At 36.0% G+C, this 258919-nt stretch overlaps 7 protein-coding genes and 2 long non-coding RNA genes across 13 annotated transcripts; 4 read left to right on the top strand and 5 right to left on the bottom strand.

Annotated features, from left to right (window-relative positions):
• Positions 1-1642: 1642 nt before the first annotated feature.
• On the bottom strand, positions 1643-3910 carry LOC116174368. Its single transcript, XR_004146096.1, has 4 exons — positions 3605-3910; positions 3204-3399; positions 2565-2728; positions 1643-1866 (listed from the first exon to the last, which is right to left on the bottom strand). It is a non-coding gene; the product is annotated as an uncharacterized LOC116174368 (long non-coding RNA).
• Positions 3911-5288: 1378 nt separating this feature from the next.
• On the bottom strand, positions 5289-12888 carry LOC116174801. Its single transcript, XR_004146168.1, has 6 exons — positions 10042-12888; positions 9866-9986; positions 9032-9151; positions 6326-6514; positions 6150-6270; positions 5289-5603 (listed from the first exon to the last, which is right to left on the bottom strand). It is a non-coding gene; the product is annotated as an uncharacterized LOC116174801 (long non-coding RNA).
• Positions 12889-18378: 5490 nt separating this feature from the next.
• On the bottom strand, positions 18379-25184 carry LOC116174799 (LIM and SH3 domain protein Lasp). The gene is made up of 3 exons (XM_031492791.1): positions 24933-25184; positions 24349-24443; positions 18379-20051 (listed from the first exon to the last, which is right to left on the bottom strand). The coding sequence occupies exons 1-3, from the start codon at positions 24999-25001 to the stop codon at positions 19337-19339; spliced, it is 879 nt and encodes a 292-aa protein (XP_031348651.1). The 5' UTR covers positions 25002-25184; the 3' UTR covers positions 18379-19336.
• A 617-nt stretch (positions 25185-25801) lies between these two features.
• Positions 25802-27716, top strand: LOC116174619 (protein lava lamp). The gene is made up of 6 exons (XM_031492558.1): positions 25802-26029; positions 26075-26375; positions 26416-26715; positions 26758-26993; positions 27042-27257; positions 27306-27716. The coding sequence occupies exons 1-6, from the start codon at positions 25898-25900 to the stop codon at positions 27714-27716; spliced, it is 1596 nt and encodes a 531-aa protein (XP_031348418.1). The 5' UTR covers positions 25802-25897.
• Positions 27717-31674: 3958 nt separating this feature from the next.
• Positions 31675-33268, top strand: LOC116174800. 2 transcript variants are annotated; one of them, XR_004146167.1, is made up of 2 exons: positions 31675-31949; positions 32975-33268. XR_004146167.1 is itself a non-coding variant. In XM_031492792.1 (2 exons), the coding sequence occupies exons 1-2, from the start codon at positions 32224-32226 to the stop codon at positions 33067-33069; spliced, it is 372 nt and encodes a 123-aa protein (XP_031348652.1). In that variant the 5' UTR covers positions 32143-32223; the 3' UTR covers positions 33070-33268. The 2 variants fall into 2 exon arrangements, 1 of the variants encoding a protein (XP_031348652.1); XM_031492792.1 differs by lacking the exon at positions 31675-31949 and adding an exon at positions 32143-32500.
• A 5018-nt stretch (positions 33269-38286) lies between these two features.
• On the bottom strand, positions 38287-63496 carry LOC116174796 (anillin-like). 2 transcript variants are annotated; one of them, XM_031492786.1, is made up of 5 exons: positions 63369-63496; positions 45512-45792; positions 39533-39869; positions 39151-39485; positions 38287-39101 (listed from the first exon to the last, which is right to left on the bottom strand). In XM_031492786.1, exons 2-5 carry the CDS (start codon positions 45722-45724, stop codon positions 38469-38471), a joined length of 1518 nt encoding a protein of 505 aa, XP_031348646.1. In that variant the 5' UTR covers positions 45725-45792; positions 63369-63496; the 3' UTR covers positions 38287-38468. The 2 variants fall into 2 exon arrangements, with proteins under 2 accessions (XP_031348646.1, XP_031348645.1); XM_031492785.1 differs by lacking the exon at positions 63369-63496 and having other exon boundaries at positions 45512-46154.
• On the top strand, positions 50392-52216 carry LOC116174797 (major facilitator superfamily domain-containing protein 9-like). Its single transcript, XM_031492787.1, has 5 exons — positions 50392-50644; positions 50692-50823; positions 50872-51001; positions 51049-51258; positions 51305-52216. The coding sequence occupies exons 1-5, from the start codon at positions 50606-50608 to the stop codon at positions 51985-51987; spliced, it is 1194 nt and encodes a 397-aa protein (XP_031348647.1). The 5' UTR covers positions 50392-50605; the 3' UTR covers positions 51988-52216.
• LOC116174798 (nucleoporin SEH1) lies at positions 52618-54510 on the top strand. Of its 2 annotated transcripts, XM_031492788.1 has the most exons (7): positions 52618-52806; positions 52853-53009; positions 53055-53316; positions 53362-53595; positions 53642-53799; positions 53847-53988; positions 54371-54510. In XM_031492788.1, the coding sequence occupies exons 1-7, from the start codon at positions 52696-52698 to the stop codon at positions 54453-54455; spliced, it is 1149 nt and encodes a 382-aa protein (XP_031348648.1). In that variant the 5' UTR covers positions 52618-52695; the 3' UTR covers positions 54456-54510. The 2 variants fall into 2 exon arrangements, with proteins under 2 accessions (XP_031348648.1, XP_031348650.1); XM_031492790.1 differs by lacking the exon at positions 54371-54510 and having other exon boundaries at positions 52619-52806; positions 53847-54207.
• Positions 63497-65591: 2095 nt separating the features above from the next.
• On the bottom strand, positions 65592-148825 carry LOC116174704 (MAP/microtubule affinity-regulating kinase 4-like). 2 transcript variants are annotated; one of them, XM_031492666.1, is made up of 10 exons: positions 148709-148825; positions 145328-145456; positions 129835-130001; positions 67339-67527; positions 66984-67296; positions 66273-66931; positions 66116-66226; positions 65888-66066; positions 65740-65840; positions 65592-65688 (listed from the first exon to the last, which is right to left on the bottom strand). In XM_031492666.1, exons 1-10 carry the CDS (start codon positions 148772-148774, stop codon positions 65629-65631), a joined length of 1974 nt encoding a protein of 657 aa, XP_031348526.1. In that variant the 5' UTR covers positions 148775-148825; the 3' UTR covers positions 65592-65628. The 2 variants fall into 2 exon arrangements, with proteins under 2 accessions (XP_031348526.1, XP_031348528.1); XM_031492668.1 differs by lacking the exons at positions 65592-65688; positions 65740-65840 and having other exon boundaries at positions 65899-66055; positions 148709-148824.
• Positions 148826-258919: the final 110094 nt, after the last annotated feature.

The raw sequence follows: 258919 nt of genomic DNA, 5'->3' as shown, positions 1-258919 counted from the left end.
CTTTGATACTTGATACTTGATACTTGATACTTGATACTTGATACTTGATACTTGATACTTGATACTTGATACTTGATACTTGATACTTGATACTTGATACTTGATACTGATACTTGATACTTGATACTTGATACTTGATACTTGATACTTGATACTTGATACTTGATACTTGATACTGATACTTGATACTTGATCCTGAATACTTGATACTGATACTTGAACTTGATTACTTGATACTTGATACTTGATACTGATACTGTGATACTTGAACTGCTGATACTGTGAATACTTGATACTGATATCTTTGAATACTTGATACTGACTTGATACTGATACTTGATATGATACTTGATAGCTTGATACTTGATACTTGATACTGATACTGTGATACTTTGTACTTGATACTTGATCTTGATACTGTGATCTTGATACTTGTAATACTTGATACTAACTTGAATACTTGAATACTAACTGAACTTGTTACCTGATACTTGTACTTGATACTGTCTGTGATATTGAACTTGATACTTAATACTGAACTTGAATACTTGATACTGATACTTGAACTGATATGAACTGATACTTGATACTGTGATACTTGAACCTTGATACTTGTACTTGATACTTGAATACTTGATACTTGATACTTGATACTTGAACTGAACTTGAATAACTTGATACTTGAACTTGAGACTTATACTTGATACTGATACTTGATCTTGATACTGAACTTATATTGATACATGATACTTGGATACTGATCACGTGATACTGATCACTTGAATACTTGATACTTGATACTATACTTGATACTTGATATCTTATACTTGATCACTTGATACTTGAAACTGGATACTTATACTTGAACCTTGATACTGATACGTGATACTTGATACTTGATACCTGAATAGTTGAACTTGATACTTAACTGATACTTGATAACTTGATACTTGATACTTGATAACTTGATACGATCTTGAAATACTTGAACTTGATACTCTGATACTTGATATCTTGATACCGATACTGATACTTATACTGATACTGATACTGATACTTGATCTGATACTTGATACTTGATTTGAGTACTTGATAACTTGAAATACTTTGATACTTGATACTGATACCTGATCCTTGATACTTGATTGATACTTGATACTTGATACTTGATACTTGATACTTGATACTTGATACTTGATACTTGATACTTGATACTTGATACTTGATTACTTGATACTTGATACTTGATGATACTTGATACTTGATACTTGATACTTGATACTTGATACTTGATACTTGATTGATACTTGATACTTGATACTTGATACTTGATACTTGATACTTGATACTTGATACTTGATACTTGATACTTGATACTTGATACTTGATACTTGATACTTGATACTTGATACTTGATACTTGATACTTGATACTTGATACTTGATACTTGATACTTGATACTTGATACTTGATACTTGAAACTTGATACTTGATACTTGATACTTGATACTTGATACTTGATACTTGATACTTGATACTTGATACTTGATACTTGATACTTGATACTTGATACTTGGTACTTGATACTTGATACTTGATACTTGATACTTGATACTTGATACTTGATACTTGATACTTGATACTTGATACTTGATACTTGATACTTGATACTTGATTTTAAACATACAATTACAACAGTAACAAACGTGTAGGCAATGTGCAGTTCTCCTACCTTTTACATTTTGATGACAATCCGAGTGTACTCACTCGCATAGCTGCTCTGTGTGAAGCCGAAGAATATTAATTGGTCGGGCAGCAGTTGGAACCAATTATGGATTTGTTGAGGCAACGTGGCGAGTAGATTTTCTGAAAGGAGAAATCCAGTTAAAATCTGCTACATATAAGTACCCAGAAGTATTGTGAAAAGGTGGGTAAGTATTTGTTCTAGAATGTGGAAGTTTGAATAAATAAACCGCATAACAAATGATGAAAGTAATTAAGAAGCAAAAGTGAAGGAAATTTAAGCAAATTAAACGGCATATTTCTGTAATTCTACCTCGTGGAAGGGTACCAATTTGAACTGGTACGTAGGTATCTTTAAAGGGTTGAACATTCCTTCAGGTTTGTGATGTAAATTCTTCTTGCAATTTCTTCTTCGTGTTACTTCCAGCTAGCTCAAGTACAAGTACAGTTTAACAATGGCTCGAAGAATGGGAAAGAATTTAGTTCATTTCTATTTTACCGATGTCTCATTAATTCTCAATAATTTGTATTCAAAATTTAGAAAAAAACACTGGTTTAGACATGCATATATATACTTTAAGCCTCTCTTGAAATATGTAAATTCCGACAATCACTCTAAATGAGCGGTTCCCTAATTGTAATTAAAATAAAAAGAAATCCTATTGGTCAAAAATAATTTAATCTAATAGACAAATATAGGAAACACTTATTCTTAAATTTAAATGAATAAATCAAACTCTAATAAACGTTTACACGCAAACAGATAAGTTAATTGAGTTCACTCTCTTTCGCAATCAAATGTAAGTAATGAAACAACGTACCTTTTTAGTTGTTGCAAATGTAGCAGTCGCTGACCTCAGGCGGTTGAAGTTTGTAACGTCTCGTTTCCAATTTCCACAGGTGTGCTCTCTGGAAGATCCGTGGTTTTGGACCCGGGATGTCTATACTACCCTCGATTCTGCTGGATATCTTCTTTGTAGAACTTCTACAAAAATACAAATTAAAAGCTGCCCCGTAGAAACAATGCAAGCTAGTGTTAATAATTCTCAGTCTGGTAAAAGGAAAACGCTAGATTATTTCATGATGGTCACAATAAAGCTTTTCCATTTATCTATTAAACTTAACTTTAATACTGTTAATCTTTACGTTACACTGTTAAATTCAAATTCTACCCTACTGTAGTACTGTAGCAAAAATGAAGTTTTTTTTAGAAACGGCATTAGGCATTACACTTTACGATTATTTTCACTCTACTATATAGGCTTCTTAAATTTTCAGACCCACCTGTTGCTTATATGAATAATTTTGATTCGTAATAAATGGGTTCTTTGACTAGGTACCTACTGTCCAGCAAAATGAGAACACTGCAGTGATAAATGACTACAAAAATATTTAGGGTGGTTTATAAAGGAGGATGCATCTCCTTTTGTTACATTGAATTGTATTTACTAAACTTTTACCTGTCAGAAATTTGGAATACTTCGGGATGGCCATCACTTTTCCTAGGTCGAAATTGATCACCGGTTTGAAATTGAATCTTCTTCAAACACCCATTAATTTTGATTTCACCTTGGCAAATTTGGTCATAGACAACCCCTGAACTTGATTTCCTGCACAGTGGAATTTGACGAAATCCCTTTGATTCCTGTTGAGGGCCTAGAACCAGATGGACAATAAATAGATAAATAAATAAGAAAGTTTGATTAGTAATGGACAACAAATTCAGAAGGTCCTTTTGATAACAATAGACATTAAAAAGACAATATTTACAATGTTCTAGACTACTTTAGGATCTCTCAATAACTTTTGATCGTAAAGCTGCCGATTGAGATTGGCAAAAGAATACAGAAATGTGACTAACCTCTTTATTTTTTTTCTTCGACGTGGAAGATCTGAATTCTTACGACTAAACGGTTGAATCAACAATATGGGGTAGTTATCAGGTGTTTTCAACTGGAATGCATGCTATAAAGTCGTAGACTTGAATATCTTCTAAGCAATCGCTCTTTGGATTGGATGCTGATTCTTCTGTTGGTCGGTACAATTTTATTCCGCAAAGCGTTTGAAGATTTGACTCCATCATCAGGAAGATCGTGTCGGGGGCTACCATATTCCCTGTGGTGGTATCCACATCCGATGTCCCGTTCCCATCCAATGCGTGTTTGAAGATTTGACTCCGCCATCAGGAAGATTGTGTCGGGGGCTACCATACTCCCTTTGTCGGTATCCACTTCCGATGTCCCGTTCCCATCCAATGCGTGTTTGAAGATTTGACTCCGCCATCAGGAAGATCGTGTCGGGGGCTACCATATTCCCTGTGGTGGTATCCACTTCCGATGTTCCGTTCCCATCCAATGCGTGTTTGAAGATTTGACTCCGCCATCAGGAAGATCGTGTCGGGGGCTACCATATTCCCTTTGTCGGTATCCACTTCGGATGTCCCGTTCCCATCCAATGCGTGTTTGAAGATTTGACTCCGCCATCAGGAAGATCGTGTCGGGGGCTACCATATTCCCTTTGTCGGTATCCACTTCTGATGTCCCGTTCCCATCCAATGCGTGTTTGAAGATTTGACTCCGCCATCAGGAAGATCGTGTCGGGGGCTACCATATTCCCTTTGTCGGTATCCACTTCCGATGTCCCGTTCCCATCGAATGCGTGTTTGAAGATTGACTCCGCCATCAGGAAGATCGTGTCGGGGGCTACCATATTCCCTGTGGTGGTATCCACTTCCGATGTTCCGTTTCCATCCAATGCGTGTTTGAAGATTTGACTCCGCCATCAGGAAGATCGTGTCGGGGGCTACCATATTCCCTTTGTCGGTATCCACTTCCGATGTCCCGTTCCCATCGAATGCGTGTTTGAAGATTTGACTCCGCCATCAGGAAAATCGTGTCGGGGGCTACCATATTCCCTGTGGTGGTATCCACTTCCGATGTCCCGTTCCCATCCAATGCGTGTTTGAAGATTTGACTGCACCATCAGGAAGATCGTGTCGGGGGCTACCATCTTCCCTTTGTCGGTATCCACTTCTGATGTCCCGTTCCCATCCAATGCGTGTTTGAAGATTTGACTCCGCCATCAGGAAGATCGTGTCGGGGGCTACCATATTCCCTGTGGTGGTATCCACTTCCGATGTCCCGTTCCCATCCAATGCGTGTTTGAAGATTTGACTGCACCATCAGGAAGATCGTGTCGGGGGCTACCATATTCCCTGTGGTGGTATCCACTTCCGATGTCCCGTTCCCATCCAATGCGTGTTTGAAGATTTGACTCCGCCATCAGGAAGATCGTGTCGGGGGCTACCATATTCCCTGTGGTGGTATCCACTTCCGATGTCCCGTTCCCATCCAATGCGTGTTTGAAGATTTGACTCCGCCATCAGGAAGATCGTGTCGGGGGCTACCATATTCCCTGTGGTGGTATCCACTTCCGATGTCCCGTTCCCATCCAATGCGTGTTTGAAGATTTGACTGCACCATCAAGAAGACCGTGTCGGGGGCTACCATATTCCCTGTGGTGGTATCCACTTCCGATGTCCCGTTCCCATCCAATGCGTGTTTGAAGATTTGACTCCGCCATCAGGAAAATCGTGTCGGGGGCTACCATATTCCCTTTGTCGGTATCCACTTCTGATGTCCCGTTCCCATCCAATGCGTGTTTGAAGATTTGACTCCGCCATCAGGAAGATCGTGTCGGGGGCTACCATATTCCCTGTGGTGGTATCCACTTCCGATATCCCGTTCCCTTCCAATGCGCGTTTGAAGATTTCACGCCATCACCATCAGATCGTGTCGGAGGCTACCGCATTTCCTTCTTCGGTGCATACTTATATTACCCCCACATTTTGGTGGATTTCGCTAAAAACAAGATAGTACTTAATTTTTGGGGCAGTTCTCATTGCTCGAGCTTCTATTGGCGACACGAGAAAGAGAGATAGCGATTCGAGATTTACGAAACGTTAAACCGCGTGACAAAATTCGCAACGGAAACTAAAAGGCGCCCGAAGTTGACTACCTCTCGAAGACGCGCCTTGCAAAAGGTCGTTAATTTGCATTACAAACAATTGCTACATTGATTCAAAAACATTTGAAAATCGACAGTTTTTTAACAATGCAATCATGTATCTATTTAAGACTGTACCTGTTATGTATTATGTGGTAAATAAATAATGTGGTCTTGCGGTATACCTAAAATTTACTTTGGGTAGATTTATGAAATTGGATTTGCGAAATTTGGTATGTACTATCAAGATCAAAATCGATACGTTATCCGAATTATATCTTCAAATCACTAAATTCTGTCAAGTGCAAGTAAAGCGTCGTCTACTTTATTTATATTTTTATTTCTGAACTCAAAAATCTAATTATTCAGTTTATTTAATATACGTAGAATGTATGACGTACCTTATCTGCAACAGCTGATGTAACTGTGACGTCACAGGAAAATGCGGGCTCTGGTTTCCACAATTTACGGAAAAGACAGGATTATGACGACAAAAACCTCCTTCCAATCTTACACAGCGATCTGTAAACGGCAACTGCTTCACAAATACTGGCGTTTTAACGAAAGCTATACGTACATGTCTCATTATACATCAAGTGAAGAGTACATCGGCGCATTCTTCTACCTCCACTGCTCGGTTGGCGTTGAAAATTGTTTCTAAGTCCTTGATCAATCGATGTGTATAGAAAATGTAACCGACGTTACAAATTTACCTTTTCTCCTACTTCTCAGAGAACATATTTTAATAAACGGAGACGGAACGATCCTGTAAGACAAATAGTTAAACCACACTCATTCGCAAAAATCATACTTCGCATTCCATCCTAATTTACATTAATATATATCGGTGAGTTACAATGGCTCTGACGCTATTTAAAAAAATCTACAACTGGGCAAACTACCATAAAAGCAACTTAACAGTGGAGCAAGACTACGACGCAGATAATTGTTTATAAGTACCTTGTTATTGATTGTTTATGCACTAGGAGTTCTCGATACGCTTTCATTCATCCAAGTATCGCCACGAATACGATTCACTTGCAAAGGCACACGACAACTGGCGCACCTTCCGCGTCTGAGACTTTCCGGAGAATGACCTAACTTTCGCTTTTCACTTATATTTATATAAGTATCCCTACTTTATCGTCCTTGTGAGCGTTTACCCGTACTATGACGAATCGTTTATAAACTCTGCGCAACTCTTACCAACTAGTTGTCAATTCTTCAATGACTCATTCAATTACCTCATTCCGAATATACATACGTAAAGTAGCACTGATGATCCTATTCTATTTAGATGTATAATAAAATTGCATTTCTAATGGCGATTATTAGTTTATATTGCTAATTCCCTTTTAACTTCCTCACGGTTAAATAATAAGTTACCAACTTGGGTGATTGAATTGAAACAGATCCTTGCAAAAACACATATTTGCTTTCGTTCACGATTACATTCATACCTAAATACCTGTAGCTTACGTATTGTAATCAATTTCAAAATCCCTGTACAAATTAAAGTTTAGTTACACTTGTGGAACAATATTAGCACTTTTTCCATCAAATATTAGTTAATCAGTCATTAAAAGTGCCTACCTATATGGATTACGCGTCCGAGCGTATTTTCATTTATTTATTTGCAAAGAAAAGCGGGAAAACTTCTGGATCCGCCACCCAATCTTTCATAAAAGTAAACAATAAAACTCACCCTTTTCACGTGGCATTTAAAAGGTTTCGCACGAACCGAACACGTAGGTAACACCGCACTTACTGGCGATTCATTCGCGAATGCTTTTAGATGACGAATAAATAATATTATATAAATGCAGTATAGATAAAGAGAAACAGAGCAGGCTACATGACCACGTGGCTAATTACCTTTATATATAGAGGGTGGCGCACTAAAAAGGATTCACGGTTAGTAAATTAGGGAACGGAACGTCATAGTCATGCCTTTTTCACTGAACATGTCCCACCGAGGGGGACATATTTGACGTCGGCTTTAATTTATTTAGACTGACCGAAAAAAGGACTTTTCATAGTTACAGATTTTGTCTCAATTATTGACACAAATAGCGTGTTCGGGAGAATGAGGGATAGTTTTAGAATTGGAAAGAAATTTTTATGGGGTTTCAATTAATCTTTGTATCTTGAATTTCAATATTAGTCCAGGCAATGGAGAGTTTTACCTTGTATTAAATCGAGGAGTTTTAGTTCAGTTTTAAGTCCTGAACAACATATTAAGTTTGCGTCGTCGCACTGTCCCGGGAAACGTCGCCATAGGGAAATGTGGAAAACCGTACAGAGAAGAAGAGATAGAATGATAGGGCATAGAGGATTAGTAGGTACAGCTAGCTATATAAGGTAGGGAAAAGGGCAAGATGCTTAGATACATAGACTAAATAGTTAGGGGCGTAGGAAAGGGTAGTTATGTAGAAGTGAAACGATTACCACGGGATAGGAAATCTTGGAGGACTCCGTTCAACCAATACTACAAGAAGAAGTCTTGCCTATAAATTAGGTCGAAAAACGGAATTCTCTGAAAATGACCCGGAAAAGATTTATTCTTATACATTTTATTCCGTACACACCAAAACTGCTTATATTTTCATACAGTTTGATACATGCGTAATAACATCCTTTTTCGGTACTTGCCAACCTATACGACACGGATAGCTGTACAATTAACAATTTTTCCGACCCAAAGTATAGGCAAGTGTATGTGGAGAAAAGCTAGATTTTGATAAAATAGAATTTCAGTTACCTATCATGCTGTAGTCTTAAAGATTCCTCAAACTTTTGGATGAAAAATGACTCCATTCTGACCGAAAGACTAACAATTTACCCAGTGGAAGAATTCCAGGTTTCCACCACCAGATTTCTGGTTCTGGTTTCCATGGTAGAACTGTACACACTGAGTCACCGATTGCATTACAAACAATTGCTACATTGATTCAAAAACATTTCAAATTCGAAAGTTATTTAACAATGAAATCGTGTATGCATTTAAGACTGTAGGTACCTGTTATGCATTATGTGGTAAATAAATAATGTGGTCTTGCGGTATATCCAAAATTTACTTTGGGTAGATTTATGAAATTGGAATGCGCGAAATTTGATATGTACTATCAAGATCAAAATCGATACGTTACCCGAATTATATCTTCAAATTACTAAATACTGTCAAATGCAAGTAAAGCGTCGTCTACTTTATTTATATTTATCTTTCTGAACTCAAAAATCTAATTATTCAGTTTATTTAATATACGTAGAATGTATGACGTACCTTATCTGCAACAGCTGATGTAACTGTGACGTCACAGGAAAATGCGGGCTCTGGTTTCCACAATTTACGGAAAAGACGGGATTATGACGACAAAAACTTCCTTCAATCTTACACAGCGATCTGTAAACGGCAACTGCTTCACAAATACTGGCGTTTTAACATTAGAGGATTAGTAGGTACAGCTAGCTATATAAGGTAGGGAAAAGGGCAAAACCAAGAGGCTTAGATACATAGACTAAATAGTTAGGGGCGTAGGCAAGGGTAGTTATGTAACAATACCTACTACAAGAAGAAGATATAGTCTTGCCTATAAGTTAGGTCGAAAAAAGGAATCCTCTGAAATCGACCCGGAAAAGATTTATTCTTATACATTTTATTCCGTACACACCAAAACTGCTTATATTTTCATTTAGCTTGATACAGGCGTAATAACATCCTTTTTCGGTACTTGCCAACCTATGACACAAATAGCTGTACAAAGAACAATTTTTCCGACCCAAATTATAGGCAAGTGTATGTGGAGAAAAGCTAGATTTTGATAAAATAGAATTTCAGTTAGCTATCATGCCGTAGTTTTAAAGATTCCTCAAACTTTTCGAATGACAAAGTATACCCAAAATTTACTTTGGGTAGATTAATGAAATTGGAATGCGCGAAATTTGGTATGTAGGTACTATCAAGATCAAAATCGATACGTTACCCGAATTATATCTTCAAATCACTAAATACTGTCAAGTGCAAGTAAAGCGTTGTCTGCTTTATTTATATTTATCTTTCTGAACCCAAAAATCTAATTATTCAGTTTATTTAATATACGTAGAATGTATGACGTACCTTATCTGCAACAGCTGATGTAACTGTGACGTCACAGGAAAATGCGGGCTCTTGTTTCCACAATTTACGGAAAAGACAGGATTATGACGACAAAAACCTCCTTCCAATCGTACACAGCGATCTGGAAACGGCAACTGCTGCACAAATACTGGCGTTTTAACGAAAGCTATACGTACATGTCTCATTATACATCAAGTGGAGAGTAGATCAGCGCATTCTTCTATCTCCACTGCTCGGTTGGCGTTGAAAATTGTTTCTAAGTCCTTGATCAATCGATGTGTATAGAAAATGTAACCGACGTAACAAATTTACCTTTTCTCCTACTTCTCAGAGAACATATTTTAATAAACGGAGACGGAACGATCCTGTAAGACAAATAGTTAAACCACACTCATTCGCAAAAATCATACTTCGCATTCCATCCTAATTTACATTAATATATATCGGTGAGTTACAATGGCTCTGACGCTATTTAAAAAAAATCTACAACTGGGCAAACTACCATAAAAGCAACTTAACAGTGGAGCAAGACTACGACGCAGATAATTGTTTATAAGTACCTTGTTATTGATTGTTTATGCACTAGGAGTTCTCGATACGCTTTCATTCATCCAAGTATCGCCACGAATACGATTCACTTGCAAAGGCACACGACAACTGGCGCACCTTCTGCGTCTGAGACTGCCCGGAGAATGACCTAACTTTCGCTTTTCACTTATATTTATATAAGTATCCCCACTTTATCGTCCTTGTAAGCGCTTACCCGTACTATGACGAATCGTTTATAAACTCTGCGCAACTCTTACCAACTGGTTGTTAATTCTTCAATGACTCATTCAATTACCTCATTCCGAATATACATACGTAAAGTAGCACTGATGATCCTATTCTATTTAGATGTATAATAAAATTGCATTTCTAATGGCGATTATTAGTTTATATTGCTAATTCCCTTTTAACTTCCTCACGGTTAAATAATAAGTTACCAACTTGGGTGATTGAATTGAAACAGATCCTTGCAAAAACACATATTTGCTTTCGTTCACGATTACATTCATACCTAAAGCTTACGTATTGTAATCAATTTCAAAATCCCTGTACAAATTAAAGTCTAGTTACACTTGTGGAACAATATTAGCACTTTTTCCAACAAACATTAGTTAATTAGCGAGAATCAAAACTAAGAGTAGGTTTTGCTCGAGGTCTGAAATTACCTAAGTGACGTAACACACGACACGTGTACCACTAAATTTTGTGCCACTTGACTCCATGCGAGGTATTAAAATACAGATGATGAATATTTAGTCAATTCCATTTAAGCATAACTTGAATTGTGCTGTTCACTTTTTCACACAATTTAATTCCCTTTAAAATGGACAAGGTACAACAATAAACTCAAAACTATTAATAGTAAATGTTTACCTTTTTAAACAAAAAACTAAAATACCAATTAAATACATCTATTCATAAAAATGCGCGTCCATACCCCTAATCATGCAAAATATATGGATTACGTGTCCGAGCGTATTTTCACTTATTTATTTGCAAGGAAAAGAGGGAAAACTTCTGGATGAGCCACCCAATCTTTCATAAAAGTAAACAATAAAACTCACCCTCTTTCACGGGGCATCACACGAACCGAACACGTAGGAAACACCGCACTTACTGGCGATTCATTCGCGAATGCTTTTAGATGACGAATAAATAATATTATATAAATGCAGTATAGATAAAGAGAAACAGAGCAGGCCACCTGACCACGTGGCTAATTACCTTTATATATAGAGGGTGGCGCACTAAAAAGGATTCACGGTTAGTAAATTAGGGAACGGAACGTCATAGTCATGCCCTTTTCACTGAACATGTCCCACCGAGGGGGACATATTTGACGTCGGTTTTCATGTAGGGACCGAAAAAAGGAGTTTTCACAAATAGCGTGTTCGGGAGAATGAGGAATAGTTTTAGATTCGAAGGAAAAATTTATGGGGTTTCAATTAATCTTTGTACCTTCAATTTCAATATTAGTGCAGGCAATGGAGTTTTAGCTTTAGTTCAGTTTTGTGTCCTGAACAACACATTAAGTTTGTGACATCGCACTGTCCTGGGAAACGTCGCCATTTTAATAAAGTGGCGGGGAAAATCTGTTTTTTGGCTTCGGATGCTTCCATCCAAAAAGTACCTATTACACAAACTGTAGAGGACTAAATTCTCTAGTTTTGTCTGAAACATTTTTCCATTAAACAAATAGTTTCTATTATATTAAAGTGATGCGACAAGTGGCATATTTTTTAAAATCGCAAAAACGAGCCCTTTCACAGGAAATTGCACTTATTACTTAGGTACGAAATATCTACTCAATTATATACTCATTTCCATGGTCGACGAAAACGGGGTAAAGCAGGGCACCCCCTTCATGAAAAATTGAGACAGTCAATTTTTATGTATAACTTTACACTCAACGGTATAACTATGTAATATCAGTGTTTTACCTACACTGTGTCGTCCAGGTGCTGGTAAAATTGAACTTACTTTTGGTAACCGATCTTGTGAACTGTTACTTTCGGAGAAAAGTTAAATATGTTGTGTCTGTCCAACCCCGTACAATTGGCCAAGAATTGTTCTCCTGCCCCAGCTATGGTGTCAGAATCTACATCTACTTCTTTAAATACCTGTACCTACAGTCCGATGCAAATGCTTTGAACTTTTCGAAAACATTAAAGAACTTGACTTTTCCTTGGATAAAGATCGCTGAAGAAATATCGCATCCGCCGACCGCGTGCAAAAACAGTATACGCGTTATCTACCACTACTTGTCCACCTTGCAAACTTGTAAAGAAAAAATTACTTCTGATGCGGTAGTAGGTACTTCCCTATAGGCCGATTTAAAAAAATTCGGATGCGCTCTTGGCAGTGCTGTTAGAAGAACGTGAAGGTCTTCTCCCACAACAAAAACGATCATGTTGAAAAGTGTCTGCAGGGGCGGACTGGGTTTAGCTCTGAGGTGCACCACAAAAACAATATTCCTTTCTCGAACAACAATTACCATACAGTTTTTTTTTTAAATTGCAGCTCATAATTAAAAGTAACAAAATATACAATTCACACAAGGTGCGTCGCCTATCATTGTATTTCAGCACTTTCATGCCACGACAAAAAATGATAAATTCATTCTAAAACACTTCAATTAAAACAGAATTTTTTAACAACCTAACATCAACCCCAATTAGAGAAACGTGTTAATAATTTTGAGCCCCGAATAAAAAATGTCTCAGATCGACCCGGAAAAAAAATTTTCTTATAGAATGTGGCCTGTAGAATCCATAATTTCAAACAGTTCCAAGATTGGGCTACTAGTTCAAAACTTACAGCCCTTTGAATTTTTTTCGAAATTGGTTTCTAGTCTATAACTTTTGATTGAGAAGTCTGATCGAAAAAGTACGAATTGATTTGGATTCTACGCACCAAAATTAAAAAGAAAAAGTGTTTTTCCGAGAAATTTTGGTGTAGTCGATTTTTGGTAAAAAAGGAAGGTTATACACTGCCTTTTTTTGAGCCCCGAAAAAAAAATTGTCTCAGATCGACCCGGAAAAAAATTTCTTATAGAATGTGGCCTGTAGAATCCATAATTTCAAACAGTTCCAAGATTGGGCTACTAGTTCAAAAGTTACAGCCCTTTGAATTTTTTTCGAAATTGGTTTCTAGCCTATAACTTTTAATTGAGAAGTCTGATCGAAAAAGTACGAATTGATTTGGATTCTACGCACCCAAATTAATAAGAAAAAGTGTTTTCCCGAGAAATTTTGGTGTAGTCAATTTTTCGTAAAAAAGGAAGGTCTTTTTTTGAGCCCCAAAGAAAAAATTGTCTCAGATCGACTCGGAAAAAAAGGTTTCTTATAGAAAATTACCATACAGTTTTTTTTTTAAATTGCAGCTGATAATTAAAAGTAACAAAATATACAATCCACACGAGATGCGTCGCCTATCATTGTATTTCAGCACTTTCATGCTACGACAAAAAATGATAAATTCATTGTAAAACACTTCAATTAAAACAGAATTTTTTAACAACCTTATATCAACCCCAATTAGAGAAACGTGTTAATAATTTATTAATAGTGCAAGAAACTAAATACAGCACATACTTATAAATTTCCAACGGGCCATTATGATCTACAGGCCAGGTGGCAACCGCCACCCGCCCCCCCCCACGGGTCAGTCCGCCACTGGTGTTCTGTACAAACTTTGTATAAAGTATCAGGGAGTGAATTTTTTTTTTAATAATTGAAGTAGTTGTATTCTATAAACAAATTAAAAAGCTTGTCAATTTGTAATTATTCATTATCTTTGATTTTGAGTATGGATGTATCAAGATAAGATCCAGGGTACAATTTTCACATGGTAGCAGAGCGTGGTTTCAGTCCAATTTTGTTGAGCCTCTTCGTCAAAGTTTGATTCCACAATAACGGTGATTGTCTTAACCCATATAAACTTCTCTGTAACTTACATATCATTCCTTCCTTCTTTGGATAACCTTCCGGAATTTGCATGAATGTTTCGTCTTTCAGTTCCCCATGAAGAAACGCTGTTTTTACATCAAAGATTCTTATTTTAAATTCTTTAGCAGCCGTTATCGTAAGAAGTACTCGCAAACTTGTCATATTTACCACAGGACTATATGTTTCTTGAAAATCTATTCCTCTTTCTTGTTGAAAACCTCTTACAACTAGTCTAGCTTTCCTGGTTGCATTTTCTTTTTCTTTGAATACCCATTTGCTACTCAAAATTTTTCTGCCTTTCGCTTCTTCGGTTTTTACAAGAATCCATAGGTTTTGTTTTTCGCAAGAGACAAGTTAGAGTTACAGAGAAGTTTATATGGATTAAGACAATCACCGTTATTGTGGAATCAAACTTTGACGAAGAGGCTCAACAAAATTGGACTCTGCTACAGTGCTACCATGTGAAAATTGTACCTACCCATTCATAGGAATGGAAATTTCACAAGAAACGAATGGAATTCGTTTAACACAGTCTTTATTCTGCGAACAAGTAGCAGAAAAATTTGGTTTGACTAATGCTAAGGATTCGGAAATACCAATCATGACAAAAGATGAGACTGATCGAAATTTAAAAGGTATTTTCCCATATCGTGAAGCAGTAGGAAGTCTGATCTACCTCAGTTCAAAAACACGTCCGGACATCAGTTGGAAAGAAATCTCGATACCTGGAAAATCCATCAGACTCGGATGTAAAAAACGTACAATAAAATATTTGAAAGGAACCAAACATTTAGGTTTGTTCTTCAAAAAGAATGGAAATAATTTGAATGAGATGGTAGTGTACACGCCTACACGGATAGCGATTATGCTAATGATCTAGAAAGTAGACGTAGTACCTACTACTGGATATGTATGGAACACCAATAAGCTGGTGTTCAAGACGGCAACCCATCGTAGCACTCTCATCTACAGAAGCTGAATTCATAAGTGAAGCTAAAGGTCTGAAGGAAGTTTTATTTTTGAAGAGTTGATAGGCGAAAATTTAAAAATTAAATTTCAAATTGATAACACGAGCACAATCGCACTAATAAAAAATGGGAAGTTTAATCAGCGCAGCAAACACATTGATGTGCGGTATTACTTTATTTGTGAAAAATTAAGTGAAGGTGTATTTGATTTGATACACCATCTAATATCAAATTTCCGACATACTTACTAAGCCATTATTGCCATTTAAATTTAAACGGTTTAGGGATGTGTTAATGAACTGAAAGAGATGAACATTGTTGCGCAAATTTTGAGGGAAGGTGTTGAAAAGTGTTCTGTACAAACTTTGTATAAAGTATCAAGGAGTGAATTTTTTTTTTTTTTAAATAATTGAAGTAGTTGTATTCTATAAACAAATTAAAAAGCTTGTCAATTTGTAATTATTCATTATCTTTGATTTTGAGTATGGATGTATCAAGATAAGATCCAGGGTACAATTTTCACAGATCAGCATATCCTCATATTAGCCTGCTGGACAATCAATTTCTTCTTTAACGTTGAAATGGGCCGCGTTCGTGTTGTTGACTAGAAACTTTACTTGTGCAAAAAGGGGGCTTGACTCCATTTTCACCGGCCCTTGAAAATGAGTAGGTATAATTGTGCAAGTGCAATTTCCTGTAAAAGGCACCGTTTTTGCAATTTTAAGAAATACTTTGTATGTACCTAATAGAAACCATTTGTTTCAGACAACTTGCAGTCCATTTTTGTCATAAGTAGTGTTTGGAGGGAAGCAATCGAAAAGGAGATAGGCAATAGGCTTCTAGAAACAATAGACTCTATTGTTTCTCGGTCTTATGAGACCTGAGGGGGTGGGAACAGGGGGATTCAATTAAGTGACCAAGCGCAAGCAGAACTTTTTCTTGACGGGAATTTTAAAAATTGCCTGCGCGGGCTGAGTATTCGTAAATAGCAGACGCGTTATCCCTTCGGAAAACTCTACAGTATTTTTGTAGTAGGTACGACTTTGCTTTTCAAAAAGGAAAAAAACTTCATGCAAGAATCGAACCCGAACTGCCCGGTTACAAGCTGAGTTTCCTTGCCACTTAGACCATTACCCATAGCATACATGATACATTCGATAGTGATTAAGCTGGGTTCGCATTTTCAAAATAGTTGTGGGGGTCAATTTTCGCATGCACGCGGTTTGCAAAACAAACGCCACAGGGTGTGATGGAATTAACGCTAAAATGTTAGTTTTGTGTCCGGATATAAGTGTTCTTTATAACGCATAATTGTAAACTTTTTCATCCGCAATTCTGTATTCCCATATCATGCTGGAAAACATCCCACGTTAAACGGTTACCTAAAACTCACCTTCCTACGGCATTTTCGGACTTAAGGCCGATCCATTCTTCCAACTGCATCAAAAATATTGGAATGTGTTCTAGGATCACAAATCACAGCCCTATTAAAAATCACTGATGACATCATGCGAAATACTGATGAAAACGCCATATACTAGACTTCTCAACGGCGTGTGATAGTCTTCATTTAAAAATATTGCACTTTATCGGTTTTGGTAATTATGCAATACAATTACTTATTTAAAAATTACCTCTTTGATCGGTATCAGAAAGTGGTCATACATGGAGTCCCCTCTATCCCGACACATTGAATAAAAAATAATTTTTTATTCAATGCCTGACAGCAGTAACTTGTGGTGTTCCTCAAGGATCAATACTCAGGTCACTATTATTTCCGATCTATACCCTATACCTAGTCCTTTTTAAAACTGCGTAGTATTCACATGTATGCTGATGATTGTCAATTATATTTTAAATCCTTCTTAAAGAAATCAGTTCCGTTGCACTATCTTAACAAAGAAGACCATATTGTTTCAATGTGAATACCATAAACAAAATTGATATTTTTCGGTACAAAGTCAAATCGATATCTTGCAGAAAGAAAAATATCTATCCAATTTAAAGGCGATAGTTTGAAACCCTCGAATGTAGTAATTCATCTTGGACAACCAATTAAATTTCCAAACCCATGTAAACTCAAAATTTGATCATATAATAATTTGCGGCGTTTATATTCATATATAGACATGTGCCACAAAACACAAAAGCGCTGGGGCCTTTGAATTACTGTTATGCCGTTTATGGATCATGCATAACTAAACAAACCAGTTATAACACTCAAAACGTCCAAAATAGCTGTTTTACGTTTTATGTTTGAAATACTTACGTAAATATGAACGGATATCACACACTCTCAATAAATGAAAATGTCTGAACATGGAAAACCAAAGAAAACATCCCATATTGATCACGCATAAACCGCCATATCTGTTCGAAAATATTTCCTTTAGACCAGACGTTCATAATATTCATATTAGGGAAAAAAATCTTTCCTACCATACCGCTCCATAAGACATCACAGTATAAAGTCGTTCTCCTACAATATTGCTACAAACAAAGATTACAATAAGCTACCGGAACGTTTGAAAGGAACTAAAAACTTACTACCTCAATTGTTCAATACATAAAATGTAATTTCTTTATCGCCAAAACTTGCAATTGAGGTAATAATAAACAGTATTATTATTATCTTGTTGAATGAAAATTGATGGGAGCCCTCTTCTTGTTATATAGAAAATAACTCCAAATTGTCATGGACATATACCACAGTATATTAATTTTGGATTGTGCATTAGGTCAAAAAAATTTTTTTCATCAAGAGATATGGGCTTGTTTGTTACCGCTGTTCTTTTAAATTAAAAATGTTACATACCTCAAATCCTTTCTTCATCTTCTCACAAATCGACTTCTTTGGAATGTACATCGGGACTTGGCCGCTCAAGTATTTCTTCACTGTAAATTAAATCAGTCAACCTATCGACTCCTACTGTAACTATGAGTGATGGTCTACCCTTAACATAGTGCAAAACAAGAAACTAAAAGATAATGATTTATTTGTTTTCTTTAACATTTTAACTAACTGTATATTTAAATTTAGCACAATCAATGGTAAATTATTAAATATAAATTTTAAATAAACATGACATTATATTAATATGTTAATTTAAAACCAAAAATGACTGCATTTATGATTTTTTTAGTGATGTAAAGGTAACAAAGTATAAACAATTAAGCAGTATGTATATTGTATTCCGATGCCTGTGCGTTATGACTCACTTTCTACGAAGGCACTTTTGGTTGTCAAGTAAAAAGTTCATTTATAAAATTATATACATATGTAAATATGTAAAAACTGTAAATATTTTGATTCTGTCATAGGTACACTATATGATAAAGGAAGTCTCTTCGTTGCGATATGGAGAATTACATAATATAAATGCACGTCTGGTTGCAAACATTATACTTAACGCTAATACATACAAAAGGAACCTAACTATCAAAGTAAATTTACATTTCCGAGGTCCTCAGAGGAAATTTACAAACATGCTTAACTGGAATGTTTTATCAACATTTTCATTATACAATACTGTAGATGAGACCAAAAATAAAAAAAATTTACAAAATGTGCATTTAAATTAAATTGAATGTATTTTGTGCAGCGCACCCTGAAGCATAAGCAGTCAGATGTATCCCACGATTATTACTATTATTATTACACTACAGTTTAAAATTGTCATCGTTGATGTGTGACGTGTGGAGAAACTGACCAGATTCTGCATACCCCTATTATTTCTATCATCATTTGTATCACAGAGTGAGTTTTATATTATCCATTCAGAATAATAAAAAAATAGCGTGTATAAAAAAAATAAAAATGAAATGGAAACGTCATCTGGCCGTTTCTCTAAAAAATAAAAAAAACTGATCAAGTCCGCTTGAAAATAAAAGTCAACGTTAACAATATTTACGAAAAGTAATGCTCCAGAAATCATAATTTCATGGATGTAAGTGAATTAAAAACAATTTCCCCATTTTATGAAAAATTTGTGCGAAAGCGAGTTATTTTATATGTTGGCGACCTGTACATAATTTGCGGGTAACATTCCAATTTGTCCGGTACGTTGTACTTCACCGGTCATCCATCCACCGTCGATACTGCTGACATTTATTATTAAATCGCCGTCGAGAAAACTAACCTCATCGTCGTCTTGAGCTTCGTAGTCGTACATGGCCCTATAAACGCGCCCCAACGATCCGTAATTGTGGTTCAGTGGATCTATGTCGTGCACCGAGCCTATGTGTCTCTGCGGCGGGTTGGTCACGGGTCCTCGGTCCGACGTATAAATTACTGTTTGAGTATTTCGGCCGGCGGAGTACGGACTGGCGCCAACCGTCGGTTCGTAGTCCGCTATTTTTCCGACCTGAGAGTGGGCGATTGGCGGCGGGATCGGATCGATCGGGTTCACAATTGGCGGCGGCGTGGAATTGGCGTTCACCTGATCGGTCGACGTAGTTTTATACCCGTTTTCGTTGATCGTCCGTTTCTGTTCCATGACGGCTTTCTTTTGCAATTCGCCGTGGTACGCGACGTTACTGATTATCTTGCTGTTTTGCTTGATACGTAACGTTTCCGGGTCGTCGGCGACTTGTGTAAATTTCCCTTTGCTCTTCTCAAAGTCTTCGTGATACTTTACATTGGATTGGAGTTTCGTGTTTTCTGCTATACGCTTTAATTCAGGAGTCTCCGCCATAGTTGTAGCTTTTGCTTTTGGTATATGACTGTACAAAAAACAAACATACAATTAAGTGACACGTTGAGACCCTGCTACATTAACTGGGTATTTTTTACAAGAACACACCACAAAGAAGAGATTTTTGCATTGGCTCACCATTTAACTATCACTTTGTTTACCAATTACACTTGAGTAAACATCTAAAGCATTGTATTCAATTAAGCACATGCCATTTCTCAAAAACCTTACTTATTACATGATTTATTACACTGTATATAGTATACAGTGTGTCCCAGATCGCGTGGGATTGCATGGGTAACTTTCTTATTATTAAAGATAGAGAATTGGTTAAATGGGCAACGTTTTGCAGTTTTGGATGCTTATTTAAAATTTCCTTATGGAACTTCAAAATGTCGCATAGGTTCGACGTAAATTCAAAAAAACTAAAATTGGTCATTTCTGTCTTTGATACGCTTAATTTAGAATTGATGTCAAAAAAAAATTCAAGATGGCCACTTTTGAGTAACATTTACAAACTTCCTAAAGTTAAATGGGCGCCATATTGGATTTTTAGATTACTTGATAGATTTTTTAATTCTCTTTATACCACCATTTGTAGGTATGTAAGTATGGATAATAAGATAGTCAATAAGTGATGATATAAAAATCAAAATTTTTCTAGGCCTACTTATATAAAATTTTGGAGGGAGTTGTAATGCCCAAACCCCCCTCTCATGAGTGCACCCCTGATTTTTTAAACATCTGATGTAATTATTTTCATTGTTTTTTTTTATTCGTCTCAGACTACTTGATTAAAATACAAAAACCGTTAATATAACTGGTATCTTATTTTCAATCTTATGTTAAAACAGCTCGTTGAAAAGAAAATTAAAAAATCTATCAAGTAATCTAAAAACCGCATATAGCGCCTATTTAAGTTTAGGAAGTTGGTAAATGTTCCTCAAAAGTAGCCATCTTGAATTTTTTTGACATCAATTCTAAATTAAGCGTATCAAAGACAGTCACTTTTATATAAAACTTTTTTTTATATCTCTTATACTTTCGATGATATAAGACATTTAAGGGAATGACCAATTTTAGTTTTTTTGAATTTACGTCGAACCTATGCGACATTTTGAATTTCCATATACAAATTTTAAATAACCATCTAAAACTGCAAAACATTGCCCATTTAACCAATTCTCTATCTTTAATAATAACAAAGTTACCCATGCAATCCCACGCGATCTGGGACACACTGTATACTTTTATTACAGCTAAATACAAGGTGAAAATTTTGTCTTGAACACAGCCGGCCCGTGTGGCGCGGAAGCCCGACTGACGCACTAAGGGTCCCTGGTTCAAATCCGGGTTCGGGCACAAACATTTGTAAATGTATAGGGGGATTGGGTTGGCTGAAGCCCCGCCCACTTAAAAATAAAGACCAAAAAATAATTAATAATAGAATATATCTTCAAAACAAAATTTTTTAAGAAGCTTTTTATGGTATCCAAAATTATAAACAATTTTCCTAGCAATCCATGTACTTTTTTTGGATATAGAAGCATAAAAAACTTATAATCAAATTAAAGAGAAAAACTCAAATTAAGGAAAATAGTTTGTTAATTAATTTCCTCGTTAATTTCATACCATGGATGGATACCATAAAGTGTTACAGACAACATTTTCACCCTGTATATTAAGATGATTTAGAAATAAATATGGAATAGCTATCTTTGACCTGAAAAACCTTCCTTTTACTTTTTTGATTTTTCTTCCAACTAAAATTACCCTGTCCGTAACATTAGTCATATGAAACGGAATGCTGGTAGAGCGAGTGGTAGAGTGTATAGAGAATCGCCCATTTGCCAAAGCATTCTCTCTGCAGATATACTTTTTTTTATTATGTAACGAAAACATTTTATTGCGATTTTTCCCCCGCCGAATTACTAAAAACATTCCCCCAAAGAAATGGTAGTTTCAAGTTTTTATTTATTATACTAAGGGTGAACGTTCATCATCTTTCCACAGTTATCAATGGGTTAATTGTTCTAGATCATTAGTTATACCCTCATTGTCTAGCTATGGTTTTGAATTACACTCTGTAAATTAGTCGTCTTTTGTTACTTCTACGATTCAGCAAATTCAATAAAGCTCTGTGAGACACGTAAAATTTTAAAGCCAGTCACAGTGGTGGAAAGAAAATGACTAGCCAATGGACATTAATTAAAGACCGCCGCCATTGTTGGGCGTTAAAAAATTTACTTCAGAGAGAGGATGCACTACATTAAGAGATTCGCGTTTTGTTTGTCAACAGAATAAAGTTCAGAAAAATTCGTATGTAGAGAGTCAACAGTCTAGAGAAGATTCGTTTTATATAAACATGATTAAAGTCTAAGAAGTTTCACCATCCAGTTGTTTAAAAAAGCGGACAATTCGTCCCTTTTATTATTCTGTTTGATCGGGCGTATAAGTTTTGAAATCAGAAGTTTGTAGTTTTGAAATTAAATTTTTGAATTTTTCCCAGAATTCTTTTTCTAAAAATTATCGCAGTTTGAATACGTCTCACAGATCACAGATGAATCTTGCTTTTTGGTAACAATTGGAAAAACGAACTGGTCAACTATAATATTATTAACACGCGGATATTTTTGCACGTTATTTATCAAGGCGTCTTTGTTTTTTTGGAAATTGCCTCTAATCGTTAGTCGCGCCCATGGATCTGAGTTAGGGTTCAATTAGTATCAAAACTCATTTTTATGTACTTCTTGACATGGAAGGGTTGGTTGTATTCAAGATTGTGTCTGGTAACTAAAAGTTGAGTAAATTGATTGATTCCAAAAAACAATGGATCACATTAAACTCCTTTTTCATATTCAAAATAAAACGTCAAAGTCTACAAGTTCAGCTGCATAATAAAATAAAAGCGCAACATCCTAGGTGGTCACCTGTACAGTTAAATTGCTTCGTATGAGGGGTGTGCTCAAAATGAGGAAATGAATCTGCCTGACGTTCTCGCAGATTCGAAGAGATGAAGATGAAGAATGAAAACTGCTTCAGCTCTTCTGATGTCAAGGTATGTTTGGTTTGTAGTGTATTAATTGATGGACGATAATAATTTATTGAACTACAGCGTGTTTGGACTGAAACTGTTTCGCGAGACTACTTATGACTTTTGTAATAGACAAAACAACTCATATACCCCCCTTTCAAGATGCTCTTTTCAACACCCGAAAGTGTGCCAGTATATATTATATATGATATCACACTGTATCACATGTTTTCCACTGTGGCACAATCAACAATGCAAGCACGGCAATGAACTAAGTTTATATATTAAATTGTCTCTTCAAAAATATGATACACTAAGGAAAATGTTAAAAAAGTATTCAGGTGATTCAAATAAATCAAAAAAAAAATTGAAAAAGTTAAACAAAGAATTTAAAACAAAGTTCAAATGATTCAATAAATTTATTTAAAACCTTCTTGAATCAAAACTGAATTTTTTTAGTTATGTTTTTGATTAGAGAACTTAATATACTATCTTTTTAGAATAAAATATACAGGGCGTTCCATTTAAAACAAATGAGGTTAGGTCTGAAAACTGTTTACATGATCAATTATACATATTTTGAAAGCGGCGGACCATTTAACAATCATTATAAAGAAACTTCTGTAATAAACATGTTTCCTCCTATCTCTTAAGACATCGAATATCTTCAAATTTTGGTTTTACCATTTTAAGTTTTAAAGTCTGACTCAAAAAGAGCACATAACACCTGCATTACTTTCTCGATAGCCCTAACATTTACAAAGGTACTCTAAGTGGCAAAAAGGGGACACCCTGTACATACAAAAATATTTTTGCATTATGCACATTTGACCTGCAAAGACTTAGGCTTACTATATTTGTTCGTTGGTCACGGCTCACCTCACTCTAATAATAATAATAATCTTTAATTCGGAAAATTGTCAAGAACAATTACAGAAACGTCAAATCACAAACATAACATGTCTGGGTTTGTGCTATTTCAACATTTTGAAAAGATAACTGTACAAAAAAAGAGCATCATGTACCCAGAAAGTTAGGCAAACCACAATACATGTAAGTGTAACCTTTCACCCACAATCGACTCGAAGCAATTCGACAAGTGTAGCCCTTCTGCTTCCAATTTTAGTTGGTTTTCACGAGCAAGCAATTCTAAAAATTACTCTTCCCGAAAAATCCTTCAATTTGGTGTGCCCTTTCGAAACATAAATAGCAACCAAAGCACAAATCACCTTGTAAAAAATGATTATTAATATTGAAAATGTTTGTAAACAATTTTGCAATCGATACTTACGCTTCGCAATACGGTTCCTTATTAAAGCCTTTGTAATTTCGCATATTAAGCGCCATTCCGCACTCCTTGCATTTGAAACACGGTTTGTGCCATGTCTGAAAACAAACGAGCGCGATTAAAAAATAAAACAGGAACAATCGCGAGGGCGGGAGTGGTAGACAATTTGAAATTGGATCCCCGGTTTCTGGGATGCACATGTTACTAATCCGGCAAGCAATTAACATCAGTTCAATAACCAGAGTCATAACAAATTACAAGAATTAAGTTAATTAACTTGTATTATGATGCATCCTGTATCATCCCCATTTTAACCGTTCTTGATTATGTATATGGCATTTTCAGGAAACCGCAATTAAAGTCGCGGTTGAATGTGAGTCATGAAAAATTTCTTTTAAAGAAGTTAAAATAATCAGATCATAACCTTGGCTTACAATACTTGGTCGACGTTTGTAGAAAGGTTAATAGTACTAACCATTTTTTAGTCACTTTAGGGCAGGGCACAAGAAATCAAATAATTATTAACGTGAAAGGTACATGCGGAAAGTTCGCAAAAACAACTTAAAAAGCGATTATCGCCAATTTACCTTATCGAGACACTTTAGTTCCTCTGTAGGGTATACGGTTTTCTCGCACCTAGCGCACTTTTTATTCATTTTTCTAATTATTATTTACACAACCGCTAATTTTACACTAAACTAACTTTCTTTAAGACACTTTAATTACAGCAAAAGTTATTCATCCATGTGTAACTATTTCAGGATCCCACAAAATGCAGAACATCCTTCTTCGCTTTTTACTTTATACATTTCATTTCGGCTGTCAAAAATTGTACTGTCAAATGCTTTGCATCGGTGCAAAATCCCACTTGTTAAAATCCCATTACTTAAAAGTGCCAACGGTAATAATCAACTGGTATAGATTCGGGTCACTCTAGGGACCTTTTGAAAATTTTTAATTATTGAAACGAAACTTTAATTTGGTTTAGTTTAGCAATAAATTTTTCTCTAGCTGGTTCAATGAACTGTTGTTTTAAGTAGGTACCTTGTTTTGTTGCACTATTTTATTTTGCCAGCCGCTGAAGTTGAAGAAATTACATGTCAGTGGTGATTCTGTAAGAATTATTTAAATTAAAGATATTGATACTGCAATCCAATTAACAGAATAGTAGGTATTCATTATCATTGCATATTTATTAGAAGTAAGTCAACCAAGGGCCAACGCATGCAAAAGCAAGCTCCAATAAAGTGGTGGTAGTCATGGTACAATTGTTGTTTGAAATTGAACCTTTCCTTTAGATTTTGGCCCCCAAAATTAAATGTTTGTGATCGATTGCTTCTGGTTGCCCACACACGCCATAAATCATCCCGTTCCTACAAGTTTGATGTAAAGAGGGCTGCTACTGCTGCCAGAGGTGACTTTTAATTCTCATGACTTTTGAAATGACAACCTAAAATTGGTCACTGGCCCTTGGTCTACTGTATTAATTGTAATTTATATAAAATCTGGTAGCTAACTGTCAAAAGTAACTAATTTGCGCTGAATACGCACAATGTCCAATAAAAGAAAGAACACGATGATGGTTAGTGATGACTTAGGGTTAGCGGACATAAACATTCCCGACATTCCCAAAGATATCATTTTTCCCGATGATCTAAACAAGTACCTTCGCGACAAAGTTCAAGTAATATTCACTTCATATTCCGGCAGTTATTCTTTACAATTGTAGTACTTAACACACGAAAACGGCATGCTATACAAAAATGTATCTGACTTGGAGCTGCAGTTAAAAGAGAGCACTAGTAAGGTAAGTCTCCTCTCTGAGGAATTGGAAAAGAGCCAGAACGAACCGACTAAAGATAATCCACTGTACGTCAGTCATTTAGCATCCGCTAAAATAGTAGAGCTTAGTAAGCAATTACGGGAACGGAATTCTGAATTGGAAACTTACAAAACCAAGTTATCAAAGTCGCAACAATACATCAACGAATTGCAACAAAACACATGCGCAGAAAAAGAAACTGATGGTGGTGAGCGAATTTTTGAGGACGCTTGATTATGTTAGTTTAGGTCCAGTTCCGGAAAAACTCAAAAACGAACTCGAAGAACAAATCAAAATCTTACAAGAGAAGCTGAATAATTCCAACTCGAAGCTTTGCGAAACTAGAAATTCAAATTCTCAGTTAAAGGCGAACATGAAAATTGCCAACAAGTTGTTACAACAGGAAGTTGGGGAGACGTTTGAGAATTTGCAGATTATAACAAACTCCAATGGTAACTGGCGTGGACGTGCCCAGCTCATTTGCGATTTGCAGCAGAAAAACAGCGAGCTTAAAGAGAAACTGAAATCCTATGAAGATAAAGAAAAAGGTAACCTTCGAGGCAAATTCGTATAACAACCAGGCGTTCTAGGCAGCATTCCTCTTGTGGAAAACTCCAATTCTGTAACAAAGTGGGATAAGAAATTGGCAAGTCTCACTCAAGAAAACTACGCGCTTCAAAATACAGTGCACGACCTTAAAAGAAGACTCGACGCTGCTCGGGCCAGGAACAAGGTCATCGAGTCGGAAAGCTCCGCACTTCGGGCGAAATGTTCGGCCATTACCGAACAAAATGAACACGATCGGGACATGATCACCTCATTGACTGTATAGTACAAGTACAAATTTTTCATCTTGCGTTACTGATGATTTTAGGCTAGAGTAACCCACGCGCAGGAGATACAGAATGAAGCTTTGCGCCAGAAGCAATTGATCATTCAGGAGTTGGAGATGAAAAATAAATCCTTGCACCTGGAAGCCGCGAAACAAGAATGTAAAGTGAATAATCTAAACGTGCAGATTGATGAACAAAGACGGGAAATTACGACTCTTCGGTCTAGATGTAAGAACCACCCGCTCGACCATCAGAAGGTGCGTATTTTCAAATGTAGTCGCTCGTTCACGTGTGTGTCGTGTTAGGTAAATCCTTCTAAGGAAGTCAGCATGCAGTACTTGGAGACTGAAAGGTTACGTTTGTTAGAGCTGATGAAGATCACCAACGACAAATTAGATCTGGAACGCAATGCACAATCCGAGGTTCGAATGAAATATTTGGCTGAGAAGCAAAAGGTGGCCAAGCTGGAGGCGAGAGTAGCACGCTTACAACTGGAGAAGAACTGCGAGAAGATGAGCGTGTACAGTTCAAAATCTAGCTTGTCCTCCTTGGGCACGGTTAGCGATGATAAACTTCAGCTGGCGGAAGAAACCATTAAAGTGTTACAGACCCGTTTAGATATTGAACGACAAGATCACAAAAACAACATTAATGAGTTTAGTAAGATACTAAGCAATTACGGATTTGTTGAAAATAAAGACAAGGAAGAGCTGTGATTTTTTTGGTGTTATTAATAAATACCAGAACTACCCATAAGTCTTTGATAGTATCAGAATCGCGTTCCATTAATTGCATGACGTATAGTTTTTTCCAATTACCTTACTGGATGGGGCAGATACATTACATTTCGATGAGTATATACCAAGTAAAGCACTGGAAAGAACTAGAAGCCATTTCGATAGTTTTGAAAAGAAGTAGAAGACTTTTGATGCTTTCCAGAGTTAAATAATGCGTTACAGCGACTATTATGTAGGCCCATACTGGTGTTTTTGAAATCACTTCCTGGGAAAAGTAATGGGGGGGTTTATAGGTGTACAATCATCATTAGTTCACTATCATTGAGAAATAGCCAATAGAAACAAAAGATATGGTTTCCTTGGATAGTGACTCAGAATAAACCTTTGACTCTATCACTCTATTGGCTATTTCCTAAAGATCTAATGATAGTAATGATTGTATAAACCCACCATAAATCATTTTCATATTTTATGTATCTGTTAAGAATCAAATGCAAGTCTGGAGCCCTAGAAAAACCTACAAAGCTCAGGAAAGGGCCAGAAAAGTTGTTGAAAGGATAAAAAAAATTACGATAGTGACAAGAAAGATCTCGCCAGAACCTATACACAACGCTGTGAGCTAAAATGCTTTGTAAAATCTCTATAAAGCTACGAAAGATGTCATTGTGGACAGTGCTAAAGCAATCCCAGAACATTATAGCGTTTTTCCAGAACATTGCAGGCCCTTGACACGGCTTTTTGGTGTTTTCAAACGGTTTTTAAGTTTTTTACAGAACTCTCTAGGTCTTTCCTGAGCGCTGTATATTTTTCCCTCTCCCAGCTTAGAAAAGAGGTTGAAAAGTTCAGAAAGAGCATTTCAATAATTTCGGACTTTAATAATTAAATATACAGGGGGTTCCTAAATGTAATGTAAATACGGAAGGGATAAACATAGGTCCGCAAACGCTTTGTTATCGATAACTACAGAAAATTGATTTTTATTTTTTCGCTAACTTATATTTCAAATTTGAGCAAAATATCTCAAAAAAACTTGAAATTTTAACACCCTGTAGTAACCAAGCATTTAGTAATAAAATAAACCAGAGAATATAATTAGTCCCCTCTGTATTTATATCGTACATATTTGGGAACACCCTGATATCTCAGCTATGTATGGATGAATGTCAAAAAATTTTCACGGATTGGCATTTTATGTTTGCAGTACCTACGATAAAACTGCTCATTAAGACAATGTGACAAGCGCTAGAATGTTCTAGTGACTACTAAACGCATTAATTTGCTTTTTAAATGTTTTCTAGAGTATTCAAAAGCTTTCCAATCACTTCCATCATCTACGTATTCTGGAAAAAGTCTCGATATAGTTCTAGAAAGACGTTGCAACGCTATTAAAGGAAAATTCTTTGATTGGTTTCGAGAGCATTTAAATACATATCCAAAGCATTCCAATTCCTTTGTGAAACTTTCTAGAAAAGTTCCTAAGATCCCTTGCAGAGCAAAAGATAAGTTCGATCGACTTTTCAATCGTTCTGGAAAGTCATTGAAGACTTTGGAAAGAAAAAAAGTTTCCTAGAGCACTGTATGGGCTTCCATAACTCTTTCGAACATTAGAAGACCATCTAGAAAGTTTCGATGCAAAGATTTTACCCCTTAAATATAATTTTAAATGTTCTTCTAAAGTGTTTAATATTGCAAACATAAGTAGACCAATATAGGTATTGTAACAAAGTACCCTTGTCCGCCGTGAAGTTCATACCCGCAGTTATGACCACACCGTATATTTGTAGAAGCGACCGTCTCTGCTAAACACCCGGTATCTAGAAACGTCCTAAGTTAGCCGCTTCGTTACGTATAGTCAGTAGGTGTTGTAGTGCCGAAAGTATTTGTGTTCGGTCCACGAACTTATAAATTAAGATGGACTGCTGACCAATCAGTTGCATAGACGTAAAAATGGCCCTAGCATGGGCGCGGCCATGATGTGCACGTTTTAGTTATTTTCTAGGGGAATTTTCCTAGTTCTCAAGTTTTGAGGCTATTGCAGCCTTGGAAAATGGCATGTGCCACAGTAATTTATTTAGAAAACGTGAGGTTAATGCTTGTTTATTAGTTGATTTGAATTTCGCGCCAAGTGAGTGCACATCATGGCTGCCCCCATGTAGGTGTCATTTGTCAATTCAGCATTAGCTGGTTGGGTCTAAGAGTTGAAAACAGAAGTAGAGTAATTGATTTGATTGTGTTGTATTTCAGTCGGCATTACAGTAACTAACGCTGAAATTAATCCGCCCGCCGTTTGTAACCGTTCTCGTCCAGACAGTTCAGTCAGTTTTGCCAAAAGCTCTTTTAGGGCCAATTCTACAATGAAGGTGTATATAACTCTCGCCAGGAAAGATTGCCGGTCACAGAACACTTGATCCCGATCTACAATCTCTGTTTTTCGTAAGGTGCTAGTGACTTCCCGAATAGTATCGTGTCAGTGTTGAACGAAAAGACTTTTTGTTCAACATTAGCACGATCCTATTCCAGAAGTCGCTCGCATCTTAATAAAAACAAAGATTGTAAATCGACACAAGGTGTGCTGTGACCGGCAATCTTTCCTGGCGAGAGTTATACTGAGAATAAGCTATACCTAGAATAAATGTCGACGGTTGCGTTGGTTACCATTGTGTGAATACATGTTGCTATGGCAGTTATTCCAAGAATATCTTATTCTCTGTTAAAGTGTAAATGTAAAACCGGCCCTTAGAAGAAGAGAGCAAATTGATATTTTAGAATTTCAAAGAGGATAAACCATTGTTTGCAGGTGTTGTTTCCTATGGTAACGCCGACCCCGCCGGTTGATTTCGACACAATTAACAATGGGTATTAATCGGATTCTGGAAATTTGAATACAGCAAATTAAGTGAATGAGCTAAATAAATGAGTTGCAGAAACCCGTCCGATTGAGCTGATCCTTATCTCAAATGGAGCGCTCTTAATTAACTTGAATTTTGACACCCAACCCGTATTTTTCGGATTTCTTAGAAATGCATAATTAATAAAATGTTTTAATTTGTTTGAACGTATCGGGCGGAGCGGGAATTCCAGTTGTGCAAGTGTATCAAATTGTGACTTGCGAGTACTATTGCAATATGTTTGTAGTTCATCAAAAAATTCTGGTTATCATTATGCTTGATTTTGTTTACAGCGTCCAGAAGCCACCCCTTTTAAAAATGTTAAATTTTTTTACAAAAACTAATTACTTTTTACAATTTTTGAGGTACTTCAAACATAGGTAGTTGTTTCATTGTTTCATATTTTGTTTGCTAGAGTCTAATTGTAATTTGTGTGTATTTTGTGAGACTCAACCCCACCTGGCCACCCCTTGGCTAGTTACGGGCCTGGAGTAATTTTTAACATTTGGAGGACGCGGCGAAGCATTCGATAGAGCCTTGAGGAGAGGTTCGATGAATTGAAAGGGGGATTGGTGATTTGACAGGAAATTGAGAAGATTGTGAGGGAGAGCCAAAAGGGGAAGTTGAAGGAAAAGGGAAGGGAAGAAATAGGAAACTGGATGAAAACTTGAGAGAAATTTGACCTAAAATTAAAGAGAATTGGAGAGAAACTTGGTGCCAAGCCAAGGGGTATTGAGAGAAATTTGTAAACCTCAGAGTAAGGTAAGAAGAGAACTTATAAAGACACTTAACAAGAGATTGAGCAAAGTTTGAGGGAACACAAGGGAGGGAACTTAAAAACGTCAGGATGACTTTGAAGAGAATTTGATAGGAACTTGATAAGTAATTGACACTTAAGTTATGAGAACTTTAAAGAATGCTTAGGGAGAACTTAAGAAGAACTTGAGACAAAACCAAGATAATTAAGAGCACTTTTGAGTGAAAGGCTTTGTATATATTTGTTGGAACACACTTTACTGGTGAAAATATTAGGCACATTGGTAGCCACCTCCACTGCCACCATTTGACATTTGACCTGACAGGAGGAACATCCCTGAAGAATGTCACAATAACAACAATTATGTCAACAAATTTAAATAAAGCCCTTAAAAAACAAAACAGTGCAGTTCTGTGACAAGCCTTTCGCATTATTAACAATTTACAGTGCGAGAAATTAACCAAAAAATCATGGTGGATTTAAGTGGAGGGCAGGATGGTCCAATTGAGCATGGTTTCTCAAATTCAGTCTTCATTGTACCTGCTATAATAATCGTAACACTATCAGGTAAGAAAGCGATAACATTGAAAACATTTAGATTACGTTATGGTAGAACAATACGTTAATTATAAACCATATGGAAATCTAATCCTAAAATTCGGTTGCCCCTGCAATTCAAACGATAATGAAATTACTACATTCTTTCTTTTTCCTGATAAGCTGTTTAAATTACGTAACAGAAAACATAGATAGCCTTTGTCCTCTATGAGTATATATGCTGAGTTGGCCAAGTCTCACTCTTGCAACGTGTTCCTGACAAGTAGCAGTGCTGATAACTAAAATGGACGGCAAAGAAGGCATGGATGCATTAAATAAAATCAAGGAAAGTTTGAGTTCCGAAGGAAAATCTCCACTCGAGGCGTTAGAGCAACTTTCTGAACTTTTGAATAAATTGGAATTAACCGATGAAGAAAGGCAACAAATGAAAAGCGCCTTCGGCGAGAGGACGGAGAAAATGAGTGCATTTATGAAGCCAGGCTTAGATATTTTACCTGATGGAAATATCACTATGACCCTCACCCTTATTGTGGCGTTTATAGTTGTAATAACACTTTTCGGTAAGATTTTTGTTTTGTTTTATTCATAGGTCAGTTATGGTTCGATTTGTATCGCAAACACCCTGTATTTTTTGTACCTACTTCAAACTATCATTATCAGATTATGCACTTGAGAATATTTGACACGGATTGAGTATTTTATATCAGTTGGTTACACAATTCGCACGTGTTAATTGCTTGAAAAATTAAAAAATATGGAAGAAAACGGCGATGATCCAAGGCTAAGTAAAATTGAAGAACTGGCCCAGAAACTTAGGAGTATGACTCGTGAAGAACAAATAGAACAGTTAAAGAGTATGGGTCTTCAAGTTGACGAGAGTGACTTCGATGAGCCATCAGCACCTGCTCCGCAGTACTTTTATGCATATATATCCTTTATAGTTTGCCTTTCTTTAATAACAGTAGTTTTGGGTATGAATAGCCAAATTTATTGCTAGCAATTGACAATATGATTAACACTAATTTTTGTTGCAGTATTCTTTGGATATAAACTGTATCGATCTTTAACAGAAAAGGAGCGAAAAAGGGATGAGAAGAGGAAACAAAAACAAATGAAGAAGAAGAAGTGATTCATTTACTTCTATTTCTGTTCATTGCCAGTCTCCTACAAAAACTAAATAGGTTTATACTGTTAACTTCAGGTTATATAATAGGCGCTGTTATTTTGTGTCATTCCCAATTCTTGTAGGAGTTTAAAATGAAGTCTGTTATCTTTGCATTCCATTTTGTAAATGTTCAAATAAGTTTTTCATTAAATGTTTTATTGTCTGCAGTCGCATTAATTTTGCAATAAGAAGCAGGAATTCGTATTATAATTAGATTTAACCTTACCTAAGCATTTTAACCATATTGGACGTTTGGGCTTGGCCTGTGTCCTATGAGCTGTCCGCGCTTTGTATAGAGGAAGATCAAGATACCACCATAACCATTATTGATTAATCAATAATTTTAATAGTAAAGTATTTAACAGGTAAAAGGTAAGTATGCAAAAAAAACAAATAGGGAGAGGGGTCCAAAACAAGCGTTTTTTTTCAAAATTAATCAAGAGCTCAAACTATGTACCAAAATGTGCTTTTCATCATTCATTGAATACCAAATTATTATTACAATTTGGCTTAAGCTCCTCCAAACATAACGTCGAGGAGACTGAGCTCCCCCCAAAAAAATGTGTAGTAAATTTTGACCGTTTACTACAGCAGTCTGACAAAATTACAGTTTGCTATTATTTACTTCTGAAAAGAGATACCAAAGTCAAAAGGTATAACCGTAAACGATTTACAAAAAATGCATTTCCACATTAACAATCAATGGGCTTCTAGCTTACTTTTATAAGAAACACATCACCTCATAAAGTTATATATTTGTACACGCCGAATAAAAATTTACGGATATTGTTTATCCTCATGTCTACTTTTAAATGACTAAATCTCACCGAGGGGCGCCTAATTTTATACAACCAAAGGAACTTCTTAAAACAAATACAGATCTGGCTGCTGTGGAACATCATTGCATATTAGAATATTCTAGCCATATTTATTATTAATATTCAAACATACATATGTTGTATATTCATATATAATACCATAAGTAGTCGAAGTATTGTCGAATATTTTTGAGGTGCTGTCACGAATGCTAGTTACGCTGATTAATACCACGAGCGCTTGCGCGAGTGGTATTAAAAAGCGTAACTAGCATGAGTGGAGCAGCAGCTCAAAAATAATCTACAAATACTTCGACTACGAATGGTATTCGGAGGACTATTCAATGAATCAAAAGAAAAATTAAGCATAATTACCCACGGAATGTATTTCCATGACAACAATAAATGTCAAAATAAATTATGGAAGTTGCTTTTCATTTTGCTATTGATTCTATTCGAACTTTTGTGCTCCAAGCTAATTCGTTATGAGTGATTAAATTAAAAGATGTGGTGATAAGTCGGTTGTCGAAATTGATTAACAAACTAAGAAGAATGTTCCGGTTAATACGACAAAATTTCGCGACATTTCACTGGTGGAAGTTTGACAAATGTCATTGAATTGTCGCTGAAATACCACACGTGAAATTATCACTTATAATTGCACAAGAGGTTTGTATTTTACCGAGTAAATTTGGGTTGTTAAGGTAATGAAAATCTGTTGCCTAGCAATTAGACGAGAAAAACTGTAACTAATAAAAATGCGACACCGAAGGTGGAGCATTTTTAGGTTGACAGTTTTTCGAGTTCAATTGCTAAAAGGAAACAGATTTGAATTGCAACAACCCAAATTTACTCGGTTTAAATACAAACCTCGAGTGTAATTCGGCAGGACAATTTAACGAACAAGAAATTCACCAAACTAGTCAATTATTGACAGACGTCAAGCTAATCATATGGGAAAGGATAATGCGATAATTGTTCCAAAATGAATAAGTGAAAAAACCACTAGTGCATTTGTCGCTGTAAAAGTTGCAGGTAACTTTTGCCGCTGTCAAAGTGACAATTTCACTGCGGCTTATGCGATTTTTTATACATGAGTTGAATTGTCGCTGAAATACCACACGTGAAATTATCGCTGAAATACTACACGTGAAATTATCACTATAATTCGTTCCCATTGGCTCAACAATTTGAAATCTCGACATTTCACTGGTCGAAATGTGACAAATGTTAGATGAATTGAATAGTCACAAATATACAGTGACATTCATGTAGAAGTAGACATAGGGATTTCCTATGCCTACTTTTACATGATAAAAAATCTCCTGAAAGACGCCTAATTTTATGCAACCAAAGTAACTACCTACAAGAAATGAGGATCTGCCTGTCATATTAATTAATTTGAATATTATCCCTTTGACTTCCATATTATCTAATTTCGGTTCGTGTGCGATGTATTCAACTAAAAAAAGTTGATATTTCCAATTGGTGCCGATAACAGTTAAAGTAGATTAAGAGATTTATTTTCGGTGAAGATAAAGCAACAATATTCAAATTAGTAATTAATATGACAGCCAGATTTTTATTTGTTTCAATAAGTTATTTTGGTTGCATAAAATTAGGCGTCTTTCAGGAGGCTTTTTATCATGTAAAAGTAGACATGGGAAATCCCTATGTCTACTTCTACATGAATATCACTGTATACATAAGGTACACAACACGTAAGTTATACCTATATACTATGTATGTATTATGTGAAGTATAGAATATTAGTCACACACATCGTATATTGTTCTGCAATATTACCTATTTGGTCAGAATAATCTATGCCAAAAGGTACCTCGGTAATCTATTTTTTGATTTTTTTTAAATATTCAGTTCAAAAGATCCTTAAAAGTTTCTAATCTTTGTTTTAAGTATTTGTGTTTCGAATACCTATTACTTGTGGACAGCCGTATTCCCAAAGTTAATATACATTGTTTTCTGATAATTACCTTTTTTGGGTTATCGCGTCATCTCATGAGAAATCAAAATTGTAACACGTTAGAATTTAGAAATGGCTCACGGTGCTACAATCAGGGCATTAAGAACCCGCATTAAAAAACAACACCAAATCCATTTAAATACCTAAAGGATTTTCGTTTGTTATCACAATTTTCGTTTTCCATTCGGCAGAGAAGTGATTTTTGAGTTTTAGTGAGTTAGCATGCATTCTATATTGAAACAAAAAATGAAAACTCACCCTTAGCCTTATCAGTCGCTCTAAGGGTTGAACCATTACCATTCGTTCCGTTTACCACTATTGAAATGACACCGTACCCGCTTCAATTGTCGCCGATTACTGCGCGGAAAATTGTTGGGTGAAGCGATAACACGTATCAGCGTCGGCGCGATCTACCTTTTCGTCACGAATACCTTCTAATCGAAAAGTAACATGTTATTAAATAAAAACACCTGTCATTGTTCAATGGGCGTTTTGAGGTCATTTGCTTAAAAATCGAATCACCTTTTTTAAATCTCAACGTCGTTAATTCGCTTAACTCCTTTTAACAAAAACTCTACAAGACAATAAAGTAACCGCAAAGTGAAATGAGTTTGCAGTAAAAGTACCTCATACCATTGACAAATACTCATACCTTGCCAGACCGCCTTTAAGTTTTGGTGTCTCAAAAACTCCCCCTCCCTCTTCTCTGAGAAGTTGTTGTAGCACGTAATCTCTTTTTTAATGAAGTGATTAGAGATCTCTCTTCAATGGCTGAGAGACTTCATCTCAATGGCGAATTATCTTCAAAATGGCGTTGTCTAACTTTTTTATTGGTTAATGTATTTTTTTATACCAATCCTAGACGGTTCTAAAGGTCGTTGTTAATCAATCCCACACTCTTTCTCAAAACAAAAGTGTTCACTTTTGACTTCATGATGACGATGAATGGGAATAATACCCACGAGTTCATGATCACTACAGTTGACCAGTTTGTTTCCAACTTTTACTCAAAATCATATGTTCATCGGGGAGACGTATTTTAAAACTGCGATAATTCTTTAACAATTCCGCTTTACTTTTCTCAGAGAAAAATTCCAAAATGTATATCCAAACTTGTCTTAAAAGTGCCTTACAATATTTTGAACCTCTCAAGTTTTTGGATAGTTTGGAATTAAGTAACCCCTCAAAATAATCTCATGATTTTCAAAGACTCTCATTAGGATCTTAGAGTTCTTTATTGTGCCTCTCGTCTAGAGGATCGTAAGTTCCCTTCACTAACCTCGATTTCGTCTCGAATGAGGAGAGCGATTGTGAGAGGAGGGCGGCAGCAGTATAGACGCCCTGTATCTCGGAGGGAAACCCTTTTCGTACGTCAGGAGAGAGGGGCCCGAAAATGCACAAGCCTTGGAGCCCTCGTCACATCAGATTCTTGGTGCTTAAAACAATTGCGACGTATACAGTGGTAAATTAATTGTAAGTAATTACTTTACCGTAAATTTTCCAATATTCCAGGGACGACAATTCTAGCACTAATCTCGTAATGGCAATTTCTCGAGCTTCCCCGAGCGGACGAGGCAAAATCCTACAGGAAAAAGTTTTCAGAGTAAATTTATTTGGCAATACTATACATAGCAGTTATTTCAAGTCGATTTTCTTTTCCTTGCAAAAAGAAACTTCAGGGAACGAATTGTCCAGAGACGGCCCTTCCAAAGCGAATATTTCAGAGACAATTAATTTTCCTAAAATCAAGCTAATGTTAGGGCCAGTCCTTTTTCTTACCATTAAACTTATCGCACAGTTAATTTCCATGGAAACACGTACGAGGTTTTATTAGAAAACATAACTGGAACATCGAAATACTTCTAGAGTTTTAAAAATGCTCTCTATAGTAGCAATATATTTTGGAAGTTAATGAACAAGCTCCACTCCACTCAAAATCCGTGCTTCAGTAAACATTGTACAATTTATGTTTGTTGTAAAGGTTAGTATGACAAAGGACGGTCATTATGTGTAATTTCAACTGTAAAAAGTACGGAACAAACACTGGCAATGACTAAACAATTTAGCTATTAGTAGCAATGATTGAAATTTGGATCATTTTACTTTACAAATTTTGGGTGGATGGGTGTAAGTATATAAAATATGTCTGAGCATAGAACGTTTCGCATGTCCCAGATTTATGGATATGCGTATTGCATAATTTGTTTTGCAATTGTTGTAGCAGTCATAGGTAAGCACATAAAAATCATACGTGACCATCACACTTTTTATTCATTACACGTACCTGCTCTGTATGTTGCTCTCCTCAATTTATTGTTGTATGATGCAGCTTTTCATCGATACCATATGGAATTAACTCAATCACTGTTGTAGGGTTGTCAGTCTATAAACTTCACCTGTGTTTAACAAAGAATAAGAGAAATGGAAAGAAAGAAAAGACAATGAAGAAGAAGTAACAGAAAGTCTACCGCATAATGCAAGTTTTTAACATGTAAAATATATTCTTTAATAAAAACTTTTAAAAAACATGTGTCGTCATACGTCGCATGGTCCAATAAAACTTGCTAAAACATTTCACTTTTACAGTTCAACTGGAAATTCATGCAATTCCAGTTTCTAAGGGACGATAAAACGTAATTTAAAAGTCTTTCCCACGTTTCCATCTCTTCAACGCTATCTGCAGATAGATAATGCCTCGTTATGGTGTAAGGGGTTGCATCAGAATTTGATGGTCGTCCAGTTTCTATGACTAGTGTCCGAGGCCTGGCGCATAATTCGCGATTGGCTCTCGAAATAGAAGAAATAACACAGTAGCTCAGATCAATGGTATTAACCGGTTCACTAAAGTCACTGTCTTGAGGATAATTCCAGTACTTTAATACACTACCGTCTAACAAACACCAGCGCCTATTCCACACAGCCAGCCCGCCAGCTTCTGAACCTATAGTTAGAAATCCCTTGTGCGTCAAGGAAAGTTCTATTGAACTGGTGATTTGTAAATCAACGCTACCCAGTGATTCATTACAGTTCGTCAAGTTGAAGGTACACTGTGCCAAGTCCGAAATAACAACTTTAGCTGCGCCGTATAAATTAAAGGAAGGTTCCCGGCGTTCATAACTGTAGAGCCTCCTACTTCTGGTCTCAGACTTCTTGTAAAACCCGAGTATGTGATTCGGGGATGGGCACATAGTTGTATCCTACAAGAAAACATGTCGGTAATATTGCAAGTTATCAATTTACTTTTACCGTCTTTGCTAATCGCTTAGCATTCAGAATATTTAAATAATACAACTTGATTATTATTTCAAAATCTGATGGTAGAGAGTCAAACATAAAGCACTTATTGAAGTTTATCCGATTTTGGTCATCCAGTTTGGCTATTTCCGTAGCTAGGACGTGTGGACCACAACTTGCAATCGCAAAGAAGCATTGTGTTATCAATTTCGTTTTTAAATTACCTGTCCGGATGGGGTGAAACAGTAAATTACCAATTTTGACATGGCCGACACTGTAACAGTCTTCAGTTAGGTCTTCGTATTCCACCATTTTCAGTTCTCTCAGCACAGCTTCTCTCTTTTCAACTGAAAGCAGCAAGTCAGGGTAGATACCTAGAAACAGTGCAACTTACTGGCCAATAGAAGTATCCTTTCTGCCTCTGCATATTCAGTACTCGCTTTGAATTCCTTGCAACTGAGGCACAAATTTAGAGCTTTTGATGCCTGGATGATTATGTGATGCTGTCTAGCGGCCTCGCTTATATATTGTGCTGCTTTGCTATCCTCAGGATGTATGGAATCATCGTCAATTGTCACCTTGTCGTACATGGTCGAAGAAGCGTAAGTGTTACAGCGGCGCATTTTTCTCGAGAAGTGGCTATATGAACTGTTGGATTTAGATAATAATGTAGATATGTTTGAAGTTCCTATGCTGAAGTCGTCGTTATAATTGTAATTGTGAAGGTCACTCTGAAAATACAGATTCAGTATTTAGGTCTTCAAATGTCTTATCTAAAATATAATCATATCTTAAATATATTAGGCTTGTGTCAAGTGCAATGTGCAATCGGAACTTTAACAACGAGAAGTTCTTCGCAATACCATAATATAACACATACCTCGACACATACTATGGCAATACCTACCTATATATACAGTATAAACAACGCGAGGTTTTCGCAAAATGTGCTCTTAAAAATTAAAACTTCAAAATGATGATTATTAAAGCATTAGTTTCCTGTTCAGTGGCTATAATAGGCAAAGACGTAGACCGTTTTTAGGAATCTCCTCCCCACTGTGAAATGTCATCATGAAACCCGGAAACTTGTCACCTTCACCATCTTCACGACGAGTTAAGTGAATTAAACAAGGTCAGTGTAGCTTGAATAAGTAAAGACCCCTACCCTGAGCGGAAGAACTCCTACAGGATTGTACCTACTACTAAATCCAACTGTGGATAGGGGAGGTTTCATCCTCCAGATGCTCGTCCAGATGTATAGAGCTAACATTATCCTCCATTTGCTGGTTCTGATAGGTACTGAAGGTATCTAAACTGTACAAGGGCGTTTTTTAAATTATATCTATCGAGTCTTGGGCATGACAAGTGTCTGATCGATGGATTAGAGGAGAAGCTGGTGGAGAAAGAAATTTGTCAAGAGTATATTGGGGTGCTTTGGCAAACGATTATAGTAGTAAGTGTTTCACCGGGACTCTTCCACAAAACAGGATTCAATGGAGTTCCTTCGTCCCCAAAAAAGGAAAAACCCAGTCCTCGACTGGAAAGTTGAGACTGAGGGGACATTGTGCATATAGAATGTACACGGCAAAATGTATACCCAGGGGCGGACTGGCCCGGGGGGGCGGGTGGCGATTGCCACCTGGCCTGTACGTCATAATGGCCCGTTGGAAATTTATAAGTATGTGCTGTATTTAGTTTCTTGCACTATTAATAAGTTATTAACACGTTTCTCTAATTGGGGTTGATGTTAGGTTGTTAAAAAATTCTGTTTTAATTAAAGTGTTTTACAATTAATTTATCATTTTTTGTCGTAGCATGAAAGTGATGAAATACAATGATAGGCGACGCGCCTCGTTTGGATTGTATATTTTGTTACTTTTAATTATCAGCTGCAATTAAAAAAAAACCTGTATTGTAATTGATTTCCGAAAAAGGAGTACTTTAAAATGAAGCAAAAAATGTTTTTGTGTGCACCGCAGAGCTACCCCCCGCCACCTTCATTACTACACTAATACTTTAATGGCCCGTAACCTATGCAATTCCACCTGGCCCGCCCCTGACTAGAAACCAATTTCGAAAGAAAATTCAAAGGGCTATAACTTTTGAACTAGTAGCCCAATTTTGGAACTGTTTGAAATTATGGATTCTACAGGTCACATTCTATTAAAAAAATTTTTTCCGGGTCGATCTGAGACAATTTTTTTCGGAGCTCAAAAAAAGGCAGTGGATAAATCCAAAACAAATCGTACTTTTTCGATCGGACGTCCCAAGTTTTAATTATCAGCTGCAATTTAAAAAAAACTGTATTGTAATTGATTTCCGAAAAAGGAGTACTAAAATGAAGCAAAAAAATGTTTTTGTGGTGCACCGCAGAGCTACCCCCCCGCCACCTTCATTACTACACTAATACTTTAATGGCCCGTAACCTATGCAATTCCACCTGGCCCGTAAGTACCCAGTCCGCCCCTGGGTATCCCTATTAATAGTGAGGTTTATGGAAGTTTTATTGAGCAAAAAAATTGCCTCAGATAATGATCTGAAAAGCGTAGTGCCGTCGTTTTTTGAATTTTTGAAAATATTTTATTAACCTTGTGCGGTTTCCTTCATACACCCTCGTATTTCTATTGCGGACGACGACAAACCAGTAAATTTAGACCGCTACGTACACCTTTTCGATAACCGAAAAAAATAGAAATTAGAATGGTTTTGATATCTTATCTTGAGTGTACTTCTAAAGTACTAAAGGGCCCCATATACGGTACGATCCGTCGTCACGATCGATCTGATGCGATATCGTGACAATAAATCGCCCAAAGCCTACCACTCACACACGAAACGAATAAGCCATACACTGTCGATTCATCGTTACGATATTCACGATTGCATGCTTTTTTGTTGCGATGTCCGATATCCAATTCGATGAAGCAAATCGTTAACGATCTTGACATACACTATCGATTCGTCGTTTCGATCGGTCTGAAACGACGGATCGGACAGATCGATCGTACCGTGTATGGGGCCTTTTACAATAAATGGAATAATCCATAGAGAACATCACTGGCAAAGGGTCTACAAAGCAAACATTCAATCTCGCATTAAATTAAAGTACATTTCTTAAACAGTTCACCATCAACATCTTCTTTGGAAATACTGCAGAGAAAAATAAATAATAAATAAAATAAATTGCAAGCGCTTTATCAATAGGATTAACGTGTGCTCTGATTTTTCACCCACTTGTACCCTCTTTTACGTATCTGAGATTTGAAATAATCATGTCGGGGATGAAAGACTGTTCGGCCCCTCCAAAATTTAGGCATGTTTTGACCTTCAAGAATGAAATTGAATACTATTTTAATTTTGCCCAATGAGAAGTTATAATATGCACATAATATCTGCTCTTCTACTATACTACTTTGTTCTTGGAGGAGTAGAGTCGAGGGTAGAGCGGTCTTTTACCCGTTTACATTCATGAGATAACTATGTCAATATTGTTATTATAAACGTAGGTACAATTGGGCACAAGCAAAAAAGTATTCCGATTAGTTCCCAAAGATTGTAAAATGATGGGAAATCTCCGGATTCTGAGGGAAATTCATTTTGAAGAGAATATATTTAGAGGACATTTTCCGGGAATGTTTTCCAGGCTAGAAATATTCGAAGGTACAAAAGAAAAGCTATTAACTGACAGGGTAAAAATAAAACTTATTATACAAACTTTTTTTAAAGTATTCAAAATGTTTATTGAATTATTCTAAATCCCATATTTTTCTGTGTAATTCCTTTTTACAACCTAAAAAAATGGACATTTTCTACTCAAAAAAGTTACCCCCGTCTCATCGGTATCGCCACCCCTGAACATCTCTAGGGAATTTCGAGGGCAGATATCGACTCCGCGAAAACCTCCGAGTAACAATTTTCGAGCAAATTCCCAACACGGTTAATTTCTTACTCCAAAACACAGTACGGGAGTGTCGCCCCTAAGCATCTCAATTTCGACGGCAGACTAAACCCCCCCGAGTAACGATTTCTAAACGATTGCTCTAGCTTTTCATATAATGTTTATAATTTTGAAAGTAATGATGCAACCGAGGGTGCAACAATAGATACGTTTTTTTGCATCTCTTACGCAATTTTAAAAAAATGGCTCAACCTGTATTGTACATTTTTCTTCTTCGTATTTTTCTGAACACTATGCCGAAAATCGCATTTCGATTCTGCAGATATCTATCTATCACGTCCCTAATTAAAAGAATTCCTCAATTTTTAAGAGACCAAAAAGTTTCGAAACAAACCAGAAAATTAAATTATTGTTTCACAACTTGTTTCCCAGTGGTGCGCCGAAAAAAAGTTCAAGGGTAGAAAATGGAACATTATAGTTCCGTACCATCCCCTTCAGCGTAACTTATATTGCAAAATTGAGTAAACTATCTTAAATGCGAAGATATAAAGAAAAAACTTTAAAAATCATGAAATTTTAACACCCTGTAGATCGGTCACAAAGCGTTTGCGAATATGTACTTTTAGTCATAAAATAAGCGAAAGAATTCGCCCCTTCCGTATTTACATCATATTTAGGAACACCGATGTATATTAAATACCTAAGGAGTTCCAAAATTTCACCAAAACAACTGCATTTTTTAGTTTCGGTGATTTTGAAGGGTCAACCAACATTTCATACGAAACTATTCTACCAAAAATACCAAATACATCCCCAATAACAAAGTCCCCGAGGAAGCCGTTAGGTACCATTTTTTAGCGGCCGTAGCTATCGCTCTTTTGACATTACACAATTTTGCCCGTGCGGGAATATTTCCGCACGGGTTTGAATCGTGCACAACTGAAATCGTATAGTATGAAGATGAACTATGAAAGAGTGCATTTGACAACGGCTGCAACACGATTAAAAATAGTAGTGAAGGGGCAAAACCGTGTAATGTGAAAAGGCATAACCGAGGGCATAATATTTATCTGGCAGTTTACCGTTACTGCGTTACACCATTAAAGAAAGGTGTAGAACGCTTAAGAAGTTTGTCAGCAAAGATTAAGGGACTATAGGCACTACTTATACGAAACTCTAATCAGACAACCAAATTTGTATTTGAAACATTACGATAGGAGCTCGTTAATAATGAAAATGCTGTTTGAATGTAACAGGATAAATTGTTCATTAGTAGGTACTTCAACGTACTTGTGTACACTGAGACATAATTTGAATGTAAAAACCTCGGTAAAAACTGTTACTACATAGAAGCAAAGACCGAGGCAAAGACTACCCTCCCCCACAGTCTTTGGTAGAAGTAAAAAGCTTAATTTGTCACCACAATAGCAATTTTGATTATAATACTGTCAGCCGGACAATCAAGCAAAGCGCCTACAATAGTACCCTTCTATATTTTCGAAAATTTGCTAATGCTAAATGAGTTTTTGAAATCCGGAGTATCACTACGAGACCTTAGTAAATTTTATGGGTAAACTTGATAGTACATAAAATGATTTGAGACCTTTTCGTAGTCCCAAAGGAATACTTGGAGTCATTTTTTAGGAACATTGAGCTCCCAGTTTTGCTTATGGTTCCGGTTAGGTCCTCGGCCTCGAGACTTCTTAAAGTGTCTCTGATTAGTTTTTGGCTGGCGACAAAAAATGGAAGATTTTTACATTTGCTACAAAGGAATTTTTGAGTTCGGTAATTCGGTTGGAGTTCCAGATAGTACCTCATAACTTGCTGGAAACTAATTGCATGGAAGGTTTTTATTCAATGCCAATAGTAAATAAAGCTACAGATTGGAATTGGAGTTTGGAGTTCTGAAAGAATACAAATACTTTTTTAAACCTTTGTTGTGCGATGCATTTGGTAATTTTGGCGGAATTTTATAGTTCTGTGCCAAAGGTAGGTAATGAAATTTTACAATGAAGTTTTTCTTTTTTCATTTACTCCTAACATATAAAAACTTTTTGAGGATGAATGCACCATGTTTACACATTACGGGTCAATAATTGTCCGCAAACTCAATGGGAGTTCTTGCTTTCTTATTTCATTAAAAAGATAATAATCTCCTGCCTATAAAAAACAATCTCATGCATAATAAGCAAAAAAAATGGTATAACTTTGTATAGGTGTAGAATTTAACATAGGCATAATAATGCTACCTAAAAATATAATGAAAGAACAACTATACTAATACAATGAACAATGACATACGAAGTACAAAGTTTCGTATTCGACGAGCAACTGGCGTCTACTGGGGCGCCTCTACGTAAGTTATGCAGACGCAGAATTCTGTACGGATGTCAATTTCAGATGTAATGTAATGTAATTGCTGGGCCAAAAAGGGAAATCTAACGTAATGTTGTGAAATAAAAAATGGAAACTTACTTGAACTTCAGAGTTACTGGGATAATTATGCAGCTCTCCCCCTAAGGCGTCGAATAAAAATTGTTGAACGTCGTATTCGGCTTTTTCTTCCGGCGCTTCCGCGTCATCGTCCGACGAGGATTTTTCGGAAGCTGGTGCGCTTTCCACCACTATAATTGGCTCGTCCCGAGTTAAGGTAACGTTGGGAGAATCTTCGACTTCTTGTTCTTCCATCAGTTCTTCATCAAATTTAGTTTGCACGCGATGTTTAGCCCGAAGCTCACTGCGTTGCCGGTGACGATCTAAAATGTTCTTAAATTTTTCTAACACTAATTTGGTAATTATCTCCGACTCGTTAACATGCTGCATAACAGTAATATTCGCATGTTTGGCTAATAAGACGGTTTTACCCATTAATGGCACTTTATGTTTACGTTTTGATATCGAGCTATTACTAATGCACGATAAGTCTTCCTTTCTGGATATGTCACCATTAGATTTCCATCTTTTTGAATTAGCAAACAGTTCCATTTATATAGGTACTTTACATAATTTTCTTATCGACCGTAAGAGAACACATCATCATCACCACCCACACTGACACATTCATTTCAAACCTCGGGCGGAGAGTATCTGATATTAAAATATTCCCATGCAAGAGAACGAGCTTAGCTATCAGAAAATGTGTCCACAATTGACCTTTAATCAACATTTGCGGCGTTGTTGGTATACAGCTCTCTTTCGTTATTTACTTAATTGCACAAAATCAATACAAATTTCGAAAATAATGCGTACGGGAGATAGTTTTGTCGCAGACTTAACTTTAGCGCAACCCCGGGAATTGTAGTTTTTGTTCTCCTGCCTGTCTGTCCGTGTAGACTAGTCGGCGCCTCCTAGGCCAACTATCGCAAATTTACATTGCGAACTGCAGTTGTGCTTCTCGCAAAATAATTGCAATTGCAACTATTAATAAAAATGTTTGCGTCCTGGGATTTGTACCCCCCTTCACCATTCTCCAAAGCCATAAATAGGCGGAATTGGAATAGGGGACGAAATCACATAAGTACCTATAAACTTTTAAGTTCCATCAAAATATGTTCCAAATAGTTTCCTTGGCAAAAATCCTTTTAAACATATAATAATATAATTCCATTCAGAGCTGCAGCTGGGCAGTATTCGATTTTGTAAATACTTTTCAGTATTCAAATACTTTGTAATTAAATACTTTTATGGAAGCAGTATTTGTATTTGTAACTCAAATACTTTCGCAAATATAATTAGTATTGGAATACCTACTTCGCATAGTATTTGAATACTTTTAAGTTATTCAAATATTTGAGAACTATTTAGAAATGTTTAGAGGAAGTTTCCATTATCACAAAATCAAATATAAAAATCCGTTACAACTGAATACCGAACGACCCTAGAGTGAAACTTTTTGACCCGATACTCGTAACTTAAAAACAATAGGGACCTTTCTTATATCCTTAAGACCATGTGTACCAATTTTCAAAGCGATCTCACGTTTCGGACGGACAAAAAAGGAGCTGTTTCAAAATCGCTAGGATTAATTTCAGAAAGGTGTACTATAAGAAAGGTCCTGGTAACTCATATATAATAATATAATAATAATACCCTTTTACTGCTCTTAAATAACAATAGAAATATAAAAAAAATAACCTCAGGGGAAGGGACTACATTCAGTGCACAAAACGCTGTTCTTCCAAGTAGCCCCCATACAAAGTATAACTTGACATTTTTTAAGTAGTACCTACTAGTATTAAGACTTTTATCTTTTATCTTTAATGTACCTATTTGAGTGACAAGTATTTGAATACTTTTTACTGTATTCGAATACTTTTGAAAGTATTCGAATACAATCTAAAGCGATCTCACGTTTCGGACGGACAAAAAAGGAGCTGTTTCAAAATCGCTAGGATTAATTTCAGAAAGGTGTACTATAAGAAAGGTCCTGGTAACTCATATATAATAATATAATAATAATACCCTTTTACTGCTCTTAAATAACAATAGAAATATAAAAAAAATAACCTCAGGGGAAGGGACTACATTCAGTGCACAAAACGCTGTTCTTCCAAGTAGCCCCCATACAAAGTATAACTTGACATTTTTTAAGTAGTACCTACTAGTATTAAGACTTTTATCTTTTATCTTTAATGTACCTATTTGAGGACAAGTATTTGAAAAAGTATTTAGTATTCTAAAGTAAATACTATTTGATTTGTCTAAGTACTCTAAAGTATTTACTATAAACTTAGTATTTAGTATGCAAATACTTTTTGAAAGTATTCTGCCCTGCTCTGATTGGAACTGGTTCAACTATTACAAGAAATTATTTTGGAAAAGTATAGGGATTACCAAAGAGATGGCGCAAATGTAACAATTGCATTCACAAAAGACAATTCCAGATACTGGATCATTGAAGTACAATTGCTCTACAAATCCTACATGAAATTGCACATTTTCAACTGCCCTTTAAGGAAAATTGAGTCGGACGTGGCTATTAAGTGCATAAATTAAAATGTTATTGTGAATGTAGTTTCGTACGTGGCGACATCTCATTGGAACTGGTTCATTACAAGAAAATAATTAGGAAAAGTATAGGGATTACCAAAGAGATGGCGCAAATGTACCAATTGCATACACAAAAGACAATTCCAGATACTGGATGATTGAAGTACAATTGCTCTACAAATCCTACATGAAATTGCACATTTTCAACTGCCCTGTAAGGAAAATTGAGTCGGACGTGTCACGTGGCTATTAAGTGCATAAATTAAAATGTTATTGTGAATGTAGTTTCGTACGTGGCGACATCTCATTGGAACTGGTTCAACTATTACAAGAAAATAATTAGGAAAAGTATAGGGATTACCAAAGAGATGGCGCAAATGTACCAATTGCATACACAAAAGACAATTCCAGATACTGGATGATTGAAGTACAATTGCTCTACAAATCCTACATGAAATTGCACAGTTTCAACTGCCCTTTAAGGAAAATTGAGTTGGATGTGGCTATTAAGTGCATAAATTAAACTGTTCTTTTGAAGGTAGTTTCGTACGTGGCGACATCTCATTGGAATTTCCATTGCATTGCAGATGCTTTTAGGGGTATTGAGGGACTACCCAGAATTTTAGACTGTGCCAAAAAAATCTCTTATTATTATGCCCTAGGTCGATAACACCCGGAATTCAACTCAGAACTCCAGAATCCAAGCAAAAACCCTTAACATATGCTCACAAACAATTTCCGTGATTGACTTCTTTCGATAGCTCTTTTTGTTACTAAAATATTCGAACTTTTAAAAAACAATGTTTTTCTTCCAATATAACTGAAACATTGTATAACATTGAAATTACTTTGGCTGAAAGCTGCTCATTCAATGCAAAATCCCTATTCCTAATTTTTCATAAATTTATTCGCATTAGTTGTCGAGGTAATGATTGATCACTTAACTCGTCCTTGGACACTCTGTATCCGTACTAAATGGTAAAAACGTAGTGTCTGGTGTAAAAAAAACTGTCCAAAAAATGTAACCCAACTACTTATGGCACCTTATCATTTTTAGAAACTCAGTTTTGGTTGATAGTTTCAATTTGCGGCCAATTCACAAAATTCATAAATGTCAGTTTGCGACCAAAAAGTTCTAGAGACCTAGTTCGTAGTTATATTTTATGTCTTGTTCCGTTTATTTACTTGAAATAATTTTATGCTGTAAAGAAAATCAGAAAATTCCGATGACTTCCGAAAAATGCCAGAAAAACCAAAATTTTCACACAGAAAAATAAAAGTTGGAAACTGTTAGTTTCAACAGGATGGTGCACTCGCGCCCTAATCGTGCGAGAATTCCTATCAGGCAAATTTCCTGGCAATGAAACAATTGTTTGATAGGTTTCTCGCACGATTATTATTACTGCAGATCTTTATACAATATACATATAATGGGTAAGCCTTTTAGAAATGAAAGGTGGTGATTTTTATACTAAACTACAATTTTTTAAGATCCAACATGAAGGGAACTAAAGATATATAGAAATCCCAGTTCGATATGTATACCTAGATATAAAGAGTAAAATGCTCAAATTTGGATTTTTTTAAAATTCAATATATCTCAAAAAATGATTGAATAATATAGATCTGTCTTCAATAAATTTATTTCAGAATAAAATGCAGGGTGTCCAATCTAAAATTTTCTAGTTGGGGGGCTGTTGACCACTTTTGGAGCACCATGGATAAAATTACTACCAAAATATACACTGCGCAATAATTTTGGTCTGTGTATGCGTTTAATATTTTTTTAGGATGCACATTCCCTTTAAAATTACCGAAAAAAACTGCCCATAAATAAGAAAGTTGGAATAACGCATGCCCAATTTATTTTTTCAAAAAGTGCACGTGATAAATAATGATCCAAGAGGTTAACCGTGATTTCTAACAGAACCAATTTTTCTCTATCAATACATTTAACAGTTTCGTCAATCAAATTTTGGGTTTCTTTAATCCTAGGTTAAAGTAGAGCAAGTTTCATGTTTAAGTTTTAGCTAATTAAAAAACAAAATACAACAAACCACAATAAACGACAAAAGTGTAAAATTATGAGGAGTTCTGGAAATAAAGATAGCATTACAAACTACCCTCATTTTTCAGGAAAAAAAGAAGAATTGGAGAACAATGAATGTGGTTGAAGGACTTTTACATTGAAAATTTGAAATGTACTCCATAACACTACAGACTTGGATCTCAGAAGGGGTGTTTTTCCCCAATAGTACATAACAACGCTACAAATATATTAATCCCATACACATGGATCGCCCTGTATACAATGGTTCAACTCAGAAAGAATTATCTTTTGGATCATCCTGTATTCCACATTTTAAGTGAGGTTATGTAACAGCAACTTCTATTTTTTTGACGAATTTTGAATTGAAATATGTGACGTCCGAATTATCTTAACTTATCTGTGGCGATTTAATTTCAACTGGCCTATACAACCACTAGCTGGCACCGTTATACTATGCTTCATTGAATAGTTACTTAACCATGTAATTAGAAATCACTGCCACTTGTACCTCTACAACTCCTTCAAACATCATGGAATTGAATGTAAAATTTTACATAATTTGCTTCTTGGTAAGTAAACCCGAGCTGTTAGCTTTGAGTGCCATTTGAACCTTCAGGACTCTCTGGCTCTGGGCCTGTTCCTTCCTATTTTAGCCTCGCACATTACATCTTTGGGTGGTACGCACACTGTTTTAGGCACATTAGCTACTCTATACACAATTACTCGCCTCTTTGCTGGGAGTTTAACGGTAAGTTTCGACGACAATCTCCAAATGTGACAGGATTGTTGATTTTAGCGAACTTGGATAGATGCTTTCGGCAAAAAGGCCACTTTACTACTTATTCTCGCGATTAATTACGTTGTTTACATACCGTTTGGCACCACAACATCTTATTTCTACATCATTCTATTACGTTTGCTAGTTGGTAATGCGTAATAATTGTTGTACTTGTTGTAGGCACTTTTGTTGTAGGATTAACGAGTCAAATTCATCATGTCTGCAATTCATTTGTGGCAGAACACAACTCCAAAGAAAGTCTTCCCAATGTACAAAGTATTACGAACGTAATGTCTGTGGCCGGCTTTGTGATAGGTCCAATGATTAGTGGTGCAATTTATGAACAGGCGGATGGTTTTTATTATATTTGTAGGCTTGCGGCAATATTTCTGTTTATTTGCATTCGTAAGTAACAATACTAGCGTTCGTTGGTAAATGTACACTTTTGCAGTTATTGCCGTAACACTGCCCAACTCGAGTAGTACAAGTTCAGAGACCCCCGGGACATTTTTAACGAGAAGTGCGGCCGATTTGCTGAGGAAATTTGGTAGACTTAACAAATTGAAGATGAAGGAAGATTGGCATTTTGTAATTTTAAAGTTTTTGCACAGTGTAAGTGCAACAGTGTTTTTTATGAAATTTTCCATGCTTTTAAAAGTACGTTACCAATTGTCAATGCCAGTAATTGGTTGTTCCTATTCATACCAAGGTAGTTTAACATTTTTGGCACCGTTTATCACCGCATTTCTTAATATTTCCAAGTCCTCTTCTGCAATTATAACGTCTTTGTTTATTGCCACAGCAGGTTTTATGGGTTTATGTTTTGCCAACACTTACGATTGGTATTTAATTAGTTTTATTCCAATGATTCTTGCTCATACTTTATTAATTACACTTTGGAAAAATGCCTTTACGGAACGATCAACGAAAGATCACGAAATTGAGGGTGTTCAAGATGGTATTGGAGAGGTAGCTTCTATCGCAACACCTTTTATTTTCGGCGTATTCTGTGATTTATATGGCGTCCACGCTTTGCAAGCATTCACGATTATTCCTATGCTGATAAGCATATTAATCGCCGTTATTACAATATGCCCCCCTACTCCTATGAAAACGAAAAAGAAGACAAAATAAACATTCCAAATTTAACTAGGCTCATTCCTTATGTATTGCAAATTAGTAGGTACTTGAGTATAATTACTCAATTAGCCAAGGGCAGTGCCTTAAAAAAATTAATTACCCACTATTTTTGGATAGTGTGTTTATATGCATTTTAAAAATGTGTAAAGTAATTATAGTTTATCAAAGTTTTATTGTACAAAGCATGTAAACCATTAAAGCTAGTTATTATTCGTTATTTTTATTATGGTTGTACTAATCTACTAAATTCCACTGATAGTTTAAGAACATTCTCATATAATTATTAATTAAAAAAATTGCACTCGCCGCACATTAAAGTCCTTAGATACTCAAACTACGGCCAAATCCGCCTCATATTATACGAAAAAGTGCATAAAATTTACAATTACGCGACACGACATTCGTTGATATATATATGAGAATACGTCTACGAGTTCTTTGGGTCGTTTGTAATAAAAGCCCTTATATTTATTGCAGAAGCCCCATAATGTGCATTCAAATTAGTACTAGATTTGAAAAACTAGTGCATATTACTTATTAGGTAAACCTCGTATATAATGCGATTAGGTGCAAGTGCAGTTAGTAGTTCAAAAGCATCACGTTGTCTAGTTAGTTTTTTAGTTACTTTTTGTGTTTGCGGATTGGAAAGTTTCCCGTTTATTGTTTAGGGTTATGTTTACATGTTTTTGCTAAATAAGAAAAATGTTTGAAGCTCAAGAAGTAAATGCAGAGCACAAAGACTTAATACACGATGTTGCATACGATTTTTATGGCGAGCGAATGGCGACATGTTCGAGCGATCAATACGTTAAGGCGAGTATTTTCATTGTAATAATCGAGAGATCAGTGTACTCCGTAGGTGTGGGATCAAAATAGCGAAGGCAAGTGGAATTTAACGTCCAGCTGGAAGGCGCACAGCGGCTCAGTGTGGAAAGTAACTTGGGCGCATCCCGAATTCGGCCAGGTTCTAGCGACCTGCTCGTTTGATCGAACGGCCGCCGTCTGGGAGGAGTTAGGTTAGATGCTTTGAAATGGGCCGTTGATACATTTCGGTGTTTCAGTTGGTGAAACGCCCGGCCCGGGGGAGAGAGGTACGCGTCATTGGGTGCGGAGAACGAATCTGGTCGACTCACGCACGTCTGTTACGGATGTGAAGTTTGGACCGAGAACGCAGGGGCTACAGCTTGCAACTTGCTCAGCTGACGGTGTTATTAGAATTTATGAAGCGCCCGATGTTATGAATTTAAGCCAGTGGACTCTACAGCACGAGATCCAATGTAAATTATCGTGCAGTTGTCTAACCTGGAATCCCAGCTTATCAAAGTAGGTTGTCAATCTTTTGCACGTAAATTTAAGGGTCTGTTCCAGGAATCATCCTTTGATGCTGGCCGTGGGAAGTGATGATACCAACTTGTCAGCAGGCGGGAAAGTCTTCATATACGAATACAGCGACAACATAAGGCGGTGGATCAAGACTGATACAATAGCAAGCGTTACAGATCCCGTTCATGACATTGCATTCTCCCCCAATCTAGGACGTAGTTTTCATTTATTAGCCATTGCAACTAAAGACGTTAGGATCATTAGTTTGGCTCCCATTCCGTAAGTTACACCTTCGATTTACTGTAATTTTATTTGACACTTGCAGTGATAACGCTAACACCCAAAGTGGACTGAACAAGCTTGACATACAAACAGCAGCACAATTCGATGATCACGGTTGTATGGTGTGGAGAGTGTGTTGGAATATTACCGGCACAATTTTGGCATCAAGTGGAGATGATGGTTGTGTTCGTATGTTTAAAAGTATGTTTGTCGCTCTCACTGAATTTCGCATTAAACTTTTTTTGCAGTGAACTACATCAACGCTTGGAAGCCAGTTGCAGTATTAAAAGGTGACGGCTCGCATATTAGCAATGAAGGCCATCGCTCATCGGTCTCTTCCGCTGCAAGTCTACCTACTCCTCCAATGGCCGCTGTCTCTCAAACTGCAAGGTATATCAAGCTTGGTACCATCTCACAGTCACGAGAAGCTCCATGGCATTAGCGGTGTCTTGAAATTATTTCTGGTAAATTTGATTAATGCCCGTGCCATAAAAAGGCCTAAATATACTAGACCAAAGTCCAATTTACCAGCTAAGTTAAAAAATGTTGCATATTTTATAGTTCACCATACAGTTTTGTAAGAAGTAATGAATAAACAGTTAATTTTAAGTATCTTTTGATTTCCCTCACCGAATTTCGTTAAAAACATTACTTTTACTAAACTGTGCTTTTGTCTAAATGGTTCTAACATCGCAGAAATCATTGTGACTAATGAAGGGCTCTATTTTTTGTTCTTTTTTATTTTAATTTCCTTTCAATGTCCCTACTTTAGATTAAATGAACCAGGAGTCGCTTGGTCCATTTCTGATGTGGCGTTGGCTATCCATGGAGGTCTTGCTTATGGAATTACATTTTAAGGGCACATGTTCGAGAAATGTTTGAACAGCTTTAAATACATGTTTGTAATAATTTTTGTAATGTATCTGTTGTTTTTTTAAATAAAATACTGTATTGTGAATAGCAGCCACCTAAATTGCCAATAAAATTTTGCATTACGGATAAGTAAATAATTGGATAGGCAACCAATAATGATATTGCATTGTCTGCAGTTGAAGAGGTTCGCCCTTATTGTAATAAATTTATAAGGGTCTTGAAATGGAGAGAAAGTCATGTAAAAGTTTTGCCACAAGTAGTTCCATCGCTTCCAATAATTTATAGTAGTTAAAATATTATTTATAAAAATGCGAACTATTTAAATTAATCCCCTGCGTTCTCAAAAGATCTCGAACTCATGATATTTCCCGCAAACATTGCGTCACACGCGTCTCAGATTGGCCGGAAAAAAATTTTCTTATAGAATGTGGCCTGTAGAATCCATAATTGCACACAGTTCCAAGATTGGGCTACTAGTTCACAAGTTACAGCCCTTTGAATTTTTTTTCGAAATTGGTTTCTAGTCTATAACTTTTGATTGAGAAGTCTGATCGAAAAAGTACGAATTGAATTGGATTCTACGCACCCAAATTAATAAGAAAAAGTGTTTTCCCGAGAAATTTTGGTGTAGTCGATTTTTGGTAAAAAAGGAAGGTTTATACACTGCCTTTTTTTGAGCCCCGAAAAAAAAATTGTCTCAGATCGACCCGGAAAAAAAATTCTCGTATAGAATGTGACCTGTACAATCCATAATTTCAAACAGTTCCAAGATTGGGCTACTAGTTCAAAAGTTACAGCCCTTTGAATTTTTTTTCGAAATTGGTTCCTAGTCTATAACTTTTGATTGAGAAGACTGATCGAAAAAGTACGAATTGATTTGGATTCTACGCACCCAAATTAATAAGAAAAAGTGTTATCCCGAGAAATTTTGGTGTAGTCGATTTTTGGTAAAAAAGGAAGGTTATACACTGCCAGGGTAAAACCCTACTGTGGAAAGTGTCATTTTCATGATGACAGTAGCAAATGATGATTTCTAGACTAAAAGTTATAGCTGATCTTGGAAAATCTCTTTGAATTATAGGTAAGTCCTATGTTGTTAAAATTAGTCTCAAAATTTAACAGATTCATTTTCAGCCCTTTCAAATTTCTTACGAAATTGGTTTTTATTTATTTATTTATTTGTTTAACCAGAAACCATACAGAATAAAAATTCCAATTACATATGGCACTGGGGCTCTGAACAAATATTAGGACTTAACATCTAATTTTATTTATTATTGAATTTAGGGGATCGTGAAAAAAGTCGATATTATTAACTGAGGACAACTTATTTAAAGTGATCAAAGATCTTAATAAGTGGGGAAGTTCTGTTGTTAACTGCAAAAATAGTATTATTTTGCCTTAGCTTAACAAATGGTACCTTAAGTTTTTTTTTTTTTTGGGTTGGATCCATCGTTCCTCGAAATGGGGGTTGAAATATATTGTGTGATCAAAACTCTCTAAACCTTCCCCATATAGTTTTTATTCGTTGAAGTTTTTAAAAATAAAAGCGACTATAGTTTCGGCGTACTGCCATCATCAGGCGATGTGAAATTTAACAGGAAAATGGTAAGTTACATACAAACGTTGAAGACGAATAAGACGAACATGTTGTTTTTTAATTATTAACTGGCCGAAGCCAAGTGAAAAAACCTGAAGAGTGGTTAAACCGGAAAGGTTGTCCTAAGTTTCAAAACGAATTATATCAAGCCTTGTTAAGACAACCAACCGGAGGGTTGAATTATTACATTAAAAGTTGAAAGTTGAATTTAACACATTTCAAAAGAACCGGGGGAAAAAATAAACTTATAAAGTTTTGAAAACTATTGAGATGACTACATATTTAAATTATTTAAGTAAGTTTAAGTTCGAGATCATGCAGACGGCATGTCTAGAAATGATTGACAAACCGGTATCATGGCGGATGGCAGTACGCCGAAACTATAGTCGCTTTTATTTTTAAAAACTTCAACGAATAAAAACTATATGGGGAAGGTTTAGAGAGTTTTGATCACACAATATATGGTACCTTAAGCTTAATTTCTTGAAGTAACTCGGTAGAGTTTAACGAATTGTGTAAAATTTTGAAGATAAAAATTGTGGAGGCAATTGGCCGTCGGGTTTCTAACCTCGTTATATTTAAGCCGAAAGTACTATTTAAGTAATTAAGCTGGGTACCGTAAGAGACCAAATGTGGATAATTTTGGGTTGACCTAAAAAACATTACTCGGATGAACTTTTTCTGCACTTTTTCGATCATGTCTGAGTATTTGAGAGTTTGAGGAGACCAGATACATGCAGCATACTCAAGCTTGGATCTAATAAACGCATTATATAAGGTTAGCATTGTCTGTATATTCGTGAAATTGAGTGTATGCCTGATAACGAAACCAAGAAGTTTGTAACACTCATTTGTTAGGTATTCAATGTGTAAGTTGAAGTTAAGGTTGGTATTGAAAAACACGCCCAGGTCCTTAACGGAGGTGACTCTTAGTAAGACCTTTCCATTCATCTTATAGTCAAAAAGTAAGGGATTTTTCGATCTAGTAAAAGTAAGGACTTTACGCACTTATTGATATTTAGTTTTAGTTTATTTTTGATACACCACTTAATTACTGAGTTAATGTCCTCTTGAATATTTAAACAGTCACTTGCGGATTGGAATTTACTAAAAAGTTTTAGGTCGTCCGCAAATAGTGCTTTCGAGTTTTTTATCACTCGCGGTAAATCATTTATGTATAAGAGAAACAGAAAAGGACCAAGAAGTGTTCCCTGGGGAACGCCCGATGAGGGATAAAATTCGGCTGAATTCACACCATTGAATTTCACTCTTGTTTTACGGAGAGATAAGTATGATTTCAGGAATTTGACGGTCGGATTACTTACGCAATTTAAAACAAGTTTACGGAGCAAGACTTGATGGGATACTGTGTCAAATGCCTTCGCAAAATGTGTATAAACACAGTCTACCTGGGCTCTCTCATCCAAGGCTGCTGCTGAGAAATGCGTAAACTGCATTAAATTGGTAATCGTTGATCTGTTCCGCGTGAAACCGTGCTGTTGATCTGCAATTATACTGCTGAGATGGGAATAAAGTCTAGTATAGATCACTCTTTCGAAAATTTTCGCTATTGCTGGTATAATTGCAATTGGGCGATAATTCTCAACTAATTTTCGGCTTCCACTTTTGTGAATTGGTGTTATTCTGGTGCATTTCCAAGCTTCAGGGAATGTACATGTTTGCAAAGCTAAATTAAATAGATGTAGTAAGGGGGTTACCAATAAAGATGCACATCCTTTCACGATGTAGGGTGGGATTCCATCTTCGCCCATAGCCGACCTCGGTTTCAATTTTTTAATTGCTTCCAGTATCTCGGATTCGTGTAACTGAGTCAAGTGCAATTTGGATAACACCAGGTCCGATTCCACGTCATCTTCCGGGTCATCGTTCCTCTCAACAGTGTAGACTGACTCGAAGAAGGATGCAAAGGCGTCCGCAATGCTTCTGGCGTCCGTTAACGAGGTGTCTTTGTACCTACTCAAAAACTCCAGGTAGTGACTATTCTTCCTCAACGACTTGATGTAGTTCCAGAATTTATTGGAATTCTTCCGCAGTTCCATTTCAATTTGATTAATGTACCTCTTATGAGCAATGTGGATCATTCTTTTGAGTTCTTTTCTGGCTTCAATGAAGTCTTCCGATTGGCCATGTAACCGACACTTATTTTTCTGTTTGATTTGCTTAATAATGTCTATATTAAACCAGCTAGGATACCTACTTATTGGCACTCCTAATTGTAACTTTGGGGACACATTCTTCGAAAATGTTCATTACCGTTTGATTTCTAGTCTATAACTTTTGATTGAGAAGTCTAATCGAAAAAGTACGAATCGTTTTGGATTCTATACGCACCAAAATTATTACGAAAAAGTGTTTTCCCGAGAAATTTTGGTGTAGTCGATTTTTGGTAAAAAAGGAAGGTTATACACTGCCTTTTTTTTCGGTCGAAAAAAAAATTGTCTCAAATCTCAATTTCTTATAGAATGTGGCCTGTAGAATCCATAATTTCAAACAGTTCCAAGATTGGGCTACTAGATCAAAAGTTACAGCCCTTTGACATTTCTTACGAAATTGGTTTCTAGTCTATAACTTTTGATTGAGACGTCTAATCGAAAAAGTTCGAATCGTTTTGGATTCTACGCACCAAAATTAATATGAAAAAGTGTTTTTCCGAGAAATTTTGGTGTAGTCGAGTTTTGAAAAAAAGGAAGGTTATAGGTACACTGCCTTTTTTTGAGGCCGAAAAAAAAAATGTTTCAGATCGGCCGGAAACGCCACCTTCATTCTTTATCGCCGTTGACTAATTTTTCATAGTACCTCGGTGTCTATCGAGATTTCTGGAATATTCGCTATACTTTCCCCCTAACACGGACGACGATTGTTCCAGGTAAGTCTCGTTCTATAGCGCGAACGGTGGTACTTACACGACGACCCCCTCGCACATCCACCATTCTTGAAGAAAAAACCATCCACCGTACGCACGTCTTACGAATCGGTTGCAGGGTTCCTCTGGGATTAATTAGTTTCAAAGCTTGCTGCGTTCCCCGGCGAAAGCATCACTAATTAACGTCTGTACCGCTATAGTTGCTCTATAAAGCTTTCGGGAGCCGTAAGATATGCCAATCTCATCAAACGGGCTATATTCGCTTCGAGGTCTTGCAAAATTTCGTCCGCTTTTGGGTTCGGTTTCTTTAATTGAGCGTAATACACCTGCTGCAAATGTCTATCTTCATATTGAGCTTCCAACCGTGATACAATTTGCTTGTGTTCTGGAATCTTACGCAAGCCATCCAACGCATCACCACGTAACCCAACTATCAGGAAAGTTCCCTTCTCTTCCACTGTCCACTCTTATATTTGCTTCGGCAGCGGCCTCAAACTGTCTCAAGTAGGTGGACCACGGTGATTTTCCCTCGAATTCTTGTGGTACCAATACAATACTTTCATATGGTGGGGGCTTCTTTGCGGCACGATTCTGGAGCAGCATATATCATAGATGACCCATCACTATTTTCGCATTAGTGAATTATTTTCGTAGATCGTCGATATCAAGTTTCATTTCATTTTCTACTGTATGATGAACTTTATCTTGGACAATCTGTATTTCATTTTGGACACTCTGTATCTCATCTTGAATCGTACTTCTTATTTCTTTAGCGTGTAATTACTGACCATGAGTATGATTAGGTAGTAAAAAAATTAAATAAATATAGCAAACGAGCTCCTTGGTATGTCTATAACTTGGCATTGCGTATTATATGGTTAAAGTTATGTTCATTTTGAATTTCAGTTCATAACTAACGCAATGTTAAAAGGGCCTTCCTTAGTTTTGGGCTATAAGTATAGCCAAATCATGAACTCTGATCTACAAATTCACCTCAAAATTTCATCATAATCGGTCCATTGGTTTTCGAGATATCGTGCTAACGGACAGACGAACAGACACCGCAAAATTATGAAGTCGCTAAGAGCTCGTTAATAAATAAATTGAAATTCATACTATTCACAGTGAAAATTAGCACAAAATACGTTTAATGCGTAACTGTCAATATACTTTTTGATAGAGAAGTATTAATGCTAGCCAGGAGAGAATGCCGGTCACAGAACACCTGATTCTTGTCTACGATCCTATGTCTTTGATATTAAACCATACGATTGTAGACTGGGATCAAGCGTTCTGTGACTGAAATTCTCTCCTGGCGAGCCTAATAGTAATAGACGTGGAAGGGAAGTGACGAATCGAAAAAATCTTTGTTCGTTCTGATCTCGAGGCTGTGCTACACCGTATAAGAAAGAAACCACAACGAAAAAACTTTAATTGGAGGACTGGTAGTGGTACAGCTACAGACGGACAGACAGACAGACGGACAAAGCGCGGGCACGAGACAATAGCATTCACTTAAAAAATAGTGATTTGCCGTCTTCGAGGTAAAAGGTAATAATACATATTCACGAAAAATTCAATTCAATTTCAAACAATTTTCAACAATTAATTCATAATAGTTTTATTTTTCGCATATCCTCCGCACTGTCAGTAAATAGCCGTATGAACAGCACAAATTTTGTATTTGTAAAGTATTAGATTTGTCGCGAGAAGACAGATTCAAACTTACTCTTTGTTCGAGAATTATGAAAATAGTTAAATTAGTTAGAATAGTAGATAATTTTGCATGTAAATTTAAAAAAATATGATGGGAAAGGGAGGGGGAAATACAGCCTTTGCTCCCCCAGTATAAAATATGGAGGGGGTGGCAACTGACTCCCTCCGACTCCTACGTCCCTGTGTGAGTTATTTATTACAACCAATTAACAACAAATCTGAATGGTATTTATATTTAATTTCCGCTGTGTATAAATTCATAATACAATAAGCAAATAAGGCAACTTTTTTACCCGCAAAAAAGAAAGAATTTTCCCATTTTTCCCCATAAAACACCCTCCGGAGGACGGACGGTCACAGACACGCGGACGCTGCCGCGGCCCGGGGGGGGGGTACCGAGGACGGGCGCGTCGAACCGTGTAGGGTAGTTAAATTGCAATAAATTAACAAACAGGAAAGTGCTTTTTTAAGATCAATAAATCAACTATAGATGGTTCATTATTTTTGAATGTACAAGGTGTCCGATTTTTACGGTGTCAACAAATACCTGATTCTTTAAAATAGAACACCCTGAATATTTTTCATTTGTTACCTCTACATTGAAACCTAGTTATTCACTTTTTGATTTTTTATCAAAGTATCAAAGTATCCTATTAATTTATTTTCGAACAATTTCACAAATGATGAATCGTTTTTTGAAGGTAAGAAATAAATTGGAGTTAATCCGAGTAAATAATAATAATTAATAAATATTTAAATATTTTTAGGTTACTTATAGTTGTTCGTGCTAATAAAAAACAAAGGTAAATAAGTGACGCAAATTACTTATTTGCTGCAAATGTGCTACATACCTACTTATTTGGTAGTAAAATAAAATTAATTAAAAACGTGAATTTCAAAAGAGTTGAAATAGTCTTTTTAATTAGTCTACGAAATACTGAGTACACTTGCAGCAAATAATTAATTTGTGACACTTGTTTACTTACGGGTATTTTTTTTATTACCACGGGTTATTTCGTTGTATAAACGCGTAATTGATTAATAGGTAGAGTAATAGGAAGAGAACACAAAAGACTATCGGATAGTAAATTGGTGGTAATTCCATTTGAAAAAAAACTCGGAAAATTGACGATTTCATTGTGAACACCATGTATCACTAAATTCAAATTTCCTATTACCAAAGTGTTGTCCTTTACTCGGATACAACAGTATTGCTCAAATTTATTTCTTAATAACTTCAAAAATAAGGTCCCCACGATTCATTAAGGTGAGGCTTGCTTATGGGGAATTATTCAGAAAAAAATTAATAAGATGGCCACATTGAAAAAAAATCAAAAAGTGAATAGGTTTCAATGTAGAGGTTAACAAATGACATCGAAGTAATTAAAAATGTACAGAGTATGCACAAAGGGATTTTTATGTTTTTTACCAGGTATGAGCTAGAGAAGACCGATGCACTGTTGCTGGATCCTGTATTGATGCAATTGTAGATATGCGGTTTAATTTTGAGGACGGATCATGTTATCGTATAGTCGAGATAAAAAACCAACAAATTTGATTGGCTATTGGATCTTTAAGATATTTGGTCTTTTTAACGAAAAAATTAAACTTTCAATTTAATTTAATTAGTTTAAATCATTCCTTGGATAGTTCTAATAAATTATTAAGTTGTATTTTACCCTCTTCAAGGTTTGCCGCCGTGTTATTGTTGTACATCGGCACATACGATACATTGGCGATAGACGAACCGATGGTACATTATTTACCTAAACTAAAAACAATAACGGACCCAAGGTAGATCCATGTGGGATTCCGATATTGATGATTACGTTAGTTGATCGCGCTCTTTTATAGGTGACCATTTGCGTTACTTATAAATAAGTAATTCTAACAACTGTCGTTGAAGTTGTATACGTACCTTTAATTTATTAATTAAAATACATCAGCACAATAGAAAGCCTATAATTATAAACTGTTGTTAAACGCATTAACTACATTATCCAATTGAATTACCTACCTACTAACACTTCTGTAGTAGACTTGTTTGATCTAAAACTGTACTGGCAGTTGTTAACGATGTTCGAGATTCGGATTCGTGATCATCTTTTTCTTTAAAAAGTACAGACACACAGACCGAGTGACATCATCGAGGTTTGGTTTGATTCGGATTCCTGGTGTTTCAAAACGTATAGGTATATCCGTAAAAAAAGTGAGGAGTCATTGTTTACCCCAATGCAATACATCCCTTACTAACGTGCGGGGGTAAACATTCTTTTATGCGAAATACTAGTTGGCCAAAGTTACGTAAAAAATGCGGAATTTTTGATTTGTATGCAATGGAACCATAGTGATTAAAATAGCTGTCATCATTTTGGATAGTTTACTTCCACGGTTTATCTGTTTATTACCAACGCCTTATTGTCTGTAGGTAGTACACATATTGCAATACATTTACGAGGGGGTTTTAATTTAATCGTATGATCGATAATAATTAAGTACCCTTTTTGGGTTTTTACGTCACCTAGGATTCTAACGTCTTAGAAACGGTGCTATGACCAGGGTCCTAGCACACGAGTTCAAAAACCAAAATTGTATTTAAATAGGGAATGTAATTCCATTTTCGCATTTTATAAAAATGTTTGGTTTTCGTTTAGGATTTAGTGAGTTTACATTAATTAAACAAACTTAAAAACTCACCATTAGCCGTATTTTTTCAGTCTTTCTAAGGAAATTTACCACTGGAATGGCACTATACCCACCGCACCGTTTAACTTTTCGCCAACTACTGAGTAACAAATTATTAGGTAGGTGAAGCGATAACAGGTATAGAGATCAACGTCGGCACGACCTTCTTATCATTTAGTCACGAATACATTAAATGGAAAGTTAAATCTTTTAAATAAACACAACGGTCGCTGTTCATTTTTGACGTCATAATTAAAATTTAAATACCCAATTCTAGAATCATCCAATCCATTACATTTTTTAGCAAAAAAATAAAGTCACCGCAAAATGAAACATGCACTATATTGTTTGCGTTTTGTACAGGGTGTAAATCGAAAAGTGGAACATAGGCGTTTAACATGGGAAATTACATTTTCTTTGCGCAAATGTTTCCTAATTATTTTACGCAAAAATACTTCAATTAAAAGTTATAGAGATATAAATTCGGCATCTAAATCATGTGAAACGATTATTCTACCTCTTCTTGTACGCGAAAAGTCCGTAAAAATCCAATATTATGGTGCCCATAAGAAATAAGAAGATATGGAAATTATGATAACAGATTTAGATTCTCCGAAAAAAAAGTGCCCATGGAAAGTGCCAACGGGAAAATAAAAACTAGATTTGACATTTTAAAATATTTTTCAAAAATGTCAAAACGCTTTTTTTATAGTTACAAAAAGGAGCAACCTTGCCCCCTTTACCCTACATTGTATCTCTCACCGTTACGGATATCCCAATGGTGAGCTACGAAATTGAACCACCCTGTACAGCTCATGTGCTAGTTCTTAATATCCGAGGTAAAAGTGTCTATCAAGGGGGTCTCAGAACATACGAAGACAGTCAAGTTAGGGAAAAGTTGCGCAATTAAAGAGTAATTCTCATGCTGTAAAGAAAACCAGAAAATTCCGATGACTTCCGAAAAATGATTTGTACAAAAAAAATCGCGCGAGAATTCCTGTCAGGCAAATTTCGTGGAAAATGAAAAATTTTTCGATAGGTATTCTCACATGATTGGGGCGTTGTGCGCGGGTGCACCATCTTGTTGAAACCAACAGTTTCCAACTTTTGTTTTTTTTGCGTGCCGTACATCGTGATATTCGTAGTAAAAATGCTACTCAATAGAGTATGTACCTTTTACAAGCAATATAAAAAAATAAAGTTGATGATGATCTTTTAATTAAAATTCTTTGTAGAGTTTAAAAAGTGGAAATGAGAAAGTATTTTTTTAAAATTTTTTGTATCCGTTCAAATAAATAATTGCGCATGTTTGACACAGTGTATATCAAATTTTTCTTCACGTATGGGTATGTGCAAAATAAAATTTTACCGTACGCACAGTGTCAACTTTTGCAATGCACTAGCAAATATTCCTTACTACAATGAATAATAAATGAAGTTTTTCCACAATATAATGAATTTGTTGGTTGTTCATCAGTGGGCTTTTCCGTTTTCTCAGCGAAATTAGTAAATAAAATATGTTCAAATATGAACAATGTTTGGAAATTGGCATTACACATCCACATCATTAGGTATGGGTGTAGACTGAAAATGAGCAGATTTAAAATCTGTTTTTTAAGGTGGAACACTACGATCCTTGATTAATTAATATCTTAATTGGTATGGAACCGCCTTTTGAATATAAAGTAATGAGTAATTAAAAAAACTTTGTTAAATATTAAGTATTTATTTATATTTAAAGTTCATACAAATCAAATTTCGTACTAGGAAAGATCTAAACTCAGACCTACCCTTTCAACTAATACTTTATTATGTCGATTAAGAAGTTAGTAAAAGTTCAAGACAAACCATTCGCCTTCCACGTTTCTCACGATCACTCAGCCCCAGTTGCACCAACAAAATTAAGCCTTGCTTACTGTTAAGTTGAACTTAAAATCTATGTCAACGAGTATTAAGACAATCGTTGCTATGGTATTTAAGTTATGCTTTACTTTAAGGTATACTTAATTTTGACGGTGCAATTGGCCCTTAGAGTTACGACCGACGTACAGTTGTTTAGTCGCCTTTTACGACACGCAGTGCCATCTGCGATAGGAGTATTCTTAATCCCGCTCCTATACGGTTAAAAAATAATGATGGAGAACTGCAGAAAATGGATAAGAAGCGAGGTGAACGAAATGTACGTGCTAAATTAGTTATGAGTGTCAGTCTGTAGACTGAATAATAAAAATGTATTACAAATTTAGAATATATTTATTAGACCAAACATCGTTTATTGTATAAATGCATTTGGTGTATTAGTAGTACGTGTCTTTGGTGATCTTTGCATCGCCTGGAACCATGCATTACTAATCGTTATATAACTTAAAAGCTCCCGACTTACCGAATAAGCATTATTTGGCATATTCTTGGCAAGGTACCCTGCTATCGATCTGGCAATAGGATCAGTGAAGATATTCCGTTGAGGTGTCGAATAATGCTTGCCTGAAATTGCAAATGGTGGCCTATAGTGAATGCAGTAGGCAACTTACAGGAATCGGTAGAATAAGGCCGTGGCTTGTATTTATCACCCTCTTCGTACTGGGCTCGGCCGACGCTCTGCACCGGTTTGGACGTTACGACACGTCGACTTCGCACGGGTGGATTTTTTTGACCAACCAAGGCTGAACTTGGTTTAGGATCGCTGGACGTTCCCATTACTGTTATGACCCTAACCTTCACTCTTCACAAGTAAAAACTATGTATACATTTATCTTTACCTGCTTCCCTTGGTGGGAGTGGAGGTGGATACAGAACGTTTGCTGGAAGCGTGACTGCTCGACTTATTACGCAGCCTTGTCGGTGGCACGTTCTCCGCTTGAAAATTATTTCTGAAGTGAAAGCAAATGTGTTTTACGCAATCTAGTGTGCACTTACATGAAATCACGATTTTCTTGATTGGAGCTTTTCTTCACCGTTTTCGAAATTCCTCTCGGGCGTAGATCATTCTTTGAATTTGTACGGTTTAATTGGGTCTGGTCTCTGATCGGAAAGCCCGGTGATAAACGCTGTGCGTTCAACGGGTTGTTGAGCAAGGTTTTAAGTGTTGTTTTCTGGGTTGGAGAGAACCAATGGCGCGTTGCACATTTTAAATCTGCTTCTATCTCCATACGATTTCGGGCATCGGCGGTTAGCATTTGGTGGTGTTCTGCGACAGGCGTTTTCCTCAGTTGGTATCCTCCGGTCGATGTTTGGGGACGCTTGTCCACTGGCGGGGGGTTCACTAGTCCATTGAGAGGAGAATTTTCTCGCGATATTCTTTGAAGCTTGTGCACTGAAGGGGACTTAATTCTTTCTGCACGCTTTTTCGCACTATTTCCTCCTGCACGAGGACTAGCACTACGAATGGGAGATCCGTAAGCGTAGACTGGCGGAAAAAATGTTTTGGTGATACCATCGCCTTCTAATCTATCCGAATATAACTTGTGGACGAATATGTTGTAAGTACCCGCGATGTCCCCATAAGGTTCTGAGTTAATTGCATATTTCACAGTTCTCCATTCGATCTGCAGAATACTTCCCACTTTCTTCATCACCTGCGAATGCAAAACCGTTAACTTAACGTATGAGAAGTTGACATGAACATGCCGAGACGTTCCACTGTTCGTCTAGAGGCTCAAATGGGTCTACGATAACAGACTTTCTACCTTTATCAGTTACCCAAGTATGATTTAGTAGTTCTTGAATTGAAATACGCTTTAGAGCGTCGGCCACTAGCAATCGCGCTACCAAAGATCTAAATTCTGCAGAAACCAGTGATAATATCTTTCGTTGAACATTGCAATACCCTTTATTGATTTGCATCAATAGCTTTTTACGACGTTCCTGCGATGTTACGTTCTCTTCGTGTACTGCAACAAAAGGCAACTGACCGGCGACCATACCAAATAAGATAACCCCCCTAAAACACACCGTAGAATCGACATCTTGCATAGTTACTTACAAGCTCCACAGATCCACCTCGGGTCCGTAACATTTTGAAGGAACAAATAGCTCTGGAGCTGCGTATTCAGGGGAGCCACAGTGGGTGTGCAACGGACTGTTTGGATGGTAGATGTTACTCAAACCAAAGTCTACTATTTTAATTTGCGTACGGATCGAATTGATCATTATATTTTCCATTTTCAGGTCCCTGAAACGAACGAATTAGCAACTCAATTTAATAACCATAACAAAATCTACATATATTTTATTAGACCTCGAGCAAAATTATACACTCTTGCTGCTATCATTAACCCAATCTCGGGACGGTCTTAAAAACATGAAAGTAGTTACGAATGTTTTGTATTCGCCTCTTTATATTAGTAATAACAAAATTGCAGCGGCGGTCTTTGTAATATGTACTTCTGCAAGTTCATGAATGTATTCATGAAGCTCTCCAGACCTTAGACAATATTGTGTTTTATGTAGTGCAAAAACAAAAGAACACCGCTGCTACCCCATTTCTTTATGCAAATCGAAATTTTACAGTTGCAGCTTAAGATATTAGTTTTTGTATATACGGAATCTTGACATGCTTTTATTATATTGTTAATTAAAAATTACCCTCTTTTAGTTCACCTTAACTTCTTTAATAAAAATATTAAGTGCTCCCTTGATGATTCATCACGAACTTGTATTTTTCAGAAAATTTGCACTGAAACTATTAAAAGTATTTACTAAATAGTCAAACATCCATTTATACCCAACACTTTTTCCGAAGTGTTTCTACTAACCACTTAGTAAAGCCAGAACCTTCATTTATAGACCTTAACCATTTTTCAGCTACTATATTTCATGCAACCTCAAACCGTATGGGCGGTGGGGTGTATAGGAAACGGACGGAAACTTCTGAAGCAGAATGCAAGTAATTTAGACGTCAAAAATAGTATGATTGGATCCTTCCGTCTTCTCCACGGAAACAGTATTGTTTTTGTTCTGAACTTCCGTGTATTTCGTGCGCCGCGTCCTATTTTTAATAAGAATTACAGTTGTCATTAGATAATTTGTTTCACTTTATCTACCCTTGCGGTCACTTTAACCACTGTTAGTGCTAAAGAGAGACTTAACTACTCATTCAAACCTATGTCAATTTAACATCTGCTATAAAATAAAATTTAGTAAATTTTGGGAATATACTGCATCTACTGCTATACATCTCGATTTTTACTCTGAATTAGACTTTTTATAGTATGAAAATATTACTCCTTCTAAATTAAAAACACTTCCTCGAAAATTTTAAACTAAAAGGGGGCCGGGTTTGAAAGGTATTGTAATTTTCTGTTTAACAATATACAGTTTTCTGAATTTGATACAATTATAAATGCGGAAATTAATGTTCAAGATATAAAAATTATGATGATGTATTGGTAGAACTGGCTTCAAAGGAAAATTACGTTTCAAAAAGTTCCACTATATTCCTGTGACTGTCCACGGTAAATGCACTATTCGCCCAAGAAAGTTTACTTCCAGGTGAATTCTTCCTGAAATACTCAACCCAAAAATATTCAGAGAGATTCGACCCAGAAAATATGATGTCCAGAGAATTCGCTCTCAAAGAAAAGTTCAGATGCGGTTCCCTTGCTCGTCATAAACTCCAAGTTCAATGGTCATTAGAGTAGCTTGGGCTTGAGATTAAGAAAACTCCGGGGCTAAATTCCGGGACAATTTTTTTGGGGGTGAACGGTTCTTCCGTTGATGCACATTTTCCGTGACTAAATTTCCTTGAGGCGAAGTTCCTAAAGGGAGCTTACTGCGAGGGATGTTACTAGACACGTCGAAAAGACTTTCCGATGGATGACAATTGCAACATCACTTACCTACTCCCTTACGTCTATTCAGTTTGAGTCCGATTCAATAAAAATTTCACTATCCGACAAGTAACATTATTCTAACGGGGCCAAAAGTTAATCAGCTCTATTATTTGATGAAACATTTTTTTTGCGCAATTCCCATGACCAGTAACATGGAAAAATGATCTTAAATGGCAGGTTTTTATGTAAAATTGTACTACTTCGAAAGTGAATTGAGTTTAACCTGCCGTTTTTGAGTCTTGAACAAATAAACCCTTAATCCTATCCTATGTGAACGGTCTTTTTCTTAAGCGCTGTATGCATTTGCTTGAACACGCAGTTAACTTAACGAGAAGTGAAGAAAAGGAGCAAAAGGGGTCTGCAGAAACGACAGCGGAGGAATAAAGGAACCGCGAAGTACACATTAGAGATGTGAATAATGTTGAAAAATAAGGGCAAACGGGGTGTGAAGAAATAAAGAGTGAAGGAAAGAAGAAGCATGAAGGAACAGTAGCAGAACGGACAAAGGAGGAGCAAAGGAATCGTGAAAAACATTTGGGATGTTAAAAAATAAGTGCAAACTGGGCGTGAATAAAACATGAGTGAAGAACAAGAAGTGTAATAAATGCTATAAAATAATGTTTTGTATTTATACACGACGATAAAGGGAAACTAACCATCTCGTGAAAGTTAATTCACGAGTGGCGTCACTCGTAGCTGCGCAATTAACATCTTACACTCAATGGTTAAAATATCCCTTTATCGTCTTGTTAATAAAAACTAATAATGAGTGGGGACGAATGGTGAATTGGTTCATTGGAAGAAAGTGAGCAGTGTGAATCGAAGAATGTATGAGTGAGTAGCAACGTAAGAATTAGGTATGCAGTTAATAGGAAAGTTAAGTTATTAAAATTTGGCTACATTATTTCGGACAGGGGACATTGCAAAACAATAATTGGAAATAGGATTTATGTTGTTAAAAAAACAAGAATAAATAATAGGTGAAATAAGTAACATAAAAATAACTTACGGTAGTTACAATAGATATATGTTAAAGATGTTAAAAAACGAGTCCATTTTCTTCAGTACATTTTTGAGATCTTTTTACCACTGAATTGGAAGCTTTGGTTACCACTTGAAATGCCAATTGAATTGAATTCTAGATCTATGACGTTCTTGTATTGACGTTTATAAATGTTCATATTTTACACAACTCCAAAGAAATAAATCCAGAGAGGTTAAAACTGGTAAACAAGGAGGCCATCGATCTCCACATAATTTTTGGTAACTAGATAAATAAATAAGTTATTGTCTAAAAATTAAAAAAAAAAGATGGCAGATTTTTTGCTTATATTTGCCACAGTGGGATTGAATGGGACTTTTAGTATGTTAATAAGAAAGATCTTTCCTGCACATTAAAAAAATAATTAACTTGTCCCTAATTTGTTCTACCCTAAGACCCATATTGCCTGTACTATTGTGATCCTTGAGGCATAAACGTTATGTTTGTACTCCGGTAATCACCTACAGAAATATTAAAGGGAAAATTTGAAAGAAAAAAATTTGTTTGATTGTAAAATCAAGATAGCTTGTAATGTTACAATCGTTACACTGTAATAATATTTTAACATTATTGTACAAAATGACCTACAATAAGTAAGTATGTATTAAGCGACGTATCTGAGGTTTTTTCATGAGCAATTGCAAATGAATTTTATTGTTGATTGGTTCATAAAGTTAGTGCTGGAAAGTGACAGTTTCCAATGGGAATAACTCCCATAGTCCCATAATTTTAAACTTCAGTGGAGTGGTTTTTTTTCAACTGTTTCCACTGGAACCATGCTGAAAGCTCACGCTTGAAATAGTTGATCGTCGAATTTTAAACATGACTTAACTGCAAGATTCAAACGTATCGATTTTCTTGAAGGGAGGATGGAAACAAATGGATACTTATAGTTCCGATAGATGTATGTACCTGATTCCGACAATGTATTGGTGCTAATGTGTTTTAAAACGATAAAAATGAGCGTTGCTACTATCCGATTGTAAAGTGCCAATTGAAATTGCGAGTAATCTTTGTATAGCGTGATGTATGTGTTTATTATTACGAATTAAGTACTTCAGCCCCCGCATTCGGAAAGCTTTAAAAAAGCTATTTTGCGTACGAATATATTTAGGGCAGACATGGTATATCGGCCGCTCGGATACAGATAAAATTGAATAACGATAAATTAGGATCGGGTTTCATTCCACCTAAGCAATCGGGGAGCATTCAGACCGAACAAAAAGCATAAAAATTCGCAAAATTGAAATCACTTTAATCGAAATTTCGCGGTTTCAATAAATAAGAGCGCCGTGCGGACATTTGTGGTACGTGCAGTGCACATATGCCGGTCGAAGTTGGCTACGACCGCACGCTGATAGATGACCACAGGGCGGACTTTACAGCTTTTTATTTATTGCTCATTTCATTTCACCGTTCGCCCCTTCCTGGTGGGTCGTGATGAATGTCCGGCCATGTATTACCGTGTCACTGTTACAGAGGACAGCTTTATTGGCAGGTTCAACCAGTGTTCGCGAGTTTAAAGCTGATTTTATTTTGACCCGATTGTGCGCTATTGCGAACAGATGTGATTGCCTCTCGAAATTGTAATTAACGATTCGGTGTATATCTAAACAGTGTTTTTTTTTCGAAAACCGATAGCGAATGCAAATTTGCATTGCGCGCACTGAACTTTAATTTGAATCCCCATTAGCGCTCGGGGATGGTCGCTCGGAGATTTAGAGTATTTACCACTTAATGATACATATAACTATGGATCATGAGAAATCACGTTTCAAAATTCGACAAAGAAGAAGTACACTCATTTAGGCCCGAAAAAAGAATTGTCTCAGATCGACCCGGAACAGCCCTTTGAATTTTCTTTCGAAATTGGTTTCTAGTCTATAACTTTTGATTGAGAAGTCTAATCGAAAAAGTACGAATTGATTTGGATTCTACGTACCAAAATTAATAAGAAAAAGTGTTTTCCCGAGAAATTTTGGTGCAGTGGATTTTTGGTAAAAAAGGAAGGTTGTACACTGTCTTTTTTTGAGGCCCGAAAAAAAATTGTCTCAGAGCAGGTGTAGACATTTAACTTCCGAGGATAATTGCTGTTCGGTTTTTTCAAGTCGAAACATCGCACCGAGAGACTCACTCAATAATTCAGCACTAAACAGAAATGCACTAACTCGAAATTGTTGTGCTATATTCAAACGAACGCTCCTTTTTGTAAAGATCTAACAGATCACACAAAATTTCCCTTCGTATAAGCACAGATTAGTTTAATTTTCCAGAATTCTCTTCTCAACGCTATACTACTCATTGATTCAGCATTTTTCGTTTCGACTTACGATCTGAAGCAGTCGACAATTTAAATTTAAGTTGAAAACGATACTTTGGGGAAATGCATTTTCCGTACAAGAGCTTTGCAACTACTTTCTGTATTGTTTGCTGCAAAGATATCGAATTGGCATTTGATGTATTCATCCATTATACGTTTGAGAAATCAAAATTTATTTCAAACAATCGAGGATGTAGAAAATCTTCTATGGGGAACATTACCAGACAGTTTAAAAAGCGAAGGTAGCACGAGAAGTAGCACTAACGTTGCGTGAATAACTATAATGTAACGTATGCATCAAGAATTGAGAATAAGTTTCTGATTCTACATATAGCAATACAGGGTGGCGCATTGAAAACAAAACAACACTAGACTTATGATCAAGCACACTGACTAATTCTTTCATACATAAAATTTGGGGCACGTGACGAACCATAAAAGGAGTTTTTTGTTTGCTTTCTAGTTCTTATTCTTATTCTAGTCACGCACAGTAACATTTTTTTTAAAAAGACGTCCCTACTTTCGACTGAACGCTTGCCCAAAGCTGAACCGGTAGAAAATTGCTTGCTGTTTGGTTGTTTGTTTTTAACTTGTAAAAGATAAGTTTCTCTGAAGATTGTGATTTTCGCATTTAGCGGTGTCAAATATTATGTACATGGTTTTTCGTATCAAATGTTTTCCAATTTAATAAACAAACAGAATGTTAGCTGGTTTCATTCCCAATTTATTAACATAATTTTGGCCCAAGTGGAGCAAGATTGAATGTTGATGCTACATTAATAATAGCGAAGAAATGCATCACGTTTACAGTCGACATTAATTAATAATGGTGCAAAATTGCGTTTTGCCGGTTTGCTCTTGATTATCCCGAATTTGCGAGAAGGAGGAATTTCTGAAGTTTTAATGATTGTTTATCTGTTAGTAGACCCTATTTTGGTAGAAAACGGAAACTGAACACTGCCGATGTTTGGAGTTCATTCGTCTTCAGCAGCGACTGTTCTTAAACCTATCCCTATATCCCTTTTCCATTATATAGTTTTATTGGGGTATTATAAATGGAGCTAACAGTTACGAACAAAAAGCGAGGTTATCTGAAAAGTAAGTTTCCAGATTTTTTAAGAGAATATGAATCAGTTATCGAAAAAGATGTAGATTTCTACTCATGAAAATTTGTTGCATGAATTTGATGAATTACAGAGATAACATAAAACTCCCTATAATTAAATTGCCTAAGTTTTCTAGTAATTTAAGACACTGGCTTGAATTTAAAAAAACGTAGTCTGCTCTGCCTCTGTCATGGTAACTTAAACTCCCTGACAGAAAGTAGGCATGAAAATGAAGGTTTCAGGACGATTTCGTCAAAATTTAATCCCGGAAGGACAAAAAGTGACACTTCAGTCCTTGTCATAATGGAGTGAAGTTGTCACTTTAGTCTCGGAAGTACGAAAAAGTACATTTTATGCAATCCCATCTTGACACTTTCCCCGAAAATTGTAGTTACGCGAGTGATGATCATGGAGACCGCTTCCATCAGGACCTATTGACCATTGAAAAAGGTCGATGAAATCCTAAGATGCTCGCAGAGCTGGAATATCCAACGCGAAACTCCTAAAGAACTCTATAAGAGAAAAGCAAAAAGATGTCGTTTGTAATCTATTTAGACTTTTCTTTTAAATAAGTCGTTCAATTTAAGCTTATATTATTTTTACATTGTAGCACATTTGTAAAGTGAAGGTTTTTTATTCGAGCCAAGTTACAAAACTAATAACCCTCAGTGCAAATAATGAACCAAAATAAAGAGAAAAATTGGGCCAAAGTTAGAGGACATTTTTTTAATTTTGTTGATCAGTGAGGTACTGCTTTAATACTCAGATTTGATAACAAAATATGAAGCAAAAAAATCCGATACAACAGAATATCCAACGATCCTCGAGATCTTCACGAATTCATCATTTTTAAAGGGTTGATTCTGTGCACCAGATCGGGCATATCTTGTAAAACAAATCGGTATTAGATTTACTTTTATTCGAAGTGTCTACAAACAAAATTTCATTTAAGGTGGCGTTTACATTGAAAAATTGGAAATTTGTTTTCACAATAACTGCCTTTTGGGTCAACATTTTTTGCTGAAATAACATTCATTCAAATATATAATGGCACGATATTTGCACGAAACAAAAAATTATTTAGCTAATTCCTGCACTTTAGTCGTTATTTAAGAAATAAGATCTTAAAAAACTGCCATATACAGTGTGAATGTTTTTTCGTGTCCGAGAGTATAGTTCTTTCATTATTAGAGATAGGAAAAGGTATAAGAAGTAAAAATACTCTACTTTCAATTTCTGATAAAGCTAAATATTCATAAAAACAAAAGAGCATCAGGAAAGAAATTAATTTGTTTAAATAGAACGATTACTTTTTTCTGTAATATTCGTAAAGAGCTATGCTTGAAATTCTCTTTACAATGATAACAAATATGTCATAATTACCGTAGAAATTAATGTCACAGTAATGTGTTTGGAACTACGAAGGCGTAGAACGGACAAGGTAGCTCAAATTATATAATCCCGAGAGAAAAGTCGGGTTTACTACTAATTACTAATCTCCAGAAAAAAGTCAGGATTATACTAATCCTTTTTTCTCGGGATTAATATAATCCCGACTTTTTTTTCGGGATTAGTATAATCCTGACTTTTTTCTCGGGATTAGTAGTAATCCCGACTTTTTTCTCGGGATTATATAATTTGAGCTATACCTTGTCCGTTCTACGCCTTCGTATGGAACCAATCGCAGTAGTTGTGGAAATTTAAACAAAAACATAAAATTTACAAAAGGAAACGAAGAAAACAAATGAAAAGCAGTCACAGGAATAATTATTATAACTTAAAACAAATTTAAACACATTGCACTTGTTTCTTAACAATTATGACCATTATGATCATTTGTGTAATTATTCTTTTGTTGCATTGTGGTTGTTATAAGTTACATTGCTCACTAAACTGATTTTGTGACAGACGTGACAAGTAAAAAACTCTCTTTTGTTTTTGTTTAAATTTTCACAGTTACTGCGATTGGTTTTAAAAACATTACTGCAGCTTTAATTTCTAAGGTAACTTTTTTTCTCCAACCACCTGAATAAGACGCCGTTTTGTCACACTTTTTGGTGCAAAAAATGGGCGATTTCGGGAGTCGTCGGTATCACCATGGTAACTGTCCAAAAAGTAGGTACTTTTCGGACTAGTCTAAAAAGTAAAAAAATGATTGCTTGGGGGTTTGTTGTCCATATAGGAAGAAGCCTTCGATCTTTCTTTTGCCAGCCATGTTCATGTGCATCTGGATCTGGCGCGCTAATTTCTGCTTTGAAAGCCGAGACCCAAATGCTTGCCTAATAGATTCCTCGTCTGCAATGTAGAAGTAGCGCATTTTTGGTCGGAGGAATCATTTCTGCATTCTGGTTTCGCTGGTAAAACAGGCATTAATTTCCGTAGTCCATTAATTGTATCCGCTCCACCTCCATAGATCTTTATACAAAGTGATTCCAACGGCGTAAGTTCGGCAGACTCTACCTCAAGTACCGTAAATGTAAATGGTCTTCCTAAAAGTGGAATCATCGCCTGTGTATTTGTTTTGGCGCACTTCCCCCATGTGGCATAGCATGTTCTTTTTGATCTACCTCTGAAAGATGATGTAGAGTCACATCCTGTTATAGTGACAAAGAGAGGTAGAATAATGCAATGATTTGGGCTGAGGACATCACAATTTTTTCGACATCCATAAATTTTCGGTTATTTCCTGATCCAATATCAATGAAGATTTTTCAGATATACCGTCAAAGCGTAAAAAATGATTAACCAAAATTTCTACGACATTGGCATCACACGTTCGTACGCGTACTGTTCTTTTCCCTAGGCAATCACATGCAAGACGATTTTCGTATCAGCCTCCTCGTGGTCAATCGTATCCAGTATCTCTTTCCCAGGTCCGACCTACTTGACAAATTCGCCCTGTGTGATGATCGACCACAATTCGGAAGGAGGAATTTTGAAGGCACAGAAATGTAGACCAACACTTTGGAATTCGAACATTTGGGCCAATCTTCAGTCGCACACCGCTACCATGATCGTTTCTTGTCTCTCCTTTAATAGAATATTCCTAGTATGAGTCCCACACTACGTGTAGTCTACTTGCTTTCCGCAGCTCATTGTCAATGTATTTTAAAAATCATCTGTTACTGTATTCCTCAAAAGTTGAAGCACTCCGAGGAAACAGAGCAGAGTGAATGAGAGCACCTCCATCTACAATAACTGCATCGTACACAGAAGGAAGATCTGTCTCATCATCGGGAGGCTGTATAGCAATAACCTCTTTATGTGGGCAATCTAGAATATCTGACTTCTTTAGCGGTACATTTTTTCAGAAGAACTAGGGAAGGGGTAAATTCTTGCACTTCATGTTCATCGATGCATCCTTTCTTTGACTGTGTGGCTACGTACATCTTGCCTAGAACAGACGCAGTTTCTCTTAACATTCCAATTTTTTGTGGCTGTGTTCTCTTCCGCTTTTGGTGCTTGAAACAGATGGAAGATATTTGTCTTTATAGAAACATCAATTGCTTTAGTCCTATCGATGATGACCTCCTTTACGTAAGTTTTGTATCGAATCATCCCACTTTCTTGCTACGGATTGCCTACCTTCACTTATTGCACCTTCGAAATTGCTGAGTTCGCTTCGGTGAATGGATTCCATGCGCAGTACATAGCATCAGTCATAGACTTTACATCAGTAAGAAAGTCATTCTGATTCTTCAGACCTTCATCGTGGTGAAAGGTCGTTGTCAACATCTTCTTGCGCGTTTGAGGCTGTTTTGAAGTCTGTGACTCTTTTACTCACATCGGGACTGTACAATGACCGGTTCATCAATGATATTGGATCTTGGGTCAAACCAATTAGGCCTCCACTTCCCTTAATTATCTTGGTTAGTTGTTCGTGACTCTGATCGATAGCAATGCTTGAAAATTGGCTTCTTGATCTGTTTACGACTTGCCAGCAATAAATTGAGAAAGAAGGGATGTTGGTAATCTTTTTAAATCCCGAACGTGAATGGGAATTGGTTTAAAAGAGAAAGAACCAGGTTATAACAATGTTTTGCGTAAGTTACAAATAAGTATTAACAACGTTTTACCTGTGAAAAATATAATTCGTGAATTTTTCAAATTTTAGAAATTTCGCGAAAACCGTTCGTGGAACGCGATTTGCACTTCTCATAAAAGTTCTGTCTTATTTTAATATCTTTCCAATGAGCCCAAGATCATGAAAATCAGACAAGTGGTTACTGAGATAGAAGCGTTTTTTCCGAATTAGCGAAATTGCGCACTTTATGACGTCATCAAACCGGAAGTTACCGGTGGATCCACCGGCCTCTCTTCCAAATTTGATTAGAGGACCCCAGTAAACAATATTCGATGGGTGGCCAAACTTTAACAGCCCTGGTAACTCACTTGAGTTTTTAACATTGTATTCACTAATATGATACCTATATCATTGTAAAAAGAATTTTAGGCTTTTTAAAAATATTACAGGAAAAAGTAACCGTTCTATTAAAAAAAATTTGTTTTCTGATGCTCTTTTGTTTTTATATCACAGGTTTTTTTGAATACGTAGTCTTCTGCTCGTGCATTAATCTACTATTATTTGTAGATGGAATTAGTTTTTTGAAACGTTATTAAATTGTGATGGTTCATTTAATGTTAGAGTTTCGTAGTGGACATCCAAATGATGGTCCTTTTACTTAGTTGTAGTTTGAAAGCAAAAACATTGTTTTTTTAATTTTAGTATAAAGCATATTCTAATTGTTACTTTGAGTTGCTGTAAGGACAATAATACCAAACACCACTGATATAGAAATCTTGTCCGGCGCTACCAAAGTTTGGATTCGGAAATTGGCAGAACGATTAAGAAGAAACCTATTTAGTAGATATTACCTATATTAAATTTATAAGTTATTTATAAGTTGTTTAAATAACAAATATAGTTACATTGTGATATTTACCTGTATTTTGTTTACTTAGATTACATATACCTCCATGTCACATATAAGTTAGACTTGACGATAGTTTATTCATATCTACAAAGGGTAACTAATTGGCATAGGTACTTGTTTTAAATACATAGGGTTCAATATATTATCACCAACTTTTTTTTTGTTTTTTGAAAAATCATGAACTCGCTTAGGAGCTCGTTGATTAAGTCACTATAAAGTATGTACGTTTTCGAGAAAAACCCCTCACTTAACAGTGGTGAGATTCACTAAACTCCACTCCTAAAGATATGACGCCAGAAAATTTGAAATTCTGGAGTACTAAAGTGAAAATTGATTGAACCAACTAAGGGTCGTGGAAGACAAGTTAAGCAGACCCGATTGGATTTTGCAATAAAATTAAGAGCTGTTCAAACTTCAGGATTTCAATATACCCAGATCTTTGAATTTCTCGTGTGCCGGTGTGTTTACGAGTAAAAGATACTCCTAGCGGAATTGGATGGAACAGCCCTAGTTTGTATATCCAAATAACGCGAAAAGATAAACTTTGTGTAAACTTTGATTCAGTTTACGAGGATGTTTACAAGTATAAGTTAATTGTGTCGAAGCAATAGTTTCGAAGGTTTGTTATTGTCATCACCGCGACTCTACTACTTCTTGTCGGTAAATAAAACTTGAAAAATTAGTTATGCACGAGACAAAGGAACATTATCCAATTTCAACAAAGCGTCATGAAGATGGTAGTCAGTATTCATAGAGTAGTGCGCACTAAATATAACGGAAATAATAACTCTTGTAATATGTAATGCCGAGAGTAGTTTTATGGACGCAATTTTAAGGCATCAGTAAATTTAGTTTTATTATCCAAATAAGAAGATACAAAAATGCACAAAGCACACTCCATTACGAATTCCGAAGTATGGCAGTTAATGCACGAGATGACAAATACTCCAAGTTCGACAATTTCCAAGCTACTTTAGAAAATTAATATCGCTTTGTTAAAATTTTACAAAGGGCATTAAGAAACTTTCATATTCCAAAGTTTAAATACATTCAACTTCCATTTCTCAAATTAAACAGCTTCGGAGGCGCATAATTTTTAAACCGAATTTGATTTGATATGCTAAAAGTCAAGGCCGCATTCGTCTTATAATTTTCTTCGCGGTGGAAATTTGCTGAACGAGCAAGCGGACGATTGAGATCAATAGAGGCTGAGTGCTAGAGTTGATTCAGATAACATAAGAGTAGCAGTGTCAGCAGTGATAGCGGGTTAGGCCAGGCGGAACCACGACCCTGATGGACCGTCCCTTCGACCTCCGCCGCATATCCTGCTGAGAATAGAATCCTGCGGGATAAACTAAATAACCAGTTAGTGGCTACGTTATCTTTGCTCCCGTCCACTGATTTTTAGTTGAATCTGACATAAAAGGCGATATGAAATATGGAAATGTTACGGATTCAGCAGCGAGAAAAGGAAAGAACCCTCATTTCGTTCGGAAAGTATAGTCGGAATACAGTTTTGTGAATTTTCCGAACGGTGTGCATAGAAGCGGAAATAGTATCAGAGTACATAGTCACATAATAAATAATTGAATTATCGACTTCGAACTCGATTACAGAAGCAAAGTGTTTCAAATGTATCTAAATTATGAAGTTGAAATCAGCATTTTAGGGATTTGCAAACTGCACGTCAGCGCAATATAGCTATGTATGCAATTTTAAACTTTAAACGGCTTTGAAACGTGTAAACTTTGACTTAAAGCAAATTGTACACAGTTTAGGTAACGTTTACGAGTTAAAAGAATTTATTTATAACTATTTAATTCAACTTTTACGAAAATAAGCTATCAACTTCTGCTGGCATGCCGTTTAATTACTAGCAATGGACACTCTTTCATAAAAATGTTTTCGCATCTCCATCTGTCGTCACGCTACATTACTATACCTATTTAAATACATGAAACAATCCCAAATGTTAGTCAATTTGAACAATTTCATAAAAATCTTATTACAAAAGTTCTCCATGAAATGTAGACCTATGTAGCCCACAGCGCAAAACAATTATTTTAGTTACGATATACACAAATTTCAAATAGGATGTACCGACACAATAGATAGTGCTATTTATTAAGAAGTAGACATAGGGATTTATGTATACTGGTTTTCCCTATGTCTACTTTCAAAAGACAAAACTGTTCTGAAGGGTGCCTAATTTTGTGCAATCAAAATAACTTCTCAAAACAAATAAAGATTTGGCTGTCGCATTAATTAATTTGAATATTGCTGCTTTGGCTTCCGTATTTTTATTTTCGTTCGTGTGCGATGTATTCAACAGAAAAAGTTGATATTGTCAATTGTTATAGTGGCGGTAATAGTTTAAGGAGCGTAAGAGATTTATTTTCTGTTATATCTGTCGTTTCATGCCCATAGAAACGGTCCTCTGGTGCCAATTTAATGCTCACTAACTCTCACTAAGGGTAGTGAAAATAACTAAAACACACTATCGTTGTAATCATCCGAAATGGGAACTGGGATTCCTTTGAAAGCAAAACTTTTCCACTTGGGCCAAACGGTAATCACGTATAATTTTCATGATAACCTGCTCCGGTTCTTGCACTCCCAGGAGAGGATTTAATGGTAAAATGTATAGACTTCTTCGGTTCCGAACCCTAGGTTAACGTTGAACAGTATGAATCAAAACGCACTGCACTTTTATCTATATGCAGATGACTATTGAAGTGTATAGTAAGATCCAGGTATTGTGAATGACTGGTATCAACTATTTGCAGCTCAATAAAAAATATGCCTTCAATTTGTAAATAGCAGTATTCATTGACTATAGATTTCGTGGGAAAACGAGAATATGCGCCATATGACCGAGCACAAACGATAATTAAGATTATAGAGCAAGATTCCAGGACCCCCAGACTTGTTTTTTGATGGACAAAATATGTACGATAGTAGTATCGGGCGATCAAAAAGAAGTGACTGTCGAGTCGCCTTTGGAAGTTCGAGTTAAATACGATTTCCCATGCAAACAAAAATTCCAAAGGTGACTCGACGGTCACTCATTTTTGATCGTTGTGTATTAGTGCGTACACGTATACAGACCCCCTGGCTTGGGCTGTCGGCCAATTTTCAGGTACTATAGTGCCACAAGATATCACCCAAAAGTAGGATCGTTACAGCCCTTTATTTCCTCTTAAAACCTGATACTCAAAATCTAATGCTCTGATTTGATTCAACCTCAATAAATGATCACGTGAATTTAGTTGATTGAGTATATTAATAAAAACAAAGGCAATTCTCTTACATGTCCCTGGTTTTAAAGTATTGGTTTGATTCACAAAAAAGAAATGCAATGACTATCTCGTGATCACGTGTCCATGCTAAATTCATTTTTACCACATAATGAATTACTGGTACATTCTCCTGTACAAACTATAAACACGCCCCTGAATGCTAAACAAAATTTGAATCCAACCAAAGGAATGGTATCACTGAAATTAAATTTAAATTTTCCAATGAATGACACAAAATAACTAAGACCCTTTTTGGTGTCAAAAAATATAATACAAAATCTGTTTTATGTAAGTAATTTTCATGGGTCGATTCCTTTAGGAATATCAAAATTATCTCAAAAAACAAATTTAATATGAAAATTCCTAAAAATAACCGACCACTACTTTATACAAATAAAAAATTTAAAATAACTTACAGTACTTCAGTAACTGACGTGAGTAATATTCCCGTCTGATAACAATCAATTTTTTAACAATCCTGGCAACGTTATCTTCGTGATAAAACCAAAGTCCAAAGGAAGAAAAGTTCGTATCACGAATCCAAGCAAACCAGCCTCAATTTCGCGAAAGTAAAACTCGAGAAACACAAAAGTAATGAAATGCGCGAAAGGAGAGGATAGAGAAAGATAAAGATCCGAATAGGAAACGACTTTGGTGCACAATATATAAAAAACCTTTAAATTTTTATTACACAAGATAATCGTAGCAAAATCCAGGATAGGGCAGGCTAAAAAAGCTTTTGAACAAATGCGGGACCTGCTAAGTTCCGGAATAAACATACGAATTAGGAAAAGGCTGCTAAAAACGTACATATAATGGAGGCAGGGAAGACAAAAGTAGGATAGAAGCATTCGAAATGTGGTGCTATAGAAGGATAATGAGGATTAGCTGGATGGCCAGGGTAACAAACGAAGCCGTCTTTGAGCTAGTACAGGAAAATAGGGAAATGTGGAAAACCGTACAGAGAAGACGAGATTTTTTTTTTAAATTTTATTTATGCAGAACAGAGCTGGGCAGAATACTTTCAAAAAGTATTTGAATACTAAATACTTTTACGTCCAGCACAAGCGAATACTAGAACAGATACTTTGAAAAGTATTCGAATACAGTAAAAAGTGTTCAAATACTTGTCACTCAAATACATTAAAAATTTAAAATAGTATACTAGATAAAAGTCTTAATACTACTTAAAAAATCAAGTTATACTTTGTATGGGGTTAGCTTTTTTTATATTTATATTGTTATATACAAATTTAAGGGGAGTAAAAGCGTATTATTATTATTATATTATTATATAGGAGGTACACTACCAGGACCTTTCTTATACCAGTTATATCCTTAAGAATACGTGTACCAGTTTTCAAAGCGATCGTACGTCGTGCACATGATACGTACGCCTTTCTGAAATTAATCCTAGCGATTTTGGAACAGATTCATTTTTGACCATCCGTTTGTCCGTATGCATGATAACTTGTTTAGAAACGTGCGATCGCTTTGAAAATTGGTACACATGGTTTTAAGGATATAAGAAAGGTCCCTATTGTTTTTAAGTTACGTAGACTATCGAGTTCGGTATTCAGTTGTATCGGATTTTTATATTTGATTTTGTGACAATGGAAACTTTCCCTAAACATTTCTAAATTGTTCTCAAATATTTCAATAACTTAAAAGTACTGCCTTTCTTTGAGATCGAGATCGATCGAGAGTTCATAATTTCAAACAGTTTGAAGATTGGACTACTAGATCAAAAGTTACAGCCCTTTGAATTTTTTTTCGAAATTGGTTTCTAGTCTATAACTTTTGATTAAGAAGTCTGAACGAAAAAGTACGAATTGATTTGGGTTCTACGCACCCAAATTAATAAGAAAAAGTGTTTTCCCGAGAAATGTTGGTGTAGTCGATTTTTGGTAAAAAAGGAAGGTAATACACTGCCTTTTTTTGAGTCCCGAAAAAAAAATTGTCTCAGATCGACCCGGATATAAAATTTTCTTATAGAATGTGGCCTGTAGAATCCATAATTTCAAACAGTTCCAAGATTGGGCTACTAGTTCAAAAGTTACAGCCCTTTGAATTTTCTTTCGAAATTGGTTCTACTCTATAACTTTTGATTGAGAAGTCTGATCGAAAAAGTACGAATTGTTTTGGATTCTACGCACCAAAATTAATAAGAAAAAGTGTTTTCCCGAGAAATTTTGGAGTAGTCGATTTTTGGTAAAAAAAAAAGGAAGGTTAAGTATTCAAATACTATGCGAAGTATTCGAATACTAAATATTTGTGAAAGTATTTGAGTTACAAAAACAAATACTGCTTCCATAAAAGTATTTAATTACAAAGTATTTGAATACTTTAAAGGATTTGAATACTAAAAAGTACTCGTATTTACAAAATCGAATACTGCCCGGCTCTGACAGCTAGCTATAGAAAGTTGGCAGAGGGCAAGAGAGGGGTAGGACGACAGAGGGTTAGATACATAGATCAAATAGTTAGGGATGTAGGCAAGGGCAGATTAGCGTAGGATAGGAAAGGATGGAGGACTGCGTCCAACCAATCCTAGAATTGTAGACCAGAAGAAGAAGATTTCCATCGTCAAATAATTCCTTCTCTCATTTGTGGATCTCTGGATAGTTAGTGGGTGCGCGAGATAAGGTGTTATGTTATGTATCTATAGTCCGCTGGCCGATGCTTCACGTTACAATTTAAATGTGTCCTTGTGGCAGACCTTAAAAATCATCTCCATGAAATAATTTGTTCAATAAATTGAATTCTATCCAAAGTTCGTTTAAGTTTACCTCTCGAGTTTGTAAATATAATTTAGCAATATTGATGTTTTACCGTGCCGTAAGTGGAGTAAACATTACCCTTCACGGCAAAGCATGCCAATGATAAGCTTCCAACTAACTAAAAGCAAGAATTGTCCGTTCATAAAGTATGAGAGCAGAGGATCCTACACGATTCCAGGACGGTCGTGCACACAATGATAGTTGTTGTCCTCCTGCCGGACATCAGTGTTCCGGAAGTAAATACAAGTTCCTTAAACTTGGATAATAGATGAGATGGCCTTCTCTCCTTCGTAAAATGCACGACGTGGTATTTGTCGTAATTCGGCTTCTGGCGGAAACGTTCACGTCTCTAACGGATGCCGCTAAGATGAATGGAGAACGTAAAGTTTTTGAAGTAATTTCCAGATTATACCGTTAAGTATTCACGTCGGTGGTTGTGCTTCTTCGAGCTTTTATTACCCGACCCGTAATAAGTAAGTGGAATCTTTGAATATTGTAAATATCGGCACACGTTTTTAATTTCGGGACGCATGTGTTTCAAATGGCACGGCAAGAGCAAAGTCGGTGACATAGTAACCACGTTTAATGGAGGTCCTTAAAGAACGTTTTTCCGTTTTGTTCACCCCGAGACCGCAAAGCTCTGGTAATTGCGTCGCATTCACCAATTAGCTCAATCTCGGGGACGCACGCTCGCGCTTATTAACGACCTGTAATTATCCTTCTGCTTCTTTTGCACTTCTGTGACACTCTACTTCTTTGATACTCCATTTGTTCTCCGAAAAGGTCTCCAACTTGTTATTTTAGCTTTTAACTAACCGCGCACAGACCGAGCAGGAGGAAATTACTTACTTCGTAACCGAAACGAAATATTCTTACCCGTTTGTTATCTAAAACTCATTTTCTTTTAATTACTGCGAAGAAAACTTCGTCCAATTATTATTTTATACTTTGTTAATGTTTACAAAGTAACGGCTCAAAAACATCGCCTATAAACTAAATAACTGACAATCTCCGGAAATCGGTCACGTCTACAATTTCATGAAGGATTGGACGCCGAAAAAAACTGGAAAATCGCAAATTAATTACCTATCTACTTCACCCTGCAATTTACATGTCGCTATCATTATTCTGAGTATATTGTTATAATGGATACGTAAACAATCACATATCGATATGTTTTAGCGGATAGATTAAATTTGCTAAAAGACCGATAAAAATCCGTTTCGGCTAGGCCGATCAGGCGTAGGTAGATTTCTTTCCGCCATTTTGTTACAATATGGCGGATTTGGCTGATTCATGAACTTCACAGAGATATTTATGAGTTTCACCGACTCTTAAAGTTTGGTCGAAATCGGTTCATAATTACGAAAGTTAGAGTGTTTCTTGGAAGTAAACCTATAAGCCTATATGGTACCATTACAGTAGGTAGATAGAAAGAAATCTACCTAAAATAAAGCGTGACAGTACATATTCTCCAACTAAGGAAAGTAGTAGGGATAGCTTTCTTATTACTGAACACGAAGATAAAAAAAATTAAGAATTTCTCCCTAGTTCCCATCAAGCTTTTTCAAGTTTCCTAAACATGTCTCACATTCGGTTTTTTCTCATCATTTAAATGACTGTGAACTTTCATCCAACTCTCTTCAAGGTCCTCCCTCATTGAATATAAATGTGTAACCCTTCTCAATTTCAAAATTACCAATTTTTATGAAATTTCGCTCTTAAATGACAATGTCAATTGCCTGTGTGCATCAAATAATTATTGTTTATTATTTTTTTGACAGGTTCTCTTGTTTCAGGGCCGTACTGAAAAATGTACTCGAGTGTGACGGCCTCTGTCTGTATATACGCCTATATTTCTATATTTAGTTTGCAACTGCTTTCTAAACAATCGTCTTGGCTGATGTGGGGATACTCCTGACATTTTCTCGGAATCTAGAGCAAAGTTTGCTCTACCTTGTTGCATGGTCCACCAAGGGATGTTTCCTTTGAAATAAACAACTTTGGCCCTGGTATAATCTATTCTCATTAGCTCTGACTTTCGGTGGTCTAGTACGGATCTTCCAGTTTAGTCCAGGCAAATTGGACTTTTTGCAAAACAAAATTGTTAACGGAGCTTTGCCAAGTGGATATGTTAAAATGGTCTATAACAAATTAAAAAAAATACATAAACAGGAGAGTAGGGAGGGTGAAAATGGGTGAAAATCGTTGAGATCAGAGACAAAACTCTACAGCATTCTACACTTTCTACCATAACCCCGAAATAACCGAAAAAATCGCGGAAAACCGTGTTTTTTGTTTTTTATTGTTCATTTCCGCAAAAATGATTTTCTTTTAACGAGACTTGAAATATACTATTTTATGATTCAAATAACTAAACATTTTTTCAATATTTTTTTCGTTTTATCTATACCTTTTGTTGAAATAAAAAAATGATTGTACCTATTGAAGAAGCTCAAAAAACGAAAAAACTCCAAAAACGACTTCACTAACATTGAATTTTCTAGTAAATGTTGATAATTTGTTTAAATTTTGCAAATTTGTCAAAAACTAATGTCAGCATTAAATTCTACGGGAAATAAGACAAACGAACCTATTATTTCTGTGTTTGAATAGCTCTCACAGCTTCATATGAATATGAAAATATAGCAATCTTTTCAAATTTCAGGCGCATTTTTTGCAAATTTATTTGTAAAAAAGTAGCTTTCAATCTCAATTTGGCCGGCCGGCTAGCTGGCTGGCTGGCTGCAAACGCGCGCCCGTAGAAGAACGCTTGTAGAAAGACGAGGGGTGTACATGTACCTACCGGGGTCGTTTAATTAAGAACTTTTGGGACGGGCCTACATGATGTGGGCTAGGCGACATCTGGGCGCCATCCACGAGCGTATTATACTAACGTTTTTTTTTGTATCTTCTTCTACCGTTTTGGTCCGATTGTTTTCAAACTGGTGTCGTTGAAAAGATCTTGTAAACGCGCACCCGTACTCCTGTTACCTTAACAATATAATGCAGCAAGGAAAAATGAGGCCGCTGTAATATCAATGGACTTGATTTATTTTAAAATGACCAGTGGAAAAGATAGTTATTAATATTCCAATCGGTCCAACCATAAATATATTGTACTAAGTGAAAACGAGATAAATAAATATTATTATTTGTTTTTTTCCGAGGGGCGAAATAAATCACATTTTGTAAAGCGCTCGCCTTCGAGGGGTAGTCCTCTTAGGGTGCCCACAAGTTACCTTCCGCTACGAATTTTGTCACGCGGTTTAAAGTTTCGTAAAGTTCGAATTGCGGTCTCTCGTTCTCGCGTCGCCAATAGACGCTCCAGCTATAAGAAGTGCCCTAAACGTACCATTTTGTGGAGAGATTTTAGCGAAATTCACTAAAGTGGCACATTAATATGACTGCAGGCGTCAGAAGTGGATACCGACAAAGGGAATAGGGAATGTGGTCGCCTCCGACAAGATCTTACTGACAGTGGAGTCAAAACGGGCAAATAGAATACTGATCTGCCACACAAAAATGCGCTGAGGTCCCTTCGATCTTACACAAGGAATTTGATAATATTTTTTATTAGTTCATTTTTAATTAGGTTTCATAATTGTTGGTAGATTTTGTATCAGATTAGGTACGTAAAACCAGTTTGTTTTCAAATTATTTTCAATTGTATTCTGGACAATTTTCAAAATATTTACAAAATGGAATAAAAAAAATAACATCACTCTATCTCTATCTTGCTTTTTTCGTCACCCTTCTAAAAAGAATGTCCACTTTAGAAAAATTATGCAAGTACATTTTTGTGCCCGTTTTTTAACGCTCTTTCCAATGATGCATAGTAAAGATATGGTTTCCATTTAAAAATTTCGAGTTTTTGACCAAAAACCGATTGTGAACTTTGAACGCTTATCCAAATCACATTTGGTAATCAGACCAATAACATTTGATAGCGTGCACTTTTAGCTGTAGTGATATGGCTAATTTACTGGACCTTTGAAACCGTGGAAAAATGTCAAATAACTTCGAAACCATGTCAGTTAGACACACTGATTTTTTATGACGAATTCGAAAATGCCATAAGAAAAGATAGTGCCATTTGAAATAAGTAAGTTCCGGAATCATTCTGATACAACCGGAAAATATTTTCAAAAGATTCCCTTTGATCAATTATTCAAAAAAGGTAATGGAGTCCTGAATCGAAATTCCAAACCGTTCCTGAGATACTTCTAATGGTCCACTCCTGTAAACCTAAAATGTATGTGGGCGTGGGCCAGATTCCTGTCACTTCCCTCTATGGCTTCTAACGATCTCGAAGTCTGGATAGGGGAAGGGGGCCTAATTCTATTCTAAACATAACGGTAATTCCGCTTTCACAAATTCACTGGTGATGATACATATGGCTCAAAGTAGTCCGGTCCACTCCATTCCGACTGCCAACGTTGAGGTAAGGAGGGACAAATCAACCACACTTAGACCTGTTCAAGACTACTAAACAGTTGTTATTGATTATTTTTTAAAGATCAGCTCCTTTGGGGTCCTCATCTAATCTCCATAGTGTCCAACTCTGAATAGGTAAGTAAAATTGCAAATTGACAGATGCTCACTCGCGCACTCACTCGTACAACAATTGTTTCCAGGCCCACTTTTTTGTGGTATGTTGTCCCGTAGTATGTGACCACTCCTCGAATCCTTAAGCGTGGCCGCCTTGGTCAGGATGGAAAGATGTTTGGGGTAGGTATCTAAGAAGAGGCGATTAGGCTCGCCGCCTCCTCTGCCCATTGATCGCCTTTTACGATCTCCAGGACGGGAGTGGACCAATTCTAATCCCGAATCCACAGGGGGTATATTTTATTATTGCTTCAGTATTTGATTAACTGGAAAGCTACTGAAAGATCCTTTACCGAAAGTTAATCCGGAAACAAGTTTTTTTGGGAAATTATCCAGTTTTTTCGGTCTGCATGACAATCATCTATTGCTATACAAATTATACTCGTATTAATTTAAATTATACATTAATTATTATTAGACATTTAGCGGTTCCTATCCTGATACCTTGTTCAGGAGACCAGATGAATTTTGTCACCACATGTGTTTAATTAAGGCCGAATTTAAAATACGTGCTCTGGGGATGTTTGCAAAACAGAAACTTTTGTGTCTTGCCAAAAAGCAAATATGCAGGATATACAGTGTGCGTTTCTTCTTTATTTTTTTCCCAGCCGCATAACACTACTAGGATAGAATTATCGGATTACCTAGGTTTTTGAGTATGCCTCAAATCCGTGCTTAAATATGCCGCACCTTAGAAAGAATGCACATGAAAATAATGAAACAAAACTTATTTTTTTTAAATTAAAAAAAAATCACCTGTAATACCTTGTCTTGCATCTGTTTGACTGTTACAGCGCGCTAAGAAGGTTGCCAGGTGAGGAATAGTCAAATAAATAAATTTCCACCCTTGTTCGTTTCTAAATGAAAATGAGTGAATGCAAAATTGTGCAGTCTTGAGTAATCCGGGCGAATTTCTTTTCATTTGGCAAGCAGTGATGTAATAATTGTAGGAAGATTCGCCCCGTAAAAAAATCATGATCAGGAATGTGCGAATGTATAATTTAAACCTCAAAAGCACAAAAAATTACTATTGTTGCCAAAGGAAAGAAATTGTAACAACTTTCGTTGATCCAGTTTATACTTATTATAACAAATACACAAAACACTTCTTGAATTGGAACGAGCACGTCGACTAGATACTGAAACTTTTAGTTTCCCTGTACATTTCGATACCTTTTCGATCTAGGGCTGCCTGTTTGAACTCAAAGCATTAAATAACTTAGCAAAGTTGCAAAGACGTCGTTGAGAACACAGACAACGGTTGCCAAATAAATGTTGCGCTACTAAAAGGTATTCGAGGTCTTTAGACAATGAGAAAGTGAGCGCTTATTATAAAAAAAATCGCGTGAAAAATGGCAAAGCATTTCTCGTCAGCCTAAAAAAGAGGAATTCGTTAAATATTTAACTAATATCTTCTGAGAGCAGAAGTAGAAACTTTTTAGGAGGAAAAAAAAATCTCTCAGCGCTAACAATATATTGTAAGACATTAAAGGTTATATAAGGAAAAGAAACGCAATAATGCTAGAATAAAAAACTCGGTCGATCGCGGGTACGAAGATTCAGCATCATTCATCAATGTCCCTTACGTCTCCAATATAATATAAGGTAACAAACTATCGTTGCCAACTCGATATAACTCGACTATTATCTTTCTTTCAGTTTTATCGGTCAACTGTAATAGATTTCGGATGTGAATCGCGAACTTTTTACCATTTATTTACCAAATTGCCGAGCATCAGTTATCATTTTTGAAGCATACAGAGGGTAAGACGAACGCATTTTCCCTAAAAGTCTCTTTGTTTTTGCGCGTGTCCTGTAATCAATAACATGTATGGGTCGCAACCCTCAGATATTTCACGAGAAACGGCGACGAAGAGCGAGATTTTTGAAAGAAGCCATTTACATATGCGTCTAATATGACCATTTTTTGTTGTCCAATGAGTACAAATAAGAACTGTGTACCGCACGTTGCTAATGTTCGTAGGCAATTCGTGTACGCCGTTAGAAGATGCTATAAACTTCATTACACGTAAACTCTATACAAACGAGTACTTGAAAAAGTTAACTTCGCCATAGAGTTTAACTTATCTATATTCTTGACCCATTCAATGTTACTGTTATCCTTATGTCGCATTGTGATGACATTGCTATCCCAAAATTGAGAGTGTTATTACGGACATTTTGATGTCTTCTTTCAACTATTATAAAGGGTGCCATAACAAAAATAAAACAGTCTGAATATCGTAAGCAAATAGTTTTTGAAAAAAACGCAAAAAGAAGTTCATTTTGTTTGGAAGGGGGGCATCTTCTACTTAACGTACACCCTCGGCATAACCCCTAGGCCCTAAGCATAGTTGCCACCTCTTAAATAATTATAAATTGAACGTTGGGTCGAGTGACACATGATTGGAAAGAGCTCTTAATTTCCTACACGTCTATAGTTTGATTTTCAACTTCGAGCGACTTTGGAAGATACACTTGATCCAGTAAATATAACGAACTATGTAACATAATCTGACATATCAGATAATACGTCAGTTGCTCATAATAGAGATAGCTTTAGCAGGTTTTATATGTCTAAATTATTAGAGGTTGAAGGAGTGTTAATTAAATCCTTTTAAATTGTGACAAAAGCGCGAAGTAGAGATATGAGTGGCCAAGAGAGGGCGGTAGTAAGACAGTAGCGTGAGAAGAAGCAAGATGGTGAAAGGTGTGCTTGCATTTTTTAGTACAAAGTTGTTAGTCTAGGCGATAAAGACATCTAACTGGACATTTTGAGGTGGAAAAGAAAAAAATGGTGGAATATGTTCAGTTAGTTAAAAATCCCACCCTCCAGACCCTGTGCTAAAGGCTCTAGCCACCCCACCATCCCCCAAAAACCGTGTTTTCGATCTTTTTGGCTGATATCTCTCGATCTATGAGGTCTATATGAAATATTTTTAGCTGAAAATATTTCTCTTTTCTGAAACTGCAAGCAGTCTGGATGACTGCTTGCAGTTGCAGGAAATCAGTTAAACCTTCTCTACCGGACACTTAGGACACACGAGAGAATATTATAATCGTATACATAATTATAAACATTTTTTTGACATAATGCTTCTTGTTGTAGGTCTGAAGTGTAATGAACTCTGCGTCCAGTGTCATGGAACATCGTGCCTAAATGCCACGTCGTCTCTTCAGGGTACCCATGCATCAGGTAAAGCGGAAGACGAGACCTACGAATCGGTAATCTCAGACGGCCCACTACCACTAGAGGACGTCGAAGAGCCTGAAGAAGTGGAATCTGCATCTAGTCTATAACTTTTGAATGAGAAGTCTGATCGAAAAAGTACGAATTGATTTGGATTCTACGCACCCAAATTAATAAGAAAAAGTGTTTTCCCGAGAAATTTTGGTGTAGTCGATTTTTGGTAAAAAAGGAAGGCTATACACTGCTTTTTTTGAGCCCCGAACAAAAAATTGTCTCAGATCGACCCGGAAAAAATTTTCTTATAGAATGTGGCCTGTAGAATCCATAATTTCAAACAGTTCCAAGATTGGGCTACTAGTTCAAAAGTTACAGCCCTTTGAATTTTTTTCAAATTGGTTTCTAGTCTATAACTTTTGATTAAGAAGTCTGATCGAAAAAGTACGAATTGATTTGGATAAGTATAAGGGTAATGATTACGTTGAGGTATAAATGAATGTGTGAATATTTTAATATGAAAATACTGTTTTTACGTGAATAAATGGTACACAGAAATACTTTGTTTTACAATGAATATTTCCTCACACATGAAAGTTGAAGGTGAAAGGTGACTTTACGCCAACTCTTTAGTTACCTATCTCGTATGAAATTGCACGAAGAGCATTTTCAGCTAAACATATTTCATCTAGCCCTGACGGTCGCGATATTTTTGCAAAAAACCGCAAAAAAAAAACACGAAAATGATGATTTTCGCCTCCTTTTATGAATATCCTAGGCTAAGAGGTACACCTAGGCTAACTTCTGAGTATCTACCTTGTATGAAATTTCCCGTGAAATATTTTCAGCTAAAAATATTTCATATACTTAGACCTCATAGATCACGAGATATCAGCCAAAAAGAGCGAAAACACGGTTTTTGGGGGATGGTGGGGTGGCTGGAGCCTTTAGCACAGGGTCTGGAGGGTGGGATTTTTAATATGTTGTTTTTGACACCTAACTGAACATATTCCACCATTTTTTTCTTTTCCACCTCAAAATGTCCAGTTTGCCAATTTTACAGTCTCTATCGCCTAGACTATGTATATTATATTTATTTTGAATAAGGTTGATTTGTATTTCTGTGTGGAGAAAAACAGCTAACATCAGGAGATTTTATTGTGCTCATTTCTCATAGTTTATGTTCTTCAGGATTGTTCTGTGTAGCTAATATTTCTTGTGAGCGTGTTCATTCTCGTATCTGTATCATTCCAAAGGAATCGCTCGAATTTGAAAACTGAACCATAGGCGTGTACGAAATCAGGAGCCCTTTCCAATGATGCGTCACTGGAGGGGGTTGCAATCCCGTTTAGGGATTGACCATCGGTATAAATCTTTAAGTAGAACCCTTCCAACCAAAATCGACCTGTTTTTGCGTTTTTTTTTGCAAAAGCTATTTTCGTACGAGTTATTCAGTCTGTTTCGTTTTCTTTATGGTACCCTGTATACAGGGTGTTTGTTAAACATGCGGCAAAACAGGTAATTCCTCGGAATATTCTAAGGATCTTTTATCCTTTGATGATTTTTGCAAAAGGGCTTTGTTCCGAAGATACAAGTCGAAAAAGTATGAGTTGTTATTTTAGCAACATTATAATGTTTGTTTGTTTGTTTTGTTTTTGTTTTTGAAAGAGTCCGGGAGTCGATGAGGAGAAGATTGGATGGTAGCCATTTTAACAATTGTTGTTGTAAATTAAGAAAGTATACATGAAATTTTTAGTCTTAAAGTGTTATTATTGTTGAAAAATGTTTCGCCCTGTATCTTCGCAACAAGGCACTTTGTCAAAAATCATGAAAGGATAAAATATGGTAAGAATAGGCTACAGAATTTACCTCTTTAATTTTTGCCGCATGTTTAACAAACAGCCTGTATAGTGAGAGTAATTAATTGTAAACAAAATCAAAGAACGAAAGTATTAAATGCAGCACAGGCAATTAAGAGCTAATTCTCATTTAAAAAAACGATTATTTTTTCAAGTAATTCTCATCAAATCACAAACCGCAAAAGATATCAGTTTTCCTTCACCACAAAAAAATTGTTTCGTAACTTTCTATTTCCATGACATTCAGTACGTCACGATTGACGCTCCTTATCGGACGGTATGCCAGAACCCCCCCCCCCCCTCACCCCACCCCGACGTTTCCACGATTTACGAATACTACGCGTTCCGAGACTGCCGGGGGTAATTTTAAAGATGACCTTTTACTTTAAAGAAACCACAGAGACGACGTTCATAAAAAACATGTTTCAAAACCCATTCGTGGGTGTTGCCTCGTAACACAACTGTAAATGATGAGTAACGGGTAAATATAGACCATAGCAGCTATATCAATTAGCGAAAACCCGAAGTGTCTAAGTGAACCACGGGCCGAGATCTCAAAGGAACAGACAGACAGATACGACGAAAAATCGAGCATAGAGTGTGTCCCCGGATGGACTGAATAAGAGGTTGGAGGATACCACATTAAATAAAATAAAATGTGTCTCTTAAGCTCTAAGGTGTCTTTTTTAACTTGATTTGCTTATCAGGTTGCCATGGAAGATACAATGATAGTCTTATTTAATCAAAAACATGCAACTTAGAAAAATTTCCGCTGTAGATTTTGCGTTTTTTGTAATTTTCTCAGCTGCTAAAAGGAATATCTAGATTTTTATTTCAGAATAGGTGGTTTTGAGGCAAGCAACAATTTTTATAAAGAATGACGTTTTTGCGTAAAGTTAAAATTAAAAATTGGTTCCCTCTTGTTCAGTGCATCCGGGGACACACTGTATATGCGTTAGTGCAACTTCGTTGTATTACGCTAAAAAACAATATCCGTTCGAATAATGAATATTATTCTAAAAGTGTGGCTGTGAGAAATTGATGTATGTGCACTAGAATTAAGAAAAGAAATAAACGTGTAAACAAATTAAGCAAACGAGCTTCTGGGTACGTCTATGGCTTGCGAAAAACCAAATTCTGAACCTGTCAGATGTGCTTTTATTCCAAGTGCCCATGTATCAAATTTCATTTACATACCTCCATAAATAAAAAAGTTTGCAATTTCATACAATTCGGTTCATAACTAATGGGTCAAAATTTCCAATTCACGAACTCCGATCTAAAAATTAGTGATGAATCAACATGCAAATTTTCATCTTAATCGGTCCATTCGTTTTCGAGATATCGCGCTCACAGACGCATGGACCGACGGACAGACGAGCAGACACCGCAAAATCATAAACTCGCTAGGAGCTCGTTAATAAACCAGACACAATAAAAAGAAAAACTAAAATGGCGTGGATTTAGGCACATGAAACTGATCCTCTTCAAGATCAAGGTTTCAAAAATAATTTCCCAAGCAAATATTACTCACGTTAAATTCCACTTTTTATTTTGTCGTATCAACAGTGAGCTTTCGTAATCCTCACACATTTACCAATGGGGTATTTGTTCTAAATCTTGTTGTCTGGCTACGGTTTTGAATTACACGTTGGCAATTGGTCGTGTTCTGTTACTTCTGCAACTCCTCAAATTAATAAAGCTCAAAAAAATAAGCTGATTTTGCAAAATTTGAAAGGCAGATACAGCCTGGAAAGCCGTAAAAAAAGTAACAGAAGAGTAGCTGTTTGCTGGTAAAGAGTGCGGTGCATAGGAAATAATTAGCGTCTTGTTAGAAAGTCATTCAAGTGGAAGAAAGTACGGTGCATGGAAGGCGTTTTACGTGAACGTGGAAAATTAAAAAGTGTCACCATTGAAGTGATTTAAAAATTTGGTCCGTTCACCAATAGATATGTCTCATCCTGATGCATTTTATGCGTACCCTCTTCCGACACTTCGACTTCAGCAATAGATAGGTCTCGTCCAGACGATCCATTTTACCTCTGAGAGTACTTTCCTCCGAAACACAGCCCAACATTTCTAAGCGAAATAATTAAATGTATTCGTTTGAGTCTGTGTCGTGAAAATTTATGAATTTATCACCGAAGTTTGTGTTAAAAGAAATTTTGCGTATCTTAAAACCTCCACGAAAGTACATTAGGCGAATTTGCGTATAGGAAGTTTTTCCTTTTAAAGTTAAATATCAAAAAACATTCTAAAAATGTAAAAAAATTGTTGTAATAATAAATAGAATTGTCTTTGCCTGTAATTGTTAAACGTAAGGATAAACCATAAAAAAAATTTCATTTCGAAGGACCCCACTCCCTGGTCAATTAGTGGAAGAAAAAGTTATCCGACGGAAAAACCCCCAAGGTGTATTGTGATTATTTTTTAGGAACTGGGCATAGAAAATTGTGCCGTATATGATTATTAATGTTCGATATTAAGTTCATCGTGTATTTAAACTTTATGGTCACTTTACTTTTAGTTCTTCGAGCAAGTAAGCTATAGAACAGTAGATTTTGAACGTAATAGCCGGAGATCATGTTAAATTCTTGCTAATAAATTCGGTAATTTTTGATTAAATAAAGGGATAGTCACCCCCTTTAATTACAAGATATGCAGAGAATATATGAAATAAGAAAGAGTAATACAAATTATGCATGTGGTTGTGTATAGGACACTGTTTTAAAAGGACTCCTCCATCACTTCTTGCTATACTATAATTGATATAGTTATCCTGAAGTATCACGGTGGCTGGAGATCGTCCACGGTCCATGGAGATCGTCGACCGTACCTTCCGGATATGTCGAAAATTTAATAAACAATAAAAGGCACATTAGTGAAAAATTTTTTAAACTTGATGGACCTTTGGAATTAAAGCCGTCTACCACTACTACTCCTTTTTTGCAGAAGAACTTATCAAATATCGACGATAACAGAAATCGATTTTTTAATTTTCATAATCGTAAAAACTTTTACTTCAAAAATAATACACTTCAAGTTTTTTATTAAATATGCCCAACTGTGTTAAATTCTAATCCCAATGGATTTAACGAGAATTCAACCCCCCAAAAAAAAGATGAAGTAACCGGTTTGAAGTCCGCAAACGTAGGTATTGAATATTCCTCGGAATTACACAGAGGTGAATTATATGCTACATTGAAGGCAGATGCCCCTGTAAAACTACTGAATTTGAATTCTGAACTGACCATCAGAAAGGAATATGTTTGAATTAATTATTTACCGCTTGCACTGAAAATATTCCTACAAGTGGGTGTACCACTAAAAAAATAAAACGTATTTGTGAAATTAAGGCGCTATACAGTCAGAAAAACGGTTTTTTTTACGTTTCCCAGTTGTTAGGGATGTTAACGTTCCGTAACTTATGACAGCTGTAGGCTGAACTGAAAGAACCTTTAAAAAAAGCGTATCGTAAAACATTTTATTTCAGTTGAACGACGCTGCAACGCATTCCAGTTAAGTGCAAACATTTTAGCTGAACTAGAAGACGATTTATCTACGTTTTACGGAACGCCATTTTATTTTAATCGCATATATGCATACGAATGCACGTATTTAATGACTGGTTCAGAAAGCAAATACTGTGAGAAATGGATAATGTCGATTAAATTGAACCGCCACCGACGAACCATAAAGTTTATAATAACCGAAAATCATGTTTATGTGTTCGTTGCTATTCCGTAATCAATACCAGCACTTCACAAAGACTTTTGGCGAAAGTTTGCAAAATCATTTAAACTTCGTCAATTGAATTAAAATGCTCACAATTTGAACCGCATGAAAAGGTTTCAATCGAATAAGTAAATAAGCTGCAAACTTACACTGTCCTGGAAAAATATTTGTTTTGGGGGGTTTGTTCATTTGCCGCGAAATATAGCTGACATAAGTTTACTGAAATGGAAATATTTATAGACACCGAGGTGCCAGCAAACAGTGTGAAAAGTTCCTTAGTCGTGACAGATCGTTCTTAAAACTATTTTCACAAGTGAAACTTGAATATAAGTGCTTTTGTGTAAAAGCCGTGTTGAATCTGTGAAACATAATAGCTGAAACTTGAAAAATTCGGAATTATAAATCAGGGAAGTGGCCCTGAAAACATAAATCTTGCCGCACGTTTTCGTATATACCTACTGGTTAACACACCTTTCAAGGAAAAAAACTTTTACCTTCGGAAGGTCGATCCGGGGGGAAAAAAAGATGAAATAGAGAAAAATAAAACAAACGTTTAGCTTATGCAAATACGCCAAATCCGGGCGCCGCTAGAAAACGCACAATCCAACCAAATCCGACTATGAATAAGTAAATATGGGAAGATTATAGTTTACCTAAATTATTGTTCATCCTGCACCCCATTTCCGGAATCGCGCGGCGCAATGATAAAAATGTTAAAACTTGTCCAGATTCGGTTTCGAGATGGGGCTCGAAGTTTAGTGTGCGTATTCATCAAGAACCTATCCCGCCCATTTTATGTTCTTATCTACTTTTCTTTCTTACTTGGCGCTTCTCTCACAACAGAAAAGCCTACCTAACTTTTCCGGAGAAAGTTTTGAACGTGTTTTAGTGAACGGCGCGGGCGTTCGACAAATATCTTTGTATATACTTACCCCTGAACTGACTATTCAATCTTTAAATTGAAAACATTTCTATAGAGAACCGTGTAATAACAATACGTCTAATTTTGACGAACTATCAAAGTTCAACCCTTAGCTAAAAATGTATAGACCTAAGGAGGTGGTATAACTATAATCAAAGTGACACATATCCTCAAGGAAATCGCTGTTACGGATTGGGTTTTGGCTATGTGCTATTTCATAGGAATATAAGTATGTACAGACGCTTACAAATAAACCGCGGGCATAAAAGGTTTCTTTGGAGGCTATGGCTCCAAAAGTCAAGGACTTAAAATTACACGTACTTTAAAATGAATAAGTGAAAAGGAGACGGTAGCCGGAGTTTTGCGCTTCGGGTGAAAAATTTATGTAAACGACTCCTTGAGATTTCCCATAAAGTAAATACTTCAATTTCCATACCTTCTTCCCTTGAAAATGGCACCCAATCGACATAAATGTACATAATTAACAACATAGCAAAAATTAGTAAAAAAAAACGAAACGATACACTTCGAATTGCGGCCAAGACATAAGTGGTAACAAATACTGAGCGTAGTATAAAGTAAGGAATTCGTTTGGATACATGTAATCATGATATGCACGTGTAATGAAACGTAGTTCTTCTTTGTGTACAGTCTTTATTTTAATCACTGGTGGGCGCCTCATTTTCTGGACGTAGTTTTAAATTAAACTCTTTAAATTAGTCTTCTTTAGTTACTTTTGCAACTACTTCTATTATTATTACTTTTCGTGAGGTTTAGATTAATTCGCGTTTGCGTTTTCTAAGAGTCAAGTCCTTAAAAGTTAAAAGCGGATAGTTCGGACCCAAAAACAATAAATAAATTCGCGAGTTAGTTATCCAAAGCGGACATTGAGTCCCAACAAAAAAGCGATTTACTTGGAAAAATTAAAAAACTAATTCGGTGTTTTCCTTGTTGAAAAAAGAAAAATACTTGTCAATATTTCACTAAAGTAAACTTAGCGATTCCTCCAAAGAACTTTCTTAAAAAATCATGTAGTGGGGTTTGTCTATTGCTTTTTGAACCAGCAACCTAAATTATACAGAATGTTTGGCAAACATTTAATTGTCGTTGGGCGACTCTGCTCTTCAAATTCTGTTGTTTCGGACACGAAGCCTGTCGCCTCATCAAAGTCTGTAATTTCCGTCGCTCCATATATGTAGTCCAGGTCTTGGCCAACAGCTGGTTCATCTATTCCCAACTCCCCCCTTAAAGAGCAAAAAAATACCCACTGTCCCCTAGGCATTCAATCATAGTTATAGTTATTTTTGATTGACTTTTAGGTACACTGATAATAGACTTCTTACATTCCTTCAAAACTAATACCTCATCATCCCCCAATATTCCCAATATGTCCGCCTGTCAGCATCGGGGGTCATTTATTTAATTACTGTTGCCACAACGTGTTTAATCACATTTTGCAAATTTTTGAAATGACCGTCAGCCATTTTTATTGATTGGTATCGGTTGCCATGGATACAATAAACAAAACTTAACTTCCACGAATCGATGGCCTACTATTTCGGAACCGTAAAAAATTAGGTTTTTATTTTTGGTTCATAGCTAAAATTAAAAAAATAGGTTATAGTACATCAATGTAATCGGGAAAGAAAATGCAAAGAAATTGACGTTAAGATATACAGGGCGGGTTGTTTAAAAAATACCAACTTTGGGTCAAATTTCCGAAAAGGTGACCCAAAATTGTTTTGACTACGTCATTAGATTCTACGTAAAAATATCTAAAATAAGTAATAAGATATGATAATATCCCAAAGTTTTCATTTTCACCCTGCATCTCAAACAAACCTAGCTAGATTGATTTTGTTTGTTGTGGTATTAAAAGTGTCACAAGAAAGTGGGTTGTGAAAACCGCAAATCTCTATCTTTAAAATCATCTGAGATACATTGCAGTCTCAACAAAAATAGAACATACGGTATATTCATGTCTTTACTCCATCTAGGTATCTCCTTTGTACTACACTGGTTTTAGATGTAAGTTAATTTCTGTAGTAGTTTTAACATTGTGTTGATTTGCAGAACGCGCCCTTCTGGGCTCAAAAGGTTGCGACCCGAAGTTCAAAGGTAAATTTTGTTATTTTCGTCGATTGCTTGATTAACGTTTAATTACATATTGGTTTTCGATGCAATCGAATTGTAATTATTACATTTGCTTGAGATTCATTTAAAGGTGGTGTTCAGGTGTACTTCCCACGGGAACGAGGAAAAACTGAATTAAGTCAGAGGGCACGTACGAAGTCGCGGGGGCAAAAGCTAGTTTTTCATTGTAAAATTTGTTCATGGGCGGTCAAATAAAAAATATATTTGGTCTCTTTCAATACAGAACGTAATGCCCTAACATCTTCAATGGACTATGTTTTCGATATTGTTAGTCTTTTACAAGATATAACCGCAAAACCGCAAAGTTTAAAAATATTCTCAAAAGTAACGCCTCACATAAGTGGCAACAAACCCAGTTTTCGCACTTTTCCGTGAATTGGGTTAACTAACTTACGCATTAGATTGACGATACCTAGATTAGTTTCCTTCAGCGCTAATTACGGTAGGATTATATCTAATTCCCACGATACAAATAGCTTAATTAACTTATTAGCTGTGACTTTAGAGTTTCTACTTTGAAAAACACTGTCGCATATAGAACCGACACCCCATAGCTAAAACGCGCAGCAATTAATTCAAATCAATAAATACAACCCTTACGCAAAATGAAAAGTGGACCTTCACTCAATTATTACGAAAGCTTCAAGCCGCCATCGTTATACACGGACGCGTATTAACTTATAATAGGGCAGCCTAAGCTGAAATTAATGAAGGTGTTGTATACATGCCGTTCAAAATCAGCACGGGAATACAACCTTTAATTAAAATATAGCAGCTGCTAATTATTTTTCCAACCGTTTAACAGCAAAACACTCGACGGCCTTCTCGCGTTCAGCAGATGTATTAGAGATTTACTACCGTTCATTGTCCAAATTACGCCGAACGGAAAACTAATTAGAAATAATTTATACGGATTTGGGAGCCTTTGAATCCTAGATGCACTTCCGTTTTCCCCAAAACGGTAATTACGGATTAATTTCTTCTGCGCGCGGTGTTTAAAGAAAGTTAGAAGTTAATACCGCCGGGTGTTCCTAATTTGAGTTAATTCGGAGGTCCAGGAGTACGTATATAGAGATAATAGTTGCGTTAACGGTTCCTCCGGGCGATATTTTAGTTAGCCGCTAAATTATTTATCGCTACGGAATATACTTATAAGAACGGAATAGTCGGGGGGTTGAAGCGCGCCGGTCTTTGGAGTGACGTGTTGCGTCCTCCGAAAACTTTCTCAATCCGAATAAAGGACTGGGCTTTTCGTGTTTGTATGGAAGCCGGCATGTGTTCTTTGCCCGTACACGAGTGTTTTGCTATAAGCTTAACCGTTGCCTTCCTTCTACTCGTGCTTGATACCAAATACACTACGTGTTCAGCAACTAGATTCACCAGCTTTCAATTGAATTTTGCTTTGCAAAGTTTTTGCATTATATGTACCTATCGAGAATATAGATATCGTTTTTCTTATTTCGTCTCTTGGAGGAATATTTTCATAGAAAACTTACGCGGAAATTGTATTTACAATACGCAGCGACAAGATATTGAGTTTTCTTATGAACGTTACAAACTCGAAAGGGCCCCGCTTATCTAAAGCGAAGTTTTTGTTTAACTTGCTACTTGAATATATTAAATTGAGGTTGTGTTTATATTAAAATAAATCCACTCAATAAATCAATTTAAATTTTGTTTTGTTGATTTTGGAAATATTAGATTTTAACGTATATTGATGTTGTGCTGCCTGAAGGGAAGACGAATCTAAAAGTCCAATTATTGTAATAATATTCGTTGTCTTAAAGATATTCTGCGCAAGTGATTTATAGTGGCTACACGATTATGAAATATTTGGATAAAATACATAGATGAATGTTTTATGCGCATATTACCTGGATCCCACTTGTTCCATATTAATCATCGATTTGATTTTGAAGATTTATTGAGGAGTAAAGATTTATTAAGTAAATACAGGCTGGCTCCTTGAGCTGTTTTATACCGGGTGAATATTCCCAAACCGAACATAGGGAACTAACATGGGAAAAAGGTTTTTTGTAGATAGTTGCTCCCCATGTTAACTCAGAGGGTTTATAATGACACCAATCGAAAGAAGATTTTTTTCCTCGTCTAATGATATTCGAATTAGTTCATTTTCAAGTGTATTTCTCCACTATTTTATCAAAAATCAGGCAATAAATCCACTTACCAAAATCATGTTAAGCCAGTAAGAGAAAAAGCAGATTCAAACGTCGAAATCAATATCAGTTTATGACAACTGGCATTAATTTTTTTGGAAAATGCGGCACTGAGGAAAAAGTATTTATAATAAACAACGTTTACAGCGGAATTATTTACTCTAGTACGCGATATTTGTTATCCGTGCATTTTAATGAACCCATTCCGTCTGTGTGAAAATCTATTTCAATTCCTTAGGAAATGGCCTAACATGACTTTGCCGAATTTTTGATCAAATAATGAGAAATACTCCTGAAAATCAACTAATTCGTATATCATTAGATGGGAAAAAAATCTTCTTTTGATTGGTGCCATTATAAACCCTCTAAGTGAGCATGGGGAGCAACGATTTGCAAAAAACGTTTTTCCCATGTTAATTGACTATGTTCGGTTTTAAAATATTCACCCGGTATATATTTACTCGTGTAGGAGCGGGAAAGAGCTACACTAAACAACAGCAAATCAGCCGCACCCAAGGTTCAGTGTTCTCAGCCTTTCAGGTAAAAGTAATCACAATTTTTTTAGAAGTCGTTAATGAATCATCGACATCAATGAAGTTAGAACCTTGATGAACAAAAACCAAAAGACATAGACATAGCGCAAATAAAAAGATTACATATTGAATTAATTACAGTACATTGCTTGCTGTATAAATACTTAGTTATTTGTGCAAGCAGAGTCATATTCATGCTTTTATGCACCGATTTGTACGGACGATTCGTTGTCGATTAAAAATCAAATTATTGATTCTTATTGAGTATTGGTTTTAGTATACGATTTACTCTAGTGTCAGACGTTAGACAATGGTACTGGAATATTTATGTCCCGCTATTCACCATCTCTCTTATTTGTTTGTTTGTCTTTTATCTGTTACAGACAAGGCAGAAAAGCGCCCCTCTGAGCTCACAAGGCCGTCATAACCAGAGTTCAAAGGAATTTTTTTTATTACATACTGGTTTTCGATACAATCGAATTTTAATTCATAAATTTGTCTGATAGTCAATTACCTATTATAGTTCTGGTTTCTGCGGAAGTCTGTTTTAATTTGGATAATTTTCCTGACTACGAGTTGATCCCCTTTTTGATAAAAATTGAGTTAAATTTAAACATTGACATTTCAGAATACCATTTGCAATATTTTGAAATCATTTATTATACTCGTATTATCCTCAATTGTGACAACAGTTACTGTTTATGTTCTATCTCTGCCAATTATTTTGTTTATTTAGCGCATCAAGACCAGAACAAGAATCTGCCTTGTTCTCCCTTTGCTCTACTCTTTTTACATTTACTAAAGACCATTCGCCTATCCTGTTTACTAATTCCTTCGTTTTAGCTAGTGTACAAGGACCTCATTACTCACCCCGACCCACCTCTACTCTGCCTGGGCTTACCGTGCACTTATCTCATGGTATTTCTTGGAATTGTTAGTTGTAGTACAATTTTATTTTTTATCAAGAAGCTGATTTATTAAGCTTTTCGTTTATTTGATAAAGATAAAGGTCATTGTTTGAGATAACGTGACAATTTTTAATAATTAAAAAAAATGCTGAATGAGATAAGGCAAATTCTTAAAATTAGTCTAGACGTAACGGTTTAACTGTTCTTAGGATTGGTTAGCTTCGTTTCTATGCAGTACTGGTGTTAAAGTTGTAAGAAATATAAGTGGGATGTTGGTGTAAATACGAAAGATGAGGTAAGAAGGCGTCTTTTGTTGCAGCTCGAAGCAGAACTGCTGTCCGTTTGAAGCAGCACTTTTTCTTCGTATAAAGTTTTCGAGGCCAAGATTTCGTGTCGTTTATAGAAGTCTGTTGCCAGCTTCCAGTGCCGTTTTTTTGTTTTAGAAGAGGAAAAGGAGTTTCATTTTACCCAGTTCGTAGCAAACTACCTTTTGAGTTGTGCCGAAAACCTGTAGTCAAGATTGAGTTTGTTGTCAAGTGAAAGCCGGTCTGGTTGTCGTTGTGCTGTTTTTCTAAAAAGGCTTTTGTGCGTGCTTTGAGTCAACTTGTTGGAGCGCTGGACGGCGATTTCGAGTTTTTGTTGGGTATTACGTTAACATAAAATAAGGATAAACATTACCACAATTGTGTCGGAGAAATCGAGGTGTTATCTTCATAATGACTTCTGATCAACAATTAGCCCCATTTAATTAGCTACTTCCCTTGTTAAAAATACCAACAAGTTACTCAGTATTGTGCAGCTACTTTATAGTAATTACAAAAAGTCTTAAAAATTGTTTCACTCCTCGGTTCTTTTAAAACGCTGTTCTGCATCATTCACACCTTTCCTGTGATTAATACAAATATAATCTCTCTCAAACATTCCTCGGCCATTTAAAGTGTAATGCCCTGCATAGATCCTTTTATTATAAGAGATGTTAAATTGATATTTTAATAGGTTTGAACAAGAAGGCTTAGTTTTTCTTTAGCAGTAAGAGTGGTAAAAGTGATCTCTTTAACCGCGAGGGTAGATAAACTGAAACAGATAATGATTCTTATTAAAAAAGAGATGCGGAGCACGAAATAAAATGGAGTTCAGAATAGAAAACAATAGGTTCCAAGAAAATAACGGAAGAACCCAACCTTGCTATATTTAAGGTTCTATTCTAACCATGCCACCTTGTAGAGGATAAAAAAATACAATGAGGTGTCGAGTTGTTTTCTAAAATCTTTTCAAGTCAAGTCAGAAACATAAAAAAGACATTGATCAACTACTGTTTTGCGCTTTGCATCCACTTAATTGACTTCGTGTCTTCGTATTTGTATCATGAGAGAAGTAGCGTTGATTGGGTAAAAAGAACAGCTTGAGACATGTTTGAAATGAAGTTGAAGAATTTAAAAAGCATTTGGGGGAGAATCACTTGGAGCTTCAGAAGAATTTGAAAGCTACTCGAAAGGAGGCTCGAGAAATACCTCAGGGAACTTGGGAAAAAATTCTGAGAAATGGAGGAATGTGTCCTTAGATTGAATCACGTTGATCATAATATACACAGTAACGCTATTACTGACAATTTAGTCTTTCTAACTACGAAATAAGCACAAAATAGCTTCTTTAAAGTTACACTTCTATACAACAGCAACGTAATCTAATTAATTCAAAGTGTAAATAAGATAGTATGAACAAATTCTTCGGAGGACACAAATACCGTAACTAAAAATCGTAGATATCGTAGAAATTTTATTTTTTAAAAGTTGCTTAACCTTCCTGGGTCCGGGTGATTTTCAATACTCCTGAAACCGCGTGAGGTGAATGTTCACCCCAACTTTTTTTTTATTTATCCAATTGTTAATTTTATCGAGAGGGAAACTGTAAACAGATTACCGTTAGTTGATTTTTTTGATACAGTATTGCTCATTTGGGCAGTTTGGTAAAATTAGAATTTAAAAGTTTATTACTAAGGAATCAGTAGTTACACTAAATTTAATATTATATACACACTTTACATAGCGTACTTGTATATACCCCTTCTAGAACTTCATAATTTCTTCCCATGTTTTTTGAACCCTAAGTATAGGTACTAATTATCCCATTCGATATAGTGAATAGTATCATATAGTAGGGGGAGCTAGCTCGAAATCCACCGAACGAGAATAATCAAAATTTTAACCGATGGAGTATAGCTATTAAAAAAATCGCGAACATTTGATAACTCCGTAAAAAACAATTCTTAGTCGGTTTTTCACAAATTTTCTACGGATATAACTAGGTTACGGTTGGGATGAATGAAGCTGATTTTTTTTTACAGACTGATGATAGGTACTCCGTACTACCAATGACTTGAGGTGTTTCTTTTTTAATTATAAGATTATCTTATAATAAGATATCTTATAATTAGAGAAAATATTGAAAAAAAGAAACGCTGTCATAGTCATTGGCTGTACCTATTATTAGTCTGTAAAAAAATCAGCTGCATTCATCCAACCGTAACCTAGTTATATTCGTAGAAAGTTCGTGAAAAACCGACTAAGAATTGTTTTATTGTTTATTTTAATTTAAAAGCAAATTTTCTTAAAGATATTTGCAGTTTTAAAACTGCTGGGACGGGTTACACTGTTACATGCAGTGATGGTAACTTATGGATTCTGCAACAAAATCATATAAAGAAATTGGAAACACTGGAACACTTGTATAGCCAATGATATAAAAGTGTAAAACAAAAACAGCAATAAAGCTTTCATAATAATAATATAATAATAATAATAATAATAATATCTATTTCTTTAACAATTGTTTTACAATTATAGAAGCGTCAGGTACAATACATATCACAGATTAAATAGGATCAAATGAGTTATGGGACTCTTGTATAAATTCTTTAATGTTGTAAAATGCCCTCTTTTGTAAGGAACACTTGACTAGTTTCTTAAATTTTTGTATTCCACTTCTCGTAATATTTAATGGAAGTAAATTAAATAACTTAGTTCCCATATAATAGGGAGATTTTTCAAAGAAGGCATGGCAATGCTTCATCGGCAGAATCTTGTGATACCTTCAGCATCAGCGAACAATTTCAGTGGTATATTGCAGTACAAGACGTACCCTCATATTCCTTATTCAATCAGGTATCTACCATTAATTTTAATGTTAGGAATTACCCGTTTGCAAGTCGATTAAAAGGCTTTTGTTCGCTACGAACGACCATACCCAGTGATATAAATTCGTCACCTCAACTTTCTATAAAGTCGGACTGTCGGAGTTCCGACTTACTGAAAACGCAATTATTATCTCCTCCGAATCGACAAAGAACCGCCGACGCATTAATAAAAACCCAAATTCAATCTCTTCCAATTATCCGGTTGCTTACCAACGCAAAACTTTATCTGGCCGTTTGAATACTAAAATATTTGTCGGGTAATCCATCAAAAGGGCGGGGAGGGGTCTCTTCCTTTCCGTCAGTAAGCTGGGAAACGAGGGAGAAGGGAGAGGCAAATTTGCTGATATGTTCTACGGGACGCTTGCCCATCCGAAATTAGATTGCTAAAGGGTTGCTACACTTCGTAATAAATGGTTTGGAAAAGGTAAAGACGAGCGCGATGCTAAAGTTTAACGTTGTCCGTTTACGATTAAAAATTTTCGGATCTGAATCTGATATTAATTCAAATTCGAAGTGGAAAGTTTGTTTTTCTAGGTTTCAACACCTGTTTCAAAAGCTTGAAATGGTAAAATTAATCTAAATAACTTGACATATCGTGTTACAGTTTGGTTTGTTGATTTACTATTTAATTTATTTATCTTGCGCCATTTGTCTTAGTTCTAATTTTACGCACGTGTCATGTTTGAAATCGGGTTAACACCAATACTTGTTTAGTGGTGTTTAGATGGTATTGGAATAGTTCAGAGTTTCAACTAACCCTCTCAATTCAACTGTCAAAGAAGCCTTCGCCAAGCAAGAATGTGCTGTGGTCAGTTAATAAGGAGTAATGTTCAAAAGCCGAAATTCTACAAGCGCACCCCTTTGGCTGTATGTCACACAAAATGCAACTTGGTTAAACTTGTAGTTGTATACTATTAATTGCGTGTAACTTCTCAACTTCGAAAGTAGTAATTAGTTACGCATGTTTATATTGGCGGACACAAATCCCCCATTAAAATATGTACCTATTGGTAGGATAGCTAAAAAGAACCCCCTCGCAATAATACATACACGTAGAACGCATTTAGGTTATTTTTGAACGTACTACAAAAAAATAAATTCGTTCAAGCTCACTCATAACAAAAAAATTCAGACTTCGCAATCCATGGAACCATCGGAGACATTGGAAATGATAATCGTATAACGCCATACCTAAAACACAAATAACTCTTATTCAAACGTCACTCCTCTGAATAATAAGCGTCGTAACATGCTCGTAATGCCATCAAAGGTAATGCCCGAGTTAGATTAGAATTAACAAAATTATTGAGCACTATTAAATAAGTACCTTATCGACAGTATCCGCAACTTTTCCTTCGCCTACCGATCATGGACAAGTACGGTACAATCGTCACTTGATGCGACACCGTTGTCTTTTCTGCTTGAATAAAAAACTGTAACTGTAACAGTAACTGTATACTCATATACGTTATGCCTACGAAACCATAAACATTTCCAATGTTAAAATACCAAAAAGGGTAAATTGTTCGATGACATTATCACTTCCCACTGTCCCTATTATCTAACGTTAATTATCTATCTAGTTCATTTAATCTTTTAGCATATTTCTCTCTACGCAAATATGTTCAGTTTTAAGAAATGTTCCTTCTTTAATGCAAATAACATTTTCTGTTAATATTTCTGCTTTGAACTGTACTGTTCTTGTTTCGGTGCTTGACATATTAAAGTCGTAACTTTCATTACTTTTTTGATTTGTTGAACTATTTACACAAACTACCCTCTCGCTGTATATAATAGTCTGGGTGCTTAGGTCTAAAGGTAAGACTTTTGAGTAAAGCTATGAAAATTCTCCCTTAATGTTCCTACGCAGCACCACGTCCTTAAACCTCTGGAACCCCCGTTAGGGGAGAAGAGAGGGGTGCCAGAAATGTTAATTGCTAATGACTGAACCATTTTCTTCTCTACTAAGTCTATGGTTGAGAAAATAATATTTGGGTCGACTACTCGGGCACAGGAAAACCTCTATAAGTAGGGGATGCCTACCTATTCATGCGCTAACTAGACAATTTCTTTATTTCCTTCATTTTTTCAGTGTTTTTGTGTCAAACTTGTATGATTAGCCACAAAAGTGGGTAATAAAGAAAACTGCATTTGAAGCTTGGAACTATATCTATAGCATGACGTGCGCCAATGCCAGTCTTGCTAAAATGGTGGGTCCAGGTAAAATGCGATGTCATTTACGTACTGCGGAGGTAATGAGTAATATCCAAGTAAATACAACGTAAAAGGTAATCCAAAAGAGAAAACGATTAGAACTGAAGAAAGTTGAGGCAACTGAGGTAATTTAAGGGAAGATAACGCTCTAAAAATCAAATTAAGGGAAATGCTCTGTAATCATCTAACATACCTCGTATTGATTAGTTGCACATACAAATCCTTAAAAAGCTTCAATAGAGTACAGCCACAGACATCAAAAAGGAAGAGAAACCACTCCAAAGATGGTGACAGCCAAAACAATAATCCCTTATACAGGTAGATTAAAAATCAGTAGAAAAGTAATGGCGTACTAAAGAAAAATAATTTGCATGTAACCAATATGACGACAGAAACTCCACTGAAAAGTAAGTATAGCGAAAGCGTAAACATGGGATGGGATTAGAAATACCATTGAAAACATCTGCACGACCTCGGGCGGCGAAACAAACACCTAAGGTAATAAAAAATCTAGTACAGGAATACCTACATTTTCACTAAACGGGTTTACAAAGGAAATACCTAGATGGCGTAAGAATTTAAATAAGAGTAAAATCCCTATATTACTAAAGTAACGCGATTCATTAGGCCAGTGTATTAGACAAAAACAAACTGCTAATTGAACCAAATTGGCCGTTTGACACCTAGTGTCAGGTTTGACATTTGTTGTTTTGTATTATAATAGTTGTGTGTATATTCAGGAGAGTACTGATGTAACCATTAATCCATTAGAGAAGCGCATCTAGGCACTTTTGCAAGAAAACAGAAACCGAAAAAAGAAATTACTCAGAAGTGAAGACAATTTTTCGAAAACTTTTAATGAAGATCAATTAAAATATTTAGAATTGGGTACACACACGGGTTTTATGTGGAGTTGTGAAACGATTGAAAAAAACTATATTTTTCTTGTGATGCTAAAGGCTATTAAACGATACGCTTACAAAACTTGCCCAATCCGCAAGTATCCGCACAATCCAAGAGCGACTACAAAATATATACTTTCCAACTGTTCAATTTCAAATTTCGCGGTTCCCAAAATGAGCCAAAATGGCTGCTATTCGTGTTACTTTAGTAATCTAGGGACTTTAAATAAGAGCACAATACTTAAACGGATTGTTGTGTGAAAGTGAATTCTCCTTTAAAAAATATGATTTGTGAAACGGAAAAGGATCGATTAAATTTTGACAGTAGGTAAGGAATAGCCTAAGGATCAAAATCTAAATCCTACCAAAGGGCGCTTTCACCCTGGGGGTAGTTGTCAACCCTGCTCGGGGGGGGGGCGATTTTTATTGTAATTTTAACCCAGGAATATATAGAAAAATTAATTTTGTGTTCTATACATTTTTTTTTTGGAAAGGTCATACTTCTCTAGGTATTGGCGACCAAAAGTACGAGTTTTTCATAGAAAACGACAATGTTTTTCATTGGTTATTCGCGAAGAACTCGAAAAGTATGCATTCTATTTTAAAAAAACTGTGGAGAACAAAATCATAGCTTTTAAAAAAACAAAAAAAATGCTTTTTTTATGACCAATACGAATCGAGTTGAGGCTTGTTAAAGGTTACCTCTTGTTCGTCAAACGCTATATTTCACAGTCAAATAACGGCAAAACTATGCATTTTTCGAAAAAACTTGTAGAATAAGTCTTTTTTAAAGTAGTTAAAAAAACTTTCTTCTTTTTTTTAAAAAACAAACTTCGAGACAAACTTTAACATAAAAAGTAAGTGAGTTACGATGAAAATAAGGTAGATCCGTACTTTTTTCAGCGAAAAAATCAGCGCAAGCAAACCCCTGATTACCACCCTAATTAGTCCTTTCCCTTTTCCAGTTTTCTTTAATTACTTACGCATTATTAATACATTCTAGAAGTGTAACCAGTTTAGAAGACTAATTTTGAAATAATAGAAGCTAAGAGTGAATAATGAATTTCTGCAAGTTTGTGAAAAACGTCCTTCTCTTCAAAATAACTACAAAACAACGGGAGAAACGTAAAAAATGCTACAGCAACCAATTGTAGCTAACTGTAGCTTTTTTAATTCCAAACATTTTCCTCACCGGCAATTTTATGTATGACAAAAATTAAGTGAGATATAGACGTCTAATGGCCGTTTGCACCGACGAATTTAAACCGAGCTTAGCTTAAGCGTAGCTTAAAATCCATGGCAACGATTGTTGAGACAATGGTTGCCATGGATTTTAAGCTACGCTTAAGCTAAGCTCCACTTAAATTTGTCGGTGCAAACGGCCATAAAACGTGTAAAAATTAAGTGAGATATAGACGTTTAAAACGTGTATTTATGTGCGATCACTACCTTGTTTAAGCTCACCCCATTTTAAAATTAAGGGTATTAAAAGGATTTGATCTCAACTCATCTGAACCAAATTTTTCTCACCTTAAGCTTTAGTATGTAGTTTTATGGGCTTTGGCAAAAAAGGGTAGTTTTCACACAAAATGAAGAGCACCCATCGGCATAATAGTGTGTGTGCATAATAGTTGAACTTAATCCCAAAATTTCATACAAATCGATGCATTAATGAAAAAATTGCCAGGTTTTATACTAAGTATTTTAAGTTTCGTTTCCTGGACTAAAAATCAAAGGGTGCAAAAATATAGAAGGCGAGTTTTCTTTAAAGAATTTTATATTTTGAAACGGAAAAGGATTATACCTTTATCGACATTAATAGGTTGCCTTGGGGGCCCTGTAAACAAAACCAGACAAAGAAACAAACATATTTGAAGTATCATAAAGATTAGAGCACTCACAATAGACGCATCGTTATGTCTATGAACGCTCTAAACAGTCTAAACGATATCAAACAAAGAAACAAACATTTTTGAGGCACAACATAAATTACAACCCTCGCAGTAGATCAATTGTTCGGTTGTTTTTTAAAATGAGAAACAGTTATGCCTTCAACCCTGTAAACACATGATACATATAGAAAAACCCAGGTAAAACCATAATACGAATTTTTTTCAAACTTTCTAAACTGGACCCTAAACTGGTCTCCCCGAAAAAAAAAATGTAATTTCTGTTCGCTATACTGACATGCGTACGCTCCCGTAGTCAATCAAGAAGCTAATTTTATTAAAGAATCTTCACAGAACTAATTCCCATTACTTTTCTTTATTTGGCCCTACTTATAAAATGGAGACGTTTAAAATTAAATTGGCTATTGTAGCCACCCTCATCGAATCAAAATTAAATAATGGTCGTTATTCATCTACCACCCGTCCCATGATTTTGTTCCCTTAGCAATATCTGTTGCTTGCTAAGAAATTTAACCCTCCGCCTATGTTAAAACGGATGTATACTGATCCCCAGCCTGATTGATTATTAAAGCAATTAAAGAAACAAAGACGCATTGATAAATAACACGCAAAAATACCCACGAGTTCATGATAAATTCAATGATACTACACACTCATATATGGAATGTCTCTCAGAAAAAGAAAACTTCAGAAGTTAGTAAGGGGGTGGGGGTGGGGGGGTGTCTGAGTATATAATACCCCCCACTTCCCTTTCCGAGAAAAGGTAATAGATTCCCTCTGTGCTGGGGGAGAATGTAACACTGGGGGTCATGATTAATAACTTTTTAAAAACAATTTAGCACCTTCATGTATTTTTGCGGTTTTGAAAATCTTACGAATTTAGTGTTAGTTTAGTTTCGCGGTACCCTAATTTGATTTTCTTGGGCGACGTTGAATTACAATAATTAGAGAAAAAACGTTTACTCTCTCGAAAGCAAAACTAAGATTTGTTCTTACTTTACGAATGGTAGGTGAAAATTCATTCCCATTTCAAAAATAGCGCAGCTTACAATATACCTAATACAGATAATAAGAAGTACAATAATTATACATCCCTCATTCAGAAAGAAAATATGACTTTATTTCAATCATCGATTATATATTACGTCTAAGTATATCAGAGTGCAAAAGGAGAAAAATATTATAAACCGCTTATCTTAATTCGAATCGATTCACAGTAGATGCAATAGATTAGATTTAAACCTGTCGTGATCATTGCGTAGAAGCACCTAATACTATTATAACGGCGAATAGCATGAAGCGAAACAAATTGATTGTAATAGGACTCCTAGTACGTTATGCCGTAGAAATTGCAAGATGCATGACTAATGAACTGCCGCAATTGTTAAGATGTAAATTATGCGGAAAGAACAGCTTTAAGTTGGCAAAGTATTGTCCTCGCTTGCAAGTAGCTAATATAACAAATAATTCTGACGCCAAGAAAACGCAATAAAGTCAAACTACTCCCTTTGCGACAAAAGCAAATGGATAGCGAATCTTACCGTAACAACAGGATCTCTTTAAGAAAAATAGGATGCAAATGTTTCGTTGTTAGGGAGGCAGCGGTCTTCCAATTCCATTTATCATTTACAACGGGCAATATAGGAATAAAACGTGGGCGCCACATAATGAGATGAAAATAATCGGATCTGATGATCTGATTTTGTAATGAAACGCTGTAAACGGGAGCAACGTATAATTTACGTTAAGACGTTCGACTTCCTGATGTCGTTAAGTTTTCAAGCCGAAATTCCCTAGTTTCAGCAGGGACTAAAATTATTAATCCGCACCCGAAGCATCCATCATCTGCGAGCAGTCTAATGCACTTTTCCTGTTAAGCTAAAAAATATGAATGGAAAATGCAGTAACTGGCAAACGTGACGTACGGCTCAGACGCTCGATATTGTTCGCTAATCCGATTGAGTATCAATTGATGCCCTCCACCTGTATTGCACGAAATAGATTGATTTTTCGTAGTGCAACATCGATTGGAACTGACACTTTCTGTATCCGTTGCTTCCATTGTTCCAAATTAAGTAAAGCAGCTTTTAATTGATTTAGTCGAGGACTGGCCTTATAATTTATAAACTCGAGCCAGTTACGTAATCGATAAAACATTTTAATTTACGTTAAAAGCAATCTTTCATTGAAATTAATGAAGTATCTACAAATTAAAATCGATTCCGAAGAGGTTTCTGGAACTTTTTTCTTTTTAGCTGATTGGAGTTCCAACGGCTTCTAAATGCTAGCGCTGCAATATTATTTGCCGGCTATTTTATTTCTCACATTCTAGCAGTTTCGCCGATTTAATTTTACGAAATGAATCCTTTAATTGGGTAAAGTAAAATATCGGCCCGGTGGAGCTGCTTAGAGAATTTTGGCGGTACAGTCGCTTGAGCGGTCAAAGGAAAGCACGTAATATACCATCTGAGTAAACTCCCTATCTTTATATGAGGGAGGATTCTGCTAGTCATATTGAGTGTATTCAGGTCTCAGGCGAATGTCGGTAAAATTGCTCGACCCGGGCAAACACAGATCACCTGACCTGCCACGGCAGACATATCAAAACCAAAGAGATCGTGATAGTTATTATTAAACTTCCGGCTTGTAATAAGTGGAAATATCATGAAAACGTGGTTGTCGGTTGTGACGATATCCTAAATTCAGACAACCCAGAAAGCGAAATCGAACTTCGGGCCACTTAAAGTGATCAAAAGACACGGCAAAATAAATTACGCCGCCGCATTTTTTATCGTAGAAATTGAAAATAAATTGCACTTCGTGATATTAATATGATTCATGTGCAGCGACATCATCTGCGCTTGAATGCATCCAATTTGTATCCCGAAGACCTCCGGGGAGTTTTCTAAACAACCGGATCATAAGTGTGACACGAGTTGAAAATTGAGAAATTACATTTTCACGGCTTTCCCAAATATGAAATATCGAAAAATAATTCGCGCCCTCGCAGCTTTCACACATGCCAATAAAATTGAATTAATGACTTACTCCTTAATTAGGAGTTTGCCTCATTGTACGAATAACCATTAGAGTTTCTCGAGGTTTGACGTTTCAAACGACGAATAATGAGCAACAATAATATATACTAAAAGAAAGAAACTGACAAAGAAAATGTTAGTCATTAGGAAAAAATGGCATCACATGCTATTATGCGATGAGTAAAAAACTTCTAATAGATCGTCAAAAAAATGGTAAGCCATCGGATTGAAAAAGATCTAAGTAATTTTACCGTATTTAGGAAATGGACCTATTGTACTTTGTGATTTATTTTTACTATCAAAAATACTATGGAAAGTGGATGTTTCCATAAACGTTGCAACAGTGCTTACAAATTTCGGCTCACTTTAGGGTTTTTTTTTCATTTCCTAATCGCAGATTTGAATTCATTCAACCACTGAAGATACCGAAAAATGGTATTGAATACAAAATATGATTGCCTGTATTTTGGAAAGTGCTACGTAAAGAAAGTGTGTGTCCAATTCGGAAATGTTCTCTTGCGTAAATTGTTATCACTCCATTTAGTACCTACCAAGAAAAAGAATCGTTGTATGTATACATATAATTCCTATTTACTCTTTTAACTAGGGCATATTTGTTATTTTCAAGGATGAATTTATTTTTACTTCAATGCAATATTAAACTAAATAGATATTTTTCTATGAGTGCAGTGAAAATGAACGTAAACAGAAACTTATACTTTGACTAAATACCTTTGTACCTTTTTTAGTGAATAGTACTTGCTACAAATGCAATTGCATCATTAATCCTAGTAATCTTTTATAGAGGCTTGCTTGAATGCCAATATAGCATTAGACTGTACGTGATATATGTTAAATCCGAACATGGAGCACAATTATTCTGCCAATTATATGCAAGGATCATCGCCGGCTGAGGTGGTTGTTATTAGTGGCCGTATGATTTGTGGGGGCCATCACGGCACTCTAATTATGAAGCTGACAGTCTCTCTATGGATCAGTTTGCTGCGCTAACGAGCTATTCATATTAAGCACGTGTTTTGGTCGCCGTATTTGCATTACCGCCGTACAAGGTATACCAGGATTTGAACTAATTAACGAGAAATATCGTGATGTTTAGTCTCTAATTATTATCAAAGCCAATAAGACAATTATTGCAGCTAACTACATTTGGCCGCAATTCACGTATTACTCTTATTAATTATTAAGAGTATTAATACGCGTATATGCATTTTTATAATTTTCTCAATGGAAATTTTAGTATTTAAGACAGTTCAATTTTTGAGTAGGTACCAGTACCGAGCATAAAGTTGCATCTATTTTTCATGAATTTATTGCGAAAATACGAATTTAGTCCTGGTTAATTACCTTCACAAGTAATGCTTCTCATTTGAGGTGAATTTTAAGATGAATTCTTATGACAATATCATGACGAAAATTAATCGTCTTAAGGGCCAGTTTTTCATGGTGATAGGTTCACACACTTACTTATATGGGGCCATGTGGGCCAGGGCCCATAGCGGAAAATTTTTGAGGGCGGCAAAAAATCAAATTTGTGAAATAATTCTATAGTTCGTGAAAAAATAACGCAACCTCTTAAAAAATTGAAGTTGGAATGGTACGCACACTCTTACCACTTAAAAGTAATCATGAAATATATGTGAACTTTTGTATTAAGATTGTGGAAAATTTAGGGCTCTGTTAAATTTTTTAATTACGGAGGAATTTTTTTCAATTTTTCATACTCACAATGGCGAATTATTTTACAAAATGGCGATGTTTAATTGCTTATTGGTTAATGTCTTCTTTACTACCAATCCTATATGATTTTAAAGGTGTTTAATTAATTCCATCTCTTTCTCAAAACAAACTGACTCAAAAGTTTCCACATTGGCGTTATCTCATGATGAATGTACCTACTATTATCTCCATTAAAAAAAGATTGAATTTGCAACTGGTTCTCGCCTTAAGTAATTAAAAAACAAAAATCCATTGAAAATGACTATCTAGTTAGAAATGACACATATTTCGCTGACCGCAATCGACGAGTTAAATTGTTTACCCAAAATCGTCACGAAACCTTCATTTTCATGCCTACTTTATGTCAGGAAAATGTTAGTTTCCATGACAGAGGCAGGCCAGTCTACTTTCCCTGCCGCCTGTCACTTTACCGGCCGCACTTGTCACTTTATTGTCTATAATGAGTCCTGTCATAATTGACAGATTGGCATTAATCAAAAGTTCTATATGAAAATTGAAATTTTATATTAAAATACGATTTCGGGTAAAATTTAATACAAAACTCGTCAATAGAATGACATTACTTGACTCGGAAATTAAAGTACTCGGCCTTGTATTTCAATATTTCCTCCCCAGTAATGTGTCATTTTCTAGGTCATTTTCCTGACTTTTTTGTAAATAACTATTACATCATTACGACCAAAATTCGTTTGGGAAGACGATTGTAGGATGATTCGCCCCCGAAAATTTGCCCCGGTAATATCGCCCTTGAAAATTCGCCCCCAAGAAAACTCGCCCCCAAGTAAATTCGCCTCCGAACTATTCGCCCCGGAAAATTCGCCCTCGGCACGTTCGCCCCCGACAAATTCGCCCCTGGAAGATTCGCCCCCGGCGATTCTGCTCCCGTAGGATTCGCCCCATAAGATTTATTAATTATCCTCGGAAGTAACAGCGCCAGCAGTTCATAAAATGAATGTTGTTTAATTGTTATTTGTTTAATATATTACCAAACCAACCTATTACTTCCGAGGGTTAATAAATGTTATGGGGCGAATCCTACGGGGGCGAATATTCTAAGGGCGAATTTGTCGGGGCGAATTTTTTGGAGGAGAATTTGTTGGAGGCGAATATTCCGGGAGCAAATTTGTTGGGGGCGAATATTCCGGGGGTAAATTTACTTGGGGGCGAATTTACCGGGGCGAGTCTTTGAAGGCGAATTTACTGAACACCGGGAAGACACTTCAAAACACTTTTACAGTTTTAAAAACTGTGATTTACAAATTTATGCGAAAAAAATCGAAAATTTAAATCCTAACCTTAATTCTCTCATGGTTACACAAGGAAACCTTGGTTCATCTTCAGGAAAACTCAACTAGAAAGAAAATTGCCTCGAATAACTCAATTTTGAGTCTCCTGTTTTTGTGACGAACGTTACTAATTACAGTTACGCCCACACTTGAATATTAATGCAAATGTAAGAGTAGTAAGATCTTCTAGTCTTTGAAATGAGCTTTAAAGCACACTTATTACATATAATCATGCAGATTACATAGATATGAACGTGCCATGTATATCTGCACCAATAAACTAATGTAAATATAATTACAAGATGACTGTTAATTAGCTATAGAAAAATCTTTGAGCACTTCTGCTTCGGTTTCGGCTTATAAAATGTTGAAAAGCATCTGACAACATTTGCTGTTCTAATCAGAATAATAAGTATGCCCTTAATGAATCCTGTGTGTATGCGTTAATAATTCAGTGCAACTCCCATAACGCTGCAGTTAGCTTATGCAAAGTCGCTTTGATCTTCGTGTTCAGTTCCAGACTATAACCGCAAAATTAAATTTCCTTCGAAAACGCATATAACCTTTACAGTAAAGTTAATCTAAATCCGCCTCTAAATATATTTATTGTTCAAGCAGGAGTCGTTTCAACTCATCTGATTACACCTTCCCTCTCTCTCGTTGTTTTCTTTAAACATAACCTTGTCGCGTCCTAATGGAGTCCAATTACTGCAAGGCACGAAGTTAAAATCCGGCGACCGGAACCAACCCCTAATTGAGTTTGACGTGAGGACCAGCAGCGATCGAGCCACTCACTTCGGGATCAAATTGAATAGCTACGGATCCGGTTAGAGTGTTTCCTGTTCCCGCGCTTGATTAAGGACCCGCCTCACCCTGTCGATTGATTAACTGGGTTAATTGCAAACATCAGATACTACCTTACTTTTTCCATTCCCAAGCAGTTTACACGACGGCCATCGGAATAGAAATTCGTCTTAAATTCTCGCAACCTCAAACAGTTATAAAAGCTCAAAGCTTGCCTTAATATTTGCATTCAATTCTGAAACCCCTTTGTATTTTAAAAGTTGATATCCTAATTATATGAAAATATGCATCATATTTTTGAGTCTCTCTTGTCGATTCTATTTAGTTAATGTTAATTACATCATTTTAGCGAATTTCTAACTGACCAGAAATTCACCACTCTCGTGAGTCTTGTTTCGTGTTTTGTATCCCTTCGAGTATTTTCCAAATAAAATACCACGTCGTTAGTAACGAATTTGTCGCCGAAATTTTAGGATTAATTTCTCACTATATGTAGTAAAAACGTAGGTACGTTTTTTGCGGTTTTGGACTGTTTCGCAGTTGATTGACAAAATATGTACAATAGGGTAGTATTAGTGTGTACATTGAATGTACACATACCCCCTAGCTTGGGACAACGGCGGAACTTTAAATAATAAAAATCAAGTCTCAGACTGTAAGTAAAGTGAGTACAATTTTCACATAGGTATCTGCAGCACCTGGTACCTGCGAATAGGCTGTGGGCCCAAGCTAGGGAGTATGTGTCAATCAATTATCTGAAATTTCCAATGCAAAGAACAGTAGTTCGAAGCTTTCAAGTAGGCGGGTTTTTTAAGTAGAATCCAATGAAGCCAACTGATAACTACCCCAGAGCGCTGATTCAAAATTAACTGTAAGAATTCCACAGTTCCATATGGAGGAAAGAATTGTAAATGAAAGGTTAGTTATTAATTTTGCATTATTTTGTAAATTTCAATCGACAACTTTACGATCCGTTGTAAAAAGAATATTTGACATATTGTATCATTACGATAAAACTTTAAATGAGAGATTCTAAAGTTGTCGAGAACCATGAAAATTATTGTCTGTGTATTGTTATCAAGGAACCCTTGAATTCTAGACATATATTTAAATTTTATATTAAAATACAAAATTAAATCGTTAATTCTTTGTTATTGGTGGCATTTTCAATTAACTACATGCGAAACTAAGGCGGGGGACACTTTCTGACCTGAAAGACCCATTCAGCATAACTTTTGTTTGAAAAGTGATTTTCAAATCTGTTCGACAATTTTGTTCCTTAACTCATCAAGTATCTACAAAACAAATTTCGTGGAACTCTCTCCATTTTAGTTATCCGGCCAAGAATTACAGTGGAATCATTTTGTGAATTTTCAAAAACTAATTTCGCTTTCATGATTTTCATTTTCAGCCTATTTAGGAGTGCGCCCTTTGGGGATAGGAATTTTGAAAAAAACATTTGCAAAATCGGAAAGGGCATGCCTTTTCAAAGACAGTCGTAGGTCATATGGTTGCTGACAAAAAAATTAAAGAAGAAATGCAAATTTCACCACTTCCGTAAATACCGGAAGTTGGCGCCATATTGTTTATTAATTAGAAATATACTATTTTCTATTTAAATACACTATTTCCCTTGGAATTCAACACATTTAAGATTTTGCGTACCTCTCTGTTATAATTGAGGTGCAAGGGTCCATTCAAAAATTCATATCTCTTAAACCGTTCAGTCTAACTGAGTGCTGATATTCGAATTATAATCGAATCCTCAAAGTTTAAGCAAATTTTTGACTGATTGCTGAAAGTCGTGAAAAAGTTTCTAGGTTTGTTACGATTTTTTGAAATTAGCAATTAAAAAATGTGAATATAAATTTGAATTTTATGGACGCTTTTATTAAGATTCTGTATGCCTACAGCCGGTAGTTTTTGAGTTATTGGCATTTTATTATTTTCACCATAAATAACAAACAAATCAAATACAACACAATGTGGATAATGATCCATAGTGAAAATTGGACGTATTGACATTAATGAAAGGATCCCTTCCAAAGCCTAACGAAAGAATATGAATATTTCTATCAAAAGATGTCAATAACTCAAAAACTATCGGAAATAGCACACAAATTTTGTTAATAAAAGTGGTCAGAAATACTATGATGCCATTTGAAAAACTAAATTTTGATTTTTTTTTATTTATATGCCTAAACGAGGGTGGGAAGAAAGTTGCGATCTCGACGAAATTTTGTATCTGGTCGTTTTTCAACATGAACCACAACAATGACATTTAGTGAGAATAGCTTACACCTTGCAGCTTTTTTAAGTCTAATTCGTCGTTCAATTAATATTAGAGTACGGTACTTTTCATGTGGCGCGTCCAAGCAACGATAAAGAAGAAAATTTCTATAAAATCGGAAATGTTATATCCAAAAACCTGAGCAAAACCGAAGCAATTAAAATATGGAATATCTTGGAAATCGTTTGAAGCAGCCTTTGAAATTTTGTATCAAATTAAAGGTCTCGGAAAAAGGAAAACAACCGTGAAGAAAAAAGTGGGGGGTGCCATTTGAAAAAATGGTGTTACGGATATTTAAAAATTTAAAAGTTGAGAGGTTTCAAAAAGTGACCTAGTCTCACTTTTTTAGACGGTTACGCCTACCATAAGAAAATTCGATCTTTCCTTAATACAGCAGTGAACACTGTTTTGCAATATCTCTCACCGTTTTCGAATAATACATTTTTAAAATTACCCCTGCAAATTTCATTTTTGACATAAAAACTTGAATATGGACGAAGCCCTTGAGGCAAAGGGTCTACTAAAGGGGTATCGTTGTACTCCAAATTCGACGTAGAATCCGAAAATGTAAAAAAAACCAGGAACACTATTTCAAATAACAAAGTTCGGTATTTGAGGAAGTGGTGCCATCTTGAAAATATTTTAGTTCGATTCATCATGTACCAAAACCCTTAAAGGACTTATCAGTTTAGTTTGACGCTCGTCAAGAATGACCCTGTATAGTTTGCTATGTTTCATTTTTTGTATTATTTTATATTTTATATGTGTTTGTATTTTATTGAAGACGATAGTGATTAAGCCAATCCTTTAAATGTTATACATTCAATTTTTATAAATTCGCATGATCCGTCAGAGACATTAGAATAAGTCTTGTCATTATTTCTGTCTTTACTGTCATAAATGTCATGTATAACACTTGTATGTTGATCTGACAATACACGATTTAATTAAAAAAACAAAAAAAAATTTGACATTTGTAATGAATAAGATATGTATACACGGTGTCCATTTTTCGAGTGCCACTATGGGGATCTCGCTTACCTTAAGAGATAGAAAGTTGGTTAAATGGGGGCAAAGTTGCGAACTTCCATGCTGAATAACCATCTGAAAAGAAATTTAAAATATCATCAATAGTTCTGAAAATATCGTAAAAAAACGAAACTTTCTGATTTTCGATTTTAATTTTTTCATGATAAACTAGTCGTACTAGACATTTCTAATTAACACATTATTCGAACACTTTTTAATGGAGATTTCGAATGTGGCATCTCGTTTTAAATAACTTTTAAGATGACAGAGAAACACGTGGGAATTTTAGTTTTTCTTATGGGCGCCATTTTTAATTTTGAGATTTTAAGATTACGTCTTTTTTTCTCTTTACGACGATATATCACACATGGTGGTTCAGTATCACATTTTTCCTAAAATACAATTTTTAATTTTTTGGGAAGAGTGCTTTGGAAAAACAAAACGTTCTTTTATTGTGAACAAAAGTTTGACAGTTTGATGCATATGTCCGGTTGCAGCGTAGGCATCAGGGAACTAGATGTGTTGAGAAAATTCGATTTTCATATGAACAGAATTGAACCTTCGTTTTGCAAGAAAATTATAATTCAAATTAGAACAAAATGAATGAGAATAAATAATATTTTAGCAATAAAACTAGCACAAACGTAAATGACACTGCTTGAAACAAGTCAACATTTTGTTCACAACAAAAGAACGTTTTGTTTTTGCATAGCACTCTTCGCAGAAAATGAAAATTGTATTTTTAGAAAAAATGTGATACTGAACCACCATGTGTAATATATCGTTGTAAAGAGAAAAAAAGGCCTAATCTCAAAATGTCAAAATAAAAAACGGCGCCCATAAAAAAAACTAAAGTTGCCACGTGTTTCTCCGTTATCTTGAAAGTTATTAAAAACGGGATGCCATATTCGAAATCTCCATTAAAAAGTGTCGCAATAATGTGTTAATTAGAAATGTATAGTACAATTAGTTGACCATGAAAAAGTTAAAAATGAAAATCAGAAATTTTCGATTTTTTGCCATATTTTCAAAACTATTGAAGATATTATAAATTGATTTTTAGATTATTATTCAGCCCGAAAATTCGCAACTTTGCCCTAATTCAACCAAGTTTCTATCTCTTAAGATAAGCGAGATCCCCATAGTGGCAACCGAAAAATGGACATCGTGTATACACTTTAATTTGTTGCTATTTTATACATTATTATGTTGTTGTTATAGTTATAGGAGGGGTGGTAGACCGCCTATTTGGCGAACCCTTTCCGATTCTTAGCCTGAGCCATAGAATTTCCTCTATGCCTGAGCTCATCAATATGTATTATTATTATTATAACGGAAAATTTTGACTTTTTCCCAAATGGAAGGCGCACAAGCCTTGAGGATTGGCGCACAAATCAGCAAAAAATAGGCACAAAAATAAGATATAGGTTTCGAGTCGCTCCAACTGTGTGAGGGGTGCTGCGACCCCTTTTAAAAGTTTTGAATTCCTCCGAAATGAAAGGCGCACAAAATCTTAGTATTTAGAGCGCACACAATTACGGTATTAGTGTCATGTTTTTACGATCCTAAAGGAAAATTTTGATTTTCTTCGGAACGAAAGAAATTGGGGTGTCGATTCAGGGGCGTCAACTTAATCCAGCTAGTAAAGGTGCGGCAGCGTCTACATTTCTCGTACGGTGAATTTAAGAATTTTAAACGCGAAAACGATTGGAACTTGAGGAACACTAATTTCGCAAATGTTGCCAGAGGTCCGTTTTTTTGACGAGATGTCCTGTGACACAGGAGAGTCGGGTCGTGGTAACGGAAGCGGTACCTATTTAAAACTAATTACTCACTGAAAAAGTTGATTTTGACTTTATATCAGTCTGTACTAACACTTTGTTAATTGATTTAGATCAGCCTATTCAGTTCTTCACTCCTCAAACCTCATTAGCGTTTTTGACGATTAGACTACGGGATTGTCTCTCTTGCTTTTCCCGAACCCAGAGCGAATAGCGGCTTATGCCGTTCACTCTCATATAAGAGTATATAATCGGCATTTGCACTTGCATTATAGGATTTGATTTTTGTATTCTAGGATCAGCAGTAAATTACGAGGAAACATCTGATAAAGCATCAAAAGAATTATAGCAGTTTACTTAATCATATCTTTAACATAACGCTGAGAATGAGAAATGCCTAAAATTATTCGTGCAGAAATTCTTTCATTAATCAAAGAAATTTCGGCGAAGCAAAATCGATATGTTTAAGGGTGTAAACGAAAACTTTATATTTCATTTTGTAAATAGAAAGTTTAGCATTATAAACGAATTTTGCAACAATGACAAATGGACGAATCGGACTAAGAAGTACAAATGGGACATTTATTGAGGACTTTTACAAAATTCAGTTTCAACCCTCGACATGAAAAATGAACCTGCAATCGTGGTCTCAATGGATTTCCTTTCGGAACGGACGTTCGTCGAAATATTTGGAAAAGTTGTCGGCGCTTGCAGTTTACGATATGCTAAACTTTTACGTCTTAAAGCCGTTGATGTATCATTTAATCAGAAGAAAAGTACGGAAGTCAGTCGGGCAGCGCGATTGGAACAATAAACATATCCAGGATGGTGTCTGAATCGCATTCGAGGCGCGGATACTGCATTTTTATGCAGCTTTGCAATTCTTCAGAGTTTTTGTGCAACACTTTACGATCGGGAGCAATACTGAAGTGCAGCTTTGCATTTCATTTTATCTACTCGCGCAACCGTTTCCGTTTTCCTAAAGGAAACAGGATCTTAAGTTATAACGCGTTTGCAAACAAATAGGGGTGAGTCGCCCTTGAAAGTGAATAAATAAGATAAGTTAGCGGAAGGCGTTCTGAAATAAGTTTAAACCTTAATATGTGAGATATATAAATTGATTTCGCTTATTTTTGCAAAAACAAACGTGCCGAGAATAGGAAGTGGCAAGGTTTTCCTGCAAGTCTCTAACTTTATGACTGTTCTGAAAAGTTTAAGTGTACACTATGGTTAGTGGAAGGTGTGTGTTATCATCCACTCTCGTTGTAGCAACGCGACGTTTCAAACTTTTGGATGGTCGCCGCTATTGCACCAGCTGCAGTTTAATACGGGTTTTTAGTTTATTTATGGATCCATTTTATACCACTGTCGAACTGATACGGTTTAGACAAAAGAACGTGCTCTACTTTGAAAATTGTCCTAGAAGGAAAAAGTTTGATTAGTTGTTTAAACGACGTATGCAGCTGTGTCATTTTATTCACTTTGTTTCTAAGATTATGTTGCTTCATAAAATACAGCAAGTGGATCGTAATTTTACTTCCTATAAAGAAACTCAAATAAGTTGGCAGATATTTCAGTTCGTACTCCGGCGTTTATACATTCATGAAACATTTTCATATCACCATGTCTAACCTATTCGGTATTTATGATACGTTAGCGGAAAACAAGATGAGATTTCTCCTTTGTTAGAAATATCGGTCATCAGAGCAAAAGCGCCAATATGTTTCGACAAAAAAAGAAAGGGCAGCGGTCGGAATTTACACTAAAATTGCAGATTATGCAAATAAACAAAAGTACAATCCTCGGTGGGCAATTGATCATTCTAATCTACCGACATGGAAAACCAATAAAAATTTTATATGTATTTGCAGCGAATTTCACTTTGTGAGAATGCCAAGAATATAGCGCCATAAATATCAAAAACCGACAAACATATCGCCAATATATGAGAGCCGGAAATCTAATCCATACTTTAAATGGCGTCATCATTTTGATTTTATAATACGCGACGATTGCTTTCAGCAGGTATGCACTGATCACCATCTCATTTGGAGAAACATTTAATGGAAAAGGAAAGTGAAAAATATTATCCCTATACTAGGGAAGCAACTGCGATACCTATAATTTATTCAAGCTTTCCATTGCAAGTTACACCAACTAACAACCTCAAATCAAAACTGACGCCTCAAAGGCTTATAGAGTGATGAATTCTTTTAAGAAACCCGTATTTTGAGCAAATGTCTTCTTTTTGCATTACTCCAAATCCAAAAAGCAAAAAGCAAAAATTCCGTAATATATTTTGTTTATTCAAAATATCCTTTCTGTGTATTTATAATGTTTAGTTCTAAATACAATAAAGTCCGTAATAAAATCTTTAATTGTGTTGTTTAATTAAATATAAAGATAATGGATAAGAAGATGCTAACGTTGAAATGGGCTTTCCTATTTCATGGAGTCGAAATCGAGTATATTTCGGCTAGTATGAAATGAAATCACGTGAATTAATGTAAGAAAACTTCATCGCTGTGAAATTGGTGACTTGGGGGGGAAAATTTTGAGGATAATGAATGGTTGGGGTTTTCTTATTACTGCCAGGAACTTCTTACGAGCGCAAAATTTATTGAATACAGTCCAAATAGCACAGACAATCCTACTGATTTTTTTTTTCAAAAGGTTCCTTGGGAAAATGATACAAACTTATTTTTGATTAACGGAAAAAATGTTCCTTCGCGAATATTATGAGTTTATATTATCCTATCTTGAATTTGTTGGGGTTATTCTTCATTCTTCAATAATTGTTCTTTTTCTAGTGCGTACTGAATGTTTGTGACCCGTCACGTTTTATAAGATTCAGTCTCAATTACGCTACCCGAAACCCGAACTTTTCTTTAAATTTAATTTTGATAATTTCTTAATTAGAACACAAATTTCGGCAAAATTTTACACTTTTAGCACAAAGATATCCGAAACGTATATTTTGGGCGCTTTTACCAAAAAGAACACTTAATTTTTTCAATAAATTTTCAACTTCCGTAACTAGCGGAAATTACTACTCCCGGTCATACATAATTAAGTAATATTTGTGTGGTGGAATGTTTCTGAAACCATAACTCTTTTCAACCTTAGAAATTGTTCCTACATACTTCAAAGGAAAGAGTCGCATATAAATGCTCTCGTTACAACGGGACTATTAAAAAAATGTGAAATTTTAATTTGAAGCAGAAAACAGGGAGAGTTCGACTTAAATCTTTGTGCATCATCGTTGAGTTCATAACGAACTCGTCCTTCAAATTCAAACTGAGCTTTCAACAATTGAATGCTTTTAAAAAACAAACACGAAGGAGATTGAATTAAATCCTTACTTATCGTCGTTAATTTATAACGATGATTTGCCCTCAATCTCAAATAGAGGTTGTTTTCTGTTTCAACTCAAAGGCGTGTCGCTCTTAGAAGAACCTGAGATTTAAAAAAATTTGAAGCAGAAAACCAGCACGGGGTACACCTAAATCTTTACTACTCATCTTCAATTCAGTGCGCATCCGCCTTTGGTTCGCTCTGAATCGAGAATAAGGGGGTTGTTTTCTGTTTCACATTTTTCAAAAATTCAGTGGGGAGAAATTGAATTTCCAGCAATTGGTTGCAGAACATGCGCACTGCGAGAGACAAATATGGAAAGTTGACTCAGTTTTCCCCAGCACGAATTTTAAAATACTTCCATTACCAATGGTCAATATATGTAATATACAGGGTGCCCATTATGTACGGAATGTAGTATATATCTCGGTTAATATCGAATGTATACAACATTTTTCTGTTTGAAAGTTGTTTAGCATTTTATTTCCCATAATAAAATAGCATTCAGTTGTTTTTATTTCAGAAAAGTAATGAGTAACGATAACAATATTGATATTTTTTAAATGGCAGTGCACATTTCCCTCGTTATTTAAAAAAATTCAATTGTTTTCCGTTATTCATTTGTTTTCTGAAATAAAAACAATGAATGCTGCCTTTATTGGAAATAAAACTTTCATATAGAAAATTTTTGTATAGATTCGATATTTACCGAGATATATACCATATTCCATACATAATGGGCACCCAATATAAATATAAACAAGACGCATTTTCTCAATTTCTTAGTTCCTTTTCCGTCCGAAATCTCATGAATTCAGTACCAACATTTCAGTTTAATCTTTTCGGTCAAAGATAGGCAAAGGTACAGTAGTAACTTTAACTGATTTAGTGCATTATTTTTAGCGCATTTGCTATTATATTCGTGGCCGGTTGTCTGGTTGTCCGGACAGTTTCTAAAGTCCACTCTGTTTATAATAGTGTCAAAAAATGCATAGGTACTTAAATGCCAAAATACCGTAAGTGATGTATCAAAATGGTCGACAGTTTAACGCCTGTTCGGTACTAAGACAAAATGTCCAGTAAATGAAATAAACGATTTCCGCTAATTCTATCCTGATAGTATTCAGAATGTGCCATAATGCAGTAAGAGCTTTCAGTTTTCTTGAAAATATTCTGATAATACGTTCGCGAATAAGAGGATAATCACAAATATGAAGGATAATAATTTCCAAAAAGTATTAATTAGATTATTAAATACAAGTTTGACCAATATAGATATAAAAATGGGCGATAGATAGAGGCAATATTGGGTGCTTGCAGCGTTTGTCAAGCGAATATAAATTTATTTCTCGTAGAGAACTTTTTAACTTGTACCTAACTGATTTAAGACCTTTCTCCTTCTTGACAACATTGAAACTTTTAATTGGGAACTTTTCCAATTAACACTCATATTACTTTGTAATCAGTTTTTCCTCTACATTGTCGTTACATTTGTTATATATAGACGATAGTGGTGAAAAGACTTACCGATGAACGACCCCCAGGCTGTGCATGTGAGCCAGCGCCGAAATTAATTGACGCGCGTACACCCTCGTATTCCTTTCGTCCAGCTTTCCATACTTTTGGGATTTAATGAAAGTGCAAAGGTCTCCTCCGCCGATTAGTTCCGTCACGAGGTAGTAAATGTTGTCGTTCTGAAACAATAAAATATCTACTTGTAATCCAGTTAAATTGTATTTTTACCAGGAAAGTTGTGGGGTAGTTTTGATTTCTTTGATTGTATATGTTTTTTGGGGTGCTGAATTCGAATCTGAGGTTTGCTAACAAAATTTCATGACGCAACATTGAAAAAAATACAAGAGAAGTTGAAAAAGATATTTTTTGGTAGTTTTGTGCTTACAACTGGAAAACTATCAACTTTTCGAAAATAACCTTCCTATTCAAAATTAAAGTACATAAAATTTCCTACAGATTCCACTATTTAGTTTTTTTCCTCGATAAACCGTTCGGGCTCAAGCGCCAGTTGAAAATTGGCGTATTTCGGCTGTCTCCACAAAACATAGCTTTTTCGCACTAAAACCCTAAATTAATATTAAGCGTTGTCAATAAGTGAATTCCTTGCATTTACCTACTATTATTTGAATTTTATATGTAAGGGTGGTTTTTTTCTCATTTTCATAACGTTCAAGGTGTTTATTGTAGTCCAGAATTGTATGAAAAATTTCTAACGAACAACAGTATATCATATTATTATTATATTATTTATAATATATAATACTTATACTGTGCTATCTAAAATTATTCCCACTCTCTTCCGAACCAGATAAAGAAATCACAAAACCCTACGGTAGCATGTTTGGATAATTATTGATGAATTTGGGAAAGTGGCGTTGTGGTCATTATTAATTCCAAAAATTCAAATGGAAAAAGGGGTATATTGATTTCCTATTCAACGGCATTATCCCTCTTGCTCCGGTGTTTTGAAAAATCACGTACTCCTCGGAGTGGGGTAACGCAGGTTACCCCAGCTTAAATTTGTCTGCTAACAACTGAACCCGATTTATTTCTTTTCTGTTTACATGTTAACCAGCGACAAAAAGCGAGTTCATGATTTTGGACTGTCCGTCCGTCCATCTGTGTAACTTTGTGCGCTTGTGTATGTATGTGTTGTGTATGGGAGGAGGGCCTCGAGACTGCAAACGTAGGTACACGGGGACGTAATGGGCCTTGGCTCATCTGTGAAGGAGTGGGAGAGTTTTATACCAGACGGAACAGTTATAAAATCTTTTGAGGAGACCGGTAGACAATGAAAAGTACGGATTTATATTTGCACAGAATAATAATAAAATAATAATAAATGATGAGTATTTGCTGATACAGCCGACATACGCGAATTTTCAACTGGCGCTCGAGCCCGAACGGTTCATCGAGGAAAAAAACTAAATAGTGGGGTCTGTATGAAATTTTAAGTACTTTCATTTTGAATAGGAAGGTTATTTTCGAAAAGTTGATAGTTTTCAAGTTGTAAGCACAAAACTGCCAAAAAAAATCTTTTTCAACTTCTTTTGTATTTTTTTCAATGTTGCGTCATGAAATTTTGTTGGCAAACCTCAGATTCGGATTCAGCACCCCAAAAAACATGTAGAATCAAAGAAATCAAAACTACCCCACAACTTTCCCGCTAGATGCCCGTTTGAGCACAAATGGACTGTATTATTGGGTCATCTTTCGAAAAATTCTTTTTAAATATCCAATTACGAGATCGTGAATAATAGATAATAATTACTTCAGTATTGCTCCGTCATGTACTCAAAGTGTTTTGTGTTGGAAATGTTGTTTTTACATTGAATTTTTCTAGGATTTTCTAATTTTTGAGATCAGTTAAAAAAGTCGTAGGGGTTTGAAATTTGGAGGAATCATAGTTTGTTTTATTATAAAAAAGGAGACAATTTTTTTTTGGACCGTAAAGTTGAACCGTTTCCGAGATCTCATAATTTCTGAAAAAACCACCTCTTTTTCAAGGGGATGAAAAATCTATTTTTTTTCATCGTACACAGTTGCGCGGGATAGCAAAATTTTAGGGAAGACTTATGTTTTAATAAACAAAATAAAAAAATATTATTTCTACAGAGAAACTTCGAGAAAATCGCCAAAAACTGGAAAATCGGATTTAAAATATACACGGTTTTTGACACGATCATTCAACGTTATTCTCTATAACTTTTATATTGAACATTTTCGCGTAAAATTAATAATTTTGCCACAAATTGCAAAGTACCACTTTCCACTCCGTTCAACCCCCTGGATTTCACCAGCGGAAAAATTCAGCTGTTTTAATTATTTTTCCCCAATTTCTAATCATTTCACCTGCATGAATAACCCGGTTTGCACCGGTAACTAATTTTTTTTGTCAAAAAATATTATATAGCCTGGACTAGCACTTCTTTTCTTATCAACACTAACTTTTATTATTTTTTCTTTAATATTTTGTATTGGTATTTTGTTAATTTTAATCTAAATCGTTATATTCTGATTTCGTTAGAGAAAGCCTCCTTCAACTTTCACGAAATTCGAAGCAGAGAAGAACACTAAGTCTACTTAGAGAATGAAGATCGAAAATCTTACTACCTACAAGTGAGACCAATAAGACCTGCAGTATTTTTCAAGTAACACAAACCATTGCCAAGGATTTTGTGAGTAAAGACGACCTGTGTTTTCAAAAATTCAACAACAAAAATTCATCTTAATCTGAACATATTCTTTGTCAGAATAGATCGACTAATTATACTATGTGTTAGTTCTGCAGGTTAATACACTAATATTGGATTACATAGGTGAAAAAATGAGACCCATATTATGCACTGTTGAAAAGCCAGCCTTTGTTCGACTAGTAGAAGGACTATCCGGGAAAAACCTTGCGACCGGAAAATTCTAAAACATCAAATGGAAGAACGAAAGTCCGCAGTAGTTGGTAATGTAAGGGAAGAAAGCCAAATACGTCTGTACAACAGCAGATGTTGGGAGAAGTAATAACAAAAGTTATCTTGGTATGACTGCCCATTATATTGACGTAAATCTTTTGTATTGAGCTGTGGCGGTTTAAATTTTCACACACATTTGATAAAATTGCAGAAACGATCAGCCAAATTCATAATGAATATAATTTAGAGATTCATAATATTTCAGGGACCATAACAGACAATTGAAGTAACTTTAGTAAAGCGTTTAACGTATTTGCCTCTTCTTTGAGTAGCGACCAATACAAATGCAATGAACTAACAGAGCTACAGAATCAAAATGACGTAGATGTTGAACCATTACCAGACTTTGATAATGATACCTCGTACGAGCTTTTACCCCAACATTTTAAATGTCGGTCACATACCCTCAGCCTTATTATTACTGTGGATGCGCTAGCTGCCGCAGAAAATACAAAGAAATTCACGATTTAGTTTTCCAAAAAGTTTTCTCTTTGAGGATTCTAGTAAGTCGATCCACTAAAGCATTTTAAATTACATTAAATTGGAAGTTCCTTGTCCAACTCGTTGAAATTCTATGCATGATGCATGTATAAAACTAATTAGCGTTGAATTAAAATTAAATGAGCGTTGTCAAGTGTTAAAAAAAGAGTTTCGACAATCCAATTTAATGTTTTTAAAAGAACATATTTTTGTAACAAAACCATTAGCACTTGGTATAGATATTTTACAAAACGAAAAATCTTGTCACTTAGGATCTGTTTTACCAACACTTTTTAAAATTAAAGCATCACTGGAAGCTATGACAAATTTAAAATTCTGCTCAAAATTACAGGAATGTTTACTAAATGGCCTTCAAAAACGTTTTTGTAATATAATGAACATAAAAATGTTGCAAGCCGACCATATTTGTTGACCACAATTTCAAATCCAAAATTTAAATTAAAATGGTTCGATATTACTCCTTTTAAAAATGAGGTTGATATCTGCAAAAATGCGTTAGGTAAATAGTGCAATAGAAGAGCTAGAGACGCAAGAAGATGAACGTGAAATCGAAAGCCACGCAAATCCTGTGGCCACTGGGGATGAAATTTCTTCTGATGATGATTTTTTACAAATGAGTAGTACCCACACCGAAACCACAACTTCTGTACAGTGCAATGAATATTTTAATGATGCAGATAATACATACTATCCCGCTGTAAAACAATGTTTTTTTAAATATAATTGTGTGCGGCCTTCTCCTGCACCCATAGTCAGAATATTTAGTGTAGGCGGGCAAATTTTAACTTCTCGTAGAAATAGATTAAGAGACGAAATATTTGAAACGCTATTGATTTTAAAAGAGAACGAAATGAGAACACATGTTTAGACTTAAGAATGCATTTAAATAAATTTTACTTATAAGCATGCATGTGTTAATTGTAATTATAATTAGTGTTAGATATTTAATAAAATTTTCTGTCCATTTATTTGTATGTTTTGCCATTTAATGGTGCAGATTGCTAATATCTAAATCGTATTATTAATAACATTTTAAAACTAATGTTAACAATAAAAAAAAACGATATTACTAAAAAAAATCTTATTGTAATACCGAAAAGTGCAAACATGGCTGCACCATCTTTACGGTATTTAGAATAATGAATCAAACCACAAATCCACCAATGTAAATCAAATTTACCTTTGAAGGATCCATAAAGGATCTAGATCATTTTGGGAGGATCTTGATCTAGATCCTTTTTTCCGTGTTGATCTTTGACCTGAATCTAGATCCTGATTTTTAAATGTATCTAGATTCTGGATCTGTATCTAGATCCAGAAATAAAGGGTCTTACCCAACACTGTTGACAAAGTACCCCATGACCTCATATGGCATGCACTCCGATCTCAAGGTATTAATTAAAATAAGTCCTTCCCCTTTTCCAGTGTTCTCTAATTACGTATTATTAGTACATTCTAGAAGTGTGACCAGTTTAGAAGACTTAATTTTGAAATAATTCAAGCTAAAAGTGATAATATATTTGTTATATACAAACATAGGGGGAATAAAAGCGTAGGTATTATTATTACTTAATTTTTCACTGAGAAAAAAAGTAATTTACAAGATGCTGGTTAAATTACATCTGGTTCTTTTTTCTAAAGTATTGTAAAAATCGCACGAAACTTACGTCATGTTAGCTAATCAATTATTTGAAACAACATTGGTAATATTGTAGAACGATATTTGGTTGATACAACTTAAATGCTGGTGAAGTTAACAATTTACCATTGTTAAATGTACCAGACAATCAATTTACTTAAATCTAGTAGATCTACCTCGAGCAAATTGTTAATTTAACCCAATTTGTGTATGTAAATTACACAGAGTTAAGTTAAGAATACTTAAATGTTAATGTGAATTCTACCAGATGACGTATAGTTAAATCTAACAATCTGTTAAAAATGAATTGTTAATTTAACGCCATGGGTGTGTGTATTTTACACAAAGTTATGTTATACAGACTTATATTATGTTAATGTGGATTTTACCAGACGAAATATAGTTAAATCAAAGTATATTCAATAAAAAGTCTTGTTAATTTCAAATAAAGTCTGGTAAAATCAACTTGTGCAGGGTAAAGGATAGCTAAGTACGCATTGTGTTTTCTTACTGATCAGAACGCGCACAGTGTCGCAGTAATCAAATCTCAACAACGGTTTCAATGATCAAACGTCTCTTTGGAGTTCTTGTGCTGGTGCTTCTTTACTATAACGGGGAAATTGACCAATTTATAGTTACATATTTCAAATATATTTCATATTTCTCCTTGATAAGCGATGGTCATTAGTCATACAGTGAGTGATTGGTTTCTGTATATGTCTACTCCTGCGCATCATCCGATAACAACGGTAAGTACTTATAAAAAATTAAATGTTACGTAGCTTTGGGAGGTATGAATGTATACCGGGTGGTGCCTAGCGCGACGCAGCATAGGGATTTCAATGGTAATTTCTTTATAGTCAATTACTAGCTCCCCTAATTATTTTACAGCAAAAGTCTAAATAAGTTTTTTTTAGAGAAAAAAATACTGAATCTGTTCATGCTATTACTCATAATTTTCCGTTTTTCAAAACCGTAGAAATCGATAAAATAAAAAGGTTCATTTTACAATAAATCAAATATGCCTTGTGACCTTATGTCAAGCGTTCTTGCGCCTTTAATACCTAAGGATAAACCCTGTAAACATCTGTCAATGTGTAAAATATTTCGGATCATATCAATGGTATTATATACGTTTGTTTGCAAAACACTGCGCGCCTTCAATAAATTGCTCACCACAACTTCTATTATTTATTATAAGTTTTTCAAATTCTTTCTTTCAGTTTCAGTCTTATCGTTTTGAGGTACCTAGACTCACAAAACACGTTTGATGACCTAGATCTGCTTATATTCTGGACAATTGGAGACCATGACCTTAACGATTATCTAACTAACTCCTGCGTAAGTAGTATGCAGTAGGAATGTTTAATAATTTAAATGTATTATTAGTAATTATATTTTGTTTTTGTAAAAAGTATAATATTTATTATAAAATTAAATTTTCCTTTTTAGGTTTTTTTAGTGCTTTTATTTTACGATTCCTTTTTACGTTGCAGACGTTGCAGGCAGTATAACTAAAATTCTACATAACGTAATTTACATACATTTTTTTGAATGGAAGTTTTAGTTAAATGTGTTCAAATTGATTCTTTGGCAAAAAATGTATATATCTACCTAACACCTGACCTAATATTATATGAATGTGTTATTCTGAAATTCATCTTTTATAATCGTAATATCAACTGGGAAGTATGGTACATTCGCTAACATGCACCGCCAAATGAAAGGGTAGGTATAACGCTATTGGACTGCAAAGGCTACAAAAATCCGAAGATAATATGAAAAATATGGAAAGGCAATTTTACTTTATAAACAATGCAGGCTCAACTATATATGGCTGTCAACTCGTAGTAAACTTGACATGATTCCTAAAGGGTAATTCTACTAGATCCTTGGTAATCAATCAAAATGTATGGTAAATTTTGCATGACACGTCGAGTTCAACTCATTAAAATATCATGTTGATTTCACAGTACCTGGTAAAATTCACTAAAAGCGGATCACTGACCATACAAATGGAAAGTTAATTTTACTTTTCAGTAATGCAAAATCAACCAAACTCCCCGCCAGTATATAGTAAATGTGATAATCGGAGTGGGTTAATTCTGCTTGATATTTCGTAATGTCAACAAGATGGTGTCAAGTTAATACCACATGCGCTATTGTAGTATTTACAAGACTTAAATACAATCGTGTGCTATATGTATGGTAAATTTTATCAGACAACTTCGTGTTAACTAAACTTTTAATTGTTAAATCTACTATAATTCCTTTACCCGAGCTATATTGTAATTGTAACACACATGTTATGCTGTCCCCTTTTTTTACCATAATTCATGGTAGTTTTAACATGATTATGGTTAACTTGACCATCTTTTTTTCTCAGTGTTGTCGTACAGAAAATACACAAATACTGTTTCTCTATGAACTGTTTAATGTTTACGAGTATATCACAGTTTGATGTACCATCTATCAGGAGGTTGAATACCCTACTTTTTCCGAAATGCACACTGAACAACTGTTGTCAATAATAGATTATTAACTTTTTGAGGGTAAATACTTTTTCTTATTAAACCACAATAAGGGTTGATTTTCATGGGTTGAAATACTCTGAAACAATGTTCCAAAGCCTCTGACAATCATTACTTAACTCATCTGAACCAAATTTTACTCACATTAAGCTATAATATGTAGTTTTATGGCTTTTTGGCAAAAAGGGGTAGTTTTCACCCCTAAAAAATGAAGAGCGCCCATTGGCATAATATAGATTTTCAAGCAAATCGATACATTTTGAAAAAATTGCCAGGTTTAATACTACTTTAAGTTTCGTTTCCTGGACTATAAGCCAAACAACTTTGGTATTAAACGGTGGGGTATTTTAACGTCTTACGCCATAAAAATTGCGTTTTGCTTTTGTATATATAGGTACAACTATTATATGCTGTATATCATCCACAAAACCAGAAATTTTGGGATGAAGTATTTAAAACGTATTGATGGTGGCCCTAGCTCTAGAGAATAACGTTTACTCTATGCCGGTACGCCCTAGAACGAATTGAAATGGAAATTGGCTGCTGAGGAGTAGTAACATCCACAAATATTCTAAAAAAGGACCAGAGAATGTGTAAAGTGTAATACATTACCTACACGTAGCAGGACACAATGAAATTTCATTCCACTATAGGATTTGAGTATTGCAGATGATTCGGATATTTCAAAAATAGGACGAATAAAAGCTACTTTCATATGAGCGCACTTACTTTGGTCCCACATACCTTGTCGACAATAGCCTATCTACCTTTTGAGCTTGAAAGTCGATAACGGACATATTTAATATGGAAAAGCTTTATATTATTCATATAAAAAATCTTCATGCGTCAGCAAAAAGGCAAATGTAATAATGCTTATATATTTCATGTAGGTACCCACCTTTCCTCTATCGTCGACAAAAAGGAATCCTCATTTCAAATTTGAGTTGTTGGCGTATACTTGAACGATCAAGGTAGGAACCTCGCTTCCCTTCTTTCTGAAAGTTAGAGTGAATGTTTAAATAACCTTCCCTTTATTTAAAACTTTATAAAAGTTTTGCTACGGCATCGAAGGCCTGTTTACCTCGAAGTATAACAACACAATTGTAAAGAAAGAGGCAACTCGCTACCCTTAAATTTTACTAAAGCTGTATGCTTGCCGCGCCTCCTCATTAAATAATTTTCTAAACTATCTCGTCTCGCATTTACCCAAGCTTTCCTTTACTTACCTAATTGAAATAAGCGTGAATCAATATTCGGCATCGTTCGCCACGGTAGCAAGATTAGTGTTTAAGAACATCAAAAGAATAGGAATACTAATTTGGAAGCAATCTAAATCTTTTTTGCGGAGAGGACGTATAAATCGTAGAAGTTTCTTATAAACGGAAAATAGTAATTTTTACATTCTCCTTTTCCTCGTAGCGCGCCCTTTTAAATTAGGCATCGGAGATCGACATGACGTAGTAGATTGACTGTCGACGGAAGGAATAGGAGGTGCGCGTCGCAATAAGGGGACTAAAGATTCCAAATTAAAACACGCGATGCGTTTCAGGAGCAAAAAAAGCAGTGGAGCAGCGGAGCGTTCGCGGATGGATTGAAGTCCCCACGCACTCTACTGATGAGTTCCATCACGGATATGCGATTACATCCAGTCCCTGGGGTCTGGGGTATCGCCTTACATACGCTGTGACAGGCTGACAGTCTCCTACTTCTACTGACTCAATTTGATTAATCTCTCCATAAAAGCGATCTCGGCTCGTATCTTCCCAACTCTCTGCGGTTCCCAGCGCAAAACCGTTTTCAAGACTTTAAATGCACGCTTATTTGACACACGAAAGATCAATGCAGATTTGTCTACGCCATTGCTTAGACGCCTTCTCGAACAAATCCGTCAAGTCTAAAATGAAATGCTACTGCCTTTCTCCCTCGGTCGAGCCATCGAGTTTACGATTCGCCGCCCCAACTAACATTTTATCCAAACGGAAATTGTCTGAGAATCTTAATAATGATACGAAACTCGCAGGAACATATACCCAGTCATTAAGTTTTTCATTTCACGTTGTCATCCACCAACGAAAACGCCATAAAATGTGCAAAAGTTTTGTGTTCTTGGAAAAATGACACATTTTTTTTATTTACTTCAATTGCTTCATGCTTATACATGCACTGATATATCAAAATTCGTGTATGGAATTACAGGATTTGATTCGACATTACAACCAGATTGCACAGGTTCATGAAATATGGCAATTCACATCAGGTATTATACTGAAAGGGGCTTGTTTTCAGGTTTTAATAACAGTTTAGACTCGAATTTCTGCGAATATGGGGGAGATTATACAGTAGCTGTTTGTAGACTAAAAGTGCTATAAGAAAAGCAACATATTCATTCTCAATTCGTATGATTTTTAAACGTAATCATCATCCTTAGTCAAAAGTTAAGAGAGAACTTTAATTTAGGGGTGGTCCGGCCATAATTATTCACATATTTTGCCATATAAATCATTGTAAAGCTTCTGACAATTCTGAATTTAATTTAAGCACGTCAAAAATAGTAAGCTTAGGTTCAACCGTCGCGATCGTTACCATAGAAACATAATTGTCATATGTTCTGAACGTCATTTTATAACGTGCATTTGAAATAAGAATGAGAGATGTCATTAGAATGCACAATTATTTGTTTCAGAAGCTATTCTGGCCCCTTAATGTACATTAAAAATAATCTATTCGATGGACAATATAAATTCGAGACATTCAGACCTGTGATGTACAGAACTTAATGTGCAAAACGTTATTTTACGTTATTTGGTATAGGCACAATAACGTTACGTACACGTTAAGTTTAACGTGTAGAGATAATTGACCAATCCAGTGTAGGTAGAATCCACCACCTAATTGATTTCATTTCAGGCAATTCGGAAATAACATTTCTTTTTATTAGTGCAGGTACGTTCTTACAGTAGTCTTTGTTACTTACCTACTTTGAAAAAAAAAACGAAACGCTTAACTTTGATCTTCCCTAACATGGTGCACTCGCATTGACTATACCAGGCGATCAAAAATGAGTGGTGGTCGAGTCGCCTTTGGAAGTTTAAGTTAAGTACGATTTCCCACGTAAACAAAACTTCCAAAGGCAACCCATTTTTGATCGCATAGTAGTTTTGTTTTGAGCTACCTCACTCTCTAAATTTTCATCGTCAATAATTTCATTGGGTACTCTAAAACAGTTGAAGATTTGCTGTGGATTGGCTGTAGGGTAATAATTTCGATTGTCGCTAAAGAAATGGGGATATAGAAACAAGTACTTTTTAAATTCTACAAGGACCTTATAATATAAGTCGACACAATGGATTTCACAAGGTGCACCACACGGATCAAAACCTATCTAAACAACACAAAAGTGCAAGTTTGATTCCCAAATGAAATAGGTACTAAGTGTTTTAGTATCACTGGTTTTGTAATTTTTTTCCTCATCGAGTGAGGTAAAAATCCAATATGGCGTCCATTTAAAATAAGAAAGTTGATGTCAATATCTCGAAAACCCGCCATTTTGAAAATTTTTTCTACACCCATTGAATTATGCAACTTTTATTTGAAACTGTTATCCATAATTCTCTTTTTTTCTAAAATATTTGAACTTTTTAAAAATGGCGATTTTCACTTTTTTCCAATTACCTAGGAAACGATTTACTTTTTTCAAAATATCGCATTCAAATATCCATCAGCATCAAAAACTACACAACTCAATTTAACCGAATCTGTAACAAAGATAGTCTGATAGTCATGTTATCTTACTCAATTTAAGACACCCTGTATAATAGACGAATGGAAAGCTCTCGTGAAGACCTACATTTAAAAAAATACGTGTAAATCGGATTAATAGTTCACAGAAATCATGACTTTGGGCTTGTGTTCGGGACAACCAAAAATGAGTTTGCAAATCGGGTCGCATCGAACGATTCTTTAAGTTTTTAATTTTTGCTTACAGAATATGAATATAGAATTTGACCAAAATGTATGATCTTTATTTATGAGAGTGCCAAGGGGCCATTATAGAGTTACCTTTCTTATTATATTATATTATTTTGCTACTGGTTCAATAAAAATTATATGGTTTTGAGTGATAAAACTAAATACCAAATTGTTTCTCTTAAAGAAAACATACCTAATCTTCCAAAGTCCGTGTTACTTTCATAATTTAAACTGCACAAACAAATTAAATTGTTCTTGTTTGCAAATTGAAAATACCGAAAAAATTAAATACCTGGGGTTAATCATTAATACTAAATTATCTTGGAAGGAGCATATTAGTAAATTAAAGCAAGAAATTTTTGGTGTTCTTCGTAAGTTTTATTTCATAAGGAAAGTTTGTCCAGTAAATGTTGTGAGTTCTAAGTTAGGTTACGGGCTGTGCTGCTTTTGGCGGTAGGTACGTATGCTTCCACTCTTTACCCTTTAATGGTTTTGCAGAAAGTCGTAATAAGGGTAATTACTAGAAATAGTAAAATGACACACTCATGGCCAATTTTTCAAAAGTTAACAATTCTACTTTTAGGACATATGTACGTTTTCAAGGTATTGAGACTTTTTTATATTAGAAGAAGTAATAACTTTTGCAATTTTGGTAAGCAGCATAATCTAAGACCTACTTTACCAGCTACAGTTCCTCGTTCAAAATTAACTCAAAAGTAATCTCAATGTATTTTTATTGCAACTTAAAAAACTATTATTGGCTACTGAAAACATTGAGGATGATTTGTTTAGTTTTGCGGCTTAGTTTTTATGTGGTTTCGTAAATAGTTCTCATGATTTTTTATGCTTTATATATGCTTTTCTTTTTGGATAAATTATTTTTAAGTTATTTTATGATCATAGTTTAAAAGTTATTTTATTCTCAGCTCTACTCGCAAATTTTATAGACTGCTAGTAAATGTAATCCGTAATCTTTTCAGCTTTATTCTTTATTATTATATTGTTTGTTTTTCTTATTATAAATGACTGGCTCTAATTCTCTTTTCGCGGGTATATAATATGCAATACATGAGGGAGGTCTCACCACGGACGTTGTCTATGGGAACCCTAATATTTCTCAATGTGATATATTTACAAGTTTAATTTTCTTTTTTTTTATTGTAAATCATGTTATTATATGGAGAAATAAACATATATTATTATATTATTATTATTATATTTGTTAGTTAACTAAAAAAATTTTACAGTCCGTCGATTTGCAAGAATCATCAGGACAATTTTTGGAAATGGCTATCGTAGGGTTCCACCATCTAGTCCGTCTAGTGCGACAGTTGAATCTGTCAATTAGTCTTAGACTAATTGACAGATACAACTGTCAAATGTTGACAGATACAACTATCAATTAACACTCATTGATTGATACAACTGTCGACTATCGTTAACTGACGTATACTGAAGTGTAAATGAGTAAAAAAGTTCATCGTGGCCGTGTTCTACGCCCTCGTATCAAAGTGCATGTATCATCAATTTTTTATGAGGAAGTTAAATACTTGAACCTCATAGGTTGGAAAATGTTAGAAAATTCCAATCTTACGAGTTGGAAAAAGCAATTTTTGAAGTTTAAAATTAACATAATCAACAGATTGTTAATAAACCTTATTTTGATAACCTAACCCCTCCTTTTTCGAAAAAAGGGCAATTTTGTTCAAAAAGCTTTGAGTTTTGATGAATGAGGGAGTGAATTTGCTTTTAAAGTCGATGATGTTGAAAATAAAAAATATGGAATCCCATTCCTTGGTAAACAGGAAAAAATCACATTGTTCCTTAAAGAGAAAATACTCCTACTAGTAGAATTGTATATAAAATGATATTGGTAATTGATGACGTGAAATTGAAAAATAGCATTTAGGGTGTTTGTAGAGGATTTTGGGTCACTACATACATATATGGTTTTCCCATTAACGCAAAAGTTGGAAAGTTTCGCAAATTAGAAACAGGGATGATTGAAACGTAGTAGACCTTTAAGCAAAATAAGTGTACTTGTAGCAGGTGTGAGCGTTAACAGTAATAAAATAAAACTCCCCTTCTCCATGTACCTACTCGTGTAAAAGTTGTATCCAAATCGTCACTTTATACGTAGTATGTAGTCGAGTTTAGTTTAGGCAAATGTGGCCCTCGACACCAACAGATTAAACTTTATAGTTGCACCGGTAGCATCTATCTAAGATAATTACCCATGCATCATACTGGTGCGTGTTGCGGAGTGAGTTTCTGTAATATTGATGTTGAGGACATCAGCTGTTCGTTTCAACCCCCACGTTGCGGGAAGCCCTTAGCATCAGATGCTCTCATTTCCCTTTCAACGGGGTAGAAGAACACGCACCGTTTATATTCGCATTTTATGAAGAGCCGTAACTCGCAGAATCAGATGGATGTGTGCGGGCGCGATTAGAGGAACACGCGAAAGAAGGGAGAGGAATCGTAGTAAGGGAGAGACATAGAGGGTTTATTTATTGTAACCGAGGAAGAAGGTACGCGGACACTGCGGGTGTAAGAGAGATGGGAAAAGGAAAGGGATAGCTACCCATCAGCGCCAGCTGCCGGCCCATCCGAATATTACTCAGCACTTTGATCTCTCTTTACGACCCTGTGCCTTATTGCATCGCTAATGGTCACTGCTAGATCTGGTATTTTATTAGAGACCTAATCACGTTTTATTCTTCTCCCCCAATTCTGATTCAGTTCTTGGAACGTAGACGATTTCGACATGGATGAAACGACCTACTAAACTAAATTTCTTCCAATTTAAACATAAAAGATTCCATTTTGTAAAAATGCCTCATGTAACGTCGTTCTTACAAGAATTTCGGAAGGGCTGGAGGTAGAAGAGCTTCATTAACGAAGCTTATTACTTCCCGAGTTTCCGTATACGCATCGTCGAAATTATAATAGTCAAGTCCGTTGCGTAATAAGCAATCGCTCGGGGCTGCTCACTTGAATAACTCTTATCATTACAGAGAAGTAGAAACTTAGTTCATCAACTGCGTTATGGTTTTCTTAACAGGGAAGGGAATGGAATAGGCGTTATTTAGAACAAGAATCAATTTGTTGGTGGTGAATTACCTATTCCACTGAGAAGCATTATCTATGAACTTTCGAAAGTAAGTTAAACCTCACTCACCGTGTCGAAATTTTCGTTTGGGAAACATTTCATCTATTCAAATACGTGTTCCATTCTCCATTTTTGAACATAATGTTAACATGTGATTGAGTATCGTTAATTCGCGTAGATGAAATGAATTCGAATGGCACGATAAAGCCAAAACGTCAAAGAGTAACACGCTTTGTTTATTGTTGCTTATTTTCAAAAGAAATTTTGAATTTCACGCTTGTTTTCGACCAGCAGCCAAAAGACAGGTGTGTCAAAAACCGTATACAGACTAAATCAAAAATTGACGTTGTGCGCTTTATCATTGATAAGGCCATTGTTTGTCTCGATTTTTAAATCTCATTGTTACTTACTTTTCATTAATCTGAATTCACGAATCAAAGCTTTAGCGACATGTGCGTATGAAATCGAAACAAAAGCCAAAAAATCAGCCCTTATCTCTACAGCTCGATTCCTCCTCATTCAAAGGGTGCATATTCGTATACGAAAAATAAAACGATACAGTTGAGCACAAACGCGTTAATTTGATACTTGAAAATATCTCACCAGCTCATCCACTTAACAGCGTTCGTCTAACTAATGCATCGTTTTTTGTTTCCAAGTAATTATCTTCAAAATGGATATTGTCTCTGTATAAAAGGATAAGTGAGGTAGTTGCTGAAGGACCTATAGCAAAGTCTGGAAACTTCATCAAACTTAAATCAAATAAAATAGACGCGGAAGCTCTTACCTGCATAGTTTGAAACAAGCTGACAATACAGGGATGTCGTAACTGCGCCATTATTCTCGCTTCTCGATGCAAGTTTTTCAGGATGTATTCTTCTTTGATCTTCGTAATATCGATAATTTTGACAGCAACCTGCAAAAGATAAATACACGTTAACTGTCATCATCGAATTTTAGGTTAATGCAAGACACGATTCTGTCACTCATATTTCCAAAGTTGACATTAAAGTTGAATTTTTGCAAAAATATTCGACAAAATTGTACAGGATGAAATTGAAGAAAAGTTCTAAATTTTGTAAAATACGAAAGCCAAATTTTGGAACATTGGTCGCTAATAGAAAAAATTCGATACAACTGAATGCCGAACGATCCTCAAGATCGTTTTTCCACCTTAACTTTTTGGCCCGATTATCTACATAGCTGTAAAAGAATAGGGTCTTTTCTTATACCTTTAAGAACATGTGTACCAATTTTCAAAAACAGCGGACGTTTCTAAACAAAATTAGTGCACACGGATCGATAGACGGGCAGTTTTTTGAAGCACTCTTAGTTACGAAATGACTTTCATTTAACAATTCTAGACGTTGAAAATGTACAGCAGTATTTTATTGCTCGTTTGGGATACCGCAGAGCTGTTAAAGGCGGGCACTTTCAGCATTTGCTAAAATTATTTTTGAGATTTAAAAAAATAATTTATGAATCGGTTTATGTTGCAATACTTCAACTCGAATATTTCGTCAACAGTTGCAGATAGGTATAGGGTATTTACTTCATGTAAATGTACATGTCTACAATTTTCTGGATAATATGATAATACAATTATAATACTACAGGGCTATTTCTATTTAAGGAGGAAATATTTTTCCCGACACGCTTTTTGGAGCAAATCGTTTCCCACGCAAGCTTATTGTTTTCCAATGTAGAATAAGAATATACAATAAAAACGATAGGAATTGAAACCAACAAATTAACAAATAAAGAAGTCAAATCCGTAATTTCTGTAGGTGGAGATTAATCACGAAGAAAAAAAGAGGGGCCATTCCGAAAACGAAATTAAAAAAAGGAATCGCCATTGCAACCGTTTTGTGGTTCCTTGAAGTTCCTTGGCTAAAATTTCACGTTGTCGTTTCAACCAGGTAGCGTCTACAGTTGAAACTCATAGAGCAGTGCTTCCCATGGCGCCCCCTTTCTGAAATCTAAAATTGCTCACGCCCCCTTCTCCGATTAAAAAATAAAAACTGCTTTACTACAAAAAAGAATTTAAAAAAATGAATTAATTATTGAGTTTTTTTCATTTTCACTATGGAGACTCGTGCACTCGTAAACCGTAAGAGATACAAAGCAAAGTTATGCAGAATTTTATGCTGACTAATTTGTCCTTTCAAAGTTTTCTGTAGTTTTACAAATGCCAACAAAAACCGAAAAATGTCATTTTCGACGTCGTTCACTGTGTCTTTTGGATGGTCGACGGTTTTTTTTATTAACTTAGACGTTTGGAAAGTAATAGCTAACGAATTGAGAAAATTTAGAGTGGTTGAAAAAGAAAATTTTGAAATTTGGTCTTTCTATTAAAGTGTCAAAACTGAGGATGAGGCCCGTCTTTTTTATTTACATATTTCTGGAAATTTTTGTTCTGTTCAAAAAATAGATTGCATTTTGTAAGTAATAAGTTTCTCTACACTATTGCGACAAATTAGTATGTCTAGAGTGAAGGGTTACAGGACATACGAAATAAAAATACGCTGTACCTCGGTTTTTAGAATCAGGATTTTTTCTTAATTAAACAATTTTGAGGTAATAAGAAATATTAAAACAAAATGTCTGTGTCGTAAAATTTATATAAAAAGAAAGTGGGAATATTATTAGTTTTTATTTAGTATAAGACCATTATTTCGAAGGTTATTGTGTTGGACTTAAGAGAACAACAAAACAAAAGGAAATGTGAAACGCACACAGAACAACTTACAACCGCATTACATTCCATACTGATTCTAGGACCCTCTTGAATCTTGAAATGAAAATAGGGTAACACCTAAGACGGGGTCTGTTGACAGTTTTGACATTTGTAGATAATTATCACTTTCAAACATACATGATAATTATATTTCATTACGCACGGGTGTAGGTAATGGATTTTGAGAAGGTGACTTTTGTAAATTAGATAAAATTTTTGTTTAAATCTCAAAACTGAAAACATTAAACGTAAGTTTAACGTGCAATCAATGGCAACTGAGACTACTACGTTTGAGTAAAAGATTTCGTGTTAATGCAAAGTTCGGTCCAAAGTTTGTCTACTAGTAAGAAGTTATTGAATAAAAAAAAGGCCCAATACCACATGTCACAGCGCGGTTCTGTAACATCGCTTATAGCGATCAATTTGACAACAAGAAGTTCTCTTTGAAATCGACGGCACATCTCCGGGGACTCGGTGTACTTTCCTTCCAACGAACATTTCGACATATTGCAGCGGTAAACGGAACCTTTTGCCAGTCAATACGGTAAAGTTATACGGAAAATTCTTGACACGTCGACATGACCGCCTTTGCGCCCCTAAATTTGTTTTCTTTTTATTTTCTTTGTGTTATAATATTGCGAAATGAGATTTCCATTTCCAATGGGGGAGGTGGCGGCGTATAAAGTACAGTTCCAAACCATATATTTATATTAAGCAAGATAAATATTGACACGTTCAATTTTGTAATGAATTATGTTTAGCTTCTGGACGAAAATATTCGAGAATCATTATGGTTGCGCCTTTTAGACGCCACTATACATCAACGAAAATATTTACATTAATCACGCTTTTATTTACTTACACTTAGGGAAATTGTCTAGAATTAAATCAGCCCTTCACATAATATTGATTATTAAGGACACCGTTTTAAAGTATCTCGGTTACGGTTACCAAAATATTAATTTATTATAATTACAAGTTTACACAGTATAACCCGGTTTGAACTCTTTGTGCTATACACGAAAAGTCTGTTTTTTGCATCATGATTAGTGGTTTTTTCTGTTTATAATTTTTTGATTTAGCCAAGATAAAGAGGATTAACTAGAAGGGTTTCAGATAGAAAAAAGGTTAATGCGATACAAATGTCGTTGTGTGTGAATGAAATTACCACCCCAATGTAAGAGTGTACTTGCAATACATTTTATAAAGCTCTCAAGCTCACTTAGTTTAGGTCGGCGTATCTGGAACCAAACCCAGGGAGGTAGAGTGACAAGCACTACGCTCCATAGCTCCAAGTCGAAACTTTTTAAAACACCAGGTATAATTCCATTTAAAGTTTTCTCGCGAACACCTTAATTAATCTACTGGTGGATTTCGTTATTGATAGAAAATAGATTTACTTGTTCCAAAATCATAGCTATGAATCAATACCTTACTTTCACGTGCATGACGAATAATAGCCAGATGACAGAGTAACCAACAGGTGATGACGTCCATTTCCAATAAATTCGAAATAATGCATCGATGAAAAAGATTATGTATTGCCCACCTAAAAGGAAAATGGATAATTTGTAACAACGTGCCTCTCATCAAGGATCAAGTGATCAAAAATAGGATTATTAACCAACACACGCAAACGTAGTTTGGAGAAAAATTGGAAATAAAATTCCCTCGGAAACCGTCGAGTGCGCTGCTTTTTTGGAAAAAATGTTGCTCAGTTCTTTTTTGGTGCCACAACCGCTGTATAATCTCGTTTTGTATGGTCCAAAATCCCTATGTTAACAACCACACCTACTTACCCAAGGAATATTTATTAATCGCACTACTTCACGAAAGCAATGACACTGGTCAACTGACTAATATTGTAGAAAACATGCGACCCCGAACTCGTTTGTCGTTATCGCGGCAAGGACAGGCTCAACGTAATTTCTCTATACGTGTAATTATAGTTATCGAATCAAATTGCAAATTATTCTAGACGTTAAAAAATGCGTTTCAAAATCAAGTCGGGTATCAATCAAATTGACAAGCGTTCCTGTTCCTGACATCACAAATCAAAAAATTAATTTTATACTAGAGATGTTTGAAGTTTTTGATGGAGTGAGCAGGCATTCTTCTTCATGTATGAAGTACTATACGTAGCATGGACATTCAATACAGCTAATTTTCAGTTCTCCTGTGCCATTTACTTTGCATCAGTTTCTACATTGTGATAATGACAGTAATAACAAGAATTTTGGTTTTCATATTTTTTACCAGATTTGATTAATCGCTCCCTGTTTTCTTTTGGAAACTGAAGTATCGCAATGGAATAGACTGTAATGCTTGGGCAGCGAAATTTTATAATCGCCGTCACTGTAATAAATTATTTATTTTGACAAGTGAAATTATTGTTCTCTATATGTTAAAGGATGAATTTGTATCAGTATATACAAGGTGTCTCAACTAAAATTTGCACCTTCTACTAAACCATTTTACAAATCAACAGCTCAATTTTATGTTCACTTTGAGGTCTTCCACCACATCTGCTTAGAATCATCGACGAATGACATTCATTTGGAAACTTCCCACCACGGATTTATCGGAAACCACTGATTAAAGGAACAAAACGCCGAGACGCGTCAAAAGATTTGTCAAGGGGGACAACTTTTTCATCAAAAACTACTTCGTCCCTTTTCACCCTCTGCCCCCAGAGTCATTCCCTTAAAAATTTTAAATGACAAGTAGTATCAAGTAATAGCTTGTTTAACAGATCTTTCGAAGTCCTTTATTTTGACGTCAAGTCAGTTTAAACGGAAGCGTATTTTTCCGTTTATAAAAAAGTGTTGTGGTTATCGAGTGTTTATCGGTTCTTTGTCAATGACACTTTCTCTATGATTTGACAACACTGGCTCTTCTGAGTCCATTCCCCAAACATGCCTTACCTGTTGTTATTCCTTTTTGTCGCAGCAACTTCCATTTAAAACGCCTATAACGTAGGCATAGAACATATTAATATAAGCGCTCAATCGATATGCGAGCTTACTCATTTTACTGACTATAGGAGGGTATATATGGTGAAGTAGAAGATATACCGCCCCCTCCCAATCGAAGGAGGTGCTGAGAGCTGCCAAAGTTTTTTTTTCAACGGTAGCAGAAATAAATTACCCTTGTGATATGCGATCGTTTCCTAAAGTAGGTAATTTTTACGCACGTTAGTAATGGAGATATTACATTGGGGATAAATCCTTGACTTTTTTGATGGAAATACACGTTTTGAGGGAATCCGAACCACACAAAATCTAAATGATGTCGGTCTGTCTGTAGTTTGGTGTACGTAGTTACATAAATACGTCCATGCGTAGTTACAGAGAGTGGAATTTTTCCACAGGTTTATGTAACATTTGTAAATTTTGCTTGCAGAAAGGTGACATTAAATTCAATTAGGATTTTTGTTATCGGCTTGTGTGATGGGTCAGGGGGTTTGTGGCGTAAAATATTTATTGAATTTGTTGTTGTAGTACCATAATCTTTCCAATAAGTAATTAGTGATTGATGATGCATTTGCTGAAAGATAGCATAATTGGATTTAGAATCAAAATAAAAGGACCCTCGGACCTCCTTAGCGTGGTTGTCAATTTGTAAGTTTTGCTTGCAGAAAGGTGACATTAAATTCAATTAGGATTTTTGTTATCGGCTTGTGTGATGGGTCAGGGGGTTTGTGGCGTAAAATATTTATTGAATTTGTTGTTGTAGTACCATAATCTTTCCAATAAGTAATTAGTGATTGATGATGCATTTGCTGAAAGATAGCATAATTGGATTTAGAATCAAAATAAAAGGACCCTCGGACCTCCTTAGCGTGGTTGTCAATTTGTAAGTTTTGCTTGCAGAAAGGTGACATTAAATTCAATTAGGATTTTTGTTATCGGCTTGTGTGATGGGTCAGGGGGTTTGTGGCGTAAAATATTTATTGAATTTGTTCTTGTAGTACCATAATCTTTCAATAAGTAATTAGTGATTGATGATGCATTTGCTGAAAGGTAGCATAATTGGTTTTAGAGTCAAAATAAAAGGGCCCTCGGACCTCCTTGTTACTAATGTGATATCAGAACTGACAGGGCATGCGAATAAGAATCATTCCCTCTGATTCGGCAGGAAACGATTTATGATCGTTTGCAGAGACGAATTTAAGCGGAGCTTATTTATTATTATTTTTTTTTATTATTTGCAATTTAAATATTTACAGATTATAATGCTACATCAGTCACATTGAAACATAAAAAAATGTATATAGGTATAATGTTAAATATTTAACTGGCAATTATTTAAAAATGTACATATAGCATTACAAATAGAGGTAGTAGTATTGTGCAAAATTGCCTCAACGCGAGTAGGAAAATGAATTCCAAACTCCGCTTAAGCGGTAATGATTATTGCGACAATAGTTGTCATAAATTTTAAGCTACGTTAAGCTAAGCTCAGCTTAATTTTTTCGGGGCAAACGGCCATTAGTGAGTTTCTTGAATGAGTCAAATAGTCTTGACTGAGTTTCATAGTCCTTCCCGATTCTCTTATTTTTCTTTAGTTCAGAGCCGATGTTTATGATTCTATTTGTACTGGTGAAACATTATTATAGTTACTTGTTATACTTTGAAACGTAAGTACCAGGGGCGGTTTATACATCCACTCAGGGGAGGGGGGTCGAAAATAAAAAAGGTACAGAATTGCAGATGCAGAGGTGCGCGGGAATTTTTTTTTGAGTAGCTTTGACCCAATTTTAGCTGTTTTTTTGTTAAACTACCTATTTCCGCATTAATTTCCGAATACTGACAAAGACAGAAAAAATACGAGAGGCGATACACGATTCCGCCTCCGCCGGCATTATTTTGTGTACCTATTTTATTCAATTTTACTTTTCCGTCAGGTGGTTTGTGGTTAGGTCTATTTAATTCGATTATTATGTAAACGTAATGAAATAAAAAAAACAATGGAGGTGGGCGCCCCCCCCCCAAACCGCCCATGATAAGTACACAATATACTTCGAAGGCTCGGTAAGTACCTACGCATATGCATATCCTTAATTTTTTAGCGCAAGAACAATAACGTTTGCTTCAGGACCGGGGAGTTCTTTGTGAGCCTGACCGTTCGAAGCTGAGATTATTTTACTCATGCAATTAATCCAATGCTTAATACGCTTACCTATGCTTTTCCCTTGATACTAACAAAACCCAACCGACCTTATTATATGGGCTCGTTCATTTCAAATCGTGCAGAAGTACGCGATTCTTTCATTTTGTGCAATGCAGAATCAAATTTATTTGGAAATGCGGTTCAATTGCAAATATTCGAACGTAAAAAAGTTAAAACGACCCGTTTCCATTTTAATCTCGTCAGCACAACGGTCGTACATGCATACGAAATAAATTTATTGAAATTTTCAGAATGTTGGCGTTTTTAAACAAATGCCCTTTGATGGATAAAATATGACAGATCGCGTCGTCGAAAAGTTACAATAATCCCCGCTTTTGAAATGTCCGGATTTAAAGTCCATTTCGTTTTTGTGTTTTAATTCGAAATGTATCGTGGATTAAAGCAAATGCGAGTGGGAATTCTGCCTGCTTACGACGTAGGAGTCGTTTTGCTAATTTTCTGAGGGGTAGTTTTATTTCACCTGAAACTGTTTTAGGCATCTAGATTAACCACCGGCATATCCATATGCTTACGCTTTCTGGTAGGTAGGTAAGCGTTTGAACTTTGTTTTATTTGTACGTTTTCACTCAGATTCTGTGCAACTTTTGCATTATGATTTAATTCAAACTTTATAAAGCGTGTTTGATCTGGGTTAGTGTATGAAACAAAGCATTATCTAACTTTGAAACAGTGCATTTTCATTTTTGATGGAGGGTTCTATTTAAAGATAGATTATTAAAAAGTGTAAAATGTAACAGCGCAAGAACTTCAAAGCGTAAATAAATTTCATTGTGTCGTGAGGCTTTAGTGCTGTGCGAAAAACGAAACAAAAGTACTCACAAACGCATCATGTGAATTATTTCAGAAGACAATTTTATGGAAGCAGATCTATCCATAGCATCTATTTTGTATTTTGTTACGTATTGAGTAGTTGAATCCTAGATACATTAGAAACGTGAATTTTGCATAATTAGTTTAAAAGGTAATAAACCATTTACAATAAAACGGGTACTTAATATTGGTGACGAGGATAAAATACCAATGGCTTCCTTTGGCTTGGGAAGTGTTGAATATGAATAATTTATACAATCATTATCATTAATACACCATTAAGAAAAACCAATAGAAACAAATGTATGGTTTCGTTGGTTAGCGACCCACAATTAACTTTTGCTTCTATTGGCTATTTCTTAATGATCGAATAGGTATGATAATGATTGTATAAACCCATCATTAATGCAACAGCTCCGGAAACATGGACTGTGTACAGGGCGTGGACACTTTTTTATGGAAACACTCTTTATTTTAAGAGATAGGAAAAATGGATCTAGCCAAATTACTGGCTCAAACGAATTCAGCTATCTGTACCCGTTTGCCTGTTAGAGGGCGTTTGTCGAATTTAGTCGATTTCCTTAATGCCCCATAAGCTTCTTAGTATTAAAGATAATTGATTTTGGCACTCTCATTCTTAGAGCGTAAAATTTCCTAAATTTTGATGTTTCATATTTGCTATATTGCATTTTATACATTAAATTACTTTAATTGCAAGCATCTAGGTTTCCATGGTGAACAAAAGATGGTAGGATTATTTAAAACGGCAATTTCTAGGTTACCTGTATTATTTATTTATACAGGGTGCACTGAAAACAGTCAATGCCAATTTTGCCAACTTAACGACAGTTTTGCCAGAAACGCTCGAACACGTCAATTTTAGTTTTGAGGAGGACACCTAAATTAAGTAATACTACTTACATAACTTTAACTCTGAGAATGGGGTGAATTGCACCCCAAAAATTTTAAATGGGAAGGAGTAGTAAATGTTAGATAGGTCGCAAGGAATGTTCATTATGTTTTCAGAACTGTTTTTATTTTTCAAATCCAATCAGTAGTTCCAGCGAAAGCTTGATTTAAATGGATTTGCAGAGCCGATTTAAATGTTTATTAGGTAAGTAGGCGTTGAAGTTGAAATGATTGAGAGCTTGTGTCCGAAAAGAATATCTGACAAAAACAATGACAGTTTACACTATAGCGCAAAGGGTGGAAATTGTTTCGATTTTTTTTAAATGGCGATTCTGCCTTCACAAATTCGCTTCCTTGCTTGTGGACTTATTGCACTTATGTCCGATGTTCTTTTCTAACACAAGCTCTCAATTATTTCAACTTCAAAGTAATGACGTTACCATTTGAATGTATTCGGGCAATACGAACTGCGGCTCGTTCAGCCCTTCGAGCATGCATTCAAATAAATTGCGTTCGCCTAACTCAAAATCGCAAGCTTGTTCATTTACGCACTGATACGCATATTTCGCCCCGACGAATTCTTATATTGCAAATATTTATTATTAAGGAAATCGCCGAAACTTCATCCGACATTTATTAACGCGTTATCGGAGCTTTAGAAATTTTTATTTAACTCACGCTCGCAATACAAATACAAGCCGATTATGGATACTTGTAATCCATTTCCAATGTAATCCATTTCGAGTTTGAGTTACATTGAAGTGGCTTTAATGCTTTGTGCACGTCCACCCGATCCGCTATATGTTTAAAAAAAGGAGCGTTGAAAATATTAGTTTCATAAGCATGTGTTATTACCGAAGACGCAGTATTTTGTTAAGGAACGAGGAACGGAAGTGAGAAAGGGAAATTGCTTTAAATGGGAGAGGAAAACTGTATTCGAGACCTTTCGGTCAAGCTTGTTTCGTGATGGACGTTTTGAAACGATGCGTTTGGTAGATTTGCCGTATTTGAGCGTTTTTGAAAAAGCAGTCTGTCATGTTTAATTGTAATGTTGTGTAGAAGAGTGTGTAAAGAATTTTTTACGTCGTGGTAAAGATGATCGTTAAGTAAAGTTAAGCGGAAGCGTGTTTTCACGTTTACGAAGAAGTTTAGTCTAAGTACTGTAGCTTATTAAACTGAAGAGAAGACTTTCCTTAAGATCTTCAAGCTAAAGGCTGTTTTGTGCACCATCAAAGGGCAAATCCTATGATTGTAATTACAACGAAGTCAGCTAACCGGAGCATAATAATATAATAATAATAATAATGTATGGAATATGGAATATATCTCGGTAAATATTGAATGTATACAGAATTTTTCAATATGAAATTTGTTTAATATTTTACTTCCCACAATAAGGCAGCATTCAGTTGGTTTTATTTTAGAAAACAAATGAGTAACGAAAAACAATTAAATTTTTAGCGCATTTTTGAAAAAAATATGCTATCATATTCGTTATGGCTGGCTGACCGGCTGTCCGGGTGAGATCTCAGCAACTACAATAGCTAGATACTTCAAATTCTCACTAAAAACTTTCTGCTATAGTGTAGATGTGCAGGCTCTAGTCTATTTTGAGTTAGATTACTTGCGAGATCGATAATTTAAGAAAATAATTTGGATATGGTTTTCGGAGGTGCTATAATTTTACCGTTAGATAGCCCTACCAGTATAAAAACTTAATTATTTACTTTGTGATTTGTTTTACAAAATGAAGACGTACCCTCAATTGAAATTAAATAAAATTAATTATTTAACTCAGCCAACATTACTCGTGAGATCGATGATTTTGAACTTCGTTAATAAAATACTGACCTGTATTACCAAAAATGCGCTTTAATCATGCATATGCTGATTTACAACTTGTTTTAAATTACAGTGCACCTTTTCATTGGGCTTTTTTCTCTTTTTGACAATATAACATATATCACCCTCATTCAAGAAAATTTTTCAAAAGAATTTATTATAATTTGATCAATAACATTAATCCAGATATCCTACATCAAAATAAAACAAATGAACGTGTACGTTTTTTATTAAACCTTGAAGACAAAATTAAATCAGCAGTGTAAAAGGTTTTCATTGCAATGAATGTTCAAAATGTTCACCATTAACTGCAAGACAGTGGCATAACCTATCACAAGAAGCTTGAAATCAAAATTAATTTGTTCTACACGGGTGCTAACGTGTTACGTCATTGAAAAAAGAAAAAAAATCTCTATCAAGTGAGCCTAATGAAAGAGTGCATTGCTATTTAAAAAAATTCAATTGTTTTTCGATATTCATTTGTTTTTTGAAATAAAAACAATGGAATCCTGTCTTATTATGGGAAATAAAATGTTGTATACAGTCGATATTTACAGAGGTATATACTATATTCCGTACATAATGAGCACCCTGTATAATTACATAACAAGAATCACGCCCAATTTAATGAAGTTATCCGGAGATTAACTAGAGGTAGGAGTAGATGAAGAAAATTGTAACATCTGTTACAAATTTCACCTGGCGTTTTGTGATTGTGTGTCATTTATTGTAAATTACAGTCATTTTGGATTATTAACACTTTAAGGTATTTTTAAGACTTTTTTTAAATTAAATTGTTCTATCAATCGTTTGTATTCTGGCCCTGAGTGCCTGTTTTTCTTTCAGATTATCTGATTGTTTTATTGTTCATGGTTGGTTTTGTGCTTAATTGAGCAAATTACGACCCAGATAAGTGTTCTCAAGTTAAATTTTTTTATTTCGTATCCAGAATTACATCAGGTGTTAATTGAAAGTATGTTGATTAATTGTTTGAAATGTTAGAAGCGGTTAAGGGTGCGGAATTTCTCAAACTAATAAAATTTGCGTCAATATCGAGATTTTTGCCGTGGCCGAGGCTGGACGTGCTTTACTAAAATTATAATGTGGGTGGTTTTAGTGCCATTTTGCCATTGCACATACTTTGGATTTCAACGTGCACTGCACAATAATTTCTTTTAAAGTCTATCCACATTGGAACTACTGAATCGGCTGCATCGCCCTCCGTAGCATCCTAAGAAATTCAGGTGCGAATATCTTCACAACGTAGTGTCGGAAGATGTCATGAAATCACACGTTGGAGAATAGTCGAGTAAAATTAGAGTAATATTTGCTCAAACCTAGAACAAATTCGGGACAAGCAACCGATGTCCGAAATTAGTAGTACCAATAATGCTCTTTAACATACTAAAAGTCCCCATATGTCCGAGGTGCGGAACATCCTGAAAATTGAGCCGCCATCTTGGATTTTCATGTTTTTTGCTAATAACTTTGTTATTATTATTTTTTTCGGAAAAAGTTAGGAAAGGGAATTTGTGAAGCTTTAAAATACGAATCCAATGCTTCTTTATTTCTCGAAATCGATTGGAAACTAAGGGAGTTATGATTTTTTTATTGTATCAATAATCGCACTATACACGAATAACTTCGCGAATAATTCGATATTTCCGATAGGCGAAATTCATTGGAACTTTATAGACCAAAGAGTCAAAGACTAATTATTCTTTATCGATTCAACAATTTTCAGTCCAAATTTTAGTTTACCGCCCCCTCCTGGGGCAATATTTTCAAATAACTACCGAATGGATAAGCTTCTCAAACAAGGAGAAGCATTTATATTGAAGTGGTACGGTGCCAAAAAATGCAAAACGCTCGATGACTACCGGTACATCAAGTACAACCAAGTCGTGGCAAGGCAGAATCTCTTTGCCAATTTCGAGCTAGCAACATTACCTCCTACATCGCATGCTGCTAGATTACATTTGAGACGGGTGTATCTACAGGTCCAGAATTGGATGGGTGAGGAATTGAACCCTAAAGAATTTGGCTGGTTTACGAATCAAAACAATGTCTTGGAGCCCGTAAGAATGGAAAAATCCTGTGGACCGGATCTCATTTTGAAAATGCTGATTTGCGGTTGGAAAGAAACGTGTTTTAATTCTTGTAGCTGTAGGAAGTCGGGGCTCAAATGCACTGCATGTTGCAGGAATTGTACTGGCACTTTTTGCGGCAACAGCTTAGACCCAGAAAGTGATGATGCTGAACCTTCACCCTAAATTGTCCATTGCAAACAAATATACGTTAATCACGTAAGTTTTTTAATTAGTTTAGATCAACTACTTTTATACCAGAAAAGGGGGATGAAGCGAAGGCAGATGGGCGGGGAGGGGGGTGAGAGCAGGAGGGGGCAGTAAGGGTAGGGGGGATATCACACATATCTCCGCTCATGCCTGGGGGAGGGGGGAGTGTTGCACTGTCGTATAGTAGGAATACACAGCGAATGCTGTATAGTGCGATTATTGATACAATAAAAAAATCATAACTCCTTTAGTTTTCAATCGATTTCGAGAAATGAAGAAGCATTGGATTTGTATTTTAAAGCTTCACAAATTCCCTTTCCTGACTTTTTCCGTTAAAAATAATAATAACAAAGTTATTAGCAAAAAACATGAAAATCCAAGATGGCGGCTCAATTTTCAGGATGTTCCGCACCTCGGAGATATGGGGACTTTTAGTATGTTAAAGAGCATTATTGGTACTACTAATTTCGGGCATCGCTTGCTTGTCCCGAATTTGTTCTAGGTTGAACTCTAATTTTACTCGACTATTAGACGAACGACGACGGCGACGACTAGCATCATTCATCAGAACTAATGACAGAAAGCGTCAAATCAATTGTTTTGAATCTTACCTACTGTCAAATTTAAAACTATCAAGTTAAAAAGTGATAGGTACCTATAGGTTATTTTGCAACAAATCTTCAACATATGTTTTGAAATGACATTTCTTAATACATAAGTTTTCGAAGGATTTAGAATGTGCACATTGTCATTATACCAAGGACTACTATACCTACCAGACACGTAAGAAGGCGGGAGATCGCCTATTCCCACTATTTATATTTTATTGATTGCACATATTGGTGCGCCACATAGCCAGTTGGGTCCTCCTGCAGACTCTAATTAGTCATCTGCGCATAGTCCGCTGTAGCTTTCTTACGTGTCAGTACCAGTACAAAGTAAAATGAAGTACTTAAGTTAACACATAAGACTTTCAAATATTTAAAATGTGCATTTTGTGATTTTGCAACACATCACATATTTCGTATTTCTTAACTCACAAAACCTCGAAGGATTTAAAATGTGCACATTGCAATGGCATTAGGTATATGGAAATGTTAGGCAATGTCATATTTTATTTGCCATGAATCACAAATGAATTACAATAGTATACTATTTAATTATGTTGTAGTGAAGCATGGCATGTACCTCTGAGCCATATGGCTATGTTGAGTGTACGTTTTCAATATAATTAATAACTAAAAAAAGGAGATCTTTCAGCTGCTCCTTAAAACTAAAAATTTCACAAATATAAGGAATATAAAAAATATGATTTTGGAGTTATCATAACAAAACAAAACAAAAATCCGAGCAAAAATCATAACAAAATGAATATAAATAAATCATAAAAAGAAACAAAGTGGTGCGTTCCAACTCAGAAAAAGTCTTGCTCCACAATATTCGGGTGGAATGTGAACAGCCAATCTTTTAACTTCGGAAAAAACTTATTTATCTTTTTTTTACTGCTAATTTCCAATGGAAGATTTTGAGTAAAACACTATCTTAAATTTCCACACAAACGGGAACAGAAAAAAATAGGATTTCATGTTTTACGGTAGGAAAGAGACTTGACATTTAGAACGTAGGTTTCTTCGAAGGCATGAAGGTGTACTCCGCAAGAACTTCCCACGTTAACGGCGAACACAGGAACGGGATACGGGAAAAAACGGGATTTTCCAAAGGCCGTATGACTATGACTACTAGCAATAAATAAACTTAGTGTCTCACGTGTTACCTGCAGTTAAAAGTCTATACCAAATTTTAAGCGTTATCGACTTATATTTATATTGCACACACCCTCCGCCATTATTGCAAAAAAATTGCAAATATTGCACACATTGCACTAATATTGCACACATTCAATTGAAATTTCACGCATTGCACATACATTGCGCATATTGTACATGCATTGCACAGTGCTTCAGTGCTCTGCTGTGGTTGCCCATGGCTTGCTTTCTATTTGGTAACATGGACGATTTATGCCCCCAAGTGTTTTCCCTGCTGCTCCTTGAGCGTGTCGGCGATCCTTTTCCAAGATGGCCTTCCTTCCCCCTTTTGTTCCCGATTTCGTCCTGCTTCTTTCTACACTCCTCCCTTATCTTCTCCCCTGTCAAGTTTCACAGCCCACCATTCGGTTCTCCTGCTTCGCTCCTGGTCTTTAATTTGGCCCTTATTATGTAGTCGATCTGTGATTCAGTTTCCTAGCTAACAATATAATAAAATAGGTTATTAAGGAAGAAATTCTGTGATATAAATAGCATGTAGTTCTTACGATAAATATTCAGTTCTCAACTGTCAAAGTATGTAACGTCGTGTGAAGTACCGAGTTTCTGAGATACGAGATAATCCCCGACCGATATTTAATCTTGTATAAGATTCGCTTGGGAGAGCTAAGGACTTGCGACCCTCAGCTCTACAGTACTTCTAATGCAACGTGTTTAGATACCACCCGCACACCTGCGCTTGCGATTCTGCCCTTATATTATTATTATTATTATCCCTCTCTTGTTTTGGGCCCTCAACAGGCATGCGCCCAATTACAGAGTGACCCCCATAATGCTATTTAGAGGTGCCTCTGCAGAAGGTCTTAAGATGGTCTATATACTACTCCGGTATTTACCTTACGAATTAGGAAAACTGCAGGAAAACCTAATTCGGAGTAGCCGGTAGAATGCTCGGAACTGGTCTAAGGTAATTTCCATCTCCGCCACAGATGAAAAATTCACCTCAACCCAGGTTCGAACACCCGACCTTCGGATTTATAACCCAATGCTCTTACCACTGAGCCATAAATCCGATATGTGTAATGAGGGTACCGACAGACGGACAGACCGATCGACATCATCGAGATTTTGTGCGATTCGGATTCCTGGTGATTCAAAACGTGTATTTCCGCCCAAACAGTGGGGGATCATATTATGGTGGCTTCTTACAATGCAGTCTTCATGTCTTCTTACGCGATTAGAGTAACAAAGTAAAACAAACAAAACCGACCATTTCTATTACGACCGTAATTATAGTATTATTTATTCGACAGATTTCTCTTCTAGTAATGGGAAAGCAAATTTGAAACTTTCAAGAAAATAATTTGTAATGACGCGGTATTAGATTTTTCTCCGTACTCTCGAACAAAATAAAATAAGACGTATCGGAAAGGATTAAAGTTTAAAATTGGTTACCGTTCATCTTTTATTGCTTACGTCGAGTAGATGGCTTTTATAAATTACTAGGACGTGTAGATAAAATATTTCATCGATTCAATTCGTGCGCGCCGACACCGATTATTTCATGTTTAATAAATCAAAGTGGAACTCGGCGAGCATTAATAATTATGATTACGTAGACGCCTTTTTTCGAGAATTCAGACATCTCCCTGTGCCTATTTTACATAGTGACGTATATTAGTCACGATCACGACTGCTGAAAAAAATAATTGTATCCGAAAGTGTCAATAAGAAAGCGATTCGACTCCGCGATTGGCCGAGTTGACAGTCGATACAAGTGAAACCGAAACTGGTACCGATATTGTAGTACCGGTATTTTCGGTTTGTGTTTGATCATTACTAGCGTGTTTTCTTTGTTCGTTTGCTAATCTTATTAAATATTTTTAAGAAGGGGGCAGTGTAAAGTAGCATCCCACTTAAACTCTCGTGATCCACTCTACACTTGACAATTTCCGAATTTAGCTTTTAGCAAAAAAGGAATCGGTAACATCGTTAAACGGCTCAGCATCCAATCAAAATAGCAAATTTAATTAAAATATGCAGTGTTTTAATTAGCGCATCTCCTGATCATTTTCAAAGTAAAAATTTCTCCAGAGAAACGCAGGGAACGCAAATTATTTTAATCTGCGATGTACAGTTCTGTAAATGTAGTTATAAAAGAAGAATATTAAACGGCGCACGAAATTTGTACTAAATTAACGGCGTACCGGTGTCAAGCACGTTTCTACTTAGACGTCGATAAACGGGGCGACGACGCCTCGTTTTAAAGTTTTAAGGTCGCTATTAAAAGAAATAATGTTCGTTAATCCAACTATTGTTAATGATATTGCTTTGCTAAGGGAAGTACTCGTAATATGTCACGCAAAAAGAAGAGTGACATACGATCCCTTGTATAACAAGATCAATACCAATTTTCTGAAAAATGGGTGAACACTTTAAGCTTCGCACTAATTAATCAAAACGAAGAGATCCGAGATGAAGCACGCACGCTATTTTAACATTATAAAATCCGAAACATAGCAAAAAGGAACAATTTTATTAATAACCCTCCAAATGAAGTGCATCTACTTAAAAACTTAAAATTACGTTACACGAAACGGTTACAATTTAAGCGCTAAGGAGATTCTCGTATATACAAGAAATTAATTTTCGAAATGGTTCATTCATAACACGATTACCTCGAACCGAGTTTCCCAACACAACTCTTCAATTTTCCATTCAAACTCAATTGCAATAATAGTGTAGACTTATATTCTTCGTCTTAATTTACTTCGAAATGCGCTTTTCCAAGATTAAACACGCCAGAGAGTTTCTTAGCCCGATAAGCTTTTAACATGCATTGCGGCAATTGTGTAATGAGAAGAAATGTGAGTACTAGTGAAATGTTTATCTACTGTTTAGGGATTTTAGTTTTTTTGGTTTCAAGTTCGGAAAAATTAAAACAATGATTGAGTACAATTATAACAGAAAAATAAAACACAGTAACGGTTTTTTAAACTCCGAATTTACATTTAATATTATTACGCCATCTAGATATTTTCTTTGTAAATCCGTTTAGTCATATGGTAGATTTGTTATTACCTTAGTTCTTTGTTTCGCCGCTAGAGGTCACGCTATGTATCTTTCTGCACTTCACTGTCTTGCGCACAAGTTTGTATTTGTTCCGTTCAGAGCGATCCTGAATTCATAGTGGTTACTTGCTAAATTTTTTATGACAATACAATATTACAATTTACAATATTGTTGTCACAATCGAGGGTGGTTTAATAAATGATCTCAAAATATTAGAGATAGGACACTGTAATATCTAAATCTGAAACGTCAATGTTTAAATTTAAATCAATTTTTAGCAAAAAGGAATCAACGCGTAGTCTGCAAAATTATCCAAATCAAAACAGGCTTTCGCAGAAAACAACGGAGCTATGACTACGAAACAAATGTAGCAATTTCAATTCGATTGTATCTAAAACCAGTATGTAATCAAACGTTACATCAAGGAGTCGTCGAAAATAAAAATTACCTTTTGAACTACAGGTCGCAACGGCCTTGTGCTCAAGAAGGGCGACTTCTGCCAATCTGTTACAGACAACAACACAACAAATAAAAAAGGGGGTAGTGAATCGCACAGCACATAAAATATTGCGTAAGCAATGCTAACGTCTGACACCGATCAGGTACTCGTATACCAAACAGTAATTAATACTCAATCAATGATTCAACTTACGTCAACCAAAAACAAAATTCCGACTCGACCACGAGTTATCCTTACAGTTCTGGTATAAAAGCATAAAGAAAACTACTTTACGATGCACAAATAACTACAATTCTATGCAATCTAACCAATTGAACCATTTCTTCGGAGTAGAACAAATAACGTAATTAAAAATTGTAAATAGCGGCTTCGGACAAAGTAGAATCAGATGTAGCGGAGCAATTTACAAGACGATAATCTTCAAACGTTTCGTTATACTTGCAATTACAATTCAGGAACAATTATTAAGTGTATGTAAACAAATTCCACGTAAGTGGGTCACCAGGTTTGGCTTAACTGAAATGACGATGGGGTCTGCCGGTAATGTAGAAACTCATCTATCGCGTGCTTCAATTAATAAAACGTCGGTGGAACTCCCGAATGAATTTTTCTTGCGCATTATTGAGAGAAACCAAAATTCTGAGGAATATCGATATAGAAATCAACAGAAACTAGTCAGGTAGGTAGGTAATAATGAAGAAAAGAGTAAGCTAGAACTAAGATGCCTAAAAAATGATTATTCAAAGCCAAGGGTAATGCGTAATTTTTGGTACATACCGAAAACGGCCTTATCCGCAAAAACAGCGTGAGCGAAATGCCGAAAACAAATATCAAGAGAAAAATTTTACACAATAAATCCCAAAAGGTAGACAGAAATGTCAAGCAACCAATGTGACGTGTACATTCTTTTTACAAGTAATTGTGGAATGTGGTTTTGTACAAAGAAGCGCATGCGCGAAAAATTTAAAAAAACCTCTGCATGACCTCGGGCGGCAAAACAAGGAACTACTGTAATAATAAATCTATAACACTTGGAAAAAATGTACTACAGGAACAACTTACGTCTTAAAGTAGTGTATTACAAAGGGAATACCTAGATGGCGTAATAATATACTTAAGAGCACAAATCAAATAGATACTTCAGCGGAATTTATATCTGAAATATCAATAGCAAGAAAATAACGTGACAACTGCAAACATAAAATCGGCGATAATTTAATAAACGAAACTGAAATTATAAAATATTAATTTTCCTCATCTTTCAAATAGCGAGAGCTTTCAGATGGTGACATTTAAATATTGCTACGAGAACGGTTACGAAACTGGTTAATTATATACGGTATCTTGTTTGTACTATCAGCGGTTGAAATACGGCGCAACAAACTAAAACAATTCATTCTAGATACACTTTCCAACTCCTAGCAAAAAAGATAAATAAATATGTCCGTAAGTTACGGTTTGGGTGCAATTATGTACAATGCGTTCATTAGGTCTGGTAGCAAAACGGGCGCTTTCTTACAATATAATCTAAAACGCTTAAAAACCACACAAATCAGAGTTTATTAATGTTCTGGAACCCCTAGTGACTAGTGTAAGTAGAACACAGATATGTTTTCATAAAAAGTAGAGCAAATACTTCGAATTCTGCGTTACGCCACTGGAACAACTAATTCATTTTCAACAAATCCTCTTTTTATACTATTCCCAAGTTGGGCCCTGAAAAGTATTTGATAAATATCCTAGAAGAATGTCCGCCACTGTTGTGGCCTTTCTAATTCGGGAATGCAATTGTTAATTGCATGGTTCCACATTCGATTAGGAATATTTCCGTCCGAGTTGTACTCTTGCTGTTCGAATTCGATATTTTAATATATTATTATTGTGGTTATGGTTAGTAGGTGTTTTTGTTTTACTTTTTATATGTTAAACGGCCACAGGTGTACTTACCTCCCGTCTCTAACTTTATTTTGTAAACAAGGATTTATCGTAAAACCTTCCACATTATTTTTTTCTTTTTGTCGTACTATTAAAAACACTTATTATATAAACAAAATGTTATCAATTATTGCCTTATGCAAACCCATTATTATACACTATACAGAACATAATACTTAGGGAATAATTTCTAAAGATAAGGAAATTGTATACAAAGAAACACCTGTAACCTTTATCAGCTTTAAATGTCTTATCAAATTAAATAAGAGCAATAATTACGCATTTTTATCTAATAATGGCCTAAATCCAAACGAACCATCTATAGTGGTAATAAGTAGTGGGTAGCAATAAAATAATTTGCCAATCAGAATTCATCACATTTATTCGTTAGATGGAAAATCGCGGTCCCTTTAAACGGAATTATAAAGACTACCTACTTCATTATTAGGGCGAATACATCAAAATGTCTCTAAAAGCTTTGTTCATGTTCGAGGCTTGTGTTTGAATACTGTATAACATTCGCGTACAAGTACCGGTCTGTTTAGGTTGCTCCTGTTTTCACGGCATTTTTGTGTAACTAACCCGCGCCATTGTAACACAAATGTTTAGAAAGTAGGCACTTTAATTAATTAACCTTTTCCCGTGTCGCAATTCCCGGCAATAATTAAATTTAGGTAGAGAAGCGGTGAGAGTAGCCTTTTTTGCCGTTTAGTTATCTCCGATTAGTGTATTTTATTTAACATTTTAGAAAGTCTATGATTACTATTAGTGTAGGATTGCAGTAAAAATGCAAATTAGGAACTCTCCCATCTCGTGTTTTACTTTACTATAGACGATGTTATAATTTGATGTGATTCAGCCTTGTGTGGGTGGACCCTGAAGGCACAATTACAAGAATAAATTAGAAATGTAATATACTATGTAGTAACGTAAAATGATACTGCGTCCATTTAATCAATCTTGTTTGCATTGTTCATTTTATATGGTTTTTCTAAACAATATCTACTCCTGTAAAAATACACGAGGAGGGCTTGTAGGACACTGACAAGGAAACATAATCACTTCATCGAACGAACAATGGGTACAATTTCCAATTATTTCGAATTGTCTCGCTCATGTGTTGACTTGTGATAGAGAATAAAGAACACAATTGGTTCATAAACTAGTGACGTAAAGGTCATCTTTGGTGCAAACGATTATGTGGGGGTTATTAATTAACTGAGAGATAATACTTTGTAACAAATATGATACAATTATGTAATGCCATTGTTTAAGTAAGTAATTATAATTTTGTATAAAATTAAATTTGGCGCTAAGAATGCAGTGCGTCTATTCTATGGTACCTATTCTTTGTTACTGTATTTTGTTTGTATAGTGATCAAATTACCGGACTTTTTTTTGTCAAAAAATCGTATGGAAAATGTTACTTTTGCACGATTTTTATTATGCCTTTCGTCTACTGTAAGAAAATATAAAGTGGCAACGTCAAAATTTTAGTTGCGTAAACATCCTGTATTATGTGTTGTAAAACTCCTCCGTTAGATGTCGCCTGTTGTCGTCCCAATTAAATCCCTTCTTGTTTTCCCACTTGTTTTGAGCCACCTTTTGTTCCTATAATTTGGAATTCAAAAGTACATTTTTCCCAGACTGTCAATTTTGTATGTGGTTTGATACTGTTGCCATCTTACTTGCCGTAACTACAATTTGTGCAAGGTATAGCCTGCCGACTTCCGCTACCGAACACTGCCGATTTCTAACCAAGAAGCATGCAATATCCTGGCGGCGATGGTTCGTGGTTGATTCGGATAACGCAAATGGAAGATACGGGCAGCGATGGTCGCATTTTGAAAACACTCAAAATACATCGCCAGCATATTAAATGCTTCTTGGTTTGAAATCGGCATTTTAGAAAAGATTACAAATTCAAAAAACTGTTCTGAATGTAAACACAGCAGAATAATTTACAAATTACGGCTGTTATTATTTTTTTATAATGCATCGTGTTTCATTTGTTTAATCTTCCAAGGCCTACCTAAAAGTGTAGGGTGCTTTTTCAAAAACTGCAAGTTAGGTTCCTGTCTTCAATTTTTAAGTTTTTAAGTTTTGTTAAATTCAGTCGGTTCTGGTTCTTTCGTGTTTTGGTGCCTGATACGGTTCCGTCACTATTAGAAAACTAGATACAGTGCCATGTCGCCAGTCTGGCGTCACCTAGTTGGAGAAGGGAGCGGTTTTGAACAATCGGAATAGTTGCAATTGTTATTAGGTATGTAACATTGTTAACTTTTATATGATTTTTTATGGTTAATAACAGATAGAGGGTACAAAAAGTACAAAGAACGCCTCCTTCTTCTACTATTCCCACAGGACAGGCTACTGGATTTAAAGTAATCTTCACAGACAACAATCCAAATGGAAGAAACGAAGGAATAAAGAACGGCATCTGGCTCAGAAAGACCCTCAGAGTAGGACAATGTAAATTTGCCATGTTCATTTAGTTTGTTTTAATTAAAGGAACCTACTATAAAAATGTTACTGTTATGTGGTAATATAAAAAGGACAATACAGGGACGGGCCCAGTTTGAGAAGAAAAATAAATAAAGGTGAAGTATATTTTGTAGTTCGTTCGTTATTGAGGCACATTTATATTTTATACGATTTTTTATGGTTGTGAAATTGTGATGAAATGGAGTAATATCTATTTAATAACATATGGAGGTACAGAAAAATTAGAGCAAGCGAACAAACTTTCAGACGAAGGGTACAAAGAAGAAAGTTCATTGGTAGTAGCATAGAGGAAATACAATTCCTCTATGGTAGTAGTTAGCGGTATCCATGGAAATAGCGAGAGTGTGCGATGCACCACCCCGCCACAACTCGCTTATATATACGGGGTGTCAATTTTAAAACTTGCAGTTGCCCATATTTTCCAAAGATATTGAAAATCGCGCAAGACCGTTTCGGGGGTATCGAGGGGGAACCAGAATGACGCTATGAGTGACAGCCCCCCACTCCCCCTTAACCCCCAGCCCCCTTCTTCAACAATCCTAAATGGCAACCCCATACTTGTGACACATCGTTGGAAAGCTACTAAAAAATGATTTCCAGTGGTACCAATAAAGTCCATATTCATTAAGACAATTTAACAAAAATTTTTGCGAGATTTTCAATATCTTCTTTAGTTTGGAAAATATGGCCGACTGCAAGTTTTAAAATTGACACCCTGTACTAGGTGCCCTTTATAACTCCAAAGAAAAGTTACTTTAAAATATAAGTTCTGCTAATGTTTCAGTGCAACAAAGGATTTACGATTGCAAGAACAAGCAATAGTTTCCTCCTCGGTTTCCTCTATTTGGGTCAATATATTTGTTTTCTAATAACAATTTTCATTTCGGAAATGAAACCACCACACATCCCTTTCTCATATCAGGATCTCATTTTCCCTTTTCACATAAATAAAAGAATCTCGTCCTTCAAATGTCATCTCCGCTGCAATCTCGGTCTCTACATTCACATAATACATATAATACAAATTTAAGGTTATATAAATAAACAAACTTAAGACCGTTTAAATAAACATCGTCACGTGAAATTTATACGTTTGACGCCGAGTATATCAGTTTTCAAACGGCGGCGGCGGCGTTTTTACGAATCCCATTATTTACACAGTATTGAATGGGGCGCAGTTAAAAGAAAATATTAAAGTGATTTATCATATTGATGTATGGGGCCCATTTGAGGTGCGTTTGCAATCGCCTAAAAAAAGAAACAGGAAGGCGCGTTTCTGTTCCTACCCCCCCTTTATTTCGAAGCGAAAAAAAACCTGTGGAAACGTTGTACGCTACCTGAAAAATTTTGTTGGATTTCACGTTTTATACGGTTATTGGCCGAAGCGCTCAACTTTCTAATGGATGGGTTTGCTAACAAATAAAAACGTTACATTGAATCCGCCGAGGTTGGAATGTATAGAAATAATTTGCATGTTAGTTCTCTTTTTTTAAATTCGTTACATCATTAATCATTCTGCGCGACATAGTTTTAGTTTTGCATTCAGTTGTTCCTCTACAACAACTTCTACGTTTTGAAAATTTACAATTTGGAGCTACCAGTTACAGTACGCGTGCTAGGGGTGGTGCTTAATGCTTAACTAGCACAAGGACGACAATGTATTTTAATTTTAATAGCAGCTTAATCAGCAAATAAGTATCTGAAGGCGTTTCGAGGTTGAATCATCATCATCAAAAACGTGAAAAATTAACGCACTGTCACAAATCTGTATCTGTAATATGTTTTAATTTACAATATGTTCAAACGAAAAAACAACAATTTCAGGAGGGTGTAACACTTGCAAGTAGCAGACGCGCTAGTTACAAAACTAAATTTCAAAATTTTGTAAACAAACAGATGGTCAGAACAAAATTTGATTAACGCCAGCGTCGAAATAAACTATACACCTGTTGTTTGTCTACCACAGAATCCAGATGTTTGTTCTCAACCATTACGGTTCTTACTTCGATTTGCGCGTGAAAGCTTGAGGCGCCTAGAATTCGTGGGAGAGGACAGGACGAAATTGGGTAGAATTAAGGAGCAATCGGATAGAAAAAATTTATTGGTGGAGAAGTTTGTACGTCCCAGAATGGGTGTGAATTAAAAAATAAAGGTAGTGGGAATTAGGTTGTTAGGAGAGAACCGTGGGGCTGACTGAATGCGCTTTTAGTGTGTTAGGAGTATAGTTGGTGAAAATATCATTGTTGCTTTTGTTATTGACATGACAGGTACTTACTTCGCGAAAGATTCTCATGTTGAAAATTCACAAGGATCAAGCTAAAATTGTTTAAATTATTTTTCTAAACATATTTACGTGAATGAGACCTGCTGTATCTTTTCGAGGTAAAGTAATTTTCATAGGATTGCCTATTTGGGTAACACTTTTATTTTTTGGTTATGCCATATGTTTTATTTTAATTACCTTTCCTTTATCTATATCGCAATCCGAAACCCATTTATGGGGGTATGTAAGTTTGAATTAATGGATTTTAGTCTGATATTGCTATTGTTGTTTTTGGATGTAACTTTCTTGTAACGAGCGTTAACCAGTCCTATCGATGAAGTACCGTTCTCTTATGAAATGCTAAAATCCGTTCAGCAGTCTATGAAATATGTTCTGCTTAGCTGGAATTGATCTAACAGATGGTATTTAAGATCACACGTTCTGCAATGCAATGTGTGTGAAATATCGGAGCTGCTGCCAAATTGCAGATAATCCTTTGCCTTTGTCGTGCCTTTGCATTACATGAAACAGATAAGTTGCTAATGTGTAACTGTTAAGTGCCTTTTAATTTGTCTTTTGATTTTGTGGTTAATGTTAACGCGAGGTAATTTAGTTAGTTCATTTATTTTGTTGTGTTGTAATCGAGATTAGATTAACTTATACATAAGTAATCAGTTGTGCAGAAAATTTGCATTTAGTTAAGTGTAACCTTGCCCAGAGTGGCAAATTTATTTATTGTTTTATGCAATTAAATATCATTGGTGTCTATGTATTGTTCTTTGCTAAAACAAGCGTGTTTTGGACACATCCACCAGTGCCAAAGCTTGTATTTTTATTTTATTTTTAGTTCATATTTTTATTTACTCTTTGGAGCCTAAAATTATATAGGGGACGACGGAATTTCAAGAGAAACATGTTAAAAACAATATAAGTCATGGTTTTCAAGTGAGCTAAGAGAAAAATACTGAAAATTTTCGGTGGTAAAATTGCTTTTCGGCCGTAGAAAGGAGGAAAAGGGGTTTGGAGATTACAAATTGTAACGGAAAGCGTTTAATTCCACAATTGAAAGTCAAATTTCGCTAGAGGTTCGCATTGCTATAGTAGAGAGTATACTGGGCACTCAAAAAACATTATTAAATTCAGGTCTGTGTAATTGAATTCTATAACCCAGTGACTTTAGTAACGAGTTCTGAAAATCGTTGGATCCAATCTGTCGGCCTATCAGCGCAGATAACTTCATCTTAATTAGTTTTACGTGCATAGAAATGCAAAAGTAGGATGGATCGTTCCCTGCTGGTGGGAATGCAAGTTTTCATATAAACGAAACACGTGGGATGATGATGAACAGCCTAACTCGCGTGGGATTTCTAGACGCCAACAATTAAAAAAAATAGGTAGGGATTAATCCAGAGAAGGTTTTTGAGAGATTCGGTCTTCGGCTAAGAGATAAAAAATTCATTAGGAAGTAGTCAGGACGAAAGACTTTGTTTTTTAGTATTTAGCGTTAAATCATAAGAAATTTCAAGTTCGAATTACGAGCAAAATACAGTAACTTAAGTGTTATGTCGGGTATCCTTTTTTACGAGTAAAAAACCATAAAACCAGCATGCAAATTAATTAATTGTGTCGGGGGTCCATCTCTTATTTGATATGATAAATAATTGATTGTATTTAATTATGTCTTTCAAATAATATATAATGGCGAGCTCGATGGCGAGGTTACCTTTCCGGTAGCTCAGCTTGTTGCCCTTCGGTATAAGGTAGATGAAGCGGAAGGGACGAGTAGGCGTAGTTCTTTTGTCATTCCGTATCTATTAGGTACTATATAAAGTGTTCATTAGCGACTTTCCTATTTGAGAAAATGCCTGAAGACAAACTTATTCGTTTCGAAACCAATTTTAAATTATTACCTATCGTTTGATATCTCTTGGTATAGAGGAATTAGTATATGGCAATATGCTTGTAAACTGATTGATTTCGGGCAGAGGATGTAGGTCCAATAAAAGTTTACAATCGACATACAATTACACGGCATAAAATCGTATATAATAAAATTTACACTTATATCCTTTTTTACTATTTCATTCATGTTTTTATCACCTTTTCGATTACATTTCCGTATCCAGTTTTATGGATGGCATAAAAATATCTTACCTTTTTCTATAAACAAACTTTTTGCTTTACGACGATGATTAAACTGATAAAGTAATTGCGGGAAGATGGCTTTCAACGGGGTTCGTTACTTTGTATATAACCGGCGGGTAATTAAATGTCTATCCCCGCTGGGCTGTTTGAGCTTTTGAACGCCCGGGTCAGGGCGTTTTGCCTTTCCAACTTGTCGTGTGGGTAGGAGAAACGCGTGGGCCATCGTTCTCGTTACACGCGTGTAGGGCTGAAAACATAAAGAAGGTACAAAGGGAAAAAAATACGTATAAATGGATCTGCGAACTGAAATCTTAGAACGGTGACTTTGAAACGAAAAGCGTTCAGCTAATTAGTTGAGTAGCGTATAAGTGGAATGGGCGAATATTATCGTCTCAGGGAAATAATTATTTGCTTGACGTCTCCATGATCATAGAAGCATGGGACAGTCTTGAAACGGGGGAAAAGCATTACTATATATTGTTGTGTAAATTACTCCATGTGGACGTTTTAGGCTTCAGAACCTGCAATGTTGATGTATCAGAATTATTTAATTATTTTGTTTAAATAATTGTTTATTTAAATTCAGTTAGGAAGTATGTGGGAGTATTTGTGAAAGTTTATCTCATGTTTTTCTCCGGAGGTAGATAAGAAGTTTTGTTATCGCTGCGTAAGCTAATTAATTTCAAGAACATGTTATCGGCGAAGAAAAATGGTGTGCAGTTCATTCAATCTCTCCATTTCTTATGGAGTGGAGGCGGAAGTTTGAAAAGAGTGGGAAATGGTTTTAAATAGCGAAAGTAAACGTGATTAGTTCTATTGGTGGTGGATGTTTGAAACGTAGCTGTATTTGAGCGTTTTTGAAAAGAGAGTCTGTCTTGTTTAATTTTAGTAAATTTTTTACTAACCAGGAAAAATTTGAATTCCGTGCTGAAAAATTGCCGAAGTGATATTCTGAGTAAACATTAATTGAATACTGTAAATTTTGAAATTTAAACTGTACACCCTGAATTTTTAATTTCTGGATTCTACAGATAATTCAATACCGGGCACACAGACACGTATACAAGGTGCTTAAAAGACAACTGATTGTAGTCATTTAAAAAATATATTGTAGAAACACCATGTAGACGTTATTGTCGGTCTAAACACCAACGATAATGACGGGACGTCCTGTAGTGAAAGTATTTCAATTTGTTAAATAAATATGGGAGATTATTTACGAAATCAGCATGGAGTTGGTTTGTTTAATTTGAATTTGTATCTCAATGTTGTTTTTCCTTTTAGAAATGTTGTTAATGCTGTTTAAATGATATCGCATTGGTAATTTGTTCGATTTAGATAAAGTGTTAGAAGTAAGATCGTTTGCTATAATAGTTTTATTATCAGGCAAACATTAATTAACACACATGTTTTATCGCTATATAAGAGATGCAGGTGTTTTACCAAGATTTGCGCGTTTCATATTAGAGAAGTGGAGAAATTTGGCACGTTCCGTCATTGATTGGCGGTTGATATGAAAATTCTCGAAAGAGATTATTCTATGGTGGAACGCGAAATCGAGATTCCTACGAGTTCCGCGACCATCAAAGAGCGTGTAAATTTGTTTACACTAAATCCGAGAGTAAATCTCGGGCAGTTAGCCCTATTTGTTTACTTGAAGACAGGTCTTTGACTTGAGTTCACACGAGCTCCAACGCGAGTCTAAAAATCACATCATGTTGACATGATCTTTACGACGGTTCAAGACCGATTAATTCATTCTGCTCTTTTCGATCGCATTATCCCCCTTACACTTTTGCAAAATTGACAGTTTTTGCCAAGCTGCATCTATTTCTTTAAGTACCGGATCTGATTTAGCTGTACTGTAACTATATTTATCGTGAACCTGAACTTATAGCACGCCATGTCGGCGGTTGAGTCTTATCACGTCATTAAAAAATCCCATAACGCATTTTTTCTTCTACTGACGAAAATAAATCGCGCTTAAATTTGGAATATCCAAATTTTGGAATACTAAGAGGATAAAGAGACCACCCCTAATCAACCCATTTTGGAAGTTGTGGAAGGCGATCTTCGAACTAATTTGCGGTGTATCACACCAATGCAGTTCTTTGCAGTTTCAATCTGTTTTCAGTTGCCATACTCGGAGCTTTCGGTCTTACACTTGGCAACATTGCAACGTAATTTAATACCGTAATTTTATGTATAACAGTCCTGAAATGGACTGATTCATAACAGTGAAATATTATTTTTTCACTACTAGCGTCTGATGACATGATTATTAACCTTTTTTCCACTTGTAAAGTAGGCTTTCTCGGCATTTGTTCAAAGTGGTTAATAATTTTTTATTATTAACTAGTAGTCAATAATGAGAACTGTCACGCTGTCACTTTTAGAAAACACAACCCGAAATTTCGCTCAATAAACGTTTAGACAAGTTCTCTAAAATGAATAATTGCCACCATCCGCCATTTCCAGAGAAATTACATACCTAAAATTATCACATTTTGAAAAAATTCGAACGAAATTACTCTTTGAAAATATCTCAATGACAGAACCAAATACGGCCTGTTTGACTTGTACTTCTACGTACTTGATTGACATGTTAAATTAATAAACAAGAAATTCTGTCCAACCGTTCATTTTCTTATCAATATTATATGTTAATTTACAGGATTTCAGGTGCTAGTAGTGAAAAAAATAGTATATATATATACCACAGTAGAGAAGTCTATTATTGCCTTCTCACCTTACACCCCTCGGCGCAAGCGCCTCGAGATGTAATCTTGGTGCTCAGGCAATAATACTGTACTTCTCTACCTTGATATATAATGTACTATTTTTCACTACTAGCGTCTGATGACATGATTATTAACCTTTTTTCCACTTGTAAAGTAGGCTTTCTCGGCATTTGTTTAAAGTGGTTAATAATTTTTTATTATTAACTAGTAGTCAATAATGAGAACTGTCACGCTGTCACTTTTAGAAAACACAACCCGAAATTTCGCTCAATGAACGTTTAGACAAATTCTCTAAAACGAATAATTGCCACCATTCGCAATTTCCAGAGAAATTACATACCTAAAATTATCACATTTTGAAAAAATTCGAACGAAATTACTCTTTGAAAAATCTCAATGACAGAACAAAATACGGCCTGTTTGACTTCCACGTACTTGATTGACATGTTAAATTAAGAAACAAACAATTCTGTCCAACCGTTAACTCTCTTATCAATATAATATGTTAATTTAGAGGATTTCAAATGCTAGTAGTGAAAAAAATAGTATATATACCACGGTAGAGAAGTCTATTATTGCCTTCGCACCTTACACCCCTTGGCGCAAGCGCCTCGAGATGTAATCTTGGTGCTCAGGCAATAATAGTGGACTTCTCTACCTTGATATATAATGTACTATTATCACTCACTCGTACACAAATTTATAACATAACACGAGCGCGAATTATTTATCGCTTCAGCGTCGATGTTGGACGTTTTATTAAAATTGGTGATATATCACAATCAATCGGAAACTTTCAGAAAAGTTCGGGAACCTTCTCGAAGATTTCTGAATACCTGCGCATTTCTTGGATAGAATCCGTGACATCCGCTTTCGGTATCTTTTATAGCGCCTCGATGGCGGCTGCTGGCGCCACGATGTCTGGGATACTGCCTACAATATGGTAATTGTCGCAGAACATATGCCTTGATCAAGATTCACAATATGACGCCTTAGTAAGAGTCAAATTACTTTGTTAAGGACATTCTGGTATCTTTATTTGGGGGAACGTTACTGGTACAGTTAATGTTGTTTACTAGTTTTGGAAAATAAATTGTTGTAACCGTCTGCGTTTATCCAGATCCTTCATTATAAAAGCAAACAAATGAATTCAATTAACCTAAAGATCTCATTGAACAAAAAAGTGGAAAATTATAGCAACGTATAATTACGGTATTACGAATATGAACTGTGGTTTTCGGTTATTGTTTGTATAAAGTTCCCATAAAAAGGAAGTTAACGAACCTGCAATAATTCTAAATGACCCTCCCTGCCGCATAACAAAAGTGCGAACGTTCTTTTTAAAACTCCCCCGCATTACCATTTACGGTCGACTTTTACCGGATAAACGCTTTTTCTTCTTGTATATTATACCTTCACCTACAGTTACGTAGGGAGGCACCTGGATCTTAAACCGTTTAACTTTAGCCCCTTAATACCGAATTTCAACTGAAAACGTATTTAAAATACATTTCCCAGCGTTAATTCCATTGATGCTATCTCGCTGAAAGGAAAAACACATCAACCTAGTTATTTTAAGGCTTAGGGCTTATCATTCGTAGTCGGGTTAATTTACATAATTATAAGATAAGCGCCGTTTATCTTTAATAAGTTTGGATCTTGTTGTTTAAAGGGCCTAATGTGAGAGAGGGCTTGACAAATTTAGCCGCCATGGGATTTATAAAACAAATGTGGCAATGATCGAAATCATCTTTTTTCATTCGACGAGGGTTTGTGAAATGCCAACGCACGGTCGACAGAACGGGTTGTCTAACTCGACCTGACACGCCTTTCAGAAGGGTCAAATTTACGTTTTAATTTATGAATCCGTAACCTTTCCTTTGATAAAAGGCCCAATCAACGCAGGGAGCGACAAATGAATGATAACACACAGAAGATTAAAAACAAAAGCTGCTATTTTTGGGGTGCGGAATGCGTCATCGTGGCAATTAACGCAGATTTTTGTCTGTTTTAGTCGGCGAAGTGACACTCCTTTTGATGAGTTTGGACATTCATTGAATTGGGGTTGACGGATTAACTAATCTTGCTTTCTCTGTGGAGGATGTTAATTAGCAAAAATTAGACATTGCTGCAAATTGCCGCCTAGCTTGTATCGGTCCGCTCGTCAGTCCGTTAAAAGTGGTTCCCTCTACACGGAGTTACTTCTGTTCGTTTCATAGGGAGGAATTTAGGCAACGAATTAATGATTAAGTATGTCCGTCTGCGTTAACAATTTCCCATTTTGTGGTGAGTCACTAATTAAGTAAGAACAGGAAGGGACTAGTATGGAAAGTGTTTTAGAGAGATCCGGTACAAAGATTTCAAAGGGAACTCATATTGGGTTGCCGCAAAGAATATCGTTCTGATGTTACCATAGCGGAAGTTACTATCTGGCAGTAGAGCGTTAATTTCTCGTGTATCTTACAATTGAAAACTCGTGAATCATAAATTCTCGTGATAACAAAATTTTATTTACTTGCAATTATAAACATTAAATTAGTAAAAGAAAAAAACTGCAGCTCCATCTCCATCAATCTTCTATACCTGAATTCTAGTTTTCTAATGTGGGACATAATAATGCTTGGATATGGAATCTGATTCTGGTTTCTAGTCGGTAAGAGGTCTTAGCAATCAGACTTTTATAGGGACACGGAGAAATGCAAAACTAGTGGGAAAAATAAGAAGGATTGACTTTCAAAGGATGGGGACGTCAACAGGCGACATCTAACGGAGGAATTTTACAACACATATTACAGGATGTTTACAAATGAAATTTGGCGTTGATTTTTATGTGTTGACAACTGATTACTGCCTGAAGGGCCAATGCATATTACTTGTGTCTGTAAGTCCATGATCGAAAACATATGCACTTGGTGTAGCAATCAAAAAGATAACTACCCGCAGAAAACATCAATGCAACTACAGGGTTCAAGTCGATCATGCATCGGCAGGAAGTACGGTAAATTACTGGCAAAGGTACGTTAGCAATACAGTTCAAAATTGATCCCTTTAAGAGGGATCACAGGAGAAAAGGAAGGTATCCCCTGGCTGGTTAAATGTTTCGGGTAAATCCAGTTGTTCGTATGCTTACGAGGATGCTTACCTCATTGCCTAAGTGTACAGATGGTCGGTGCAATCGATACAATGACTTCAAGGTGGTCGCTATCCCCTTGATAAGACCAACACAGGTATTGCGCCTAATTAAAATGATATCTTCGCACGGAAACACCCTGGTAGTTTTAACACTCTCGAGTTGGGCTTGTTTAGCAGGAAATATTCGGAGGAAGGAAAAAACCTAACAAATACTACATAAAACCGTCATATTAAAATCCCAAATACAAATACCTGTAAGATAATGAGAGGGCGTAGAAATCAATTAATACGAATAACGATACTATGTGGTCTCTACAAGTCTTGTGTCGTAAATGATCAGCCGCGTTTTTAATCGAACCAAAATAAATATAATATAATAGATATAAGCGTTCTCATGATAAATTTTCCATTATATTAACTAAAAATGTGTTAAATAATTTTTAGCGCATTTTCCAACTCATGTTGGAACTTGGAATTATGGCCACTTTCTCCGTCTGTCCGTCCGTCCGGCCGAGGCCCTAACTACTCCTACAGTTTTCAAGATATTTAGTTCGTTCCTTTTGCATTCGGTAGCTAATAACTCTGGTACTTCAACCAAGAAAAATCTTGACGATTAATGTGCGCATGCGCAGTCTACGCAATGTCGACTTTTATTTATAAAGATATTTTCTTGAAATTTTAACCACAGATGCTTCTAGTAAAGACAAGCATATCTATGGTATAAAACTCAGACGCACTGCGCAATGTCAACTTTCTTATTTATAGAAATATTTTTTAAATTTTAACCACAGATTCTTGTAATAAAGCCAAACAAATCGCATTTTTTAAGCATCAGGTGTGTGCATGCGCATACCACCTGTACTGTAAAAGAGGTTCGAACGTTATTTGTAAAAGAACACGCCCCCATTAAGTTTTTGCTCTGACATTTTCGTCATATACCTTATTTAAGGCATCTGTGAAGTTCCTTGGTGTGTTTCCTGATATGTCTAGTTCATCGAAACACTTTTTTGCTGATGTTTCTAATGTGCGTAATAGCCTTGACTTGACTTTGAATAATGATTTTAGGCTTTTATTTTATGGTTTATTCTCTTTTCTTCCCGTTACTTCGTTGTCTACCTGAATGTTGCTATCTCCATAAACATCCATTTGTAAAACACAGATCTACGTAGAATTTGGATTCCATCACCTTTTCGAAAATTATTTGACCGCCATCTTATGAATAAGTTCAGTTGAAGCTAAACTGCGGTACTAAGGGTCGCTGGTTCGCATCCGGGTTCTGGCATCGATATTTGTAAATGTATAGTGGGTTGGGTTGGTAGAGAAACCTTGGCCGAAACACCGCTCACTCAAAAATAAAGGCAAAAATAGATAAAAATAAATAAATAAATGCTAATTACGGTTTTTCGTATTCGAGTTGCTCGACGTGACAAACGTTAGATTTTTTTCTCGCATTTTATATGCCCCGCTAGGACTCCCTCTCTTTTGTTTTGTGTCTGATCTGATTGCTGATTATTGGCAGAGAGCGCCTTTCTGAGCTCGGAGAGGTTGCGACCCGTTACTTAGCCGAATTGTACTTTTAAATTTAAATTTTGATTTTGAGTAGACTCATCTTTCAATTTCTCTTTGTAACGTTTGGAAGCCATTTGTGTTATTTTATATTGTCAAATTAAATTGCCATCGATTTCAGTTATGGTCAACCCATTCAATTTCTTTGCCATTTTATGTTTATCAAGGACAGAACTTACAACTATCTCTGAGTCTGACTGATTACCCCTTTAGTATATATATAAGTATTTTCCCTGTTATTTGAATTTTTGATAAGACACTAAGGGTGTCTAATATCTAGTTTACTTATTTATTTTTGCTTTGTTGCCAATCCGTAGAAAAAAAACCCTTTAATTACCTCAACCATAGATTAATGTTTTTTTTTATCTACGCCTCAACTCAACCCATCTCTACTTAGCCTGCACTTACCGTGTTTGGAGAGGTAATTTTGTTATGTAACAACCTGCAGGTGAAGTGCACCCGATAACCGTTTTGTCGTATTGGGTCGAACCATGACCTACTCGAGCGAATAGGAAATTCATCATTAAGAACAATTATAAAATGTCGGTCTTACAATCGATTGCAAGAGCCTTGACAAGGTGAAAACTTCTCCAATCGATTGCAGCCTCATTATCCAAAGAAACGCTTTAAACTGTTGCCAATTAATTACCGAAACAATTCATTTTCGTAACTGGAACTGATAAAGCGCGAAATGGACTTACAAACGTACAAAGCCATTTGAGTAGCGGAAATACATGCAATAAAGATAAATTGTTAGATAGCCATACAAAACGTCAGGGCGGTTTTACGCCAGAACCTAAACTTAAAGGTCATCTACATTATTCAAAACCATCAATTACACTATAAATGTAGCAATTTGTATTTTAGAAGTTGCGGTTCCCTTAACGCTTTTCCGGTAATTGCATCCGATATTTCCAATCGAGAAACAAACGATCTTGTGTGAAATGTGTAAGCATTAAAAATAACTCAACCGGTTCCGCTTATGGCAATACCATCGATAATAATGTTTAGCATTAGCGCTCTGTTGCAATTAGAATTACTTTGGAATATAAATGATGGTACCTATTTGTAAATAGCTTCAATTGGTATGCGTTTCTGCGTTTGCGCGCATTTCATAAATTATTTACATACAGAAATTTTCTATTACATTCCAAAGCGTATAAGTCCCATTTATTAATATTTCAAGTTTCAAGGTGTACCATCACGTCAATACTACAAATTCCACATTAATCATGCATACCTACTTACTTGTGCAACTAGTCGATTATGCTAATCATTTCATACCATCAATCACAACATAATCTGTGTTTCAGGTTTGGTTTAATACGAAATGCAAAGCACTTTCACAGGCCACTCTGTATACCTACATCTGCAAACTTTACATTAGTCCAGAAATATGCTCTGTACTTTTTTCCACGCAATTCCGAAAAAAGTACAATCAGTGCTTTCCACGCCAGAAAAATACCTCATAATGAACTCACTGATGTAAGGTTTTAGCCCTAATAATAAGGCTGCAATCTTTATTTTCTTTAAAGGAAAAAACTAAAGGATATTAATTCTAGTTTGGGGGCGAAACACACTTGATTTTTACTAGTAAATTGAAAAATTAATTCCAAAATAAAAGCTTCCTCTGCTTCCATCAATATTACCAAGGGGATAGTACAGGCTGTAAGAAAATTTTAAGATTTCCACTGGATAAACTATAATTTAACACCATATTGGTAGTATTCAATTGTAAGTTCTCAGAAAGGTTTTTTTTCAAAAATGAGTTTTATACTAGGGGGAAACGAGTACCATTTTTGGGGTACACCAAAAATTCAAATTCAAATTAATTCACGTTAATTCAAATTAATTCACGTCAATTCAAATTAATTCACGTAAATTGAAATTAATTCACGTAGATTCAAATTAATTCACGTAAATTCAAATTAATTCACGTTAATTCAACCTAATTTACGTTAATTCAAATTTATTCACGTTATTTCAATTTAATTCACGCGTTAATTCAAATTAATTTACGTTAATTCAAATTGAATCACGTTAATTCTCGTTAATTCTAATTAATTCACGTTAATTCAAATTAATACAGAGGGGTGTACACCAAACAGTCAAAGTTGTTCAATCTTCAATTTTCAGGACGAGAATTTTTTTTCCACGCGTTTCCGGGCCGAGTTTTTTAGCCTACATTTTCCGTGGGTAAATTTTTCGGAAGCGAATTTTTCCATAGCGAATAGAACAATTTTCCTTGGAGTTTTTGGGAGTCAAATATTCTAATAACGACTTTATTCCGTAGGCGAATTCTTTAGGAAAGAAGTTTTCCAGGAAGAACCCTCCCGAAAATTGTTGGGGGTGAAATTTTCACGCAAACATTACGGGAGAAAAATTCGTAGAGGCGAATATTCCCTGTATGAATTTACGAGTTGAATCTTACAGGGAAGCATTTTAAAAAGGCGATTTTTTCATAGCGAATTTATATATTTTTTTCGGAGGACAAATCTTTAGGGGTCAAATATTCCAGGGGCGATTTTTAGAGCGCATCAAATTTTCTGGAAACGAATTATTCACGCAAGTATTCTAGCGAAGGTAGATTTTTACGAGCCTTTTTTTATGAGAGCGATTTTTCCCGGCGAATATTCAGGAGATTTCTAAGGGCGATGTTTGTTACAGGGAATCGGCGTATTTTCGAGAAACGAATTTTCCAGGGTAAATTTTATCAGGACGAGTGTTTGTGGGTTAAATATTCCCACGGAAATTTTTTCGAGACTAAATTTTCCGGTGGCAAATTTTTCACGCAAGTAAATTTTCAGGACAAGAATTTTTTCATAGCGAATTTTCCCAGGGCGAGACATGTTTTTAAGTGTCAAATATTTCAAGGGAAATTTTTTCGAGGCTAAATTTCCAGGACAAAAATTTGTTATACAATTATTCCAGGAAAAAAATTTCCGGTGCGCATATCCCCAGGGCGACTTTCAAGCTTACATTTTCCGGAAGCGAATTTTTCCATAGGGAATTTTCCCAGAAGAAATTTTCCGGGAACAAGTCTTTGAAGATCAAACACAATAGTGATTTTTTCGAGGCTACATTTTCAGGATGAGGATTTTTCTATAGCGAACATGTCCAGTGAGAAACTTTTCCGGGAACAAGCCTTTAGGGATGAAATATTCCAAGAGCGAATTTTTAAGCGCAAACAAATTTTCTGAAGCGAATTTTCTGGAGATTTACAAGGGCAATTTTTTCAGGAATCGATGATTTTTAGAAACGAATTTTTCTTAAGGGGAACAAGCACCATTTTTGGTGTACACCAAACATTCAAATTCAAATTAATTCACGTTAATTCATGTTAATTCACGCTAATTCAAATTAATTCACGTTAATTCAAATTAATTCACATTAATTTTCGTTAATTCATGAAAATTCAAATTAATTCACGCTCATTGAAATTAATTCACGTTATTTCGAATTAATTCAAATTAATTCACGTTAATTCAAATTAATTTACGTTAGTTCATATTAATTCACAATAATTGTAATTAATTCACGTAATTCTAATTAATTCAGACTAATTCAAATTAATTCACGTTAATTCAAATTAAGGAGTGTACACCAATTCAAAATTGCTTCCCCCTAGGTTTTATCATTAATTTGTCCGCTTTTCATGAAGGTTAATCCATTAGAAATTAAAGCGTACACTTTCCACTTGTTAGTAACAGCATCTCACTCCTTAGGTGTAGATGTTGCATAATATTAATATCACTTGGTCTTTTTGTGAAGGTTGAAGGATAGTGTCTCATTTTCGACACTTTTATGGGGTATCTCCGTAATCTTTAGTGCTATTAAAAAGTTATATAGGCGTCATGTGATGTTTTTGGGATCAAACCTAAAATGGTAAAATCTTTTGAAAAAACATATTCGCTCGCTTAAATATGGCGGAAAATTTATAAAAAATGTCAGGTACAGAATGATGTTTATTGCAAATGTTCTATGAAAATGATCATTTAATAATCTGCCGATGTGAAAATAATTATATTATAAATCGAACACTTTGTATATTTTATTCTAAAAAGCATATTAAATTCTATTTTCGAAAATATAACACTAAAAAATTCAATGTTAATTCGAAACGGTTAAAATAGTATTTAGAAAAAAATTAAAAAATTAAGTATGAATTCAAAAATATTAAAAAAAAAACTTAAAAAAATTTTTTTTAATTCAAAAATCTGTTTTTTAATATTTTCTTAAACATTTGAATCTTTCTTAACTTTGTTAAATCTTTTTTAATCTGTTTTGAATTTATTCACTTAAATCTTTTTTTAATATTATCAGTGGTGAGATATATTTATGAAGAGAGAATTTAATAATAATAATAATAATAATAATAATAATAATAACTTTATTGTCTGTGAGCAAGTACCTTGACATAGACATCGTCATACATTCAAACAATTATGGACATTTAAAATTTTAAAAAGTCAATTAGGAACAGTGTAAACAACGCTAAAGTACATGTTACAATTCAAAATCACTCATTGAATAAAAACAACGTTCGACTAAGTATTTTTTTAGGCTCGTTCGATACTTCTTAATGTTTGTGATGTTTTTAATATATAAAGGGAATGCATTGTACATTTTAACTCCATTGTAATATGGACCCCTTTCATACTTCGCTGTGGAATGGTAGGGTATGGTAAGTACCTCATTGTTGCGTGTATGATAGTCATGCTTAGCATTTAATGGATGAAAAATATGACTATTCATTTTCACGAAGATGCAAAGCTTATAGATGTAAATGCTGGGAAATGATAAAATTTTCCTATTGATGAAAACATTCCTAAGAGAAATTGTCTGTTTTACATTAAAAATTAATCGCATTATCCTTTTTTGTAGGATGAAGACTCTGTTTTTGTCGACAGCTGCCCCCCAGGCAACAACGTTGTATGCTAAATGAGGATATGCGAGCGCGTAATACACAGTAACTAATGAATTTATGTCAAGACATGATTTCAAGTTTCGTAACACATAATAAGCCCTGTTAAGTTTTTTACACACATTCTTAATATGTTGGTCCCATGACAAATCGTCATCTATCAAAATCCCTAAAAACTTAGTATTTAGACTAACACTTGAAGTTTCGAGCTCTTGCTTAGCCCTACCAAAGTTCACACACACAGTTTTATTTGCATTTAATACAAGTTTGTTAGCACTACACCAGGAATGAAATTCCTCGTCCACATGTTTAATAGTACTTGTTAAACACTCTAGGGTCTTCGCTGATATAACGATGGTTGTGTCGTCGGCATAGCTGATCACCTTCGCACTTGTCACATGATTTGGCAAATCTGCTACGTACAATAAATATAATAGCGGGCCCAACACTGAACCCTGAGCGACCCCTAAGGTAACATCAAATTTGTCGGATTTAACACCTTCGATGTCCACATATAGTTGCCTATTTGAAAGGAACGATTTTATCCACATCAACATTGGACCTCTAATCCCTAATTTCTGAAGTTTATAGCAGATATTCTCGCAATTAATCGTATCGAAAGCTCGACTGATATCAAAAAATAGGACAGAGATATACTTTTTCTTGTCGAGTTCTTCATAGATGAAAGTAAGTAGATCGAAGGTAGCGCTTTCTGTAGATTTCCCAGGTCGGAAACCATGCTGGCTGGCCGGTAAGATGCTAAATTTGTTGACGAATGAGATTAATCGGTAATATGCTGCCTTTTTAGATTAAACTTTGCCGTAAAAAATTTAGGTTAGGGCCGATATTTATATAATATTTTTCCCATTGTAATTACAGTAATTAGCATACGATGTAGTTTGTTATACTTGCTTGTTGCTTTTATAAATTTGAATTTGCAAGACCTTACAAAATATTGGGCAATGTTCATAAAATAAGTTAAAAATTGAGGGAAGAGCCGTAGTTAGGGGTAGGTAACTTTGTTTATTTGTTAGAGATGTTGCGTACGTACGTAGAAGTTTCATTGATAATGTCGTTTCAATGACGCGTATAGGCATTAAACTGCGAGTTTCGGAAAATTCCTTTTGCTTAATTGATTTTTATCCTGTTTTGACGTCAGTGTTAACTTCATCATTTGTTAGTTGAGAATTAAAGTTAGTACAGCGTGTTAATACACGTTGGGGCATATGTTGGATTTGTTTGCAATGGTATTTTTCCGCCATTTTATTTTACATAAATGTCAAATGTAATTTTTTTCATGACCCCTGAATATTTGAATTTTTATGATATATGAAAACTGTCATGAAATGGATCTCACGACATTTAAGGAATTTATGTGGAAATTTTTCTTATTTCCAACCAATCTAATTTGTTCATTGCGAGTATGTCAATTAAGCTACGCAGTACAGCCTGCCCTATAAGATATTAATTTCTTAATTACGTTAGATTTCACCCGACCGAAGCATACTAATTGTCCGTAGTAAGTTGTAATAAATCCCTTTTGTTCACGGAGAGATGAAATTCATGTGACATAATTGTCATTTTAACGTCCAGGGACCTGTTTATAGCCTAGTCTGCTGTAATAAATTTCAAAAGGGTTAGGTATAAATGGAAAATCAATTTATTTTGCACAGTACAAATTAAAAACTCAATCCTATTCCGTACTTATTCTACAAGTTTAACAATTTCGATCATTTTGCCTGTTTTGAAAAGCATCGGCGTCTTAGCACATAAACTGCATAATGGCAGATCAAATGGCAGACAAATTTTTTGTTGATTGTGTTAATTCTGTGAAGGTGGATTGAACTTGTAAATAAGAAGCTGTGTTATCTTTGACCATTTCAATTTCTCTTTTATTTGATAGATACAAAAATTTGTCAAATATAATTTTATATGTGGCATTACGATCTATCCGATCGCATATTGAAACTTTCGGCACCGCTTCCGGTTTAACCGGAAATTGGTGCAACGTTTGTTTTCCAAATGTTTTTTAAGATATTTAAAGACAGCAATCAATTTGCTGTACGAAAACGTAAAATATGGATATAGTTGAAACACAACCGAAATGGAGAAATTTGTGATTCAATATTTAGAAAAAAAAAAAAATGAAATCTAGCATGCTGTGTGCCATATCACACAGTAAAAAATCTACATCAACTTGTTGAATGTTTCGCTTTGAAAATTTACTTTTGCGTCTCGCCGTGTAACACAACAGACACCGCGCATCCTGACACCACACGGCATGCTAGATTTTCTAAATATTGAACCACAATTTTCCCCATTTTTTGTATGATATTGAGGTGGCCCTCTTATCTCGAACGCACTGTATAGCGTATATAGATAATGTTTTTCTATCAGTTTGCGTTTAATAACTCCTAACGCGCAATGACTCATATAATTAATTTACACCTTCTTGAAGTAACCTCTTCAGATATATCTAGTCGAGTATCAAATTTCTGAAGATTTCACAAGTAAAGTTGAGTGAATATTATTCCAAATTACTGGTTACAAGTTTCTAATTATTAATGTAACTACAATGAAACAAAATGAATTGAATTCTTTGGTATTCTTATCCCATTTTATCTGAGCTAGCCTGGAAGTAAAGTAGGGAAGGTAGTTACAAACGTACTAACAACGAGTGAAAAAGAAGAAGAATTTAATAAAGAGAATCACAAACTTGAAGTCTTTATCAATAATTGCAACTCCAGTTGCAAACAAAACCAATGTGGTGTGGCACAGAATGAACGATTTGTGAAAGATTTGCAGAGCTTTCAAAAAACTTGTCGTTAGGACGATGAATCAGATCGTATAACAAAATAAACAATAAAAAATGTGCCGAATTCTAGACAGAACAGCTTCTTGGCTTGATCCAAAAATAGAAATGTCTTCAAAAATTGGCAAGTTTATTATTTTTTCATGTAGAATAAGAATATTCAGTAAAAACTATTCCATTAACAAAATTAACTTGCCCTGTACTTGACCCTTAATATACAGTGATATTCATTTAGAAGTAGACATAGGAATTTCCTCTATGTCTACTTTTAAATGACAAAAACTATTCTGAAGGACGCTTAATTTTATGCAACCAAAATAACTTCTTAAAACAAATGAGGTTATGTACCCAAATGTTCTACTACTGAGCTATATAGACGGTAAACGAATGCGGTAGTCGCAAAGTTTACCGCAACTCACAAAAGAAATGACCGCTGCACCTCAATATTATAGGGTTACTGTAACCTTTCTCCACCAAACATTTTGAGACTTTGTTCTTATTTTAATCTATAATGACAACATCTAAAAAGCATAATACAATTTCTAAATCGGACATGATAGAACGATTCCTCTCGCAGAAGTAAGTTTCATCAAAATCTGTAATTTTCACCTCGCACAAGAAGGTCGTATGCAAGTTGGGGGCAAAAACAATCAATATCGTCAGTTTCTCTCATCTCGTTATTCTCGCTTCCTTGAATTTGCTTCGGAAGTTATTTACTTAGATATTAAACTTTTTAGTAGTCCATCAACGGGGCGTTGTAATAACACGCAACCCTTATATTTCTTTGTCTCGTCTCAGTTACGGCCTTCGTGACGTCAAAACCTTTTGTTTACGCTACGCACTGATGAAATCCCCAACATAGACATAAAAATAAGGACGACACGAGTGAATAAGCGCGAGTAAGTGGAATTAGGTGGAAGCTCGCGGTTAATCCGCACCGTGCATAAAATTTTAATAAACGGTAACGTGCCGCTTACCGACGTTTGAATGCATGCATTTAATATCCGTTACCGTTACCGCATATGAGAATTCCTTGTTTGTCCAAATACCACCTACCATTTGCGCGCGTTCTAAACGCGGGCGAAAAAATATTAAATTTAATGTGGATTAAACTCAATTTTAGATTTTTCGGTGCACCTCTGCCCCCACAAATTTGATAAGCGAGAGGTTATAAACGTCATGTTACGGCGAATTATGAAAAAAAGCGTTACACGTCGCGTTGTGGAGAATATGACGAGCATTTTTGTGGGTGGCGCGACGTTAAAGGTCGATACGGTTCTTTCATTTAGCTTTTTATTCCGAAATGACTAATAGGAACTGATTTGAATGATGGAATAGAAGTGAGGGAATGTATGTCACTTTGCCAGTCCGTAGCCAAAAAGCGTTGCTACAAACCAACTTTACATATGTTGTCTCTCAGTAAGAAAATATAAAAGTGGTAACGTCAACATTTTATTTGTAAATATGTGTTTTAAAATTCATCCGTTAGATGTTGCCTGTTGTCGTCCCCATCTATTCCCCATCCTTTGAAATTAAATCTCTTCTTAATTCCCTACCTATCTTCTTATTTGAGAACCAAAGAAGCGATATTCTTTTCCGTTTAACTAAACTAGGGTCTGGGACCTGAGTTATGTGCACTTGTGTCGGGGTCCAATAAAGACCTGAAATTTAAGTTAAGGACAAAGCTTCCTGTACTTTCTTTTTATGTACTTAATTGAAGCCCAATAAAAGTTATTATTATGATTATTATTATTCTGGTAGCCTTGCTCAAAATTCGTGCCTGTATTGAATAATTCTACAATTACAGCTAATTAGCCGCCCGCCCGTCACTACGTTCTTAGAATAAAACACGAGTAGACTCAATTCAATTTGACAGCGACAACCCGTAGCGGCGTCTCCAGACCCAACACCGCCTCCGTTTCACCGAGTGATGTATCAACAGTTGCATAACATATAAACTCTGTTCTAATTTTTTACATTAATTAAACAGTCTTAAATTACACATTCGATCTCTGGCCAGCCGGCTGGAGTTACCCGAAGACAGAACCCCGGCAGGCTTACATTGTGACCAAGTGAGAGAATGGGGTGTAAAATTCGATGGCACTCAATCCTATGGCTTTCCTGAAAAGAATAGATGAACTGCGAGAATGTTATGGATTCACAGAAGCTGATTTCCCTCTCGCATTACCGGAGTTGTTCAAGGGACTCTTCTCTGGTACCGCAACCATAAGCAGACCTGGAAGAATTGGACAAATGTCATTGACAGTTTCATGGTATATTTCTTACCGCAGCGTTGCCAATACAATTTGGAGGAAAAATCGCGTACAAATTTCCCAAGAACCGGCCACCAAATATGTGACAGACATTTTAATGTGAATACGAAGGCATGGGAATATGTCGAACCGTAGCCAATTAGAAAGGGTATATGAAAACTTATAGCCGGGGTCCTAAAATTAGTTCGACCACGAGATTTCGGCAACTTTAGCGACGGATTTAGTCCTAGATTACATTTCTCGAACCAGATAGTTCAATTGATGAAGGGGACCAGCTACACAGACTAAACTAATTCCTGGAGCAAGCACTGGGTCAGTTTCGAACCTCTCCTGGGCGTAAAAATGCTATCGATCATGCTACCGTTCTAAAGGTAGGATTGGAGCCGCAAAAGCAACGGGATTATCCTCGTAATGCTGCAATACAGAAAATTATTAATAAAGAGGTGGACAAGATGGAGTAATTGATCCGTCAAATAGCCCTTGGAGCTCACCGATAGTAGTGGTACAAACATCTTCCGGTAAATATAGATTATCGACAAGTGAACCAGCTGACGGTCATGGATGCGTATCCGTTGCCTTATATGCAAGGGATCCTAAGCCGTTTACGGAAAGTCAAATACAATTGAAGAACAGCATCCAACACCTGATCCAGAACGGAGAAGGGTACCGGCCCTTTCCTGCTTCGTCACCATAGATGGCTAAAGGTTTTACCACCTTATGGAAACTGTATGTACCCAGGGATAACTGCTTGAGCGCCCTCAATGAATGTTATGATGATCCCACCTCCTGATACGTGGGGGTAGCTAAACCAGTAGCACGAATATTTCAAAAATCGCCAGGCTGTACCAAATATTTGATAAGATATGTAAAAAGATGCGATGCCTTAGATCCAAAAGTTTCACACAATCTCCAATGGACGAGATGTATTTCTCCAAAGTAAATCAACCCTGGGAGGTAGTCAGTATGGACCTCATAGGGCAATTTCCGGGATCAAGTAGGAGTAATGTCAGGACAGATTTACAAAATGGATTGAAATTAAGGCCAGATGCAAAGCTAGGTAATTTAGGTGCTATAGCCTTTGCAATCAATTTTGTGCAGTATAGGTCCACCAACCTCACTTTCCTAAACGTTGGAAGGGAACCTTTACCAGTCCATACACTTTTAAGGGAGGTCCGGATGGATAAGGAAAACGTCCCGTTAATTCCTCTCGGGCAGGCGGAGAAAATGAGAAGGCATGCGACAATTGGCCCGTGAATATTATAATTTAAGACGTAGGTCACACAGGTCGGCCAAAAGATTTATTACCGCGAGCATACTCTTTCAGATAAGGGTAAGGGAATAATGAGCAAGCTCACCCCAAAGTATTCTGGACCATACGAAATTAACAAAAAATATTTCCCCTGTCACAATTGAAGTTTGTATCTACCAAAAGACGGGTCGATATCAGTCGATCCATGTGACGAACATCAAACCGGTGGATGATGATCCCCTCTTGAAGAAGAATTACCAGTGTTATTAGCAGCTCCCTCTCCAACTTTGTATAACCCCAACGTTTTCGGCTTTTCGAGGGGATGATGTGTAAGAAAATATAAAAGTGGTAGCGTCAAAATTTTATTTGTAAACATCCTGTAGTATGTGTTGTAAAATTCCTCCGTTAAATGTCGCCTGTTGTCGTCCCCATCCTTTGAAATTAAATCCCTTCTTAATTCCCTACCTGTTTTGTGCTTGTCCTTGTCCCTATGAAAGTGTGATTGTTAAGACTTCAGAACTTAATTCCTGCACCTCTTGGTGATCAGAAACCAGAACTAGAACCCAAGCATTATTGTATCTCAGACTAAAAACCCAGAATTCTTTTTAATTTATTTGCGTTTTGTTTTCATTCGCCGAGAGTTTTCCTTTCTATTTCATTATTATTCCTCAGAATTTTTGATGTACACTCCTCTGAATTAATTTGAATTAACGTGAATTAATTTGAATTGGCCTGAATTAATTAGAATCAACGTGAATTAATTTGAATTGGCCTGAATTAATTAGAATTAACGTGAATTAATTACAATTAATGTGAATTAATTTGAATTAACGTGAATTAATTTGAACTAATGTAAATTAATTTGAACAAATTAATTCGAATTAACGTGAATTAACCAGAATTAATGTGAATTAATTTGAATTAACGTGAATTAATTTGAATTAACGTGAATTAATTTGAATTAACGTAAATGAATTTGAATTAATGTGAATTAATTTGAATTAGCTTGAATTAACATGAATTAACGTGAATCAATTTGAATTTGATTGTTTGGTGTACACCAAAAATGGTACTTGTTCCCTTTAATCAAAATTCATTTCTAAAAATCATCGATTCCTGAAAAAATTGCCCTTGAAAAATTCTTGTCCTAAAATTTAAACACGAAAAAATCATCGTTCTTGGAAAACTTTTCCCTGGAATACTTGCGTGAAAAGTTTGCCACCAGAAAATTTAGTCTCGAAAAAATCTCCGTTGGAATATTTGACCCACAAACACTCGTCCTGATAAAATTTGCTCTGGAAAATTCGTTTCTCGAAAATACGCCGATTTCTGTAAAAAAAATCGCCCTTAGAAATCTCCTGAAAATTCGCTAGGAAAAATCGCTCTAATAAAAAAAGGCTCGTAAAATCTACCTTCGCTAGAATACTTGCGTGAATAATTCGTTTCCAGAACATTTGATGCGCTCTAAAAATCTCCCCTGGAATATTTGACCCCTAAAGACTTGTCCTCCGAAAAAAATATACAAGGCAAATTCGCTATGGAAAAATCGCCTTTTTAAAATGCTTCCCTGTAAGATTCAACCCGTAAATTCTTACAGGGAATATTCGCCTCTACGAATTTTCCTCGCGTAATATTTGCGTGAAACCCCAACAATTTTCGGGAGGGTTCTTCCCGGAAAACTTCTTTCCTAAAAAATTCGCCTACCGAATATAGTCGTTATTAGAATATTTGACTCCCAAAAACTCCAAGCAAAATTGTTCTGGGAAAATTCACTATGGAAAAATTCGCTTCCGAAAAATTTACCCACGGAAAATGTAGGCTAAAAAACTCGCCCCGGAAACTTGCGTGGAAAAAAAATTCTCGTTCTGAAAATTTAAGATTGATAAAATCGCTCTTGGAAAATTTTTCTTGATATACATACATGTGTAAAAAATTTGTCCCTAGAAAAAATTAACTAGTATTACGCGCCGATCCTGCTGATGCTAGATCCGCTCGTTATCGGTGTGCTGTCACACGAATGTTTGAGTCAATTTGGGTTTATTGGGCTTTCATTGGTTGAGAAGTTAGCTGATTGACGAAACATAATCGAATGGTCGATGTACGTAGTAGGTAGGAATTTAGTTGTTAGAGAATCGTGGGGTAATTCCGGTTAAGCCACGGGGCAGTTTACGTTGTGTGCCGTGAAGCAGATATAGCGCGAAACAATCAGGGAAGTAAGTGTTATTTTACATTATGAATTGTTTATAAAAATGGGCCAGTTTTTACTATTACTTAGTGAAGCTAAACTAAAACTAAAAAGAGATGTGATAAAAAGAATGTGATAGTACGAGCATACATTTGCAGTCCAGTTCAGTCGTTTACCTATGCATGAGGTAACGGATTCTGAATGCGGACTTCTGCATGGTATTTTAACACTACACAAAGTAGCAAAGTGATATTTGAAAAGTACCGAATCGTACATAGGGGCATAGAGTTCAAAATACCTTTAGAAAATTGTTCATTTCGTCTGTCAGTTGATCTTTACGTCTTCCTGTACACGAACGCAAGTCTCCATGAAACGAGATTGAGCCATTTGCCGATTTAACACACCTTCCATTGGCGCAAATCGTTTGTCAAGCAGCCGAATGTCATTTGATCGGTTTTCTGCGCTAAAGATCGATAGCGAAGGGGTTCCGGAAATTGAATTTCAAACAGAAAGAGTGCATGGTTGTAGATTCGACTTGATTATGCATTCCAAGTCGTCTCGTGCTTTCCAAAATAAAAAAACTTTGCGGTTGGTTAGCTTCCCTCTGTGATGATTTTCCAAATGCGAGCATGTTCATTTATCTTTCGTGCGAAAGGAATTGTTTCATTGCGCTCGTTAACGCGGGAACTCACTCGTGACCGGGCGAGTAGAAATCAGATATACTTTTAATTATAATTTCCTATGGACTTTTATTAAGTTTACCTCGTCTCGTTGTATTGCTATACGGCGCGCGGACAAGGAGTAATTATGGAAACGTAGCGTCGGGAGAATTACTCGTCGTTGGCAAATTAAGCTTTTGTGCTTTACCGAGTGCCTGTGCAACCATTCATAAAGCTATTCCTAAGATTAGTACGTCAGGTGGGTGTATATATCGTTTTGCGCTTTGAATAATTATGCTGCCCCCAATACGTTCCTCCCTACTGATTCGGGAGCCGTTATTGATTTGCAGTCACGTAATAATTCAAAATAAATTGAAAATGATTAATGCGAGTTGCGATTTCGAGCTTAGAGATTACACCTTTCCGCGTCAGACTTAGTAGGCCATTTTTCCTTTGAAGACGTTATTCATATATACAGGTCTAATATTATGTGATAAAGAGAATAATGAATGGTATTTGGTCTTTGCCAGTTAAGGGCGTGAGAGATTAATGAGAACCCTCGGCGTTACACAATATATACTCTCTTGGCATTTAATGGACCCATGGCATACCCACTGAGCGGCTGTTTAATTACGAAGCCGAGCTTACATCCAACGAAAGTAGCGCGTCCAGAAGAAGCGAAAGTAAATTAGATCGAGACCGCGGCGCCCTTCGCCACACATCTTCATTTACTCCTCTTTCTTAATCAGAACGCGACTCCTTTTTCCTCACAAATTCGTCGGCGGTACGCCTAAACGGTTATGTAAGTGTAAGTAATTTTCGGGCTCCATTTTCTGTAACATCATTAATTAAGGCGTCGACGACAACGGAGGCACATGTTGAGTCTCACGCTTTACATTATCTGATTCCGGAATGAAACGTCGCCTTATATTAAACAGCAATCAGAACTTCGAACTTATCTATAATTTGTAACGATTACTTATGTAACGAGATTAGTACAAGATTAACTCGACGAAAGGCGGGGGACCAATCGGTCCTTATTTCACGAGTGAAAATCAATTATGCACCGAATTACCTATACCTTCTAAGCCCTGGTGGTACTTAAGGTAGCAGGTGTCGTTCGACGCTTAGGCTGTGCGATACAGATGAGCGAACGAGCAAATCTCATTTAATTCCCCCGTTTCGTTTCGAAAGGGGATGTGAACTAAAACACAATGCGTCGCATAGATTAACAATGTAGCAATTACCTAAGTAGGTAGATAGCGTTAAAAAGATTCGTACACCAAAAGGTGAATTCGTCTAAAACTACCAACATTTTTAGGGGGTTTATGAATGTTAAACAAGGGTTGGCATTTTAGTAAGATAGTTAACATTCCTGCTTAACAGCTTCGTTAGTTACATTTGAGAAGAGGCTTTTTTCGCGTTTCTCTCCTCTTTGTGCATTTTTTAAATTGCGTAATTAGTATTCTCCTTTTTCCGAGGGTAAGAGTTGTGGCATTTAGCTCTTATATGTTTTAATTACACCTTAGGTATGTTAAGAGGTAAATATTTAATCTTCAATCAGTTGTGTAACCGAAATTTAATTAGGAAGCGCGGAAATGAGTGTATGTTTTACATTACATTGTACCTCAACAGCATATAAAACAATTTTCCCCCACTCGTTGAATAAACAAAGGCTGCGGAATAACTGTTACGTTCCTTTTTCCCCTTCAATCTACATTTAGTTTTGTCGCCTTCAAAACCCTTCAAGAGGTTTTGTTTTGTTTTCTTTTGTTGTTATATTAGGATTTAATAATTCGGGATTTTCTGTTAGGTTTTGTTGGTGGTTTTTATCGGCTTTGTAGCTCAGTGGTAAAGCATTGGGCTACAAAACCGGAGATCGGGTGTTCGAACCTGGGCTGAGGTAGGAATTTTCATCTGGGACAGAGATGGGAATTTCGTTAGATCAGTTTCGAACAGTCTGCCGGCTACTCCGAATTAGGTTTTCCTGCAGTTTTCCTAATTCGTAAGGTAAATAGCGAAGTAGTATAGACCAGCTTAAGACCTTTATTTCCGGGGATACCATTCCAATAAACATCGTCGTTCTGTCATGCATGCATGAGGGCAGAAAAATTTTGTGATTTTCGATCCAAGCCTAATTGGTATTCAGCCTCTTTTTGAAATCGCCAAAAGCTCCAAGGAATTTATCGTTGCGAGCCGCCCATATTTTGGGGAGTTATAGATAACTCAAGTACACGTAGTTTAATTGTTCCACGATTGTAATAACAATCTTTCGGTGTGCGCTTCTGTTTCATTGTCCAATTGTAATTAAATTCCTGTAATTCGTCGTACACCGATTGACTCTTCTTTAAGGCCTCCAACGCCTTGGCCTTTTTATTTACTGTACCGGTGTCTGTAATTCTGACGATTTTCAACCTGGACGACCCCCATCAGCCAGATCCAAAGATCAGAAGACACCGTTTGTGTTTCGTTTCCCTATGTAATCGTTCCTTTTGCTATTCTGTACTTCCCCTACCGTTTAAATTTCGTTCCTCCACTCCTCTCCACCCTCTTTTCTCCTTATTCTATACCTACTCCTACGTTACCTTTAACATCGCTTGAGGACCCAGCAATAGATAGCCAGTATACCATCATTAAACAAATTGTTTGTATCTCTCTCTTGTTTCACCTCAACCATTCCCCGTACATATATGTAAAAAAAAGAAAGGTAACACTTATAGTCATTTTTACTGCCATTTGTTAAAATATAGGAAGCAGTCTGACACTTATAATATCTTCAATCATTGATTGTTACCCGTTTATTTAATAGTTTATTATTTCTACCTAGCCCTCATCCCTTTTTCTTCCCCTAGTTTATTTTCCCTCAAAAAAAAACAAAGCAAACAGTATGTCTTTATTATCTGAGTCATACTTTATTTTGCATTTTCATGAAGTCCCAGCCGAGATTAAACATGATTTTATGCTCCTCTCAATTTGTGTTTCTTATTTTTCCTCCTTTCTTTTCTTTCCTCGACCACCACATGGCTATTTTCTAATTTTTGGGCACGGCTCCCTAACAAGGAAACAAAACGTCATGGCCTAATATATTAGGCCATGGCCGTGGTTAGGGCTATTAGTCCTTTTGTTTTTATGTTTATTTCATACCCCTTTACCCTGTGTCCTTGACCACGTTACATAACTTAGGGGTTGATATTTAGAGACAGAGTTCGTGATGATGACATCCGGAAAGCTATTTGTTTAGCATCACCTAAAACGTTGACTGACGCGTTAGCCCGAGCTCTCGAAGTAGGAAAAGTGTTTTGGTAACCGATATTGAAAACAATTTTATTTTGTCATGAGAAAAGTACGGGATCCAGAAGGATTTATTCATATCAATAGTGAGGGACTAGTAACGAGTAACGAGTGATTAAAGGCGAGGACACTACGTTAGCAAATCGAACTGAAACCATGGTCATGGTACGATAAATACAGTGAATGATTCTGGATTACGATAGGAAGGTGGACAGGGTCCACGCGTACCTAGGCCTCATATTCGGGCCCTTTGTTTGACCTCTCTGACTAGAGTCGTCCGACACGTGATATGAACCTAAGGATGCTGGAAGGTGCGGGGTTCTAATCGTAGCCATGTTCGGTCAGAATACCCCCAACATGGATCATCTCATTTGGACTAGAGCGGGACATTCATCGTCTGTGTGACATCCTCTACAAGATGGTGATTCAACCAAATCCAGGCGGTGCATGTGTTTGTTTAGTTTGCAGTGTCCAGAAAAGTATACCCGCGAGTAACCTCAGGTTCTTTTTTGATAGCCCTGTGCAAAGAAGTGCCAAGCTACAAGATGGTCCTTTGAAGGCTTCTCTCGCATGGTGACAATCTAGCATCATATTCCACCTAGCCCTATGTTGGTAATTTTACCGTGATCAAGTGCCTGCAGGGTAGCCCTGCTGCCACTGGAGATTCTGATGTTTTGTTCTTTATATTATGCGTAAGAACATTTTTTGCACTAAACGTTTAGTTTACTAAACTACCAACTCTTCACTTCTTTGGAATAAGTGCCAGTGCCTGTTCCTTCCATTGTTGTAGATCCATGCGGGAAGATGAATATGTCAGGTTGGGACATCCCATCCTCATGAAGAACAATATCATAATTTTTTCCTAATAGGAATTGAGCAGTGAGTCCCTTCTAGGAGAGGCAATCGCTTAAACGCCTCGCCCAGAATTCGAGAGTGGCCCACGTCAATACATACATCTGCTATTCAACAACCCCTTATTTTTCAGAGGCAAGGACGCCGGAGTGGCCTGTTCTCTCACGAGGAGATCTAGTGGAGGCAGACCCAGACGGATCTCCATGACGACTGTGGGCGTTGTTCGCATAGCCCCCTTGCAAGAAAGGCACGCAAGTCTTGCACATGATTAACAAGCGATACGGTTGTCGGGAGCATAGTTCTAGGCCACTAGGCAATTGCTTCATAGCAGAACATAGGTCCTATTACAAGATATCCTGCGGGGATGGTTCCCAAAGTCTCTCAATTGTTCCTGAGAATAGCAGGACGAGGTCGAAGACCTGCTGTACCTTTCTTTTTCTTGTGAAGAGAACTAAATAGCTTCGTTTTTGTCGGGTTGATGGACAAGGAGTGTTCCCAACACAATTCTTCGGTTACTCTAAGAGCTGAATGCAATCAGTCTGCATAGAGTAACCTCAAATTTGCCGGTTTTTAGTATGGATAGCCCGCCCGCATAGCCCAGCGTATAGGAGCCACTGTCACTGAGACGACGGAGGAAGCTGTTTACAGTTAAGTTTATCTTCCTCCATTGTTTAGGTAGGGATGTATCTGAAAGCGATACAGCTCAGTAGATGACAACATCCAGTGTCCATTGCAGGAGAGAGATAATACGAACCCCCTTGTTAGAATTTTATTTAGGCGGGTTGTAGAGGAGGTGGATTCTATAGCACTACACCACTCTTCCATGCCTCCCTCTGACGCCTCCTAGTACATTCTATACCTTTTACCTTATAGGTCTCTCAATCGGCTGTAGTCAATGAGTTTTTTGCTTTTCGAACGCCCTGCGCTACCAGAGATGGTTATGGGGAGTCTTGGCAGTCCCCAGAGGACATGCCTATTCAAATGACTAAAAGCGGTTATTGGCAAGGGGAAATGGCTCGAGACAAACGGGAGAGCATTTAAGATCGGACCGAGATTATGGCATTTTACAGTCATGCCGTTTGTAACACGTTTCAACTTCTCATGGAAAATGTGGGTTATCGTGGAAGACTTGTCTACCTAGACGACATCCATGTAGTGGAAAGACCTTCGAAGACTACATGCAGAATCTGCGAGAGGTCTCACAAACGCTTCGGTCGGTCAATCTAAAACTTTCGCCAAAAAGTGACATACTTTCCAGAGTAAGGTTCAAGATTTAGGACATGTTGTGTTGGACCTTGGTGTTGCTGTTGATCCTGAGAAGACCAGAGCCGTTAGACAATGGCTAATTCCAGTTGATAAATCTCAGGTCAGAAGTTTTCTCGGCCTGTGCATCTATTACCGATGATTAGTAACGGGGTTTGCCACATTTGGTAAAGCTGTGACTAGCCCAACGTTTTAATTCCCCTAAAAATGTACGATTGATATCAAAATTCAAATTAATGAAGTGCGCCATTAGAAAATGACACCCGGCCCAATCTAGTTGCCGGTACTTATCCTCACTCGGATGGTCGGGTTGAAATTTCCAGATTCGGTTTAACACCCATTGTTAATTGGAATTTTGGGTCAATCATAAAAGGTTGCGATAACGAAATAGATTGCACGACTTTGCAGCTTTATGAAGGATTTTCGGGGTCATGCCCATTTTGCCTACGATGTAGGTACCTCAAACTAGGGATAGACAGTGGTTTTAACATTTCACTCACAGGGGCCGATCAGTGCGACTTTGTACCACACATAGGATGGCCACGGAAGGTTCAAATACATGTAAGGATATGGACACTTTAATGCTCGTTTTAAATTTACAGGGCAACAAAAGCTTCATATGTAGTGTAGTTTTTATTAGCCCAATTGCAGATTCTAAATGCTCCTTCGCCCATCGCGATGGTAGTAGGACAAAATGAATGCTATTGTAATTTTTGTGTTGCGTGGATAGGTTCAGGAGAAAACGAGTGCTAAATAAAACATAAAGTAGCCCTCAAAATGTCTTTGACGCCAATAAAATTTGAATAAAGACGCACGAAACCCGTAATCCCGAAAATAATTTTTTATTGACGATACCGGTGAAAAATACAGATATTTATAGAAATATCTTTCGAAAGAATGAAAATCCGGCTTTCATTCTTTATAAATAATAGAGCAATTTCAGTTCCATAAGTTCTCATATTTCTTACGGAATTGAATTTTAAACGACAGATAGCATTTTTTTTCCTCCTTCTATTAAAATTGATCACTCAACTACTCACTTATGAGAGGAGATTGTTCCTTTGTAACACTTCAAGATAAAGTATGGGCAATTTCGGTGCTATCTCAAAATGATACCTACCCCTAAAATTAAGTGTCTTGACTTTTTACGGCCGAGGAAACTGTAAGTCTTTAATGTAATTGTGTTTCTTGTCGGAGCACTCAGCGTTATTATTTCTTAATGTGATCGCACTTAACACGAAAGAATCACATTTGTTTTTTATCTTAGTTTCTTAGTCATTTATGATGTAGTTAGAATAATTGGTTCGGATGTATCATGCTTTATGTATTTAGTAGCAATGAAATAATAATCAATATATAAATAAAAATGAATCGCCGAAACGTGTGCACGCGGATAACTTCTGAACGACTTGCATCTAATGAGAGACATTTTTTTCTTCTCCGTCACTTTAAATCGCAATACATATAACTAATAGATGGCGCCAAAGCAAGATCTACAGGGCTCTAGAAGAGACCATACCGTTGACTTTAGGCAAGAGGCAAAAAAATAGACGGCCAAACGAATCAAGTACGTATGTCCCGAAAGGTTTTTGATGAAGTAAATATGGGCGAGGTGAGGCGGCGCAGCCGCCGAGACCGAGCCTATTCCATCCTTGAGCGAGACATTTGGGCAAGGTGAGGCGGCGCACCGAGCTTATGTCCCATCCGGGAGCAGGACATTCTATTTTATTCACAGGGGAGCCCGACCACGCAGCACTTAGTTCCACCCCCTTTCTTTCGTAACTAGGTTCAGAGCCCATTCCGGTTCGTTTGACGCCTGTCTCTGATCAAGGCGCCACAGTGACAGACCATGTGCTCGGTAGTCTCATCTCCCTCGCCACAGAGCCTGCGCGTGGGCATGCGAACTCCTCAGGTTTGAGGAATGGGCAATCCGAGTTCAGCCACTGCCCCCTGCCCGTGAGTATGACTATATAACTCTTTGGTTTCAGTGAGACAGCCCGGACCACATCCCTTCTTTCGAGGAGGGGATTGGATCTGAAGGTTTCCTTCCAGATCCGCCCGTGCCCAAGGCTACCTCGATGCTTCCACTCGTCCATGGACCAGGGCTACTGCACCACCTATCCACCCGTTCAAGAGCCTCTTGCATGAGCTGTTTCACTGTGTTTGTAAACAGTACCCAAATCCTTATGTATGCATCAACCAGCTTTCGTCAAAAAAGTGGGGCGCGAGACTCCCGCGTGTGCCTGAAAGTTCTGCAGCCGGAGTGCCTGATAGGATGCCTCTTCGACACCAAATGCGAGGCTCGTCCTGAAACCAGGATTTTCCGTCTGGAGGCGCTTCAAGATTATGGGGTCGTGTCATCCGGAGCCCGTACAACACGGCCATCCCAGAACCGAATAAAAGGGACGGTTCTTTCCAACCAGTCGAACGTCCATTGGTTCTTTCATTCGGCCACAATGGCACCCAGCGAAACCCTGCCCGCCGAGGAAAGTCACCCCCCCCCACCCCCCGATCTCGTCGACAACGCATTTAATGCACACATAATGCACCGCGACTGAGGCTCAGTCATGTCCATCTTCGGGTGTGATCCCGAATCCCAAATAGTTGGCTCACCATCAGGTCCTCGAATGCTGATGAGGATCCCAGAAAGATGTGCTTGAATAACCGTCCATACAATTCCCACGAGTAGTGCGGAAATGCGGTCCCACCTGGCCTGTGCCGCTTTCCCACGGCTTGGATGCCGGCCCCTTCCCGAAGGGAAGGAACCACGACTCGAAGGTCGCCCGGTATCCAAGGGGCACCGTTATCGACACTGCACCCCAGTGTCACGCACGTTCGCTGCTATCTGGACCTGGGAGGTTGGTCCGCAGCTACCAGTCTGGGTTTTAGCCGCGACGAGTCACTTATAATCGTCACTACCCACACCGAAGCACGGGTCACTTTACGAGCATTCATCTGTATGGGCGCTCCCCTATCTGGCACCCGGAGACGCGCCCAATGGGTGCCTCCACCGCACGGGGGTTCATTTGGACCTCAAATTAGCTACACGACCATTACATTCTATTTTGAAAAATTTTTTCTGATTCCCTAAAAAAAATCCTGTTAAAAAATAAAAAAAACAATAAAAAATTAAAGTAGGCCTAGGACTACTTTCAAAAGCACCCTTGATTTTTCTAAACACAAATTAGTTTCCGACCAAGCAGGGTTGATCACCCCAAGCTCAAAATTTAATTCGCAAAATTCTTCTCTTTTACAAGAGGCGACCAAATAATCGGAGGACACTCCGTTTGCAGGATTACGAATTTAAAATTTTGACATTTGCAACTTGTGTTGCATCAGCGGTCCAGGATCGAGCGGCCGGTGGAGACACCGCCGATCTCTTTTAGATCGAGTGATTACGACAGATTTTGTGCGATGATTATTAGTAAACGTGTGTCACCGCAATTTACAAAGCTTTACGCGATTTAATTTAAATCAGCGATAATTCGCACAAAACGGAAATAGTAAAGATAAAACTCTCTAGTTTGATACTAAACACCATACTGGGTAGGATTTTAGGACAACAGCTGATGACTCTTTCAGGTTGGGTTCGATGTTCTACACCACTAACTGCTTCAAATGGATTGATTTTCGTATGCCCAATCCAAGGAGTCATTCATACATAAAACGCTAGCAAAGGGAAACAAACCTATTGCCAATTTATACAATATATTCCCATATTTTGATGACCATTAATGAATGGAAAGTTTCTATTTTATGGTGAAACGCATGCATTCAATTCCATTTTATGTATTTGCGATATACGTTTTAACTCCGTAGTCATGTTTTTATGTTTTCACAATTGTATTTATAATGCAGATTAAACCCAAATTCTCGAAAACTTATTAATTCAATTGTGGGTTTACCTCCGATTTAATTTGACACTTTACTAATTTTACGTACACGTGCCCCATTACGCATTTTTTACCGTAATTCAATACCTCCTTTACTAACGTGCGGGCGGCAAAAATAGTGCAAAATAGCGTCCGTTTATTTAATTCTTAACAGATCAAGGTGTGTATGAGGTGAAGGCCTGGATAGTTAAGCAATTCAGAGAGCGTAATATACCTGCTTAATGGCACGAATGTTCTTATAGACATCGCTTTAAACATAAAGATTCCGACAATCATTTCTAGACGGATTTATGAGTGTCACGACATGCCAGAAGTATGAAATCGCTGTGAATAAATAAATTTTCCTTTTTTTGCCTGTTGGAAAACATCCCGTTCCCAATGCATGCATGAGAGATGATGCATTCTCAAATATTTGTCTACGAAGTTTCACGGCAAACACGCGAAGGCTTTGCACTTTATCTGATGATCCCGTTTTAATGAACTTACCGATTTCTTAGTTTAATTTACAATATTTGTTTACTAATTCACCCCTAATGCATTTGTGATTAAGGACTACGTGTCAAGTTTTTCGATAAATAAATAAATGTTAATGCTTAGATGTAATTCATTAAAGGCAGGGCACGAAGTAGGCCAGATCCTCTTACCAACATTTTAAGATTTTTCTGTTTGATCAAAGTCTGCTACAAAAAGTAACAATGTGAATGCTGTCCACCACAATACTACCTACTCATTTTTCTCGTGACGCATTGACCGCCATAGCGAATCCGTAAAAGTTCGTAAAATCAGAATACCTAAAAATTCGTACAGTTTAGAGATGCTTGGCTCGAGTTTGTTTATAAAATACGTTTTGCGCCAACCCAATATTTCAGCCCAAACCGAAATTAGAGCACACAAAACCTCCACCGGTGTATTAATTTACGAAATAAAAAAAAAACAACTTGGTAGGCAGCATCATTACATTAAATAACACAAACCGAAACTTTACGGCATCGTAAAAATGTAAGATTTTATGACAGTTTCAGAGTGCGATCCTGAATAAAGGGTCAGTGATGGAAAAGATAAAGATGTGGGAGTAATAAAAAATCTTTGTATTCTCTCCGACCATTAAATGTAACGCGCCGATATAAAACCCTTTTGGATGCTTTACTTTGTGTTTACTTCGAAAAAAAAGAGAAAACGTAGGCCACATTCTTTTTCTGTTTAGTGGCCTGTGAAACTTTAACTTTAAAGTTGAAAACATGGAATCCTATTCCCTTTCTCAAGTGTAATAGAAACAAAAAAAATAGGTTGAGTAGTTCATGATATTGAAGTTTTTGGTATCTAACCTGGAGGAAAAGGGTACCTATCGTGTTTCATGCAATAAATGTTAAAATGATTTAATTTTTTTTATTGACCAGGTCTTTTGTTTCAGGTATGCTTGTGTAATTGCCCACTCTCCATCCAAATTTCCGAACACAATCGTAAGTGGACAATATAAGTTACATTGTTGATAGTTAGATTACTGAAACGTTGTTGTTGTTGTTATCCGTACAATCCCTTATCGGCTCGATAGAATTTCTGTAACGTAACAAGTGATCAGAGGCAGTTTCTCTCCGGGAATAATTGGACTCCTTACGAGACATGGTTGTGCTGATGATGACAGCTATTTTGCCGAAACTGTTGGTTTGATTAAAGTAATATTGTGGTTTATTGGTGCACTTATTTTACTTTTTACATTAACGGTCACAATTCCAGTTGTTCTTTTATGAAAAAGCCAAAATATCTTTGCCTCTGTAACAAGAGAATCTTATGCGTTCTTTGCAACCTTAAAAGTAACAATTCGTTGTACGCACGCTGTCTCGTGCATAGTAAAATACAGGCTGATTTTAGAAAACGGTTAACAGGCCATAACTGCTAAACCACGTGAGTAACGCAATTTAAACTTTGTATACTACAATTTACGTTTTACAAGTTAATCACACACGTCCTTTTAGTAACAAACTGTGCGAAAACGAACGGCGAAATAAAAGGGAAGTTATTTAAATACAGAAAAATACTTTGCGCGACCTCTAGCGGCAGAAAAGTAAACTACGAACTGAACTCTGTACCAACAATCTAATTTACGGAAGAGATACAGAAGGGGTAAGTATATTTAAATGAAAAAATGTTGACTTTAAACTGCCTATTCAAATGTTTGCGATGGAACCATTTTCTTGGGTAAAACGAACATTTGTTTTTCGCAGCTCCCAACATACACTATGTGTCAAATTTAAGATTATGTATAGGATGTGGAGTTTTCTTCTTGGTATTTGCAAGAAAGATTTTAAATAAAACCATGAAACATTTCTGGTGCCCACTGTAATAATTAAATCTCAAACTTCAAAGTTCTTGCCTTTGAAATTCATTTTGCAAAAAAAAACTTTCTTTATTTATTTAGATAGAATTTAAATGCGCCCACTTTGAGATATTTTGACAGTACTGGTCGCTTTGAACCTCAGACCGTGAATGCCCGGGGATCTCTCAAAAAGCAATTCCCACTCAATATTTAGCTAATTAAATCATGCTCAAAAATGGCGGATTGCTAACGAAGGTGACCATTAATTAATTCCCATTGGTAAAAGCTAGGGGGAAGCAACTTTGAATTTTTGGTGTACACTCCTCTGAATTAACGTGAATTAATTTGAATTACCCTGAATTAATTAGAATTAACGTGAATTTATTACAATTAATCTGAATTAATTTGAATTAACGTGAATTAATTTCAATGAGCGTGAATTAATTTGAATTTACGTAAAATAACGAGAATTAATGTGAATTAACGTGAATTAATTTGAATTAACGTTAATTAATTTGAATTAACGTGAATTAATTTGAATTTAAATGTTTCGTGTACACAAAAAATGGTAAGAAAAATTCGTTTTTAAAAATCATCGATTCCTGAAAAAATTTTCCTTGTAAATCTCTAGAAAATTCGCTTCAGAAAATTTGTTTGCGCTTAAAAAACCGCCCTTGGAATATTTCATCCCTAAAGGCTTGTTCCCGGAAAAGTTTCTCACTGGAGATATTCGCTATAGAAAAATCCTCATCCTGAACATGTAGCCACGACAAAATTACTATTGTGTTTGATCTTCAAAGACTTGTTCCCGGAAAATTTCTTCTGGGGAAATTCCCTATGGAAAAATTCGCTTCCGTAAAACGTAGGCTTGAAAAAGTCGCCCTGGGGATATGCACACCGGAAAATTATTTCCTGGAATATTTGAGACTTAAAAACACGTATCGCCCTGGGAAAATTTGCTATGGAAAAATTCTTGTCCTGAAAATTTAAACACAAAAAAATCGTTCCTGGATAACTTTTCCCTGGAATACTTGCGTGACAAATTTGCCCCCAGAAAATGTAGTCTCGAAAAATCTCCGTAGGAATATTTGACCCACAAACACTCGTCCTGATAAAATTTACTCTGGAAAATTCGTTTCTCGAAAATACGCCGATTCCTGTAAAAAAATCGCCCTTAGAAATTTCCTGAAAATTCGCTAGGAAAAAGGCAACGAAAAAATGCGTCACTGTAAGATTCAACCCGTAAATTCATAAAGGGAATACTCTACGAATTTTCCTCCTGTAATATTTGCGTGAAAATTTCACCCACAACAATTTTCGGGAGGGGTCCTGGAAAACTTCTTTCCTAAAAAATTCGCCTACCGAATAAAATCGTTATTAGAATATTTGACTCCCAAAAACTCCAAGGAAAATTGTTCTGGGAAAATTCGCTATGGAAAAATTCGCTTCCGAAAAATGGAAAATGTAGGCTAAAAACTCGTCTCGGAAACTTGCGTGGAAAACTTGATTCCAGAAGCGTAAAAAAATCGCCCTTGAAATGGAAAAATGCTCGTCCTGAAAATTTAAGATTGATAAAATCGCTCTTAGAAAATGATTCCCTGATATACTTGAGTAAAAAATTTGTCCCCAGAAAAAACCCGCCGTTGGAATATTTTACTCGCAAACTCTAGTCCTGGTAAAAGTTTGCCTTGGCAAAATTCTAAATGGAAACAACTTTGAATGTTTGGTGTACACCCCCCTGTATTAATTAGAATTAACGTGAATGAATGATAATTAACGTGAATTAATTAGAATTAACGAGAATTAACGTGAATTAATTAGAATTAACCTGAATTAATTAGAATTAACGTGAATAAATTTGAATTTACGTGAATTAATTTGAATTTACGTGAATTATTTTGAATTTGAATTTTTGGTGTACACCAAAAACGGCAAAGCGAATGGACCTGAGACGCCTAGCAGCGTGAGATTTAATTGATGATTATCATAAAATCGGTGCTCCCCTCCTATCAGGGTCTACAGATGATCTGAAAAACTCAGCCAGTTTTTAATGACATCCTTCAGCAAAATCTTGCCCACATTTTTGGTTAACAGATATAGATATGTTTAAATAAGGTCGTTGGTAATTTCTAACATGGGATAAAATGTAATTTAACACGATTTTGTTTCTATCGGATTCGAGATCGTTGGTAGATTTTGAAATGGATGAAGAATCTGGACGATCGCTCAAGATCTTTGCCGTTTCCCTGAGTGGGATTGTAGTTTATACAATTCTTACTTGTGACATATGCGCATTCGCATTTGTAACAATGTAACAATTTTGATCTAGTTCTTCTCACGCCATCTAATATCAACTTCACTAATTTTGGAAGACCACAATTCTGTCCTTCGACGCAGCCTTTATCGAGTTTGATAGCAATTTGACCACAGTCTGTTCATAATATTTTGTTGAGACGTACTACGAAAAATTCGTTCTTACTAATGCACTCCTTGAATCGCGACGTCTTTCTCTATCCGCAGTTTTCGTTCGACAGGCCACGTCTCTGATCTAGATTTAAATTTTATGCTCCGATGGACTTGAGGCAATTTGGCCTTTCAATGTAATGTAGTGTCCAAGATTCTTCTGATAAGGGAACTTTGTACGTTACTAACTTTTGTTACCGTATGACGCTTTATTAACAAATTCTTCACTCATGTCTAAAGTTTGACAACCCTTGTGTAATTAACAGCCTCAATGAACGCGATAGAAACTTATTACGTCACGTTCCCTTATGACGTCCTTTGAAATTCTCGACGGAACGAAAAAGCCAAATTAGAATGAGTAACAATTACCGGAAACAGATAGGATACTGCGCATTACTCTCCGTCGGGGAAATTGTAGTAGTATCCTACCGGGACAAATGTCGAAATTTTCTCTCTTACCAACGTAATTTTTCTCATGTTACAGTTAGCGGTTTCGAAATTTATTATGCGAGCTTTAGCGTAATACAGAAAAATTGCCTTTAGGAAAAGATTTAGAAGCGCGGTGAAAAAGGCACAATACTTTCGAAATGTCTCCCTTTCATCGTTTTCTCCTACAATCTTTATGCGATCAGAGGAACGCGCATTTTGTTTAGGTGTCCTTTAAGGGTGGGAAAAAGGTGAATGGAAAAACTTCACACTATAAATATTTTATAACTTTTCCCTCGTATTAAACCAGAGGCTAAAAGTAGATTCTATTCTATGTGGAGTGCAATCGAGCGAACAAGAGGTCCACGGGAACTATAAAAACCTATGGGATAGTCGAAAAAAGCATTATCGCTTTGAATACGTGATCGACTTTACCATCTTAAAGGAACGTTCCATTGTAATGTTTCAAAGTTCGGTCGTCGTACACTTAGAATGATACCTAGGAGAACATAAGGGGACAATATCGCAAGGATATGAAGAAAAATTCTTACATTTATATTCATATTTGCGTTTTACGATATTTTACTTGTTTGTATTCTCCTCGGCTTATACAAGTAGAATAATAACGCCGTCGCCTTCAACAATTTAGCTAACTTGTTACAAATGCACAATTGAAGAGGGCTCGTATAATAATACCCCGTTTGGGTTTGTAAGGATTTAACCCGAGTAATTCGGGGATGTAAAGTTAGCTTGTACCCTTCCACCTGACGGCCACGCAAATTAATTACACTAGAAGATTTTCGTTCAAGGTCTCCGCCTTACAACATTAGCACAAGTTATAATTGTTAATCAGGGTTTCGTTAGTCTCTAATGAGGTTCACTTCTTGTTCCACAAAACTGGGTACCGCACGTGATGTTTTTTTCACGATAGCCCTTTGGAATACATTTACATGTTAAATGCTTAGATATCTGCCAAGTGTAATCCCACAAATGTTTGTTGAAATTAAGGGCAAGATGAGTTCATTAGTTTGAATTTTGTATTACCATTTTTAGAAATCTTGGATTCCATCATGAGTATTTCATCTAATGGAGATTTAATATCAACCGAACTCAAGGGTTTAACTCCTTTTAACTGAATCAGTATTCCTAGCGCAGAGAGTAAAGGGTAGGCGTCTTTCTTGGTGACACTATTTAACTCTCCAACAAATCTATAGGTTTTGTCCTTTTTAGTAGCTAGAAGGATTGGCGAGGACCACAATATATTTGTCGGTTTTCTATGATACTCGGATTACAATTTAGTGACTTCAAAATATTTTTGAATTTGAATATTAGATCACAGCGATTACCGTTGGCCAAGGTACAAAATGAACTGTCATTTTTGACTCATAGTATGTACTGTAAATTATTCCAAGTACCCATACTCATTATTGAATGTGTTGCTCCGGAATCGAGTAAACCTAATGGCCTAATATAGATAGATGGAAATAAGGTTGTTGGTCATAACACGATTTTGTTTCTATCGAATATGAGATCGTTGGTAGATTTTGAAACGGATGAAGACTATGGACCACCATTCAAGATCTTCTGTTGCAGTTTCCCTGAGTGGGATTGCATTTTACATAGCACTTACTGTTGACATTTGGACAGTCACATTTGTAGCAATGCAATTATTCAGGTTGATTGGTTGATTACATTGAAGTGCATGTCCAGAATTCTTACAATTCTAAGTTATTTGATCGACAGAAGCGGAATGACTGCCAATTGGTGGATAATCTGAAATTTCTCCTTTTTCCGAGACCTTTTATTAGAGCACCATTAAGGATAAAACCAGTCTCCCCCCCCCCCCCCAACCCCCTATGTTGAGAAAAACTCACAAACAAGGGCGGTAGTACGTAGAAAACAGTCCCTTTTGTTTATACCTTTAATTAGAATACCATGAAATATAACATTAGTTTCTACCCTCCCCCTGGCCACCTACCGATTTCGAAAAGGAGCCGCACAGGAAAGTTATAATTTGCACAAACCAATTCATTTCAGTAAGACCTTTCATTAGAATACCATATGAAGGGTAGAACGTGTGTACACCCCCTCCCCCATTTTTAAAAATTTTACTTGCCACCATTAAAGACATGTGTACCTATGTACCTATGGCAGTTGGTTATGCACTTTTCATTGTCAGCAACTCAGGAAATAATTCATAGAGGGGAGAGAGGAGGGCTCGCTCGCTTTAGACACTGAAATTTGATGACCGTTTGGCATACCTTCAAGGTATACGCTACGTATTGCAAATTCCAGAACTCGAGTACTCTTAAAAGTATTTCAAAACCGCAGAAGTCGGTCCGCACGGACAGACGGACAGACTGTCGGACAAAAGCAAACATTAGCACATTTTTTAAAAATTTTTTTTAAATGCGCTAGAACTCAAATTCTACAGGTAAGTGATTTTCCAATAAAACAAATCACCTTTTATAAAATTCGACCATTTCATGGAGGAATGGATGGTTTTTCCAGCTGACAGTATATTCGGAAGAACGTCCAAAAATTACAAGTTCTTTAATTGATTTCTCAGCTTCTGGACTTACAAACTTCTGGAAAAATGACATTGAAATCAGGGACACCTCCCACGATTGATTCTGAATACGTTTACTGCAACACATTTATTTAGATACTGCTAATTGCACTTACTTAATTGGCAGGATTAAAATTTCTAAAGTTAATTGGGATTCCTCAAGTCCGCATAAAGGTCGCTTATCAAAACTGATATCGGCGTATACCTCGCTTTAATTTACAATGGGAAACAACAACCTGCTAATAATGGCTTAAATATATAAAAAATGGCTTAAAATTCAAATTGTAAATCATCAAATACCAATACAAACGGAGTGTAGGCAACACACAATACACGTATGACACACCATATACATGTAGCAGAAACCCGATGCAATATGGCCGCCGATCTCAACAACTAATCGAAAATTAGACACCCTGTTGTCGCCACTGTCTTGTATAAAGTCACTGTATCCAAATGTGTTACCCATGAAATGCGCAAGGTTAGTAATCTGTTGTTTGTGTATATCTGTGCTTATACCAAAGAGTAAGTTACTCTTTGCTTATACGAGCTTTAAGTTAAGTCTTAAATATACAGATGGCGTAAGGAGTATGAATTTATAATAAGAATCTGTCCAAAGTCAAACATTAGCGCTTCAAATAAAGTTGAGATAAAAAGGTTGCAACGTATGCTCTCAAACTGCCTTTTTCGCTATTTCAGATTCTAAGAAGCAATAATTAATTACTAAGGACTCTTCTAGCGGCATTAGTGAGTAGGTTTTATAAGAGGAGTGTTTCGAGCCGAAGTTTTTGGGAAACCGATCAAAAGACTTTTATTAAACTAATTTTCCGATCGAACGAAAATATTTTCAAGATGTCCGTGCATCTTTTTAGACCTGTTGTTGAGGCTTTGATGTTTTATATGGCATGACCCTTTTTATTCACTTTTTACTGAAAATAATCATGTAAGTGAACCAGACGTCAAAGGCACCTATTTATTTTTTATATCGACAAAATGGGAACGTGGTGGAAAAAGGCAAATAAATCTTAAACTAAAAGAAGCATGGAAACACCTTAGATGAAAGGAACCAGAATTTTACGACCTTTTAATTGCCGTGATAAAAATTCAGGTTTTTGATGTTTTCGTAATAAGGCGAACAAATAGTATGAACGTATGAAAAAAATTAGTGTCGACCTCCGGTCTATAAGCGTTCCATTTTTAGAAACTCGCAATAGGACAAATTCAATCAGCCGATTGATTCCTGTAAGAATAGCAATTTTCTTACAAAAACTATTGATACAAAACGCATATTCTTTACGTAATTTTTCTTGAACAAAATCAAACCTTTATTTTATCCAAATAGAAATTTACATCAGACGGGACTTTTGTTTTTAGTCCGACCGACAACGACTATATTTCTTTATTTTCAGGATACATTCATCTAAAACTCATCCTCGCGTGACTAACGTTTAAGACAATGTACGAAAAGGACAAATTTGGTTCCGAAGCAAATTTTCTTGTAACTTTCTAGTAACTCGAAATTTTTCTGCCCTGAACTCTACAAATTTCTACTGTGGACCACTTGACGGTAGGTCAAACCCGATTGCCTTGAAAAACTCTACTCCAGATTAATCCCTACCTATCCTTCCTGATTAATAAACGTCGCAAAATGGTGCTTTATTAATGAAATCGACCATTACACGCCACGCACTTCTATATAAGCAGTTTTAATCACGTAGTTGTAGATTAACATAATATAATCTACTCCAAATTCCGCAAAAATTGTCGCCCACGATTTCCGGAACCCATTATCAGGTCACCGTATCTCGAACTCAATGATCACTCACGGACGGAAGTATTATAAAAATCTACCCTCTGATTTTGACACCTTGTATACTATTGAATATTAAATTTATAAAAATAAACAACCCTACGGAAATATTTAATTTCAGAATGACCTTATATTTTTTATATTTAAAAGGGATACAGAAAAATGTTTTAGACAAGCGTTTCTTTACAATTATTGTTGAATAGTCTAGCATTTTCAGAATAAGTATACTTCATTTTTTTAAAGGAAACGGCCTGTATATTTGTTTTTGTTTATTTTTTTAAAATAAATTTTTGATCTTTATTTTTAAGTGGGCGGAGATTCAGCAAAAACTGCTCTACCAACCCAACCCAATAAATTTATCAATATCTATGCCTGAATCCGGATTCGAACCATGGATTCTTGATTACGCAGTCGAGTTTTGATTAATGTAAATCTAAAGAAATAGTATATAAATCCGAGATTACTCCTTTTCAGAAATATGACACAACATCGATAATATTAAAGAAAAATTGAAGTGATTCAAGAAAATTAAAAAAATTTTTTTAAATATTTTTACATGTTTAAATGGAAGACCGTGTATGTTTTAGTCGTAGTATGGAATATTCATTCTTTTAATATAACAAAAAATGCAGAAAATATTTTAAAAAAGTGAAAATAAAAAATTTTATTCGAATTTTTTTGAGTTTTTCAAAATCTTTTTTAATCTGTTTTGAATTTCATCCATGAAAATTTTAATATGCTAGCTTTTTATTTTGAAATATGCAGGGTGTTCCATTTAAAAAATGAGATTAGGTCCGATAACTTTCTTACCTGTATATATATTTTGAAAACAACAGATTATACAACAATCATAAGGAAATTGTTTTGATAGTACTAACGGAGATACCCTATAAAAAAGTGTCGACAAAAGGACACCCTGTACATTGTACAATTCTTAAGCGCTGAAATTGTGATCTTCTGTAACTATCCGTGTAATTGTGCTAATCATCCAGAAAGAGACCGTCAACACGAAACGACAAAGTAAGTGTCAAGGAGGTTTCTGAATTAAGGACTGGATGTTCTTTATTTAAATTTTCACTGGAATGATGTACAAAATGGCGCGCTGCTGCGATTTAGTTTCTATTGTAACAAGCAGGTCATTTGCATGTACTTAATTCACAAAGGCTCAATTGAGATGTATAAATGGAATTGTACCTAATTCTTGGCGGTGAAGGCACTCGTCTTTTTGCAATTAGTCTAAAATGCGAATTGTTCTGCAGTTGTGAAATAGCAAATAATTGCACAAAAAGGGCGAGAACACGTGACACAAAATGTAGGTACGTTTTCTCATTGTACAAAATTGAGTTTAGGTGTGGTATGTGAAATAAAGAACTGGTTTCACAGCTCCAATGATAAAATAAGATTAGCAATAGTGCCGGCTTGAGTAGGAACACAGAATCCCTAAATTATTGATACGTTTTCCTTAAATAAATAATTTAAATAGTAAAATACAAATTTGAAAAATAATAATTTTTATTGAAACTCAACACGTTGCTTTAGTTCTTGGAATAGAATAAATATTTATATTTCTCTTCACATTTCCTTTCGTCTCTGAGATCCTAATACGACCCCCCCCACCCCACTTTTTAAATTGGAAACGGTTTGAGGTGGTATAAAATACGCCATTATCTCCTATAAAACGGGCATCTCTTAACTTAATGTAATCTTATTATAAACATAACGTTAAGAATACAATGTGATCTTTTATATGTAGGTACACATTTCCTTTACTTGCATTACAGGGTAACAACCACTTTTATATTATTTAATTGTTCTGGTGGGGTCTTTACTTTTAAACACAAAATGATTATTGCGTTTCTAGTTGTATCCAAGTGGTATGTTTTCCCTTTAAATGCAGGGCGATTTATCGTTTATTTGGGTGAAGGTTTTTTATTGAAATTTTTGTGCATTGTTTGTTCGTGTTGTGGCAAGTCCGTCTAATTCAATTCAGTAAAATTACGTTCCTTGTGTCCCGAAGAAAAGAGAAGTTAAAGAAGGTGTATTGTGTCTAAGATTGTTCTTTGCCGCAATTTGATGTTGCCCCAAATTTGTGATTTTTAACAGAAAACTGTAAGTAATTTAAGATTTCATTATTTTGTTTAATTGTTATCGAACGCTTATGCGGGGTGTGTAAAACGGCCTTTGTTATAGCACACTTTGATTGGGAGAAATTTGTTAGTAATTTGATTTACCAACTTTCCCTGTCTGAATTCATGTAAATCGCGTGTTCATTCGAACCCTTTAACGATCCAGATAGATGTCTCATGCTTAACAAGATAAAATTTGTTGATTCGTACTCAAAATGTGTTTCAGATGTTTTCAAAATTTATTTAAGCAATTCTTCTTGGAATTTAAGGAATTTGATCGTGGTCGTTATATACCATAAAATTTGTAATTTTTTATTGTGCCAGGATTCAGATGTGCCCTGGAAAAATGTTAATATGATGTAAGGTGTGTGTATGGTTCATTTTGGCCAGGCGATTGTGTACTCAGCAACATGTATGGAAGGATTATACTGGAGACATTCAAATATGCCGCCGCGTGCCGACGACTGCGCATATAAACGGCTCACCAACTTATAACAGCTTTACTTTGGATGGAGAAGACACACCACAGCACTGACTATTATATGGTGTACACTTATACACAGGGTGGTTTTATTAGAGAGCAGGTTTCTCCAAAATTTGGCTGCTCTACTGCTTTTTGAATGAATAGTTTCTCAATAAATTTGTTGCTCTATTGTTTTTCAAGTTAATTGCCTGAGAAAGTGCCCGTTTCTCATAGTAGTATCCGTTTTGTGTGGCAACGTGGGAAACGCTTGTGCGAGGGTTCTAGCAGGGACTAAAAAAGTGAAAGAAGACGAAGTATATTGACTGAAAGAGTAAAAATATCCATTGAACGATTAGCAACCACTTTGAATGCGTATTCTGTAAAATTAAAAAAAGTAGAGATTAAAAGAGAGAAGCGAGGAGAGAAATTTTGGAAAACCATTATGTGGGTAGCCGCGAAGCAGTACGGTTTAAAAAAATTCCGCCAGCGCGGTGAAGAAAGTTAATTTAATCACGGGCGAGAGCGGGTCAAGTAGGGAGCGACGGTTAATCCGATTGCAATGGACCTTTGGGGAATGAATCCACGTATTCTCGCGAAGATTTCTGATTTAGTAAAACACTTTCCGAATTTCCCACGGGAACTGGAACGGGAAAAAACGCGATTTTACGTTTTACAGTCGAAACTACGGCAGATAGAGACTTGACATTTAGAACGTAGGTTTCTTTAAAGGTGTACTGCGAAAGCACTTCTCGAAAAACCCTCGCGAAGAACGGGGTGTGAGAGCGGAAACAAATATGCACGACATTGACTAATAGGTGGTACGAAACCGCCGGGAACGACTATAAAGAAATAGTATAAAATAACAATAGTGTTAAGTAATACTGAAGAGTTTTATGGAATTAACGGGCGATCAAAAATGAGTTGCTGTCGAGTCGCCTTTGGAAGTTCCAAGTTAAATACGATTTTCCATGTAAACAAAAATTTCAAAGGCGACTCGACAGCAACTCATTTTTGATCGCATAGTATAATATAAATGGTGTCTCAAAATGAAGTAATTTTAGTAGAAAATACAGGTTCTGATGGCTAATGAAGATTTTTTAATTATACAAGATAAAGAAGTATCAGGGACCAAATTTTCGGTGGCTGTTCGGACGGTAGAAATTTTTAACTTAACAAGAGAACCTTAACGAAAGGCCGTACCCTATCATAACTGCTTGTTTTTTGAACTCGACGAAACTTTGTCCGTAATCTGACAACACGCGTTAAACGTCTCACACAACTTTGGTTTATAAAAATGATGAACTGCGTCTTCAACTAAACGAATGGGGCCGACTGCCCGAAAATTTAACCTAAAAAGACGTGCACGATCTTCAACCGGCGCGCCTCGGTTTTCGTTAATTCATTAGTTAAGGAAACACCACTTTGACCATAAAGAATATCTTCCACATGAATTTTCAAATCAATCGCCAATTCCAATTAAACGTCCCTACTTCTAAACATGAAACACTTTATCGTTTATTAAAGAAGGCAATTACAAACACTTCTGAAAGGAAAAAACAAACACTGAAATACAAATTCGAATAAAACAAACTTACTATGTGTATGTTTCATGAATAATCTCTTCGATTGAAATATTCTCATATACAGGGCGCCCCGTCAATATTTTTCGTATTTAGGCCGAAGTAACGTCTAAATGACGTTTACAGAACAATATCTATCTACGGATTCGCTAAACATTTGGTACGTGACCCGTCATCAAACCTAATTTAATCGCCGAGTTGCGAATTTTAATAAAATTTGTTTGCAGTGTTTTCATAAAACGCATACTTCTGTATTATGAAAATTAATATTTAAAAAAAGCACGTAAAAAACAAAATGAACAATAAAGAAAACGGCTATACCTCGAAATATTATTAAAAGCAGATTCTCACATTTCCTTCTCCTTCTCTTAATAATTTATATATTCTCAGCAAATAGCGAAGGAAAACGAAATTAATACTTATTTGAATGTTTACAACAAACATTAGCAAAATAAAGTCCTAAAATATTTAAAAGCAAAGAAAAAGGCGAATAGACGGATTGGAAAACTCTGACCTCGGGTTTTAGAAGCTTTACGTTGAAAGACCCCAAGTCGAATAAGATAAATTATGTTCATGAAGAAATATTTGTGCGGTCCGCTATAAATTTAGATGAAAACACACGAAGATAACGGAAAATATTCGGTTTATTACCGCACGCAGATAAATTATTCATTGAGAAAATCCTAATTATATTCATTCACCGTTCCACCTGACGAATTGCTGTTTGTTTGATGCCATTATTTATTATTAATACAAAGGAGGTTATTTTAAAATTCCGAAAAAAAACACGATGTAAAAGCGGATAAGCAAAGGGAGTAAAATCGGGCACCAATTGATTCGATTACGTTTTTGGTAGGATAAACCTGATTAAAGCTAATTCCAGACCTAATGATGCCTAAGCGTTTGTATTGTAGACCGTCAAAGGGAGAAAGAACTCAACTTTAGATGGAAGATGTTGTGATGTAACACAGCATCTGTACCTAGAGATGAAATTTATACAACTTTTAAAATTCAGGATAACCAACAATTACGCCCTTGGCATCCGAAATCCAATTTTTTTTCTTAGAGAAATAAGGAGAGCATTTTGAATTATTATCCAGTTTGTTTGTTGTTTGTGTTTGCAGTTTGAAATTTAGGTATATTAATTTTATTTGCATTTGTAATCAAATTAAAAAAGGACAACGCAACGCTTCCCTATCGCCATCGCTTATCGCCTTCGTATGTTTTATTGATCTTATAAGAAGACTTACTTCGAAACAACAAGCCCTTCAACTCATATGCCTTTCGTAATTATTGTTCCAATTTCCAAGTACATGTCCCGTATTGAGCATCAAATCAAGATCTAGAATCAATTTATTTTATTTTTTAATCAATAAACACGTTAATCATTAGTGTCGGTCATTTTTCCCCCTTCGCCTGTACCAAGTAGTAGTAACCCTGTTCGACAGTCGATCTACGAAGAACAAAAACACTTTATAGATCGCTTGCAAAACATTACGTTACCTAAACTCGATGGAGATATTCGCAATTGGTTCCAATTGAGGGATCTTTTTGTTACCAAACCATTTTAAGGGTTAAAATTTACAGCTACCAGCCAAAATATTATATTGCAGCGTTAATTCAGTGCCATAGCGCTCCCCCCCCCAAGTATCCTTTCACAAAACTGTAGGTGGAGATATGTAGGAATGGAATTTTTGGGGTCTCCAAACACTTATCTTCATAACTGCCTTGATTCAACTAGTACGGTTTCTTTAGGAGATGTAGTCGGTCCTACAGGATTAGATAATAAACGGGACTAATCATTGCGCACTCTTAATTTGATTTATTCACTGGCTTGCCACCTTAAAATTGTAAGGGCACGAATTTTCTTTCGAATAAATTGTGTCTTAAACCAATTGTGCTAATGTTATTTTACGAAATGGAAAAGACGTATACCGTTATCAGTAGCAAATAAATCAGAAGATTTTCCATGTAATTAAGTTCTTATAAACCCTCAAACCTTGGAAAGCACAAAAGTATCAAATGACGTCACCTTTTTAAATTACCCATCGACAGCTGAAATTAGATCCGTTTTACTTGGATCTCGCACGCTGCTTTGGAAACTCCAGATCTTTCAGGGAAAAAAATTCAAATTTAATAACATTTATTGAGGCGTACTGCGCGAAAGAAAGAAATTGAAAATTCCATAACGCAATTAGACTTTTGTATCGTCCTAATTTAAATTTCGTTTTCAGAGATGGCAATTTCAGATCGCTCCGCAAAGTCAATATTTTCTATCTGTACGCCTCGGAGCACATTCTGTAAACTACAAAAGTTTGAGCGCGTTTTTTTGCAGTTTTTTTTTATTAAACGAGAATTATATTGAATCGACGGCCCTTCCGTTGGAACATTGTAATTAATTGCGACTTTGCTAAACAGAGGTTCAATTAAATTCCCGGTTGTTTGCATTTCAGACAAATGTAAATATTTAATGGGTATTAACAGCGCGATATTAGCGGTGGTAGTATTAAAATGGCGATTTTCGGACTGTTTGTCATATAACAATTCAGCCGCATTATTTCTATTGTAATTTCCAACACGTCATAGAGTCCTTAAATTGGCCCCAAACGGTTGTATACTCTTGATGGGATTGTTTTGTGGAAATTAAACAACAAGCAAGTCTTGCGAATTATAAAAGCTACGTGCAAATTATTATGTATCGCATTCAATTAATCAATACTAAATGAAAAGATATTACCTTGAAGTACTGTCACATTCCAACTTGATAAACTTAATAATATTTCACATTTTACTAACCTTCAGATCGAGGTTTCCCTGTTTGCCTCCTCCAGAAGCAAAATATTAATTTCTTACCATAGAGCAATTAGATACAAGTTTGATTTCATTGTTTGTTATTGCTTTATTCGCTTTACCAAAATCTGTGTAGGCGTGACCTATAAACACTATTACAATTTATGGGCATAGAAACCGTATAACAGCAATATGTTTTCTTAGAAAAACTAGTTTAGGTATATTTTTTTAAATTTTTTTTTGCCTTTATTGTTAAGTGGGCGGGGTTTCAGTCGAGGCTGCTCTACCAACCCAACCCACTATACATTTACAAATATCCATGCCCGAACCCGGATTCGAACCAGGGACCCTGTACCGCAGTCGAGCTTCCAGTGAACTGCGCTACACGGGCCGGCTATGAAAATGCGACAGTGACTACAATGCATGAAATCGGAGTAGGAATTTCTAAAACCGATCGTTTACAAAAATGGCTACTTATAAATTATTTGGTGAAGTACTCAATTTTTAAACTGAATACTTAATTATTTATCTGGCTCACGTTAGTACCTATTAGAACTGGAACCCGTACATAAAACCGCTCAGTTAACATTGAAATTGCTGTAACCCCTTACCCTCGGACAAAAGAAAAAAAGAAAATAAAGGCAATGCGGACACCTACCTAGCTAGCTTACTTTTTTTTTGTATTGAGCTTTGACAGCTATGGTCATTAGCTCTTGTTGCTAATTTAAATGTTATTGTATCACTATTCTTAATTGTTTCAATTGTTAAAATTAAACTCGACTGGATCCCGGCACAAAGAAAAATCTTGACGTTGACTTCAAACACTCAGAATTATTGCCGGAATCAAATTCCGTAAATTCCAACGGAAACGCTACATAAATTTTGAAAAAGATTAGAAATGATAATAATTGAATTTAAGATGGAATTCAAATTGACACATAATTCAATGACAACCTGAGATTACAAAAATTAATAATCAAACAAAAGAAACACAAGTACAAAACCCTGTACTAAGAATTGTAAGGCGACATAAACTTTTTTTGTACAAACAAAACGAATAAACCAATTCAAGAGATCTCAAGAAATACAAATTGAATACTCACAGTCTGTCCAACCAATATCCAAATTATGTTGGTCTATACAAGGAAACGCAATTACTGACGAGACGAATTACACTGTCACGAAAATTTGAAAGCTTTGACAAATTCACATTTTTTTGTTTGACACTTTCAATTAAATCTTCCTACAACTCATCCGACGAAATTGTAATTAAATTCGGCTGACCGGGTAATTACAGCAATTTTAAAAAGGTTCATAAACTGGACGACGACATTATTTCATTTCTTAAGAATCCTTCCAAACGGCGATGACAAACTTGCCAGAACTTAAACTTGACGCAACCAGACTGAGTACGTCTCCAAACTCAATTTGAGACAAACACGCGTATGAGTTCCGCACGCTTTCAAAAATCGCCCCAAGGACCCCCGTCCTTAACTTGTTTCACTTATTTAAGCAATTACTACCTCCACTCCATTAGTCCGCATCGTTGCTAAACGACCAAAAAGGAACAGTCAAATTACGTCACCAAATTGATTCCCATAGGCGTACGCTTAACATTCAGGTGTTATTTTGTCAAACCTGGCCAATTAATTTGTCCGATAACGACTTTTACACACAGATTTGTCCAGATAGGACTTCTTTCAAATTAAATCTTTCCTTATTTATGCGTTTCCTGAATCCCTGACACTCATTGAAAATATCCACCCTTAAGTTACACAAATTTTGAATTAATGATACAAAAACTAAACATTACAATGACTATTAAATAAAATCCTGAAATTCGGCGTCTATTTGACAACACCTCTCTCAGGTCCCACACAAACAAATCAAAACACTTCTCGGCATTATTTCACCCTAGAGAAACTAGTATTTCGATCGTGATCGATTAGATAATAAGGATTCCATCAACCTTTAATATTCGGCTTTGCAGCTCGGTGATAGAGCTACAAAACCGGAGGTCGGCTGTTCGAACCTGAGTTGAGGTGAATTTTTCATATGTGGCAGAGATGGGAATATCCTTAGATCAGTTTCGAGCATTCTGCCGGCTACTCCGAATTAGGTTTTCCTGCAGTTTTCCTAATTCGCAAGGTAAATACCGGAGTAGTATAGAACAACTTAAGACCTTCTGCAGGGGCACCTCTAAAAAGCAATATGCGGGTCACTCTGTAATTGGGCGTAAGCCCGTTGAGGGCCTAGAACAAGAGGGACAATAAATAAATAAATAAGTAAATAAATAAATAAATAAATAAATAAATAAATTGAAATGAATTTCGTAAAGCTAAAGTAGCAAACGTAACGATAAAAATGTTCCCTTTTAACGTTATTGATAAAACTTCTATTGGAGAGAGCAGTGTCTAATAAATTCCTAGAACAAACAATTTCAAAAGAAGTACAGGTCGTCCCAGTAACATACTCGGGTATTAATGCTTGAAGAGCCAAATTCGCTTATGGATTCCACAATCGAAACTTGAAAATATATTTCGCGCTCTGAAGGAGACTAAAATAATCAAATACAATTCCACAGCAAATCAAACGCGAGCAAGTTGTTGTAAAAGTACGGGTGACTTTAAACAATGACAATTCTAATACCACGAACAGAATCAATCTAGCTACGTTTGTTTCTGAGATACATGGTGAAATCGAAAAGCTTGACTTTTGGGGAGATTATGATATTTTACTACCCATATAAGATAGAAAAAGCTTAAAAACTGCCTATTTTAGATATTTTTACCTAGAATCCAGTGGCGTAGTCAAAACATGTTTGGACTACGGTTTCTAAGATTTGATCCTGTATATCAATTTTTGCATTGATTAGATTGATGTATCATAGTCTATATCTTTAAAAACAGCTGTGATACACTGCATTATTCATAATTATATTTTCCTCTGAAACTATGATTGCTGTTATAATTAGTAATTATATAAAAAGTAGACAAAACAGGTTTAAATACACCTGACCTATGGCCCTCTACTTGTGCGGTGTTGATAACAAAGTCTTATTTCCCCACAGCTCCACTTATCTATAATAGTTCTTGCCGATCTGGACATCGATGATATCATTGTCATTGTGTGTGGTTTGGTGGGGCTTAAACTTGTAATTAATCCAAAAACTAAGATGAATTTATGACCATTTTATGGTTCCTTTCGAACACAAAATTGAATCTACCTCCAATTAATGAGATGGTTATTTAAAAATTAACGATAATAATAGTGCAACGGTTTAAAAGGAAATTAGTTCAAATTCCACATAATGCGAATCTTACAAAGAACGCACAAGGTAACAAGTGGTTATGCAAATGGCGGGTACTTAACATAGTCCGCAAATTAAATTTATATCCTCCAAAATGAGAGAAATACTGTTTAAACTCGATCCAACTAGAAAATTACACAAAATCCGGCTAATCACCAGAAGATAATAAGCGTCTATTTAATTTATTTAATAATCCGTAGCACTTTGGTTATTCAATAATGTCAATTCTTAGTTTACACGGAGCTGTATCCTTGTATGGTAAGCATCCCCTGTTGTGGGTCAAATAAGGGTCCGTTAACTTGGCCCCCCCCACTGAGAGATTTGATAGTCGTATTATTTTGAAATGAATGCGCTCGTTATGCGCTCATATGCGCCACCGATAATAACTCTTGCGCCATTATCGTTTTTTAGAAATCCGAAAAAACATTTGGGGGGGGGGGCAAGTGAACGTAGCCTCCCCCCAGTACGTATTTTGTCCCTTGTAACTAGGTCACCTGATACATTTGGTTATGCGCTCAATTACGCCACTTGAATTAAAGCTAGCGCCATTACGGTTAAGCCGTGACAAATTTTCAAAAAGTGGGGGGGCCAACTTAACGTTTTTAAAAGTTACTTTTTTTTAACATCTTTTCATACGAAATTGTACTCTCAGGTATGCGCTGAAATGCGCCGTAAAAAGATATCTTTGCGCCATTATTGTTTTTTGGTTATCCTTAAATATATTTGGGGGGGGGGGCAAGTGAACGGAATCCCCCATAACGCATTTTGCTACCGGTATTTGTGCCACTTGATACATCTGGTTATGAGCTCAATTGCGCCACTTGAATTAAAGCTAGCGCCATTACGGTTAAGCCATAAAACATTTTTAAAAAGTGGAGGGTCTAACTTAGCGTTTTCAAAAGTTATTTCCGGAAGTGCGTCCATTTTGAAAATATTTTACATCGATTCGGCCTTCGGAGTAACTCCTAAATACAAATTTTTAAAAACCTACCTATTTTACTTTCTCAGAATCGTTTAACTAAAGCTCCCCAAAAAACACCCTGTATAGTGTTTCTGAAACACTATAATGGCGCCAAGATTTTTGTTTACGGCGCATTTTAGCGCATGATGAAAGGTACGATGTAGTAGAAAAAACATGTTAAAAAACGTAACTTTTGAAAACGTTAAGTTAGCCCCCCCCCCACTTTTTAAAAATTTTTATGGCTTAACCGTAATGGCGCTAGCTTTAATTCAAGTGGCGCAATTGAGCTCATAACCAGATGTATCAAGTGGCACAAATACCGGTAGCAAAATGCGTTATGGGGGATTCCGTTCACTTGGCCCCCCCACCCCCCAAATATATTTAAGGATATCCAAAAAACAATAATGGCGCAAAGATATCTTTTTACGGCGCATTTCAGCGCATACCTGAGAGTACAATTTCGTATGAAAAGATGTTAAAAAAAAGTAACTTTTAAAAACGTTAAGTTGGCCCCCCACTTTTTGAAAATTTGTCACGGCTTAACCGTAATGGCGCTAGCTTTAATTCAAGTGGCGCAATTGAGCGCATAACCAAATGTATCAGGTGACCTAGTTACAAGGGACAAAATACGTACTGGGGGGGGGGGGGGGGCTACGTTCACTTGGCCCCCCCCCCCCCAATGTTTTTTTGGATTTCTAAAAAACGATAATGGCGCAAGAGTTATTATCGGTGGCGCGTATGGGGGGGCCAAGTTAACGGACCCGTCAAATAATTAATTATCAATATTTAAAGGACCATTACACTGAACAATACCAAAATCAATACGGCATCACTATAATTAAGGCCATAACCCATTATTCTTTTACACGCCGCTAAAAGAATTTTTACGGATTTTTAATTAACACCGGACCTAAAATGTGCACTAATGGGCACTTGGGTCAATACGATTAACAATAAACAAGGTTCATTTAATCTGAATGCATTTTTTTAAATTATTTCCTGTAAACAGTATTGTATCGAATTTGTAAGCAACATTTCGAAAGCCGCTTTACAAAAATAGGAAACATATGAGCAAGGTACGAGTCTAATGAAATAGTTTCTTTGTTCATTCTTCACGAGGTTTTTTGGAGTTGTCACCCCCATTTTCCTGTTTGAACGTGATGCCACTTTCCGATATTTAAATACAACACACGTTCCAATTACAATTTCATTTTAAACGGACTGCCCTACAAACAGTCGAACGAAAAAAGGGACACTTATTGACATAGGGGGAGCGGGGAGTGCAAACAAATTAAGCATTAAATTCGTCCTAATAAAAATGCTTGATTTCGCCTTTGCCCTTCAACTTTCTCGAAACTGAAGCTTTGATTTTTTCAAACAGAAAGTAATTGGAAACGTGTCCGTCATAGTTTGCCTCGCCAAAGAGAACCTCCCGCAAAGCTTCGATCTGCGAACCGATTACATTCGCGGTACGAAAAGACGAAGACCATTCAAAAACTATAACCACCGCCGTCGCCTTTTTGTTATCATCTTAGGCTGACGACCTCTAGAAATAATGCAGCAAGGGTGTGTAATTAATATTTCATAAAGCTTTATTACTTTTTGGTATTTTAATTGAATGGAGGCCACCTCCTTTGTTCTCGTGTAATTAGTATAAAAACGGGTCTTTCGACGGGATGTGAAATTTAATTAATTTGAAAGACTTCCTTTTTCCATTGAACGGACGAACCATGCCATGTTTATTTCGTGTGGTCTAGACGATATAAGAAGTCTCTTGATTACGATGGGGGGCAGTTGGATTTTATGATTATACCCTAGCCAAGTTAACGGCTTATATTACAAGTCCTTTCACGTCCTGTTGATAAAACAATAGGTGTCTTGTATATAAACTTCACACGATATAAATATAGAATGTTCTCTTTTATGTTTTATGTTTACTTTGTTCAGGACATTTCAGTCCATCTACGAAAAATACAATATAAATGTTAATGGCTCAAACAAGTGCCGATAACTGCGCGATTGTGAGAACGATGGTGGCATTTTAATCTGACTTCGTTTGAGGGGGCCTAAATTTACAATTGAAAAAATTTTCTCTTTCAAAAATTGATTTTCCACTCACGTCGGTGTTGTACTCGTGGGAAATTACTATCTCTTATAATGAACCCTGGATAGATCTGGTGTTTTCCCCCATCGCACATACCAAGCAATCAGCTAATTAAGGGTTTATCTTTTTTTATAAACGAGAGGAGGCTCTTCACTGTTTCCATTAATTTTCTTATCGCATCGCGGCCGTTCCTCGCTTATTAAATTAAAGACATCATACAATGAGATCGTAAATAAAACGAGCGAGAAATAATTAAAAATGTGTTTTGTTTGTAAACTTGCAAAACATGGCCGCACAAAGAACTATGAAACTTGTAAGTTACTTGCTTTTGCAACTTTACTATTTTAACGAGCTTATTTAATTTCAGGTAAGCGTCTTTGAACGTTTTCAGCGGTTGGTAAGTACTTTTTACATACATGTCTGTTGCAGATATTTGCGAAAGTTGTCGCTATTGTGATGCGTATATTATTCTCCATACCTTTCTTAATATAAAGTTGCAACGGTAGTTGCTTTGTAAATGCAGAAATATAATTCTTAATTTCAAAGTATCTTCGAGCCTCGCTGTTGAGCATTAGTAGGAGCTTTTTATACTATAAAAATTACCTTTGAATTCTACTCGTAGGGTCCGTCTGAATTCAGAAGGGTGCGTTCTGCAAATCTGTAACAGATCACAACACAAACAAACAAATAATTCGAATGGCTTTACACTAGCAAAAACAAAATTTGGACTGTCCTTGCAACTGTACAAAGCACAAACGTGACATTAAATTCAAGAAAAATACTTTACGATGCACAAATAACTAAATTTCTATAAGTTTATCCAATTCAAAACATATGGCTATAAGAAAACAGTTAAGATATATTTAATATTTTTAGTTGTTCGTTTATACTTTCCGCTAGATGGCGCCATTTGTATAATTTAAACTGATTTCAAAATTTATCCTTGTTTCAATTGTTTACAATTTATCTGGCATGTGCCCTATTAAAAAAGCCGGATTTGATATGATAACTGCATTGAACCTGGATTTTGCGTGGCGTGGCGTTCTTTTCTGCTTTGCGATTGATCCATACAGCATCGGAGAATAGAGTAAAATTTAATTTACGCAGTTTTTGTGCGGTTATCCACTAGCGCAAAAGCAAATAAACGATCTGAGTAGTGACTTTTATGGCCAACTCTCCCTCCAACGACCCACGACCAAAGAAATTCCTTTGAAAGGGATCAAGTTTCACTTCATGGCCAAAATAATATGAACCGATTCTTCGGAGTAAACAAAATCTCGGTAACTTCTAAACTAACTCACTTGCAGTTATAAGAACTATCTTGAAATCTCCAGGTATAAATTTCGCTGTATGGAGGTGACAGGTAACGGCTTTATTACGAGATTAATTTCACCGGATTCTGTCGGTAAGGTAGAAACTCATCCACAGCGTACGATCGTCAATATCAATCTCGCTAAAATAGCGAGTCCAAGTAAAAATTTAGGTAATGAGAAAAAAATTCTGCGTAATGTAACATGCTTCGTATAGTTCATAGGCAAATCCGTAAAAACGTTTCAATGGAGCTACCACACACAAAGTGAAAGAGAAATCACCCCAAAAATTATTATGGCAAAGCCAAAATACTAATCCCATTAAAGGTAGACGTCAGAAGTCAAACGGTAAAGGAGTACCAATAGAACATTTGCATGTAACAGCACGAAAGCAGAAGGTTCACTGAAGAGGAAGAAGTACAGCGAATGCGTAAAATCAAATTAAAGGAGAAGGGATAGCATTAGGCGCAATTAGAAATGAGTAAAAAAACCTCTAACAGTGAGAGGCCTCTAACTATCGGTAATAAAAAATCTCTACTAAGATAATAAAAACTCTACTACAGGAATAATTTACATCTTACCTAGTGGATTACAAACAAGATACCTAGATGGTGCAAGGATATAAAATTTAATTACGGTAGTACTTATATTTTGATATTAAACAAATAAAGAAAAATGTTCAAGCAGAAAGAATTACAAATGAACTTCTCTCTCGCTCAGATTTCAAATGAAGTTATGGCTTTAGTTTTCACCTATTTCTTAAAATACAGGCGACTGGCTTAACATAAGTAATTACATTGATTATGTACCTAAGAATTGTTCTGTTAAAAAATACACACAACATGACCCGTTACATATACCCCCTCTGTTTTCCGTTCTTGGATAATGATCGTTGTTAAAATTAGTTTGGTGCCTGTGGTCATTAACGTGACTGTAGTCGGCCCGTAAAGGAAGTGTTGTGTAACTGTAGGCTAGAGCCGAATCATCAGCCTTGCCTATTTCGCCAGAAGAAATTGGCGAAAGTGACACATCATCATCCCATCCTATCGGAGATTTCAAAGCGAGAGATGGTCACTTTCTCCACTTTGGAAGTTTGTCATCCGATTGGATGATGTGTCATTTTCGCTAATTTCTCCAGACGGAATAGGTTTAAATAGCCAGGTTTAGCCATCAGTTTTCCAACGGGTGCAGTATAGTGAAGTAGTGAGTGTTGCTCCTATTGAGTCATTGGTAAGAGTTTTGATATATTTTATTTGTGATTATTTTGTTTCCTGTCCTCATGAAGCCCCTTACGAAAGTAGGCGAAACGTAAACTTTTCGTTCAACATTGACACGGTCCCAGCGCGAAATTCGCTTGCATCTTAATTACATGAAATTTTTTATTTTATTTAAATTGTTAACTGATAATGTAGTAAGTACCTGCATTTCACAGTGTTTATTAATTTGAAGATATAATTCAGGTAACGTATCGATTTTGATTTTGATAGGATTATTAAATTTGGCGCTTTATTTGAGCCCAATCTTGAACCTTCCCAATTTTTCTGATCAGATATTAAGTTTTGGAATACACCAATACCACATTATTTATACTATGAACCACGTATGGTTGGGTATGACTCATTTTTAAAATCGAATTTGTAATATTCAGTCGACGGTTAAGCCCAGTATTGTTATAATGCGCACCGATAGATGTCTCCACCTCTACTTATTTTAACTGTCAAATTCTGACAGACGAAAGGTTAAAGCAAGGCGTACATTTTAGATAGGCAATGTGTAATGTACAGTAAAGTTAAGTGACGAATTTCCATCTTCTTCTAACATCTTGTAGTGTGGGTACGACTGCAAGAGACGCAGTAAACGGTAAGCTTATTATTACTCTATATATCGAGGAGTCATACCAAAGTACGTGCAGACAATACCACATAATATATAACTCTCGCCAGGATTGTTGGTCACAGCACACCTTGTGTCGATCTACAATCTATGTTTTTCTTATGATGCGAGCGACTCCCGGAATAGGATCGTGCCAATGTTGAACGAAAAGTCTTTTTGTTCAACATTCACATGATACTATCCCGGAAGTCGCTCACATCTTTAGAGAAACATAGATTGTAGACCGGGATCAAGTGTTCTATGAACGGCAATCTTTCCTGGTGAGAGGTTTATAATAGGTATTTATAGACAAAGTAAAAAAAAAAGGTAAATTTTATACAACGAGTTAATAACCTAAGGAGCAACTACAAGTCAACGAGCCAATAAGAAAAATTACACATCATTGGCGCAACCAACATTTTCAAACCTATACATTGTGAAACCTCACAACATCCACCGCAATTCTTGTTGGCCGCTTGCCCTCCCCTCCTATTACGTACGGTTGTTGAAATCGTTCCAATAACCGTGTATTCCGTGTTTGTCTCACCGCGCGTTATATCTGTGACAGTAGTCGGTTCGTTAATGGCCGCAACTTGTTCACGCGTACTTTGAAAAAGTCGTCTCGTCGTTGGATCCAATATGCGTTCAATCCCGATGGGGATTTTTCAGCCCGTACACATCTGTCATTACCAAGCTGACTGTGTAGTGGACGGGTCGTATGGTCCGATTACGTCTAAGGAAAGGAATTCTCATAGTCTTCCGTTTGGGTGGGTTCTGTGCGAGGGGTCGTGAACGAGTCTACATTCCGTCGGGGCCCACATCCACAACCCTTGAACGTATTCTCTGGCAAGATGAGAAAAATAGCTTTGCGACGAATTTCGATAATCTGCGCACCATTGGCTTGAAATTATGATATAGAACTCTAAAAAAATACAGTTTGTTGTGGTACGTATGGTAACGGATACGCATCACGCCCCAATTATAAGTAAAGTGTAAAATCAACACGGAGTTTTCCCCTACGCAGTGCGAAACAATCATCTCCACCGTCGATCAGGGCTTTATAAGGCGACACGCATGCGTTAGAACACATTCTACTGCGTGCTGTCCTGTAGGATCAGGCAAAGCTGTCCCATAGTGAGGCAAATTTGGACGACGATACGAACTCATAACGATAGGTACAGCACTCATACCACGCAAGAAGTTACGTCGACAATCGCCAGCCCCGCCGTGGAGCAATCCGTAATTATAATCTTCTCAAGAGTCTGCTCTTGACTATTTCCGAAGAATTCCGCGAGTGCGTGCATTTATTCCATATAAACATTTACTCGTTTTTAATTAGTTCGTTCTGTGTTTGCAGTCATTTAATTTTCTTTTTCTTATGTTGCTCAATTAGGTACTTGTGAGTTGTTAAAATCGTTTCATACTTGTAAAATATACGATATCAAACAAGCATAAGGTTAATCTGCTAACGTAAATTGTGCAGTAGGCGTCGGAACGGTATGGTAATCGCGGCGGAGTGGTAAGGTAAACTCTGGCACCACCACGAGTTTGTCAATTCTTGCTCCTGGTCAAGGACGGTCGGTTACGGTGTCGCAAATTCGGAAGCAACTGGCAAATCAGCTGGAGACAAACGGTCAATTCCAGAGTTCCGAAGGTCTGTCACCGGCGAAGAAGCTAAAAGAAAATACGGCACACGGAAATGGCAGTAATTTCTCCAAGCACGAACAGAAGCACCGATCATTAGCGATATCTACAGGGAAACAAGATGCAGGAAAGTAACTCAAAAACCACTTTTTAATTAACGGAAAGAAACGTATCAGACGCTTATCTTGAAATTAAGCGGTACGGTAAAATGCGAAAATTTAATGCAGAAATTTACACGCTGACACCAAAAGACGCAAAAGGATTCCCTCTAATCGACGGCCTCATCTTTTGTAGAATTCGAAAATTTGTGGAAGGCTTTTGAGCTTGATTCAGTGCTTGTCACGACCTTTGTACACCCTTTCATCAGTTTCCAACCTTCAGAAAGGACCTAAATGAATTATTCGATCACTTACTTCGAGTCTTGTGATGAAGGGATGATGTAAGGTGGTGGATTGATCTAAAATTTGTATATGTAACTGTTTATGGTCAAGCATACACAGTTAGCACCACTTAGGTACCTACGTAATATTCTACTAATGATTACAGCGCGCAACGGTATCATTTTGTCACAATATGAAACTGGCAAACTCGTAGAAAAGTTTCCAACTTCAATCAGAGTGCAATTTAAAAGTTAGTGTGCATTCCGTGAACGATTTTTTCATTTAGTACACAAACGAATTAATCAGTTTGAATCAAATACAAGCGTTGTTCGGCGAAAGCAATTTGTCGTTTAATCTAAAGCTAAAGGTACATAAGTTTCGGGATTGTGACACGATGCAGAGAAAAAGTTTCCTTTCCGAAACTTCTGCTCTTTGTGGTGAATACAATGAAAGCTAATATCGCTTTGAAATCTGATGCATCGCCGAAATGATTGATAAAAGCTGTTGTAATGAGTTCTGTAACTTGATGCCACTTGTGTCGCCTACGTACACACTATCAATGACCTCTCCGAAGAACTTCATTTTGAAGCCTGTGGCATTGTTAAAATACTTTTTAAACAATGCCTGTGGTATCCAGTTGAATGTGTATACAGTAGCTGTATGTATCTACCGGTCGCCAAATGGGGATTTTGATATTTTCATGCACAAACTACAATCATAAATTAATCAATTTTAATATTATTATATCAGGTGATTTTAATGGGGATTTCGGGAATGACTACAGGTCTCAAATGTTATGTGATTTTATGGAAGCCAATGGGTTGGTCCGGACGATCTTCACCCCTACTCGTGGTGCAAATTGTGTGGACAACATCTTCATTAATTTTTCCCATTCTAATTATCGAACTGTTGCAATCAATACTGGTTTATCAGACCATCTTGGCCAACATATCGATCTCTTACACTATAAATCACTGAAAAGAAATACGCTGTCTAGTAAAACATACCGCCCACTGTCGAATGAAGGAATGAACTCATTTTTTCACAAACTGGAGAGATGTAACTGGAATTCAATTCTAAATATTGATTCAGGGAACTGTAATCTTTCCTTCTCAAACTTTCACAATCTTATTTCTGATTTTTACCTGAACTCTTTTCCTGCAATTAAGATCACAAAGAAATCGGGAATTGCCAATAATCCCAAATGGTTCAATAATAATCTTCGTAAAATGAGATCTAATCTGCAACTAGTAAGTGAGCTTTTTAATAAATATCGCACTCAGAGTTGGACTGGGTCACCGGGTCAACTGGGTCACCTGGGTCACTGAATTAAACTGGGTCCCTGAATTAAACTGGGTCGCTGGGTCACGTCATATTCTTTTCAGTTAGACCCAGTGACCCAGTTTGACCCAGTGACCCAGTTTGACCCAGTGACCCAACTTGACCCAGTTTGACCCAGCGACCAAATTTCACCCGGGGACCCAATTCGACCCAGTAACCTCATTTGATCGAACAACGCAATTAAGTCAGTGTCCTCGGTTCAAGTGTACAGATTATGAAATAAATGAAATGCTGGTTTGTTGAAAATAATACTGGATTGCTTGACAACTGCCATTTCTGTGATGTTTGCTTTAATACTGCCGTAAAAAACTTTCCATGTCCCGAATTGTATTAGAGTAATGTTATTTCTAAAGAGTTCCCTCCTTCATTCCTTTACTTCAGGGCTTACCAGTTTGCTTACCGGTATTCATTCACATTTAATTTTTTTCTACTAGTTAGCTTAATCCAAATAAATCTTTTCTCTAAATACTTTCATTGACTACTTGACTACAAACTATAAACAAATGCATTTGATTTTTTTAGGTATTAGCATTGTATTTATACCTTACCAGTATGGCCACGGTATAGCAAAAAGTGCGACGCGTTAATAAAGCTAGATAGATGGCGCTAAAACGCACTGCAAAAATTAATTTAGCGTAAAAGTAAACCATATGCAGTGTCGTATTCCCCCACAGACGTCTCTGAAAGCAGCCTATTTAATCTTTTTCTTTTGCTACGTATGCTGTACGCTTTGTGTAAGTTTTAAAGTTCACCAAACGAATAACGAACAGGATGCCGGTGACGTATGCTACTGCTACATGAAAGTTGTATTGTAAGCATAAAGACGCTCTTTATCTTTATTATTAGTATTTTATTTCATTGTTACCTATACCTGTAATGTTAGGTTCCAGGTTTTATTGAAAGTTTTTAGCGGCAAGGATTTAATTGAATGGTCAAAAATAAATTCCTGGGCATTTAAGGGATTAACCCGAAGTATTTAACAATTCGTCCCTGAAAAAGATAAAATACTCTAACCAGCGGAACAATAATTGAAAATTAAAGGTTTCTGTCTGTGTAGGTACGTGCGGGTTCCTCTATAAATAGGATTGAAGTAGGCACCTCTTGTTAGTAAACAAAACAATTTCCTACTTCCTGCTTGTCGGTCTCGGATTTAAAATCGTCACTGTCACTGTCTTTTGCATATTATTGTATTACTATCGTAAAGTAAAATTGCACTTTGTTGCTAAAATGTATTTTATTTTATACAAAAAAATGTAAATTACACAACAATTGTTTTGCATGAGAAGAAGAACCCGATGAAATGGGCATGCAAAATATTGTCGAACACCTGAGAGCAATAACAAGACATCCTGCAACTCCCCAGGGATTACTGTCCCTCATAGTGGAAGTCTCTTGAAAAAATGGCCCCCCTTGAGAAGGTGGTAAGGTTATCGTTCCTTCAAGGACTTATCAGTAACATACCACCGGTCACTAAAGCGCAATTTGTTTTAACCGGTTTTAACAAAAAGAATAGTTTCCTTAGTGAAAATCTCATATTTTTTCAAAAGAATCTAAAAAAAAAGATGAAAAATTTCTACTGTTACACCCTCCGTAACTCTGGAATGGTTCAATTTAGCAAGATTATACAGGGTGCGGCAAAGCCGACTAAGCAGTTTTGAGGAGCAATAAAAAACAATTCTTTATATTTAGAGACAATGTATTTAAATAATCTGAATTAGTAGTACATACCATTTTACATCCACTTATGTTTTAAAAATAATGTCGCTAAGATGGCGGCCGTTGGCATCAACACATTGTTGTAAGCGATGTCTGAAGTTCTCTGTAGCTCTTGCACAAATGTCTCGGGGTATGGCGTTCACTTCTTCAATAATCCTTTGTCTTAGCTCTGCTATGGTGTGGGGTCGTCTCTTGAACACCTTTTCTTTTAGATACCCCCAAAGAAAGTAATCACAGATGCTCAAATCTGGTGAGCGTGCAGGCCACCCGACATCACCCCTCAAAGAGACGAGACGTTCAGGAAAGATTTCTCTCAAAACATGAAGTGAAGCTCGAGCAGTGTGAGCTGTAGCCCCATCCTGTTGGAACCACAAGTCCCCCAATTCATGTTCTTCAACAATTTCATTCATCCTGGGTTGCAGGAAATTTTGCAACATTGCAACATAACGTGCGGAATTAACAGTCACGGTAACGCCTTCCTCCTCAAAAAAGTAGGGGCCTATCACGCCAAACTGAGATACGGCACACCACACCGTCACTTTGGAAGAATGAAGCGGTCTTTCATGAACAATTTGAGGGTTATTTTCAGACCAGTAGCGAAAATTTTGTTTATTTACATACCCGTTGAGGTGGAAATGAGCCTCGTCGCTACTGAAGAAAGCTGCATTTGGATGGATGGCTGCAAGCATTTGCTCACACAGATTGCGACGGCTGACATAGTCATCTGGGCGCAATTCTTGAGCAAACATTATTTTGTAGGGATGAAACTTCAAATCAAATTTCAGAATCCTCCTCAAACTGCGATCCGACATCCCCAATGCGATAGCATGTCTTCGAGCAGAACGTGTCGGCGAATTTTGAACAGCTGTTCTCACCTGTACAACATTTTCTGGCGTTCTGACGTTTTTGAATCGGCCATGTTTATTTCCTCTTAATGTGTTTCCAGTTTCCTCCAATCGCCGAACCCAAGATCGAATCGTGTTTGCATTTGGAACATTGTCATTGCGCGGAATGTTAAACTGTCGCCGGAAAGCGCGCTGTGTAGCGATCACAGATCGGTTGTTTTCGTAATAAGCCCGCACGGCAAAACCACGATGTACACCGGTCCAAACCATGTTGCCTACTAAATGGGGTCAACAACCAAACAAAGGAATACCGGTTGCAGCTGCCTACCCCCACCACACTCTGAGCGGTAATCGATCGATACTGCGTAGTCGGCTTTGCCGCACCCTGTATATGAGGCCATTTTTGTTCGCAATTTACTGTAGATTATTTTATTTTATTTCGCGCTAAATTGTATAGTTATTTAAATATTTAAAAAAAACTTATCACAACTACTAATTTTCCAACATTTACTTTTATTCTAAGTGGTTATGTTTCAAATTTCATTTGAATGCCTCCATAAATAAGAAAGTTGACACTGCGCATGCGCAAAATCAAATTTTGAAACTAGCGTTATATTTGCTTTTATTCCAAGTGGTTATGTATCAAATTTCATTTAAATCCTTCATAAATAAAAAATAAAAAAGTTTGCAATTCGGTTTATAAATGGTCGAAATGCGAAAAGAGCATTGTGAATGTTGATCGATTAGGCTCAATTTTTGGAATTGCGTTATATATGGCTAAAGCTATACGCATATTGAATTTCATGCAATTCGGTTCATAACTCACGGAGATGTCAAAAGGGCCTTCCTTATTTTTTGGGTTACATTGCCAATTTATTCACGAACTCCGATCTACAAATTTGATAAAGAATCTCGTGAAGAATCCACCTACAAAATTTTATCGTAATCGCTCCATTCGTTATCGAGATATCGTGCTAACAGACGGACAGACGGACAGACACCGCAAAATTATAAACTCGCTAGGAGCTCGTTAATAAATGATAATTTTCTTCCATGGGGATCGTGGTCCACATTACACTGACTGGCCGCGTTACCTGCACGTTGTATGACAATACCTAAATTTGTCGTAAGTAAGTGGTAGCTCGGGGTTCCCCAGTAATATTGGTAATGCGTTTTCCCAGGTATTCCACAAAATTTTCGAGCTTCTCTACACCAAGGTCCCAATGTCTCTACTGCGAAAGGTATAAAAATATGGCTCTGTTCTATAATAATTGAACTGTATTTTCTTATTTTAATACTTGCCGCAGATTCAGCTACCACACCACTCGTTTTACTAGAAAATTAATCCAAAATATTTCAGTGGTGCCAAGTCATAAAGCTAGAAAAAAACTGTCCCAGACTACTTGGGTGTGGCGCCTACTCTTAAGATTTTGACTCTATCTGGGAGATGTCAGCAAAACACAAAATAGCAAAATTGTACACGAAAAAACAAACCGGTGGTATTATAAAAAAAAAGAACCCCCACAATGTTGGGGATTGGGCGCCAGCTCTGCGCTACGTTTAAAGAACACAGCGCAGCGCTTGCTTTTGGTAGTCATCGAACACAATTGGGTGGTGTTAGAGGCTAATAAACCACCCCCAAAAGTTAAAGGCTTTTTGCAAAATTTATAATTGCGCTAGGATAACTTGAGCGCTAGGTCTACAGAACAGAAAACATCAAATTTTTACCCGAAAAGACAAAATGGTGGTGCCCCCTCCCCCCACACCATTGGAGGGTGATGACAGCTCTAAAATTTGTGGCGCTAGCTGGCGCTAGGTCAGCAAAACACAAAACGTCAAAATTTTACCCGAAAAAACAAAATGGTGGTGCTAGGAAAAATTGCCCCCTGCACTATTGGGGGGTGGCGCTAGCTCTAAAATTTGTGGCGCTAGCTGGCGCTAGGTCTGACGAACACAGCGCTTGCTTTTGGAAGTGATCGGACGCAATGGTGGTGCTAGCGTTAACTTAGCACCCCCCGAAAGTCAAGGGCTTTTTTGCAAAATCTATAATGGCGCTAGCTGAACTCAAAGTGGCGCTAGCTGGCGCTAGGTCAGCAGAACACAAAACGTCAAAATTTTACATGAAAAGACAAAATGGTGGTGCTAGGAAAAATTGCTCCCCTCACTATTGGGGGGTGGCGCTAGCTCTAAAATGTGTGGCGCTAGCTGGCGCTAGGTCTGACGAACACAGCGCTTGCTTTTGGAAATGATCGGACGCAATGGTGGTGCTAGCGTTAACATAGCACCCCCCGAAAATCAAAGGCTTTTCTGCAAAATCTATAATGGCGCTAGCTGAACTCAAAGTGGCGCTAGCTGGCGCTAGCCATAGAGATTCTAGCGCAATCTGTCTTTAGTCAAAAATTTGAAATGGTGGTGCTAAGTTAACGGAGCCCTTGCAGTTGCACGTTTAGCGCCTGTTCTTTTCAGATGTTCGGTGTTATCATTTTTCAAGAGCTGTAAAGCTTAACAAAAAAATATGCAGATAGACCTTAAATTGGCCAGAGGATCAAAGAGTTCAAGCCGTACTGGCATTTTTCGTGTTTATGGTTTTATTGCATGGGAATACAACAGTGTTCTGTTTATCTTAAAATTTCAAACGTAAAGCGACAATGAGCCTATTCTTGCGTAGATCAAGAATTATAAACAATGAATGCTCCTGGTTTTGTTACTGGCATAATCATGGGTGTACTGCACATATTTTATCATGCACGATGTGGTCAAGCAAATTTGATCGTTGTATAATGTATGTATAATGGCATTGTTCATAGGATATATTTATATAATCAATGATAATGGTGTAATTCAACATTCAAACTGTCGTTCGAGTGATAAAAAAGACAAATCGGCTATCGCAACAAAGAGCCAACATTTCTCTGTATGCATTTAAATTCTTATTCAGTGTCCGGTGATGTACTTGCAATACTTTATAGTTTAGCTTTAGACAATGCCCCTTCCCGTAATCATTTTATCATAATTTTAATTTATAATTTACTTCCAGTCTTCCACCGAATAAAATCAGACATTTTATCTTATTAGTCTGGAATGCCACACTAAGGACAGAGTTTCCGCTTCAAGTGAATTATTAATTAAAGGAAGGTGAAGGACGAGTATCAAGTTTCATTTGCTTATTGTCATTCCGTGTCGCCATATCGTATACGAAGTGAGATACAGGTTTCTGTAATTTTACTGTTGTTATTATAGTTACCTAACCGAGTGTTCGCAGCGCTATTTTTGTACTTTTCTGGTAGGCCCCCAGAACTAATCTCCTGGCCCCCAAATAAGCGTCGCATGTTTTTAACATTGCGTGGCCGTACTGTAAGGTATAAATACAATGGTATTAGTTCTCTTGAATGAAATTGGGCTACGTGCTTGTTGGCGAATATTATTGAGGAAGTTTTTTTTTTAAATTAAAAGTTACTTGAAATTGTTTTGGATGATACCTAACAATAATTTAATTACTGGGGCACCGGGTCAAGATGGGTCACTGAGTAAAGCTGGGTCAAGATGGGTCACTGGGTCAAGCTGGGTCACCGGGTCAAGCTGGGTCACAGGGTCAAACTGGGTCACCGGGTCAAGCTGGGTCACCGGGTCAAACTGGGTCAAGCTGGGTCACCGGGTCAAACCGGGTCAAACTGGGTCACCGGGTCAACTGGGTCACTGGGTCACCGGGTCACTGGGTCAGTAAACTAACTGGGTCACCGGGTCACTGGGTTACTCTATGCTTGACCCTGTCCAACTCTGATGGCACTCAAAGTTTATATAATAAAAAAAAATCCTCTCGTCGATTTATAAAAAGGAGATAACTATAGCCTATAGCCAAAATAAAGGCAAATGACGACTTTATTACAAAGTCGGGAAATTCCCTCAAAGCCATGTGGACAATCATCAATACCTATAATAAATGCCTAAGTGTACCACGTACAATATTATCTTGTACTGATTTCAATCGTTTCTTTAGTAGTAACGTTGATGAAATATTAGCTAATCTGCCTGACAGAGTCAATGATCCTGTTACTTATTGTAGATCCTATCAAAACACTTATCTCTTTGAATTCAAAAGCGTATCTCAGATTGACATTCGCGACGCGATCAAAAATTTATGAAATAGTAACTCTAGAGACATATTCGGTTTAAGCTTAAAATTGATTAAACGTAACATAAGTGTCTTTGTGGAACCTCTCACTAAATTGACAAACCTGATCATTGCGACAGGAGTATTTCCCGATATTTTGAAATTAGCGTTAGTCATACCCCAATTAAAGAAAGGGCCAGATAGTAATGACACTGATAGTTACAGACCAATTTCCAACCTCCCCATTTTTAGTAAAATAATTGAAAAGGTGCTCTATAAGCAAATAGTACACTTTTTCCAATTTAATAATATTTTCTATCGCCATCAGTATGGATTTAGAAAAGGAAGGTCTACTTCCGATGCAATCACTTCTTTTACTATCAGTGTTCTAAACTGCTTCGAGACCAGACAGCATACGGTTGCTGCTTTTGTGGACCACTCCAAAGCTTTCGATTGTGTGTCACATGACATTCTAATACGCAAGCTTGGAGAGGTTTACAACTTCAGCAGCGTCAGTCGATCACTACTTGCTTCATATCTGAGCAATAGATATCAATATGTCATCTTTAATAATGTCATTTCCGGGAAATTACCGATTATGCATGGTGTACCCCAAGGGTCCATTCTTGGCCCATTGTTATTTTTAATTTATATAAATGACCTACCTGCATCTTTGCCATTAAAGGTGAAATGCATATTGTATGCCGATGACGCCAAACTGATATCTACTGATCAAGTGCTTGACGTTGCGTATTCAACTATAAAGGAAGGCGTTGCTGCTGTCTCGGAGTGGTGCACGGACAACAAATTAAAATTAAATGCATCCAAAACTACTATTATGCCTCTGTCCTTAAAGAAAGGTGTTATTGAAATTAGTTCCCAGTCAATCTCTTTTTTGGGGTGCAACATTGATTCAAAATTGAATTTCAAATATCACTGCAATAGTGTAAGTAAAAAATTAAATAAATCAATATTTTTACTTACTAGATTGCGTTATAATACTTCCATTAATATTACTACAAGTGTCTATTTTGCCTATGCCCACAGTATTATGTCATATGCCATACTAGCATGGGGTCATAGCTCCCATTGGCATTGCATTTTTAAACTCCAACGTAGAGCTATTAGGGTTATATCTTGTCTTGGTTATAGGGACGAGTGTCGTAAGGCATTTATTGACCTAAGAATTTTAACTCTTCCCTGTATTTATATCCTTTCTGCAGTGTGTCACGCTAAGCAAAATATGTTTACTAATGTACAACAGTCAAAAGGTCACGACCATAACACTAGACTCAAGGGCAATATTCGCACTGACCTTTGCAGATTAGCAATATCTCAATTTGGTATACGATATCAGTCCCAATTTTTGTTTAATTGTCTCCCAGCTAATATACAATCATTACCTTTCTCTATATTCAAATTAAAAATTAAACAAATTCTATTAAGTAATGCTTTTTATTCGTTCGACGAGTTTGTTAGTTATTGTAAGTCTTCTCCGTTCATATACACAATGTGATTGTAACTATACGTCCGTTTTATTGTTTATGTACCTATCTTTGTTGACGAGTGTAAGTGTATAAACACAACACACAATAAAATATTATTATTATTATTATGGTGGGTGTTTCTTGTGAGAACTCAGGTCTAGCCTGGTTAACTAATCGCACGGATTAAAATCAAGTAACGATTAGTGTCTGTGTCTGTGTCTGGTGAAGTTGTGTAGGGTTCCAAAAAAAAAAAATAAAATAAAATAAATATTCACACACTCACATTGGAAATCTAGGGATAGTATGTAATTCATACTTACCAACATAGCTATTAATGGCCACAATAGTCAACGCTATCAGGAAAGAAGAAAACAAAACAAAAATATCATTATAATAATTCCTGTAATTTTATTAAATAGAGTTTATTGTGTAAGTGTTTCTTTGGCTTTGCGTTTGGGTTGAATACGAGTGGGGTGTGATAACGTGGTGTGTTTATGTGAAGGAGTTTTGTGTTTTTTAACTGTGCTAGGACGTGTAACTTTGTTGGGTGGACCTGTCTTTGTAGTGCAAGTTGCGTTACTTGTATTTATGGTGTTTCTTTGTTCTTGAGGTTGTATTTGTGTTGTTGCTTGGATTATTGGTGGAGACATTACGGTATTTTGTGAGCCTCTAGTGCTGTTAAGGTTGCTGCGTTTGGGTTGAGTACGAGTGGGTTGTGATAACGTGGTGTGTTTCTGAGAAGAAAGAGTATTGTGTTTTTTAGCTGTGCTAGGCCGTGTAACTTTATTGAGTGAGGGCGTCTTTGTAGTGCATGTTGCGTTACTTGTATTTATTATTATTATTATGGTCGGTGTTTCTTGTGAGAGCTCAGGTCTAGCCTGGTTAACTAATCGCACGGATTAAAATCAAGTAACGATTAGTGTCTGTGTCTGTGTCTGGTGAGGTTATGTAGGGTCCTAAAAAAAAAAATCACACACGTACATTTAAATCTAGGGATAGTATGTAATTTATTATTATTATTATTATTATCACTAACAACTGTATAAACTTTTGTTTGATTTTATATGTCTTTACAATGTGTTCTAGAGGCAAAAATATGGAATTCACAATTGCTCCGGTGCTCCACGCAGTTCCAAATGATGACACCTTCATAAATGTTTAATCTAAAAGATTTATTACAAGAATATAGAGAGCCGTTGTACATCAATGTTCAGTTACATTGAGATAGGTTCTGTTACGATGTTTCTTACAAAGCACTTAGCTTATTAATTACCGTCTTCACCTGTCCCGGTTGCATTTGGGTATTTTATATCACAATTCTTTGTTAAACTTGTTCCTATTGTTATTTAAACGACATGCTTATTGTATTGTTAATCTATTCTTAACTTTCGAAATTTTAATTATAGTAATTCCTTTTTTTAGAATTCTTCCCCACATTTTACACATTTCCACGAATAATTTCTAATTTCTTCTACAGTTTGATTTAGAAATCTCATTGGAAAAGCAAGCCGAGAGTGAATATTTTCCTAAAAAAAGGAGTCGAGATTTAATAAAGAATGAGATTTTCAAGTTGTCCCAATTCCCGATTATTTTAATTTATTCCATTCCGATCGTAAAAAATTGAAGTTTTCCTATTGGGAACTTCTGCACGCGAATATAATTTTAATTATAATGTGGAGGTTTTACCATAATTCCCGACTGAGGCTTCTCCGGTTAATAATTTATTTGCCTGTGGCGGTTTGATGAAAAAATCCACTGAATAGGGAGAGTTAAATAAATTCAAATAGATGCATTCAGTTCTAACAAACTTCGTCGTGCTTGGGGGTAAGTCGTCGGCGTCGTCTATATTATGTATAATCTCATAACCGCTTTTACCCGCAAACATTATCGCAAACATGAATTCTATTCCCATGCGAAACTATTCCATAAATTGCTGAAATAAAAAGGGAGGAAATGTAAGGTTTTCTGTTGGGACATTGTCTAATTTAGTTAATATAATTCCGTTACATGCAATTTGAGTCATAAATGCAGTAACAAAATTACCTTTGTATGCTCAAGCAAACTACAGATGGGTCGGGCTGATTAAGGGGTAAGAAAACCGAATGGGCGCACTTAGTCTTATAGAAAGTTTAAAAAGATATCAATTTCTTACTGAGGGGGAACAAGTCAGACTAAGAGATCAATGTTCTGACCTTGGTAAAGCTAAAAGGGTAAAGAAATTGAATGGGGTGAACATAAACAATATCATGTAGTCAAAGAATAACTGAAATCGATGGCAATTTAATTCAGAAATATAAAATATAACAAATGGTTTCTAAACGTACTTTACATAAAGGTATCAACTCGTCGTCAGAAAATAATTATCGAAATTTAAGGAATAACCACGTTAAAATTTTTTAAATGACTAACACAAACAAAAAATATATTAATTATAATTCGGCTGTATCGAAAGCCTTTAACGTTAATCTCACGGAGTAAAGATGAAATTAAGTATTACCTCTGAACTAACGGATCGCAACCTCTCTGAGCTCAGAAGGGCGCTCTCTGCCAATAATAAAGGACAAACGTTTGCATAATATAAACAAACAAGTAAAACAATAAATAACGTATTAATAGACACTGAACATTTCGGATGCGGCTGTACTTTACGGCAGTCATCCCTTAAACCAAACCCAGAAATGGCTCGTTTAGCTTTCCTCTGGAGTCTAAACACTTTAGGCCATTAACAACAGAGACCCCACACTAGAACAGCGTATCTTAATAAGCTTTCCACTAAAGCATAATATATTACTGGTTTAGAGACCTTACCAACAAGCCTCCCCAGAAATAGTTATTTGTTTCATTAGTACAAAAAATGTCAGTTTTCGGGACGAGGAAGATAGTTGCTGGACGACGCGTTAGCGGAGTCCAGCAACCTTCCGAGTCCCGAAAACGCATTTTTTGTACGAATAAAACATAAAATTTTGTCTCCAACCCCCTTTACTTCAAATTATATTCTAATTTAGATTCAGTCACAGTTTCACTACTAGTATAAGAACTTCTGCTTTCTTGTCCTCACGTGTCATGCCACTCTAGTTTTTAAGTTAACTTATAACCTTTCGTTCTTACTTCTCACCTCTCGCGACTTTGTAGGGAGCAAATCTTGAGGTAGCATGTTCTGCCGTTTCTATAATCTCTGGCGGAGTGCAATCCATGTCGCTATCAGTTTCAGTCATTTTATTGTATACACAATTAATATTGTTATATTTTGTATTGAAATAAAAAACTTACCATACAGTTTTTTAATTAAAATTAATTGCAATTAACTTTTTCAAATTTTGATTTCAAAATGACAGATAATAGTGCAATGGGTCTGAAGTAGATGGCGTTACGCGCGACGGCGGGTTGTATACGTATTAAAATTACGTTCACGGAATATGTAAATTACGTTACACATGGTTTAAATAAAAATAGCGAGCGTAAATCATTTTCAATACATGTACATACGTATAGGTAACATCATTATTTGCATTGAATATGCAAAAATATTTGATTTGTATGTATAGAAATATCTTACAACCTGCAATGTAAAACGATGTCAATGTGACATATCTCCGTGATTGTAATTTTTTAATTGGCCAACTTTCAAGGTCAATTTCTTTTTGGTACTAGGACCAAAAGTATCCACTTTTTGTACAGTTGCCATGGTGAAAGCGATTAATCCGCAAAACGTCAATTTTAGGTACCGAACACTGTCACAAAATAGCGTCTTATTCAGGTGGTTGGAGAAAAAATATTTTTTTGCTTATTTTCCTATTTAACAGTTCAAAGTTAATTGAAAAATTGAAACGACTTTTTTGCATGAGTGCAATTAACTTTTAATTTCTTACTTTGGCACCAAATGTTAATTACGTTTAAGCTTTGATTGGCAATGTTGAACGCTGTCTTGACATTTTTATCCGTAGTAAGGAGTGTTGCATCATCTGCATACATTATTTGGCAGGCACAGCGGTAGATCGTTGATATACGAGTACACCAAGAAGAGTAGTGGACCTAGGGTTGATTCCTGTGGTAGTCCACTTGTTATTGAGGCTTGCATAGAAAGTTGATGGTAAACAGCACACATTGTGACCTGGATTGCAAATAGGAGATCAGCGAGCAGTTAGGTGTAATTTATCTCTTAAATTTCTCAAGTCTGTATTAAACCGGCATTTCTAAAAGTAATTTTATTTATTTTTACTTTTACTTTTCATATAAATGGCGAGAATAAATCTAACGTTTGTCACGTCGAGTAAATCGAATACAAAAACTGTAATATGGAATTGGAAGCAATAATTTAATTTACGTTAAGGAGCAAAAGCAAAATTTTGACTTGACACTAGTCGTCGGTATACAAATCGGTAATATAAAAGCATAAACGTGACGTTTACTTCAAATGATTCGATTTACAAAACAAAAATGACTAACTTCCTATACAACAAAAGTAATCTAAAGCATTTGAAACATAATCAAGCTAACATGAGCAAATTATTCGTAACGACAAAAGTAACGTACGTAAGTAAAATCGGAGTGTCGGTGTCGGATGTCGTAACTTATACCGAAGCAATTCGCAATACTCATATTCTTCAAAGGGTTTAGCGCTAGATAATACTCTTCATCAAATAATTTTGATGTAGGTCAATGTAATATATCACATGATGTCCTCCAACTCGAAATCAAAATGGCAGGTCCATGTAAAAATGTGATGCCATCCAAATTCGGCGTAGATAAATATTCCACAGCGGATGTCGTTCTGCACATCGAAAGGCAAGGAAGAAGGGGAAATAAGCAAGATCAGGAAATACAGAAAAGTAGAAAAGTACATTGAAATTGAATCGAATAAGGGTAATTAAAAAAAGCAGACTGGGGGTTGACGACGTAGCGTATAACGTGAGGTTAGTTCGGCGCTGTAAAACTCAAACCCCGCCGCATAAACGGCCAGCTAGCTCAGATTCTTAATTAAAAGAAGGGCTCGAGATGAGAATCTTCCACAGCGGTTTGTTCGTTTGGGCATATAACATAAGTTTTTGATCTTTGGTAGTTACTAGAAATGATTAGTTGAGCGCCACCCAATTTTGCACAAATTCTGACCTCTCCTGTATAGAAATTGGGAAAACACAAGAGAGCCAAATAATAAATTCACTACGAGCAATTCTGATTTATTAATCCTGGCAAAACGGTGCAGGATCGGCAAATAAAATGTATCTTCAATACGACAATAACAAATACTTTAAATGACAAAAATAATCCCCAAATAAATTCATAAACACTTCCCTAATAATTACGTTACCAGACCCCTACAACAATGATCGAGCAAAAATGTAGTTAAGATTTCAATGGATTCAAAGATTGAATTAAGTTAACCCGAATAACAACTCATATAGGCAACACTGGGTACAAGTAAATTAAAAATCTTACCTTGAATAACACATACGCTGTCTTCTCCGAAAAAGAGCTCTCCTTCGAAGTTCCAGTTCTGTAACACAAAAACAAACCCCAAGCTACAACGCTCGGAACGATTATATGAGCCGGAAGGGCCAAAAATAGCTTACTCGTAGCCGGCTCGTTTACCCATACGTTAAATACAGGTGCGTTGCTCTTGAAGAGAGCCACGACCTCAAACACTAGATGCGAACAAAATACAAAGCTCCAATCATAAATCGTCGGAAGGTTACACTAGATTAACGGTATTGAAGCAAATAAAAAAAAGGTTGTGTAAAAGATCGTATCTTCCGAAAATTCCACAATCAGCTGGTCGCTCCCGGTATCGTTTAGGTGTTAGCGCTTATCTACTCGGTGGTACGCCGGATAGCTGCCGGCAATCAACAGGTGTTCGTACTCCGGAATATTCGCAAGATGCAAATTCATTTACTATCCCAAAATTATGCCAGGTCAATGTCCTCCGCACACAAGAATGTGCAAGGATATACTATAAACTATACCATACAAGGATTCGTCGGTACAAGGATTGACCGGTACAAGAATTCATCTACTACATGGACCCCCTGAAATCGTCAGGAGGGTAATGAAAAATACTTAAATCAATGAAATATGGAAATTATCCAACCTCAAATTGTGAATATGTAGGTAGGGCGATGAACTTCTACCAGATATAGCCTCGCAATGGAGAAAACGGCTTCTGAGTTACACTACTCGACAACGCCAATAAAAAGGTAAAATTGCCAGAGATTTCACGTGAATGATGGCAAATATTACCCACTGGTTTAAGAAGAATTCACAATGCCACGCTCTACAACAAGTACAACCTCGTTGGCTTTAAAACGGAAATGAAAAAAAAAATAACGCGATTCTGCGCGAGGAAAGAAACACGCGTACAAGTGACGCCATCTCACCTATATCCTACCTAACCTAGCAAGCGGTAATTTTGAAATTTGAATAAGAATAAACTAAACTGTTACAAGCGCAAAGATTCGGTATCATCATTAGTCATAATTTATTTTTCGAAAAAAGATTTTCATATTTGGTGTGTTCCTTTTTCAAATTTTGGTTGGTATTTTGGAATGAGATTTTTATTTTAACAGTTTTCATTATTGAGTACGAATGGGGTATTTTAAACCAAATCATCAATCGTGCTTTTTATTTCCGCAATTAAATTTTAACGTTTGGATAGGAAATTTGGCGACTGATTTGACATTGTCAATAAATTGTCCAACTTCATATACCATGAATACGAATTTGAACCTAGGGGAATTCTAAATCCCGATAATTTCTGTGAGAATCGATGCAATTTTAGGAGAAAATTAATTAGTGGTATTTAGTTACTCTATCGTACTTCAATGGCCGAGAATTAAATATCTTAAAGGTATGAGATCAATAGCAGTTGGCGACAAAACAGCCCATTTTGATTTCCTTTTATTAATTTCAACAGAGCAATTTTAAAATAAAGATCCATTAAGATAATACGTTGTTATTATTTTAGATGTATTGCAAACATACTTGATTGGGAAGGCCGATTTTTTTAGCACATTTTTTAAGAATTCCTATTGATTGCGGTCTGCCAGACGGCCATCAAATTTTGTTGTCTCAAAGGGGGCCCCCCCCATGAATTAATTCCTGAGATGAGATTTTTCATGGTATTGTAATGAAAGGTCTCACCGAAATCAATTGGTTTGTACAAAGTATTACTTTTCTGCGCGAGTTCTTTCCAAGATCAGTAAATGACCGGGGAGGGGGGGGGAGGGGGTTAGAAATTAATTTCATCTTTCATAGTATTCCAAGGTCTCAACAAAAGGAATTGTTTTTATCAACCACCGCCTTACTTGCTGATTCCTTATCAAAAGAGGGGTTGGGGAGTGGAACTGGTTTTATCCTTTATGGATTCTAATGATAGGTCTCAACGAAGTGAATTAAATTCTACCAACCATAACCTCTTCCTCGATTCGTTATCGTCATCGGATATAAATAATTCCTTATATCTTAAGAACAGATTATCGGGGGATGGCACTCACAAAGGACGATTGGGACGTCTGGAAGAAATCTATCTATTGGTGATGTCTTTGAAACTTTAAGAGCGAATATCTCGAAAACGCTTTATAGTAGGAAAGAGCTTTATTATAAGAGGGAGTCAAATTAGCTTTGAAGTCTTTAAGTCTTTAAAGAAACATTTCTTTTTCAATCAAATTTTTTTAGGCTGTTTCGAGTGCGATAATCCACAAAAATGATCACAAAATACTCAATATTTTAAAACTGTTAATTTGCGTTGAAATTTCAATCAGTTTTTATTGCAACATCTGCATTCTTACGGGAAGCCTCTTTATAGAACCTTACTCACGCACTTTATGTAAACATATCTCTTAAGCAATACAACTTAATCTGCGGGTACGCACTTCCGGAGTTTAATTCACGCGTTGATGGCTTTCATTTTCCTTTTGTGAATATCCGTTTTCAACAATTCGTGGGATCCGCTTCTTTTTCGTTTCCAGATGCCTCATGTTTTTTTATTTCAATCGTTCTAGCACTTGTGGATCTAAGTTTCGTACTTTAGGTATATATTCATGGAAAAATATTAAAGTGTTTGATTACTTTGAGGTTTGTATGTTCCGTATACAACAATATTGATTTTTGAATTGCGAAATAGATTTTTTGCGACAGATCGATTAAATTCGTTAACAATTAAGGATAGTTGCATTTGCTACCCAGGTTGAGGTGTGCTACTCGGAAACCGTTTTAATGATATATCGCGCTGACTCCTTAGGAACTTCGTAAGAACGGGAACACGGCAAACGTTACAAACATAATCCTTGAGAAGGTTGTGTTCAAGTGGGATCATTTCGAAAAGATTGCAAGGAGACGGTTTGAGTGTCCTTCAAATATCAGAAGATATAAGGAAACGTCTAATATAATTCAAAATCTTTTACATCGTTCAGAAAAAAATGTATAACTTCCGTGCAAATGTGAGTGTGTAATCTACATTTATCCACCCCTAAACAATAAATTACTATGGAAGCCGCTTTTACTAACAAGCTACTATGTATAGCAAGCGCTTTGATATTCGTTTCCTCTTTCTTCCGCATGTTGTACATACAACGACGTTGCGTAAACGTGTTATAAATTAACGAAAGGTAAAATGGATGACATCCTCTTCTCCTTCTATTAATCGTTTGTATAACGTGACGTAGATTTACGGGGCCAAACAATAGAATGTCTCGACTAATTTTTGTTCTTTTTCTGATTCCACTTCATACCTCACTCTTCGTTAAATTAATGGTGTCATTCGTCGTTTTTTTGTGGGAAGTTTTAATGAAAATACTAGCCACGAGGAAAAAAACACTAATTCAGGACAGCTTTTTTTATTGCCCGCGTGTTCGCCTTTTCGGAAGATCTTAATTTGAGGTTTGGTAATAAATTACTTGTTATATAGTGGAGATGGTATCAAAACGACGAAGGCGTCGTAAAAAAGTGTGGGTATTTGGAGATTGTATTATTTTATACGTTAATTATTTCTTACAAGATCCCTATATACTTTTGTAATTATTCAATGAAACTGAGAGGTTTGTTTCTCACGACATGTACATGTCGCGACTACTTAAATTCTGGTAAGAAAGAAAAAGCTGAAAACTATAATTATGTAATTATTCAAATCATACATTTCTGCAGGATATGGCACAATATTTACTAATCCTTTGTAGAATCCGTTGAGCTACACATTTTTCTGCTAAAGTTTTTATTAACCTACCAGATTGAGTAATAAGATGATGTAGGGCTATGGTCCATTCATGACAGAATATGACAGACCATCCTATTTATGGGTGATTTATACTATTCACGTATACAGGGTGTTACATATAAGTATGTAAACAAAATTGAGTAGAGGGGATCAAAACAAGCACTTTTTCCAAAGGCTGGTGGCTTGTCTTTGAATAGGTTTTGGTGTCTCAACAAAAGGAACTGTTCTCTCCATCTCCAGGTAGAAAAAAAAGTATGTAGGTAGTAATATTGATAGAATGAGGTAGAATTTTCCACGTCGCTCATGTAGAAATTCATCTATCGCGTGATGTTCGCCAATATCAATCCGAATAAGATGACGGGTCCAAGTAAAAATGGGTTGTCATTCACGTACTGCGTAGGTAGTAGATAAGCTCCAGGTAGATCATAACGTAGAAGGTACTCTAAAAAAGAAAACGGTAAGAACTTATAAAAAAAAGTTTGAGGAAAAGTAAAGGAAACTGTGAGGGAAGATAAAGCTTTAAAAAATTACGTATTAAGAAAAATACTGATAAATGTACATACCTCGTTCTCGTACCGATTATGTGCACATACAAATCCGTCTAAAGCGCTTCAATGGAGAATAGCCACAGACATTAAACAAATCGACAAACCACTCCAAAGATATATGGTAACAGCGTAAACCAAAAACCCTTATCCAGGTAAACGAAAGTCGGTAGAAAAGTAATGGCGTACCAAAGAAATAATTTGTAACTAACCAACACGAAGCCGGAATCTTCACTGAAAAGGATCGGGTACAGCTTATACGCAAGTACCGAATTAAAAAATGGGATAGATCATCTGCACGACCTCCGTCAGCAAAACAAATAACTATTGTAATAAGAAATTTATTACAGGAGTAACTTACATCTTTAAACTAGTGAATTTCAAAGAAAATACCGAGATGGAGTAAGAATTTAAATAAGAACACATATCGGAGGTTACTTGAATGGAATTTAATTCGGTAAGTACGGAGTATCTGGCAGGTACACTCAAAGGGCGGTCTCTAAACGAAACACATCTTCTGGCGATGTAAAAAATTAAAGATGGAACACAAATTTTGTGACGAACGAACGACCGGAACCTCGAGCACCCACGGTGGATTCGGTTCTTCTTTCCACAAAAAAAAAATAAACGGTATAATTACAATAATGAAAGTAGGAAAATCCAGCGGTACTTTACAAGTCAAAATCTCTAGACGGTGACGGCGATGATAGTCGGCGCCAAGAAACGGCGGAACATGAGTACTTCGGGCGCCACCAGAGGTTTTCGGTTTCTCTTTCTTTTGGACAAGATGCCGTCGGCGATGGTAAGCGCCAGGTAACTTAAATGGAGAACGGCGGTTCCATGAATTCTAAAGGGCAAGTGGCGGGCGGCTACTGGTAAATGCTAAAACAAACTTAAAGCGCATAGTCGGCATAGTAATTTCCCTAAGCGGGAACAGTAATTAATCGGATTCCGCAGCAGTTTCTACGGCAAAGGAGGGGAGCGAATAATATCCCTACTATTAATGTTTAGATTTACGGAAAACTCAAAAATTACGGTACTTACAAAGCAAAGATTCAAAAAGCACAAGATTTTACGTTTGGTTAAGCTTACGCTTCGCTAAACCACCAAATGCAAAAGATTTGTTACATTTCGATAAAACACCCAAAAGCAAAAGATGTAAAAGACAAAGAATTTTACGTTTCGAGTAATCTAACCGCCAAATGCAAAAAATCCTCTCTAAATTAAGCATTTATCTTATATAAAGTTCGGCTATGCCATGGGGGGAACGAGCGACGGTTTATCCAACCGACATAGCATATTCGGTTATCTACATAAAAAATTGCAACTTCTTTAATTACGTCCTTCCCAGACGTCTTTGAAATACGGAACCGGTGTTGAAATTCAAATTTTTTAAGGGCGCACCTAACGGATATAATCTCGACTTAATCGTTATCTGTAACCCATTCAACCAATTACGTTAAATATACTCATCCAAATAGTCGGAATGTTCCTTGGAATGTGAGGTCAAGCGGTGTAATCTGTTATCACGTTGATATTTTTCTAAACTGCACAACCTTGCCGGTTTTAATTCTGGATTTCGTATACCATTAGAAAATTAAAATCGATTAATGGGAAATTAACGGACCTAAAACTGAATCAGATTAATTCCCTCTCTTCTTCTCTGGCAGAGAGTTTCGGAGGCTGTGAAACCAATTAAATATTCATACGGGAACGGTTGCAAACGGCAAATTACATACGGTCTGGTATCCTCCTTAACGGGCGGTTCTACAAATTAACCCACTAATTTGTACCTTATATTTCTAACTTCTACACAGCAATAAGTATTTTCGGAGCGACAATCTTCGTAATGAAACGCCCAACTTAAAACGCTTCCATGTACCGGGTGTTCACCTACAGAGCGATCACTAAAAAAGCTGCTTCGTTACAATTTTGAGACTTTTGCGGATATAGCTCACTATAACTCTTGTAAAATTTTTCTGGCTACCGGGAGAACATGATGGACGAGAAGGCGTTTTATATGACTATGTGAAGTATTCCAACCTTTTACATTGCTTTAAATTTTGGTCAATTTTGTATCAGGAGAATATAATGCAGGAGGAGGAGTTTCTGCTCCTAATACACAGAGTATTTTTTGGCAAACTCTTGTAAAATTTTTCTGGCTGCCAGGAGAACATATTTAATTCCTTTATCTTATCAAGACCAGAACAAGGATCTCTTAGTCTGCTTTGTTCTCCTTTTCGGAAAGTATTCTCTCTTCTCTTTTTGAATTTCCTAAAGACTGCCTATCCGGTTTACTATATTTCCTTTTGCTTCGTTTTGGCCGGTGTGCGGGAACGCCGTTATTCACCCCCAACCACCTCTACTTTGCTTGAGCTTACCGTGTGCTTGTAAAGGTAATATTTTAGCGTTTACTCAAAGTGAACGTAACAGAGTGACATAATAGAAATGACAACCGTAAAATAGTGACAAATGACGCGAATAACAGAAAAAACAAACAATAGAAACGCCCAAAGAAAAACTGAGAGAAATAACAACGACATAAATGATGAAGACAAGTGGCAAATAACAGAAAGAGGAAGTTGACGAAAAGATAAGACAAACATGACGAAAACCACCGATAAAACATGATAAACGATCAATTACCAACAAGGACAAAACAAAACAAATAATAAAAATGACGAACGAGACATGATAAACGTCAAGCGAAAAATGTCAGAAAAGGGGTTAAGCATACAACTTCGCGTACAACAATCAGGACAAATGACAACATTGAAATGATAATTTAACAAATAGCGAAAATGATAAAACATGTAAAAAATGTACATATCACAAAGAGACCAAATGTTATAGAAATTTTGATTAATGAAAGAATAATAAAACAAGACCAAGTCAAAAATTGACCATTGTAAAAATAAATAAATACGACCATGGTCACAAACAGAAAAGAACAAAGAAAAATTACAAAAAAATAACAAATGTCACAATGTGGACAAATGACAATGAAATGGTATCAAATTACAAAAATGACAAACGTTAAAAAATGACAGAAATATCAAAACAAACAAGAAAAATTAGTCACAGAATAGCGAAAATGACACTTGATAATAATCGAAAAGTGATAAATGTGGAAAAATGACAGAAGTAAGTAACATAACAAATAACATCGTAGGCAAACAAACAAGTATGATATAAATACACTCGGGGAACTTAAGTTAAGCGAACTTAATGAACGAAATCGATGAAGTTAAGGGAGTAAAGATAAATACCCTAAGGTAAGAAAACTTTTCTATCGACAGTGCCGTGAAACTAATAACAGACTGTAAAGTCTACTCTACAAAGATTTATCATTAGCGATGCAATAAAGTGTAGTGTCCTTTCTATAAAGTGAAGTGCCGAAAATTTTCTAGTTGTGAATAATATTCTTTATTCCAATGCTGGAAATATTTTTGTCACTTTTTTATTGAGAACAAACGTCAAATCATAGATATTTGCATACAACACAATTTGCAAGAAAAGGTGAAAAAGTCGCTTTGTATTGTAAGGATAAAAGTAAATCTGTTCCCGCCACCCAACTCTAAAGACATCGACATTTGCTTTTAAAAAGAAGAGAGGCAAATGATGAGAAAATGGATGCAGTTGTCTAACTTTGCGCTCCTCAGAGACCTTTGTTTGAGAACAAACATCGAGGACAGTTTGTTGAGGAGGAATTTATTTGGAATACATTGTAACGTCTTTTACAAGATTCATAAGCTCCCCTTTTTCTGTCGGCAAATATCAAAACACCGTAAAATACTTTGGATTTACGCAGAGAGCTGTTTTTCTTCGTAAAGTTCTCCCGAGACGAATGGGAAATTTGTAAATTGCGAGCGGTAAGAAAATATCATTAATACTTTTTATTTTTTCAAGTGACATTTCACTTTCGTTCCCATTGCTTGTTCATACTGAAAAATCTCAATTAACGTACTTGTCAGGAGATTTGAAACCGCTTTTGTTTTGTCATTTTCGTTTGATTTAAATAATAAATAAGAAATAACCAAACGCTTTGATCGCACTTTTTATAATTTGAGAATGGATTTGAAAGAATTCAATATTAATTCAGTCGCATTGGAAAATATCAAGAGTTATACTAAGAAAAGTTGCCTTACATGATTTTATAATTTATTGTTACGTAGATTTGTTTATTGATTGAAGCTATTGCAGTACAGTACAGGTGTTTCGTACTGCGATCTTTTCTTAAATGTCATTATCTATTGCTATATGCCCCACGTTGGGCGCCAAATAAAAATGCTGTGTAAAATGGTAAACGATTAAACCACCTACAAAACACTTGATTAGCTAGATCAATTAACAATGCACTGGCAAACAATTAACATGAAACTTTTAAGATTCTGGGGCGTCTTAATTACCTTTAAGCTGTCAGTAATCCACATATCAGTTGGGAATTTCCATTCAAAAACCAGATCGCATAAAAGAGCGCAGGTTTATATAGGATTATAGCTACTTGCAAATATTATATCTCTAATTTAATTAATTAATTTTATTGAAAAGCATTTACCTTGTAGTGAATTATTCCTATAATGGACTCGCACTGAATATAATTAACAAACGTTTCTAACTGCATATTATCTTTCCCCTATAAACGGGTATGCTTGACTACCTCCCGAGCGCTTTTTTTACAAGTTAAATATCCATTCCTTAAGAACAGCATAAAAAATCGGGCATTCTAGAACCGTAAATTTTTCGTCTTTAGTGCTTTAGTCTCATAACCGAATGTTGTGTATGCCCCACATCATAAATGATTAGTTTATGTGTTTAAGATCGGAAGCTAGCGACTCTGTTTTGTTTATTTGGAAGAAGGGCATGTTATACATAGTAGTAATAACGAGGGTCTAACATAAATGGATGTCATACAATTCTTTCGTCTGTGAAGTTACAAACCGTGTACGCATTCGTGACTTCTATTTTAAAATTCCAGTTACGGTGTTAATAAATAACTGATTTTTTTAAATAGAACATCCTGCATATTTTTACTTGTTTCAATGTCATTTGTTCAAAGTGCCATAACTAATCTTTTTCAAATGGAACTACCACTATTTTTTTGTGTTCTTTTCAATTTTTATAAGGGGCGTCCCCATAGTTTTTATGTTATTCAATATTTATCACAAAAGTACCTACCCATTATAATTACTTACATCGGAGTACGCTGTGATAATAAAAAAACAGAAGAATACCAGAAAGTAAACAAGTCGCACAAATTAATTATTTGCTGCAAGTGTACTTTCAATTTCGTAATAAAATAAGATTAATTAAAAAATCGAAAAAATGAACAAATTTTTTTGATAAATGCGGAGAGCGGCATCTTCATATGAAAAGAGCCGCATGTTTTTGACCCCTGGTCTCAGTTAAAGCATATTATCTAAATTAAATGAATTACAATAGATAGCGGTAAATTCAAGCAAGAAAATAGTAAGCAATTACAAACAATTCTGAAAGGCAAAATAGACACTAAGACAACAAATTCAAATACAATTAACCAACTTTGTGCTTATTCGTAAATAATCCACCAGATTTACACTTAATAAATTGACATATTCTCATATACAGGGTGTCCCGTCATTATTTTCGGTGTTTAAACCGAAATAACGTCTGCAAGACGTTGGCGTTGGAAAGATATCTGACGAAAATTTGTACATTGAATACGTGACAAATAACTCAAAAATTGAGTAATGACAGAACATTAAAACAGCAGAAAACAGCAATGGTAAAAACCAACTAATTTGAAGAGCGACCAAGTTATGCCCCGGAGACTGTACTTCTTTACCTGAAATGAATTTACGTCGTGCTCCGAATCAACCCCTTCTTGCAGTTCTTGATAAGCACAAATCGAAAAATAATAAATTCACATATAAATTAAGTCATTTGCAAAAAATCAACTCTCTTTTTAAGTATTTATCCCGTTATAGATCTGTAAATAATCTAGCAAATTCCACCCTTTATTTACAGTGCAATTTGGAAGCTTATAATTAACATTTGTAAACCCAACTACCAGTTCTTTATGATTAAAAATTAGCATTCGAAATAGAAACGAATTTATACACAGTTCTAGGCGGGTTCAAACCAACGTGCAAGTTGAACATAAAAATGCTTTGCTATTCAACAATAATGAAATTTACATTATTTTTACCCCTAGAGTCACGGAAATGGATTTAATATAAAACTATAAAAAAGATGAAATTACCTGAATTTACTGGTTTTGAAATTAATTATAATCAATATAATTAATTATAAAATTGTTAAAGAAAAAGGACTGCGCCATTGAAGTTTTGATTGGATACTAATTTAATAGCGAAAGTTCATTGAACTGTTAGGTAAGAGAGGTAACTTCAGCGTCCAAGATCCATCAGAATTAATGGGTACACTCTACATTTCTACGTCAATATTACGTTGATGTAGTAATTCGCAAACTTTTCTTTGTCGCCTATTTAACTGAAGCGTTCTGCATTCGATTTATTCACTGAATGTACACACACTCGAAAGTTCGAATTCGTGTGTTACGCGTATTGGTTAATTTCCAACGTGCATCGTTCCTTACTGGAGTAATTTAACTCGAAATATGTAAATATGTAATTATATTTCCGATTTCTGCAAACAGATTTCGCACTATTTAACGCGATTTTCGTTCTTCCTGATTATTACAGCGATTTCTTCTAAATCTCGGCGGACTTAGAATTCACGGGCCGTCTAACATTTAATTTATTTCGGAAGGCGCACCGTTACGTTTCTGTGCTTCACGGCTGCCATAATTTTATGTTCGCTGTTAATAACTGTACTGACTCGCAACTACTCGCGTAATGCCCCTCTCTCACTGCTTCTTCCCTGCTTTTTCAATTGTTTACAAACACGCCTTCAAAATTGTGGCTAATCGGTTTTAGTGGTCATCTTGACTCGTTCAACCAATAAACTTTATCCCTACTAATTAATCCCGTTTTGGAGTTTGAAAATCCTGTCAGCCGTTCGAGTACTAGGTTCCAAGTACCCCCTGGAACTACACACTGACCAGGGACGAAATTTTGTGTGGCTCTAATTCGGATTTGGATATGAATTTTTGCAAGCGCATAGTGACTTCATAGAGCAGCCTTGGTTGAAACCCCGCCCACTTAAAAACTTACAGAATTTGAAAAACATGACGTCACTTTTGTGTCCTCTTGGGGCCTGCTATGATAATACAACTACTCCACGTGTTTTTTCCCGATGTTTTAAAATTTATGAAGGGTAATGGGGCGACCAAGCGAACGAAATAATCCACCCTTAATTGGGTGAATGCGGTAATTCGACGGGGGTGCGACTTGAACCGTACAGATTTACGTCAAAGTACTTACTAAATTAGCACTTATTTGACAGCCAAGCAATTTGATTGTGTTACTTTAGTATCTTGGTAGATAATTTTTTTTAAAATGCCCTCGTATTTTGGTCAATTAAATGTAGATCAAACGATAGTTTGACGTAATACCATGCAGCTCGAAAACAGAGGAAATACAACAAAACTTTCCTGAAGGTATGATGGATGAGTAGAGCTACGTGAGTGTCTATACCTAACCATTAAGCATTGTCAGGGAAACTGTTGAGAGAGACAGAAGACTTGACAGGGTTTACAAATGCAATACAAACTGATCCCTGATCTTACCGGTGTTTATTACGAGTTGCATAAATAGTAATCTAATTACCTACACTGTACTCGTGTACCGAGTTCACTACATAAATCACCAACCTTTTGTTAATTAATTAGAGTTCGTTTCTGCCAGCATGATGGAAGACTATTCAACTCTATTTGAATTTACATCTTGCCCACTGAATATCTCCTCTACACGACTAATACATGGTTCCATACCTGCATCATGCATATCATCAAAATTACGAGTTCATGTACTTTCTCTAACACGATTATTTACATGTTTCGTTACAATTAGTAGGCGATGAAGAATGAAAGCGTGCATTTTATTAATATAATTAGCATACAGATTCATAATAGCGCCTTTAATCCACCTACCAACTACCCACATTAGTTCCTTACACCCGACCACGTAATTACGTTACTGCCATAGTAGGTACTCGACTCGATAAAAAACCAGGGGAATAATTTAGTTTGAGATTGCGCAACCTTTTGAAATCGCCCTCCGCTTTTTCTCTAAATTTGAATCCCAAATCGTTAATCTTGTTCCGAAATTTTTGGATG

Source organism: Photinus pyralis, unplaced genomic scaffold, assembly GCF_008802855.1.
Source record: "Photinus pyralis isolate 1611_PpyrPB1 unplaced genomic scaffold, Ppyr1.3 Ppyr1.4_LG6, whole genome shotgun sequence".
Classification (NCBI taxonomy): Eukaryota; Metazoa; Arthropoda; class Insecta; order Coleoptera; family Lampyridae; genus Photinus; species Photinus pyralis.
Note: the sequence above shows the minus strand (reverse complement) of the source record. Positions and strands in the feature narration are given on the sequence as shown.

Coding starts and splice junctions, on each gene's coding strand:
- LOC116174800 (XM_031492792.1), top strand. CDS start 32,224: ATGGACGGCAAAGAAGGCATGGATGCATTAAATAAAATCAAGGAAAGT. Junction 32,501..32,974: donor AGTTGTAATAACACTTTTCG/GTAAGATTTTTG, acceptor TTTTTGTTGCAG/TATTCTTTGGATATAAACTG.
- LOC116174619 (XM_031492558.1), top strand. CDS start 25,898: ATGTCCAATAAAAGAAAGAACACGATGATGGTTAGTGATGACTTAGGG. Junction 26,376..26,415: donor AGAAAAAGAAACTGATGGTG/GTGAGCGAATTT, acceptor ATGTTAGTTTAG/GTCCAGTTCCGGAAAAACTC. Junction 26,716..26,757: donor CTATGAAGATAAAGAAAAAG/GTAACCTTCGAG, acceptor CAGGCGTTCTAG/GCAGCATTCCTCTTGTGGAA.
- LOC116174796 (XM_031492785.1), bottom strand. CDS start 46,021: ATGGAACTGTTTGCTAATTCAAAAAGATGGAAATCTAATGGTGACATA. Junction 39,870..45,511: donor CCAGTAACTCTGAAGTTCAA/GTAAGTTTCCAT, acceptor CTGTATTTTCAG/AGTGACCTTCACAATTACAA. Junction 39,102..39,150: donor CTAAGCGATTAGCAAAGACG/GTAAAAGTAAAT, acceptor GTTTTCTTGTAG/GATACAACTATGTGCCCATC.
- LOC116174704 (XM_031492666.1), bottom strand. CDS start 148,774: ATGGACGTCATCACCTGTTGGTTACTCTGTCATCTGGCTATTATTCGT. Junction 67,528..129,834: donor AGCCTGGGGGTCGTTCATCG/GTAAGTCTTTTC, acceptor CGTTCGTTTCAG/GGACCTGAAAATGGAAAATA. Junction 66,227..66,272: donor CAAGAAAATCGTGATTTCAT/GTAAGTGCACAC, acceptor CTTTCACTTCAG/AAATAATTTTCAAGCGGAGA.
- LOC116174797 (XM_031492787.1), top strand. CDS start 50,606: ATGGAATTGAATGTAAAATTTTACATAATTTGCTTCTTG. Junction 50,824..50,871: donor TCTTTGCTGGGAGTTTAACG/GTAAGTTTCGAC, acceptor TGTTGATTTTAG/CGAACTTGGATAGATGCTTT. Junction 51,002..51,048: donor TCTATTACGTTTGCTAGTTG/GTAATGCGTAAT, acceptor CTTTTGTTGTAG/GATTAACGAGTCAAATTCAT.
- LOC116174799 (XM_031492791.1), bottom strand. CDS start 25,001: ATGAATAAAAAGTGCGCTAGGTGCGAGAAAACCGTATACCCTACAGAG. Junction 24,444..24,932: donor AACTAAAGTGTCTCGATAAG/GTAAATTGGCGA, acceptor GTTTGTTTTCAG/ACATGGCACAAACCGTGTTT. Junction 20,052..24,348: donor AAGGAACCGTATTGCGAAGC/GTAAGTATCGAT, acceptor TTTTTTGTACAG/TCATATACCAAAAGCAAAAG.
- LOC116174798 (XM_031492788.1), top strand. CDS start 52,696: ATGTTTGAAGCTCAAGAAGTAAATGCAGAGCACAAAGACTTAATACAC. Junction 53,596..53,641: donor ATTAGTTTGGCTCCCATTCC/GTAAGTTACACC, acceptor TGACACTTGCAG/TGATAACGCTAACACCCAAA. Junction 53,800..53,846: donor TTGTGTTCGTATGTTTAAAA/GTATGTTTGTCG, acceptor CTTTTTTTGCAG/TGAACTACATCAACGCTTGG.